This window comes from Anabrus simplex, chromosome 14, assembly GCF_040414725.1.
Source record: "Anabrus simplex isolate iqAnaSimp1 chromosome 14, ASM4041472v1, whole genome shotgun sequence".
In the NCBI taxonomy this organism is placed as follows: domain Eukaryota; kingdom Metazoa; phylum Arthropoda; class Insecta; order Orthoptera; family Tettigoniidae; genus Anabrus; species Anabrus simplex.
Genome location: NC_090278.1, coordinates 58,020,226 through 58,308,583, shown reverse-complemented (window position 1 = coordinate 58,308,583; position 288,358 = coordinate 58,020,226). Strand labels below are relative to the sequence as shown.

The following is a 288,358-nucleotide window of genomic DNA, read 5'->3' as shown; positions in this document are numbered from 1 at the left end:
TGCATCAGCTCAGCCTGCTGTCAGGCAACATAGGTCGTCATTCTATCAGCTATGCGTGATTTGCCCAGAGTCATCTGGAGTCCCCACTATTCTTCTGCCTGCAGGCTGCGGTAATCTGCGGATATGCTCGAATATCGCTCTGTACCTCAGCTGTGTTGGCTATCAATCAAGCAGTTCCTTTGAATCAAATGCTGGTCTTAACGGAACAGTGCACCTAAATCCTCCAACCCATTCCAAAAGTCTTTGGGACATTCAATGGCCAGTTGGTCTTGTGCTACTTAATTATGAAACTTTCATGAAGTCAGTGTTATTTCATTGTTAACATTGCATCATCTTTCTTCTGAACAGTCCCCGAGAATCGCATCATGTCAAAGAAACCGTCCCAACGTACGTGGACTTACTTTGTAACTCAGGAAGTAGCAAGGGCACTGATTTGGAATGCAGTATTTTGAAATAGGAAAATTGCTGTTTGGAATCTGTATTTTGAAATCCACTGGCAACTGTGTGATGAAATAGTTTCAGGTGGATACCATCATCACATGGTTACCTTAATTGTAGTTCAGATATGGCTAGACTATGACTTTGTCTAATGAATGTCCGTGTGGGTTTGATGCACTTGAGAAAACAGTATAGTCAAGTTTGCTACAGTTTTTCCGTGGTATAACAAATGAATCATAGTGCATAAATTATTGTGTAATTATCTGGAAAAATATGTTTATTTTCCTTTTAAGTTAAATCCAGTTTACACAAATGCTGCTGATTCAGATTCATTGTTCAGGGTTTCTTTCTCAATATTCAAAGACTACTAATAATATAGGCAGCTCCTGAAGAACTTTATAACCAAGAAAATGTATCTACTACTGTAGTGGTAGCAGTTATGCAAACACAAACCTATATACTACAGGCTCTTGTTCCTTTGGACACTACCTGACAAAAAAAAAAAAATTGGAGCACCCTGAAGGGGAGTTGGAAACGAAATGAAACTTAACGTGTTGAGATGGTATGTGATGTTATTTCAGTAGTTACTAAATCGAGTCATATTTACTAGGAACTTGGCAGTAAGACTCCACTTATCACTACGACGTTGCACTCCCTCGGGCCTGGATGCATGTACTGATTCAGTTTGGAAGGATGTTGTAAAGCCATTATATCCTCTCCTGAGGCAAGCTGACCCATGACTTTTGTAACCGGTCCTTGATTCTTGGATAGTGGCACTGGGAAGGAGTTGATGTCCGAACTGGACCCACACATTCTACCGGGGACAGATCTGGGGATCTTGCTGGACACGGGATTACCTCAACATCAGCAGACAGTTCATAAAGAGACAAGTGCCCTATGTAGACGAGCATCCCCTACTTGTCCTCCTCACGTTATGCCAGTACCCAACGCTCTGCCCACAGTTCCTTCTCCTTCCCCACCTACTCGCCCTCCACCACACCTGCCCCATACGTCTAACACGAGAAGTAAGAACACGATGATAAATAGTCTCAGTACCCAAAGAAGCACAGCTAGGCACTAAAGCATAAAAAAAGGGGGAAAAACAGTTACAAACCACCACACTCATAACATTCTTTTGTTACAGACATAGTCATCCATAACGTTGCAGTAAACAGCACACCAACAACTAAGTAACAAATGTTTATGTCCCTTTTAACCACACTTCAATAACAAACAGGCCAGTAAAAATTGGCCTACTCAAATCAGTTGGGGATTGGTGAATACTACAAGTATGATGCACATAACAGACTATAAACTTCCAATGGTCCATCTTTTAATAATGGTGTAATTCTCATCTAATGAGAAGTATAATCTTTATATGAACTTTTATACTTTGATAAATAACTTAACACTAGCAGTGTTAGAAAAAATACGGCTATTTTTAGCCTAATCTTACAATTTAATTGGCACATTACTAAGAGTCAGATATCAACTTCATGTCTATTATAAACCCATTTTAATTGTTATTTCTTCCTGTTTACTTTTTATATAGTAACGATATTTTATTGTATAATAACATTTTAATGAACAAATACTTAAAATAAGATTTATTATAATGACTCAACCTTGAGATAATTATAAAAAAATGGCTACAGATGCTCAATACGACGAGCGAAACATGTCCCATTTATGTCTGTATTGAAGTAAATGTCCTTTTAGAGACGGAAACATGTAAATGTCCTTTAAGAGACGAAAAACATTTTTATGTATTGAATAAGGTGGTTATGAAAACAAGAATTTGTAACTAAAACACATCTGTCAAAATATTTCTACAAATTGGACTCCCTCCAGAATTAAATCTATTTTTTCAGTTTGGCGCTAAGAATTTCGATCCTATGTGACATGTTGAAAATGCAAAGAGAATTGCACAAAATTAAGCATGATTTAGGTAATAGTTGTGATAAAACTATACACAGTCCCAAAATGTTGGTGTAATTTTTTAATTGTGAAAAGGCATATGAGTAAATTTATTATGAAGTGGAGTGGTAACGTGTCTTTTGACGCACTATGGCTATGAAGCAGAGTTCTACATTGGGCAGTTCCTATTCATATTCCACAGCTAATTCCTTCCATTTCCTTTTCCAATTTTCATTTGCCATCATTAATTTCATCTTCATTGACTCCTCAATTGAGGTTAGCGTCAGGAGGAGAATCCATCCATAAAAACTTGGCAAATAAATTTGTCTCACCTCATCCTCAACGAGATTAAGGGTTAGATATATATACATATGAATAAATTCATCTAAATAATATTTCTGTAAATTGTTTATATTCATATAATCTTGTTGCTTCTTTCAACCAAATAATTGTATAAACATATTATGATATTTGTCTTTGACTCATTGGCGGAATGGTCTGCGTACTGGCCTTTGGTTCAGAGAGTGCCGGATTTAATTCCAAGCCGGGTCGGGGATAAATTAATTTAAAGAAAGAATTACTATTCATCAAGGAAATAGCTAAATTCAATGGATTTAACACGAATATGATTGATAAAATCATCAATAAAACCAAACTGAAACTAGCTACCAATTTAACTCCATTAAAACCCGTCAAACCTAAATACGCTAAATTCACGTTCACTAACCATAGCATTTACCCGATAACCAATTCATTAATGAAGCACGAAATAAAAATAGCCTACACAACAAAAAACACTAATCGTAATTTATTCTTCAATCACAACTCTATCAACATCACAGACAATAGTTACTCTGGATCAGGAATATACAGATTGAAATGCTCTACATGTAATTTTTCTTATGTTGGCCAAACTGGCCGCAGCTTCTCTACCAGATACGCCGAGCATTACAATGCCCAAAGACACAACAAATTCTCCGCAATGGCCAACCATATGAGGGACACCGGGCATAAATTCACCACAATAGAACAAGACCTCCATATCCTAAAAAGAGTCGATAAAAGCAAACTCATGACAGAATATGAAAACTTATTTATTTTCCTCGACCAACATTTTAATAAAGATAAAAATCTAAATGACACTATTGATAAAAAAAGCCCCTTGTATGAACAGATTCTTATTTTATTACGAGAATCAACTTCCCTCACCAACAAATTCTTAAAAATCTTCAACCTCACATCAATTAGAGTTCCCACCTCCCCTACAGCTAATATACCCCCCTCCCTTCCCCCCGCCGCTAGTACCTCTAATTCAAATACAACCAATAAACCCATAGCCACACCCACCGGAACATCGCTCCCTCCAATAGCCTCACACCGTTACAACACGCGCAGTAATACACTCTCTTCCTTCCCTCCCACCAATAGCAGCCCCCCTCCAATAGTTACGTCAACGCAAACAGATCCCCCTCCAGCACAAAACTTCAGTTATAACACACGTAGCAAGAAGTCTACTGTTGCAAATACTTCTAACTCATAATATTACAAGCTATCTTTGTCACCGTCAAATGGTAAGTGCATACGATTCTACTTCAATATTTTTCAAATATCTTTTCACACAATTAACTCTACGTTTCTTGCTTCCATTTACAGATTCCACTTGTATATGCTTTTTCAACTAGAATATCTACAAACTCACAATTTACAACATTTGAACATCACTTCAAATTTTGAGATGGTCCATAGTGATCCTATTTGAAACTGTTCTTCAACTTCTATTCACCAACTTCATATCCTCAACGTGTTCTACAACTTCACCATATGCATCTGACTTTCGTCTTTTATCTTCAAGATCATGATGAACTTCTGATCTCACGACTAACTTTGACTTTTATTCTCTCCTCTTTACTTTGATTATATAAGATTTTTCGCCATCGTCTAATTATAACCGCCATGACTATCAACTTTACTTTTATGCAATCTTACTACTGGTTGTATAACAATCTGTTGTTTTATCCATTGTACTTATTTTAGCAGCCTTCTAATGTTAATTTTGCTAATACTTCCACTATTGTATCTCATCACTAGGGGCCGTATTTTTTGGTAATAGCGATAAGCACGAAATTTTTCATATCTTCTTTCTAGCCTTTCTATGACCTTGTAGATACCGTACCGTAACGTATTTTAGCGAAATGAACTCGCGAAATATCGCGAAATCTATTTATTACGCGAATCGCGCAAATAATCACGAAATATACCCCACTTGGTAAGAAAAATGCGAAATCGTATCGGAAAAGATCTCCAATAAACGTTTAAAAGCTCTTGAGAACTTGACTATAGTAGTTTCCTTCTCAGTTGATTGATAGCGCTGTACATTCTCTACACAAATGCACACAAAGCGATGGGCCCTGTGTATCGGAAGTATGTGTATTCAGTTCCGCGATCTCTAAGGCAATCATTAAAAATCGATATATGTTATCGATTACAGCAAATGGCGTTGTGGTCGTAGCAAGATCGGTTGTAGATACAGCAGTGCGCATTATACTCTTTCGCAGTGAAAGTTCGCCGCCACTTATGAACCTTTATCAGCAAATGTCCAGCATTTAAGTACAAAAATGCTGAAAACTAAAGTCACAACAGTTTTTCCGAGGGTCGAGGAATACAACAATGAGGCGTTCTATGTATTTGATGCTGCAAGAAAGATTCTAATGTGTAAGTACTGTAATGTTCGCATTACGTGAAAACGAAGAGATGCGTGCGATAAATACTGTAGAGAATCAAAAACACACAAAAAGAAGAAGAATGAAGCAAATGAACATAATTTTAAGCGGCAAATAACAATCGGCGGGCGATACTTTACACATAGCAAAGGAGTTGAAAAGTGATAGAGAGCAATTTGTAATTGACACAACAAAAGCATTCATGCAAGCCAGCATTCCCCCTATAGAAAAATTGGATAATCCTGGCATGAGGACATGGATGAATATAAATGGAAAGATAAATAATACCGACTTAATTATCAAATATGACGATATTAGCAGGCCTATTGTAAATAACTCGCACCGAGCTCGTTAGCTGCAGTCGCTTAAGTGGAGGCAGTATCCAGTAATCGGGAGATAGTGGGTTCGAGCCCCACTATCGGCAGCCCTGAAGATGGTTTTCCGTGGTTTCCCATTTTCACACCCAGCAAATGCCGGGGCTGTAACTTAATTAAGGCCACGGCCGCTTCCTTCCAATTCCTAGGCCTTTCCTCTCCCATCGTCGCCGTAATACCTATCTGTGTCGGTGCGACGTAAAGCAAAGAGCAAAAATAAATAAATAAATAAATAAATAAATAAATAAATAAATAAATAAATAAATCGCCTGGTTGAGTTGTAATAATGTTATTGTTTTTACGTCCCACTAACTACTTTTACGGTTTTCGGAGTTGCCGAGATGTTGGAATGTTGTCCCACAGGAGGTTTTTACGCGCCAATAAAACTAGTAACACGGGGATGACGTATTTAAGCACCGGACTGAGCCAGGATTGTACCTACCGACTTGGGCTCAGAAAGCCAACGCCTTAACCGTCTGAGTTACTCATCCCCGGCCGGGCAGCATCAGCATATCCATGAATATCTTCCAGGGATATATGGCTTTGCAAAATGCACTGACCGAGCTCGATAGCTGCAGTCGCTTAAGTCCGGCCAGTATCCAGTATTCGGGAGATAGTAGGTTCGAACCCCACTGTCGGCAGCCCTGAAAATGGTTTTCCGTGGTTTCCCATTTTCACACCAGGCAAATGCTGGGGCTGTACCTTAATTAAGGCCACGGCCGCTTCCTTCCAACCTTTTCCCGTCCCATCGTCGCCATAAGACCTATCTATGTCGGTGCGACGTAAAGCAAAAAGCACTGAAAGCACGTCTGATAGAAGAGAAGAAAGAAAACATTGTTAGTGACGTTTTAGGAGGATTTGCACCAAGTGTTCGCAAGTATTATGGTTTCCGACGTCTAATGTGGTCAGCGAAAGGGGCTGCTTTGTTTACAAAAATATACTTTCTGACTGTCCCACAACTCTGAATCCCAATAATGTTGAAACCATGCGTAGTTTTTTCTTTGGAGACAAGTCATTCAAAATGTTAAAACATGTAGAACCAAACCAAGTCCGCCTCTGTGGTGTAGTGGTTAGTGTGATTAGCTGCCACCCCCCGGAGGCCCGGGTTCGATTACCGGCTCTGAAACTTTACCCCTAGACCACGGGACCGGCAAAAACGTGCAGGCTACGTATAAATTCCTAACTTCCGCCTAACTTCATTTTGAGGTTTTAGTGATTTAAATAGGCCTACCGGTATTTATTTCTACAACATTTTGTACATTTGGTTGTTCTAAGGTTTAATAACAATTTAATACATGACATGTGTTAACTTTAAAACACCTAATCACAAAATTATTTAGATTTACCCCATACCATAAGGAATATTTCACAAGAAACATCGATCAGTATGAGAATTTATTTCACGAAATACCTACCGAAATAGTGTTAATTTTAACACCGAAATCAACAGTTTTATTTCACCAAAAAATAAGGCCCTTACTCATCACATTGTATTTTCAAACCATCATTGTTATTTTTAATGTTATTTTACTTCAAATCTCTTCAAGATTTTAATATTCATTTCATCACTACATGTTATTTAGACGCTTATTTTTAATTTAAGGTTAAGACTATGGCTGATGATGCCTTCAGGGAAGGCGAAACATGTCCCACCATTAGCTAACAAATTTATGTAAATCATCCAAGACGATTTTGTATTGATTAGGTGGTCTAATAAATAACTTAATGTTATTATTTCAAGTTGCTGAATGGTATGGATGAAGTCTTAGGTAAGGAGTACAAGATGAAAATAAATAAGTCCAAAACAAAAGTAATGGAGTGCAGTCGAACGAAGGCAGGTGATATAGGAAATATTAGATTAGGAAACGAAGTCTTAAAGGAAGTAGATGAATATTGTTACTTGGGTAGTAAAATAACCAACGATGGCAGAAGTAAGGAGGACGTAAAATGCAGACTAGCACAAGCAAGGAAGAGCTTTCTTAAGAAAAGAAATTTGCTCACTTCAAACATTGATATCGGAATTAGAAAGATGTTTTTGAAGACTTGTGTGTGGAGCGTGGCATTGTATGGAAGTGAAACATGGACGATAACTAGCTCAGAAAGAAAGAGAATAGAAGCTTTTGAAATGTGGTGTTATAGAAGAATGTTGAAGGTGAGATGGATAGATCGAATCACGAATGAAGAGATACTGAATCGAATTGGTGAGAGGAGATCGATTTGGCTAAATTTGACGAGAAGAAGAGATAGAATGATAGGACACATCTTAAGACACCCAGGACTTGTTCAGTTGGTTTTTGAAGGAAGTGTAGGTGGCAAGAACGGTAGGGGTAGACCAAGGTATGAATATGACAAACAGATTAGAGCAGATGTAGGATGCAATAGTTACGTAGAAATGAAAAGGTTAGCACAGGATAGGGTGGCATGGAGAGCTGCATCAAACCAGTCTATGGACTGATGACTCAAACAACAAGGTGTACAGTGATACACTGTGATACACCTACTGAAATTGTGGTTGCTAATTTTATTGTTGTGTCAAAATCTTTTCCCGAGATGATATACCACACTGTTTCATCGATTTGGAATAATCTTCCATTATAGTTGTGATTTCATCGATTTGGAATAATCTTCCATTATAGTTATGACCCTGTTCTGTTATAGTTTCTGTAAATTATAGTTCATTCTCACATTGACTTCCTCTGTTTTGGAATATTTGAAATTGTAAAGGTATCACACATTTTTAATAGAATATTTCCATTAGAGATAAATATTATAATAATAATAATAATAATAATAATAATAAAGATGACATAGTACTTAATGGAATACCGTATATTGTGGTGGTTCATTTATTGAAGTAGAACATATCGTAGAATTAAGACGCATAGAAAATATGATTGGGCACCCCTGAAATGGAAATATAAGAATATAGTGTTAAATGTCTCACTAAGTACAGCATTGACTGAAAAAGGAAGTGTTTGCTAAATAAAACAAAAGTTTGTTTTTTAAGTTAATCTTTATGCAGGTGAGAGATGAAACCTTTAAACACAAGCAGGAGAAAAATTTAGTTCAGGTGAGTGGCAAAAGACATTTCTAATCATTTAAGAAATAAATTTGTGTATTAAGAAATCAGGCATGTCAAGTTGACCATTGTATATATCTTTAAGAATACATAGGTTGGTTTTGGAATCTTCCTGAGAGTTAATCCTTGGGTCAAACTGCTTAAATTATGAAATTATTAGGTTTTTCACTCTGTTGGAGGGTATGCTGACATGCCTGGTAAGTTATTACAGAATGTTGCTTTTTATTTTTCTTCGTAGGAAAACTTATACCCTGTGACAGCCACTCTTGGAGGACCCTGGATTTAAAATTGGCATTGCTAAGCCATTATTTTGCTAAAGAATATATCAGGCAAATTTCCAGTAATTTTTTTGAGATTGAACTGAAATCTGTCAATTCCATGGTGAAATCTATAGTTGCAAACAAATCTATGAAAGTTTTATTCTAATTTGTTACGGTTGATCAGAGAAGTTCAAAATGGCAAAATTATTTTTCCAAATAGAAATGCAATTGTATAAAGGTTGATGGTATTGGAGAAAGCTGATGTTGAAGTACTTAAAAATTAATTTTTAGAGAAATAGGGTATGAATGTAATGCCACAACCAGAAGCGAGAAATTTACTGTTAGAAACAATAAAGCCCTGCCTTGGCCTAAGTGACATGTTTGTTACAATGGAGATAAGCCCTAAAACTAGAGTTTGCTGTCCATCCCAAATGGTGTTTCTTCCTAAGTAATTGCTTCTAACAAGAACTATAATGCTGCATAATTATTACTCTTTTTTTTTTATTTGGTGTATATTATGTTTTAGAACATATAAAAAAAATAAAAGCTACAGTTTCTGACATGCTTCCTAACCATAACATAGTGTTGCAGTTTTGGTGAAAAATTTGTGTGGTAGGTCAGGGATATAGTTACTTCCATTTTGTTGGTGTGGACTATATCAAAACCATGATGGCTTAACTGCTACATGTGTTGAGAATTGTTGTACCTGTCATTGGCTGAGCAGTGTAGTTCTGTTCCATATATTTGTTTGGTATCTGAACTGAACTGTTATAAAATGTGTGGTTATTTCTGCTGCAGCGTGCACACATTCAGAACAAATGATGAATCGTAGCTATTCCTTTAGAAAGGCATAGAGAAAACAATAGGCTGCTGCTGGCCTGAGTTCAGATTAGCAGATTCGACCCCCATTTCAGTCTGGTGGTATTTGAAAGTGCTCAGATATGTCACCGTATCCTGACAGATTTACTGAAAAGTAAAATCTCCTATGAGATGATATTCCAGCACCTGAGCATCTCTGAAAACCATAAGGGTAGTTAGAAGGACCTGAAAACCAATAACATAAAAATAGGTTGCTGGTGTCTGGTTTCACATCTGACATAGACCTAGCATTTGTTGCAGTGATGGTAAACTGAGGATGTTAGAAATAATATTGATTGGTGAATGATTATAATTTTAAGGGGAAGTGCAATTTGATGAGTATCTGCAAAGGAATGACCATTTTGAATTATGTGTTTTTTCTTAACGAGATAGTACCTTATTTTATGGTCTTTTCCTGATATTTTACTTGTTTATTTAATATTTAACTTTAATCTTTCCTGTTCAATCTCTTGTTCTCCGACCATGATAGTGCTAGGGTTACAAGATCTAGAGTTTCTATATTTTCACACCTTCCCTGCCGATTCATTCTTAGAACTGTTGCATCTTTTTTTGAGAGTTTTTAGGGGCTGGCTACACACTTGTACTTCCCCTTAAAACAGTCACTCCCACCAGTTCCTCCCCAAATCTTAACTCAAAGTAGAAATTGTATCCACTCTAGAATTGAGCATTATAATTCAGCATATGTGCATAATTAAATATATAGGAATGGTTACTGAATCATCCCTTGACTTCTAATAACAATTTTTAAAAAGATAACTACAGCTATAGGAATATTTACTTGGTATGAAGACCAGAGACAAGTTGTATGTTTATTTATTTTTAACTTATGGAGGTAATTGTATGAAACATGATTAAAATATATGATGTGATGCCATTTGGAGAGACAGGGTTTGAAAGCACAGCCTTAAAATTAAATTTGAGCCGAAGGATTAATACGTTATTAAGGCTAATGACATCTAAATTTCTTTTATTGTTCCTCCACAAATTCCCAGGGTAAGATGAGCTAGAAATACGTTCATCACCGTTAGGAGAAAAATGCATTTTTATTACTTTTTATCATCTGGAAAGCTGCTATAGAGAATTAATAATCAAATCCATCGGGGATTGATGAATAGTATTGGGGCATTTATTCTTTCTGATCTTTGGTTACATTATAGAGGAAGTAAGCAATCCTATTTCGTATGGAAAATCAACGCAGCACCTGCTAGGTTTCGGGATGTAACTGCTTTCAGTTGAGTCCTCTGGTGCTGTGTGTTATCCTGGGATGAATAAATAAACCCATACCAAAATGCTTGTGAAGATTTCCTGCAGCCAGTGCACTTAAGACACTATAAATTATATTCACACTTATTTGAAAGTCTTTTAATCACATTTGCCTTTGTACTGAATAGTTGAAAAATTCAGAAGTTGAAACTTGGAAGGTGAGCCAATGATGGGTATTGCATTGCTCAGCTGAAGTTGTGGAAGTAGTTCTCATATAATTGTATGTTCCAAATCTGCTTGCATATTAATTCCTGGTTCATAAATATCTGCAAACAGTATGAAGGTGTTCAGTCTTGATTCCTGATTACTGAAACTAACCTAAAATTACTTTAATAGTTTCATGATACTTCAAAGCAGCTGTGAGAAATAAGTGAACAAAGAATGCTGCCAAGATTGTGTTCTTGTGTAACCAAGATCTCCAGATGTGAATATTAACACATAAATTTATAAGAAAGGTAAATCTTTTTTGGGCCATACAACTGACTTGCTTGAGTTTGAGAAAGGAAAGCAGTTTAATTTAACTAAATTCTATTTTGTGCCCATTAGGGATGTGGGTTGTTCCCAGATTACTTTTTTTTATTTTTTTTATTTTTTTAATGTCCTGTGGAAACTGTTGCTTTATGTTAATTCTTATGTAGTTGAGTCCTATTTATTGCATGCAATATTTATAACATAAAGTTCTCTTTTTATGTGGTGACAGGATACTTCATGAAGTGTCGTGAAGGGACAGGAAGCCTGGGCCAGTGTTTATTCATTGCTGACATACCATTATTCTTCCTGTCCCTGCTGAGTTTGAGCAATGGTGAGAGTTGAAGTTGTGGGTTTTGACCACCGAAATTGCAAGAATTGTTTGGAGATTGTTGGGAGATGTTGGTTCAGTTTAGAACTGAGGATTTAAACATCAGATTTGAATATTATCATCAGCTAGCTTATCCCGGAACCCCAACCATGTTTGATGTCTTACTTTATATGATTTTTACACGGTTGGTAATATCTTACCCTTGATCACCCTCTGTCAAATCTCGTCTCTCCACTCAGACTTGACATTGGTTAGCGCGTTCAAGAATGCAGCCAGGAAACATAACTTGTACTTCTGACAAATTAGGCAGTGTATTTTCTTTTTAAGGGTCTTAGACATACATTTCCTTTGGATTGGTCCACATTATTGCAGCTTCTCTTCCACCTTGTACTTACAACTTCAAAAATTGTTAGACTAGCACCATTAAATGGATACTAATAACAATTATCACTCACAGCCATCCAGCTGTACTGCGCTTGACATGAGTCCTGGGCTTGAATGCTTGAAATGCTCCTTGTAACACCACAAAAGTACATTGTATACACATACATTTATAGAAAATTTAATTCCGAATTCTGTACATTTGTTTCGTTTCTTATAAGCAGTTTACTCTTTCTTTTGGTTTTTATCAGATAAAGCCTGCACCAAGACCTAGAAAGGCATTTTTAGTTTGAAAGAAAATTCATTGGAACTCTTTCAGGACTAATAGTTCAAGCAGGTTATTCCTTTTTAACAATATCATGCTAATGCTCAATGTTACACCAATAAAACTCTGATCGCAAGGATTAGCAATTGACCTGATGGCTTTAATATGTATTTTGCCATTTAAACCATACCAATTATGAATTCTTTTTTAAAATTCATGATGTTACTTTTTAAGTTAATGAACATGCATTTCATAAGGTGATGTGAATAAAAACATTTTGATTATCAAATATTGTTCTGGTATTATGTGCTGCTACCAGTATAGAGAATTACTTTTTACTAGCAACATGATATGCAGATGCTTTTTATGAACTAAAACTTCTGTGATATCCTAAAACTATATATGCTAATAATAGGAAGCAAAAATATAAAATAACTAATTTTGAAGTTCTCATCAGTTTCGTCTTGTCTCGCTGGCATCTGTAACCTCTTCCGGAGGAGTTATTTTTAAACCATACCTTCAGTTTCACTGGATGAACTTTTAAGTAAATTGCACCTAAATAAATGTCCGTGTTTACAAATTCTTCTTAACTTTTTCCTCAATCTGTCGGCCATTTATACATTTTTGAACCTGCGATGGAAATGGGCCTTTTTTTCCTTCTGGCATTATTTATTGACCGACCTACTGACCCAATACTTATAGTGGCTGTAAAATAACGTAACCAATATTTTCAACTGGTACGCACTGAAATGACAGCAGTTCAGCAATGTCTTTGTGAACTCGGCTAGAAAGGGTAGCATGCAGCCGTATTTGCTATGAGTAACCAACTCCAGTAACCCGTATGAAGAAGGCAAAGCAGAGTTCTCTGCGGTTACATTTTTTCTTAAAAGGTAGGGAGTTCACAAAATGCTGTTTCTGTGGGGAGGAATGTTCATACAAATAAGTTTAACATGTATTTTAATTCTTAGATTAAGTTAGGTTTTTTTGTTGCATTTCTCCCATCGTTTAAGCACTGTTACTTCTCCGTGTGTTTTGTATTCATTTACAGTATTCTCGTGTTATTTAGAGTTAGTATTTTATTTCTTTTAGAGTGGTTTTTACATAACCAGGAATTACACAGCTTAACTTTGACTAATGTCTACCTTGCACTCATTAGATACTAAATTTCCCTTGCACAATGAATGTTAGAGCTTGATTTTGTCAACCCACAGAATATTCTCCCAGCTACATGTAGTAATACAACCAGGGCTCCACACCACTGGCTGCGCAGAAGCGTGTGACTGGGGAAGATATGTCCATGCGCGTTCCGCCATGTTGTGGGCGCTCCTCAGCTTGACGAGATTGTAGTATAGAACTCATGCATTAACTTACATTTCGCACATGTGAAAACACGTGCCCTAGTAAATTAATGACAGCCTGCACTGACTACCGTGTACATGTGCAATAAATGTACATAATATCAAGACTGTGGTTGGGATAGCCCTTAGATGGTGCACAAAAAAAAAAAAAAAAAAAAAAAAAACTTTAGGAGACTACTACAAAAAATAAACATAAATAAACACATGTTTGAGCATCAGTCCCCAAAAAGGGTACCTCAAAAATGATCATCATGTCGCTCACTTTAATATAAGGGTCATGTTGTAACTGATTTGTTTGAACATTCCGAATAGGTACGTGTAATTGAAACCTAGGCAGTATACTTAGGCTTTATTGAAAATACGAAGACATGTCCAAATGACAGCAGTCTACATCGTAAGTATGATTACATACGGTGAAATAAAAATCGCCTGTCTCTAAGCAGACTGGAGAACACATGAGTTAAATATTTACAAACTCCTGTACCAATAGCAATAATATTCAATATCAACAAAAAGGAAACCTATGAAATAAAATTTTTCTATGAAAGGTACACAGATTATTATGCCTCTCTGATTAGTCATTACAGCAAATTTTACTCAATTCTCTAAGCAGATTGTTTAAAACGTACATGACTGCAGAAATCTTTCTAAAACAATCAGATACATTTTAAAAAATCATTTTCTGAATATGAAATGCCGGCTCGGCGGTGTAGGGGTAGCGGATGCCCCAGGTTCAATCGCCGGCCAGTCAGAGATTTTTACCTGGATCTGAGGGGTGGTTCGAGGTCAACTCACTCAGCCTACATGATTACAATTGCGGAGCTATCTCACGGTGAGAACAGCCGAGAGGATTCGTTGTGTTGACCACATGACACCTCGTAATCTTCGGGCTGAGCAGCAGTCGCTTGGTAGGCAGTTTTGGTTTGTTTTGGATATGAAATAATGTAATTGGATGAGTAGAAGTTAAATTATCATTTCTGTGTGATTTGGATTTAGGTAAATGCTGAACAACATTCATTACACTGATGCTAGTCTGCCTCTGTTGTGTATTTCTTAAAATGAAATGAATTTTTAGGGTTAGAGTTTTTCTGAGTAGTTTAGGCTTAAGTAAGAATAAAAGTGTAAGACCCACCTCATAATATTATCTTCTTAAATACCTGTATTACTGCTTTTACATACTCAATCTGAATTAACATTATCTGACTACAAATAAAAATTGAAAGTGTGTTCTAATTTTTCTCTAATATGACCACCATGATTTACACGAGAAAGGAAATAAATGAAGTTGAAAGTAAAGCACTTGCAAAAAGATCAATATCATAATTGAACAGTTATTTTGATTACTGCTTCCTAATGCAGACTAGGATTGACAAGATTGTAATGAGTTTTATTCAGACTTTACATTGTCAGATTTTTCTGGAATAGCATATTAGCAATTGTATTTTATTATAAAGCAAGTGTGTAGAATTGGAGAACTTAAGACGTACGATGCTAATAAATCATTTTTCGGGTAATTGATGATAACTTGAAGGAATACCGGTACACAGTCCGTATGGAAAAAGGCAAACAAGAAAAAGAAGAAAAATCCTAAACATTCTAAATTTAATGTCCATGCATTCTCTGAATCAACCACCCTACCTTCTTGGTTCTCGATCATGGTAATTGAAAGTTATTTCATAACAGTTCAATTCCTACTCACATGTGCAAAGAAATACCAGATCGCTTCTGATAGCAGTCTGTACAAAAGGCTGCACGCGAATTCACCTTCATGAATATCTTTCCATTCCACACATAAGGCATAACTTTGGGCCTAATATTGTCAATCAATTTAACTACCATAATGTCTCAGCTCCCATATTCCTTGAAAATATTTGACACTATCACTCTGTCACATATAATACTAAAACAGATCCACTAACAGGCATGGTTCAAATCGAAAACATGCAAGGGACTGTAAACATTACCACGTCCTAGCCATGCATTCAAAGCTGAAGCACCGACAACACAGTGATGTGCGGTGTTGAATATTCCACATAAAAACAGGGCGCTCGGTGAGTCTAGAATAGTAATGTTGAAGTCTTTGAATACAACAGTAGCTATAACGCAGCAATGAACTGTCACCGAAGCACTCATTTTTGTCAACCCTCAGAATATCAGTTATGGACAAATCGTCTATCTGTATTTAGGCCTGTCGCCCAGGTGGTGGATTTACTATCAACTGTTTACATAGAGTCTTCGTAAATGGTTTCAAAGAGTTTGACAATTTATAGAAATAGTACTGACATTAGTGCACTTCTTGGCGAGGTGAGTAAACGAGCCACATTTGGAACAACCCTAAGATGACCATGGTCCATTCTTTGCCTCACTCGATTTTATCAATGGGCATTTGTTGTGCAGATGTTCCGTTGAGCCACAAGCGTAAATTTGCGGATGGTGAAAGTTTGGCGAGGTGGAGGGTGAGAACTATTAGAAGACGGAGGGGGCTCCTTAGCGACTCGTAAGGTGTCGCCATACCTTACTCCTTCAGCTGATACAGCCATAGCCTCTAATTCTGCATAAGTTTGGGGACGAGACGCAAAACATAAGTATGACCTACAGGGCGGAGAGATGCCTTCGACAATAGTTTGCACTATTTGATCTTCAGAAAAATGAAGGGCAAACACCCTGGTGTAGAATGTAATGTCTTGGATAAAATCCGCAAGATTCTCATCCAAACGTTGTACCCTAAAATAAAACTTGTGTATCCAAGATGACATGGCTCTGGTCGGGATGAAATTTGCCAAGTGGTGGGCATGGAAGTCTCCTGTGGATGATCTGTCGACTATAGCTTTAACTATTTTGTCCGATAGGACACCTACATAATATGGGTACATGATTAACATTTCCCTTGATAATCCAGTCCTTAATTCGTCTTCCTATAAATTAATATTACACTATTACAACTTTATCTTTTCTTCTTTTGAAAGCTTGATAATCCAGTCCTTAATTCATCTTCCTATAAATTAATATTACAATATTACAACTTTATCTTTTCTTCTTTTAAAAGCTTCACTCAAGCTTATTTGTCTGCTAATGTAATTTAACCCCATCTCTTCACTGACAGCTTGGAGCTTACTGCTTAGTCAAGCAACTGGTTGCTTTACTGCCATGTCTTCCCAGCCCAAAATTTGCAACATTTTTTTGTAACTCTTAATCTTTTGTCAGAAGTCACCCAAAACAAATGCTGGATCTTTTCCAGTTCTTGTACAGAGTAATCCTGGTGTGGGTCCCATACACTGGAACCATTCTCTAACTGGGGTCTTACCAGGAATTTATACACCCTGTCTTTTACTTCCTTAATGAATGAATGAATGAATGAATGAAGAAATATCCTAAGCTTGTTTCCAGTCATTCGACCAGTTCAGGAATAGATTGAATGAAGCCCCATCTAGTGGCGAGGATAGGAATTCTGCCAGTGCTGAAGCCTGTCGCACTCCTCTGTGGCAATGATTAATCACTGACAGGTGAGATGAAATGATATCAGTGTGTGTTGCTAAAATGAAAGATGACAGGGAAAACCGGAGTACCCAGGGAAAAACCTGCCCTGCATCGGCTTTGTCTAGCACAAATCTCACGTGGAGTGATAGAAATTTGAACAGCGGAACCCAGCGGTGAGAGGCCAGCGCGCTGCCCGCCTGAGCCACAGAGGCTTTTACATCCTTAATACAACCCCTAACAAAACAGAGATCTGTAGCCTTCATTTACAGCCTCATTAATGTGATTACTCTAATGAAGATAACACCTAAGTGTATGTGAGGTATTCTCTCCCCATCAACCGAGAGGACTTTGCTTCTATACATAAGAAAACATAAACATCCAGTAATACTGTAGCAGGACCCTCCTCTGAGCCATAAATGCTTCATCTACACGTATCCTCAAGAGTTCTGTTTTCTAGAAATTTAGCCACCCATTCTACTGCTGTTCTGTCCAGTCCAATGACCTTCATTTTCATCAGCAATCTCCCATAATCTACCCTATCAAAAGCTGTGTATATGTCGATAGCGATGCAGTCCATTTGACCTCTTTAATCTAAATTATCTTCTAAATCTAGCTGGAATTCTACAAGTTGAGCCTCACTAGAATAATTTCTCCAAAACCCAAGCTTCCTTCTGTTGAACCAGTTAGTAATCTTACAAATGCATGTAGTAATTAAAATGAATGCATTCCCAGAGATAACATGCAGCTGGTCAAGCTGGCTGGCCTTTAATTATCTGCCTTTTAAAAAAAATCTGTATTTTGGTATTCGGTCTTAACGACCATTTAGCCAGCTACAGTGTTGTATGTTTCTGATTATTAATTGGATAGTGTTATGCATCAATTGACCAAGCGCCAAACTTGATGTTTTTTTAGATTATTGCACCATCTGGTAGCTAACATATGTTATTGTTCAGACTTTTATTCTCAATGTGATTTCGCGAGAAAATGAATTTTGCATCAAGTGACCAACCACCATTTCCGAGTCTGAATTACGCATCAAATGACCACTCGACAAGCGTGCAGTCGCTTGGTTGTGTGATGCTAAATGTCAATTTCCGCACCTGTTTTCTTCCCTGCAGCACGCCCAGAACCTAAAATCTTCCGATATGGAAAAATCGAAGTTGGATGAAAAACTGGAAATGTTTTGTTTTGACCTTGAAAAAATGCCATTGCCCCATGTTCCCACAGATGTGGTTTTTTACTAGCGCCAGTTATAAAAATAATAAGATAATGTAAAGATATTGTGGGAAAAATGATAAAGGCCATAGTTATGTCTGATTGGAAGGAGAAGCAGGACAAGGGGCTCAGGAGGTTGGATTCTGCTTGTACAAGCATCTCATGGAAAACGTGCACAAAGCAAAGAAGTCATATTGTGGTCAGATTCTTGCAAAAGCCAGAATCGTAATATAAAGATTGTTCTACTTCTGAAAACAGTTTTGGAACAACACCCTAACATTGAAAAGATTACGCAAATATTTCTATTTCCAGGTCATAGCTTCCTCCCTAATCTCCGACTTTGGAGATACAGAACGCGCTTTCAAATTTCAGCAGTGCCTCTATACCTCCGATAACTACATAAATGTAACTAAGATGTGCCGAAAGAAGACCCCACTTGTGCACAGAATGAACGGACCGGATTTTCATACTACAGTTCATCTGGTGAAGCACATTGTAAACAGGAAGATAGGCACAAACAGTGAGAAGGTAAACTGCCTGCGTGTGAGAGAAATAGAGTTGAAGGATAAACCTTGTAGCAATTTTTTCAAAATGCATTTTGATGCAGAACGCACTGTTGAAGTGAACATTAAGAAATCTACAGTTGGTCGCAGCTTCAGAATGAAACTGGATCAGCTCTACATGGTCTGCTCACTCTGTTATGGCCCAATGGAAAACCAGTTTCAGAAGCGAAACTGAATGACCTGCGTTCTCTCAGGAACTAATTCCCAATGATGCTAAGTCTTTCTATAAGGGCTTGTAGTGATCCTGGAATAGACGATGATATAGATGGGTTTGATTGTGGAAATATGGATTTTGAACTCGAAAATTCTTAAAATCCTGCATATTACACTTGGAGAAACTGTGTGTTTATGATGCCTTAATACTATGATCTACCAGTGTAATTTGTATATTCTAAAATTAGTGTTTTTTCTGTTATGTATAATTTAATCCTATACTTAAATAAGCAATAAAATTAGTTAACAAGTACCATATTTTACACTGCACTGAATTTTTAAAAGTCAAATCGATCACTAAATGACAATTTTATTTGTTGGTCGAGTGATGCATAAAAAAAAAAACTAAAGTAACCGCAATAAAGCATCAAGTGATCAAGCGTCATTATCTCAAATTATGATGATATACTTCAAATATCCCTAAATTGAATACATTAAGAAGAATATATATGTTTTTATCTTCATTTTGGTATATAACACCTCACATTTAACAGGAAATATGACTTATTACAAAGGATTTTGCGTTTATGTCAATATCTCAATCAACTTTTGGCACTTGGTAAAGTGATGCATAACACCATCCAATTATGAATTGACTTTGATGAATTGAATGTATACTTTTAGGACGAACACAAACATCCAGCCCCCGAGCCGGAGCAATTAACCAGACAAAGTTAAAAGACCCGACCCGGGCGGGAATCGAACTCGTGACCCATGGCCAGACCATCAGCCATGGAGCCAGACCTGCTTTATCACCCTTCACCCTTTCCTTTGTACACTGGGGCTATTATAGCAACATTCCATTCAATTGGTATAGCTACTTCATGCAAACTGTAATCAAATATAAATATTTCAGATATAGCACTATATCGCAACATATTGCCTTTTTTTTTTTTTTTTTTTTTTTTTTTTTTTTTTTTTTTTTTTTTTTTTTTTTTTTAAGTCTGCAGAAATCTTATCAATCTCAAAACTGAACAAGCAAGTGGCCACGCAGTTTGGGTCATGTAGCTATCAGCTTGCATTTGGGAGATAGTGGGTTCAAGCACTACTGTCTGTCTGTATTCAAAACCACTTTTAGGGATTCAGATTAATTAGCAGCTAACCGTGGAACCGTGGTGCTTCTTGGTTTTGACGTGTAGAACACAACTCTCTTCGTTGCTCATTCCATGTTCAATAAATCTTGATCGTAAATCTGAGAAATGTTATCCTGTTGCCACTTTTAGAGATTTTGGTATTTTGGACTGCAGAGTGATCGAGTTGAAGGTCTCATTCTCTGATGTAATGCCCTCTTTGTTTTCTGCAGGTACTTGATAGTTGCTGACTGTACTTGATACTGAATATGCTCTAAGCTGTTTTCGCTATTTCTTCAGCCCAGCTGTCTGCCTCATTTATGCACGTGTAAGTAATAGTGAATTTCATTGGTTTTTGATTTATTTTGCTCAGTGTAAAATTGTACTATAATTAAGAATGCATTGTGTATCAAGTTACTGTAGTTACATCATACTTCCATCGTCAACCATGGTCGATGACTTGAGCGGCCTAGTAAGTGTTCTTGAGAGTTGGATTACTAGTTGCTATTGAATTAGACTGAGTATCTCAAATGTAGTCTGAACAGTGGTCCTCCTTGTGCTCAGGTCGCTAGAAATATCCATTCCACCAGTGATCCTTAAACCATTAAGAGTGAAAATTCTGTGACTTAACATCAACTTAGGCTTATACACCACCTCACAGAAGTTTACTGAACAGATTTACCCAGATGTTTTCAGCAGGCCTGGGAACTATGGAATTTAATAGGACTTAGTAGGTATAACTACCTGATTCAGCAAAGAAACTTCATCTGGACACGTCAGAAGTTGATAATAAATATTGATGTAAGGGGAGATAACAGGGAAGAGACAGATTATGAGGCGTTCCTAACAGGTGTTGTAAGGGGTAGGGAAGAATGTGCGATGGGATTATTTATTTGGAAAATAATCGCAGACATCATCCTTTCTATCGGGCACATAAATTACTTTTAGATGATGGAGGAATTGGGAAGAGAATAGTTTAGGTGTATTTTACAGTATAAGGGAGGAGATAGGTGTGAAGTTAAGACAGTTTCCTTCAAATCGGTGAGCGATGTAGTGAAGGTCAACAGTGACGACGGGATAGTATTAATGAACAATTTCCGTGGGAGAATTGTGTATAGAACTGGTGGATATGAGGAGGTATGAGTAAATATGGTGAAGATACAAAAGCTACTGTGAACTATAACTATACGACAGGTGGATAAGGATAGAAAATTTCTACCACTAGAAAATTAGAGGGTCATGGATATGGTTTGTATAAAGGTCCAAAGAAGAGAGAGTCGGTCAGGATGTAGAAATAGAAAAGGTAGCACACGGGTGCTGTAATGGGAACATCAATGGGCAATACCTAGGAACAACTGTGTATAAAGGTGGGGAAAAGCGAACGTCTTGGTGGGGTGACGGTCAGACAGCTTGTAAACATAAAGCAAATGCGCATCTCAAAAGGCCTCAAACAAGAAATGGTATAGATAGGGAATTTTAGGTAGATGAGAGAAATAGAGCAGATCAAATAATTGTCAGTTCCAAGAACAAATCATGGAAAGATTTTGTAAATAACTGTGACAGGTTAGGTCATGTAGCAAGGAAACCTTTATAGATGAAAGAATCTTTGGAATTGAGGGAAATAGGAAATAATGTTTTGGGTTAATCAGGGGAACTCATTGTAGGTCATAGGATATCACGGGACAAGTGAATGAAATGTTTTGAAAATCTTCTCAGTGTAAAAGGAAATCTTTCAGCTGAAGTCCCAAACAGTCAAGTTCATGGTGAAGGAAGCTGATTGAGCTAGTGGCTGCGTGGTTTGGGTTGTTAAGATTTCAGCTTGCATTCAGGAGATAGTAAGTTCGAACCCCACTGTTGGCAGCTGTGAAGACTGTTTTCCATTTTTCACACCAAGCAAATTGCTAGAGCTGAACTTATGGCTACGGTCGCTTCCTTCCCGCTCCTAGCCCTTTCCTATCCCATTGTCGCCGTAACACCTGTGTCAGTGTGATGTAAAGCAAATTGGAAAAAAATAAAATAGTGGAAGCAGTGTAGCTTCATATGTATGTATGTTGAGTATTCAGCCCGAAGGCTGGTTTGATCCTCTGCAGCTTCGCCCACAGCTGTCATAAATGGCCTAGGCGTCACTGAAAAGGCATACTAGGGAGATGAGGAGTGAGGTAGTTTCCCGTTGCTTTCCTCACCGAGCCAGCCGTTGCTATTACATATCAGTCTGTCAAGCCCACTGAAATGCATGCACCAACCGACCCTATGAGCGATATTTTCACACCATTCATAACAGGGACTGGCTGCATAAGCAATAGTATTACTAGCATCACTCATACCTCAGTCACTTTCATATTGTCAAGGATGAGACTGAGACAGGTCAATGAAACTAACAAAATTTGATGTAGCCCATACCAGAAGAAATAGTGCGCTGTAAACATTACATTTCACCAGCAAAGGCATTAGCTTCATATAGTAATGGGATTAGCATGGGAAGAGAACATGTTAAATCATAGTATTGAATAAGCAATTAAAATGTATCAAACAGGAATATGAAAACACTTGATACCTTTTTTTTTTTTTTTCAACATGCATGCTTTTTATGTGGTGTATGTAACTGGTACAGTGAAAGCTGTATTGTTTCTGAAGATGGCAGGAGAGTATTGAAAGGTGTAAAAACACAAGAGGACAAATGAGGCGTCTAGTATCAAAACCGGCCAAGTCGCTCAAGGCACATTTTTCAATATGGATGAATAACCTGTAGAGACAAAGCAATATCAGAAAATATTTTTTTCACAGTTATATCCTTACCGGGGCTTGTCTGCAAGTCTAATCTGACCTTTCCCTTCTTTCTCCCCTCTAGTCATAACAAGAGTTTTACTCTTTTCTACACTTATTTTCAATCCACATTCTTCAATCTTCCCATTCACCACATTCAACTGTTCTTGAACCTTCCTGTCGTCTTCTCCCCAAATCACAATATCATCTGCAAATAACATCATGTTCATTTCTCTTCCTCCATATGCTGCTTTTGCTGTTCTCATGATGTCATCCATTACTTTTGTAAACAGGATTGGTGATAGAACACTTCCCTGTCTCAGCCCACTAGTTATTTTGAACCAACTTGTCCTGCCAACTTGTGTTTGCACGCAACTACAAACATTCCTTATACAATGCCATGATCATTTTCATTAATCCCTGTCCAATTCCTTTGTGCACCAGACTGTCCCAAACTTTCGTCCTAGGGACACTGTCATATGCCTTTTCAATATCAATGAATGTCATCACCATATCATTCCCGTACTCCCAATGCTTTTCCATTAGTTGTCTCATAATGAAAATGGGTTCTATTGTTGACCTTCCACTTCTGAAACCAAACTGATTTTCCTGTATCTGCTTCTCAGTCCTCAACCTTATTCTACTTTCCAGTATCCTTTACATTATCTTAGCAACATGGGATATTAGAGTAATTCCCCTGTAGTTCTTCAAAACTTTCTTATCACCTTTCTTGAAAATTGGGATGATTATTCCTTTTTGCCAATCCTCAGGGACCTCCTTATTCTCCCAGACATTCCTGAGAACCCGATATGTCCACTGCAGGCCTACAGCTCCAGCTGCCTTTATCATCTCCACTGAAATTTCATCTATTCCAACAGTTTTTCCATTCTTCATCTTTCTTACTGCCATTTCAATTTCATTCATTGTAATTTCTTTATCTATTTCTTCGTCAACTAATTGCCTTTCCTGGTCGTCCATTGAATGACTGTCATCCGATCTTATGTTCAGCAGCTTCTGAAAATACTCTCTCCATCTCTTTCTTATTTCTTCTGGCTTTGTTAAAATTATGCCACCTTCATCCTTCACAAATCTGGTGTTCACTTGATCTCTCTTTTTGTTTCTTAAGATACCATACAGTAATTTCTTGCTGCCCTGCGTATCATCTCTCAATGTCTGTGTGAATAAGGCCCAGCTTTTCCTCTTTTCTTCCTCCACTACTTTCTTGGCCAAATTCTTTGCCTCCACATATTTTCTTCTACTTTCTTGTCTTAGATGTTTTCCGTGCTTTCCATGCCATTTTCTTTTCCTTCACTTTAATCTTTACCCTATCATTCCACCAGTGTGTTTCTTTGTCTTTCACATTTCCTGATGTTCTACCACACACCTTTTCTGCACATCCAACCAGTGCTTCCTTAAATCTTTTCCATTCCTCTTCAACATTCCCCACCTCTGTCCTGGGTACCAAGGGTATTATTTCCCTTTGAAATTCTTCTTGTATGCTTTTCTCCTTCAACTTCCATACTTTAATTCTTTTCTCTCTTCTTAATTGGGGTTTTTCAATCTTTCCAACTTTCAATATTCCTATCACAACTCTATGATCTCCACCAAAGGCTTCTTCAGGCATGGCTGTTACATCTACAAGGTTCTTCCGGTGTTCTTTCTCTATGATTATATAATCAATCATGGTCTTTGTTCGTCTGTCTCCCCAACCATACCTTGTAATCTTCTGACTGTTCTTCTTCCTAAACCAGGTGTTTCCAACAATCATTTGATTCCTCATGCAAAAATCCACCAACAACTCGCCTTCTGGATTTACATTTCCATATCCAAAGGGCCCTACAACATCTTCCTTTCCTTGTCTTTCCATTCCAACTTGTGGATTTAGATCTCCCATCGATAGTACTTCCTTATCTTCTATCTGTCTCTCCACTTCCTCCAAGAAGTCCTCTAGATGTTCATCTATGCAACCAGTTTGTGGGGCATACAACTGAAATAGATCTTTCACGCCATTTTCAAACTGGAGTCTCATCATCAGCATCCTATCAGTGACGTACTTAGTATATTCCGGATATTCTTGGATTTCTCTTGTAAGTATGATGGCCACTCCATTTTTTGCTTCAGGTCCTCCGCTGTAATACAGCCTGTATCCTTCTCTCAGAGGGATCTCCCCTGTACCCCTCTTCTTGGTCTCGCACAGTCCAAATACGTTTAAATACCTGGGGAGTGAATTAATGGAGAATGCTCGACTGGATGCTGAGATTAGTAAAAGGATTCAAGCTGGAAGTTGTTTCTATCGTAGTGTAAGAAATATGTTATGGGACAAAGATGTGCCAATGGAAGCAAAGGATACTATGTACAAGATGTATTACGTACCCATAACAACTTACGGAGCAGAAACTTGGACAGTGACAAAGAAGGATGAGAGTCGAATACAGGCAGCCGAAATGAAATTCTTGAGGAGTATGATACAGAAGAGTAGAAGAGACAAAATAAGGAATGAGAAAATTCGGGAAGAAATTGGAGTGGAAAAAATGAATGATAGAATAGAGAAGAGCCGACTAAGATGGTTTGGGCACATAAAGCGAATGAGCGACGAAAGAATGCCAAAAAAGGTGATGGAAATGCAAATCCAAGGAAGGAGAGGCCGTGGACGACCACGATTGAGATGGAAGGATACCATCCAACGCAGCATTATAGAAAGAAACCTGGACTGGGACACATTGTTGGAGGAGGAGTGGTGGAAAGACCGAAGAAAGTGGAGAGGAACCATATTTGCCCTTACCCGGCTACAGCTGGATAAAGGGAAATGATGATGATGATGTCCTTACCGTCTTACTAATAAATGGTGTATAACTTTTATACAAGGTTTATACACCGTTTATGTGAAATTAACTACTAATAAACCGTGTATAAGCCTCCTGTGTATACATCTGTTATAGTAATTCATTGAATTGCTTATACAGACCAGGGCCCTTACATAAGCATTGCTTAGCAGCGAGTAGCGGAAAAAGAAATGAGTGTGCAGTTTATTTTCGTGGTATTTACTGTCTGCAGTAATATAATTGTGGTGAAACATTCGACTTATCCATTTAACATTGAACACACATTGAAAGAATGGACGATAACATTGATGATCTTCACGATATTTTAAACATAGAAGATGTACACTATTTAGAGGTTATAGAGGCTAGACATCTTCGTAAAGTAAAACACTTTAGAAAGACGGAATGACAATGAATAACTATAAAAGAAATTATGGTTGAGCGTATTTTTGTGTAATAATGTGTTACTGCTTAATAGACTTTTGAAATTGCAAGTTTATTATACATTATCTGCCTCTACAAAGATCTTTCTCAAATTTGAGCATAAAGTAATATGATTTCCATATTTTGTAGTTGAATACGCAGACGGTGAACGTGCAGAATACGTCAGTGAACTGCAGGAAGATATTCCTACGACTTGAAACGAGTGTATACGTGCTGTATAATAATACAATGCGTATACCACGTTTATTAGTAAGAAAAATATACAATGCTTATACTGAGCGTATTCACTGTATAACTAATCGAGTGTTAAACAAATGTATAAGGACTTTTAGTAAGACAGTTAATGGTTTAATATTTAAGTTCCACAGTTTTTAGAAATTAACTCATAATGAATCCATCTTTTTTGTTAGTATAAATTTTGACTTGGCCGTTTTTGTTGCAATTTTGTATAATTTTAGTCTTTTTTTGTAAAACTGTATTCTTTTTAAATTCCAAACTCTTGTAAAAAAAGGCAGTTAAATGAAAATAAATTGACATTGTAATTACTTTTCTTTATTGCGATTAAAAAGGAGCATTTCAGCATAAATGAGATTAATAATAAGTGAAGAAGAACGTCAGAAAGCAGAGGAGAATACAAAATAGGATTTCTCTCACTAAAAATGTTGTACTTTACTTAGATCTAGAACACAGTAAGAGAAAATGATCAGCAATAATAGTCACTTATGTTAATAAAATCGTTATTAAGATACATACTGTTCACACTTACTAAGTAATATTGTTGTTGAAAGTCTTCAATTTGCTCTCATTTATAATACATCAGGCATTTCTCGTGGACTATTGATGCAGACTTCAGAGACAGTGTTGGAACTCTCATGACCAGTGAATGCTGTTTCACTTGCTAATGTTACAGAGTTATGAAACTGCAGTGCTGGAAGATCTTGTCATGTTAGGCCAAAGTGGTTCTGCAGGAAATGTTTTATGTCTTTTGTTTTAGAGGCAGTAAGAGTAATTCCTTTGATCACTGTTTGAGGTGTCATTTGAGGCAGCAATTTTCCTCTTTTACACAGACTTTGGTACTTCCCAAGATCATTATTGTAAAATACCTCACTTTTTACACGAACAGAATTTTGTGCCGCCTCTGTTTTCATAATAATCCTTTTGGTTTTAGCTAATGGAAAATGCCATTGAGAAGGAGGCTTCAATACATCAGCAGCCTGAGATTTCCAGTCATTGAACTCACAGGTCCAGCTCCATGGCTAAATGGTTAGCGTGCTGGCCCTTGGCCACAGGGGTCCCTGGTTCGATTCCCGGCAGGGTCGGGAATTATAACCTTAATTGGTTAATTTAGCTGGCTCGGGGGCTGGGTGTATGTGTCGTCTTCATCATCATTTCATCCTCATCACGACGCACAGGTCGCCTACGGGAGTCACATCAAAAGACCTGCATATGGCGAGCCGAACTTGTCCTCGGACACTCCCGGCACTAAAAGCCATACACCATTTCATTTCATTGAACTCATAAGCCACACCCAGATGAAAAACAGTTCCATGATTAGATGATATCTTTTCATATTCATCAGGGTCTGTAAGGATGTCATGCCTCCTAACTTCTTTTTCAGTTCTCCCAAATGCACGGTCTGGAGGAAAAAATGAATGGCCTACAATTGGGAACCATATCAGTATTTCTGTGACCGAGTCAGGAGCATTAGTCAGAAACCAATTTGAGACCATTCCTACAACAGTGCTGTTCTTATTTTAACCAGCACATCCATCTGCTACCAGTCGAAGAGTGGTAATTCCATGGAAGTCGGTGTTGTTTAGACGATGATATAAAGCTGATGCAATGGCATTGGAATTCTTTGCAAACTCTGCTTCATTCCAGGAATAAATACATTGTCCTTAGTCAGTGCTGCTCTTGAATAGCCTTGAACTGTTGTGAAATTGTGCACTGACAATTGCCTGCTGTAATATACTCTTTGGTCTGGGATACGGGCAGAGAAAAATTCTTCTGGCAATCAAAACAAGAAATCAGTCAGCTTTATTCTCCCTCAGAAGGCTATAAAATGCTTTAGCCCTAGCACTGTGAATTTTTTTCTCTAAGATCAAGGTTTTTCTCTTTTCTGTGTCAGTCTCTGTCTTCAGTCCTTCTTCAAACTGCAAACATTTTGAGCATACATCGGTTCTGGGTGTTACAAATTCAATATTAAATCTGGTATTGAAAATGTTTCTGAAGAAACTTTCCTTCACTTTTAGCTCTGTAGCTGCTTGTACATTACACATTTGCCACATCTTCTTGACATTCTGGTCACTATGTACATAAACACGGACCGATGATTTAGACCTACAGTAGTGCGACTCAATACATTTATTGAAAGATATGAGCTTCATTGATGTTTCCATATTGAACTGAGATCACATGATGAGATATCTATTAGGTTCCACCTATTCAATACTAATTACGTGTTGATGTTACTAATAACTTTTATTCAACTTGAAACCGGTTTCGACACAAAATATCATCACCCATAAAATGAATCACAAATATATAAGCAAAGACATAATAATCAAAACTATTGTGGATACATCCCTGCAGACTTGAACTTTGTGGTTCGATTTTCCTACATAATATTTCAGAGATAATGACTTCAGTGTCCGATCTCCTTGTCTTGGACGATGTTTGGTGACTCGAGGAGTATCTAAATATTTCAAGATATTTCAATATGTATCCATGTTTGCATACATTATTATTATGGACTGTTATGCCTTTCAGCGTTCAGTCTTCAAGCCTCTGCGAATTTACTAAACGTCGCCACAATCCTCGATTTGCAACTAGTGTTGTGGCCTCATTTAGTTCTATACCTCTTATCTTTAAATCGCTAGAAACTGAGTCTAACCATCGTCGCCTCGGTCTACCTCTACTTCTCTTACCCCCCACAGCAGAGTCCATTATTCTCCTAGGCAACCTATCCTCCTCCATTCGCCTCACATGACCTCACCACCGAAGCCGGTTTATGCGTACAGCTTCATCCATAGAGTTCATTCCTATATTAGCCTTTATCTCTTCATTCCAAGTACTCCTGCCATTGTTCCCACGTGTTTGTACCAGCAATCATTCTTGCTTCTTTCATGTCTGTTACTTCCAACTTAAGAATAAGATATCCTGAGTCCACCCAGCTTTCGCTCACGTAAAGCAAAGTTGGTCTGAAAACGGACCGATTTAAAGATAGTTTCGTCTGGGAGCTGACTTCCTTCTTACAGAATACTGTTGATCGCAACTGCGAGCTCCCTGCATTAGCTTTACGACACCTTGATTCAATCTCACTTACTACATTACCATCCTGGGAGAACACACAACCTAAATACTTGAAATTATCGACCTGTTCTAGCTTTGTATCATCAATCTGACATTCAATTCTGTTGAATTTCTTACCTACTGACATCAGTTTAGTCTTCGAGAGGCTAATTTTCATATCATACTCATTGCACCTATTTTCAAGTTCCAAGATATTAAACTGCAGGCTTTCGGCACAATGTGCCATTAAGACCAAGTCTCCAGCATAGGCCAGGTTGCTTACTACATTTCCACCTAACTGAATCCCTTCCTGCCACCCAAAAGTTCCTTTAAATATTGTAGCTGATGTAATAACAATACCGTAGAGCAATACCAGCAAACACTACACTGCAACCACACAAGAGCGTAAACCACATAGAGGAGAACACTTGCATGGTACTCTCTGACCTCATCTTAAGAGAAGGTAGTGATATCAATTTCTGGTCTGTTCTGAGGATGGGGCGGTGTTGAAATGCTGTTTTAGGAACTCCCTTTATATTTAAGTTTTAAAAATGTACGCTCTTCGAAAGTAATGATAACTTTTAGTTCTTATTCATAGTAAAAGTTAATGATTTGTTGTTAAACTTGTAATGTTTCTTTTCTTTCAGATTTTGCTGGTTCTGTGTTCCCCTTGTGCACGTTACAAAGCATCATTGGTTAAGAGGGGAAAGAAAACTGAGTGAATCCTGCCAACGAGACACCTTGTGAAAAAGGATCCTTCCGTTTTGTCATGTATTTTGGAAGACACATTCTTCATTATGTTCATGTTTGTGGGTTATATACTTGCCTGAATTTCTTGTGCCTTACATCATAACACAAAAAAAATGAGTTCAACATTCCAATCTGGTGGGAATTTTTTTCCCTTCGTTTTCACACTTATCATACCATTAACAAAAGATAACAAATTTTGTAATTCAAGGAAGACTATATTTTTGCTTAAAGTCTTCCTTAAAATGTGCATTTTATCATCTCTTTTCCCTGAAATGACCTGTATTTGTATTTACTTCTTTGTATTGACAATTTATATACAAATACTAAATGGTTTGGTCACTGTATTTACTAGTTGATTTAGCATTTATCAGAAACAAACCATTTATTAGTTTAAAAGTTTGTGCACACATACAGAAAGTTCTGGGACTGATGTTGCTGTAGACATGATACCATTCTGTTACTCTTAGAACTACTGTAAATTTCATGACACAGGATTCATTTTGCAGTTATAAGTAACAATTTTAATTGTGAGCTTTTCCTTATTTTTTCCAATCTTATTTTAAATGTTGAAAAGACATGACAAAATGTTTCCAATGATGCATTTCATCTGTGGAAAGGAGTGTTCCAAGTTATACACACTTTTTAAAATTGGTCATGACTTGCTGTAAAATAGTTGCAAAGGAAGGGCACCGTTCTACTAAAGAAAACTTAAAAAATGAAAACATTTACATATCTACAGTAAACTGCTTTGTTCTAAAAAAAAAACCATGCATCACATTATCACAAGCATTGATATCTGTGTGGTTGATACAGTACTGCAGGAAGGTGTTTCTCTGATTTGAGCCTGGTTATGATCTGCTGTTAAAGCAAATATGAAGTTAGTAGCAGCAGCTGGACAGGTCATTGCCACAACCTTGAATGGCTAAAGGAGAAAGGTACATGGAGGGTAGTGTGCCAGTTGAGTGCAACGGCATGAGACCTGTCAATGGCATGTACTCAGTCCACATGATAAGAGACTTTGATATTAGAGGGTGGATGATCCGCTAGACAAGCCTTACGAAGAACATCCTGAGCAAAAAGAATCATTCAAGAAGTAAGAACTACGATGTAAATAGATATAAAATGTAAGTGTTAAGGTTAGGGGTAGTGTCCTAGGACAGGGGACATCAACACATAACACATTACTCAGGGAAATGGAATATATGAATGTTACCTTAATATGCTTGTGGAGGAAAAATGTGTTCATCGCCAATACTAGAATCCCATCGTTTTTCCCAAGAAGAAACTTACTTTTATAACTGAATACAGAGAAATCTTGCACCATTACCCACATACTTGGGCTCAATACTCGCTACCATCGGCTCACTAATGGGTACTGATGAAAGAGTTATAAACTGAAATGGGGACCAATAGCTGACACACAACAGAGTGCAAGAGGCTTCCTGCTAAGCACCTCTGTGCACAAGTCAATAAAGAAAGTTGTTAAACATCCGCACCTATGATAAACATACATTCGTAGCCTCCACAAAATGTTGGTAGCACGTAATGGCACACCTATCAGAACTCTTGTAAACCAACAACAGGGAAGTATCACCCTCCACCAAACCTCAATGTGTACACTGGCATTCCCCATTATGGTATTGTAATGGTCGAGCTTATCATGATCAGTATTATTCATTTATCTTAATGGTTCAGTGATTATTAGGCTGTCTGAGACCTAATCAAACTTCAGCATGAAGGAAATAAAAACTCCATTCAAATATGCAGACATCAGGAAGTATATACCATTAAATTGCAGTATAAACCATTCTCTGACTGGGTTGTGACTTAGAGATAAGGGTCACATGCCTTCTATCATCATGACCTAATCGACATGGGTCACAGAAATCCATAAGAAAATGATTGGTAAATAACTTAATGTAAACCGGATAAATACAGCCTTTATCAAAGAAATTTCTTAACCGTAATCAAAAATGGGATGGTCTAGGAAAGAGAATTTCTGATGCATCAGCAACAGAGTCACCATCAAAATCTTTACCATCATTGTCATTATCAGTATGTAAGATATTCATTACTTCATCGAGTTCCTCGGGCTTTTCAAGATTATATTTCCTTTTTGACATTTTTCTTGTGGAAGTAAAGGGTTACTATTGCTTCCTCAGGTGCTGTATTTTGCTTCTTACTCCAGTGCCAGACACAATTATGTTTTTGTTTGTTATGAGCATGAGTTGGTACCTCCAACATAACTTATGTTACTTGCCTTCTCTTCAGCACAGTGGTGCTGTAGAGAAACTTCCCTGGAACACACCATTCTTACACTATTGCGCATGATGGGGTTGGTGAGCAAAAAAAAAATGTGTGCCAACTTCCTTCCACACTCATCACTTGAGCAAGAGGAACAGATCGTGAATCATCTTTATCTTGGTGTTTTTGCCCCTGGCATAAGGTCCGCCTGCTGGATCTTGAATCACCACTCAGCAAGGCTTAAGGTGTGGACTGGTCTTCCACGGGTTGAGGTTTATGATGTCTTAACAACAATGTTTCGGTCAGCCCCTTCAATGCCCATCACCTTTTAGGTTGTGTGCAATACTGGTTATGGTAGGCCAGAACATTGAAGACATAATTCTCAAACTTTTTCTTGGATGGGTGCAACTCCCATCTACTCTCTGTAGTTGGGTTGCCATAATTCAAAAGTCCAGAACCAGAACATTGTCATAGGTTAAGAGTTAGAAACCAGGGCATATTTTACCTATTAGTACGGTCGATATACTGAAGCATGTTATGTGAGAAAATAACATAAGAATGGGAGTGTCAGTTTCATCTAATGACGAGAACATGTGTTGATCCAAAAATGTGTACTTATAATGATCTAAGCATTTGTATATCACTCATACTTCTCGGAACCAAGAACTGAAGAAAGGAACTTGGTCTGGTTTTGTACGTGCATATGAAACTCGCTACAACTTTACAGGAGTCATGTATTGTACTTGCAGCATTGCATTTAGACATTTTCATAGTAAACATAGAACAACTATAAACATGGGCTCATCTAGTAGCATGCTTCCCTGCTGAGCACTGTTGCCTCAGTGACAGACAGACTGGTGAAAGAGATATTTGACATTGTTCTACGCTTGCAATATATACAGACCTTCTCCTTAAATACTATGCACTTCGAATTGAAATGCATGTGTGTGATAGAAACCCTAATCCTACAATTATCCATGCTTACAGTTACGAATAGAAGCAGGTACAGAGCAATATTTCCTGTAAAATATCTTACAAAACTTATTCATAAACACAGTACTCAAGACATGCGAGCATGTGTTATTGTTTCATACAATGTAATCTATACCGCATGACATTCTGAGTAACATTCCAGTAGTGTCTATACAAGATAAAATATATACATTTATTACTTCACCGTTTCGCTTGTATTTGAGGCCGAGGTGTTTCAGTAGTGTGTATATGTATGACATTGAACCAAAAAAACCCATGGCACAACAGGCCCAAAGGGCCTTGGCCTACCAAGTGACTGCTGCAGATTACGAGGTCAGATATTGAACCCTTATAGTTAATTTTCTCCTTCATTAAGTACACCAGTTTCTACGCGATTGGAAATTCTCAATTATCATAAAAGTCTGATATTGTTCGGCGTAAAGCACGCTTTTGAAAGTCGTCCGAATTTGTTGCGCATTCTAAACTGTGCAATTTTTCCCCAGTGATCGAAATGCAGGCTTATTCTTTCTGCCCTCAGGGAGAATATTGGACATGGTATATACACCCTCGCTACAAGCTTTAGTCGTCAGCACCTGCCTTAAGAAACAGTAGCGTTTTCAGGCACTTCCGTATTGGAAAACTTCTTTAAAAAGCCATGCACTTATATATCTTGCTTGACTGTGTAAAACATTGAGTAATACCACTATCGAGCGTTCCACTGCTACTCGGCTTGCTAAGATACATTATTAATACAAAACTTCAGCTCGCAGCACATTGGAACTTCCACCAAACTAACCTGATACTACAAACTGTCGCCCTAGCTTATATTTCACCGAGAAAAATTCCCCAGCCAACCTAAATATTTTGGGACCTTCTTATCTTCCTCACTATGTTAGAAGCAGGTTTTGAAATTATATCTTTAGTTCAAGCTCGAGGGGCTCTTAACTTGGGAGCATGTGTTGGCAACCACAGGCCCCTTAGTCTCCACTTATTTGTGCCAGGCACCTCACTTTCATCTTTCCCCCCTGTTATTGTTGTCTCTCACGAGCATGTTGTTTCTTTCATATCCGACCTCCCTTGGTCAACTCTTGTTTTTTCCTGCCTCGGCTCTATTAGGTTTGTGAATCCTAGGAAGTCTTTCATTTTCATGGCCTTTGTCTTTCTTGGCCGAAACCTTCATTTTTTGGAAGTGTCGGATCCCTTCCATTTTTTCCCTCCAATTAGTGTTAATAGAGGACAGTTGCCCAGTTGTACTTCTTCTTAAAACAATAATTGCCACCAGCACCCTGCAGTTCAAGGGCAGATGGCGTATGAACGCCTGGTCGTAGAATTGCTGGGTTTGGGTGGACAGTTTCAGAAATCTTAGAGCTGCCACATAATCACCAAAACAATTTAATCTGCTATGATTTTCATCCACGGATAAAAATAAAGATATTGAACACAGTAAGGCAGGTAGCATGTTCATTTATTTAACTAGACAGCAGTACGCTATTCCATTGGATGGCATGGGCCAGAAAGCAAATCTGGCTCCTCTCTCATGTTTTAGTTTTTCTTTCTTTACTATAATGTTGAACTTGCAGGATTCAATTCAGAGTTATTAGTGTTAAGCCTGCTGCTTTGTTAGTTTATTGGCAGACATAAGTTTAAACACCCTCTGTACATTCGCATTATGCCCAGAAACACAATAGTGGAAAAATTCTCTCCATGAAGGTGCAGTTTAACAATATCCAGTTGATATTTTGTGGCAAATTTAAATTACCCAAAGCTGACATACAAAACTTTTGTATAGCTACAATAAAATGTTGCACACTTGGCGAGCACTTGGCTCCATACAGGGTGAATCAGCATTCAGTACATTATGAACTTCAGATGGACTGGGAGTTTCCTATCATAGAGCTCCCTAGTGCATGCCATCCAGTGTAAGCAGTCCGAATTTACTGTTGATCGCACTTCGCCATAGATATCTCCATCAGCTGGTAGACTGGACCCTCAATATCGAAACCTAGCAGTTTAACATACATTTATATGAAAATTGTGTTCTTAGTAGCAATTAGTCCTGGAACGTTTTGGAGTCTGTTGTGCATTTGAGATGTTTCAGAAGCACAAAATCTGAAAATCGTGTTTGTAGCAATTAGACCTGGAACTTTTTGGAATCTGTTGTGCGTTTGAGATGTTTCAGAAACACAAATGATTTATTCTGAAACGTATGTGCTGTTGGACAAAAGCATTGCTGTTTAGAGTTGCAGAATTTTACAGCCTTTATTTTTTAAATTACAAGGTCTGTTCAAACAATAACTGAACTTTGAAAATAACCTACCTCCCTAGTTAACTTTGTCTCCTAAGTATTCCCCTCCTCTGTGTTAAAGTGCTCCATATTTCTGCTTATGGAATTTGGGGGATTGCACTCATTTCCACATGCAATTTAAGTTTGATCTCTTCAGTGGCTGAAATTGTTATCTGCTGGGGCTAGGTCGGGTGAATAAGATGGATTGGTCCCATGGGGGTTTTCTTCACCTGTTCCCCTATTGGGCGCATGCAAGGTGGCTTATAGGGGGCTTGCCGGACTTGTCTGGAGGCTCAGAGGGAAATAAAATACCTCTCGCAGACCAAAAACAGGTAATCCAGAAAACATCTTGAGGCATTATGATTGTTACTAGCCCAAGCCAAGGCTTGGAAGTGAAAGCCTCGCCCACACATGCTAGAGAGGCATCCATGGTTCCTCCACATGGGTGATACGGTGGTTCAGGTGAAATGGTGCTGGTGATTGAGGTGAAGGCTTACTGCGGGATGCTGGAACCAACACATCACTTTGCACTACGTAGCCTGGACGAGCCGCGGGTTGGGAAAGGGGCGAACCCAACCTAGGGGGAAACTCATGGCTGTGAACTCAGTCATGGGAATGCCAAGTGGTAACCACGTGAGTAGGCCTACTGAAGGGGGAACAAACCTGGCTAGGTTCGGGCCAGGGGCGGACTGCTGGATGGACGACTGAGGGGCGTGGTTTCTGCTACGGAGAGCCTGAGTTGCGGGAGGACAATGTCTAGCTGTATGCCTCATCACGGATGGTGAGAACGACGCTCAGGACCCTAGAAGGGGCAAAAACCCTATGATGATTGAAAAATGGAAGCTCAAGAAGAACCATTTCCAAAAACTCCTACATCAAGGGAAGCCGTGGAAGCTCCAGTAGAGCAGATCCGGGAGCAAGCCCAAGATGAAGAAATGGAGGCAGAAGTCCCAGTCGGACAGGCTGTCACCAACACAAAACAAGAGATAGTAACAGAAGCTTTAGTAGAGCAGACTACTACCATAAGCAAATCAGGAACGTCCGTAGAGACAGAACTGAAGATTTCTGCATCAAAAATCAGCAGACCACCTCGCAACAGTGCATACTATAAGGAAAAGAAGAGAGCGAGGAAGTTAGCCAAAATAGCGGCTGGAACTTGGACGGTGGAGAAGCCAAAGAACAGGGATCGGCGAGCGGCTATCCCTCCAACACCAAAAAGGCTAATGTCGGAGGATAGTACGCCATCAAGTTCGGCTACAAAACCGCCTCCCAAGAAACAGAGAGAAGAAACGGTCATATCCTTTTCGGAAAGACTCACTTCAATCAAGGTAGCCATAATACCTAAAACCTTTCCAGATGGGAAACTGAAGGAGGAAGACGTGAAAGAACTCTCATCTGTTCTGATATCGCAGATGAAACCGCTGTCGGACGGGTGTCTTCCAGGCTTCCTCGAGTCTCCAAGGCTGGAAAGTGGAGCAATGGTACTGATCTGCGCAAATCCAGAAACTAAAAGTTGGCTGGAACAGACAGTAGCCAGTTGCAACCCTTGGAAAGGGGAGAATTTGGAGGTGGCAGAAGCCAAGAAGGTGCTGAACACTACAAAGGTCATCACCTTGTTTCCTCCTCCATTTGACAAGATGAAGGTTGATGATGTGCTTGTCAGGATACATCAGCATGACACCAAACTTCTGACGAAAGAGTGGAGAGTGCTGGATGCAACAACTACAGATGACACAGGAAGGACAATTGTTTTGGCCCTTTATGACAGAGAATTTGGAGAGCTCAAGAAGAGAGGCCTTACGGCCAAGCTTGGACTTGGGCAGATCAAATTTCAAGTCATTAAGTGAAAAATAAAACCTAGTGTTCGCAAGGATGATGCTGAAAGTTCTTCAGGCCAACCTTCAACATAAAAAGGCAGCTGTGGCCAATTTCGTCAGGAAGTTCAAGTCCGAGGCTATTGACATGGCTTTTATACAAGAGCCATGAGTAGTTAAGGGCAGAGTAGCAGGACTGGCAGAATCCGGAGGTAAGCTAATGTACGATATTACATCGGATATGCCCAGAACATGTTAACTTGCCGGCTTTAGATCCCATGTTGTCACGACTGCCCTCTTGCATGCATACAATAGGTTGTTAGCCTGCGTTATGTTTCTTTCTACGTGTGGATTCCAGGTTAACTTTTTGTCTAACATTACAACTAAGTGTAACACCTGTTCTTCCGTATAGATTTCTTGCCCAAAGAGCTTCAGTGTTCTCGCCCTCTCTAATTTCTTCCTTGTGAAAGGGACCAGTGTTACCTTGCTCAGGTTGTCTGTAAGTTGTTCATCCCGACACCAGTTCTCCACAAGGTTAAATGATCTTTGCATGAGGTCCTCATGATGCTCATCACTTTACCTCTTACCACAATAACTAGATCATTTGCATATCCTTGTGTATAAAATCCCTGCTCGTTGAGCATGGCTATGATTTTGTTCACCACAGGGTTCCACAGAAGAGGTGAAAGAACTCCTTCCTGTGCACAACCTTGAATGGCTCTAACCGTTAGCATCTCTTCAAACAGAGTTGCCTTTTATTTTTCTAACATGGATCTAATCCATTTTACAACAGTCTTGCTCACCCTACTCTCTTCAACAGCTTTAATCATTATGTCTTGAAATGCATCCAGAGCTTTTTTTTTTTTTTTTTGGTAATCTTAGGCTTTTCTCTAGTTTTGCAAACCAATTAATGGAGTGCTGTCTCAGTGGATCTGCCAGGTCTGTATGCAAACTGATTTTCATGTAAAGTTGAGTTCAGTTGCACAGTTTTCTGGATGTTATGTATCCAGTATTTTCTCCATTGCTTTTAGCATGAAGGAGTTTAACCCATTCACATACCATTTAATTGATCTTATTTATGCCTTTGTGTACCATTTATTTTCATTGGATGTTCCCCAACAACCTAATGAGGGGAAATATTTAAACTACTGTCAGATGTACTTTGTAAAGTCTTTATGCATTTTGTAGGTCATAAAACAGCCATCTACATGCAGCGCCACCTTCCACCGGTGGCATTCAAATGAAGATTCCTTCCTCAGATCCCGTGTCACACAGACTTTGCATCTCCATGATGGGGTAACGTTCTTTGTTGTTGGGGGTATTTTGGTTGGAAAGTGTCCCGAGTGCTTCCCCTGAAGTCTCAGTGATCGTGGGCATCGTCGTTTTGGATAGTCGGGCGATTTCACACTTGCCGACAGCTGTTCGGCCAAATTCATCTGGAAGCTTGTAAAGCCTACTCGCTTCTTGTCAGGGTTGAGGAGGCGATGAATGATGTTGGAATTCAGAAGTGTCATATCTAGGATGTAGAAGTATATATTTTTGTATCCTTTTACATACTTCCTCATCAAGGGGAATGATGCGAGTCTCTGGTCATGGAAATCGGCACCACCATTGCACAGTTGTAGTCAGCAACAAGATTGGGTCTGAACTTCTGCTTGCCATCATACTTTACCACTTCAAGGTAAACTGGCCTTCATTTCATCCACAGATACAGGAAGCCAGTATTCTTTTTCATATGCCATTACCCTATTTATATCTTTGGCAGCTGATACAAGACATTTACTTGCATAAGCATTTGTCTCTTTGGTTAGATGTTCCCAATAGTCTGCTGTTAGAAATTCGTTACAACTTGCAGTTCGTTCGAGCATTGTCCTAGGCGCCTTTGAACAACACTATTTCACCATTTGCTATCCATGAATGACACTCTGAAGTATTACTTACGTGCTCTCAGTTCCATTCCCTATTGTGTAAAATATGATTAGAAGCCGTTGGTATGGCATCAGATGTAGGCCTAAAATTCAGCGACACATTTGACGGCCAAACAGTACTTTGTTCATCCCTACCAGCGCTCACATCACTGTACCATGAATTACTTTCATTCCACCAAATTCTTCGTCACTTATTTCTACATCAAAGTAGCTTTCTTGTAAAAATTTCCTGATAATCGCTTCGTCACTCAACTTGGAGGCAGCCGTGATTTTGCTTACGATAAGGTTGCTAAGATACAGGTTATTCTTTCCATGGAATAACTGCACAGAAGTGTTTATCGAGTACATCAATGGAATAAAACAGTGCTTCCATATGTCAAGAGGTTATCTTACTAATATCAAATCCTTTCACAAAGGAAACTGGCTTGGAGCGGGTCCGGAAATAAACACTATGTGCGGACGGAGAAATCCGTCTTTGTACCGGAGTGCAGTCGAGAGCCAGGACGGAGAGATCCGTCAAAGTACGTCAAGTGGTTAAGTATAATGGTCTATAGGTTTTGGCTTGGGCAGTTCGCCCTTCCTGGTTTCGGTATAAATACCACTTCAGCTTTAGACCATGATTTCGGTATGTACCCCAGAGCTACGCTTGCTCTAAAAGTGTCTGTCAAGGCTTGATAATTATCTCCCGTCCTTCTTGCAGGAGAATACGGAGTATCTCATCTGTCCCCAGAGCCTTTATGAGCTGAAACATGTTGATTGCCCACCTCGCCTGGTTAGGCTTAATTAATCGGTTGGCACAGTTCAAATCCGCTCTTCATGATCTGGCCTCTGTTTCAACCATTTCTTCCCCTTCTGCTTCCTCAGCCTCAGGAAAATGACAAGCTAGCGACACCTCCAGCATCTCCTTTCCAGTCATAGTGTATGTCCCATCGGGTTTTTCCAGTGTACCCTCTTGATTTATATGTATTGTTTTAAGAACCTTCTGGAGCTAGCCTCTGTGCTTGATTCCACTTTTTCGCAGAACATTCTCCAAGAGTTCCTTTTTGCTCTCCATATCTCTAGGTTATACTCGTTGAGTTTCCTATGATATACTTTCCACATACCATTTCTTGATGATAATTTGTACAACGCTCTAACCTTTTTTTCTTTTTTTCATTTTGGCTAGATTGTTATTCCACTACCTAACTTTTTTTGCGGTTTTCTTTTCTCTAAGGGGACAGTTGTCATGGTATGTGGCTAAAATGGCCTCTTCTAATTGTTCCACTGCCTTATCCAATTCCCTCTGTCCCCTTACATTCGTTTGGATCTTTTTGTACAGTCTGCCCTAGAACTTCTCTGTATCCATCCCAGCTTGTTCATTTAGGATCTCTGTACATTTCAATACCACATTGTATCTCATCTGTTGCATATTGGATATGCTGGTGGTCTTCCAAAGATTGCTCCTCCAGCACCTTCCAATCCTTAATGAAGTTTGCAATATGTGTGGTGCTCGCTGTGATATCTATTATCTCTCTACGATTCTTATTTCATGGGTTTAATGTTATGAATTCTGTTCTAATAATAAACTCTAGTAACGACTCACCTCTTGCATTGCAGTTAATACTGCCCCATGCAGTGTGATGTGCATTTGCATCTGTTCCGAGTACAAGGTGTTCACCTTTCCTCTTTGCTTTGTAAATCAATTCTTCCACATCTTCTGATGGAGGCGGATCCATTGAGTCGTGTGGAAGGTACGCAGAGCCTAATGTTATTTCTTTGGGACCTTCCCAGGTTCCAAGTTTTATCTTGGCTGCCACTAGATTCCTTGAACAATGTTCCCATAATAGAGACCCCATGAATAAAGGAAAAAGACGGGTGGTGGAAGCTCAGTTTTCTTTATTTTCATTTTTTTTAATGTACTAATCGACGGCAGTGAGTGACCGCATTGTCATGGTGGAGAGTCGAGTCGTTTACACAAAAGTCTTCTTCCTTTATTCGTGGGGTCTCTTTAAAAGTTTGTTTTAGCATCGACCTCAAAGATCTTTTGCTACAATGTTTTTTCCTTCATCCCCACCTAGTTACACCTGCTCCCTTCAAAAAGTTGCAGGTCCTCCGTATTGGGTCTTGTCGGATGTTCCTTCTCTCTTCACCAGGTAATCCCAGTGTGGAGATTCTAATTCTTCCTAGTGCCTCCCATTCAAGGAGTATGTGTTCAGTTGAATCTGCCTCATCGTTGCATTTCCTGCATACATAGTCTCTTATTACTCCAATTCTATGTAGGTGCTTTTTTAAGATGGCAGAGTCCAGTCAGCAGTCCTACTTCCCATCTTATATTTTCGCTGCTGAGTTCCAGCAGATCCCTTAGTATGCTTCTTGTTTGGGCTCTTTATTCTTTAGCAAGCCTGCACTCTGGACCGTTTTTCCAGTTTTCCATTTGTTTCTTTTGTTCCCATTTACTTATGTAGAGGCGGGCTTTTCTATAAGAGATCCCACATACTGGTTCTGGGCCCACAAAAGGTGTTTCTGACCCTTTTCTTGCCAAGTTTATCTGCTTTTTCTCATTACCTTCTACGCCTGCATGCCCAGGTACCCATGTTATTTTAACAACATTGTACTCTGAGAGCTTCATGAGAAGTGTGTGACAATACCAAACCATTTTGGATGTAACCCGGACAGCTTCAAGTGCCTTAATGGCTGCTTGGCCATCTGTTAATATGAAAATGTCTCTGTAGTTCATTTTCAGCTTTTCCTCAAGGCATGTAATGGTGGCTATCACTTCAGCTTGGAAAACTGTAGTGTCTGCCTAGGCTTATTTGGATTGATCTCTCAGGCCTTTCCCCGTTGATCCCTCCTGTTCACTTCTCAGTCCTTGAGCCATCTGTCCACCACAAAATATTTTCCCTATCAGTTTTCCATCTGTTAATGTCCCAGTCTTCCTTTTTGTTGTCTGGGTCTCAAATGGTTTCTCATAGATATACTTTGGAATCTTATAATTAGCTGGCATGTGTAAAATTTTCCCTGTTATTACTCTGTTAATTTTACAGTGACCAAGGTTGGGCTTTAGAGCCTTCCAGAATCTATTTTTCTCCAATCAATGAGCTCATTCTAGCCTGTCCCTTTATAAACTTACTTAATGAAGGGAGATCTGGTAGTTTGTTCAAGTTTTCATTGCCCCAGGTACGGCTGTGCATGCCATTCTTTGAAGGCTATTTAGTTTGCTATCGACTTTTCCTCGACTTGCTTTCATCCACCAAATGATTGCTGCATAGTTCATGATGCCTAATGATCATTGTGTATATCCACATTTCGATTGCCGGCTTTAGACCCCATGTTGTCCCGACTGGCCTCTTGCATACATACAATAGGTTCTTTGCCCGGGTTATAACAAAAGTCTCATTTTTATTTTCCCCGTGTGTTTTCTTCCAGACATCATTTCAAGACTTCAAGATGAGACCAGCAGTTCACCGTTCAGCCCTTGGGTAGGAATCAGTGGTGCACTACACCGTAGATATAAGAAAGAAAAAGACTGTCAGCAGCACCTTCAGCCTAATTGCTGCGTTGGTCTCTACTTTTCCACTCCCCTGTGTGTCTTCTAAAAATGTTTCGCTAATTTGCAGCTTGTTTCAAAATATTCAGACATCTTGACAATCGTGATGTGTGTGTAACATGTAATAATCATCATGATGTTAACACATGCAAAGTAACAGCTCATGAGCAATAACCAATTGTTTCAGAAATGTGGCTTATTATGTACTATGGTTACTACTTTACAGCGCCACTTGCCATAAACCGCAAAGACTTATTTGTGTGGTATTTTTGAAGTTTAGTCATTTTTTAACAGGCCTTGTATGTTACCCCTTGCTACCTTGTAATGGAACAATGGTGTGGTGTTTTTTTTTTTTTTTTTTTTTTAAGCATTGTTTACGAACTGGAGTTGTTTTTAGTACTTCACAGAGTTTGACTTACGAAGTGGGATACAATTTTCTTGGAGGGCATCTCTACTGTAGCCTTGCCCCTTTCAAAATTCCACATTACAGTGAGAATTTAGCTTCTATAATTTGTATTGTCAAGCTTAAATTGCAGCTTATAAGCATACTTTAAATATTTTGAGGTAATATGTTTTATCCCGTCAGTATGTTACTTTAGTGGAAATTACCAATACCTTGATTAATGGAAGATTACTTTTCATATTTATATTGTCTTTGAAACTGGAAACATTTTTTAAAATAATGTTAAGTTATCCATCCATGTGAAGAAATTTCAGATCATTGTTAATGTATAATAATATATCAGACCAAGTAAATAATCCAATTTTGAGCAGAAGTTCATTTTCTTCAAACCATTGCCAAGATTTTTTGATATAGAATTACTGTTGTCTCAAAATGTGAAAGTTTAATAAATGATTATTTTAAAATATTCTTGTCTGTTATGTTTTTCTTCTTCTCCCAGCCATTTATGTTTACTGCTAGTTAGTGGAAAACTTAGAAGGAACAGAGATCAATTTTAGTCTACTTGAAAATTGTTTGAATTGTCACATTAGAACAGTATATATTATAAATGATGACTGGTCAGGGCATAAATTAAACAGTTTTTAGTTAACCTTCTCCTGTATGCGTTACAAGGCACCTAATCTCAAGGTTTTGCTCTGTTATTGATTAAAAATAAGAAACTGCTTCTGTATTACAAAAATTAAATTACCATGCATATTATTCAACAGAATCAAATCAAATGTTAAACAGAACAGGTGGCCATGGAGAATGTATTAGCCAAGGATATTGCATGTGGTCTTTATAGGATTATTATTTTAAGTGATGTATTCTTCAGCATAATAGGATTGTGATTGTGGTTGTTTATATTGATTTTTATACGATACTATGTTTTCGTTAGCATATTTTTTTATATAATCTTTTCAAGTTGAATGTGTATACATCTTCAGTCTGAGAAGCCATATTTGTTTATTTACTTACAGTGCTTAGTTACCATAGCACTTGAATGATCAGCTGGTGATCACGTAAGTAAGGTTAACCGAAGTTTATATACCTCTGCTGACACATCATGCATTGAGATGGATGATTGAAACGGAAATAATGTTTCGGCTAATGACAAAGGTAATTCCTCTCAGCCTGTGTGTAACCATTGCGGACAACTGTTTAAGTCCACTCGGGGGGTTAATATTCATATCTCAAAAGCACGTCCGAATGAGCACCGAACACGGCTAGTGAATAGACAGATAGCTGGGGAATCGAACCAAGTAAGTACTGAAATAAATTTAGGAACATCTGCAGAAAGAGGGCATGAATCTAGAAAAGAAATAAAACAACAAAAAAACACACAAATTGTACTACCAAGAGCAGATGGTGATATGGAGGGAAAAGCTACAAGGTGTCATCAATGATTCTGAATTTTTCTTATTTGAAGAAGACTTTCTAAAGTTTTTGTCCACTGCCATTGATTTTTTGCCTGGGCCTAAACACCCAGCAAGGAAATTTTACGAGGTGCGTAAAAAGAAATCATGTTAATACGAAAAAAGGATATAAACAAAATTCAAATCCGCAAAGGTCGGCTAATAGGGATAGAGAAAAAAGACGAAGTAAATATTTATATCAGTTAACTCAATTTCAGTTCCACAATCAACGTAGAAAAGCAGTTAGAACGGTCCTTCATGAAAACAATGAAAGATGTCTGATTAATTCTCAACATGTATATGGCTATTTCCATGAAATATTAGGACATGAAAATAATTAAGTGAGAGAAAATTATCCCCCAAAAGTGAGTGAAGCTTCACAAACGGTTCACAATGACACGTTTAATGATGTATCTAAAGATGAAATACAGCTTGCAACAGGTAGAATTGCAGTGGACACTTCACCTGGACCTGATTATGCCATCGTTAGAGCTATTAAAAGTGACATAGCTTCCGAGATAATTGCTACAATAGCCACTCGTATGCTCCAAACAGGACAGGTACCACCGTGTTTTAGAAAGGCAAGAACCGTTCTTACACACAAGGGAGGTGCCCCTGATGACATTGCAAACGGGAGACCAATCACAATATTTTCTGTTGTTAGGAGAGTAATTGAGGGAGCTCTTGATGAACATCTGAGAGAATACGTTGCTTTTAATCCACAACAACAGGGATTTATATCTCCAGCCGGTACACACATCAATACTTCTGCACTCGATTCGGTTTTAAATTACAGTAATGTATTGAATAGGTTGGAGTCCGATAAATTCTTTTATATTATTATTATTATTATTATTATTATTGAGATTCTTTCAATACGGAAAATAAAATGATTTTCATTACTTGCAATCGGTTTTAAATTCCGCGAAACTGATCTAGCGGTGATTTTTCTAGACGTCAGAAAGGCATCTGGCAACATTGGGCACCATCATTTACATGAGACCTTGAGGACATTAAGGAATACCTGAGAAATTAAAGGAACTAATAGTTAATCTCCAGACAGGAAACACTACAAAAAATAGAAACTGTAACTGGAAAGACAGCCACCTTAAGCCTAAAAAAGTTTGTTATGCAAGGCCCAACTCTTTCTCCCTGTCTCTACAATCTAGCGACAGATCTTATTTTAAACAAACTAATTGAAGACTCTCTCACAAGCCACTATGGATTTTCTTTAGTACCACATCTTCCACCTTTAACGATCATGGGTTTTGCTGATGACTTGGTTGTCATAGGAAATGGTCGAACAGCAGCACTTGAGCTCTCGAAAATAGTCTCAAGGAGATTTCATGAAATTGGGCTTTATATCAACCCAATGAAATCTACGGCAATCTGCATCAAACGCGGAAAGTTAATCGAAGACCCAGCTGAATTTAAGAGCTATGATATATAGAGTTTGCAACGTGGGGAAACAATTCGCTATCTGGGAGTTAACTTTTCGAATGAAATAATTTTTCAACCTATACAGGAGCTTAAAAAATTGTAGAAAAAATGGAGAAATTGGTTTCTTCTCCGCTATTACAGGCTGACCAGAAATTTAAAGTAATAAACACAGTTATATGCCCATCTCTCATATACCCATTCCAAACTATCAAGCCAGAGAAGATTCCGAAAAAGTTCCTTGCTGATACAGACATACTAATACGAAGTGCTCTTAAGGAAATTCTTCAGATACCTGCAGACATTCCTAATGGAATGGTCTACACTGAGAAAAAATATAAGGGGTTGGGACTCTTCTGCGCCACTTGGGAAGCTCATTTTCAGCACATTAACATCTGTAAGGTGCTATTAAGCTCAGGTGACGAATACATCCGTGCTACGAGAAATCTGAAAGAAGAAATAACTCTCTCACTACGATCCCTCAATGTCCCTCCATCTGACAATATGCTACATCCACGGCTAGAAATAACTGATGCCAGGAAAGTGAGAAGAGTACTGAAAGAAAGGGCATTCGGTGAGTGGTGTAACTTGCAGCAGAAAGGAAGGGGTGTATGTTTTTACAATGAATATACTCTTGCCAACTCCTGGATTTGAGACAATCAAGGCTTATCGTGTAGTGAATGGTGTGAAGCAATTAAGATGACGGCAAACATTTCAGCAGTTAGATCAGTACCAGGAAGATCTCGGAACGATTCCCTTTGTAGGCGCTGCCTCAAGGAGACAAACTCTAGCGCATGTTCTGGGATCTTATCCTCATGGTGAACATTTAAGGAATACGCGTCGTCATAACATCCACTCGTTAATTACGTCAACGCTGAAAAACCATGGTTTCCAGGTATTTGAAGAGGTTCCTGGCTTAGCAGACAACGGAAGCCACAGAAGGATCTACATCATTGCTTTCAAAAATAAGAAGAGAGGTTACATCATCAACCCCACAATTCGCTTTGAAAGCCATAAATCGCAGCCCTCAGATGTTAACCTCGAGAAGAGGAATATTTACTTGCCAACAATTCCTTACTATAGGGAAAAATACCAGATAGAGGAAATCGACATAGTAGGTCTCATGATTGGTGCAGGGGGAACGATTCCCATTTTTGCAGCTAATTTCTGGAAACAGATGTCGCTGCCATTTGCAACGTTACGGGAGATTGCTATCATAGCCTTAAGGGGCTCACTGATAATTCTAAGAAATCACTGTTGCAATTAGGTTACATTCAACATTTCTCAAGTACAGTATATCTATTTCTCTTCTAAAAATAAATGTAAAGTATACTTTGTCGCAAGGCAGCCTCTGCACGAGGAAGTATTTCATAAATAAATAAATAAATAAATAAACACATCTCAGCACTGATATTTGTTTCATAAACATCTTCATTCACTAAATCTTCATTTCCACCTCTACTTTAAGATGCCGTATCATTTCGTCATATATATTGAGCTTTCTTTCAATATCTGTTGGGCTTGAGGCATCCATGATTAAAATATAATCAGCTGATCGAAAACCACTTTTTTTTTTTTTTTTTTTTTTTTTTTTTTTTTTTCTTTCCCTCAGTCTTCCTGACTACAATATGCTACACAATTTGGAAAGTCCAGATCTTCAGGATATTGCTAGAAAGACTCTTGGGTGGCAGATAGTTATTGCAGTCGGGTGCTTTGCAGTAGAACAGAAACTGAGCAAACAGACACTACTGGGCACTAGAAGTAGGAATGGTTGCTTATTCTTGTTTAAAGAGGGCTAATTTCTAGGTCATCAGTCCAATCAGGAATGGATTAAATGCCTAGGTGAATAGTTGCTGGCCTCCTGAAGTACAAGGGCAGTTGGTTAGTGTTCAAGGTTATGCAGTTATTTTGAGGTTGCAACCTTGTATGCAGTGCTGATTCATGATGAATGTATAAGGAAACTCATGTCCACTGATTGAGCGAGTGTGTGGCTTGGGTTACATAGCAGTCAGGCTGCATTCGAGAGATAGTGGGTTCGAATCCTAGTGTCGGCAGCCCTGAAGATGGTTTTCCATTTTCACACCAGGCAAATGCTAGAGCTGTACCTTAATGTAGGCCATAGTTGCTTCCCTTCATTCCCATTCCATCATTGCCATAAGACCTATCTGTGTCTAACAAAAAATAGGAATGTAGTAAAATACTTGTGCCCTCATTCTGAGGTAGTGCAACTCTTTTTCAGGCACACCCCAAATGGAGGTGAGCTGCTTGTAGCAATTTAACCACCTACCTCCCCTCCTGCCATTCTTAAATCTCCGGCAGTACCAGGAATTGAACCCAGGTGTCAGAGGACAGAAGCTATAGTGCTAACCATTATGCTACAGAGGTGGACTGAAGCATGGTGTGCTATAAGGATATGCACAGGTTTCAATGATAAATTTTGTATACTCATCTTCTCCTGTGACTGCATAGAATATGCTCTTGCTTGACAATGATTGGTTCTGTTGATCAAATGAAACTTCAGTCACATTTATGTGACATTACCAGTGTCCTAAGCTCATCCAGTGACTTGAGTAGTATATGGAATAAAACTTCTTGTCGCAAGTCCTAGCTTCATGGTTGAATATACTAAAACATACTCTGCAAGGGAAATGAGAAGCCAAAGTTGAGACTATACTGTGGATGTGTTTCTTCTTCCCTTGCAGCTTCATACCTTGACTTGATTCATGCATTGTCAACTAGAGGTCAGCAATACGTTTTATTTTTTTACATGTTCCTTTAGGTCACCCCAACACAGATAGGTCTTGTGACAATGGCAAACCTGCCAACTTTCCCGATTTAGGCGGGAGATTCCCGATTTTCAACGGTTTTTCCTGCCTCATGATTAATTCAATGATTTCTCCTGATTTTAGCTTGCTTTTTGGTGAACTTCAAACATTTGTTTTCAAATCCCGCCATTTCAGTTTTTTTTAAAAAAAGCCAATGGCCGGAAGTCCTTCGCTCATTGGCCGCTTTCAAACGAAATATCGACGTTTATTGGTGCGTGAAATGTGCGCTAATGTTAAATGTTTATTGAAACCTGTATATCGCAACGCGAATATCAATTGTCAAGCTCTTGTTCTCGCGTGCTATGTTCGTGTTCGTTCACAGTTCACATCAGTCTAGTCTATTCTAGAGACTAGTCGCTAGACATGGAGACCTTTTTTAGTAATTTAGTGACATTTCAATGATAACGACTAGTAGCTTTTCTGGGGATTTTTAGGAGGCATTTGGAGACAATTCTGACTAATTTTAATTCATCTCAATATAAATAAAAGTTTTGTCTGTACATTGTTCAGAATTTAAAAAGAATGATATTTCTGTACCTGTCGTGACCACAGTAACAAGGGGAAATGAACGTTTTAATTTTCCAGAATATCTGTCTGTATGTATGTACGCTCATCACGAGAAAACGGCTGCAGAGAAATTAATGACAATCGGTATATGAAGTCGGGGAATAAGTCGCTACATCTAGGCCATAAATAATTTTATTGACGCTGAGTGAAATGGTAGTTTAGGGGAAGGCCTAAAATTTAATTCTCAAATATTTGTTATTATTGGCCCTATCGATAAGTCCGACTCGTTGGCTGAATGGTCATCGTACAGGCCTTCGGTTCAGAGGGTCCCGGGTTCAATTTCCGGCCTGGTCGGAGATTGTAATCGCTTCTGATTAATTCTTCTGGTTCGGGGACTGGGTGTATTTGTCCGTCCCAACACACTCCTCATCATACCACTACCCTCTGTGTAGGTTGGCATCAGGAAGAGCATCCGGCCGTAATACAGGTCCAAATCCACATGTGCGACACAGTTCGCACTCGCGACCCCACAGGTGTGGGGGGGAAAGGCGGTAGCAAAAGAAGAATTCTTATCATTTATGTCTTGTACATTTTTACCGTACCGTCTATGATAACAGACATATTCGTGAATTTGTATTTTTAACAGAGCTTGATAGCTGCAGTCGCTTAAGTGCGGCCAGTATCCAGTATTCGGGAGATAGTGTGTTCGAACCCCACTGTCGGCAGCCCTGAAGATGGTTTTCCGTGGTTTACCATTCTCATGCCAGGCAAATGCTGGGGCTGAACCTTAATTAAGGCCACGGCCGCCTTTTTCCCTCTCCTAGACTTTTCCTGTCCCATTGTCACCATAAAATCTATATGTGTCGGTGCAATGTAAAGCAACTTGTAAGGGAAAAAAAAAATTTGGATTTTTGTTGCCAAGTCCATATCACCACCGAGGTACGAGAAAATGGGTGAACAGAATTTAATGAAAATTGGTATGTAAAGTCGGGGATTGAGGAATTTTATTCACCCTGTTCGAAATGGTAGTTTCGAGGAAGGTGCCAAAAATTTAATTTTTTAATTACCTGTCTTATTGGTCATATCAAAAAGTACTACATGACAAAAGTTACCGATTATTTATATCTTATTCAGGTTTACTGCACCGACTATAATAATATTGGTGGTGATGGTGATTACATTGTGAAGAATGAGAAAAAAGTCCTGAAGGAACGATTGCTTGAATAATAATAAAAGAGAAAGTCATGAAAGAAAGGGCGACTCACTTTACATTAGATGCTCTAATATCACAAAGTCGGAAGAAAACTAAATGCGAAGGCTTGCAATATAGAAAGCTCATAAAATTGATCAACAATAACATTACATTGACCATTGTTTGTTGTGATGTGCTTTGTGTATTCTGCTGCCATTTATCTCCGATAGTTGGGATTACTGCTGCGTAAGTGCATATCAAGTATAACAGCCTGCCTGAATATTAGCGGGATGTAGCTGGGGAGTTAGAGATCTCTCTTCTTTAGCATTCCATTCCTCTGGTTCATGAATTCTCTGATACTACTTGTACGTAACACACTGGATCATCATAGTATTCCAGCTATTCGATCCCTACTCTGAGGCAGTGATTGGATTGAGTAGTGTGCACACTTAAATGGAATAATTACACAGGAGTGTTTGCGATTGTTTGTGGCCTGGTCATTCTAGCTCTGGAACTTTGAACTCTTAGATCGATTCCGTAGTACTTTTTGTTAAAAGTGAGAAAATTTGTTGTTTTTCATTTTATTGAATATTTCAAATGACAGCATTGCTTTAATCACGACATTCATACTGACGTCGTCGTAATGAGTAATGACCTATTCCAACTGTTGACTTCAATTGGGAAAACTATAAGGACAGTCTTTCTGAGAATTCCGTAGTGAAGCACGGCTACATCAGCTAGTTATTTGATACAAATAGCATTGCGCTTTGCATAATCGCACGGGCGCTTGATACAATATATTAATCTGTGTGTTTGCTAAGTAATGGAATGACTGATTCACACGTGTGTAGCATGAATTCTTACTATTTTCAGAAAGCTTATCAGAGACCGATCATCTCACTCACATACTTCCTGTGAGGGAATAGAGATGTGTAATTTTTAGCCTTGTAGCCTCGTGTAGCAACAGTCGGCCTTTGAGACAATAAGTGTATAAATATATCATAATACTGTATTGCGCAAGACATGTAGAGTAAGCAGTTTTCACAAATTGTATCTCCTGATTTTTCCTGATTTTCATATCAAAATCTCCTGATTTTTGGTTTTGTAAAGTTGGCGGGTATGCGAATGGGATAGGAAAGAACTAGGAGTGGGAAGGAAGTGTCCGTGACCTAAATTAAGGTACAGTCCATTTGCCTCATGTGAAAGTTAGAAACCACAGAAAGCCATCTTCAGGGCTGCTGATAGTGGGGTTCAAACGCACTATCTCCTGAATGCAGGCTCACAGCTGTGCACCCGTAACCGTATGGCCAACACACACTGTAACACAGGATTTTGGTATCGAAATACATTTGTTATGTAAATTGATGACTTTATCCTACCAATAAGAATGTGTACTTCAAAAATGGGTTTTACTACTAATTTTAGTTGAAATACTTAAATAGCTTCATTTTAAAATATATAAATAGCTTCATTTCAAAATATATTTTTCTTTGAACTTGCTTTTTTGAATCTTTAATAATGTAAAGTTACAACAGCAATTCTCAATACATTACTTATTTTATGGCCTACTGTACAAATGAGTTCATAATCTAGTTACTGTGAAATACTTTGAAAGTGGGGAGAAATGAAGGATATCATTGTTGGCATATTTTATATTAAAGGTTTTTTTCTGTGTAAGGGACTACTGTATCCTTGGCAAGATTGTGCTGTGCAAGACATGTGGTCAACATTATTGTGCTCTTGACCTTGTGTAGTCAATTTCTCTCTTTGTTGCACAGTTAGGTTGATACAAGGTATATTTTTGATGGATAGCTTTTTGTAATAGGGGTAAATAATCTTGCATTAGTTTCAACAGACTGAAAAACTTGAAAGATTATACAGATTTTTGCTGTGACGAAGTGTTATTGATTAAAAGTGTTCCACTATGTTCATGTTAATTTTTCAGTCTTCAAAAAAGACAGTGGCATAGTAACTGAAAGTAATACAACAAACATAGAATTTACTTAGTTTTGTAAACTGCAAATGAGTGTGTTTTTTATTTGCTATTTGATGTCCTGCTTTCTCATACAGCCCTGTAACCTTGCCATATTTTATAGCACTATTTTGTACTTGTATTCATTATAATATTCAAAACTGTTCATTTTCTCTTCCAGTTCCTGAGCTCTTCCTGTATTTGCCCATCCCACCACCTCCTGCACCTCCCCCTCTTGAACCTGAAGAAAGTGTCGTCTGTGAAGATTTTGCTGCAGTTGTAGGGAACTAGGAAAGTCAAACAGATATGAGAATAAGAATAGTTCCTTACGATGGATGAGCAATGTGAAACGGACTACTTGCTATCCTTGGTAAGGTTGTGATGCGCAAGACATGTAGTCAACCTTATTGTGCTATTGAACTCGTGTGATCATTTTCTCTCTTTGTTGCACAGTGAGGTTGATGCAAGGTATATTTTTGATGGATATTGTAAAAGAGATAAAAATCAAAGGTAAATACGGATGTTTTGAAAGATTGGAAATTTTTTATTGAATTATACACTATTGAGACATTAAATATATTTGCTTGCTTTAATTGTGTTGCTCATTTTACAGTTGACTTGCTGTCAGCATACAAATTATTTTCTTAAATTATCATAATTCAAATATTTGGATAGACTTTTAGATGTATTCTGAATTGTATGTCCAACACTTATCCCTTTCCTATACGGGGTCGGGTATAAAGTGAGATGAATCTTCGTAGCCAGTTTTTATGACAAGATGCCTTTCATGACGTCAACCTCATCAGAGGAGTTAATGAGATGAAAGGAATGATGTAATATATGATAGTAGGAAGGGAGAGGGTGAAACCCAGAGCCAGCACATACCCTACTCCTACGAAAAGCCACAAGGAGCCTGCTCAGGTTTTAATGTCACCATCCGACAGACGAATCACCATCAACAGTGTCAAAGCCCTCACTCCATATGAGCACTGCAGAGAGGTTCTAGTGATTAGAAATTGTATACCACCACCTTCCCTACCCTGCCAGCCAACATTCTGGTGGTGAAATTTTGCGACCAACAGGACTCGAACCAGCTACCATGGTGGTCGACCGTATAGTCTTAAACGCCTTAATGTTCATGGCTACCAGGTGGGCTAGATGTATTCTGAATTAATATGTTAAATTAAGAAATGGTGGTAGCTTACTTGAGAGAGCCAGTAGAGTGTGGGCTTATTGTGATTTTCCAAGTTTGATTCTGAAAAGAAGTTAATATTGACAAAACTGTGCTTGCTTAGTGTATCATTCTTCATTGAGATTGAACTGGCTAATCTCTCTTGTAAGGTTACTACAACCATTTAACAACAGGATGCAGATCCTTGGGTGAATTGTCACAATACTACCCTTTGGTACAGAGGACTGTGGGCTCGGTTACTGTTTGGACCAGGAATGTTAACTCCTGGGCACTAGATATTACTGTTCGTCTCAATTTACATCTCTTCATACATTGAACCTGCCAGAAACCACATCATCATTTCTTCGCTCCAGCAAGCCGGGTGCGGTTGTGTATGAGCCTCCTCCACTTTGTCCTATTCATCCACAGATGCTACTCATATATGCGACGCCAGTTAACATCTCTAATATCAAGGTCCTTCAATATCCGTTTTTCCCAAACATCACAAGGTCTTCCTCTTGGTCTCTTTCCAGGAACATTGTGGTCAAAGTATGTTCGAGGAGTCCTGTGACCATACCATTTCAATTTCTTCACTTCTAGAGTCTACAGCAAGCTTCATTCCAATCAAAGCTGTTGCTGGATATCCACATTCTTTATTTTATCCATTTTTGTTTTTTGTAGACAAGAACGGAGGAACTTCATTATGTTTCATGAAGACGACTTTGTTGGTCCAATAAGTGTTGCTACCGAGCTCGATAGCTGCAGTCGCTTAAGTCGCTTAAGTATCCAGTAATCGGGAGATAGTGAGTTCGAACCTCACTGTCGGCAGCCCTGAAGATGGTTTTCCGTGATTTCCCATTTTCATACCAGGCAAATACCTTAATTAAGGGCACGGCCGCTTCCTTCCCATTCCTAGGCCTTTCCTATCCCATCGTCACCATAAGACATATCTGTGTCGGTGCGACGTAAAGCAAATAGCAAAAAAAAAAAATTTTGCTGCTTCTAGGCCATACGTCAATATAGGTACTAGATACATTTTGTACTAGCTGATTTTGGAAACTAACGGAAATGTTCCATCCCAAAGTATTTGACGTACAGCGTGGTAGAATTTGGAAGCTTTTTGTATTCTGTTGCTAATCTCTTGATGTATGGTATTGTCTGATGACAGAACACTACCTAAATACTGGAAGTACCGGGCGAGTTGGCCGTGCGCGTAGAGGCATGCGGCTGTGAGCTCGCATCCAGGAGATAGTAGGTTCGAATCCCACTATCGGCAGCCCTGAAGATGGTTTTCCGTGGTTTCCCATTTTCACACCAGGCAAATGCTGGGGCTGTACTTTAATTAAGGCCACGGCCGCTTCCTTCCAACTCCTAGGCCTTTCCTATCCCATCGTCGCCATAAGACCTATCTGTGTTGGTGCGACGTAAAGCCCCTAGCAAAAAAAAACAAAAAAAACAAAAAAAAACTGGAAGTTATCTACAATATCCATGTCCTCATCTCCAATTCTTAGATGAACAGTTGGAGAGTTCCTACTCATCACCAAGCCAGCTGTCTTCGTTTTGCTGATTTTGAGACCCAAGGTTGTAAAAGCTTCATGCCAGAAATCTAGTCTAGTTTGTACTTCCGCTTCTGTCTCACCCTATACTATTACATCATCAGCAAAATCCAGGGCATTAGTTGTTGGATCCTTTCTTTTAACCGCTTTTAAAACTTCATTATGATGAAGAGAAGTGGTGAAAGACAACTTCCTTGCTGGACTCCACTCTTCGTTTTGAACCATCCTGACCTTCCATCCTGGACCTGGACCCAACACTTGGTTTCATCATATACAGTAACCGTCGTACTCGTGCTATCATCGTCATCGGGCACTTTCTTATGTCTCAAACATTCCCATATATGCCTGCATGGTACATGGTCATACGCTTTCTCGATGTCCAGAAAAACAGTTATAAGTGCTCTACCTTTCTCCCAATAGACCAGTCTAGTGGCAAAAATGAGGTCTATAGTTGATCTGTGGGGTCTAAATCCATGTTGTTCCTCCTTAAGTTTAAGTTCAACATATTTTCTAATCCTGCTCTCAAGGATGGATTCGTAGATTTTGAGGCCGTGTGACAGCAGAGTTATACCTCTGTAGTTGGTACATTTCTTTCTACCACCTTTTCTCAACAATGGGATGACGACTCCTTGCTTCCAGTCATTGGGTATTACATTCTCTTTCCAGATTCTCTTTAGTACCCTGTACATCCACTGTTGTCCAACCTCTCCTAGTGTTTTGATCATCTCAACACTTAATTCATCTGATCCAGTTGATGTGTTGTTTTTCAGCTTAGATATTGCTGTCTCTACTTCCAACCATGTCAGACAAGTGGTATTTGTGCTGCCAAAATCATAAGGTTCGTCGTCTAATGTAGTGACATTTTTATAACAGTTCAGCAAAGTTTCAAAGTGCCTTTGGAACTCCTGTAATATTTTGGTCTTATCCCTAGTCACCTCACGATTAGGAAGTTCTACAGATTGGATAGCTTCATTTTGAGTTCTTCTATTTTTAACAATACTGTATAACAGTTTTTTGTTTCCATCCTGCTTTATTTTGGTAGCCAGATCTTCCTTGCATTACTGCTTTTCAGCTACAACCAACTGTTTGACCTGTAATTTTATCTTTCTATAAAGTGACACCTTCTCCTCTATTTCATGTTGATCTCCCCATATTCTTGCTTGATATAAGGATCTTCTTGCACGGTTCTGTCATTGATAACCTTTTTAATATCATCATTCCACCAGGCAGTTTCTTTAGGTTTTCTTATTTGGCTCTGTCGTCCACATACTTTTTTTGCTGTACCAACCGCAACCTTCTTTAGAGTATCTCATTCCTCATCTACTAATTTCAGTTCTTCTCTCGGCAACACCCTGCGGACACCTTCCTTGAATTTCTTCCTTTATACTTGGCTCGGTTAGTCACCAAGTTTTTATTTTTGGGACTCTTTTGTTACAGACTTTAGGAGGTCTTTTTTCTGCAATAACTGCAACTAACAGTCTATGATCTTCACTTGAAATGACCTTGACATCATTGACATTTTTCTGTACATTCTTATCTATCAGAATATAGTGTAATCTATTACTGTACCTATTTTATCATCCCAATTATATCTTGTGATTTTATGGGAGTCCCTTTTCCTGAAGCAAGTGTTATCAGGTTGTTTCTCATGCATAGATCTAGCATATATTCTCTCTCTTCATTTCTGTTTCCCATTCCATGAGGGCCCAGTGTGGATTCATATCCTGTTCATTGTGAGTCAACTTGTGAATTAACATCAACCATTAGAGTTAGATTGTCATACTCAGTGTGTTCTACCAAGTTATTAAGGAAGTTGGTCTTTCCCTCGTTTGAGCATCCTACCTGTGGAGCATAGACTTGGATCACATTGTACTTTTTCCCTCCTAAGTTCACAGATAACTTAATTATCCTTTCACTAACAAACTCAACTTCACTACAAGCATCTATGTCTTTATGTATTAAAAATCCTACTCCATTCCTAGACTCTACTTCATTTCCAGACCAGTAAAAACCATAGTCCAGTCTGATATTCATTTTCCCAGTTTTCTTCCTCTTTGTTTCACTCAGGCCCATGATCAGAAGTTTCCTCCTTTCCATGAGGTCGACTAGCTCTTCAGTTTTGTTTGTCAATGTCAGGATATTTAATGTTCCCACTCTGATACTTTGTCTTCGTTTGGTTTGGGTAGCTGGTGTAACATCGGGCTGTAAACCATCATACGCACCAAACTGATGTCGTTGTTGTGAATTCCTACATCCGAGACTCGTATTATTCTTGAAAGCAACTTCAGAAATCCCTCTGTTGACCTGCTGAGCCTAACACAGACGGAGATTTTCTTTCAGGGTTTTTTCCCTTAGCCTTTGGTGTCCAGTCACCTCAACCTGCAAGACAGCAATTTGTACTCATATTAATCCCTGAATACAGGGCTGCCTCTTCCGCCATCCCCACCGTACCAAAGTCCACCTTCTCCGCTGTAGAAGTCGTTGAGGTCTTCACTCGTAGCCCTGAGTTGGGACCATTACCAGATGTTACACACCAGGTCAGTGTGCTCTGGGACTCACTTAGGCAGGGGTGCTGCTCCCTGGGTAGGACTGCCTCCGAAAGGGTCCACCACAGAAAAACACAATAGTGAATACAACCTTCTGATAAGAAGGGTATCTACCTATAAAAAAGGGTCTAATCCATTTTTAGTGCCGACCTCAAACTGGGGAAAAAGGCCAGAAAGAGTATCAGTTTTCTTCTTTATCTGTTTACCTTCCAGGGTTGGTTTTTCCCTCAGACTTAGCGAGGGATAGCACCTCAAGGGCAGTGTCCTGGAGCTTCAGACTCTGGGTGGGGGATACAACTGGGGAGGATGCCCAGTACCTCGTCCAGGCGGCCTCACAGGGACCTTGCAGTGGATGGGAAGATTGCAAGGGATAGATAAGGAAGCGGCCGTGGCCTTAAGTTAGGTACCATCCCGACATTTGCCTGGAGGAGAAATGGGAAACTCCTGAAAACCACTTCCAGGATGGCTGAGTTGGGAATCGAACCCACCTCTATTCAGTTGAGTGGACCCCGTTCCAGCCGTCAAACCACTTTTCAAATTTCGTGGCAGATCCGGGAATCGAACCCGGGCCTCCGGGGGTGGCAGCTAATCACACTAACCCAGGGATGGCGAACCATTTGCTACTAGTGTGCCATTTTAAGTCTGGTTTATTATTATCAACTGTCTACTGTGCCACTTGGCTACACCACCACCTCCCCACCCCACCTTGCATCCCAATTCCGAATTATGTTTCATAACATGTTATTACATATATTGTACCCTTTTGCTGCCCGCCTTATGGGTGCAATATATTGTAAAGTAATACATTTGATTCCATATTCCGTGGTTGCATTTTTCCAATACCGCAAAAATACATTTTTAAACAAGTATGTTCTAAGAACACCTAACATCATTTGTTAAACAATATAATAATCACCCATTGTAGCACACTTCGTAATAAAGTATTATTAAATATGGAAATCAAAAATACTGATATTGCTAAAGGACTTTAAGTAAAATCTCGTTCTCAAATTTATTGTGAAACTTGTTGCTGAATCTTAGTGGCCATGTCATTTATGTTAGGTTCATAACTTCTTGTCTTCAATAACACATAAGAGGCACTTAGGTTTGAACCAAGACAGTTTCCAACTGTTGACTTCACAACGTTCATTGTAGAAAATAGTTGCTCGCAGGCGTATGGATAAATAGCGCTGTAGCAAGTTTCTTCATGGTCCAAAACTTTTGTGGGAGGCTGTTCCACTGGTTAAGTACCTATTAAGTTCTCCGGCTTCTGGAGAGAGTATTCACCATAAACAGCACACTTGATTTAAAAAAAAATGCTTCACCAGGTTGTACGAATTTGTTCACCCATGTAGTGCTTTCTGAACTGTCAATATCCAACCACTAGAAAAAAGGACCGTAATATAATTCATTTTTGCAATATGAGGTTTTGAAATAAAGCGCGATAATTTCTCCATATTTCGAAATTGGGGTCTTAAAAATTTCAAAACTATAAACATTTACACAGTAAGAAAAGTTACGCGCTGCTGACAACTACACACAGCCAAACTTCACTAAATGATTGATGTGGGTGAGCGAATGGCTCGCCGGCCGCATCTCACATTTATCTCACTTGACTTTTAGGCCTATCAGTGTTGCAATGTTGCCTTAATGCACTTCCAAACAGAACTAGAACTTAGATTTTCGGTATTTATTTCTTAAACCTGAAACACTTTTACTATAGTTGCACGAGATATGTATAGTCAATAGCATAAAACGTATATAAACACGTTAATATGTGCATGTGGTGTGCCACCAAAATCATGATTGCGTGTCACCTAGTGACATGCGTGGCATAGGTTCGCCATCCCTGCATTAACCACTACACCACAGAGGCGGACGAAGATCAGCTTTAACACATTAAGTACAGTATTACCGGATTTTAAGTTTTCCCATCATTTACGACATTTTTTGTTGGTCCCTTCAGATTCCCTATGCTCACTATGTATTAAAATCCTCAAATAGGTATACGTTCGCGAGATTTTATGCTTACCGCCATTGACGCCACATTAGGCTGTTTGAGACTGAAAAAATCAATGAAAAATGTTGTCGCAACTAACTTAAAATGCTTCGAGTGACCACGGCATGATGACTAAACCCGACAGCACTCACTTTGACAACAAATGGGCAAAACTGGCCTCTTACAAATATCATGCAAAGCTATGCAAACCGCATGACAACTCTGACAGCGGGTTGCCTACTCAAAAAATTTACACAAAATGATGATTGCAGCGAAGTGATGCCTACCAGTGCAGAGGCAAGTGCAGCTGTGGATATTTTACGTAGATATCTGTCATCTGTAGAAGGTCCGGCTCCATGGCTAAATGGTTAGCTTGCTGGCCTTTGGTCCAGAGGGTCCCGGGTCCGAATCCTGGTCGGGTCAGGGATTTTAACCTTATTTGGTTAATTCCAATGGCTCGGGAGCTTGGTGTGTGTGGCGTATTTAGCATTAGATATCATCCTAGGCAGGGCTCTCATCTTCACAGACATTGAACTTGAAAAACAAATAGAGGACATTAGGAATAAGAAATGTAAACAGAGATTGATTCTAGGCTACTTTGGTAGGAAGCAGTGATTGTGTAAGTTTTCCCATGTTGTAAATAGGCACAATAATGGTCATTAAAATGTTCCATCCAGAGAAAGAAAATGTATTGTGTGTTAAATATTATGATAGCCATTCTAAGAAAGATAACAAGATTAAAGTAATATACTGTATTATGCAATATTTTAACTACCTACTGGTACCCTTCCCGTGGTCAGTAAATAAGGAGAATTACAAAGGCAGTCTAGTGTCAACAGTTCATTTACACTGGACCTTTATTTGAGCTAATTTCTGTAATAGGATTAAGGTTAAAATATTCTATAAATTAAAATATACATTTTTGTAATATTTACATCCTTTTCCAGAGCATTTTTACATAAATAAGTTGATTCCCACGATTTACACTTGCCCCCCATTTACACCAGTATTCCTTGGTCCCTTGAAAAGTATACAAGAGGGGTAATACTGTATTCCAGTCATATTTAATTGAAAACTTTGGATTGTCATAAAATTAGTAATGTTATTGGGAAGCTTGTTGTCATCCTGAAGCAAACAGACTGGTAATTACACAGTTGGCCATGGAGAGGAGCATGCTTGGAATCTCCTTTTAAGATAAAATGCTGAAGAAACAAATATGCAGAAAAACCCATGTGATTGACGTGGTCCAGCTCATAGCCACACTTGGGCAAAATTGGGCAGGGCATGTCATGAGACAGGATGGAAGCTGTTGGATCCAGAGTGTGTTGAACTCGCAACCCAGCACATAAGACCATAGCTGTGCTGGGCTGGTGATACTAGAAAGACTGGAGGGAAGAACTGGCTCCAGACTGCAACAGACCGAGCTACATGGCGGAAATTGGAACAGCTCTACATGCAGGAGTGGATGATATTAGGGGGAATAATAATAAAAAATACTTTTAAAAATGCTTCTTTCACACCAGAGCGACAAATACTGGTGAGCAATTTGCTGATTCCCAGTTTTACCACTGATCTCTGCTAACCTCTCCCGAGTGTCTACTTTACAGTGTAATGTATAATTTGGGGTCAGCAGCTTGTGAACCATTATTTTCACAAACTTGTAAACTTGTGCGCATCATTCAGAGGACGACTTCCTACTTTCCAGGTAGAAAGGTTCCTATACTGATGACAACCATGCAGAATATGTTCAGCTGTGATCACTTTGATACTACTGAATACTTTGTAGCTAAGAAACTAGACTTAGGTATTTATATTGAAATTTTGTGATAGTGCTGCAGTACAAAACAATAATTGTGATTTTTCTGCTCTGCATTCTCCTGTTACCGTTATAGAGAAGACTAACTAATGTCTGTGGTATTCTCCCTTAATCAGCTTGTGGTCCTTGGCTGTTACTGTCGGTATCCATTGTGTTCCATCATCATAACTGCCCTAAAAGTACTGAACGAGGATTGTTTTGCGGTACATATCAAGTAGCTCGAACCATCTATAGCAGAACGAGTTGCTGGTGCTGTGGACTACTGAAAGAGCAATCTTACTTCATGCATCCTATATAAAATATACATAGTTGCATTCATTCAAGAGCTGTAGTGCTCACAAACATTGAAGTTTGCAGGACAAAGAAGAGTGTCTTCATGGATCCTTGTGATACTGTAATGTCATACAATTTAATTTCACATAGATCACTGGTTTTCAGCAAAGCCTCTTGAATGTGTTGCTTCAACAAAACTGGAATAAAACCGTGGAAGTAATCAGTCAGAAAGTCTAGACTTCACCGTCGTTGACTAATAGTTGTCGTCTCTGCTCCTCTATTGGAGGATGAATGTTGTTGGAGTCTGCTTGATGCTTGAGAAGTCTTGGACCCATCAAAGTTATAAGTACTGCACCCAGAGGTGCTGTAGCCAGGATAGCCAGCACAGCAATAATGAGGATAACCATGGCATAAGGTTTATCCTCTGGTTGGTGTAGTGCAATGGCTTGGTCTAGAGCCACTGGACCTATGGCAGCCTGCAATAGAAGAAAGGCACTTGGTTACTTCATAACTATTGTTTTTCCTATTTAACGTAACACAAACACGTACAGGTTTTTAGCTGCCCTGGAATAGTACAGGGAAGGTAGTGGCAATGACTTTATGGAATGTTTTTACTTTGCTGGAAATAATATTGTTACTACAAAGACACACACATTAATAAACAACCATTTTGAACAAAATATTTCTACAAAGAAGACTGGAACATTAGCATGTCAAGCAACCACCAACACAACAAAATTACAACATGAGTTCACACACTTGGCTGACGACTCGTCTATAACTACCAAGACTGCCTCTTTATATACATTGCCTGGCCAGGCTTCTAGAAAAGTATGACACAACATGTTTTCTCGAGTCTCCAATAGCCTATGTACAATGAATGGAATGTGCTGTACAACTACAGATACATTGTTCTGGACTATTACCCTGTGTTGCACAACATTACATTGGATTTATACATCATATTTACAGGTAATAATAAATTAAATACTTTTAATTATGTGTTCTTCCATTAAACAAAGTCATATTAATATACATACAGCAGACATGTCATGACATAACCTCACATGTTTTGTTACACAAGACAGATCATACAACACACAAATAATAAATGATACGACCATGATTTATACCGAATAAAGTCCGTACATAACTACGTAAATAATAATACTAATAGACGTAAAAGAGAATTGTTTTCAAGTTATACTAGTCCATTTTAGCCGTGTTGAAACACCGGATCCCGTGAGATCTCCGAAGTTAAGCAACATTGGGCGTGGTCAGGAGTTGGATGGGTTGCCACGTGCTGTTGGTCGGGGGGTAAGGGAATGGAGGAGTGGAAAGGAACTGGCCACCCTACCGCACGTAAACTCCGGCTCAGGAACACCTCTGCGGAGGTTCGGACCTGCCTTCGGGCAGAATAACCCTTACCTACCTTACTAGTCCATTACACTTGCATCAATGAAAGTTACTTGGAGAAAATTTGCAAACCTGTCAATGACCTTAGTATTAGAACTGAATAGCACTTGGATGCCAGTAGCATACGTAGAGCAGGCATTCTCAACCTGGTGTTCTTTAACTCGGGAAGGATTTGCGGTACCTTACAGTACCACTGCGTACTACTAACAGTTTTATCCTACTTACTGAAAAGGGCACCATAATTATGGCAACATCGCAAATCGAATGAAAGACAGGCATATTAAGAATCTTTCAGTACAGTGTTGTGTGGCACATTTAATCAACAGTGCTCTGAATTAGCACGTTTATATGAAGCGACTATGGCTGCTTATCTGAGGTAAAGATTGCGCTAGAAAGTATACACAAACATTTCAACGCATTAAATGTGTCAGAACGTCAGAAATACCAATTAATACTACAATTTCCCATTGGCTTAATCTGGGAGCAGAAGACATATGCTGATATTGCATGTCTTTACAGTAGCAATATGATTAAGTCCTGTATAGATTTACATATTTCAAGGCTTAAGGCACAGTATGTTCAGAAATTGTAGCATAGTAACTTGGAAATTTGTTTCTCTTTCCGCTGGCCTCGTCTTACAGGAAGTATTACATGTACTGGAAGAGGGCGACAAAATTGTAAGAAATATGTACACTGAGCTACTGGATGCTGCAGTACATTCTGATAAGGACTCTGCTGGGGAGACTGAAGTGGCAGTTTCATGCACTAACCAAAGTAGTTTTCAGCCATGAACTTGAGAAACAGTGTGATGTTCCCTTTAAAGAGGATTTCCTGGCAAGTAAAAGGCCCAGGATGATCTTACCATTTCCAAAATTGGACTATTCCTCACCAATTAATATGGAATAAAGATATACCAATGAAGGCTAAAGAAATAACGTACAAGGAATATTCATCATCATCATCATCTGAGTATCCTTCCAGCGGGCCGGGTAGGACTTTTGTGGACAAGAGGTAAGATTTGAACATTATTTGTTTGGCTTTTATAGGAACTGCTTTATCCCACACTAGATTTCGTACCTGATAGAAGAACGAGGAACCTTTTGTCACTCCGTTCTGGATTTCGAATTTAGCATTCTTATGGTTCGAGACAATACTTCCAAGATAGCTGAAGCTCTCTACACATTCAATTCTATCTCCATGAAGTTTGAGGTCACATTCGCTGGGTGTTCTACTCAGTTTCATGCTACTGTTTTCTTCTTACTCACAGTTAACTTATATTCCTTAAATTTGTTGACTCAGCAATCTAATTTCCTTTGGACTTCTTGCTCTGTTTCTCCCCAAATGGCAACATCATCTGCAAACACTCATGCATTCAAATCCCCAGGTTCTGCAGTTTTAATTTCTTTAATGATTACATCCATGAGTGCAAGGAAAAGTAGTGGAGATAGTGCACTGCCTTGTTGTACATCTCTCTTTGTTTGGAACCATTCATATATACCATTCCCTATTTGTACACTACTTTCACAGTTTTCATATAGTAATTGTATCTTACGAATTAGAGAACTGGGAGCCCCTATTTTATGCAGACATTCCCATATTTTGCTCCTTGGAACACTATCATGGGCTTTTTCTATATCTAGGAACACTACTATCTGATCTTTCCCTCTTTTCCAGTACTTTTCCATTAGTTGTCTAACAGCAAAAATTAGGTCTATTATTCCTCTGTTGCCTCTGAAGCCATGTTGTTCTTCAAACTGATGTTCTATCCTTGTTCCTAATCTCTTTGCTATGATATTTTCTAATATCTTGAGGCAGTGTGGTAGCAGGGTAATTCCTCTGTAGTTTGTACAATTTCTTCTGCTTCCGTTCTTGAATACTGGTATGATCGATCCTTTTTTCCATTCAGCTTGTATCTTATTTTCTCTCCAGATTACTCCTAGTGTCCGATGTAGCCATTGTATACCTGCTGCTTTGATTACATCTGTAGATAAATTATCTACTCCTGGTGATTTTCCTCCTTTCATAAGCTTCAGGGCATTTTCTGTTTCTGATCTCATAATTGGTCTTTCTTCTTCTCCATGTTTGATAGGTTCATTGTTTTCATGCTTCTCTTCTTCATTGCCATTTAACAACTTGTTCAAATAGTTTCCCATTTCTTCTCTGATGTTTTCTATATTCCGGATTAGGATTCCATCCTCTGTTTCAATTGCTTTAATATCCTCTTTGTCTGATCTCCCACTCTTCAATATTTCATACAAAATCTTTTCATTCCCATTTGAGTCCTCCTCTAGTTTTTGTGTGAACATCTCCCAACTCTTATCCTTCTCTTCTTTCACTAATAATTTCTTATCTTCATATATATTTGTTTGAGGTCGGCTAATATATATTTTTTTTTTTTGGTAAGACACCTTGCATGTTTTTGCTTCTCAACATCTTTATGTCTCTTTGCCATATTTCGGTCTTTAATAGCTTCTCCTACTTTTTCACTCGACCAACTGGTCTCTTTCTTCTTTCTTCCTCCTCTTGTTTTGACACATACTTCTGTTGCACAAACAGGTTCCATTCCTCCTGTGCACTCTGTTTTATTCTTCGGTACCTTTTCCAAGGAATATTACTTACCTATAATGACATATTCTGCGGAAACCTAGACAAAGACTCGGAGCGATGAGAGTAGAGTACAGGCGACTGAAATAAAATTCCTGAGGAGTATAGTACAGAAGACAGGAGGGAAGACGTACAAAAAGAGCTAAATGTGCAAAAACTAAATGACAAACTGGAACAGAACAGACTGAAGTGTTTTAGATTTGTCTAGTGGATGAAAGAAGAAAGACAGAAAAGACAGATTACGAGGGAGACCAAGATTATGATGGATGGACCTTTGAAGAACAGCATAGGATAATGGAATCTGGACTGGAATACAGTGTTGGATGAAGAATGTTGGAGAACAGGACGAAGTGGAGAGGAACCATATTTGTCCCTACCTGGTGTCAGCTGGAAAAGGGGAATTGATGCTGAATCGCTCCATCAGCGAAAAATGGTGGGTGGGTCTCAGAGAAGGTAGTGCTTTTCGTACTTAAATGTGCTTGACATGTCCAATGGCCTGAGTTACATGATGCCATGCGCAGGCCGAACAATAGATTTTATTTTACAACTTGTAAATTTCATTTTCAGTTCGGTATTGACATTAACAATTTCACTGCACAATATAACGTACATGTAAATGCCAATATGTACAATAGATTTTCTGCAATGGGTGAGCATATGAGTCGAAATAATCATACATTATCCACACAGTCAACAAGGGAACGTTCCTAAATTTTCTCTAAAACTTACATATACAGTACATCTTGATCAAGTGAATAATACCAACTACAACCACAATGAAATAACAGAAAAATTTGTCAAAATAATAAACATAAATTCTCAACCACAAACAAACAGGCTTCCAATAACACGCATTAAGCAAGCTATTTCGTGCCCTTTCATTGCCTCCATTTCCTCTTCTGCCCTTCACTACCATTTCCCCTCAATAACTAGCCCAAGCCAAGCACTAGCAGTTCTCCACTACTCCAGCCTATGGATCAGCAAGTCATTTCAAACTTCAAGAAGCTATACACCAAAACACTATTTCAGCGATGCTTCGAAGTGACCAAAGGAACAAACCTTACCCTCCGAGAGTTTGGGAGAAGTCATTTCCCCATCGTGAACTCTCTGAAGATCATTGATAAAGACTGGGATGGAGTCACCAAGAGAACTCTAACATCCGTTTGGGGAAAGCTGTGGCATGACTGGTAATCAGTGAAAAGTCACCTGATAAAAGTTAGTAGTACATTTAATCCAAATGTTGGACATCTTCAGCTGCTATATATTATAAATAGGGCTTGGAAGTTCATGCATTTGCATGTTTTTTAGGGGTTAAAAATGTATGCTTATAAATTATGTGCACAAATTATGGAATTTTCAGTCATTTGATCATGCTTTTATGGTGCATATTACTGCATATTTTCGTGATTTTGATAAATGCATCACATTTTAATATTTTGCACCTATATGGCATATTTTTATCAGTTTGATAGTTTTTACAGTATTTTTAATCAGCTTTTTTCATCTGGTTGATGTTGGCAGTAATGTTGCGCATGATAACGCAACTTGTCATGTAGTGAGGAGTTATGATGTCACACTGTGAATCCCCTGTTTCATCATCTACCCTCACGTTTTTTGCTTAGCTGTCGACTGGCTGTCCATTGAGTCGTGTAATGGTGTTGTGAACTGGTTGTAGACCAAATTATGTTTCGTGTATAAAGTGTCCGTTAAAAAGTTCTTTAAATGCCGAAAATAAGAGCAACTTCGAGTTGTAGATTAATTAATTTACAGGAGGAGTTTTCAGGTGACTTAATATGTACAGATAATAGGGTAATGTTCTGTGGCGTGTGAGAAAACTATAGGAAGTGAGAAAATATTTCAAATAGTTCAACACATAAACACAGCAAAAACATAAGCAGAATTTAACTAGCAAACTTGCAAATAAAGAGCTTGTTCAAAAACAACTACCTATTAGAGAGTTTAGGAAGTAGGATTAGTAAATTTTCTTACAACTTGTGCCAAGCATTTTTAGCTGCTGATATTCTCTTGTATAAAATTAATAACATTAAAACATTTTCTTGCCAAATACACTCGGCAACATGTGCCTGAAGCAAGTACATTGCATAAGACTTACGTAGGACATTGTTACAATAACGTATTGTCAAATTCACAAATTGAATTAGCGGATCAATTTGTGTGGTTGTCTATTGATGAAACCACTGATTCTGAGGGCCAATTTATTGCTAATGTAATTGTGGGCATCTTAAATAAGGAACAAAAGATGATACCATATCCTCTTAATGTGTGTGAATTGCCGGCCACTAACAATGTAACTGTAACGCAGTGTGTGATGGACTCATTGAAATTATTATGGCCATCTGGAATCAAATAAGACCAGCTACTTTTATTTGCTACCGATGCAGGTACTTATATGGTAAAATCAGGACAAACACTGAAAGGCATTTTTCCCAACTTAATTCATATAACTTGTTTGGCACATGCTCTTAATCGCATTGCTGAGACAATATGCAATTCTTTCCCATTGGTAGATCGATTTGTGGCCTGTTCAAAGAAACTTTTTGTTAAATCTCCTTCAAGAGTCAAGTTGTTTAGATCAACAGCACCCAATATCCCACTTCCTCCTGCGCCAGTGTTAACATGATGGGGAACATGGCTGGATGCAGCTTTGTATTATGCTCAGCACATAGAAGTATTCAAAGAGGTTGTTAATTCATTGGACTCGAATGAAGCTGCATCAATACAAACAGTGCAAAATATTCTGTCAGGCATTGAGTTAGAAGAGAATCTTGTTTTTGCAAATGCCCATTTTTCTTTTTTGCCAACCACCATAACATCACTGGAAGCTGCAGGATCTCTCTTAAAGGAAATACTTACTGTTTTCGAAAAAACTATATCCAATCTAAATTCTGTTCCTGGTAGTATAGGACAAAGAGTGAAAGAAAAAATAAATTATGTAACTTCAAAAAATCCTGGTTTTAAACAGTTGTGTGATATTTGAGACATTCTCGAAGGAAAACTGTCTGTCACACCAAGAGACTTGCCTCTTTCTGTGGAGCAGTTATCATCATTTAAATATGCTCCATTAACATCTTATGATGTGGAAAGAAGTTTTTTACGTTACAAAAGTGTTTTGCGAGACAACAGATGATGTTTTTCAGTTGAAAATTTGTGCAAAGTGATGGTTGTGAACTGCAATTCATCACTCAGCATTGACAGTGGGACCATTTCTGCTTCAACCTCCAAGAAATAAATATAAATTTATTATTATCAATACTAACCTGACTTGTCCACTGCCATTTTTTCATTTTAATAGTGCATATTTATTGGCATATTTTCCAAGTTTTTAAGAGCATATTTGCATGCATATTTCTTAGTTTTTTAGGGCATGAACTTCTGAGTCTTAATTATAAAAGACTAAAATATTTCCAATTAAAACATTGCAGGGTTAAATAAGGGAAATCCTAACTTTCCTATGATTAGTGTTTAGAGAGAATGGTTGCCCAGTTATATTTCCTCTTAAAAGAGTAATCTTCACCACCACCACTCCCCTTAAAACAATGATAACCCCTAGCCGGTTTTGCAAATTTTAATTAATTACCTGTACGGTAGCCTTAGGGAACCAGGCTATAGCAATGAACAGGCGTTCCTTCCAGTTGAGGTCTGACCCAGCAGCTACCAGCACAGACACCAATAGTCGGATCTGCAAAGAAATGAGATGTAACAAGCATTGATTTAGTGCCATTAATTATATTAATATCGTATAGTGCTACAGCATTTTGTTGAAGGCTAATGTTAGATAAATAAAAGATTCATTTTACCTGGCAAATAATAAAAATACAGGAAGAAATGCAGAAGTTATAGGGTTATCACTCTACTTTCTCACTCACTTAAATTTCTGGAGAAGATAACTGAAAAAAAGAATTAGGAATATAGTAGAACAATTATTGGAGGAGGGGCAACACGGGTTCAGGAAGAACCGAAGCACTACAGACCTTATATTTGCCATCGGAATGCTAACAGAGAAGCACTGAGAATATGATAAGAACTTAGTAATGTTTTTTATGGACATCGTGAAGGCTTACAACATTGTGCCTAGAGAGATAATCTGGGAATGCCTAGAAGGTATAGGTGTGCCGAACTTACTGATTAATAAAGAAAAGATGCTCTATCAAAAGTGCTTAAGCTGTGTCCAATTAGGGGATGGAAGATCAGATTGGTTTGAAACCGTAAGAGTCCAGCAGGAAAGTGCCTTGTCACCACTCCTGTTCATCATTTTATCAATATTAATATTTACAGATGATGCTCTGTAAATGAAGCAGAAATACAGGAGAAACTGAATCTGGAATGGCAAGTTTAAAGAATATGGACTAAACATCAGTAAAATAAAAACAGTGGAAATGACTATCAACAGAAAAGGCACAGATTCAAACATTTTCCTGGAGGGAACTCTGTTACAGTCTGTTTCTAATGTCAAATACCTTGAAAGTATCATTTCAAAAGATAACACAGTAAACCAAGAAATATTTAATAGGACTAAGAAAGCTTCTCAATTTTATTTTCAAGTGAAAAATCTACTCTGCGATGATAAAATACCACAAAAAAAAAAATTGACCATGTTTCATACCTACTTCATTCCAATTGTCACATATGGAATTGAAACATGTACCTTGCATAACAAAGCAAATAGTAAAATGCAGTCAACAGAAATGAAATTCATTAGAACAACGAACGAAAAGACCAGGAAGGACAAGATTAGAAATGAAGCAAACAGGAAGGAGGCTGGTATCAAAATACCTGTTACCGAGCTTTTATGAAGACGCAGGCTACAATGGTCACGTTATGAGGATGGATAGAACGAGAACAGCGGGGAATTACTTTGACAGAGACAAAGAAGCGAAGAGGGGGAGGCCAAGGAATCGATGGATAGACACTGTGAAATCGGAGGTCAGCAAGAGGAATGTCAAGTGGGAGGACATAGAGGAACAGAAACTACTGTATACTTTGACAGAAAGAAGTGGCGAGCGCTTGTACACCACACCCGGAAACTGAAGCTGGAAAATGATGATCATGAATAATAACAATCTAGATAATTACTGTTCTCTATCATCTAATGCTATATAAGTATTTGAACTTGTCTCATTAGAGTGTGTCAGTACTCCACGTCCAAGAATCTTCTTCCTGGCCTTTTTCTCAGTTTCTTTTGGGGTAGGCAATTCTTGGGAATTTGGCTCAGTTTACTTCCTGATGCCCTTTCTGACGCTATCCTTATTTGGAGGGATGTATTCACTATTGCGTGTTTCTGTGGTGAAGAAATGTGTATTCAGACGAACACAAACACCCGGTCCTTGAGTTAGAGGAAATAACCTTACACAGTTGAAATTGAACCCAGAGCCCTCTGAATCAAAGGACACAATTTTGACCATCCAGCCAAGGAGCTGAAAAAATGTGGGCAAAAAATATTACTTGAATAAAACATGGAATAAGGATTATTTAATTGGAGAACCACAGCTGAGTCCCATTCTTCTTACTTGTAATAACAACAACCACAATGATAATTAATACATAGAAGAAGAATGTTGGAACTTACTGATGTATTACACAAAATGTTCACCTAACTTAGGGCCGGTATTATAATAAAGGTTTAAACTGAAGATTGAGTTAAACTATAGAATAGAATAGAATAATTTTATTGTCATTAGACAACTGGCAGTTGCAATGGACAGAGTTATAGGTGCATATTTACAAAATATTACAATTATCTCATTAAGCACACAAAATAAATACAACTATATACACAAGAGTTAAAATAAACATAACACTATTCATCCAAGAGAGTGATAAATAACTACTAATTTACCAACGTGTTAGGATGGCGTTGGCCTTTATTACCCACCTTGAAACAGTGTTATTTTTTCTTCAAATTCAGATTCTGAGTAGAAGCTATTGGATGTCAACCAATTTTTAAGGGTTCTTTTGAAGTTACATAGGGGCATATCCTTTAGTTGGGTAGGTAGTTTGTTGAATAATTTAATACCATTATACCTATAGTTTTCTTGTGTTTTCCTCAGCCTAACATGTGGTAAGTCTAAATCGTTCCTATATCTTGTGCCATATGAATGTACATTTCTGTGAGTTGTTAGGTCAATGAGATTTTCTTTAGTATTGAGTATACTATGATAAATGTATAATGAGGGAAGGGTCATAATTGCAAGTCTTTGAACATAGGCCTACATGACTCCCTTGTGGCCTTACCTTTAATACATCTTATTGCCTTCTTTTGCCACTTGAACACATCTTGAGCCCCTGTTGAGTTACCCCATAACATGGTACCATATGATAAGTGTGAGTGAAAGAAGGCATAATATGCACTCATCATCTGACTACTACTAACTGATCCTTTAAGTCTGTGAAGCAAAAATATCACTCTAGCTAGTTTTGTACATAACTTTTGAGTGTGTGTGTTCCAGGTTAATTTACAATCCAGATACAATCCCAATAATTTGACAGAATTTTGATCATTATTACCCAGACCTGAATTAATTAAATGGAAGTAGATCACTTCTGTCTTGTTATTATTTAGGATAAGTTTATTTGCCTGCAACCAAGAGGATGATTTGTGTAGCATTTCTATCCTTTCCTCCTCAACATATTTTAAGTCTTTGTTGCTTGTTATGATAGTAATATCATCTGCATAGAGCACTGATCTACAGGGTAAATTACTAACAATATCATTTATATACACAAGGAAGAGGAAAGTTCCTATAACTGAACCCTGAACCACCCCTGTTTTTACTTTGAGAGCCCCAGATCGTTGATTTTCTACCAGTACAATTTGATACCTGTTATTGAGGTAGGATGTAATTAATAATAACTCTAAATCTTTCACGCCATAGTAGCTAAGCTTACTTACTAGTATACTGTGTGGTACTGAATCAAAAGCTTTGCTGAGGTCTAACAGTGTAGCACTTGTAATGTGGTGAGACTCAAAGCCTTGAATTACTTCAGTCACAACAGCTTCTAAGGCTTTAATGGTTGATTTATTTGTTCTGAACCCAAACCCTGTGGCATTTAATAAAGTATACTTTTCAAAATATACAGATAGCTGTTCCTTTATACAATGTTCTGTTATCTTAGAAATGATTGGAACAATTGAAATGGGTCGATAACTGCCTGGATCCATAACATCTCCTTTCTTAAACATAGGAATTGTAACTGTAATTTTTAGACATTCTGGGAAAGTCCCCTCAGCCAGTATCCAGTTGATGAGCCGAGTTAAAGGGATTATTATTATGTCAATGTTTTAGAATAAAATTATTTATGCCATAGTAGTCTTCACAGTTTGAAGAATTTAGTTCTGAGACTATTTTGTAGACTTTCTTAGGGTTTACAACTTGCCATTTAAAGGGGGTCTATTATTTTCAGAAGTTACACTATTCTTTAGTAGATTGTTGAATGCAGTTTCATTGTCTCCAGAGATGTTACTGATATTCATATGTTTGGCACTGTTTATAAAGTATTCATTAAGTACATTCGGTTCTATTGGCACAGAATTCTCCCTCTTTGCCCTCCCAATTCCATCAGTTATAATGGACCAGGCTGCCTTACATTTATTTTTAGATTTATTAATAAAATAATCATTAGCTTGTTGTTTTGCCGGTTGAATTTCCTTGCGGTAGATTGTTTTTAATGAGGGTATAATCTTCTTTATCTGTTTGTTTTTCTTGCTTTGCTTTATTGTAATAGATCATCATTGAATTCCTGATAGTTGCGAGGCGAAGAGTGTACCAGTTCACTTTATGCTTCCCTTTGAGTTTACCTGATCCATTAATTATCTTTGTAGTTCTAGGACAGCACTCTTCCACATAATAACGTAGTAACTGTATAAAATTTTCAGTTGCTTCTGAGGCATTATTAGAGTTTAGTATAATGTTTTCAAAATTGATGTGAATTAATTCATTTTTTACCTTTAAAATGTTATTTTCTCCCAACCTCGTGAAATGTTTAAATTGCCTATTGTCATGTTGCTTTTCCAATTCAGTTTTTAATTTTAGCCAGAGACCACTGTGATCAGACAATATATGCTCTGTAACACCACATGTGAAGTCACTGTTTTAAACATTAGTGATTAAGTTGTCCAAACAAGAATTTTTCCTGGTGGGTTGATCATTGGCAAGATAGAAATCATGAGACCTGAGAATGTCACAAAATTGTTTTTAGATGGATGATTCAACCAAAATATTAATATCACGTATGCAATACGCCGAACAAAGAAGGAAATATAAATCATCAATCAAGAAAACAAGAACGGAGTACATTGAGGAAGACGCTAGGAGACGTGCTACAAACGCCCAAAATGACCCATTCCTAGTGCTTAGGAAACCAAAAACTTCAGTAACAAATAATATCTCAATGGAGTCATGGGAAAACCATTTCAAAAGCATTCCCAACCTCCATCACCGATCAACAGCTTTTGAATTAACTCCAGTAACAATGACGGGAAATCACATCCCCATAACGAGGCAGGAAATATATAATGCAATAACAGCAGCAAAAAATGGAAAGGCCCCCGGTCCAGACAGCATCTGCACAGAACACCTGAAAGAATTTCTACCTGTCATGCTAGACTACTGGGTAGAACTATTCAACATATGCATGCACATTGGGGAAATTCCAGAGCAATGGAGGTTGTCAACAATCAAAATGATGTTTAAGAAAGGAGAAACTGACAATCCTGATTCATATCGAGGTATAGCCCTCGAAAATACATCATTCAAAATCTTCATGAAAATCTTAACAATCAGGCTTGCAGAAGAAATAGACTCCCAGATACCAGAAGATCAATTCGGCTTCCGGAAGGGAAGAAGTACACTACATGCCGTAAAATATCTAATAGAACAAGTCCAGGATACTTGAGGCATCCAGGAAAGAAATATTTTGTAGTCTTCGTAGACTATTGTAAGGCTTTTGACCTTGTTGATAGAGCAACACTCGTCCGGAAACTCAATTACCTAATAGGGGTTACACATCCGATAGCGATCATAATCTTGAATATCCTCAAATATAACTATGTCCAAATATCAGACAACATAACCCTATCCAAAAATGTAACCCAAACAAACGGAGTCCTACAAGGTGACCCAATCAGCCCAATTTTATTCAACATCATGACAGCAGACATCACAGAAATAATCACAGATACCTCAGCATTGCTTATACTTTACGCAGATGATATGGCAATAGGCTCAGAAAACATAGAAGAGCTCCAAGAGGTCCTCAATAGGCTCACATCATGGGCAGAAAAGAACGGTTTGCAAATAAACCATAACAAAACTAAACAAATGACCTTTAGGAAAGGAGGAAAACATGCACCTAAAAATACAATAACCATGCACAACAAACCTCTAGACGTAGTGCCGAAATTCAAGTACCTTGGAGTCACCCTCCAAACTACTCTAACATCCTACAATATCCATGTCAAAGAAAGAGCCGCTGCAGCAATAAAAGCCATCTACAACATTCAACAACCTCAACAAATATCATTTTGCTATTTGTTTTACGTCGCACCGACACAGATAGGTCTTATGGCGACGATGGGACGGGAGAGGGCTGGAAGTGGGAAGGAAGCGGCCGTGGCCTTAATTAAGGTACAGCCCCAGCATTTGCCTGGTATGAAAATGGAAAACCACGGAAAACCATGTTCAGGGCTGCCGACAGTGGGATTCGAACTCTCTATCTACCGAATACTGGATACTGACCGCACTTAACAAATATCATTGCGTACAGCAATGCTACTGTTCAGGACAGCCATATCACCAATAGCAACCTATGGGATTAGCATCATCTGGGAAAAACTCACAATCAGCGACCTGATGACAATAGAAAAAGTCAAGGCCCGATATCTCAAGAGAATTCTAGGCATTGGGAAGTCAGCCCCTTCAAGGTTAACATATGTTCTAACCAAAGAGGACTACTTCATTGACGATATCAAAACACAGTTTTGTCTACCAAACACCAAGCCCTACGAGAATGCACGCCAAACTTTAAACGAGAAACGAAATGCTATTTGGTCTGACTTCTATTCCACGGACGCCATAATGACGGAAGAGTGGAAGCTAGCAAATTACGAGCTACGGCACGTAATTACACGTTACACCACTCATGGATTTCACCACAGATTCTGCCAAACAAAAAAACTTCCACCAGCCGAACGAAGACTGTATATGTAACCTGTGCAACGACCGTTGTGAAAGATACCATGCACAAAACTGCAAAATGAGGACAACCTCAATAATAAGAATGGCATTAGCATAGTTGACCATCTGTACAAAAACTGTTTTTGCACATTGTGCGCTTTTCATTTAATAATAATAATAATAATAATAATAATAATAATTAATAGATTTTGTAATTCCGATACCTCGCTAAGTACTCTGCAAAATTATCCCACACGTTCAGAAAGGCATGACTATCAGAATCTGGTGTTCGGTACAGGGAAATAATTATTAATTTAATATTTGTAAATATCACCCTGGCCACTTCAAATAACTTTTCTATACAGTACTCCTCTAAATCTAAAACAGTGTATTTCATATTAGAGTTTATTTTCCCATATATTGCAGCTCCCCCATTTAAAATCCTACTTTTACAAAAATATGTAACTATCCCACATCCTGCTGGGATATAAAAACCAACCTCATCCTTTACAAGCCAATGTTCATTAATACATAAAATATCAACTGGAAATGAATTCAAGAATATTTCAAGTTCACCTAGCTTATTTCTAATGGATTGAAGATTGATATGAAAAACAATAAGGTCTGAATTTACATAATGTTCTCTTGAAACTAACTAGAGTTAAAACCAGTTTTGAGTCTTACAGTGTCCTATCTGAGTTAACCTCTCAGCGTGGGACGACTTTCACTACCTGGCTACCCTGTGCTGCGGGAGGAGTATAGCACCAAGCAAGCTATGAGTGCAGGCTTTTAGTTAATTGGACGTAAATGACAAGCGCTTCAATGAATTTTACTAAAATGTTCTGTTTGTTATCAGTGCATAAACATACACAAACTATATAATTTATTGGAATTACTTAAGGTCAATGTAGTGGAGGTATCTTCTGCTTTCAAATCGAACAAAGATATGGCTGAACCAAATATACCGAGCTTGATAGCTTAAGTGCGGCCAGTATCCAGTAATCGGGAGATAGTGGGTTCGAGCCCCACTGTCGGCAGCCCTGAAGATGGTTTTCCGTGGTTTCCCATTTTCACACCAGGCAAATGCCAGGGCTGTACCTTAATTAAGGCCACGGCCGCTTCCTTCCAATTCCTAGGCCTTTCCTATCCCATCGTCAGCATAAGACATATCCATGTCGGTGCGACGTAAAGCAAATAGCAAAAAAAAAAAGAACCAAGTATAGGAGTAGCTAATACCCATTTTCATTTTATTTTTAAGAAATAGGATCTCAATACAGGTTTCTGTACTACATTCATTAATATACACAATGCAAAAACTACATACATTTCCTCCACAGTAACTGTTATACATTCATTTACCCTTGATCGGAACAGAAATGATATACCGTGTGAGCGCATGTGATATTGAGCATAAACATCTGTCTATTCTACTATCATCTTTACGAACTCGACAGTAGAAAACAACTGAAAATTTTTCACACAGGATATAAGCAGTCCTTTGCAGCATTCTGAGACCCATAATCTGCCGTAAATAGTTCCTTTTGCCCTCTATAATTACCGGTATTTATGTCTTCTCACACACCCATCAATAACATTATGGCCGATATTTTCCCGTGTATCAAAAGCAACATCAATGTCTTGATCACTGCTTTCCCTCTCAAATTCTATATCCTAGTCCTTGTTTAATGAAACAAAACTTTCCGTATCATCATTCGGTAAAACATCGTTAATTTTAGAATTCACGTTCACAAGAAAACGTTTAGCTGCCATTGATGTCAACAACAGAACTTGTTGGTTTTCAGATGCTATGTATCATAGGTAATCAATAAAAACTCGATAGATATATGCATCAGTGAAAGATCGATGCTTCGTCTATAGATATATCTGATTACATTTGTAATAGTTCAAGAACTATGCGCTAGATAGAAGCACAAAGCAGAAGCTGCTACGCGTGTGCAATGTATGTCACTCTGCAACAGAGAGTTTTGGGGAGTCTGCGTGCAGTGTACGGCACTCCACGTTGAGTGGTTAAAACCGAAGTGAAGAAGGAAAGATATGATCTTGGCCGCAGTAACTCCTGAGAAGAGATGGCTATCGATTATGTTTTGTTTACTTCTGATAGCAAAAATGGGGGATGAAAACAATAAACATCCTAATTTTATTTCCAAGGAAATATTGTGCAATTAGTACAGAAATATATTTTACCCTGTGATATTTCCATGCCAGTGTTCATGCTAATTTACAACAATATTTATAATGCAACAGTGGAATTATGTGTTATAGGAAACTACCAATTTGGAAATCTTGAAACCTGACATCAAAATTGTTATTTTGTAATAAGAAATTTTACTTTTGCTCACTGAAAAGTGTAGTTTAATAAAATGCAAGCCTTACAATAAATCTGAAAAGTAATCGTGAATGAGCATTTCCCTAACACATTCTCCAGTCTGTTTACTTCAGTCCCTAGCTTCCATTATACCTTCTAGTCTGTTTTCATCCACATCATCCAAGTCTGGCTCAGGTTCATTCATGTCTCAAACTGAACTCTGTAGTGCCATTATATGCTGACCCTACCCATCCTGCTGCAAAATTCTTGATTTTTAGTTTTACATCAGTCATAGCCTGCACGTTTAATGAAAGTAACTCCTTTCTATTTCTGTATTGCTCTGCAGAACCTCCTCCAGGAGACTGTATTCTGATGTGGGGTACAGTCATTGGCCCCAGTAATTGTGAGAAATTTGACAATTCTGTAAAACTGTTACTTACTAACATGTCATTTCTCTGTTGTTAATTTTATTTCCTGTGGAACAAGAGAAGCTACTACTTCTGTCACACGCAATATAGCCCATGAAACAGTGGCCATAAGAATCCATCCAAAATCTTCCATTGTAATAAGCATAATACTGGAGGCATAAAACCGCAATGTTATTAGTGGCTGATTGAGAGGTTGCACAGCATGATTTCTGAAATAGAGAGAAGTTACTTCGTTTTCTAAATTTTCCACTTTTTACATTAACAGTTCAAAAACATTATTTGTACATTCTTAACTTTTCATTGCATATTTTATTCTAACACTGATTTGCTGAAATATTGTTAATGGCAGTCTATTGTGTTAGCCTAAACCTGCTTAAAAACTCAGTTTCATTCCATGTATGAAAGCGGTGTGTTGCTCGAAAAACTCATAGTGCCCGTGGTCGTTCAATAAATTGAGCCACTTCTTCATCACCGCTAAGTATTACTTCAAACACCTCGAGAATATCCTCAAGATTGATTTGTTTAAACCAACAGTTTTAAGGCTCTATCAAACAGGAAATGGATGAAATGACCGCAGGCCATCGCGAACTGGGGTAGTCAAATAGAATGCGGACAAGTCAGGGCGAACGAGTGTGAAAGCAGTCGCAATCAAGTGCGTACTGACTCAGTTTTTTCTTACTTGAACTGCTGTTATCATTTTGTTGTTTTAATCAAATGGCCAGCACCCCCTGTGGATGGTATCCCTTGCCTGTCGTAAGAGGCGGCTTAAAGGGGTAGCCAAGGGATGATGACATTAGGACCATGAGACTACTTGTGATCTTTGTAATTGATGTGCCGAGTGTCATACAGGTGTTCATGACCATGCACTAGATCAATTAATTTCTCCGTATCTTCTGGGGACATTGTTCAGTGCTGGCTGTACAAACTCTGTGAAAATTTACAACTGTCCGCCAGTCCGCTGCGGTAGGCGGACTTCTGTTTGACTAGGATGATGTAATATCACAGTGTACAGAGTCTGCACGGATGAAAGCGGCCAGTCCACGTGCACAGTCCGCTTGCTGTTTGACAGAGCCTTAAATGGTAGAGGAGTGCCAGTAAAATTAATCTCTAGTTAAATTGAAGATTACGTTTTATAACATGCAACTGAGCAATAAAGCTAAGTTTAAACCTCTGTTATAATACCAGCCCTAAGCTCTTATCTTATGCTTACCTCCAGTCTACACCAGTGAAATTACGAGTTATAATGTTTAATTCCTAATTTTAAATTAATTTTCCGCACTTGTTACTGCTTTGGTGATAAGGTGGTAATTTTTCCATACAGATTCTTTGGAGATGTATATCACTATCATCTGGATGTATCTGACAGATGTTTGCGACGTTGTTATGGTACTGATAGCAAATACTGACCCGAGATGAATATTTTAGTTATATATCATTTATTGTGTCCTGATCGGCATAGTGATGTATAAATCACTGTATTTATGTCATAAGGGCCAAAAATGAGGTTTTACTTAGAGTTGCTTCAAAACGAATACATGAAATTTGTATAATGTACAATATTTTATTTTACACTATATTGAAATTTTATTTAAATATTAACCGTAGAAACAACACTTTCAGGGCACAAACCACCAAACTGACTTAACACTGGAAAGTATGGCTTCCTTCTTAACAAATTGTAAGTATGAAGGGCGCATGCAATTTCAAAACAGATGACCCACCTACAAATGAAAATGAAAATTCACAGCCTGTTTCAGTCCTTCGACCAGATCAGGAATGGAATGAATGAAGCCCCCATCTGGCGACGAGGATAGGAATTGTGCCGGCTGCCGAAGCCTGTCACACTCCTCCGGGACAATGATTAATGACTGACAGATGAAATGAAATGATATTGGAGAGTGTTGCTGGAATGAATGATGACAGGGAAAACCGGAGTACCTGGATTAAAACCTGCCCCACCTCAGCTTTGTCCAACACAAATCTCACATGGAGTGACCAAGAATTGAACCATGGAATCCAGTGATGAGAGACCGGTGTGATTCCACATGGGCCACGGAGGCTCTTCACCTACAAATAATTTTTCCAATTTACATGAGAACTTCATTATTTGTGTTTTTACAGCAACATTTATTCATCAGCATGTTCAATAAAATTCAGAAACATTATGGACAATGTGTGGCATGTGGCATGTGGCATGTACATATTTTAAATAACATTTGAGTATTGTCTGTTTTGCTACACATGGTACTACAGATGTACTGAACACAACTTGAAAAAGCTGGGAGTTTTGTTGAGAGAAATTATAGTAATGTTTACGTTTATAAGTGTATTACTTGCTTTGGCATGATAAACTCAACTTACAGTTATAGCAACAGCGAGCACACCCAGTCCGAGCTCTACAGTGTGCACTTGTAGCACGCTTAGGTCTACAGCTGTCCCTATCAACCCGAATAGGATAGGCTGGAACACGGTCCATAGGATTGCATAGTTAGCTGCCACTGGATTCTGTAAAATAAAAATAAAAACTTAATCCTCTGATAGCCAACATATTCTGGGTGGATGGGGTGAAGAATCTACTAGAAGACATAGGAATGGGGTACCACTGGGAAAGAAATTTATCAAGGGATGATATGGGATTGTGTAAGAAGGTGGTCCAAAGAGTGAAAGACATAGAAAGACAAATAATAACAAGAGAACACTAGCAGAATATTGTATAATAAGTAAAAATGTTGCAATAAGAACTGAAATGTTAACAAAAAGGGAAATGAGAGGGATAATTTAGTGGCTGATGGGGAAATATTATAAGAACAAAGCAGTAAGACAAAAGAAATCGGGAGAATCAAAGTATTTTATGCAATAAGAATATGGAAATGGGACATCTACTAAGAGACTGTAAAGAAACAAGGAAAATCAGAGAGAAATATATAAGATGGGAAGGAGGTAATAGATAAGATTGAAAATGAATCTGAATATTACATTTTTGTTAAGTTGTTAAACAGAGAATGGAAGACACCAGGGAGAACAGCAAAACTATGTAATATTACAAGTAGAATGTGGGAAATTAAATATACAAAAAGGTGAAAACAAAGTAGAGGCATATACCTAGTAGTAAGAATATGCATGTGGAGGTATCCTGGATGCTACAGGGCCTCTTTTATAAACCTAGACCGAGCGTGCGGTGTTTGTACTCTGTGCTACAGCAGTTGCGGCAGCCCAACTTATGTCACACATGGCTTGTAATGTGTATACAATCTTATATGAAATCTTACCTTATAAAAGATGCTGGAAGTGTCATCCTTCATAATGAGGGCCTTCGTAAACACCATTAGTATTTTCTGCACCCAATAGTGAGAGTTATGACTGTTCACTCGACCATTAAGAAGAAACCAGGCCTCATCCCAAAAGAACACAAGCTGTGGTTTGAATAAACGATCATTCAATGATGCAAGATACCACTCACAATATCTCACTCTTATGGCTGGATCAGCAGGTTTTACACAATGGGCCCATGTAAACCTGTACGGTTTGATGTGTGACAGCTTTGTAGCTCTGACAGAAGAAGAAACCGAAGCCTTTACTTGTTGTGCTAATTTTGTGAGTGATTAATTCGGTGACCATCCAAGATTCGCACCAATGTCATCTAGCTTTTCCTCTGTTAAAACTGTTCGTGTGCGCGCTTGTTTTTTATTGAGCGCTGAGCCAGTAGTTTCAAATTTATTTACAATTAAATTACGTGAATATATGCTCGTGAAAGTGGCACTTCACCAGGAAATTGCTGAACAAATGCATTGCGCACCTGTCAAGCCGAATCATACTAAAAGTAACTTTTACATACGAAAATATCAGTGGCGCGCAAAGAACCCCATCTATCCCAGCACTTCTGGGGTAAATAACTTTGTATTTACATTTTCTTATTATTCGTTAGAACGCTTTTTATAAAGTTAAAAAACTGCGAACATCTAAGCCAAGCCAAGTACAGCTCTCTCGACAATCCACTCTCACTACTGCAGTTCAACTTCTCCAGTGAGCTGGGTTTCCTTGCCGGCGCGAAAGAGTGAAATTTAAGTCGCTTGGCTGACGCATGCACTTGAAGCTTCCTTGTCCTGGAAGCGGGGCAGGGCTGTAGGCCTTCCCCTGACAGCAATTTACCATGACAGGCCAGCTAGCTTGGTTAAGGTATGTTAGTTTTAATACTTGACACTCAAAGTGTTCAGCGCCACACACTAGAGACTACAAGAAAAATATCAACATGTTAACAGTATAGCCACTTGCACATCGTCTTATTAATAAAAATAGAGCCAGTTTATGAAATCAATTGTAATATAGAAGAAAATATTTTATTTTTGGATTTCGGCATGTATAAAGCTTTTCGAGCAGTGCATTGATAGCACATGTAGAGTATGTGTTCTAATAGCCACAGAAAAATATTTAGGTTGCCCAGCGTGAACACAGAGCTAAGTGCAAACTAAAAGCTTGTTGCTTGTTGTTTTAAGGGGCCTAACATCGAAGGTCATCGGCCCGCAAACTAAAAGAATTTTATATTTGATTGTCAGTGATGGTGGTATATAGTAAATTTTTGTAGTGTTCCTCTTGGATTATAGGTGAAGGTTTTGTGAGTTCTGTGGCATTCTTCATGAATACAGAGATGCCAACTTTCAAGAGAGGTAATTCGTAATGCAGCCGTTAGGGCGGGGGGCGGTCGCAGATTTTTTTTTTCCCCCCGTAATCTTACTAACTTACATATCATTAAATTTAAAGCTTGTAGTTCCTGTTTGGTAAACGTACGCTGGCGACATGCTTTTTCTTTTCATATCATGTTCATCCTCTGCACTAACAGAGCACTTAACAGTTCGGAGTTCATATTAGCACGAAATTCAGTCTTGTTCTTCATCATGCGCATCCGAAACATCGCGGCTACACACACTACAAAACATGTATGAATGAGATTTTGAGGAATGCATTAAACAAGGCCATTCTTCCGAGTATACCTCCCTAAATTTTTCAACTATATTTATTACTAACGTCACTAATCACGGTAACGTAATCACACGTATTTTCCTGCACAAGAAATCGCTTCATTATTTCGCATTTCGTAACACACGATTAGCATATATCCTAGAAGAGCAATATATGTAAATTTGGCAACCAAAATCGCAATAAATACATCTTCAACAGTCACACAGCACACAGTATTCACAATTAAACGGAGTTTGTCACCATTTTACCGCCAAAACAAAGACAAAAGAACTCGCATACTTGCATGGAAGTCTGATTATGTGACGAACAAAGACAACAACTCCGCAAGATATACCACTTCACAGGTGCCTATATTTCCGGAACTGGAAGCACACACTGCGTTCGGCGCGTGAAAACTCGAAATATTCATAAACGAGGGACAGGAAAGGGGTATAAATTATTAATGAGAAATCCGAAAATAATATTCTGAGAATTCAAGCCACCTTGTGTATTCTTTTGAACACTTCATACACTTAGATTTAAAAATTAAAAAAAATCGTAATTTGTAGTGTGTGATTCGTAAAGGCGTAATTATGATGGGTAATTCGTAATTATTACGATTAAATCGTAATAGTTGGCATCTCTGTGAATATAATGTGTGTTATACATCATGACAAATATTTTCCCTCATTTGTCGTTGATGCACGTACACTCGGTAAGTAAGTGAAACTAAACTTCGGCAATGGTAAATTCCTTCTTTCTCTCTTAATCTGCTTACCATCCACGATTGGTTTTTCCTCGGACTCAGCGAGGGATCCCACCTCTACCGCCTCAAGGGCAGTGTCCTGGAGTGTGAGACATTGGGTCAGGGGATACAACTGCGGAGGATGAGCGGTACCTCGCCCAGGCACTTGCTATCCTGAACAGGGGCCTAGTAGGGGGATGGGAATATTGGAAGGGATAGACAAGGAAGAGGGAAAGAAGCAGCCGTGGCCTTAAGTTACGTACCATCCCGGCATTTGCCTGGAGGAGAAGTGGGAAACAACGGAAAACCACTTGGAGGATGGCTGAAGTCGGAATCGAACCCACCTCTACTCAATTGACCTCCCAAGGCTAAGTGGACCCCGGTCCAGCCCTCGTACCACTTTTCAAATTTCGTGGCAGAGTCGGGAATCGAACCCAGACCTCCAGGGGTGGCAGCTAACCACTACACCACAGAGGCGGATGACAGTAAATTACCAGTTAAATTTTGCTGATTCAGTTTAGGTTAGGCTTTATAAGTTAAAAACAAATAGCTAGTCCCAATGTATTTTTGTGAAAACCATGACTGTACTATCACGAAGCATCACAGGGTGAAACTGTAAGTACATTGTTTAAAATCTGCTGTAGATTAAGCTATGATGGTGTCGTCACTGCTGTAAATATCAATTTGGAAATATGTGCGAGTGTGTGATTGAAAATATTCTTGAAAGACCTTTCTCAGGTAGACCTTTCTATGAAAAATGCAGCCTTATAAAACGGTAATGTTGGATTTTAGAGAGTGTAGTGGGGCTACAATTGCTTATATTTAAAAAGCAATTTTGCAGCTGGGGTAACAAATGTGTCCACCGCACGCCACTGGAAAATATGGTATGGCAACGATAACTTGTCTCTGATATTCAGACTGACTATTGAGGCTAGTCGAATACGCTCCTTGCAAGGTCAAGAACTATGCGCGCACCTCCCATACAGCTGCCTAGATCACTGAGAGTAGAAACACTGCTGGATGGTCTGGGTTTATAAGGGAGACCCTGTATAACTTAATTTAAGTCTAGGAAGAAACTTAACGGCTAAATGTATCTAATCATTAATTAAAGATACGTCCGAGAAGTATTTACACAGTATATTAGTAAATTATACTTAAATAATTTTGTAACATTTTCTTTGTTGAATTATATTTTGTAGTGCATTAAAAACGAATCAACTGCATTGTTGTTATGATTACAATAAATGAATACTCTCCCCCCCCCCACCCACCAACGGCCGTAGCCATGTTGAAACACCGGATCTCGTGAGATCTCCGAAGTTAAGCAACATTGGGCGTGGTCAAGATTTGGATGGGTTGCCACGCGCTGTTGGTGGGGGGGTAAGGGAATGGAGGAGCGGACAGGAACTAGCCACCCTACCGTATGTAAACTCTGGCTCAGGCACACCTCTGCAGAGGTTCGGACCTGCCTTTGGGCAGAATACACCCTTAACTTATCTTACCTCCCCCGCCCCCCAGTTAGTGTCATTGTCTTGTTTCCATTGGTAAATGGTTAGCATATGGGCCTTTGGCACAAGGGGATTCGGGTTTGATTCCCGGCAGGGTCAGGGATTTTAAATGCCGTTGGTTTATTCCTCTGGCTCATGGGCTGGGTGTTTGTGCCATCTTCAACATTAGAATTCATCATTGGTAAGGCCCCATCGCAGTATCCCCCTGCCCATCGTAAGAGGCGATTAAAAGGGGTCCCAGGGGCTCTCAACTTGGGAGCGTGAGGCAATGACCATGGGGCCCTCATCTCAGTCCTGACATTGCTTCCACTAAGTTGTGTCAGTCTCCTAATTTTCATCTGTCCTATCCAACCTCACTTGGTCAATTCTTGTTCTTTTCTGACCCCGATGGTATTGAGTTTGTGAATCCTAGGGAGCCTTTCATTTTCATGCTGTTTGTGACCCTTTCTTCCTTTGACCGATACCTTTGTTTTTCCAAGTGTCGGACTAGTGTTAATAGACTATGATTGCCTAGTTGTACTTCCTCTTAAAACAATAATCACCACCACTACCATTCACAAAGTACAGGTCACCTGCTTCGTAAAACCCATTTGAATTCACTCGCGAAGCAATCTGATTGGCTAACTTCAGCAGTTGATAAAATGGTAATGGTGTGGGATATCAAATTACCATTTTCAAATTATTTATCAGCATGACCAACACTCTAACCCTTATATACCTGGTTCACAGTGTTTCCAACCACCCTATATAACCTTGTGCTCAACCCTCCTATCCCTAAACTCAAATTTTGAGTTTCAAGCAATTCTGCGCAGCGCTTTCTTGTGATACCATAACAAACAAACAGGCAAGTAAGTAAATAAATTAACAAACAGACAAGTAAACAAATGGGTTGCTCTCCAAGAAATCCAGTTTTTAGAGGATGGTTGCCTAGTTGTACTTCCTCTTAAAACAATAATCACCACCACCACCACCGAAATCCAGTTGCCAACGGTTTCCAAACTGAAGCACCTGAGATCATGCCTACAAAGAGACGGTGAGCTAGAGGATGAAATACAACACAGGATAAAATGCGGCTCATTCAACCGGTAAAAGATGAGCGGAGTACTGATCATGAATATGCCACTTGTAGCCACAGCATCTTTGCCAACCAAGAACTACGATACCAACTAATTTTTTTTTTATCAATTTGTTTTACGTCGCACCGACACACATAGGTCTTATGGTGACGATAGGCACTGACTAATGTGACGTCTCTTCCGTCACGCATTTTGTCACATTACGTTACATAAATTTTCGGATGTCCTGCAGCATGTGTTCCATGTCAAAATAAACAAGTGAAGAAATAAAACAAACAGAGAGACAAAATTAGAACTGAACCTATTTTCGACTTTTGTGCACATAATCTGAGGTAAGTAACAAAATATAAGACAAAAATTTGAAGTGTACAGTATATAAGATCAGGCATTGAGAGCCTCCATGGCTCAGGTGGTAGTGTGCCGGCCTCTCACCGCTGGGTTCTGTGGTTCAAATCCCGGTCACTCTCTTTGAGATATGTGCTGGACAAAGCAGAGGCAGGACAGGTTTAGCTCCGGGTACTGTGGTTTTCCCTGTCATATTTCATTCCAGCAACAATTTCCAATATAATTTCATTTGTCATTCATTAGTCACTGCCCCAGAGGAGTGCAGCAGGCTTCGGCAGCCAGCACAGTTCCTATCATTGCCGCTAGATGGGGTCTTCATTCATTCCATTCCTGACCGGATTGAATGACTGGAAACAGGCTGTGAATTTTCTTATAAGGTTAGGCATTATGAAGAAAACTTTTTTATGTATCATTTAAAATCTCCAGAATTTCCATCGGTTACATTCGGGAGATAATGGGTTCGAATCCCACAATCTGCAGCCCTGAAGATGTTTTCCTATTTTCACGTCAGGCAAATGACCTGCACCTTAATTAAGGCCACAGTCACTTCCTTCCCAGTCCTAGCGCTGTCCTATCTCATCGTCGCCATATGACCTGTCTGTATCAATGCAATGTAAAACAATAGCAAAGCAGTATTCTATTGGCTACGTTTACAAATTAATTTTGTTTATAAAATTAATAACATCAATATTTGCATACTGCTAGCAAACATGCTAAGTGTATGATCTGTTAATTTTTGTTTTGTTTTTGAAGCAGACATCAACTGCCTTGTCAATAACATGACCTAGTTTTTCTTTCTTTGCTAGTAACTAGTTTCTAACTTTGGAGCATGGGTTGGCGACCACGGGGCCATTAGCTGAGTCCTGGCATTTCTTCCACTTACATGTGCCAGGTTTCTCACTTTCATCTATCCTATCCGACCTCTCTTAGTTAACTCTTGTTCTTTTCCGACCCCGACGCTATTAGGTTTGCGAGGGCTAGGGAGTCTTTCATTTTCACGCCCTTTGTGGCCCTTGTCTTCCTTTGGCCGATATCTTCATTTTTTGAAGTGTCAAGTCCCTTTCGTTTTTTCCCTCTGATTAGTGTTATATAGAGGATGGTTGCCTGGTTGTACTTCCTCTTTAAACAATAATCACCACCACAATCTTCCATGACACTTGCAATTGGAAGTTTGTCATTGAAAATCATGTGTGGAAAGTTAATGTGAAGTTTTGAAAGCAACACCAGTAAATGTTGAAAACATAATTAAGCAACGCAGTAGGATGGAGTGAACTAGGACAATATTAAACCAAACTAGTTGGCCATGTGGTTAGGGTCGTGTAGCTGTGAACTTGCATTTACGAGATGATGGGTTCGAATCCCACTATCAGTAGTCCTGAATATGGTTTTCTGTCTTTTCCCATTTTTACACCAGGCAAATGCTGGGGCTGTACCTTAATTAACCTTTTGCACTCCTATGTCAAGCACGCTCGACATTAAAATAATAGACTTGCACTCCAACATCGAGTTCCACTCGACATGACAATATCTCGTACTTTCAGCACTCCTATGATGACTGTGCTGTGTTCCAGTATTGTAGAGCTGTATAGCTCTCTCCGAGAGAATACCTTTCCCTATTTGCTATAGTTTGCAGGATTGTAATGACTTCATAACTTCTGTTATTCTAGGACGTTTATGACAGTTTACTGATGGTAGAGAAGATGAAAAGGGGCACGAAAGGACACTGATTTGACAGCATTGAAGAGATCAAGAAAAAAACGAGGGAGGAGCTGTCAGCCGTTTCTAAAGATGACTACAAAAATGTTTCGAACAGTGGAAGCACCAGTGGGACAAATATATTAGTTGTAATGGGGAGTATTTTGAAGGGGATAAGGTTGTTTTGTAAAAAATTTGAAAATATATAGCTTTTAAAAAATAATTGTATTTTTAGGTACCCTCTCGTAACATGTAAGTTAACATAATTATATTTTGTACTAGATAGTTTAGCAGTATTCACTTCCTGCAGCTATTTATAGTGCAGACATTAATTCGGAGTGGAGCAGAAAGCATATGCTACCCAAGGGTAATGGAGTTCAAAAGGTTAAGGCCACAGCTGCTACCTTCGCAATCCTAGCCCTTTCCCATTCTGCTGTCGCCGAATACCTTCAGTGTGTTAGTGCATCGTTAAACTATTAACAAAAGAAATAACGACACTGTATAGGCTTTTGTGCTTATGCCGTGTCAAGAAAATAAGGTGAAATTCTTTACGTTTCGCAGAGAACTATGGTCTGCGTCGTCAAAAGAAATCTCGAATGTCCACGAGAAAGGCTTCTTAAACAATGACTCTTTGAATTCAGATGTTATAATAGAAGTGGAAATGGTATGTTCATTCGTCGCCAGATGGCTCCCAGGACTCGGCACAACACTAGCGTTCGAAGCGGAAGCTGACCGAACCATCAGGACCAGTCTAAGTGGTTTGCATAATGTGTGTATGTAACATATGACATTGACAGGTGTATGACATAGACACAAGCCTGGAATGAAACATCTGGCGACGAGGAACGTACGAATATGGAAAACACCAAGACGAAATAACAAGAGTGAAGGGACAGGGAAGGGAACTACCTACGTAAATTCTTAATGGCTGGCAACCAGATATTACTTGATAGCCGATGTCCCTGTTGAAATTGTTAGGATTTCTACGTATTTCCACAGCTTCCTGTATAATCCTGGACCTGTAGTGTCTAGTGTGGGTAAGAGCTCAAGCATCCTGGAACATTACATCATTACCCGATGATAGAGCGTGCTCAGCTATTGCCGATTTGTCTGGTTGGTTGAGACGAATATTACGTTCATGTTCTTTGATACAGGTACAAATCGACCAGCATGTTCGGCCGATGTATACCTTACCGCAAGTACAGGGAATTTCGTACACACCAGAATGTCCTTGGTTTTAGTCAGACTGTGAGCAATTTTATTGGTGGTGTCAAACACGGGCCGTGAAAGCATCAATGGCAACAAAAGAAATAATATTAACTTCAATCATAGATGTCGCAGGATGGAATCTTCAAGTATAACAAGAAACTTAATGCAGTATGTATGATTTTTTAAGTTCCAGTGCTTAAGAGAACTGTAACTATGAAAATTCTTTTGAGCCCAGCCTGCATAGTATATTAGTCTCTCTCTTTGTCATTAATTTCATTTGAGAGAGTGTTGCCCACACAATGGGTGGAGTAGAATCCCTAATTTTGCCAGACAGAGCATGTGAATGAATGTGGTGATCATCTCCATATACCTGTGGGCTCAGAACAATTTCTTCTTCGAGTCTGGTTGTCTCACCGTTTGGCCCCTTAAAAGTAAAACACATGCACACAATAATACTTACACTGTTTGGTGCACTTCCCTCTCTCCTCCAGCCTTGAACTGCCACGAACGCTGACACCACACAGCCGAGAGGCCCTGCCCCTTCGTAACCGATCTTGTTAGATCCGAACATGACGAACACACACCCGGCACCCAACAGCAGTGTTCGTAAAGTTGTCGCATATTTCTGAAACATTGAATCCCCAAACCAAGTTGATTATTCTGGTCAATCAAATATTAATTTGTTTACACATCAGGTCTTTTCCCTGGTGATAGATCACAACAAACACTAATTAATAACAGGCTAGGTATCAGCTCCTTTAGATTGGGTGGCTAGAATAGCCACAATCATACGTGCATTACTTTTACAGCATATTTTTGTTTGATAGCATGTCTGGTGCTTCCTATACAACAAGTATGTTAGGTCATCGCAGCTGGAAGTGAAAGAAAAATTGCCATATTGTTATGTTGTCATTCGACTGTCGTCCATTTGTTGCAGTGTTATGTTCCACTAGAATTCTAGTTAATATAGTTGATAATTATAATTTTCAGAAACACGTTGAAAACGCCATGTCAGTGATTTATTTCAGTGTAATAGAGAGTTTCCCCACTCTTTCCTCTGAAAAGGTGATACACGTGCACTATGATGTGGCACTCACAGCCATGATGACTTTATTTCACTCATTTTTCATAGGATTTACATGTGCAATATAACACAAAAATCATTATTAAGCTTTTAAGTGTGCTCCTTGTATTTTTTGTAATATTGAGTCTTGCATTAAGAAACTGAAGATGTCCCCATGATGGGATGAAAGATTTATTCCTATTGTAAAATAATGTAAAATTGAAAAGTATAATACAAATTGTGTTGTACTGGGCAGACCTACTCATTTGATAATTGGATATCATAGTCAACATGGATTTTTTAAACAGATTAAATTCATTAATTGTGAGTGTACTCGAAATAATCTTTCAACATATTAGATCGTATTCAGTACATATTGGAGAGATCCCACTGGTGTTCAGTTAGCCATCTTTGTTCTGAACTTAAAATATCTTTAATATGTACTGGTACCATATGTACTGAATTTGCCTTTGCTGGTGAGAGGTAGTGTTTACAGTACACTGTATCTTCTGGTATGGGCTAGAACAAATTTGTTACTTTCATCGACCTGTCTCAGTCTTATTCTTGGCTTTGACCATATGAAAGTGACCGAGGTATGAGCGATGCTAGTAATACAATTCCTCGTGCAGCTAGTCTCTATTATGAATGGTGTGGAAATATCACTTATAGGGTCGGTTGGAACATGCATTTCAGTGGGCTTGGCAGACTGATATGTAATAGCAACTTCTGGCTCGGTGAGGAAAGCAGCGGGAAACTACCTCACTCCTCATTTCCTTAGTATGCCTCTTCAGTGATGTCTAGGCTATCTATGACAGCTGTTGGTGGAGCTGTAGAGGATCAGACCAGCCTTCGGGCTGAATACCCTACATACAACATACATGCACTGAATATGATCTAATACGTTTATTTTGTGTTCAAAAGTTCATGAATCAACCAATAGTTACTATTTTAGACATATAGACACCATACTTACATCATTGCTGGATGGCATATATTTGAGCAGAAATCCCCAGGCAACGCCAAAGCACAGTCCATAGATTATGCTCAATGGTCCTTCTAATATCTTGTTGGTTAGATTGTCTGAAACAGGGGATTTACATAAGGACATAAGTAAATCTATATTGTAATTTGATAAAGTTTTCTTCCCGGTAATGGAACTGGCGTAGTTCCAAGGCCCTCTGCTTTGTACCATATGGTAGCTGGCATCATCGTTTCTAGCACTTCAGTGGCGATAAACTAGTTTAAAGCAGTAGCATGGTAGTGTATTGTTAAGACGGTCTCATGCTGTTAGTAGGAGCTGAGGTTTGAAGCCTTGTTATAAACTCAACAGAGCTACCTTCATTACATAATGTTTAATATACAAATTAATATATCTTCATGTGGTAGAGATATAGAGTCCGCCCCGCAAGGATTATAACCTATGTATGAGTTTCACTGCTGCTATTCTTACCTAGGAATGATTCTGGAGGAGAGATGTGTAAATTATGGCTGCCAGGGACCAACCCACCCACCCCTAGACTTATATTTACTTTTATAACCTAAAGTAATGGTCCAGGCGCCATTATTCATTGCTTCTGCCAAAGATCGTGGTTGGCTGAGATATGGTATTTTTGCACATCCAGAGAACAGTGGCCCCAATGGGGCCATACTACTTTCAAGAGGCTTTATCTATAGCCGCTGTGCATACTGTTCACACGGCAAGAAAAAGAATACACAATTAAAAATAGGAAAGGATTTCCACCAATCAATACTTGTTTATTGCATATATTAAGCTACTGGACCGGTTTTGACCTCATATACAAGGTCATCTTCAGCTGAACCATACATACATATTTATATAATGAAGCTTTGATTAAGATTGTATTGTCAAAGGAATGCTATATGATGATGATGTACATTTAGTCACATACAAATGGGGTATGTCTTAGCGTGAACTGGCGTATATGTCATTATGTACAATATTGCAACTGTATGTCTAAAATATTATGTTGAAGGTCTTAAAATTAGTGTATAAAACATATCTTTACTTAAACTAACTTATATATATATATATATATATATATATGTGTACAAGATAAATACAATATATAAAAGCACTTCATGCATATGAACATTCGTTCTTGCTACACTAATGAAGATTATAGACTACGAAAAAGAATACAGCCATATCTCACCAACAACCAACAGTTGGCAGCAGTTCTATTCTACTTACCTCAGCGCTACTAGCGGAAACCTAAGTATTAAACAAAGCAGAGTCACTTCACGGGCACCACACAGTGGCGCCTCATGTTACTAACATTTCAGGGTGACTCTATCGTTATGCCCGTCATGACTGCTAGGGGACAGTCCCTCAGATGTAGCAATTCCTACAGAGACTCGTCTGAGAGAAGAAGTCAGAGACTTTCATCGGCAACAAGGAAACTGACTGCAGTTTAACTCAGACAGTTTGGAACTATTATGTGTATTTCTTCAGCATTTGTGGCAACAAGCCACTAGTTATATGTTAATGATCTCTTGTAACATTTTGTTTATAGGTGTATAAGTTATGGCAACTATTTCTTTCCCTCACATTTTCATAGTCATTCAGTCCCATGCAAATTAATCGGAACAATGGAATTTTTTTCAATATTTTCTCAATGGTTAATGACAGTGTGCTACACATGACTTAGTTCCTGCCCTCTCTGCATGTTATTTGTGCTGTTATTCACTGATGTTTAATTTGTATGGCGATTGTTGTGGATAAAAGTGGTACTTATTTCAAAGTGAGTCACTTTGGAGGGTTTTCGAGGTGGTTGTATTACCTATTTCTTCAATGGATACGACTCCCAGGAAGCGTAGTGCGATTATAGCATTATCTCAAAATACTTCTATGACACAAAGAGAGTTAGGTACTAAATCTGGTGTCGGTGTAGGTACTATAAATAGAATTATTCAGCGATACAAACAAACTGGATCAATTTCAGCAAAGAAAATGGCAAACTGTGGAAGGAAAAAGAAAATAACGCCAACTGATGACCATTTTCTCCTCAGGAGAAGTAAATTAAACCTTACACTAACTGCTGTGGACTTGGCTTGTGAACTGGGGGAAAAGGGAGTTAATCTGCACATTTGTAATGCTCACCGTAGACTTCTGTCAGCTGGAAGGAAAGTCTGCAAACCTGTAAAGAAACACCTTCTAAGAAGGTCTTCAAAGAAACGTCTTTTGTGGGCGTGTAGTTATTATGACTGGACAGTGGAACACCAGATGAGAGTTATTATCAAGTGTAGGGGCAGAGGGTTCAATATGTGCGCCGAGCAAATAATGAGGCAATAATTTGCAACAGACAGTAAAACACCCCGTGCGGAAGACTAGAGATAGGAAGTTCATATTCGCAGGATATGTTCATTAGTATGTTCTGCAGAAACGATTAGCATTTCAGTCACCTAGGTTCAGCTTGTGTCCTGTTGCCTAGTAGGCACTGGGTCCTCCATGGGCACTGATAACTTGTTCCATGCGTGACGGCATTGACGCGTATAAGGCGCGAATGGTGTCCTGAGGTATAGCCATCCATGTTGCATTCACCTGGTTCCACAGTTTACCTTTGATGGTTGGCACTGGCTCACAGCGCTGTACCCGTCGTTTCACCATATCCCATACATTATCGATTGGCGACAAGTCCAGTGATCAGGTGAGCCAGGGCAACAGTCTGACATCCTGTGGCAGCAAGAAGGCACGTGTTTGTGCAGCAACATGTGGTCACGGATTGTCCTGCTGAAATATGGCATTTGGGGTGTTGTGCATAAAGGGTACGGTTACTGGTCGCAGGATGTCATTCACATAGGTCAAACTGGTCACAGTGCCCTGGACATGCACCAACTGTGATTTGTGGTTGTACCCAATAGCACCCCACACCATAAGGCTTTGAGTTGGCGCTGTATGTCTTGTGTGAATGTAGTCAATGTGATGCCTCTCCCCTTGTCTGCGGCAAACCAAAATGCAGCCATCATTTTCAAACAAACAGAAACCAGATTCATCCAAAAACACTATCTGCTGCCATTCCTGTCCCCAGTGATGTTGTTCCATACACTATTGCAGTCTAGCATGTTTATGCACATTAGTCCAAAGAGAAGTGGACGGTGCGCCGGTAAACCGGAATATAATAAACGGCAACGGACTGTCACTGTTGATAGTGTATGATGTGTTACACTGTTCCACTGTTGTGCCAGAGCTGAGGAGGACGCAGATCTGTCCTGCAATGCCCTTCAGATGAGGTGTCAATCTTCTTGGCAGGGAGGGTCTGTGTGGTCCCACCAGACCTATCTCGTCGTGTTCTACGGTTTTCTGTGAACCATTCTGCACAAACCTGTTGCACTGCCGACCCACTTCGTCCCACACAAGCAGAAATTTCCTGAATGGATGCATCACGTTCTCTCATGCCAATAATGCGCCCTCTTTCAAACTCGCTCATTCGATGATACAGTTCTCGCATACATCTGCGAGGCATCCCGCATGTCTGCTCAAGGCATGCTGATCCATTACCTTCCGTTTATAAGGACAACGGAGCCGCAGGGACATTTTACCAGTCGGTGGTGATGCATCGAGATATCAATGTGGCCCTTGAACCTGAGAGCCAACATGGTTCAAATGCTAATCATTTCTTCAGAACATACTAATGCACATGTCCTGTGGTTATGAATTTCCTATCTCTAGTCTTTCAAGGAGTTCTGTTTTTTATGAACATGAGAGTAATAATTAGTAACACATCCCAGAGATTTATGAAGCAGTGTAGGTAAAAATACAGTTAGCAGTACTGATTAGATGAAGAAGGGCCTTGGAATCAATTAATTCATTTATTTATTTATTTGTCTTTTTGAAAGTACACAGGCAGTAAGCCCAATGCGGGAGGTTTAAAACATTAACATATAAAATGAAGACACTTCAGACAAGTAAAAGGGAAATGGGTTTCAGACTGCGTTTCCCCTTTCCAGATAGGTTTCAGACTCCATTCCAGTGCGTTCCGGCACCATTGCCTCCCTACTTTCTACATGGCCAAACTACTTCAGTCTTCCCTTCTGGATCTTCGAAAGTAATGTCCTGTTTCCACCTCCTGGCAGAGTTTTTTGTTCCTGATCTTGTCCTTCCTGGCCACCAGGATCATGGTGCAGAAACTACATCCTCTCACCATAATTTTCGTTAATATTAATTTTAAAAGATCACCATATCGAGAAGAAAATTTATGTGATCGTGGTCCCTGCTTGGAGTCTACTCGGGCAGTTGTATCGTGGCTTCATTACAGTTTGAACGCAGTAAGGACAAGCGCATATGAGACAGAGAATACCGTTCCGAGAGTGCATGCAAATAGCAGGAAGCATGGTTGTTGTTCTGCTAGCCTTACCAACATCTAGATTTGATTTTCAAGTTTTACATTAAAGATTACAGAATATAGTAGAATAGTATTGCTTTAAGGAGCCTTTCTTCTTTTCTATTTTCGCCTACTTGAGATGGGAAATCAGAATACAAGGGGGATACTGGAGAGAATGTTGCTTTTATTGTGACATTTCAAATAGTTTATAACTGAAAAATAGTGATGAAAATGTTATAGGATGGGAGATTTGGTTTGAATGTTACTGATCATAATAAGAGGCTCACCTGAAGAGAAGATGATGCTGAGGATGATGTGGAAGGTGGAAATGCCAATGATGTCATCCAAGCTGGCAGCAGCTACAATGAGAGTTGGGATCCCTCGACCAACTCCATACCCCCTCTCTTGTAGTGAGAACAGACAGGGGATGACCACTGCAGGAGACACGGCAGCCAGTACAGACCTAACACACACACATATACACACCTCTCACTTAAAGATGCCTACACTCAGAGACCCTGGAATGAATCAGTGGGGTTGATAATGATTTTGGTTTGTCCCTTAACAAGCAGATAGATCATCAGTCGCTGAACGCTCGCTGCTAGTAGGTCATGACATACAGTACAACAACACCAAGCCCCGAAAACACTGACATGATTCATTTATTCATTTTTTGTACTCTAATATTATAAAAAAAGAGAACGTTTTTGAGTTTGTACTGTGAAACCTATAACACAATCTCATGGTGCTACGTTTCTTTTTCACTGAGCACAGGTTTTCATTGAGACAGGTAAACGTGATGTAAGGTACATTGCACTCATGTATTGTGTACTGGGGTTCTGCACAGTAGTCTGAGATGTTTTGTAGTCAGTTTATCACATTGTGGACCTCTGTGCACTTTACTGATCGTTACACAATAGGGACACTACAATAAATATCCTTTTCACTACTTTTCATAAACTCTTTCTTTCTTTCTTTCTTTCTTAATCTATTTACATTCCAAGGTTGGTTTTCCCTTCAGGCTCAGCGAGGGATCCCACATCTACCGCCTCAAGGGCAGTGTCCTGGAGCGTGAGATTTTGGGTCGGGGAGATACAGCTGGGGAGAAGGACCAGTACCTCGCCCAGGTGGCCTCACCTGCTATCCTGAACAGGGGCCTTGTAAGGGATGGGAAGATTGGAAGGAATAGACAAGGATGCAGGAAGGAAGCAGCTGTGGCAGCAGTTAGGTACCATCCCGGCATTTTCTTGGAAGAGAAGTGGGGAAACCATGGAAAACCACTTAAAGGATGGCTGAGGTGGGAATCAAACCCCACTGTACTCAGTTGACCTCCTGAGGCTTAGTGGACCTCGTTCCAGCCCTCATACCACTTTTCAAATTTCGTGGCAGAGCAAGAATTGAACCCTCCAAGGGTGGCAGCTAGTCACACTAACCACTACAGCACAGAGGCAGCCTTTCATAAACTCAAGGGAGTTAAATTTCTTGTAACAATTACAATTTGTTAATTGTACAAGAATTGATTTCTGGACATAACTTGCAGGATTATGAACATTATTTCTTTTCTTATAGATTCAAAGAAAATAAAAAATGAAGAGCCAGACTGAGTAGCTCAGACAGTAGATCTCTGGCCTTCTGACTCCAACTTGGCAGGTTCGATCCAGGTTCAGTCCAGTGGCATTTGAAAGTGCTCAAATACTCCAGCTGCATTTCGGTAGATTTACCGGCATGAACAAGAACTCTAGCAGGACAGCATTCTGGCACCTCAATGTGTCCGAAAATTGTAACAATACATGGTTAGTGGGACATATAACCAATAATATTGTTATAAATTCAAAAACTTGTAAACACTTCAGCTACATAGATAAAATTGTATACAAAGACTCAGACCGTCTAGCCCTAAGCAGCTGTATGGGAGGCGCACGCATAGGAGCATGTGCGTGTTCAACCTAGCTTCAATAGCCTGTCTGAATCTCAGTTGTTAACATGGTGAGACAATGTATTTTCCTATGTAAAAGTTATTTAAGTTCTAGTTGGCTCAATGGGAACACAATGCATTTGTTCAGTAATTTCCTGGTGAAGTGCCACCTTCATGAGCACAGATACATGTATTGTAAATAAATTCAAAACTACCGGCTCAGTCCTCAGTTAAAAAGATGCTCGCACACAAACTTTTTTTAACAGAGAAAAAGGTAGATGACATTGGTGCGAATCTCGAATGGTTACCGAATAAATCACTCGCAAAATTAGCACAACAAGTAGAGGTTTCGGTTTCTTCTACACACAGAGCTACAAAGCTGTTACACATCAAACCATACAGGTTTCCACAGGCTCATTGTTTAAAACCTGTTGATCCAGCCACAAGAGTGAGATACTGTGAGTGGTATCTTGCATCATTGAATGATCATTTATTCGACCCACAGCTTGTGTTCTTTTGGGATGAGGCCTCATTTCATCTTAATGGTCGTGTGGACAGTCATAACTCTCCTAATGGTATTAAGTCCCTCATTATGAAGGATGACACTTCCAGCATCTTTTATGCTTAAAGCAGGGTGGCCGCGCGTGACATAAGTTGGGCTGAGGCAGCTGCTGTAGCGCAGAATACAAACACCACGCGCTCGGTCTGGGTTTATAAGAGAAACCCTGCATTTTCCGCTGTATACTGAGAAACAGTTTCTGTTTCTGCATTGGGCTGGTTGCGGTAAGTAAAGGTACTTTTGTACATATTTTAGTTTTTATCTCATGGGGCCATGGAATATTTCTCTTAATACCAGGTTTCCACTATGTACAGGTTCTGTTGCAAGCAGGTTTCACTGTATGTATGGAGGGTAATCTCAGGAACAACTCAACAAATTTCAGTTGTTCCTTCATCATTAGAAAACAGCAGCGAGGGAATTTTCTGGGCATTGCCACTTGGAAACTGATAAGGTCAAGGAGAGGATGAGGTTCTTTCTAGCCTTATACTAACTTTTTATGGGGATAAAATATTTTTCCAAGTACAATATCCAATATATAGAATTATAAGAACAGTAATAATAAATGAGGAAAAAATGACTTGAAAGTACTGAATTTCAAGACTCCCAAAGACAATGGGTTGGGATATAGTACCATGTCTGAAGTACTTATTTGATTATTATTTGCATGAAGGAGCTATACCAAATGAATGGAGAGTTACTATGTTGCTATAATAGCCCCTATATATAAAGGAAAGGGTGAAAAACATAAAGCTGAAAATTACAGGCCAGCCAGTTTGACATGCGTTGCACGTAAGCGTTGGGAAGGCATTCGTTCTGATTATATTAGACATGTTTGCGAAATTAATAACTGGTTCGATAGAAGGCAGGTCGGGTTTAGGAAAGGTTATTCCACTGAAGCTCAACTTATAGGATTCCAGCAATATGTAACAGATATCTTGGATTCAGGAGGTCAATTGGACTGTACTGCAATTGACATATCTAAGGCATTTGATAGGGCGGGTCATGGGAGACTACTGGCAAAAATGAGTGCAGTTGGACTAGACAAAAGAGTAACTGAATGGGTTGCTATCTTTCTAGAAAATAGAACTCAGAGAATTAGAGTAGACGAAGCTTTATCTGACCCTGTAATAATTAAGAGGGGAACCTTTATGCCTCCTTATATATATATACTAGCTGATGTACCCGTGCTTTGCTACGGGATTCTCAGAAAGACTGACTTTGTGGTTTTCCTAACTGAAGTCAACATAGGTCATTACAAGAATGTCAGTAGGAATGTAGCGATTAAAAGCAATGTTATCATATAAAATAATCGATCAAATGAAAAATTGCACATTTTGTTACTTTTAATGAACAATACTATGGTGCCAATCTAACAGTCCCAAATTCCAGAGCTGGAATGATCCAGCCGCAGACAGCCGTGAACACTTCTCTGCCATTATTCCATTATGTATGCACACTTCTCATTCCAATCAGTGCCTCAGAGTAGGGATTGAATAGCTCGAATGCTATGATGAACCAGTGTGTTACATACCAGTAGTGTTGGAAAATTTATGAAACAGAGGAATGGCATGCTAAAGAAGAAAGTTACCTAACTCCCCAGCTACTCCCCCCCAATATTCAGGCAAACTGTTACACTCGTACAACTGGGCGAGTTGGCCATGTGATTAGTGGTGCACAGCTGTGAGCATGCATCCGGGAGATAGTGGATTCGAACCCCAATGTCGGCAGCCTTGAAGATTTTATTCCATAGATTCTCATTTTCACACCAGGCAAATGCTGCAAGGCCGCTTCCTTCACACTCGTAGCCCTTTCCTATCCCATCATCGCCATAAGACCTGTGTCGGTGCGATGTACGGCAAATTAAAAAAAAAATGGCCAGTATGCAGCAGTAATCCTATCCATCAGAGATGAGTGGCAACAGAAGACAAAGCACATCACAACAAACAATGGTCAATGTAATGTTATTGTTGAGAAATTTTATGTGCTTTCTATATTGTGGGCCTTCACATTTAGTTTTCTTTCGACTCTGTGATCTTAGGGCATCTTATAAAATTATTTATAGCATAGACTGTAGTTCCTTATTCTCTGACTTTACATACCAATTTCATTAAATCCTGTCTACCCACTTTCTCATGACTTGGTGCTGATAAGGACTTAGTAACAAAAATCCAAATTCATGAATATCTCTGGTCATAGCCAGTATAGTAACAATGTATAAGACATAAATAATCGGAAATATAATACTGTATGACTAGTTATGTAGTATTTATCGATACGACCACTAATAACATAATTATTTGGGAATTAATTTTAGGCCTACCCCTAAACTACCATTTCATTCAGCGTGAATAAAATTATTTATGGCCTAGATTATAGCAACTTTGCATACTGATTTTCATTAAGATAGGACCACTAATAACATAAATACTTAGGAATTCCATTGTAGGCCTTCCCCTAAACTACCATTTTTCTCAGCTTGAATACAATTATTCATGGCCTAGATTGTAGCAACTTATTTCTCAACTTCCCCTACCCATTTTCATTAAGATACGCCCATTAATAACAAATATTCGAGAATTAAATTTTAGGTTTTCCCCCAAACTACCATTTCACTCAGCGTGAGTAAAATTATTTATTTCCTAGATTATAGCGACTTAATCACCGACTTTGTATACTGATTTTCATTAAGATATGACCACTAATAACATAAATATTTGAGAATTAAATCTTAGGCCTTCCCCTAAACTACCATTTTACTCTGCGGGAGTAAAATTATTTATATGCCTAGATTATAGCAACTTATATATATAAAACTTATATAGCAACTTTGTATACCAATTTTCATTAAGATATGACCACTAATAACATAAATATTTGAGAATTAAATTTTAGGCCTTTCCCTGAACTACCATTTCAATCAGCGTGAATAAAATTATTTATAGCCTAGATTGTAGTGACTTTTTACCCGACTTGGCATACCGATTTTCATTAAATTCTCTTCAGCCGCTGTCTCGTGATGCGTGTACATACATACATACATACATACATACATACATACAGACAGACAGACAGACAGAAATTTCGAAAAAGTAAAAAGTGCATTTCCTTGTTACTGTGGGCACGACTGATACAGAAATATCGTCCTTTTTAAATTCTGAGCAATGTACAGACAAAACTCTTATTTTATGTATATAGATGATATGAGTAAAAAAATTAGAATCAGAGATGAGGCTTTTTGCAGATGATGTTAATCTGTACAGAGTAATAAATAAGTTACAGGATTGTGAGCAACTGCGAAATGACCTTGATAATGTTGTGAGATGGACAGCAGGCAATGGTATGATGATAAACGGGGTTAAAAGTCAGGTTGTGAGTTTCATAAAGAGGAAAAGTCCTCTCAGTTTTAATTACTGCATTGATGGGGCAAAAGTTCCTTTCGGGGATCACTGTAAGTACCTAGGTGTTAATATAAGGAAAGATCTTCATTGGGGTAATCACATAAATATGATTGTAAATAAAGGGTATAGATCTCTGCACATGGTTATGAGGGTATTTAGGGGTTGTAGTAAGGATGTAAAGGAGAGGGTATATAAGTCTCTGGTAAGACTCCAACTAGAGTATGGTTTCAGTGTATGGGACTCTCACCAGGATTACTTGATTCAAGAACTGGAAAAAATCCAAAGAAAAGCAGCTTGATTTGTTGTGGGTGATTTCCGACAAAATAGCGTTACAAAAATGTTCCGAAGTTTGGAAGACTTGGGAGAAAGGAGACGAGCTGCTCGAGTTAGTGGTATGTTACAAGTTATTATCCTCATGATTTTTCTGTATTGAAAGTTATTATACAAGAAAATAACAAAGGTATTTTATTGGTCTACCTATTCAAAACTATCCACTTTTATGTGGTTACATTTATATACAGCAGTAGAGTTTTACGGTACATGTTTCACCCTTTCTAGAGGGCATCTTCAGCCTTTAGTCAATCTTAAAATGTTGAACTTAAACATTCAATAAAATGTGAAACAAGAAGCTGGATAATTAACATTGTAAAGCTAAAATTAGTATACAAAGTCATTTAAAATATGGACAACACTATATTAAAACTGTGATAACATAATAGATTAAATCAATCAATCAATCAATCAATCAATCAATCAATCAATCAATCAATCAATCAATCAATCAATCAATCAATCAATCAATTCTGATCTGCATTTAGGGCAGTCGCCCAGGTGGCAGATTCCCTATCTGTCGTGTTCCTAGCCTTTTCTTAAATGATCGCAAAGAAATTGGAAAATTATTGAACATTTCCCTTGGTAAATTATTCCAATTCCTAAGTCCTTTTCCTATAAACGATTTTTTTTTTTTTTTACAATGTGAAAAAACCCAACATTGTTATTTTGAATGTTAATTTTAGTTTAAGTCTCTTCAAATCAATTTCATCTTATTATATGTTATTTCAAGTGTTTATTTTTATTCCGAGGTTAAGACTATGGCTGTTGATGCCTTCATACTAGGTGAAACATGTACCATTTTTAGTTAATAGATCAATGTAAATCATCCAAGACAATGACTTATTGTATTGATTAGGTGGTCAATTTAATAAATATGTAACTTACTGTTATTATTCTAATCAAATATCATCAATACAGATCAAAATGATATTTATTACATGTAATACATACCACTTAATCGAGCAGCTCGTCTCCTTTCTCTCAAGTCTTCCCAGCCCAAACTTTGCAGTATTTTTGTAATGCTACTCTTTTTTCGGAAATCACCCAGAACAAATCGAGCCACTTTTCTTTGGATTTTTTCCAGTTCTTGAATCAAGTAATCCTGGTGAGGGTCCCATACACTGGAACCATACTCTAGTTGGGGTCTTACCAAAGACTTATATGCCCTCTCCTTTACATCCTTACTACAACCCCTAAATACCCTCATAACCATGTGCAGAGATCTGTACCCTTTATTAACAATCATATTTATGTGATTACCCCAATGAAAATCTTTCCTTATATTAACACCTAGGTACTTACAGTGATCCCTGAAAGGAACTTTTGCCCCATCAATGCAGTAATTAAAACTGAGAGGACTTATCCTATTTGTGGAACTCACAACCTGACTTTTAACCCCGTTTATCATCATACCATTGCCTGCTGTCCATCTCACAACATTATCTAGGTCACCCTGCAGCCGCTCACAATATTGTAACTTATTTATTACTCTCAATGTCAGTTTAAAACCATGCACCTGAAACTAAAACTAGTTCTTCATCTTTCTCGAACGTGTGGAACTTGTATATTCTCGAATATGTAATTCCAAGAAAGTCACAAAAGATCTTGCCTAAAGTTAAAGTTTGTGTATTTAAACTGAATAAAGATGATTACATTTGTACAAGAATATAAATTTTTGAATGTGTTGTGAAAGACATACCGTAGTTGGTGCTAACGTAAATAATATAACGGGTGAGTATGCAAAGTTTGTCAATAGAGCCAGTTATAAAATAAGGCATTAGCTGGAATCGCTGCTAAGAATATCATAATGGTGAACTGATTTTTTTTTTTTTTTTTTTGCAATCTGCTTTATGTCTCACCGACACAGATAGGTTTTATGGTGACAATGGGACAGGAAAGGACTAGGAGTGGGAAGGAAGCATCTGTGGCCTTAATTAAGGTACAGCCCCAGCATTTGCCTGGTGTGAAAATGGAAAACCACGGAAAACCATCTTCAGGGCTGCCGACAGTGGGGTTCGAACCCACTATCTCACACTTAAGCGAATGCAGATATCGAGCTCGGTAAGGTGAACTGAAGATAACCGTGTAGTCACATTGGGTGTAAGGCCCTTTGTAGAGAGTACTATATAGTTGACTGGACCATCATTTCTCTGGAATGAAAAAAAGGAAAAAGTTTTTTTTTAATCCTTGGAAAGCTAAAGGATCCACTATTTAGCTGGACTAGGACTTGTACTTAACATGTAAATATAGATGTTATATACGTCCTCCTGTTATAGCAGTGTTAGCCTGTCTGTTGGTTCTACTCAAAGAGAATTGGTCCTACTCCTAGTGTTATATCTATGTGGCAGAGGCGGTGGGAAACATGAAGTGGGAGGGGTTAAGGAAGGTGGAGGGGAAGAGGGGGTAGGTGGAGCTTTATGCGTCACAGCTGTTAAAGGAGGGGAGCTTCTATGATTGAGAGGAGCGGGTCTGATATTTGGAGAGCTGGAGGAAGTCTTTGAACTTATAGAATTGAATATACGAGGGGACTTCTTGATCTAAACATATTCAATTACTCGGGTGTCTACTCGTGTAATGAGCTTTTGACGTCCATGACATCATTAAGATTCTTATGCTTGTTATAAGCTTGATCCAAAAAAATATATAAACTTTCTAGCTCATTTAGTAGTTTACCTTTTCCCTTATTCCTAATTATTGTCAAGTCCTTCTCTATTGAAGTGAACTGGTACCCTGTCTCCCTCATATGTGTGATCATTGCTGAGTATTTATTATGCTTCTCCATGTTGAAATGTGCCATATATTTTGTAAAAGAAAGCTCCTTCCAGTCTGTCCAACATATGAACACCTGCATTGTGTGCATGTTAATCTGTACACTCCAGATCCCGTATATTGGTTATTGTCATAATAATCCTTATTATGATTTAAAAATATGGTCTAGTTTGTATTAGTTGTTCGGAAAGCTAAATTGGCATTATGTTTTTTGAATATATTTGTGATCTGATGGACAGCTGGATTATTATAAGTGAAAGTGGCATAATTAGTTTTTTAATTTTTCTGGCACTAGATTTGTGGACATCTTGTTCTTAATTTTATTAATTGGTTGATTGACCATTTCAACTTTAAATCCATTAAGTATTGGAAGATTTCTTATATAGCTCAATTCAATTTTTAAACTTTTAGGGGGACAGAGGAATTTTCAGAGCTCGATAGACTAAACTATGGAAGGATGCTTATTTATGAGAACCAGGGTGTAATGAAGAACTATTTATGGTTACTAAGTATTGTGTACACTTGTCATTACTTGTTTTATACTCGTCCTATTATAAACCTATACTGACCTATGCTTCAGCAACCTGGACGTTAACTAAGCGGAACCAAAGTAAGATACAAGCAGCTGAAATGAGGTTCTTGAGGCGCATGCAGGGAAAGACAAGGTGAGATAGAATACGAAATGAAGAAATAAGGAGAAGCGTGGGAGTGTGTAAACTTCAAGCAAAGCTGAAATGGTTTGGACACATGATGAGAATACTAGGAGAGAAGAGTGACATTGATCCCTCATACAGCTAAGGGTGAAAGAATCTTGGATAGACAAATAAGAGACAGAGTAGGGGGAAAATTGGCACAACACCAGTGTGGATTCAGAAAAGGCAGGTCCACATTTGACCGAATATTTACATTGCGTCAAATGACGGAAAGGTATTGGGAAAATGGAAAGGACATGGTAGTAACATTTCTAGATTTTTTTTTTTGCTAGGGGCTTTATGTCCCACTGACACAGATAGCCTAGGTCTTATGGCGACGATGGGATAGGAAAGGCCTAGGAGTTGGAAGGAAGTGGCCGTGGCCTTAATTAAGGTGTGCCTGGAGTGAAAATGGGAAACGATGGAAAACCATCTTCAGGGCTGCCGATAGTGGGATTCAAACCTACTATCTCCCGGATGCAAGCTCACAGCTGCGCGCCTCTACGCGCATGGCCAACTTGCCCGGTAACATTTCTAGATATTGAAAAGACAAATGACAGTGTCCCAAGGAATTTGGTATGTTGCCATTGATGCTATGACATGGAAAACAGTGACTGGAAAGAGGCCTAGAATGAGATGGAGGAGCTCTGTTGTGGACTGTATTGCAAATAGAGGAGTCAATAGCAATGAAGTACTAGAACAGGAATGGTGGAAAGATCGAGTAGGTGGAGGGCTTTGGTATACTACCCTACCCAGAGAGAATCTGGAAAAAGGAATGGATGAAGAATAATAATGAGAAGAAGAATCATTGTTTAGGTTTTCTATAGATTAGGAATGAAACAATGCAGATGGTAATAGCATTGTATCAAAATTGTAAAAGCTGTGTTAGAACCAAAGTGGGTCAAACTGAATGGTTCAGAGTTGAGTCAGTTTTAAGACAGGGAAGCGTATTGTCTCCCTTACTCTTCATTATCACCATGGTTAGAATTCTACATAATATCAAGGAGAAGATGATGGGCGAGCAAGTAAAGTCTATGCTCTTTGCTCATGACATTGTAGTTTGAGGTTTTTGAAGAGCATACAGGGAAAGACAAGATAAGATAGAATACAAAATGAGGAAATAAGGAGAAGCGTGGGAGTGTGTAAACTTCAAGAAAAGATTGATATAGAAAAGCTAAAATGGTTTGGACACATGAAGAGAATGCCAGGAGAGAGGATACCAAAGAGAACATTCATGGATACAGTGACTGGAAAGAGGCCTAGAATGAGATGGAGGAGCTCTGTTGTGGACTGTATTGCAAATAGAGGAGTCGATAGCAATAAAGTACTAGAACAGGAATGGTGGAAAGATCGAGTAGGTGGAGGGCTTTGGTATACTACCCTACCCAGAGAGAATCTGGAAAAAGGAATGGATGAAGAATAATAATGAGAAGAAGAATCATTGTTTAGGTTTTCTATAGATTTGGAATTCGAAGGTATTATTTATACGTGTAACTGTTATATCCAAAAAGTTTAGTGAACAATTAGTCTCGTCTTCCTTAGTGAATTTTAAGTTGGGGTCAATTTTATTTAAATCTCCAATATTTCATTACTGTTGGTGACATCTTTATCTATAATTACAAACGTGTCATCCACATATCTTAACCATAAACTTATACCTTTAATATTTGCCTTTATTTTCGTGTGCTCGATTGTATCCATGAAAACAAAGATATCAGCAAAAGGAAGCAAGGCCTCGCAAGGAAGTGGAGGAAATACCAGACTCAGCTAGGGGAACTGTGGTCACCAACCCAGCCCATGGTCCCCCTTTTAGTCACCTTTTATGACAGGCAGGGTGTACCGTGGATGTACTTTACTACTTCTGCCCACAGTGGGACTCAAAGTTTAAGTTCGCAGGTTCGATCTTGGTTTTTGAAGATGTTCAAATCCGTCGGCCTAGAGTCGGTAGATTTACTAGCATGTATAAGAACTCTTTCAGGAGAAAATATCAGCACCTCAGTGACTAAACATTGTAGAAGTAGTTAGTAGGACGTAAAACCAATAACATTAAGTATTTCAAAGTCTTTTCTTCTACCAGCCTATTGACTGGCCAGGATTCACATGCTTAACCTACATTGCTACGGGAATTACAACTGCACGGTAAGCCTTTGACTTGACTTTAACTGGAATTCTGTTATCACAGAGAACTCCATTTGCAGCAAGCTACTTGCTCTCTGCCTCTTTGGTTTTCATTTAGGCCTCCCTCCATTTTTCTGAATCAGTCTTCTTCTTCTACTGCTTTTCTATCCGGCACCACGGTTAAATGGTTAGAATGCTGGCCTTTGGTTCAAGGGTTGAATTCCCGGACAGATCGGAGATTTTAACTTTCATTAGTTAATTCCTATGACGTCTTCAGCATTGGATTTCATCCTAGGTAGGGCCCTATCCTCACAGACGCGCAGGTCGCCTATATGACTTGAAGGACCTGCCTCTCCGGAGGCCGTATGCCATTATTATTATTATTATTATTATTATTATTATTATTATTATTATTATTATTATTATTATTATCATCATCATTTATACTGCAAAGGGAGGTTTAAAGATAAAAAATTCATTGTTCCGTATTGAAATTATTGATGTTAAAAATTAAATAACTGGAAAGGAGGTTCAACCTATTCAATACTCAAAAGAAAGAAACGTAGCAATCACATTTCTATTTAAATGGGACCGGTTTCGACCTTAGTCTAGGTCATCATCAGCCATAAAAAACATGTAAAATGTTTATGAATGTTGGAGGTCAGTTTCACATTCTGTTAGGCACAAAGACACGACACCACATTCTGTCTTGCACAAAGTCACAACACTACCAATCAACATGCGAAGATCAAAAAGGCTTGAATTCGCAGACGAACAGATCTGTAGTAGAAAGCCGCCAGCTCCCGGTGACCAGCGCGGCACACTCAAGGTCACGCGCTGCGGCCAAACACCAAAGTAGAGTGGAGAACGTTTCGAAGGTCCAGAACCTGTCACGGCTGCGGGAAGCCAAGTACGTATATAAAAATATACGACGCCAATTAGTACAACCGAATGAGCACCCGTACTCCAGTTAAGTTCTTGGTAAACAGTTGACTTGAAAAAACAATTGTAGAGAGAAGAAAAAAATGTAGTAAAAAGCGCAATATCGGAAAACAAATGAAAACTTATATGCACAGTGCGCTATTTTTAAAAAGAAAAATTTTTTAGGTTATGATTGAAGTAGTCGAAGTTGGCGCAAGACAAGAATTTTTGAAAGAGGAGAATAAATTAAACGAGGAAGAGTGATAGTGAAATAAGAGAAAGAATAAAAGAAATTGAAGTTAGATGGTAATGAGGAAAGATAAGATAGGGAAATGAAGGAGGGGTAGTTTAAGGTGGGTTAGGAGGGTGGGTTATTGGAGGTAGAAAATGTGGGTGGGAACTATGTAAGACATGGAAAATAGAATTGGGGTTTTGGAATTTGGAATTTTTGAGAAGAAGAATTAGGAAGTCAAAAAGGATATTGGGTTTTTCAGAAATGTCGTTTAAATTGAAATTAGGGTTGAAGTACTGGTCAAGGTGGATAAAGCAATTTTCAGTAATGTTTAAGAGGGGGCCTTTGTTAATGATTTTAAGTATGTTTATGTCATTGTCAATACTGGTGAAACTATGTTTGGAGTCTTGTATGTGCTGTCCTATGGCAGAGAATCTGTTGTATTTAATGGCGTTGACATGTTCAGAGTACCTGATATTGAAGTTGCGGCCAGTTTGTCCGACGTAGGAGGAACTGCAGTTGTTGCATTTAAATCTGTATACACCAGATTTAGAAAAAGCATTAGACTTATTTAGAGATTTAGAGTTGTGTAAGATATCAAGACTTCATAAACGTGCTACTTATAACAGCTTAATTTTTCGTGCCTTCAACACCCCTATGTCCAAAAAAGATTTAAATAATGAATTAAACACCATCCGCAACATTGCTAAATTTAATGGCTTTAACAACTCCTTCATTAACCGCATCATCAACAAATTCAAACACCGTCCAAAAACCACTTTATCTAAAGACACAATAAAACCAACTGCTTTTTCCACCTTCACTTTTACTCAGGATGCTTATAAAATAACTAATATCTTTAAAAAACATAATATGAACATTTCTTTTAGAACTAACAATAGAAGTCTTGATATCTTACACAACTCTAAATCTCTAAATAAGTCTAATGCTTTTTCTAAATCTGGTGTATACAGATTTAAATGCAACAACTGCAGTTCCTCCTACGTCGGACAAACTGGCCGCAACTTCAATATCAGGTACTCTGAACATGTCAACGCCATTAAATACAACAGATTCTCTGCCATAGGACAGCACATACAAGACTCCAAACATAGTTTCACCAGTATTGACAATGACATAAACATACTTAAAATCATTAACAAAGGCCCCCTCTTAAACATTACTGAAAATTGCTTTATCCACCTTGACCAGTACTTCAACCCTAATTTCAATTTAAACGACATTTCTGAAAAACCCAATATCCTTTTTGACTTCCTAATTCTTCTTCTCAAAAATTCCAAATTCCAAAACCCCAATTCTATTTTCCATGTCTTACATAGTTCCCACCCACATTTTCTACCTCCAATAACCCATCCTCCTAACCCACCTTAAACTACCCCTCCTTCATTTCCCTATCTTATCTTTCCTCATTACCATCTAACTTCAATTTCTTTTATTCTTTCTCTTATTTCACTATCACTCTTCCTCGTTTAATTTATTCTCCTCTTTCAAAAATTTTTGTCTTGCGCCAACTTCGACTACTTCAATCATAACCTAAAAATTTTTTCTTTTTAAAAATAGCGCACTGTGCATATAAGTTTTCATTTGTTTTCCAATATTGCGCTTTTTACTACATTTTTTTCTTCTCTCTACAATTGTTTTTTCAAGTCAACTGTTTACCAAGAACTTAACTGGAGTACGGGTGCTCATTCGGTTGTACTAATTGGCGTCGTATATTTTTATATACGTACTTGGCTTCCCGCAGCCGTGACAGGTTCTGGACCTTCGAAACATTCTCCACTCTACTTCGGTGTTTGGCCGCAGCGCGTGACCTTGAGTGTGCCGCGCTGGTCACCGGGAGCTGGCGGCTTTCTACTACAGATCTGTTCGTCTGCGAATTCAAGCCTTTTTGATCTTCGCATGTTGATTGGTAGTGTTGTGACTTTGTGCAGGACAGAATGTGGTGTCGTGTCTTTGTGCCTAACAGAATGTGAAACTGACCTCCAACATTCATAAACATTTTACATGTTTTTTATGGCTGATGATGACCTAGACTAAGGTCGAAACCGGTCCCATTTAAATAGAAATGTGATTGCTACGTTTCTTTCTTTTGAGTATTGAATAGGTTGAACCTCCTTTCCAGTTATTTAATTTTTAACTGCAAAGGGAGGTAACAGCCTTTCGGAAGTTGCAAAGGCGGCAGTCTAGATGAGTGACTGATATGGCCTTGTAATAATACTCAACATGGCTTAGCTGTGTTGATACTGCTATATGGCTGAAAGCAACGGGAAACTACAGCCATAACTAACTCCCGAGGACATGCAGCTCTCTCTGTATGAATGATGTACTGATGATGGCTTCCTCCCGGGTAAAATATTCCGGAGGTATACTAGGCCCCCATTCGGATCTCCGGGTGGGGACTACACGAGAGGAGGCGATCATGAGGAAGATGGATACTGACATTCTGCGAGTTGGAGCGTGGAATGTTAAAAGTTTGAATCGTTGTGGTAGATTAGAGAATCTGATAAGGGAGATGGATAGACTAAAGTTAGATGTAGTTGGTATAAGTGAAGTACGTTGGCAGGAAGAACAGGATTTATGGTCAGACGACTACCGAATTATCAACACAAAATCAAACAGGGGAAATGCAGGAGTTGGTTTAATAATGAATAAGAAAATAGGGCAGTGGGTAAGCTACTACGACCAGCATAGTGAAATAATTATTGTTGTCAAGATAGACACCAAACCAATGCCCACCACAATTGTGCAGGTCTATATGCCTACTAGCTCAGCGGATGATGAGGAATTCGAAAGAATATATGAAGAGATAGAAGATTTAATATAATATGTAAAAGGTGATGAGAATCTAATTGTGATGGGAGACTGGAATGCAGTGGTAGGCCAAGGAAGAGAAGGTAATACAGTAGGAGAATTCGGATTGGGACAAAGGAACGAAAGAGGTAGTCGGCTGGTTGAATTCTGCACGGATCATAATTTAGTCCTTGCCGATACTTGGTTCAAACACCACAAACGACGGCTGTATATGTGGACGAGGCCTGGAGACACTGGAAGGTATCAAATAGACTTCATTATGATATTGCAGAGATTCAGAAACCAAGTGTTGGACTGCAAAACTTTCCCAGGAGCAGACGTGGACTCTGACCACAACTTGTTGGTCATGAAATGCCATCTGAAGCTGAAGAAATTGAAGAAAGGAAAGAATGCAAAAAGATGGGATCTAGACAAGTTGAAAGAAAAGAGTGTGAGGGATTGTTTCAAGCAACATGTTGCACAAGGATTAAATGAAAAGGCTGAAGGAAACACAATAGAGGAAGAGTGGATAGTCATGAAAAATGAAGTCAGTAGGGCTGCTGAAGAAGTGTTAGGAAGGAGGAAAAGATCAACTCAGAATCAGTGGATAACTCAGGAGATACTTGACCTGATTGATGAACGACGAAAATACAAGAATGCTAGAAATGAAGTGGGCAGAAAAGAATACAGGCGATTAAAGAATCAAGTGGATAGAAAGTGCAAGGTAGCTAAGGAAGAATGGCTGAAGGAAAAGTGCAAGGATGTCGAAGGTTGTATGGTTTTAGGAAAGGTAGATGCTGCATACAGAAAAATCAAGGAAACCTTTGGAGAAAGGAAATCTAGGTGTATGAATATTAAGAGCTCAGATGGAAAGCCACTTCTTGGGAAAGGAGACAAAGCAGAAAGATGGCAGGAACATATCCAACAGTTGTATCAAGGTAAAGATGTAGATGATTTGGTTCTGGAAAAAGAAGAGGCTGTTGATGCTGATGAAATGGGAGACCCAATTTTGAGGTCAGAGTTTGACAGAGCAGTGAGTGACCTAAATAGGAACAAGGCACCTGGAATTGATGACATTCCCTCTGAATTACTGACTGCCTTAGGAGAAACCAGCATGGCAAGGTTATTCCATTTAGTATGTAAGATGTATGAGACAGGAGAAGTTCCATCCGATTTTCGCCAGAATGTTGTTATACCTATTCCCAAGAAAGCCGGTGCTAACAGGTGTGAAAACTACCGCACCATTAGTTTAGTATCTCATGCCTGCAAAATTTTAACACGTAGTATTTACAGAAGAATGGAAAAACAAGTTGAAGCTGAGTTTGGAGAAGATGAATTTGGCTTCAGAAGAAATGTAGGAACACGTGAAGCAATCCTGACTTTACGTCTGATCTTAGAGGATCGAATCAAGAAGGACAAGCCCTCATACATGGCATTCGTAGATCTAGAAAAGGCATTCGATAATGTTGATTGGACCAAGCTATTTGCAATTCTGAAGGTGATTGGGATCAGATACCGAGAACGAAGAATTATCTACAGTCTGTATAAAAATCAGTCTGCAGTAATAAGAATCGAGGGGTTTGGAAAAGAAGCAGCAATCCAGAAAGGAGTGAGGCAAGGCTGCAGTTTGTCCCCCCTCCTTTTCAATGTTTACATAGAACAGGCAGTAAAGGAAATCAAAGAGGGATTTGGAAAAGGAATCACAATCCAAGGAGAGGAAATCAAAACCTTGAGATTTGTCAATGATATTGTCTTAAAGGAAGTAGATGAATATTGTTACTTGGGTAGTAAAATAACTAACGATGGCAGAAGTAAGGGGGATATAAAATGCAGTTTAGCACAAGCAAGGAAGAGCTTTCTTAAGAAAATAAATTTGCTCAATTCAAACATTGATATAGGAATTAGAAAGATGTTTTTGAAGACTTTCGTGTGGAGCGTGGCATTGTATGGAAGTGAAACATGGACGATAACTAACTCAGAAAGAAAGAAAGTAGAAGCTTTTGAAATGTGGTGTTACAGAAGAATGCTGAAAGTGAGATGGATATTTCGGATCACGAATGACGAGATACTGAATCGAATTGGTGAGAGGAGATCAATTTGGGTAAATTTGACAAGAAGAAGAGATAGAATGATAGGACATATCTTAAGACACCCAGGACTTGTTCAGTTGGTTTTTGAAGGAAGTGTAGGTGGTAAGAACGGTAGGGGTAGACCAAGGTATGAATATGACAGGCAGATTAGAGCAGATGTAGGATGCAATAGTTACATAGAAATGAAAAGGTTAGCACAGGATAGGGTGGCATGGAGGGCTGCATCAAACCAGTCTATGGACTGATGACTCAAACAACAACACTGCTTTTCTTACACCTGTGGTTTCCAGGTGCGAAATGTTTTGCACATGTGGATTTGGCCCTGTTTTACGGCCAGATGCCCTTCCTGACGCCAATCCTATGTGGAGGGTGTAATCACTGCTGCGTGTTTCTCTGCTTGTTGGTAGTGTGGTGTGGGGTGTTGTCTGAATATGCAGAGGAGAGTGTTGGGACAAACATAAACATCCATTCACCGAGCCAAAAGAATTAATCAGACGAGATTAAATTCCCTGAACTGGGACCTCTTCACCTAAGATCTTAACGCTGACAATTCAGCCAAGGAGTCGGACATCTTTTTGAATTCATGTTCCAAGTTATTCTAAAAAATGAACCGCATAAATGCATGCGCCTTCAATCGGAATAGTTTTCACTTTTGGTGCAAGATCCCCTTGATGTTTAAACCATAACATACGCCAAGTTCCAGCAGACTAGTCGTTGAATGTCAGTGCCGACTACTACTACTAAACGTTTTCATTCCTCCCCTGAAGGTGGAGCCCTCCTAGACGGTGACGCCCTGTCTCAGGCCGGGAGATTTGTTACGGTGAAGGAGATGTGCGGAGAAAGTGAGGGGGTGGGCGGCCTTGGCCTATTCTACGAATTGTCCTGGCATTCGCCCTAGTGCAGGAGAATGGAAAACCACGGAAAACCATTCTCAGGACAGCCGATGGGTGGGGCTAGGCGTGTAGTCCGGCTCAGTCCCGATTGCATTCGTCACTTATATTTCTTAAGGAATTCTGTTTTTATTCCGTAGATTAGCGATTCTTGTATTATAGCACTGGTAGGTGACGATTGAAAAGAGTGCGGCGTGTTATAGCAATCCACGTGACGATGCCTAAAATATTAATTTTAAAATAATTCATTGAATCTAAAGAACACTGCATATTAAAATACTGATACCTACAAAAAATAATCATGCTTTGTAGTTTTCCGGTCCCATCCTCTGTTGACTTCTCTGCCACCAGGAAGCGCTTCGTTCCAGACACTTCAGTCGTGATCACATATTTTATTAGGCAACAGAAATTTAGTACAGAGAGCGTTTCTGCATATACCTTTAAATCTGTTATTGATAAACACACAAGTATGTAAGAAACCGATTCCATTAAGTGAATGGGATATTTATTTTCGCTCCGGTAAGCATTGATAAGCATGTTGGCAGTACTGCTATTGAATGAGTTGTTCTAGAAAAACAAATGCTTGTGTCATAAGTTTTCAACTTGAAATTTGCCGGAAAGTAATCGGTGTGATTTTGATTTGTCTGGCAGAATCGTGAAAGCCATTAACATTTACTAATCTCTTGTGGATTATATGGCAACTGTGAGTACAAGTCGTTGCGGTGACATTTTATTTCTTATAGTATTCTGCTAACCTGGTATCTTAATCACCTTATACGGCTCGTAGCACAATTAGTCAAATATTATTTTTAGAATATATTTTTAAATGAAAAGACTATTTTCTTTGAAGTAACTGTACAATGGGAAAGCGTGTTGAAATGTCTGCATCAGTAATACGTTTGTAACTTAATTGAAGAACATTTGACATTTTCGCGACTTACACATTTTTGACAGTCAAATTGGGACAATTCTCGTATATCCCACGTGTAATTGCCGGGTTTCCACATATTTTACTGGTGTTAGCTAATCAATATGACGGATTATTGCTCAAAACTAAATTATTTCCTGTGTTCTAATAATTGTACAAATATTTCTAGTTAGAATTTTAATAAATGTAAGAAATATAGGTTTCTTTTCAGGGTGAGTTAGCTTGAAGTTATTGAAGGATCTCATTTGAATATAACTTGGAGCAATTAATTCATAACTAGACAGTCTTTGATTTGGCCTCTAAAATGCGGGTGGAGAAGGTCCACCAATTACAGGCCTTGCAACTAAATTATTTCATACTGTAGTGTTAGATTTTCACTTCACCTGTACCTTTCATGTCTGTATATATCAGCTGGGTTACCCGTTTTTCCTGTTGGCCGTGTTTGCGACAGGCTTCTGTAAGTTTATGGCTATCAAATCTCAAATTTTGGGATTTGAAACCTCTTAAATTTTCTACAATTTAAAGTTTTCTTAGCCTTATTGTTCATTTCATTCTTAGCCAAATTGTTCATTTTTTTCATTTTGTTGTATCATATTTAACTTTGTAAGTTTACTATACTTTGTACCTACTGTACATCCAACTTTAGCTTTGTTTAACTAAGGTTGAAGCATTTCCTAGATGTTCAGTCTTTCCAAGCTTTTGTCTTGATATTGCAAATTGTTTAACATGGTATAGTTCAGGGATGGCTAACCTTTTCTAACTAGTGTGCCATTTTAGGTCTGAATTATTATTCTCAACTTTCTACTGTGCCACTTGTTATTTTCGTTTGTAATAGATACAACCCCCGCCCCCACTCACCACCGCCATCCCTAATTCCAAATTATTTTTCATAATATGTTATTACATATATATAGTCCGACTCCATGGCTGTGTGGTTAGGGTGCTTGCCTTTGGTCACAGGGATCACAGGTTCGATTACCGGCAGGGTCTGGAATTGTAACCATCATTGGTTAATTTCCGTGGCACGAGGGCTGGGTGTATCTGTTGTCTTCATTATTTCATCCTCATCACGACGCGCAGGTCGCCTACGGGTGTCAAATCAAAAGACTTGCACCTGGTGAGCCGAACCCGTCCTGGGATCTCCCAGCACTGCAAGCCATTTCATTTTTGCATATGTATATATATTGTAAATTACCAAGTACATGTGATTGCATGCTTCATGGTCGTATTTTGCGAATACCGCAAAAATACTTAGTAGCTTTGTAATTTATGTTAGGTTCATAACTTGTCTTCACAACGTTCATTGTAGAAAATAGCTGCTTGCAGACGTATGGTGACCCAAACAAAGTAAATAGCGCTGTAGCAAGTTTCTTCATGACCGAAAACTTTTGTGGGAGGCTGTTCCACTGTTCATGTATTAAGTTCTCTGGCTTCTGGAGAGAGTATTCTCCATCAAGAGCACACTCTATTTTCACATGCTTCATCAAGTTGTACGAAATTTTTCACCCATATGCTTGCTTAAAATTCAGTCGACTCCATTTCTAAACTGTCAATATCTAACCACTGAAAAGAAGAAAAAAACCTCATTTGTGCAATATGAGGTTTTGAAATAAAGTACGATAATTTCTCCAAATTTCGAAATTGAGATAATTTATTGGCAATTATTTGTCTTACAAAATTCACAACAATAAAAAGTTACTCACTAAGAATAATTATGCGATGCTGGCATTCACACACAAGCCAAACCTCACTAATTCACTGATATGGGTGAGCGAATGGCTCGTCGGCCGCATCTGGCATTTATTTCACTTGACTTCCGGACATATCAGTGTTGTAGTGTTGCCGTAATGCACGTTCGAATGGAACAGAATTTAGATTTTCAGTATTTATTTCTTAAACCTGAAACACTATGACTGTACGATGCACGAGATATGTATAGTCTATAGTACAAAAGGTACATAAAAATTTTAATATGTGCGTGTGGTGTGCCACCGAAATCATGTTCGCGTGTCACCTAATGACACGCGTGGCATAGGTTCGCCATCCCTGGTATCCTCTCTTCTATTATCTTCATTCAAGAACATTTCAGAATATTTCTGCCATCTTTTTAAAATTATAATTCAACAATCTGCATACAATTACTTGATTTAGGGTCAACTGGGAAAAATAATTGAGCATTGCAGAAATTCAATATTAAGCAAGAAATTCTTTTTATATTTGGGGCAATTGTGGGAAATGCTTGGGGGCAATTTGGGAATATTCATAGGGTAAAGTTCAGACAATTGTTGAACCTGCTTTGAGGTTACTTTATATAGTTTTAAAACTGTTGCTCAACCTGCTGGGTATTGACATTGACTTTCTACTATATATTGTATGTTTGAGGTTGTATAGCTTGCCACATGGAATGTGTAAGTTAGTGTATGAAGAACGTTAAGTTATTAAATTGATAAAATGGTTCATACTTGCAAGAAAAAAAGTGAACTCTAAACTGCGGAGACATTATCAAAGCAATTAGTGAAGTTATAAATGAAAATAAACCAATAAGAGCTATGGCAGAAAAGTACAATATATCAAAATCAGTGTTGGGTAGGAAGATACTGGATCCCATTACCAAAAACAGAGATAGGAAAATAGCACACTCACTTGAAGATGAGTGGAAGCTGGCTAGTCATCTAAATATTTGAGGAAAATGGGGGTTTGCATTCACAAAAGAGGATGTGAAAAATACGGTGCAAGATTTTATTGAACAGCAGGAATTGCATATAATCATCAATGTCCCACTTTAGTCATCTGGGTGTGATTAACAAGCCTCCTCCACTCCTTTCTGTCCTTCCACTTTTCCTGCTCCATTACTTCTGCCACATCCAATTCAGCTTCTTTAATGTCCTTCCATATCTGATCCATCCACTTTCTTCTCGGTCTTCCAACTGATCTTTCTCAACTTCTGAATTTCAAATTCCCTTCTTGCTACCCGTTCCTTTACCATTCTTTTTACATGTTTGAACCATCTGTCTTGCTTTCTGTATTTTCTGTACTTCCAGTTCTATATTTAGCTCTTCTCTGATTTAAATATTTTGAATTCTCTCTTGTCTTTTTAACCGATGTTCTTAAAAATTTCAATTCTATTGCTTGGATCTTACGATCTTGTCTTTTATTAGTTACCAGTGTTTCTAGTCCATATGTTACAATTGGTATGAAATACTATTTATATAATATTAATTTCGTTCTCTTGGGTACTTTGTCATCCCATAGAAGCTCTGACTTGATAAAATGTATCTTTACTTAGCCTGTTATTAATTTCAGGGTTGATTTCATTACTTCCATTAATAATGCTACCCAGATATATAAACTGTTCTACATTCTCTAACCATTCTCAGTCTATGTTCACTTGGCTTCTCTTTTCCACATGACTACAGTTTTCTTTTTACTAATTACCATTCCAAACTCCTTCAGATTTTCATTCCAAATGTCCAGTCTCCTTTGTACATCCTTTTCTCCTGTTTCCCAAATCACTACATCTGCAAATACCCAAGCATTCACTTCATCACTACTGATACTCTTATTTTACACATTTTATGATTTCATCCATCAATATAATAAACAATAATGGCGACAGTGCACTTCCTTGCTTGAGACTTTTTTTTTTTTATAAAATGTTTGTCAACACTGCTTTTAGTCTCATGATACAACATTTTTATCTTGTTAATTAATGATTTTGGTACATTCCTTTTCTTAGGCATTCCCATACATGTTTTCTCTTAACTGTATCATAATCTTTTTCCATTATCGTTTGCACTGTAAATATAACTTCTATTGTTGATCTATTTGGTCTAAAGACATATTGTTCTTCCTCTGTGTTTCTATTATCTCCCTCAGTCTTTTGTCTGACTTTCTCTGAGGCTTGTATTATACTTGAAAACAAGTACAAATTTACTCATTTGCTGACCTGCTAAGCCTAATGCATCTGAGGATTTTCTTTTGGGGTTTACTCCTGTAACCTTTGAAGATCCCTCTTCACCACAAGGCAGTGGTTTCCTCTTCTAATTTTCCCCAGAGGGGATGGGTTGCCTCATCCACCATCTTTGCCATTCCGAAGGTCTCCTTCTCTCCTTTAAAAATAAGACCTGGAGATGGTTTCAGAATTTTTGTAGAAATAATGCCTCATGTTTAAAAAGACTAGAAGAAAAATCATGAAGACACTTATCTTCTTTTGGTTTATGGATTCTATGATGTACTGGAGCAAAAAAATTAAAGAAATGAACTTTCATAAGCCAGAACATATCTGGGGGTACGATGCACATTGGTATCACCCAAATATCACTATAAAATTTGTCACAAATGGAACATAATTGCTTTTACACATATCAAGTGAGAAATATGAAAACATAAGGCTTGTAGACTGGACTGGTTTATATCGTACTCCGCTGCTGGTGTAGTCTTTTGTTACTTTCTTCAGGTCCAGGGCTAGCACCGTGGAATGGGAGTGCTATGTCTGTAGATTCTCATTATCTTTGTCCATATGACTAAGAGCGGCCAGTTCAAACAGCAAAGTGGAGGTCAACAGAAAAATAGCATGATCCCTGGACCAATAAATATTATTTCTGTTCGAACGAAAGTAGCTCAATCCCTGGACCAATAAATCACTAGTCCACTGAATTTTTCTTATGTATATTGTCCATACCATTTTGTCGCCTATTAAATATTGCATATTGCGATACAATTCATGAAATGTCATTGACAAGTGAAGTAATGAAACGAAAGCAAAGAATTTCAGTGAACACAGATATCACACAAAATTGTTGAAAGTGTAAGACAAAAGACATACGTGTGTCACTGTGAGCGCAACACCAAATGTACTTGTAAAGTGATAAAGTACGTATACATAATATTCTTCAAAAATCAAATATTTCTTAATTTGCTGCAGATTTTTCACTTGATATGTGTAAAAGCAATTATGTTCCATTTGTGACAAATTTTATAGTGATATTTGGGTGATACCAATGCACACTATACCCTGCTCATAGAGCTATTATGGGATGTGGAAAGGAAAACATTGACATGCTATTCAGCTGCTGGGGACCTTCTATCATTTGTTATATAATTATAAGGCTGAGAAAATGTGGTCAGCCTGGAGAGGTGAGAAAGATATCCCTGGAACTAGGCTATGTATTGATGGGGCTTATTCTTCTGTCTGGCTGTTGGGAAAATATTTTTGTCTTTGATCATACGCTGATGGTATTGGGACAGCCAACTGAGTCGGGTGTAGTCTCTGTGTAGTTGATTAGAACTTCCTTCAAATCCAGTTTCTTTGCTTCTCTCTTTTTGTGTATGCATTTCTGGACCAATTATTGCCACAGTGTTTCCTTGTCTCCCATCCCTTTTGCTGTTGTTTCCCCGAGAACATTATTTTCTAGTCTCTCGTAGTCTCTGCCATTTCCTCCGATCTATTTCTGGCAGTTGCCTTAATAGTTAATAATTTTCCTCTAATGGTCTCCACAGAAGTTTGGTTTAGATCATCTTAGTTTCCACCATCTAGTTTATATAATGCTATTTATCGAGCAAGTGACCACACGGTTTGGGTCTCTATCAGCTTGCATTTGGGAGACAGTGGGTTCGAACCCCACTGTTTGCGGCTGTGAAGTTGGTTTTCCATGGTTTCATATTTTTTACACCAGATAAATGCTGGAGCTTGCATCTTACACGACCACTTCCTTTCCGTTCCTAACCCTTTCCTATCCCATAATCTCCATCAGACCTGTCTGCCGGCGCGTCGTAAGGCAAATGGTAAATAATTTAATTAAAAACGCCATTTCTTAGCTTCGGATCAATTTTTCAGACTATCTGTGCCACAGTAGAGAAACTTAAGGTCTAGTCGACAAACGTAAATTTGGACAAAGGAAATATTACACAGGGCATTTTGTAGAAGGCCAGTGGGTTTTTGGAGGAGTCTAGAGGGGAACAGGGAAATGCTTTTTCAAGACCGTAGAGGATAGGACGGCACAATCCCTGATAAGTGCAATACAGCAGTGGATCAAACCCGTGCAACTGTCATAAGACTGCTAGAAATCGTACTGCATATTTAAGAAACACTGCTGAGGCCATTTGACAGTAAACCACTCTATTGAATTTGTAGACAATACCATTGAGTCCACCTGGACACATCAAGGCATCCATCCCAGAATACAATAGGAGGAAATGGCTGTACACCGACAACCTCGCCATGTTCAATAAAAACTGCAAAATTGCTAGAGAACACTAATTGAATACATTTTTGGAAATAGTCTGCAGTATCTACTGGTAAGATTGGACATTCTGCCTGTCATCGTTCATCACTCTGTTTAATATATCTTCCGTGATCCTGATCTGTCTTTGTATGTTTGTGCAGTGCTAAGAACAGTACTTGCTTCATGTCTGATGTGATAGTCATTGTAGAAGTAAAACTAAGCAAAAAAAAAAAAAAAAACCCAATTCAGTCTTCTGTTCAGTTCTGTCTCAGCAGATCCTAGACCGGTGAGTACCATAAATTCATATTGTCTTGCTGATTGCTGTATACTACGTATATATAGTGCAGTGTTCTCCCCATAAATTTTTGTCAGCCGGGTGGTAGGAATGGGTAGCTGGACAGAGAAAATAAAATCTCAATTTATTCCCCTCTTGGCATTAACAATAACAGGCAGTAAACATTAACTGTATAATTAAACTATTTTAGTTTTATTACAAACAAAACATAAGAGTATTCCAATATAATAAATTAATGTAGTAATGGTCCACCTTTCACTACTATAATATGCAATAGTCTAAATTACATTATTTAGGGACTAGTTTCAGCCGGGGCTGGCTATCTTCAGCCTTAATGTAAAGTCTAATAACTAAACAAATGTATATGCACAAAATTGACATGAAACAAATATATATAAATTGACATTAAGAACTGGAATGAAATTATGAGTAAATTTGAAAATAACTAGGTTCTAACATTTTGAGCATGCTCATCATCAAGACTCTTTCAAGTATTAATTTATATACACAGAACTGTTAGTTCCAATACTGTTAATAATGAATAATTCAATAATAAACAGGAAGTGGTAAATGTTGATCCCATAGTTCTTCACCAAATTTATTTGAGTGGTGTTAGCCATATGAAAGTCATTGGAGACCGCTGTAAATAACCACTAGCTGACGGAGAACTGTTAGATGTTATTTCATCATCAATCAAAGTAATAAAATGAATGGTGCTTGTTAAATCATGCTGGAATGTTGTTGGGCATTGTCAGGACGGTACATGAAGATGTGGTTAAAACAGATACATTGTCTGGTGTAAAATTTGCAATTCATTGCGGTGCCCATGAAGTTAACCTCTCAATACAGAATGTGCTGTGTGGCTTATTGTTGTGTTTGCTTCAGACTAACTGTTTATAACCTATGATAAGAGTATTCTGAACTTCCCAAGTTCTGCAGATCATTCATAATCATAACACCGGGGCTAACCACACGGTTGCTATGGAGTGCCATACGGGTTTGAAACATCATGCGGAATAGTGCTGGCATGAGATTCCTCGCTACTGCAGACACCGCTCCCACACGACATTACGTGATGGTAAAGCTAAACACTTAAACTCTATCTAATTGTTGCAATTATGCTGACAGTAATGAAGATTCATTATTTAAATAAACTGTGTTACAGTTTTTACATTTTGATTTGAGACACCCAATGACTCAAATATGCATTATGTAACTAGCCCATATCTAGGTCGTGTTAGCCGGGCGGTGCGCCCTTTAAAAAGGTCCTAGGGAGAACACTGTAGTGTTGTTTCCCCATTCCCGATGTTCACCCCTGATGTATCTACTGGATGGAATGAAACTTTAATAGACCAATAATTTATTCAGTTTTAATGTTTATTGCATTCAAATTGTCCCCAAAAGTGAGCTTCCAACAACAGCTGCTCAGTTAGGAATGCTGTCGCAGCTGACCAGACTAGCCAATACTGTGCGAAGCGATGCTAGAGCCTGCTGGCTGTTTCGCGGCCCTGACCTGGGGGCTTATGCCTCAGACCCCCTTTACTTGATCACAGGCCAATGGTTTTGTCACTATCCGGATCTAACAAATCCAGAACAATGGTTTTGTCACTAGCCCGAATGATAAGTTTGCATGGCAAGAAATAAAATTGTAATTAACTTTTTCTTAGTGCTTATCTTAGTTCCTAACCAGGCAGGTTGGCAACCTTGTTGACCGCCCCACCACGTCCTCTAGAAAGTTGCGAGAAATAAACAAACGTTGGTCATTCCTGGCCTAGATGTTCGTGATAAAGTTGGAGTACACGTGATATAGATTGATCAGTGCTCTCCCTAGAAATTTTCATCAGCTGGATGGCAGGAATGAGTGGGTGGTTGGGGAATACTACATAAAAAATGATAAAATTTCAATTTATACCAGTCTGGGCATCAACAATAATCAGACAGGAAAACATTAACTGCAAAATTGAACTGTATTGAATTGAAGTGTATTCATGTTATGAACAAGACAAGAGTATTTTGAACTTCCACTGTTCTACTGCTTGTTAATAACCATTGAACACTGGGGCTTACCCCTCGGTTGTTATATCGTTGGTGACTTCATGTGGAATAGTGCTTTCATGAGATTCTGTACTAATCCAGACACTGCTCGCACATGACACTACGTTATAGTCGAACTAAACATTTAAATTCTGATGTAATCGATGCAGTTATGCTGACAATGATTCGCATTTAATTTGTTAGGCAGTCTAAAAACGGCAGGACGGTGTGCCCATTAAAATGGTCCTAAGGAGAACGCTGATGTGTTATCAAGGGTGACCCTGAAAAAAGAAATGAAGTGTAGTGGGTACCTTGTTCCCATTTGTGCTGACAGTGAAGTGGTATCATCTACATTCTGCACATTGCCACCCTGTTTTAGATGGCGAAGTTGGGGCCATCGTTTGCTGACAAGATAGTTGCGGACTTGGTGTGTCCTGGTTGCCAGGGGTTCCTGCTGCCACCCATCCTGCAATGTGTTAATGGTCACTGTGTCTGCACACCGTGCCGCGAGAAGATGTTTCGCTGCGCTGTCTGCCAGGAAGGATTCACCAATGTTCGCTGTCTCCCTCTGGAAACGCTTGCAGAACACTACCACTTGCCCTGTATCTACAACTGTGGACAGAAGTATGTATGCCCAGAGTATGGTAGGATAATCTGTCTTGTATTTTCCTCTTGTGCCTCTACTATTATCTGCTTACTGTTGAGGCAGGCAGTTCTGTCGGTACTGACTTATAAATGACGTCAATTTTTAATGTTTGGACGACAGTTATGTAAATTTTATTTTTTAGGAATTTTTAATGTATCCATTGAGGATGGAACAGATTTCCAAGCCAGTTATAGTTCATTGTATAAAATGCACTGATGTGGTCTGTATTGACAGTTTCTTTTTCTTTTTGATTTTTACTAGTGTAACATCTCTCCCTCCCTCTGCTCTGATGTGCACATGTGGTAATATCTCGGCAAGAGAGTAGCCTATATATTTCATACCTGCCAAGTATTCCGGTTTTTCAGTAAAATGTACGAATTTTGAGTGTTTTACGGTTGTACGGATGAACGTTATTGTATGGATTTTGAATATCCACGCTTGGTTTTGCTTTCTGCGGTCAAATCTGATTTGACTTTTGATAGTAGCTGGTAATAAGAGATGCAGTGTTTGAAATTTGACCGGTAAATGTATCAATAATGACATTATCACCGTGCTTTTGTCACCTGTTCAACCTCAACTGGTACTTCATTCACTGAGATGTTGCCAAACAAACTTGCCTGAGGTTGAATGGAATGGAGCTGCAAGTGAAGCCCATGAACAGAAACTGGCAAACAAGTTAATTTGGGAGGGAGGATTTACACAAGTAGTACAAGAACAGACTCGTCTCAATAATTTACTAGATGTATTCTTGGTTAAACCATGGGAAATTGTTGATAAAACTGAGGTAATTGAAGGAATAGGTGACCATAAGGCTGTAATAATGGATGTAGGACTGGTACCAAAAAGGCTTAATAAGAGGGTCACACAAGGCAAGAAATTGTTCAGAAAAACTAAAGTTGATGAATTTGGGACTTACCTTAAATCACAATTCAGTTGTTGGATAAGTGAAGGGAGTAATGTGGATACACTTTGTTCTAAATTCAAAGGAATCGTTTGGGAAGGAGAGAAGAGATTTGTACCTGTTAAGAAGGGTAAAATGACCTCAAACCCTGTTTATTATACAAGGGAAATAAGAAAATTAAAAAGAAAATGTAGAATAGTAAACAGGAAAATCAAAGAAGGTAGGGAGAGTAGAGAAAGTAGAAAACAGCTAATGAGGGAACTGAATAGAGTGAAAAAGGAAGCAAAAGAGAAATATATGAACGGCATTCTTCAAGAGCGTAATGACCACAAAGGGAAATGGAAAAAGCTGTATTCATATATCAGGAATCAAAAAGGAAAAGGAATCCAAATTCCTACAATGGTGGGAGAAGGGGGTGAACACTATTTAACAGATACTGAGAAAGCAAACCTCTTTAGTAGGGAATTTAGAGATTCAGTAGATGATTATCAGGAGTTGGAAACCGAAACAGAAGTTACAGAGGGACAGACACAGAGGGAAACAAGAAGCTTCTCGTTCACAAATGAAGATATTTTCAGAGAAATCCAACTGCTTCAGCAAGGAAAAGCAGCAGGAAGTGATCAAATTACTGGGGAGGTGATAAAGACAATGGGGTGGTACAGAGTGCCTTATTCAAGATTTCTCTTTGACTGTCATAAATAATAGTGTAATACCAAAGGAATGGAAGGAATCTATAATAATACCAATTTATAAAGGAAAGGGTGATAAAAGGAAACCAGAGAACTACAGACCAATCAGCCTGATCAGTATAGTTTGTAAAATACTGGAAAGTTTAATATCAAAGTACATCAGAGGGATATGTGATGATAAAAATTGGTTCATGAGGAGCCAGTATGGATTTAGAAAGAAATTTTCTTGTGAGGCACAACTGGTGGGATTTCAGCAGGACATCAGATCAGTTAGATTCAGGAGGCCAGTTAGATTGCATAGCCATAGATCTTTCCAAAGCCTTTGATAGAGTGGAACATGGAATATTATTAAAGAAATTGGAGGGAATAGGATTGGACGTAAGGGTTACACGTTGGGTAAAAACATTTCTAAATTCAAGGGTTCAGAAAGTCAAAGTAGGAATTAACGTATCGCAGGAAGAGAAAGTTTGGAAGGGAATTGCACAGGGTAGTATAATCGGTCCGTTACTTTTCTTAATATACGTAAATGATTTAGGGAACAATATATCATCAAAAATAAGATTGTATGCAGATGACATAATTGTTTATAGGGAAATAAACAACATTGAGGATTGTTCAGAATTACAAAGGGACCTTGAGAGTATCCAACAATGGGTTGAAGAGAATATTATGAAGGTTAATGGAGGCAAATCAACTGTTACAACATTTACAAACAGGAGTTTTAAAACTGAATTTGAATATACTTTGGATGGGGTAGTTATCCCAAAAGATGGCAAGTGCAAATACTTAGGTGTAAGATTTGAAAGTAATTTGCACTGGAAGGGTCATGTGGATGACATTGTTGGGAAAGCATACAGATCGTTACATGTCATAATGAGGCTACTTAAAGGATGCAACAAAGAATTAAAAGAGAAAAGTTACTTAAGTATGGTTCGTCCATTATTGGAATATGCAAACAGTGTTTGGGATCCTCACCAAGAATACCTAATAAAAGAAATAGTGTGCAGAGGAAAGCAGCAATATTTGTAACAGGGGATTTCAGGAGAAAGAGTAGTGTGTCAGAAATGTTAAAGAAACTAGGGTGGGAAACTTTAAGTAAGAGAAGGGAGAAAACTAGACTTATAGGTTTATATAGAGCCTATACAGGAGAAGCAGCATGGGGAGATATTCGTGAGAGGCTTCAGTTGGAAAATAATTATATCGGCAGGACTGACCACAAATATAAAATTAGAAGGAATTTTAGCAGAAGCGATTGGGGTAAATTTTCATTCATTGGGAAGGGTGTGAAGGAGTGGAACAGTTTACCAGGGGTAGTGTTTGATCCTTTTCCAAAATCTGTACAGATATTCAAGAAGAGAATAAACAGCAACAGAGAAAATAAATGAAATGTTAGAGGGCATTCGACCAGTGCAGGTTAATGTAAATAAAAAATGTGTGTGAATAAATTAATTCCATCCCCTGGTCTAAGGAGTTTGGACAGCCAAAGTAGGGGACTGCCTGTAGGGGTGAAGTACAGTGGGGACTTCGAGGGCCCTGGGACCGCTACGGTAGCTGTGAAGGCCCTTCAGGAACTCTGAAAAGTGGTGGTAAAAGGGGCTCTGGTTAAGACGCAGCGGGTCATTATGCTACTTAGGTTCCAGAATGGGTAAAGAAAAGAAAAAGTAAATAAATGCAATGTAAATATTTTAATCTTATACCAGTTGTACAGTATCATTTGAAGTAATTCCACGTACTGTATATCAGATGACTGTATTTGTAAGTAGTACAGGAGATATAAGTAGAATTTTGTAAACAAGGTAAATTTATTAAGGATGAGCTGTGTGTTTAATAGAAAAAATTGTTAGCGTAAATTATATAATATTGTATTATAGGAAAATTTTATTCTCTTGTTAATTTAATACTTAGTGCTTGACAATAATGTATTTTAGTGTACCATTTGCCACCGAGGTAAACCACCTCATTTGCAAATAAAGAGATTTTGATTTGATTTGAAGTATAAGGCTGTGATTTTGAAGAAAAGAAATCCGTGAAAAGTAGCAGGCTGTGAATTTATATATAACAACTTTAGTAACTGCGTCGTACTTCGTAGAAGCTGTGAAAGGCTTTGTGTGTGGGTGTGAGTAATACTGGTGGTAGTTCTGAAACTCGTGGAATTGTGTGATGAGTTAGAAACTGATTTAGTATTTTTGGTGGTGGTCTGAGTTAGGCCTACACTTAAAAAAAAAAAAACAAAAAAAAACGGTATCACTCTTTTAGGGAGGCATATTCTGCTTAATTTCCTTGTTTTATACAATCACGGAAAGTGTTCCCAGTGTTAAGTAGAAACAGATGAGCACTCAAGCTATGTAATTTTGTGTATTTAATTTAAGGGGTGATCATAAAATATATTTGACTTGTCTTGGTATTGTTTATAATCTCCCGCCCCATGTCGTCCTTTTTTATTATGTCTCAAGACTTCGTTGTTAAAAATTTTCTGCTTTAGGATCTTCCAGATTTCTCTTTTTGAAAGTTGGCAGGTGTGATTTTTCTTGTGGCTATTTTTATTCATGCTTAGGGGATGCTGAATTCAACCTTGGTTATATTAATAAAATAAGACCTTCAGCATGAATGTATCTCAGTTCTAAAGCAGAACTATTATAGAACTTAATTTCTGAGAATATCAGAAGACTAACATCAGCACCACTTACAAAAAGTTACCTGTGTAATTATCTTTTTGAATTAGTGCTGCGCTAATTACCAGATATTATTTCTATTGGAAACAGTTAACAGAATTTTAAAAAAATATATTTTCTGAACATTTTTCCGATTGCATTTGTTGCAGTTATATAGAAATTGTGATAAGCAGTCTGGCTTATGCTGATGACTTGGTCTTAAAGGCAGATTGTGCTGAAAGCCTGCAGTCTAATATCTTGGAACTAGAAAATAGGTGCTATGAGTATGGTATGAAAATTATCCTTTCCAAGACTAAATTGATGTCGATAGGTAAGAAATCAAAGAGAATTGAATGTAAGATTGGTGATATAAAGCTGGAACAGTTAGATCATTTCAAGTATTTAGGATGTATGTTCTTCCAGGATGGTAAATAGTGAGATTGAATGGAGGTGCAGTGAGCTCGCAGTTGCAGTCAACAGTATTCTGTAAGAAGGAAGTCAGCTCCCGGATGAAACTATCTTTACATCAGTCTGTTTACAGACCAACTTTGCTTTACGGGAGCGAAAGCTGGGTGGACTCAGGATATCTTATTCATAAGTTAGAAGTAAGACATGAAAGTAGCGCGAGTGCTCACTGGTACAAACAGGTGGGAACAATGGCAGGAGGGTACTCGGATTGAAGAGATAAAGGCTAAGTTAGGAATGAACTCGATGGATGAAGGTGTATGCATAAACCGGCTTCGGTGGTGGGGTCATGTGAGGCGAATGTAGGAGGATAGGTTACTTAGGAGAATAATGGACTGTTATGGAGGGTAAAAGAAGTACAGGGAGACAAAGATGATGGTTACTCAGTTTCTAATGATTTAAAGATAAAGGGTTTAGAACTGAATGATGCCACAGCACTAGTTGCAAATAGAAGATTGTGGTGACGTTTAGTAAATTCAGAGGCTTGCGGACTAAACGTTGAAAGGCATAACTGTCTATAATGAATAATGTAGCCTATGTATGTATGTATGATGTGATAATTCAGTCTGTCAACTGAACACCTATTTCCACTTGTGGAACAGTATCTTGCTAAGCTGTGTGCAGGACTAGTACGCTCTACAGGAGAACTACTCATTAGACTCCTGACCAGAGCCACGCACAGTCTTTTGTTGACAACTATTAGAGAGGGAAGCTTTGCTCACTGCTTATTTTGTTAAGAGGACAGTATAGTGTTCAGTAAATTGTACTAAGCTATCATTGCTGAAAAACTGCTTTTTTTATTCACAACGGTTTTAAGACATCTTAACGTAGAAATTAATGAGCTTAGACTAAGGAAAATAAGAAACTTTGCGATCAGTAATATAAAAAGTGGAAAAGTTTACCCCATAGTTGCAGAGGTGTATCACTTTTCTTGTAGTAGAAGAAAGGTAATTGTTGGATATCGATGAAGACTGGCCAGTCTTCTTCTCAATAGCCTGACACCATAATAATGACCTGCAATGTTTGTTGTAGTTCGTAGTGTTCCTGGCAGAAGCCTAGATGCCTGTTGCTGTGAGGCAGTGAGATTGAAACCCTGCCTCGTGTTCTTGGTTTCTGCCGCAAATGAAATGAAAAGAAATGGTGAATGGATTTTAGTGCTGGGAGGACATCTTCGGCTCCCCAGGTACAGGTCTTTTGATTTCACGCCCGTAGGCAACCTGCGGACGAAATGAAGACGACTCGTACACCCAGCCCTCATGCCAGCGAAATTAACCGATGATGGTTAAAATTCCCTACCCAGCCGGGAATCGAACCCGGGACCCCTGTGACCAAAGGCCAGCACGCTAACCATTTAGCCATGGAGTCTGCTGCAAAGGGAAGCTCTTAAGAAACAGCAAGCGTCATAGACTAAGTTGGATAGTTGACTGCTTCTGAAATACAAACCAGTTCAAAGTTTGTGAAGAAGTAATCCGCACGTCAACTGAAGGTTCCATTAAATGAGCGGACAGTGTAGTCAGTGATAGGAAACCTAACAAAGGTATCATTATCGATCCAAGTCAATTTGAGTGAGATGAAAAGCAGTCCAAAGAAGTTGATACAAAAAGAACAGGCACTTTGAGCCTTGCTTTTTTGACTTGGGACATAATTAGTATTAAGTTAATAACTAAGACGTTACTGGTGTGTTTGGTGTGTGCGGAACAATCTCAAATTTCTGTGAATATTTTCAAAGTGTTTAAACTCCCTACTAATGTTCTACAAGAAATGTCAGCTGCGATTCTGAGAGATTCAGTCCATATAGTACAAAATCATTGTGTAACTCAAATCATTTGAATGAATAGAATTCATGGGGGCGGGGGTTGCTGTCCAGAAATTAATAAATATTGCAATATTTAAAAAACTTCTTTTGTACATTTAGTTGTACACTGATAGCTGACAGTGCTTCTGTCGTGATAAATGGCAAAGCAGAACATTGTATATGTTTAGTAGTGTCAAAATAAATATTAAATTTCTTCTAGGACTTGATAATGAAGTTCTCCCTTTCTGGCCTCGTCAAGTGACCGCATTGACATTAGACATTGTAGAACCATAATGACAGATTGCAGTTCTTCCAGTCCAATTTAATCTGTACTGCTCAAAATGTGTGTTTCCTCATCTTCCGTTCCAGGGTACGTCTGGTGAACATGCAGGACCACGAGGCGAGTTGTCCGCAGCGCAAGTTCTCGTGCAAGATTGGAAAATGTTCCTGGGAGGGCGCCCTCTCGGAGCTGCCCAGTCATGTTTCAAGAAAGCACCCGGTGGATGTCATTACAATGGGGAAGGCTGGCAGCTTCAGCAGGAAGTGGAACGGTCACTATGTGAAGCTGGCCATCCACGAGAATAAGAACCTTTTCTGGTACCACCTAATACAGGACAACACAAAGCCCAAATACTTCAGAGCCTTCCAATACATTGGACCTGCCTCTAATGCCCAGAACTTCGAGTATTCCTTCCGGTTCACCTTTCCGGACAACCCCATCTCCATAACCTTCCAGCGGCCCACTTATTCCATCCGGGATGATATGATAACAAAGTATGATAGTGACATAGATTTTCAGAACACTGTTGCCTACATAATGAAGCGGTACAAGAACGAAGAAAAGATCCCTTGCATAACAACTATCTCGCGTGTTAAACTTCCCTGAAAGGTCTTCTTTTGTACAAAACTATTTATACATAGCTCTGTAATTATTCCTTGTTAAGGTGCTTGTAAAAAGAATGATTGTTATAATTGCATGTACATTTTAAGAGTTTTAATATTTTTATGTAATAAATGAGGTTCGATTTTATGTTTATAGCAATTAAGTTTCAACACGTCCATAATAGAAAAATAAACATCTACATTCCGACATGGTCTTTGCCTGTAAGTAAATTCACATTTAATGTATCTGCTGCCTTGTATAGTTATAAGACGCTGGCCCATTAAGGACACTGGATATTAGGGCCACCTTGAGGGTGGCAAGTTGGACGGTTGCCCCAGGTCCCGTTCTCAAAGGGCGCTGTGCCATACAAGGGAAGAGTTACTTCCTTCATGAAAAACAAGTTCACCATTTCTAATTCATTCTTGGGATTTAGAATATTTAGAGATGAACTATCATTTTCTAAGAGAAACAATGTAAGATGATGGTAATGGTCATGTTTTAATAAATTTCTTAGAAATCCTTTACCGAATAAAATGTTTTTCTTGGTTTACTCTCAGCGATCTAGTAAGCCGCCTGTAACATTGCAGTTCATTCAGTCTTCTGGACCGTGACAAAAATATTTTTAATTTGTGAACTTTGGTTTATACTTTGTTTGCATGGAATGAGAAGTCCCAGTTGAATTCAATCTTATATAAGCCTAAAAGCAAACGAGAAGTAATTGATCTTTCTTGGCAATTGGATAAGGTACCGACGCAGATTTTCTTCAAGCAGAAGCAGCTTATCCTTGAAACCTGGTGGAACAAAAGCTGTTCGGGACAGTAAGTTAACCTTGCTAGAGATGAAAATTATTGTAAATAGAAAGTAAGAAAACAGAGAGGCTGTTGGATATAAAACTCGCTAAATCCAACATTAACAAAAAATTAGTACTTCCTGCTAACATTCTTGGTTTGTGCAAAACTGTCAACTTGAATTATTCATTTCAACAGTGTCTTGCTACTATACAGTTTGGATTTTGTTCCAATTAGAACGGATTAGATGCAATATAAAATGTTGTAAATGGTGTTTTAACACATACCAAGTATTGTACTATACAGTCTGCATATTATAATAGTAGATTGTAGAGCATCTTGATTCGGACAGCTATGGACCACATCTTTTCAACCATTTTCTTCCATAGTTCCAGTGCAATTTTTTTTGGTTGAGATTCTTTTCTCTTCAGTCCTCTTCTTGCCAGTTTTCACTTTGGGCTTTTTTTTTTTTTTTTTTTGGAAACCATGTTATCCTCAGTTTCTTTTTGAAGAGGATTACATTTGTGGATGCTTTGTAGATGTAGGTCTTGCAAGTCCTTTTCTACCTCCGTGAACCAGGCTCCTTTGGTCTTGTCTAGAATGTAGGCAAAGACCCGATTTGAACAGTTTGTCTAAACTCAATCTTGTCAGGTGACCATAGAAAGCGATCCTCCTTTTCTGAGTGGCATGCGTTATCTTTAGTGATGGGCAGTATGAGACGAGGTCTTGAGATTTCTTGAGATTAGCGCAGGCACTATTTCTCGTGAGAAATTTGAGATCTTGAGAGTTGTCCCAACATTGTGTGTCGAGCAGCTTGTCGTAGGCCTAAAGGTAGACGGAGCTGAATGTACAATGAAGTCAAATAAACATTAAAGTTTATTTATTCCACCTGTTCAATACATAAAAAAGATAATGAATTAAATAAAATTATAGGGACATGTTTCGCCCTTTAATAACAGGCATCTTCAGCCTTAATCTCAAACTGAAAGTTGATTAATCAGGTACCTGATTGTAATTAACTTACATATGAATGTGAAGGAAATGTTGGAAATGTGCAAAATGGTTGATAATAGTTATGAAATTCTTAATATCAGGCCTTAATAAAGTCTAAAATACAAATATTCGTGAAATTATACACTTTCTTGAATGTGGTTAAGAAATTCTTGAAATGAGGCCTGCATGAAGTTTAAAATACAAGTACTCGTGAGTTTATACACTAGAGGAAACTTTTAGATCTTAAACAGATTGAATGTCACTATAATAATCACATCAAGTAGGGTTTATAATAAATGTGAAGTGATAAAACTCTAGTTTTCTAGAAGCATGAGAGGAGAGTGCTTGAAGGTAAGTTGCTGTGTTAAATGTTAGCAGGAAGGAACGGCTGTAGTCTCTTGTGTAGAGTCGTAAGGGGAGTTTTGATTGAAGTCTCTTTATTAACGTTAAACGTTTAACTAATTTCATAACTATAGTCAACCATTTCGCACATTTCCAACATTTCTTTCACATTCATATGTACGTTAATTACAATCAGGTACCTGATTAATCAACTTTCAGTTTGAGATTAAGGCTGAAGATGCCTGTTATTAAAGGGCGAAACATGTCCCTATAATTTTATTTAATTCATTATCTTTTTTATGTATTGAACAGGTGGAATAAATAAACTTTAATATTTGACTTCAAAAGGCAGATTTCAAAAATTGATTGTATGGGCCAGGTTCAGAAACGGATGGGAACATGCCTTCAAAAACTTAAGCGGACAGGCGGAAAAGAGAAGTTGTAGATGGAAAGACTCTAAATGGTAAAGGAAGACTTACAGATAAAAACATCGATGAATTCCGGGATTATTATGGAATGGCAATAAGAAACAATACATTTGAAAATAGGAGTGTTTTATTAAACTAATGATTCTGCTGATCAACATTTTACTGCAAAACGCCGTGTTACAGCTGTTTTCGCTGTATGCCTTAACCTATGGACTATCGGACTTCTACTGTAGTAAAATATTTTGGCAGAAATACTTCTGGGATGATCCAGCACTTAAAAATGCATATCAATGAAGGGAATCATCACAGAACACCTCCAGCCTGATCTGCGCCACAAGAAGCTACCGTGTCGACAACAGTCGCAAGGTATCCAGGTAAGTGTACATCCTATCTACAGTTAATCACAAATTATACAGGTTATTCAGCTGAGATTTCCACCTGAAATAACTTGTAACCTGTTTAAGATCCTGACATTCTGTTTACACTTTCATTAATGGTATTAAGGGGCTCATAGTTCAACATGCAGTAGTTTCCTAGGCTTTTGACAAAATTTATCACCACACAAGTTTCCATTTGTGGTGATATACTGTCAAGCTTACGTTTGTAGTTACTGGGATGTCGCACAACTCGCAGCACAGGAAAATCTGTCTCGAGAGCATTGCCAATCACTCCGTCGAAAGAACAGGAGCAAACTCAGGCATTTTAGATTACACGTTTCACTCATGTGTGATGGTGGTTGCATATGCAGCAAAGCAAACCTCAAATAAGTCTTGGACAGTTTAAGATACTGACATTCTGTCTTCACTTTCGTTAATGGTATTAAAGGGTTCATAGTTGAACGTGCAGTACATTTCCAGGCTTTTGACGACGTTATTTCCCGCAATAACTGCTTAGGGTGTACTATAAAGTTTACACTTGCAGTTACTGGACGTCGCACAGATCGCAGTGCAGGAGAATCGGTCTCGAGATTCTAGCAAGAATCTCTAGATCTGTGACGTCAGTCTCGAGTGAGAGCGTTGCCCGTCACTAGTTATCTTTTCTAGATGTGAATATAGATCATGGTTGTGCCTTTTTTCTATCTTCTTTCAAAAGGCTAAGCCTTGTCTTTGCAGCCATAGCTTTCTTTCTTTCCTTGGCAGTCCTTTCCATCTCCAAGTAGGAAGAACACCCCATTTCACTGACCTTGTATTTCAAAGTTCTTGGTACTCTTTTTTTTTTTTTCCCCCACTAATATCTCGCCTAAGAAAATGTATTGGAAAAGTGTTTGACCGGGCCCAAGACTTTCCTCAGGATCCTCTTCTCCGTGCCTTCTAGTCTTTTTACCAAGCCTTTGATATTATCGGGAGACATTCTGCTATGTACAGGGCCTCTGGTCGAATGACTGTATTATACTGCTAGTTTCTGAGCATGGCATTGAGGACACTGATCATTTATTGTAGATGTCTTTGGTTAGTTGGTATACCATTTCCATCTCGTGGATCCTGGATATGAATGCTTCTTTTTTAGATAATATAATACTTTCTCTTGTTTTTTTTAGTAGGATATCACTATAATTGATATATAAAAAGTCAAAATTGTTGCAAAATAATTACCGACATCATTGGCCCCATAATTTACTTTTGCCCCATGCCTGCAAATTTATGGGCAATTCTTTCTCCGACCTTGGCCGGCTGTAGACCACATGGAGTAACAAAGATTTTCTTGCTCTCCTTATCTTCCTGTCTTTCCAGCATGTCTTCGTCCTTTCACTATGTTCCTTCTTTCCTCCATCCAGATATTTACAGTTTATTGGGGTTTTGATGCATGGAAGTGCCTTTTAAAATGACAACTGACTGATACCCTCATGTTGTCCAGAACAAGCTTAGAATCATTTCTTGCCACTGTATGTTTGCTTCTACGGCTGTCATTACGTGTCTGCCGCACAGTAGTGATGGGAAATGCTAACTCCCAAGACTGACATCGCAGATCTGACTCTCGCAAAAATCTAGACTGATTCTCCTGTGCTGTGATCTGTGCAACATCCCAGTAACTAAGACCGTAAGCTTGGTAGTATATCAGCAGCAGTTATTGCAAGAAATAACTTTCTCGTATGGAAACGTGCGTGCCGATAAATTTTGTTGAAAGCCTGGAGAAGTATTGCATGTTCAACTGTGAGCCTCTTAATACCATTAACGAAAGTGAAACAGAATGTCGGTATCTTAAACGCTTCGAGTTATTTGAGGTAGGCAATCTTAGCTGAATAACCCTGTAAAATGTGTTAATAACTGTAGATAAAGATGTACACCTGACCCTTGCAATTGTTGTCGACAGGGTAATTTCTTATGATGCTGACTAGGATGGAGGTGTTCTCTGTGACGAATCATCTGCAGTGATGTGTGTTTAAGTGCCGGATCATCCCAGAAGTATACAATCTGCTGATATATTTTACTTCTTTTGACAAACACAGACTGCGCTATGAAGCATCTCTTCAAACACAAACTATGTTGCGTTTTGCACATTGTTTTAAAGTTATCGCATACTGTTAGCCACAATTGCTCGTTGCACCATCATATACCGAAGTACCTAATTTACATTAGAAGAGGACGTTTTGTTAGGAATCCACCTAATCATTGCTATATAACACTGTACACAAAATGTTATCCTATCTCAGAAATAGTACCAGATTCGGTCACTGTGTGAACATCTTCAGTTACATATATAAAGAGTAACTTAAAAACTAAACAATAAACACACATAAACAATAATGATATTTGTAGACTACGCACAGGGCACCGGTTAGGACATCACAGGCTAGAGCGGTTTCTTTTTCTGTCTATATTGCTGAAACTTTCGGATCACACGCCGTATTTTAATGGGTTTCTATCATGCTGGTCCATGAATAATGGTGTAATCCCTCTCATAAGGCCCCACTGGCTTTTTTCTTCAGTATAACAACCAAGTGTCATTGGGGTCAACAATAGATTTTTCAACTTAAATTTGACTGACCTAGTGTAATACACCATTTGGTAATTCACTGACATAATTATAAACAAGTTTGTTTGATTTTTAAGTCATGAATGTGACCCTTTTTTGACTGTCATGCTGGTCCATGAATAATGATGTATTCGCCTGTCTGTTGAATGCAGGCAAGCAAACATGCGTGCATTGTGTCGTAAAGCTGCCAGATGTCAGCTTGTGGGATGGAGTTCCATGCCTGTTGCACTTGGTCGGTCAATACAGGGATGGTTAATGACGATTGTGGATGACGCTGGAGTTGTCATCCAATGATGTCCCATACGTGCTTGATTGGGGACAACGGGGGATTGAGCAGGCCAAGGCAACGTGTCGACACTCTGTAGAGCTCATTTTGTTTCAACAGCGGCATGGGGGCGTGCATTATCCTGTTGGAAAACACCCCCGGGAATGCTGTTCATGAATGGCAGCACAACAGGTCAAATCACCAGACGGACATACACATCTGCAGTTAGGGTGCGTGGGATAACCACGAGAGTCTTCCTGCTGTCATAGGAAATTGTTCCCCAGACCAGAACTCCCGGTGTAAGTCCAGTGTGTCGATGCCGTAGACAGGTAGAATGAAAGCGCTCACCTGGCCTCCTAACCAACACAGCCATTACTGGCACCAAGGCAGAACCGGCTTTCATCAGAAAACACAACAGACCTCCACTCCATCCTCCAGTAAGCTCTCACTTGACAGCACTGAAGTCACAGACAGCAGTGGTTTGGGGTAAGTGGACTGCATGCCGCACTGTGTCTGGCTCAGAACTGTCCTTCAAGTAACCGATTTCAAACAGTTCATTGCGTCACTGTGGTTCCAACTGTCACTCGAAATATTGCAGATGCAGTCCGCTGTGCCACAGCCATGCGCTGAATACGGTGGTCCTCCCTCTCAGTGCCACAGGGACGTCCTGAGCCCGGTCTTCTTGTGACCGTACCTTCTCATGACCACTACTGCTAGCATGCGTGCACAGTGGAGGCATTCCTGCCAAGTCATTCTGCAATAACATGGAAAGAAGATCCACCTTCTCATAGCCCTATTATACGGCCTCATCCAACCTCAGTGAGCTGTTCATACTGGCCTCTTCATCTGTCGTAAAGGCATTCTTGACCCACTCAGTCACTCCGCCTCTCGCACAGTACAGCCCTTATTTAAAGCAAGCCTGATGTGCAACATCATGGGGCCGCTACTAGTGCCACGTTAATGCGATTTGTGAGAAATTTGAATCAGCGTCATCTTTCATATGTATAAACATGCCTACCAAATTTTGTTAATCTAGCACAGCCCCTTCTTGGTGTTTGGATATTTTCTTCCGCCAGTGTATGTAGCTGAAGATGATCACACTGACCGAAGCTTGTACTGCTTCTTATGAGATAGGATAAGATTTCGTGCACAGTGTTATATAGTGTTGATTAGGTGGATTCCTAATAAAAAATCCTTTTCTACTGAAATTGGGAAATCAACACACACCATGAAAATTATAAACTGTTGCACCTAATTTTGGTGCGAATACTCTATAACAGGGATGGCAAACGTTTACCGGCTAGCTTGTCGGTTAAGGTCTTGTTTATTACTTTTTACTGCCCAGTGTACCAGCCATTATTTTCCTTTAAAATCATCATGAAATCGCCCATTTGACTTCATTTAGGTATTTTATTGCATTACGTATACATCCATTCAGGTGAATGTTTCATGATTTTATTTTGCAAACATCACTGAAAATAACATCTTTAAAAGCAGGTACATTTTAAAAATAATGTATATTTTTGCTATAACCTAATAAAATTTGCAAAAAACATGGCCATAGAATTATTAAAGCGTAATGTTAAAATACGCTATGTTGCTAGATTTTCAACCTATTTATTACATGTGAAAGCATTAAAATATGTTAGTATGTTGTCTGATGTGCCACAAAAGTTGTGTTTGCATGTCATAGGTTTGCCATCCCTGCTGTATAACATTGTAAGGAATTATTTCCTTTGTCACCTTAATGTTGGTAAACACAAGCACTAATCGTATGGATACTGATCAATTATGGGTGATAACGATGTTGCATGGTATTTTTTCCACATTGAGACCATTCCTAGAGTATCTGAAAGATGTGTGCACACAGTGCAGCGCCTGGTGGGCAAGAAGCTACCTTTCCGTACACTAGGATGTGAACATACAGCTCAGGTTAACAAGTGAAAATAGCTTACCCTAGCAGGAAGCACCAAACCCAGGGCATCCCGAAGAGCAGGCGACTCATGAGTGCCGAGCTGATGATCTCGACTAGAGAGGGTACCACCGCTAGGCGTAGGATGGTGAGACACATCTTCTTGAGAGCTTCTGGATCTAGGCCTAGCCCAGCACGTAATAGGATGATCACCAGCGCCAAGTTCCTGTCACGTTACAACAAAAAATTACTATATCTCTAATGTTGCCGTATGCAGCACTCCTTTTTGGCAGAACGTACCGGAACTGCGTTCTGGAACCTCTATGATGAAACATAGTGAACAAATTATATGCCCATGAAACAACTTTTCTGGTTAATGAAGTGCCTGTTCTCAAACACGTGGGAAGTAATTGTGGAGGGGGTGTATAGTACGCCCTAAAACAACACAAGATGTCCCTATAATCATGTCCTAAGATTGATTGTTTGCAAGTTAACTTTCCAACTTTGGTGAGGAGGTATTGGTAATAGCCTTAACTGTCAGTTAATTCCTGGAAGAAAGCTTAAACCACACTCTGTTTCACATTTGAAGTTGCTGTGTGCTAAAGGTAAGGATTATTATAACAGTGCAAGAAGTAGAGTTTAATAAAGAGAGTTACAAAGAATGAAGTAGACAGTCTCTTGTATGTTTGATGATTCTGAAAAATAAGAAATTATACATTGCAATGCAGATTTGACATTTCACAACCCAGTACTTCAACCTCGGAACAGACTTTAAACGAAGAACCCCTTTCCAAAAATATTTTTAACAGCTTGAACAACAGAATAATGCACTGGCAGAGAAATATAAGAATCTCCTCCTCAAATTATGAGCAGCAAATCTTTGAGTCTGTAATAATTAGAACCCCTTGTTATTGTTGTCATGCGTAGGTGTTAGAAACATGAACATAATATGGAATAGTCATTCCACTGTGACTGCAGTCTTAGCATTGTTACAACCTTTTATACAGACTTGATAAATATCTCAGAAACGCTACCTATGCTATCTGATCTATTATTGGGTTAAAATATGAATGAAGTCCTCTTATCTCTGACTTGTAGAAACAGATTCGCTCACAGCTGTGTATTACCTCATACAGAGGACAAGACACCGAGTTGTCTGGGTTCCGATGACGTTACAGTCGACCAAGCGTTGTGGGGAGACCTGCGCGATACCTACCTTCTACTCTTAAGGGCTGCTTCACACTAGGCGACCGAAATCAGCTACCAGCCGCCCGTACTTGTGAAACATTGTTTTAAATGGAGCCCTTCACACTGGGGTACTCAGTAGGCGAGCTACAGAGAAAAGCCCGGTGACCGACCTTGCAGCAGCTCACTCCGGCCAACGGTCATCGAGGCAGATTCAGCAACCCCGGCTGGCAACAGGTGGTGAACAATTGTTTTGTATTGGAGTCTTCATACTAGGCAACTGTGTAGCCCAGCTACTCTTAGAGGATGGTTGCCTAGTTGTACTTCCTCTTAAAATAATAATCAGCACCACCACACCAGCTACTCTTATTCAGTTATGTTCCATTCAGAACGCCCTTCAGCATCATTCTGCATTTCTCATTACGTATTCCGTTTTAGAATACTATATTATTATTATCTGACTGTTTTTCCCACACCTGTGGGGTCGCGGGTGCGAACTGCGACGTATATATGGATTTGGCCCTGCTTTACGGCTGGATGCCCTTCCTGACGCCAACCCTAAATGGAGGGATGTTATCACTATTGCATGTTTCTGTGGTGGTTGGTAGTGTTATGTGAATGTGAAGAGGAGAGTGTTGGGACGGACACAAACACCTAGCCCCGAGCCAGAAGAATTAATCAGAAGCGATTAAAATCCCTGAGCCGGCCGGGAATCGAACCCGGGACCCTTTGAACTGAAGGCCAGTACGCTGACCATTCAGCCAACGAGTCGGACCGTTTCAGGATACCATAAACTGTACTAAATAAATTATGTTCAGCATGAATGTTCCAGCCCGCCTCTAGTGTACTGGTTAGTGTGAATCGCTGGTCACCTCCGGAGGCTCGGGTTCGATTCCCGGCTTTGCCACGAAATTTGAAAAATGGTACGAGGACTGCAACGGGGTCCACTCAGCCTCGGGAGCTCAAATGAGTAGAGGTGGTTCGATTCCCACCTCAGCCAGCCTCGAACTGGTTTCCCACTTCTCCTCCAAGCAAATGCCGAGATAGTACCCAACTTGAGGTCACTGCCGCTTCCTTATCTTTTCCAGACCTCTGGAACTTAAACTGATGGCGATGATGGGATGACAAAGGGCCAAGAGTGTGAAGGAAGCGACCATAATCTTAATTAAAGTACAGCTGCAGCATTTGCCTGATGTGAAAATGAGAAACCACGGAAAAACCATCTTCAGGGCTGCCGACAGTGGGGTTCGAACCCACTATTTGCTCGGACATATTTTAATCACGTATGATTAATGCCACTGCCTTGGGGACCGGGTACTTACGTCTTTACAAACACAAAACACCACACTACCAGCCATGACAGGTACGCACAATAGTGAATACATCGCCCCGTAAAATTAGGTCAGATCCACGTAAGGAACCGAAGGCCAGGCAGAATAAGAAGAGGATAATGGATATTTTGCTAATACAAGAGCAGGTGGCAGTTTTTTTAATTATTTATTAAGTTGTGGAGAACGATATTTAAGGCAAGTGTTCTAGATTTTTCTTTTAAAATGAGGCTTGAAGGGAAAAGGAAACTTACAACCTGTTTTCCAGTCAGTGACCGCGTCAGGGATGGAATGAATGAAGCCCCCATCTTGCGGCGAGGATAGGAATTGTACCGGCTGCCGAGGCCGGTCACACTGCTCTGGGGACATGATTAATGACTGACAAATGAAATGAAACAGGAGAGTGTTGCTGGAATGGAAGATGACAGGGAAAACCGGAGTACTCGGAGAAAAACCTGTCCCACCTCCGCTTTGTCCAGCACAAACTCACATGGAGTGGCCGGGATTTGAACCACGGAACGCAGCGGTGACAGGCCGAAACGCTGCCGTCTGAATCACAGAGGCTACAGATAATTCGAGTTATTTTCTTTAATATTCTGAATATTGTTCATAAAAGTGGCTGCAACCTGATAAGTCAGTTTCCCTTGTGTATTTGTTGTTGTCATTGTGGACGGCGAATTTATTCTTTTAAATGAATTATTGGTAGTTAATATACACAGCTGCCTTTTAAAGAGAGCTGTTAAAATCTTACTAGCTAACAATACACAAACGTGACTTACACCACTTTGGTTGACCGCGCAGATAATAAATTAATGCCTGGTCGTTATAGGACAAGTCACGTTCATTCAAAATCTGAAGCAGTTACATCATTAATATTTTGAATGAAACAGAATCAAACCGTCCGCCTCTGTGGTAGTGGTTAGTGTGATTAGCTGCCACCCCCGAAGGCCCGAGTTCGATTCCCGGCTGGAACGGGGTCCACTCAGCCTCGGGAGGTCAACTGAGTAGAGGTGGGTTCGATTCCTACCTCAGCCATCCTGGAAGTGGTTTTCCGTTGTTTCCCACTTCTCCTCCATGCAAATGCCGGGATGGTACCTAACTTAAGGCCACGGCCGCTTCCTTCCCTTTTCCTTGTCTATCCCTTCCAATCTTCCCACCCCCCACCAAGGCCCCTATTCAGCATAGCACGTGAGGCCGCCCGGTCATCCTCCCCAGTTGTATCACCCTGACGCTCCAGGAAACTGGTAATTAGTTCAAAGTGAACTTCCCTAACAACAGCATATGTAAAGATTGCTATCCATGATTTTATATTACCTGTTAGGTGCAATGGACCCGCTAGATCAATTCCTACCACTTCAAATATGGACGTTTCTCTTACTCGAGCTTCCGGAAGTTCCACAGGTTCTGTTTCAGCATTCTTTGATTCAAACCTTTTACACCTGAGACACTTGGCCAGAATGCAACGAATTGTCTTCCTTTCCTTTATGATCGAAAACCGTTCTCTAAGTATAGATAACAACATCTCTACTCCTGCGTGAGAAGCTTTCAAGTGCTCTTCCATTACAAGTAAGGCTGTTACCTTATGTTCAGGTGGCAACAGTATGGGAAATCTAAAGTCTTCTTCGTCGTTACTTCTCACTATCTTGGTGCGAATTCTCAGTAGCCCCTCTCTAGCATGGAATGAATATAATTTAAAGTCTGATTTTTCTCGCTTTTGAAAAGCATCGCTCTACACAATTCTCAGGAGTTTTATTTCTGCATTTTGTATTTCTGTTACTGATAACTTTGTCGACAGAAGCCTGTCTTCTGTCCGATTGGCGTTGTTAAGGAACCGAAGTACACAAGCCATCATGCGTACAATTCTTGAATACCTCGAGAAATATTTAAGGTACCAATCTTCTTCAGGCGAGGGCGATGCAAACGTCAACATGCTAACAGTTCCCCCTTTTTTCTTGGTTTATTCCATCTTCATTCGGCTGATAGCGAGTTGTGGGCGACTCGTTCTCATCATATCTTAATTACTCTGGTCCCTCCCACCATCCGGATTCAATTAATCTTTTCACACCACAGCCTCTTGAAGGCAGATCAGCTGGGTTATCTTGACCTGGGATATGTCTCCAATCTGCACTGTCCGAGTAAGCACGTATTTCTTTAACTCTGTTCTTGACAAAGGTCCCCCACTGTTCATTATTCTTGATCCAGTACAGAACAGAAGTGGAATCCGTCCAATAGTACTCCTTCAGGTGTAACGATTCGAGACTCTCCTTGACCTGTAAGGCCAGTCGTACTCCAATGGAACATGCCATTAATTCTAGTCTTGGTACTGTTGTATTCTTCAGAGGGACAACTCTTGATTTACACTGTAGCAGTTGAACCATTACATTGGCACATTAGCATAAGAAAAATTTGAAGCATCGCAGAACATGTGTAACGAGCATGAATATCGTTCTTCAAAGGAGATCCATCTGGCACTCTTAACTTTGTTAGGTCTGGCAGCTCTTCAACCCACTTGATGAATTTCCTGTGCAACTCCACCGCAATCTCATTGTCCCATCCCAACTTGGTTTTCAACTTTCCTGTAAGAGCAGCTTCGGACAAAGGGTAACTGGCGAGCTAAAACCTATGGGGTCAAACACTCGTTGTCCAGTAGACAACAAAATTCTTCGTGTAATTACACCCTGAGGCTTGCTAATTCCAATTACGTCACAAAACAGTGAGTCTTGAGTGAGACTTTATCCCATAAGAGTCCGAGCACAGACGATGGCCTTATACATTCTTCCAGATGTTTGAAACAAGTATGCTCCCACCCTCTTAATTCAAATTTTCCATCAGCCATTATCTGCGTAGCCTTATCAATAAACTCTTGTAGCTCTTCTTCTGAATTAACAGATGTGACACAGTTGTTTACATAAAATGATCGTCTCAATTTTTCAGCAATGTCTTTCAGCGGTGGATTGTATTGATGCAAATGATGTTGTATGACAGCCCCTTCTCCGGCATCTTCTTCGCCCCTTTCTTCAGAAATGCCTATTGAAGAAGGCAATGGTACCAGGTCTCTAGTCGAAACAGTAGTTTCCCTTCCATCTTGGTGTTGTATATGAGCATACTAGGGATGAGTGGTCCGTACTTAGATTGCCTGACATGCTTCCTTAGGAGTATTGAACCTGGAGTCAGAAGCCACGAGGGGATTGAGTGTCCATAACTGGATTTTCTCTGGTGTTTAAACATCCGCTCGTGGGGAGTTTCATTGGTAGTAGTACACAGCAGTGATCTGACGGTATGGAGGGCATCATGTACAACTTCTTCCCACTGTTGAATATGCATTCCCCTTGATTTCAAAGCTGGTTCTATAGTTTTCCACACATCTAATATGAGGAGATAACGGTTTCTAGATTTGGATGGTAAAGGTCCCTTAAAGCCCATGTTGATGCGCTCAAAGGGACGGGTAGCTTTGACGAGATTACCTTCTCCTTATACTACTTATATTTGGATGAACGATGTTAAATAACTACTTTAATATATGATTGTAATATGGTTAATGTTTAATTCTTCAAGATATAAGTTCCATGAATAGTGTCATTAAAAAGGAATCCGTATAACTTCTTTAGAATATGGAGTTAGGTAGTCATTGACATCTCAAATCTATACTCAATGAGTAGGAATGCTTGTTTATTTTATGTGAAGCTTTGAAAATCGACGTTATCAATGTGATTCTGAAGATTTGTACCCTTCATTGTGTAATTCAACTCCAGTGCAATGCAGAACGGTATAAGACCGTCTTCTAGATTAATAGAACTCAATTTAACGATAACTTGACACCAATAGTACTGGTAAGTAAGTAGAACCTGAAATATTAACACATGCGTTCTTTTGCTGGGGATATGTGATTGCTTGTGTTACGGAATACTGTAAACCCTTGATGTGTGATGAGATTATGTGAATGTAATATACGTATACTGCGCCATATGAAAAGCAACGAATGATTTTGTTATATGGAATCGTTGTTATGATCGATGATTTTAAGAGATTATAGGCTAAAATAATGGATATACGGAAGTGTATAAGAAATGAGGAATTGTTATAGATAGAATGCGTATTTGGTGAAATACGACTATATTTGAGCAGTTGGTAATATTTAAGCAACATAACGCTAATATTAGGTTATAGTTGATGTTTTCGTCATGTGAATTAAGTAGCGGTATACGAGGTCGGGTTATATGGCACATGCATACGATTGTAAGAGGTTAATGAACTTACAGGCTACTTGTGGTGTACGGTCATCGAAAATTATATCCTAAAACAAGGCATTTACGATTGTAAATTAACATTTTTTTTTTGAAGAATCTCACATAATAAGCTATGCCCAAGTTGATTTCCTGTCAAGCGCATGTTTGGAGGGAGGAAACGTCTTCATGACTTAAATGACTACTGCCCGTAAACAGATAAATTTCCGATACCATTTTCCGTCTTAATTTCGCGGAAAGATGATTGTTTATGAAGGGAAGTATGGCATTCCTTAGATGTTTGACTAGCTTGTTTGCACATGTGTGTTATGGTAGGCTATTCCTACTTATTTTCAGGAGGTTATATGACTAAATTAGTTTACCTAGTATAAATAATATTTTATGTTCGGTTTTATTTGAGTCGGTATATAGCTGAATGGTAATTTTTGAACCATATTTATGGAACTTACTTATATTGTTGTCGTTATTACACGATGAAGACTTGAGAAAACAAACGAACAAAGATAATACATATGAATTTCGTAATATTCAATGAAATCCAGATGATATTTTAATAATGTTTAATTGATATTTGAGTGATCCTTAAATAATGTTCTTGATATTTCAACATTATTTCAATGATATTCCAACGTATTTTAGTCATGAAGTCGTTGTTCAGATCGGTTTAGTGTGCGAGATAAGAACGCAATGGGGCGTCCATTTTGTGTTAGTGTTGCTCCAATGGTGTGTTCTGAAGCATCAGTCTCTACAGTGAACATAGCTTTATCATCTATAGCTGATACTAGTGCATTTTTCACATCATCTTTCAGCTTTTTTAATTGCTTCAATAGCTTTGTCATTTAATGTAAAACTACCACTTGAAAGGTTATGTATTTTCTGGGAGAATCTTGGGATGAAGTTGGCAAAATGAGCGAACATGCCCATCGCTCTTCGACGAGAAGCAGTGTCAGTTGGTAATGGGAGCTCTTGTAAAGGTGTCATAAGGTCGGGATATGGGCGAATTTCATGATTGGAGATTGTACCGGGCGGTACACCTCCACGACGCAAGTTCAAATCTTGCGCCAATTGAAACTTCTCTACTGGAGAAACTTGGAACTTTAACTACTGCACTAATTCCACGGTTATTCAGAAGACGTCACTGAGTGTTTTTGATTTGCCTTTGTTTTTCAACGATTAAGGAGTGTGGACAATCTCTAACAGATGTCTCTACCAAAAACTACGATAACGCACTCTGGTGTAAAGGAATGTACTCTCCTGAAGAAATATTGTATTCCTAAGTTTTGTTTTTACTAAATTTTGTTCTGTGATTTGTGGGTTGGCTTCAGTTATCCTTTCTTTCAGCCTGTTTTGAATTTAACCAATCACTAATTTTTGTAATTAATTTCTGACCAATAGTGTCTTTCTTTTTCGATGTTGATGTGTAACTTTTAGCTATCCAATAAAATTGAGGGAGGTGTCTACTCATTCCTGAAAGGTCTCGAACTTTCCACGAGGGTATAAAAACTGCTGATTTTCTTGTCTCCGTGCCACTAGTATAACATCTAACTCAGTGTGTGAATATGTAGCAGGGGGCGGGAAGCGCCTCTTTCTTCAAGCAGCAGTTCTTCAACAAGGTAATGGCCTATTAACATCTTTATTTCTTGCTAGCTCAGCAGTTTAACTCTCGGAGAAGGTTCGAATCCTTTAATATGTAACCCATCTTTTAAAAATGTAAATTCCTTTTCTATCTATGTAAAATCTACAAATATCTTTTACTGTAAAGCGGGGATAGAGAGTGCTTCACCCTCTCGAACTCCCCTTCATTTTGAAATGGAGGTGACTATGTTTTCATAACCGTTCTTCTCTTCTTTAATGTAGTAAAGTTTTCTCATACGGATCACCTCTCTAACTTGGGATTAGCCCCTGTATTATCGGCCTAGCGCCACATAGGTTTTAAGACAAAAACTTATGTAGGAGTGCAAGTTATCGCCTCCATTCAATTTTGTATTTTGGGCCATTTACTTAATCCGTTTTGTTTTCCTTCCTGCGAAGGCCCAGTAGATTGGGTACGAGGTACCCCTGTACCATTATATGTGTGCCTTGAGGGCAATTAGAAGTGAAATTCGTCGTGGCCTTTGATAGGCTTGAATTTTTGAGAGCGGGTCTGCTCTTTCCTAAATTTGATTTCTGTGTGCCTCTAGGAGGCTTAACATGGTAATTGGAAGCAAGTGCTCCTTGGCATGATTGGGGTTTTCTGCCCCTTTGTTTGAACTTGGTACCTTGGTAAAGTTGGGCTCATAGCTCAAGGATTGTGAGTGTGGGGCTCGAAGCCCAAATCTTGTAACGATCTGTAATTGTAATTTCTTAATTTGTTGATCTGCTACTTGGTACCTGTTATACTTTGTTATTGATTGATTTTGAAAAGGAAATATAACCTTTGTTAAAGTTTTAAATTAACTTTAATTTTGTAGTTGAGACCTATTCCAGCCCGCACCTTCTTTCACCTCTAACTACCACGGATATCTCCGTAACAAGTGGTAGCAGAGCGTGGTTGAATGGGTCTCAATTTAGCCCCTTTTGACGGCTAAACATTGCTTTGCTTTTGAACTCTAACCATTTTTTCAGTCGCTGGAATTTTTCAATTTTTCTACATTTGTAATATCTTTTCTATCATGTCCGGCCCTCGTGATGTCCTCCACCCCGGCTATTTGCGCAAGGAGGAATTGATTTATGAATTAACAATTAGAAATGTGCACTCTGGAGGCACGGTTGCAGTAGATACCAACAAGCTTAAAGAGTCCCTTGATTTGCCTATTTCCATCCCCACTTTGGGAGAGAAAGAGATTGACGACGCTCTCTCCACGATCACTGACAATACTACTGAGCTAGCATCTGTAGTTAGTTTTTTTTAAGAAAATGATCCTTCTCCAAATCAACTTAAACGTGTGCAAGCTAGATTGTTTCATTGTTACAATAGGGTCACCGATCTATTGTCGCTAAAGTCGAATGACATTCAAAGGAAGGAAGCTAGTGTCGTTCTCGAAAATCTTTCTGATTTGTCCAGTAAGGTTAGCCTTTTGTTAACTGGGGCAGTCCCCCCCAAAACCGACAATCCCACTCCGGTAAACGTTGTCAGCGAGGAGCATTATCCCACGGGGGAAGAAAGTACAAAATCTGTAGAAGCCCAACAAACTTCTGTTCCATTAGGAACTGAGTCCGTTCGTCGCACATCCATTCCACCCTTTGTGTTGAATAATGCACCTTCTGAATCTGCTTCTCCGCCACTTAGGCCCCTTCCTACTACGTCACCTGTTTTCAGCAGTTTGCCCCATCCTTTATCTATGTTGCTCAGAGGGATTTCTAAGTTTTCTGTTAACTCTACCAGTGACGTTATTTCATTTCTAAGATTTTTCGTTGAGTTTCAGGATCATGCTCTTGTTTTTTCTCTTTCTCCGTGTCAAATTTTGCAGATCATTTATCCCTATTCAATTGGTATTCTATCTGACAAAATAGTAAGAGCCATTGCTGACCAATCATCTATAGAAGACTTCCACGCCCATTTATTAGCAAACTTCATTCCGGCTAGGGCAAGGTCATCTCTAATACAGAAGTACTATTACCGCGTACAGCGTCTGGATGAAAATCTTGCCGACTTCATCCAAGATATTAAATTCTATACCAGAGTATTTGCCTTCTATTTTCCTGAAGATCAGATTGCACAGGCCATTGTGGAAGGAATTTCGCCATCATACAGGTCATACTTGTGCTTTGCGTCGCGTCCGCAAACTTTCGCCGAGTTAGAGGCTATGGCTGTCTCAGCGGAAGGAGTTTGATACGCCGATACCTTGCGTGTCGCGAAAGAACCCCCTCCATCCTCTAGTAATTTTCGGCCTCCACCGCGCCGAACCTTCATTGCCCGTAAATGTTATGCTTGTGGGTCTCCTGACCATCTTCGGAACCAGTGTCCATTAATTAAATCTAGTGGCACAAGGAATGGAGCAGGGTCATCCCAAGGCTGTTTTAAATGCGGCGCTTTTTCCCATATTGCCAAGAACCGCCCTAATGCTAACAGCACCCTCTCCTGCTCAACTTCGGGTGCAACTTCCACCAACAAGCATAAGTGACTAGTGGCTCCGGCTGAGTCGACAGATTCATCTTTCCAAGGCTCAGCCCTAATTAAATCCGACGAAAATGCAGGGAAAATCAGAACTGTTCTACATTCCCATTTGAAGGTCCCAGAGAATGTCTTAGGATTGCGGCGGATTCACCCGCACCTGTTCCCTTTCTCAAAATTGAATTAAATAATGAACCTGTAACTGCTCTATTAGATTCTGGCAGTGTTTGTTCTATTATTTCGGCTGAATGGTACTCCAAATTGAAAACTGTTTGTAAACTTCCTGATTTTTGTTCTTATTCGGTTCAATATGTTTCGGCTAATTCATCTCCATTAGAAATTTTAGGTTCTCTATATGCTAAAATACGCATTTTGAAATTCACTTGGAAAGTAAAACTGCTCGTGGCGAAGCACTTGTCTTGCCCCATTCTTTTGGGAGCGGACTTCATGTCTCACACGGGCCTAGTGCTCAACCTTCAGAGTAAGTCGTGCACTTTCAAATTTGCTAGTAAATTCCATATCCCTTTATTAAAATGTAGTTCTGTATAATGTTCATCTGTTTCGCCTACCCAGGATGAGATGTTGTTAGACCTTAGACATCTACCTGAGGAGCAGGCTGATAGTATTCGTAAGTTGTGCCAGTCGTTTCCAGATGTTTTCTCTGATACTCTTGGTGTTACTGACCTTATCGAATACAAGATTGAGGCGACGGATTCGATTCCTGTCCGTTTTCCACCTTGTTATCTCCACCTAAAATGAAGGCATTGAAAGAAATCATAGATCAGATGCTAAAAGATGGTATTATTCGCCCCTCTAAGTCGGCATACTCTTCGCCTATTTTTCTAGTCCCGAAAAACCAAGGTGGTTTCAGGCCTGTGATTGATTACAGGGCTCTCAATCGGAAGGTGGTGTTACAGTCTGTGCCCCTTCCAGACCTTCATTCTTGTTTTTCTTGGTTTCGTAAAGCTAAGTTCTTCACCATCTTAAACCTCAATCAGGCTTATAATCAGATACCACTAGCAGAGGAATCTAAACACCTGACAGCGTTTGCCACGGATTGGAACTTGTATGAGTACAACCGCGTGCGTTTCGGGCTCCCCACGGGGGCAGCCGTGCTTACGAGACTGCTAGACAGGGTCTTCTCCGACATCAAATTTGAGTACTTGTATCATTATCTGGATGATGTCGTCGTATTTTCTGAGACTTTTGAAGAACTCCTTGATCATCTGAAAGAGGTCCTTAATCGTCTTCGTAAGGTAGGGTTAACAGTTAAGGTGTCCAAAGTCGCGTTTGCTAAGCCTTCCATGTCATTTCTAGGGTATATTGTGTCGCCCGATGGTGTCGCTGTAGATCATTCTAGAACACAGGCCATCCGTGATTTCAAACCTCCCAAGGACATCAAAGGTATCTCTAGGTTCATTGGTATGGTGAACTTCTTCAGGAAATTTATTCCCAACTTTGCTAATAGAGCGGCGCCCTTGAATCTTCTTCGTAGGAAAGGCGTCAAATTTGAGTGGGGACCTTCTCAACAAGCCGCTTTTGAAGACCTGAAATTAGCTCTTTGTAATGCCCCTGTTCTGGCTATGCCGGATTTCTCGAAGAAATTCATCGTCCAAACCGACGCGTCGTCGTCGACAGTGGCTGCGGTCCTTCTTCAAGAGACTGAACTAGGGAGGCAACCCATCGCCTATGCATCTAGGACTCTTTCGGCTCAAGAAGCCAAGTATTCCGTTTATGAACTTGAGGGTTTGGCTGTCCTGTTTGCTTTAGAAAAGTTCCGCCTCTATCTGGAACATGTCAAGTTCGACTTGGAGACTGATAACCAAACCTTAAGTTGGGTCTTAGCTAGGCCGCGTCGTACTGGTCGTATAGCCCGGTGGGCCACCAGAATTTCTGTCTTCCAATTTGATGTTAGGCATATAAGGGGAACTGAAAATGTTGTGGCTGATGGACTAAGCCGTATGTTTTCTAATAATGTAGAGCCCCTTGAACAGGAAGACTGTTCTTCACTTCCCGAGTCCATATCTGCTGGTGTAAATGCCACACTAACGGATGCTCCCATGTTGTTCAGTGATCTTGAGAAATATCAACGTGAAGATCCGACGCTGGCCCCTACCATGTTCTGGGGAACATGTCGTCCCTTATGTATTGAGGAATGGTGTTTTATGTTGCCCGTCGAGGCATGATCAAAAGATGAAAGTTGTAGTTCCAGCTGTTCTTGTACCAATGATCTTCAAGTACTATCATGAGACCCCATTAGGGGGGCATTTAGGTATCTTCAAAACTCGAGAAAAGATCCGAGAAATGTTCATCTGGAAAGGCATGGACGGTGAAACTCGTGAATTGGTAAAATCTTGTAAATCTTGTTGGCTTAGTAAACCCTCCATGCCCACTAAACAAGGGCTCTTGTCTTCTCATCAAGCGTCGCGCCCCATGGAGCGTCTTTATATCGACTACGTAGGCCCCTTCCCCCAGTCAAAGGGGAACGCTAACAAATTCATTTTGGTGTGTGTAGATGGTTTCACAAGATTTTCATGGTTATTTCCGACTAGGCTGGCTACCGCTCAGTCCACCATTTGTTGTTTAAATTCTATTTTTGCTTCTTTTGGTCCGTGTCAATATATTGTGTCGGATAATGCTAAAGCCTTCACCTCTAATCTCTTTCGTAAATTCTGTTTTGAACTATCTATCTCACATGTAACAACGTCTGCATACTATCCTCAACCATCTCTAGCTGAACGGGTCAATCGTAATCTGAGGTCGGCTCTTATTGCCTATCATCACGACGATCATTCTAGGTGGGACACGTCCCTGCATTGGTTAGCTTTTGCTTTGAATTCGGCGGTTCATGAATCCCATAAATTTACTCCAGCTTCTTTGATGTTCAAGTTTGTTCCCAACACGCCGCTCTCTAACCTTTGGTCTCTTAATGATATTCTACCTGAGACAATAGATCCAGATAATATTAGAGATCTTTGGAAGAAGGCCAAGGCCAATCTTAAAATTTTTCATGAAAAGGTTAGGGAAAGATATGATTGTGGACGGAGGCCCACCAACTTAAATGTAGGAGACCAAGTTATGGTCAAGAATTTTGCCCCCACGGGCAAGCTTGCCCCCAGATTTCACGGGCCGTGCACCGTCTTGGATTTTTTTAACGCCGGTGACATTGTTAGTGAGCAATCCAGCCACTGAGAGAATCTTTAGGGTTCACCTTTCCCAGGTGAAACCTGTGTAAATTACTTGCTCATTGGATCTTTAACATCTTGTAAGAACCCCAAAAAGGTTATATTTTTCTCTAAATCCTAGGCCTTCTGCCCCTTATAGTTTTACATTTCGGTTTTTTAATCAGCTCTGTATAAATTTTGTGAAACCTTCCCTGAGGTTACTCTGCTGTCCTCTCCGTAAGGCCATTACCAAGCTCCCGTCTCCTGCTAAACCACACCAGTGGCATTAAAATAAAAGTAATTAAATAAAAGTTTCCACGCCGCTGGCCCCTCTGCCGCAACTCCAAGACAGTACCCTAAAACCATTATGGTCCAACACAAATTCTGCCGCCGAGATCTTAATGTTTCAGTGCTCCCGCAACCGTGCGGCGCCGTACCGCCACTGAGGTGGGGTACGGGCCCACTCCACTCCAGTGAGGTCAACCAGTGTACGGCGAGCCTGGGTCCTCCTTCCGGCCAAGCCTGATGTGCGGCGCAGCACCTGCAATTGCTCGAGGACTGTAAACAATCGTCGCGTCTGCGGCGTGCTTCACCACGACTACCCCTCTCATAGTAGCGGGAGAGGTGTATCTCAGGGTACTTGAGGGGTCCGAGCGGCCTCCTGAATACAAGCAGCGGCGACAGTTCTCACAGTCAACATTAATCGACAGCTTATGTACTACTTAAGCTACATGGACATTCCATATCCGCAATTACTACATTTTTGCTCCAATTAACATTTGGTGGACTCAAAAAAATTTCCTTTCAAGAATTAAAGTTTTTTTTATGAATATAACTACTACACACATAGAAACCTTTCATCAAAATCTACTACAAAAAGGTTTAAAACTGGACTTAATCTAGTCGCACCCACCTATATCAAACAACTTCTGAGACCTCCGACTACTGAAAAGTTATATTTTCTCTTCTAATTATCAGCAAAAAAACTGGACTTCGTTTTAAAACAAAAATTTGTGTTTTCTTCTGTGTCACCCCTTGGAAAGACTTTTGTGGGGGGAGGGGGAAGGTCTGTACCGGGCGGTACACCTCCACAACGCAAGTTCAAATCTTGCGCCAATTGAAACTTCTCTACTGGAGAAACTTGGAACTTTAACTACTGCACTAATTCCACAGTTATTCAGAAGACGTCACTGAGTGTTTTTGATTTGCCTTTGTTTTTCAACGATTAAGGAGTGTGGACAATCTCTAACAGATGTCTCTACCAAAAACTATGATAACACACTATGGTGTAAAGGAATGTACTCTCCTGAAGAAATATTGTATTCCTAAGTTTTGTTTTTACTAAATTCTGTTCTGTGGTTTGTGGGTTGGCTACAGTTATCCTTTCTTTCCGCCTGTTTTGAATTTAACCAATCACTAATTTTTGTAATTAATTTCTGACCAATAGTGTCTTTCTTTTTCGATGTTGATGTGTAACTTTTAGCTATCCAATAAAATTGAGGGGGGGTGTCTACTCATTCCTGAAAGGTCTCGAACTTTCCACGAGGGTATAAAAACTGCTGATTTTCTTGTCTCCGTGCCACTAGTATAACATCTAACTCAGTGTGTCAATATGTAGCAGGGGGCGGGAAGCACCTCTTTCTTCAAGCAGCAGTTCTTCAACAAGGTAATGGCCTATTAACATCTTTATTTCTTGCTAGCTCAGCAGTTTAACTCTCGGAGAAGGTTCGAATCCTTTAATATGTAACCCATCGTTTAAAAATGTAAATTCCTTTTCTATTTATGTAAAATCTACAAATATCTTTTACTGTAAAGCGGGGATAGAGAGTGCTTCACCCTCTCGAACTCCCCTTCATTTTGAAATGGAGGTGACTACGTTTCCATAACTGTTCTTCTCTTCTTTAATGTAGTAACGTTTTCTCATACGGGTCACCTCCCTAGCTTGGGATTAGCCCCTGTATTATCGGCCTAGCGCCACATAGGTTTTAAGACAAAAACTTATGTAGGAGTGCAAGTTATCGCCTCCATTCAGTTTTGTATTTGGGGCCATTTACTTAACCCGTTTTGTTTTCCTTCCTGCGAAGGCCCAGTAGATTGGGTACGAGGTACCCCTGTACCATTATATGTGTGCCTTGAGGGCAATTAGAAGTGAAATTCGTTGTGGCCTTTGATAGGCTTGAATTTTTGAGAGCGGGTCTGCTCTTTCCTAAATTTGATTTCTGTGTGCCTCTAGGAGGCTTAACATGGTAATTGGGAGCAAGTGCTCCTTGGCATGATTGGGGTTTTCTGCCCCTTTGTTTGAACTTGGTACCTTGGTAAAGTTGGGCTCATAGCTCAAGGATTGTGAGTGTGGGGCTCGAAGCCCAAATCTTGTAACGATCTGTAATTGTAATTTCTTAATTTGTTGATCTGCTACTTGGTACCTGTTATACTTTGTTATTGATTGATTTTGAAAAGAAAATATACCCTTTGTTAAAGTTTTAAATTAACTTTAATTTTGTAGTTGAGACCTATTCCAGCCCGCACCTTCTTTCACCTCTAACTACCACGGATATCTTCGTAACCTAGTAGCTTTATTGTTTTGACCGAATAAACACTCTTCTCGTTGATCGTGAATTCTTACTTTTCCACGGCTTTCAGGAACTTCTTCAAATTGAAGTCGTGTTCTTCCTTGGTCTTGCCACCCACAATGATATCGTCTAGGTAAGCAGTAACCCCATTAAGTCTTTCATTTTTGATGATCGTATCTATTGTTCTTTGGAAACAAGATACTCCATTTGTGGGGCCAAATGGAATCCGTTTGTACTTCCAAAGTTTATCACATGCCTCGAATGCTGTGTAAGGGCGATCCTCCTCACAGATGGGGATCTGGTGATAGGCGTTTTTGAAGTCAACTGAACTGAACACTTCATAATTTGCTACTTTGTTAACTATATCCTCGATACGTGGGAGTGGGTAAGCATCTAGCTCGGTATACTGATTTATTGTTCGCGAATAGTCAATTACCATACGGCGCTTGTGGTTTTCTGATTGGGTAACAAGAACCTGAGCACGCCATGGCGAAAAGCTTTCTTCTATAACATCCTCATTCAAAAGTCGTTGAACTTCTTGTTCAATGAATTTGGTATCAGTTGCTGTGTGGCGTCTAGACTTTATGGCGATTGGCTTGCAATCTGGAGGTATATTTCGGAAAAGTCGAACAGGTTCGACCTTCGCTACTGTTAATCCGCAGATACTTAGAGGTTCTCTGTGACCCCCAAACTTAATCTCTACAGATGAATGACGGCCAAGTATATCATGTCCTAAAATGACGTCAGAGCAAAGGTCTGTCAAAATGTTAAGTTCAACATCTTTGTAAACGCAGTCTTCAATTTTTATAGAACAGGCTCCTTTCACTAAAGAGCTAAGCGATGTTGAAGCCATAGTAACAGTAAGGCTACTAGCAGAAATAGGTACTTTGAGCTTATGGACCAGCTTCTCGGAAATAAAACTTGTTGAACTGCCCGTATCAACTAGAGCGTTGGTCTTCATTCCATTCAAACGGATGGGTATTATAGCTTTAGATAAACAACCCATTGGAGAAATAGAAGCTAAAAGTATGGTATGACAATGGCAAGATTTGTTGGAGTTTGAAGATTTTGAGCTCTTACACACCTTTGCGTAGTGGCCGATTTTTGAGCAGGCACGTCAAATGGCCTCCCTTGCTGGACAATAGTTTCTGTTGTGATAATTAAGTCCACAGAAGTAGCATTTCTTCGTTGTTGCAGCGACAACCTCACCTGATATTTCACTACCCGCCGAGCTACATTGACGCCTTTTGCCGATTGAATGAGATGAACTAGAGAAACGATGCTCCTGGACAGTATTGACTAGAGGCGGAAAACTATCGATAGTGCTATCGGTAGTTATCGATAGCGACCACTATCGTTTGGCATCGATAGTCAGTTGCTTACTATCGATAGTTTTTTTTTTCGTTATTGGCTTATTTTTCGCACTAACAGAAATTGTACAGATGTTTCACTGTTTGGTAGTAACTTTAATATACCGGTTTAAAATTGTGAACTTCATATATAGATACCCAAAGGGAAGATACCTGATGTTTGGAAGTGGTTTAGGCGTAGTGAGGATGAAAAGTTAGCTGAGTGCAATGAGCGTGGAATACTGTAATAGAACCCCTACACCAGAATACCCGCAAATGGAATTATATTAGATCGTTCAGTATTTACAGGATTACATTTTTTCCACACGAATGTATGTGCTACATCTACCATCACCATTGTTTCCGACAAAAATATCTTCCTCACATTCATTAGAAATACCAGGTCATCATGCGAAAAATCATTATTACTACTATCAGAATTACCAGTATCATTTAGAGATTCATCTTTGATGTAGGCGAGTCCCTTATTTTGTCATCAGACAAACATTTCTTCCTTTTCGCGCTCGCCATTTCTGTTTACCTTGTCAGGTGGTGAGTCAGAGATTGTATAACTTATAGGCGAGATAAGATAAGGCAAATTTTAGGCCAAAGATTTCACGAAAGCAACTGAAAACTCTCCTGCCATCCGTTCAGAAGGCTGTAAAACATATTTCCAAAGATATTACTATACCCGAGAAAATGTCGGGCGATCGCAAATGAACACTGCAGCTGAACGAACGTTTCTCGGGCGGTCAAGTTATGGGCAAGCGCGTGCAGCTCGAGAATGTCTCGGACGTGCCACTAAATATATTTATGAGTGATTCCGATTTGAATTTCAGAAATTACATAGCATGAAATAGTTGTCATTTCTACTGAATTTTTGTGTGGATTGTGTTCAGTGAAGGTCCTATTTTCATGCATAATGATATGATTCGTTCCACTTTTTGAAAACTGTCGATTACTATCGATAGTAGAGCTCATAATATCGGAAAATATCGATGGCGATTACTATCGATAGTTTGCCGCCTCTAGTATTGACTAAAGCAGGTCCTTGGTACTGAATAGATTGTTCCAGTGCCGACTCTAAAGCCTTTGCTTTCATCGAAGCCTCCTCGAGAGTAAGATTAGGATTCTCCAATAACCTCTGACGAATGCTTGAGTGGAGAAGGCCGGCAATAAAAGCATCGCGTATACAATCGTCTCTGTTCACTTCTGCCGTCACAGCTTTAAAATTACAATCCTTGATCAGAAGCTTTAAAGATTGTATATATGTATATATCTATCGATATATCGATACAGTTTCGCCAGATAGCTGCTTCCTAGTTGCCAATTTGTGTCGGGCAAATATCTCGTTCACGGGCTTGGAAAAAATACTAACCAAGATACTAATGGCGTCATTATAAGTTTTGGCTTCATTGATATATTCGTAAACGGTAGGTGAAACATGGTTGATCAATATGCGTAATTTGTCAGTGTCACTTACTTGATACGCCAAAATGAAGTTCTTGAACGTGCTGTACCAATGTTTCCATTCTTGTTGAGCGTTACTGGATTCTGGGCCAATGCTTAAACGTTCCGGACGAAGTAATTTTTCTATTATCTTGCTTTCTTCTTAAGTTTAATAAATTGAAGTAAAGGAACATGTAATCTCCTTTTATAAGGTTTTATTGAACTTAAGACGACCAACTGGTGCATAAATAAATTCGGTTGCAACAGTAACATCTGACTAGAAAGTGTCAGAGAAAATGTACAAATAAGACAACTTTAAAACTAGATTAAGACATGTCAAAGAGATCACACAAATAAATTATATCAGTGTATTTAGAGATTCAGCCAATTTCACAGCAATCACATAGCACAACAAAAGGATCATTCTTCTTCGTTTTTAAAACTTAACTTGCAAGTTCACCGCCTTCTTGATTCACAATAACATTGCTTGTCCAGACGCAACAGAAGTAATGGCGTAGTAGATGATGGACAGTTAGTTAGAAAAAGGGAGGACAAGAGGTAGACTCAGACTAAGGTGGTTGAAAATGATCAAGAATAGTATAATTAGAGAGAAACCTGGACTGGAGCACAGTTAAGGAGGTACAATGTTGGTTGGATAGAAGAAGATGCCATACTCATAAACATCCTAACTCGGCGGGACCTTGATGATGATGAAGAATTAGAAGAAAAAGGTGGTGCTTCTGTGCACGTACCTGAGTGTCCCCTCCAGTAACAAGTAGCTACCGGTGAATTGAACGACCTTGATGTTCCGCAGTAGGACTCCGGTGAGCAACATACCAAGGAGGGGTGGCAGATGGACGAAGCTCACGATCCAGCCTGCCACATACGCCAGCACGCTTAGTAAGGCCAGCTGGAACAGTTGACCGTGCGGGGGGAAGGCGTCCTCACCGCCGAGAGCGCAAGCCACACCCCATATAGCAGCCCCCAAGACGAGCAGGGCTGCCACCCGCCGCCAAGTGTCCCTCACCCATGTCAGTACTCGCTGTGTCAGAGTGGGCGCTGAGGCTGAGGCGAACAGAAGGGGCGTGGCTTCGTTGACAGACATCCTGAAAAAATAACAGCACCCCTTAAATGCACGACTTTTTTATTTTGACATTAAAAATATGTTTGTATTCCCTGGAAGGTCTATATAGTCCTCGGCATGTAAGCAAATACACTAAAAAGCAAATAACGCTGCCCTATTATCTTCCTTTTTAATGGCTCATCACTGCTGCCAACTTGACTAGTTACATATTAAAACCACGTGACATAACCATAACAAACGAAACTCACTGTAGGCATCATTAATGGGGGGTTCCCTTACCCAAGTAGATTATAAAAGTAAAGCTGAAATAAATCAAGATATTCGTAATCAAGTCGGATTCCAATGAGGAATTAAGCAAAGAAGCACACACTTTTTTTTTTCAATTTGCTTTACATCGCACCGACACAGATAGGTCTTGCGGCAACGATAGGAGGGGAAAGGGCTATATATCTTTTCACGAGAGTTTAATCTTGATGTAAACATGGTATGTCCACGCCTCCGCCAAAGAAAGAGTTGTGATTCGCTGAGAGTGTAGTACCGACTTCCACCCCGTGAACGTCTCGTGTTCGGACGTACAGGGCTGTGCATCACATACGACAGCAGTGCGAAGATCTGAACTTCTGAATAAGTGACTTAAACCTGGATTCTGTTCACTTAGTTTATTGAACACATTGTCCGACTCGTTGGCTGAACGGTCAGAGTACTGGCCTTCGGTCTGAGGGTCCCGGGGATTTTAACCTTAATTGGTTAATTCCAATGATACGGGGGCAGGGTGTATGTGTTGTCTTCATCATCATTTCATCCTCATCACGACGCGCAGGTCGCCTACGGGAGTCAAATAGAAAGACCTGCACCTGGCGAGCCGAACCCGTTCTGGGATATCCCGGCACTAAAAGCCATACGACATTTCATTGAACACATTCACGATGGTCACTTCTGAGTGGTTTTGTGCTTCACTACACGCGATGGTCCTACCTCTTGCTCCATTTCTCTCACTGTGAATACTGACATCAATTGCTGCTGCAAGATGCAACACCTTATCTCCACGTTGTAAGCTTGGAACTTTCCCTCACTACGAGAAGACTTCCTGTATTACACCACGCCTTGTGCCTTCATTTCTCGTTATTTAATCACTGTTTTATTAAAACAAAATCATATATATACCGGTATAGGCTATATGACAACTACATTTTAATTTGATTACGTACTCTTCCAAACTCTCTAAATGTAATACATTGAAAAATAAAATAAAATTCTTGCGACGTACTAATTTTCTTCGAGCTTACATACAGTCGAGTGAGTGCGACGGTTGCTTCTCCAATCAACTACGTCCATGTCCACGTGCATAGGAAAGGTGTTCCGCTTATTTGTTTACATCAGGATTAAACTCTCGTGAAAAGCGGTATAGGAGTGGGAAGGAAGCGGCCGTGACCTTAATAAAGGTATAGCCTTTTTGGAAAAGAGAATGTCGCTAACCTCACTGCTGCCAACTTGACAGACCCTACCTCACTGCTGCCATCTTAACGACGTAGAGGGCACGGAATTTAAAATCCACGTGCTTTTGACAGCTGCCATCTTGACAGGTCCTAACCACGCGGGCGCGTATTTTGAACATGTGAACGTCGCTGTCCTGACTGCTACCACCTTGACAGGGTCTAACCTCACTGCTGCCATCTTAACGACGCAGAGGGCGCCGAATTTAAAATCTACGTGGCTTTCTTTACGAACAATAGCACGTGGCCGGTCACGTGGTCATGGGGTCGATAACCTCGGGTACTGACTCAGCAGAAAGAATGCTCACACCAGTGATTTAGAATCCCTCTTGCTCTTCTACTCAAAGTCGAGACAAGACAAGCTTTAGGTTAGGTTGATAACGAAATTTCCTTCCATTTTGTTGTAACCAAGGTTGAGATTTACAAAACACAACTTTATTATTCGCTTCAAATGCAAAATACACTATTTACACAAATAAAAATGAAATTTAACTTGAAGCAAATGAATTAGGAATCTTGAGAAAGAGTCTATCTTTTGTACACTATATACAAGTTTGCAGTATTTACATCCACTTCTATCTCGAAAAGATAGTCCTTGTGATATGAAAAGTTGATAGTCGAAAACTATCAGAAGTACTGACATAAATGTTTTGGAAAGTCCTTCCTTGCTGAGTTCATAAAAGCAAGTTCAATGTAGGAAGAATTCTTACTTGGCGAAACCAAGGGAGCTTGCATTAATTAGGGAAATATTGCGGTATGTAATAGTATGACTGGATATGGGCAGCGGAATAGGCCAGAGGAGCGGTGACCAGAGGTGAGACCTCGTACTGCCAGAAATTCAGTCCACCTGGTCGAAGCACATTTTCAAGAGGAGTAGCCTCCGTGCTCGACGTAGGGTGTATTCTGGAGCTGGACACCGGGGCAAGTGGGCATCTGGACAGCTGCTGCTGCTGCAGAGCTTTCATTCCCCGCCCGAAGGACGGGGGGGGGGGCCCTAGATCGTGTCGCGATCTCTCGGGCCGGGAGATGTGGAGAGAACAGTGGGATGTTTGAAATGAAGAAGAGGGAAAAACGGTGTGAAAATTTGGATGACTGGCTATACGGATTGAGATTTATACAGGAGTGTCGAGAAGGAAGTTTCGTGGAAGTGTAAGGTGGTAAAGTGTTGAAGCGATGTGATAGAGGACAGTTGTGAGGTGTCGGAGATGTTCAAGGGTGGGTGGTGGTGGGAGGGAGATATTAGCAGAAGAAGGAGTTGGACGGACATAGATAGAGCGTTGGAAGGGAGGATGATCAGGCCGGGTATGGCGACGAGAGGTGGAGTGGTGATATCTAGGGCGGGGAGGTGAACGAGAGGGTTCGACGGGATGACGACGGCCGTAGAGAAGTGCTCCGCTGGAGATCAGGTGGGCGACGGCTGCTGCACTGGAAAGCTGAAGTCTGATTAAATACGTCGGACCGGTGGAGTTGTAGATACGGAATGCCCTCTTGACGGGTATGGCTTGAAGGCGAAGTTGTTCTTGAATGTCAGTTGCCGGGATGAGTGGGCTTACGCCGCGGACGACGCAACTGAAGACTTCGTTTGTGGCTGATGTGTCTGACGGTGTTGGAGGTTGATGAGCGGCTGCTGCTGTTACGACGGACAGTGGTGGTGGTGATGTCGTGGTCGGCAAGGCAGATGTAGACAGCGTAGAAGGGCGGGTGAAGTAGCGGGGAGGAATACGTAATAGTCGAGGTGGATCAACAGGAGGTAGCGCGGGGAGAGAGGTGGATAGAAGCGGCGATGAATGGGACGACGTAACAGTTGTGATGGAAAGCGAGGAAAAGGTGTGAGCAGCGGTCGCAAAGGTAGTGGTGATGGTCGTGGTGGTGGTCGTCATGGTGGTTGGTGGTAGGGAGGCTGACATCCAACGAGGAGTCGGCCTATATATGCTTTGTTGGCTCGGCGCGAGTGGAAAGTAAAGATGTGTAGCCACCCGGCCGATCAAAAATAACAGGAGTGTCTTCTGCGACGAGTTGTGGAGTTCACTTGAGGTTTACCCAGATTTGAGATCCTGGAGAGAAGATCTCTGGACAGGCTGGGAGTTCCTCTTTATAGTACACACACGACAGTTCAGGCACGCGCACTGAGAGCTGCGCGTCGAGGCTAGAGGAATGACACACTGGCGCGCGTGTAGCTGGCTGGCGGAGCGAGAAGGGAGCGCCGGACATACAACACATTTCAACTGATTCTCATTATGTTAGAAACTTATCACAGAGACAGGATTAAAAGAAATTCTTACCCGGATAATGTTGTAACTCATATTATCATTGCCGTATCAATGCGGTATATAGATACCGTCTGCTATGTCTTCCTATTCCAATGCCTCGTAAATACTTATGAGTTATGGTAGCTTTTTGAAGAGAGGTTTGTAGAAGACATGACGCTGCTTCCATTTTGGGAGGAGTTCTTGCAAATTTTCCTTGCTTCTTAGACAGTGTAATTAAATTCTACATAGGAACTGGATGAAATGAGGCCGTATTCATAATTTTACAACCCTACAGAAAATGATAATATGCTTTACTTATACTCGCAAATGTAACACTAGTTTTTTTTCACTTCCGTGGTTTCCCATTTTCACACCAGGCAAATGCTGGGGCTGTACCTTAATTAAGGCCACGGCCGCTTCCTTCCAACTCCTAGGCCTTTCCTATCCCATCGTCGCCATAAGACCTATCTGTGTCGGTGCGACGTAAAGCCCCTAGCAAAAAAAAAGTTTTTTTTTCACAACACGGTGGTGTCAGTATCTCCCAAATCACGAAAAAAATATGACTAAGTGCCAACATGCGAGATGAATAGTAACTGTAAGACGTCGTATCGGCAAGTAGGATCCCGTAACTGCGACACTGAATCGAACCCAGTAGTTAGAAAATAACTATAAAACACTACCTTCAGTGTTAATAGGAGAGACATAGTAAGGTTATTCCCTTAGCGTATTCCAGGGTCTCTCAGGATGCATGCACCGGTGCGTTGCGCGGCGCAAGCTGTAAAAGACGACTTAGCTATGGTCGTTATAATGAAAGATGCCTTCTGAAAGTTCTTAGAGGGAGTTCCATTTACTGCCTGCCTGGCTGGGAAGTAGGGAGTATGGTTGCCATGGAAACGTGGGTTGCCACGGAGATAAGCCTGCTGGGCGGCTCGTGTTGCTTGGAGTGGCCAAACCTCTCACTTCTGAGCGGTGTGAACGAATGAACAATAGAGTCATAAGCGACGGGAAGGAGAAAGGAATGTGGCAACACCATGAAATGACACGTGTAATGCTCCTCCCTCCAGCATTATCTGTCAGAATGCTTCTTTCAATATTACGGGTATAGGTTGACCAGAGTGTAGACACCCACTCCTAGATTTTAAGCAGTAGTGCTCTCTCTCACTCTCTCCCTACGCCTGTCTCGCTCGCTCCGCCTTTCTCTCCCTTCCTCACTTGCTCTGCAGCGCTTCGCCATCCGACCGAGTTGAGCCGAGCCTAGCCGAGTCACCCCGAGACAAAACGCTGGTTGGAACCGAGCCGAGTGACGAGAAGAAGAGACAGAATGATAGGACACGTCTTAAGACACCCAGGACCGGGCGAGTTGGCCGTGCGCGTAGAGGCGCGCGGCTGTGAGCTTGCATCCGGGAGATAGTAGGTTCGAATCCCATTATCGGCAGCCCTGAAAATGGTTTTCCGTGGTTTCCCATTTTCACACCAGGCAAATGCTGGGGCTGTACCTTAATTAAGGCCACAGCCGCTTCCTTACAACTCCTAGGCCTTTCCTATCCCATCGTCGCCATAAGACCTATCTGTGTCGGCGCGTCGTAAAGCCCCTAGCAAAAAAAAAAAGACACCCAGGACTTGTGCAGTTGGTTTTTGAAGGAACTGTAGGCGGTAAGAACGGTAGGGTTGGACCAAAGTATGAATATGACAAGCAGGTTAGAGCAGATGTAGGATGCAGCAGTTACGTGGAAATGAAAAGGTTAGCACAGGATAGGGTGGCATGTTTGGCTGCATCAAACCAGTCTATGGACTGATGACTCAAACAACAACAACAACAACAATAAAGGAAAGACTGCAAGCAGAAGTCACTAATTTGAATGATCTGAAGAAAGTTTGCTCTCTTATTTGCGACGAAATGCCAGTTGAAAAGTGGCTGCTCTATAATAAAGAAGAGGACAGACTCTCTATGGACTTGTCAAAGCAGAGGGAGTCTATAAAGAAGAAATTGGAATAAACCCTCAACTCACCAACAAATTGCTGTGCTTGGTAATTCATGGAGTGAAGAAGAAATTTGCGATTTCGCCTGCCTATTTCATGGTGAAGGCATTACAAGGAAATGAACTTTCTTCCTGGTTCAGCAGATTTTGCTATTTGTTTTACGTCGCACCGATACAGATAGGTCATATGGCGACGAAGGGATGGGAAAGACCTAGGAGTGGGAAGAAGGCGGCCGTGGCCTTAATTAAGGCCTGGTGTGAAAATGGGAAACAGCGGAAAACCACTTGCAGAGCTGCCAACAGTGGGGTTCGAACCCACTATCTCCCGGATGCAAGCTCACAGTCGCGCGCCCCTAACCGCACGGACAACTCGCCCGGTCAGCACGTTTTCAAGGCTGGATTCTATGTTATTCGTCTTGTGCCCTACAAGCATAGAACAAATACTCCCATGTTCAAAAAATTGTGTGACGGAGCTATTATTATTATTATTATTATTATTATTATTATTATTATTATTATTATTATTATTATTACCCATTATTATTATTATTATTATTATTATTATTATTATTATTATTATTATTATTATTATTATTATTATTATTATTATTATTATTGTCCGACTCCTTGGCTGAATGGTCAGCGTTAAGTTGTTTGGTTCAGAGGGTCCCGGGTTCGATTCCCGGCCGGATGGGGAAGTGTAATCGCGTCTGATTAATTCGTCTGGCACGGGGACTGGGTATTTGTGTTTGTCCCAACACTCCGTTTTCAAATACAGACAAAACACCACACTACCAACCACCACAGAAACACGCAATAGTAATTGCAGCCCTCCACATAGCGTTGGCGTCAGGAAGGGCATCCGGCCGTAAAACATGAATTTGTTGAGGTTGCTCTACCATACTGCAAGAACTCTTCGAGTCATTTAAAGTGTGTTATTAACAATAATCACCAGGAACTTGCGTCACAAACTATGAAACCTTCCCTTAATAACGTAGGGAAATATAATACAGACGAAGTTTCCAGATTTTCTTGTCCGTCCAAGCCTCCTTTTCAAGAAGTCCTGAATATATAAAACTCTAGAGCTCTACTTTTTATGTAAAACTCTTTACCCTTTCTACTTTATTTTCGGAGTTTCAACTTCGCTTCTGTTCTTATCTACCTGTATTCCCACAATAACTAGGGCCATTTGGTGCTGCCCTCTACCGGCAGATTCTTCTTAAGTCGTGTTACACGTTTGAGCATGGAATGAGCAGGCAGTATCAGCAGCCATTGGATGCAGATGTTTTTCCCTAAGCTTTCATTCCCCTCCCTGAAAGCTATGCCACGAAATTTGAAAAGTGGTACGAGGGCTGTAACGGGGTCCACTCAGCTTCGGGAGGTCAACTGAGTAGAGGTGGGTTCGATTCCCACCGCAGCCATCCTCGAAGTGGTTTACCGTGGTTTCCCACGTCTCCTCCAGGCAAATGCCGAGATGGTACCTCTCTTAAGGCCACGGCCGCTTCCTTCCCTCTTCCTTGTCTATTCCTTCCAATCTTCCCATTCCCCCACAAGGCCCCTGTTCAGCATAGCAGGTGAGGCCGCCTGGGCGAGGTACTGGTCCTCCTCCTTCCAGTTTTATCTCCCAACCCGATGTCTGACGCTCCAGGACATTGCCCTTGAGGCGGTAGAGGTGGGATCCCTCGCTGAGTCCGAGGGAAAAAACATTGATTGATAAATATTGATTGATTGATTGATTGATTGATTGATTGATTGATTGATTGATTGATTGATTGATTGATTGATTGATTGATTGATTGATTGATTGATTGATTGATTGATTGATTGAGGTTTTGAACCCTGGAGGGTAAACAGAGTAAGAAAGAGGTAATTACCGAGCTCGATAGCTGCAGTCGCTTCATTGCGGCCAGTATCCAGTATTCGGGAGATAGTAGGTTCGAACCCCACTATCGGCAGCCCTGAATATGGTTTTCCGTGGTTTCCCATTTTCACACCAGGCAAATGCTGGGGCTGTACCTTAATTAAGGCCACGGACGATTCCTTCCCACTCCTAGCCCTATCCTGTCCTATCGTCGCCATAAAACCTATCTGAGTCGGTGCGACGTAAAGCAACTAGCAAAAAAGAAGTAATTTACCCCCTTCCCCAGAAAAATTAAAATTATTGTTTTGGATTTTGTTGTTATAACAAGAATGATAAACATTAGAAAGTTTTTCCGATCAGCTGAAAAATTTATGAGATACTGTTCCTTTCTTACGAAGGGGCGGACGAGGCGCGATTTGTTCTAATTCATTGCTTTATTAGTGGAACCTTCCTCTATCAGTGCTATGTGCTGACTGAACAAATTTGTCGGTTTGCACACACCTTAAGTGAATATTGTCCTATTGATTCCTATCGGAAACACACCCTCTCCAAGAAGTACAGGAGTAGTGCACGCTCGAGCAATGACAAGGGAGGATGACTTTTACACTTTTGCCCGGGTTTCAGATGGACTTGCCAGAGTGAAACATAACAATTGGCTCCAGGTGCGGAGTTGTACAGTAAAATCAATAATTTCAGTACCTAATAAATTATATGTGTTCTACATTTTCCTCATTATTTTATCATCATCATCATAATCTGTTTACCCTCCAGGTTCGGTTTTTCCGTCGGACTTAGCGAGGGATCCCACCTCTACCGCCTCAAGGGCAGTGTCCTGGAGCTTCAGACTCTTGGTCGGGGGATACAACTGGGGAGTATGACCAGTACCTCGCCCAGGCGGCCTCACCTGCTATGCTGAACAGGGGCCTTGTGGAGGGATGGGAAGATTGGATGGGATAGACAAGGAAGAGGGAAGGAAGCGGCCGTGGCCTTAAGTTAGGTACCATCCCGGCATTCGCCTGGAGGAGAAGTGGGAAACCATGGAAAACCACTTCCAGGATGGCTGAGGTGGGAATCGAACCCACCTCTACTCAGTTGACCTCCCGAGGCTGAGTGGACCCCGTTCCAGCCCTCATACCACTTTTCAAATTTCGTGGTAGAGCCGGGAATCGAACCCGGGCCTCCGGGGGTGGCAGCTAATCACGCTAACCACTACACCACAGAGGCGGACCTCATTATTTTATAATGAAAGAATCTCCTCCGCGCAATTTTAGTGGGGGGGGGGGGCTTTGAGATACAAATCGTCGGTGTGGGGGAAATATCTCCCTTTCCCCCACGATTTAGAGTCCGACTCGTTGGCTGAACGGTCAGCGTACTGGCCTTCGGTTCAGAGGTTACCGGGTTCGATTCCCGGCCGGGTCGGGGATTTTAACCTTAATTGGTTAATTCCAGTGGCACGAGGGCTGGGTGTCTGGGTGTACGTGTTGTCTTCATCATCATTTCATCCTCATCACGACGCGCAGGTCGCCTACGGCCGTCAATATAGAAAGACCTGCATCTGGCGAGCCGAACCCGTCCTGGGATATCCCGGCATTAAAAGCCGTACGACATTTCAGTTGTCTTAGAACGCGTGTTGGATACAAAAATATCCGGCGAAAGTCTCTTCTTGTTACCGCAGATCTACCGATTAAATCTGCACAGTTGGCAACACTGAACTGTACATACATTGAGTGAGACAGTACTTCCTTCCTCGTTATTGTAAGTGTCCGTGGCCCGTGCTACAGCTGGCGGAAGACACAGCTCCGAGTCACGTGACGGAAAAAAGTAACGTGACTTTCAAGGTTAAGGTCTTCGAGGAAGTCCCGGCGCGACAGGAAGAGAACAAGCAATGCTGGCCATTCATCACATCCTACGTCCGACTCGTCAGCGTACTGGCCTTTGGTTCAGAGGATCCCGGGTTCGATTCCCGGTCGAGTCGGGAATTTTAACCTTAATTGGTCAATTCCTACGGCACGGGGGCTGGGTGTATGTGTTGTCTTCATCATCATTTCATCCTCATCACGACGCGCAGGTCGCCTACGTCCTGGGATATCCCGGCACTAAAAGCCATACGACATTTCATTTCATACCACATCCTATAGTAGTCTATGTCCGTAGCGTAACGGGTAGTGTTATTACTAGGGCCCGGATGTTTATGACCTAAAAAATATCGAAATAAGACAATAAATATGACTAAAAATCTTTTATCACATTTTCGAAATTGTCAACTTCTTGCCACTGTTCAAATTAATGTACTTTTAAAATCTATCACATTCAATAATAATAATAATAATAATAATAATAATAATAATAATAATAATAATAATAATAATAATAATAATAATAATAATAATAATAATAATAATAATTTTTATTAATATTCGGTATTTCGAATTTAGTCCGCCTCTGTGGTGTAGTGGTTAGCGTGATTAGCTGCCACCCCCGGAGGCCCGGGTTCGATTCCCGGCTCTGCCACGAAATTTGAAAAGTGGTACGAGGGCTGGAACGGGGTCCACTCAGCCTCGGGAAGTCAACTGAGTAGAGGTGGGTTCGATTCCCACCTCAGCCATCCTGGAAGTGGTTTTCCGTGGTTTCCCACTTCTCCTCCAGGCGAATGCCGGGATGGTACCTAACTTAAGGCCACGGCCGCTTCCTTTCCTCTTCCTTGCCTATCCCATCCAATCTTCCCATCACTCCACAAGGCCCCTGTTCAGCATAGCAGGTGAGGCCGCCTGGGCGAGGTACTGGTCATACTCCCCAGTTGTATCCCCCGACCAAGAGTCTGAAGCTCCAGGACACTGCCCATGAGGCGGTAGAGGTGGGATCCCTCGCTAAGTCCGAGGGAAAAACCGAACCTGGAGGGTAAACAGATGATGATGATGATGATTTTGAATTTATTTGATTACTCAGTACAGGAGGTAACTCTCGACTCTGCCCAGAATGAAATAAATGTCATATTTTGATGGGCGATCAGAAGGAATTACAAGAGCAAATTACATACACTTTATAAAGTTTTCAAATAGGAACAATCTTCTATTTTTACCCAATACTGAGTTGTAAGGGGAAAAAGATCACTCAAGATCGCAGGATGTTACTGGGCTATATCTGAAATAGTCAAATCATTAGAGTTCAACTGAGGCTCACTATTCTGTCACTTTATACGCATCGTGTCTTTTTGTACAGCTTACCCCCCCTCCCCCGCCCTAAATTCACATAAATATATAGGCCTATTTCTAAAAGAAATTAGGAGATGTGAAAAATCCGTCTTCGAGACGACTGAAAGCAGATATGTGAAAATGGAATAAAATGATAAAATATGACAATACGAAAATTCACGGGGAAATAGTACATACTATGAAAAATTACCGAAAAATGACAAACTTTAAAAGAGCCAAAATATTACTGCAAAATTGCAAAATTTTAGTCACCGTAGATAAAATCATGCTAACTTGTATTTTCCATGCAAATCTTTTTCTTCTTTTCCTATCACTTTTACCCACACCTGTGGAGTCGCGGGCGACGATGGGATAGGAAAGGCCTAGGGGTTGGAAGGAAGCGGCCGTGGCCTTAATTGCGGTACGGCCTCTGCGTTTGCCTGGTGTGAAAATGGGAAACCACCGAAAACCATCTTCAGGGCTGCCGACAGTGGGATACGAACCCACTATTTCCCGGATGTAAGCTCACGGCCAACTCGCCCGGTTGGAATGGAGCGGCGAGGATAGGAAATGTGCCGGTTGCCGAAGCCTGTCGCACTCGTCTGAAGCAATGATTAATGAAATTAAATGGTATTGGAGAGTGTTGCTGGAATGAAAGATGACAGGGCGCAGTGCACTTCTGGATTTAGCCTTGTTTGACGGCCGGATGCCCTTCCTGACGTCAACCCTATATGGAGGGATGTAATCACTATTGCGTGTTTCTGTGGTGGTTGTCTGTATATGATGAAGAGATTGCAGTGGCGGCTCGTGAACAAATTTTCAGGGGGTTCACAACTAAATTTGTGTTCAAGTCTCAAATATACCAAAGTAGAATGCAAATAAGTACACAATCACTTACTAAAATAATTTCACTAACAGTTTCTTGTGCGGTTGCTTCTCTACTCATAATGTGGTAGAACACTTATAACCGAGGATGCATATTTCCGAGACCAATCTGTGAGTGTACAAGAAAACTCAAATTACGACTGCCGGGCTGAGTCGCTCAGGCTTTGGCTGGGCTGAGGCTCTGGCTTTCTGATCCCGCAATTACGAACACCTGTTCACAATTAGCTACTAGCGCAATCTTCCGGCGATATAATGCAATAATTACTTTGGGAGCTTTGGCCAACAGTAACAGGGGAGGTGGCGGACTCCTGTGGTCAGCAGTAATACTACCTTTGGTTTGAGGTTGGTTGTAGACGGAAAGGCACGTTCCTTACCGTGCTCCTCGCTTTTGGATATATCTGTGCATAAACCATGACGTCTTCTCCATGCGCATGCGTATAGTCTTAAGGCTCGTAGCAAAATCTCCAGTGTGCTCCCTGGCATTGTAATTCGAAACGAACAAATGTCAGTGTAAAGAAGCTTCGATATAAGTCGAATGCTTTCGATCGATTGACGAAATCAGGTCGAAAAAAGGAAACGACTTTGAATGACCGGTATCCATGAATGCGTGAATATGCGTTAGAACTGGGTGGTCACGTGCCCATGTGCTTCTGAGAGCCCCCGCCACTGAGAGATTGTTGGGACGGACACAAACACCCAGTCCCCGAGCCAGAAGGATTAATCAGAAGCGATTAAGATCCCCGACCCGGCCGAAAACCGAACCCGGGACCCACTGAACCGAAGGCCAATACGCTGACCATTCGGCCAACGAGTCGGACTTGTATTTTCCATGCAAATTGTACCGGGCGGTACACCTCCACGCCGCTAATTCAAATATTGCGCCAATTGAAACTTCTCTACTGGAGAAACTTGGAACTTTAACTACTGAACTAATTCCACGGTTATTCAGAAGATGTCACTGAGTGTTTTTTATTTGCCTTTTGTTTTTCAACGATTAAGAGATGTGGACAATCTCTAACAGATGTCTCTACCCAAAACTATGGTAAGACACTCTGGTGCAATGGAATGAACTTTCTTGAAGAAATATTGTATTCCTAAGTTTTATTTTTACTAAATTTTGTTCTGTGGTTTGTGGGTTGGCAATATAAATCCTTTGTTTCCGCCCGTTTTGAATGTAACCAATCAGGAATTTATGCAATTAATTTTCCACCAATAAGGTGTTTCTTCCTCGTCTTGGGTATTAGTTTTTGCTGTTATCCAATAAAAACGAAAGGGTGTGTCTACTCATTCCTGAAAGGTCTCGAATGTTCCACGAGGGTATATAAATTGCCGATTTTCTTGTCTCGGTGCCACTTCAGTAACATCTAACTTAGTGTGTGTGGAAATGTAGCAGGGGGCGGGAAGCGCCTCTTTCTTCAAGCAGCAGTTCTTCTACAAGGTAATGGCCTGTTAACATTTTCATTTCTTGCTAGCTCAGCAGTTTAACTCTCGGGGAGGGTTCGAAACCGTTAGTATGTAACCTACCTTTTTAAAATGTAAATTCTTTTCTGTCTATGTAAAATCTATAAATTACTGTAAAGCGGGGATAGAGAGTGCTTTACCCTCTCGAAATCCCCTTCATTTGGAAATTGAGGTGACTACGTTTTCATAACCGTTTCTTCTCTTCCCTAAAATATTAAAGTTTCTCATACGGGTCACCTCCTTAGCTTGGGATAAGCCCCTGTGTTTCGGCCTAGAGCCACTTAGGTTTTAAAAGTGTATTTAGGAGTGCAAGTTCACGCCTCCAATCTCTTCTGTACTTTGGGCCAGTAACTTAACCTGATGTTTTGTTTTCTTCATGCGAAGGCCCCGTAGGTTGGGTATTAATTACCCCTGTTTCCTTGTGTGCCTTAAGGGCAGATAGAAATGAAATTTGTTGTAGCCTTTGATAGGCTTGTAAAATTGAGAGCGGGTCTGCTCTTTTTCTTAACATTGTAATTAGGAGCAACTGCTCCTCGTACTTAGGGGTTTTCTGCCCTTTAGCAATTGTGGTTGTGAGCTAAGAGCTCAGGAATTAAACTTGGGGCTCGAAGCCCAAATCTTGTAACGAACTGTAATTTGTTCATTTGTTGATCTGGGACTTGGTACCTGTTATACTCTGTTAATTGTTGATTTTGAAAAGAAAATATAACCTTTGTTAAAGTTTTAAATTAACTTTAATTTTGTAGTTGAGACCTATTCCAGCCCGCACCTTCTTTCACCTGTAACTACCACGGATATCTCCGTAAGACAAATAATATAAATAAATAAAATATGACACGTCATAAACACGCGGGCCCTAGTTATTACGCAGCTTACCTTCACTGGGGATGTGCCTGAAAAGAGCTGCACCACGCCAGGAAGAGGACACGAGTTTTATTATTTTACCACATCCTATGTTATGTTATGTAGGTCCTAGCACAGATCCTTGTGGGACACCTGTTTGCTTCGTCTTCCAGTCCGTGGTCATACCGTTTACGTTGTCCTGACATATGCACCGTCACTTCGTTCGCCAGGTACTCGAGATGAAGCACACGAAGCTGCTTTCCCTGGCTTCTCACTAAAGCAGCTTCGGTTCGAACCTCGGCCAATGAATGCCAGATTTTTGAAGCGAAACGCTATCACATCACTGTGGTCTGGATTCCACGTACGAGCTGGATGTCCTCTGGCTAAGATCACGATATATGTGTACATACATTCACCTTCATTATAGCCTGTTACGTCTTTCGGCGTTCAGTCTGCAAGCATCTGTGAATGTACTAAACGCACCCACAATCCTCTATTTGTAAAATGTAACAGAATACTCCCATCCCCTAATTCCGGTTCGCCTAAAACTGGAGAGAGAGTATTCGTATATTGCAATTCATTTATTCGATAGATGCATTAAGTTATTGGAATATTAACAAAGTCACCTCCGTACAGACCATGAAGGCCATTGGAGGAGTGGAAGGTAAAGGCTTCCACCATTGTTAACCTCGGCACGTGATGGGGTAGAGTGGTTAGCTCTACGCCCGCCGCCTTTGCCCCCAGGAATTAACCTGGTACTCATTTTTGGTGTAGGCTGAGTGAACCTCAGGGCCATATGTACCTCCCGGAAGTGGAAATCTCGTTTCTTGAATTTTACGATTTCCTGGCGGGGATTCGAACCCACGTCCTTCCGGGCCAACCGAGCACGCCTTTACCGCCTCGGCCAGGCAGCCCCTTATTGGAATATTACAACATTAAATATTGTACTTAAAGCCATTGAAACTTACATTCATTACACAAATTATTATCCCTTTTCTCTTTTCTTTTGGCTTTCTTTTTATACTACATGTAGTACAATACTACATTATTCTAGGACAAACATGTATCCTACCCAGTGGCCTATACTGACGGCTACCAAGGCTATCGGTGAAGCCCAAACCTCAAATGAGAACCATGAAAATCTAAAGCACATTATAGTGTAAGCATCTGGCACATTGTTCCATTTATAAAACTGGAAAGCAATGAGAAAAATGTCACACGTATTTCTGAGAACAACCCAAGCACTGCGTCTCTCTGCCCTCGCCGCACCTAGCGCGTCTTGTTACTACGTCCGATATGTGGAAGGGATAAGGCGTGCTAGGCTTCGGTCAGTCAGATCGCCACTGCTATCAACCATGCGCTCCTCATCGTATATACTTCCTCACCTCATATTCACAGATAACAGAGTGCTGGTATTTCACTCCCGTTTACCTATACATCCTGCTGTTATAGGAGTAATATAGTTTTTTTTTTAATAGGTAGATCAACTAAAATAAAATGCTATCTTTCAGGTTTAGTGTTCTCTTTTGTTGGCTGGAATCGAACCCGTAATCATGGGTCGCACCCCACCATTGATCTCCCGAGGAAACTAATAAACCAGAGAACGATGGGTACAACCACTGGTAATGCTGTAAAATTGAAAATACACTGACTGACAGAGCAAATGCAACACCAAGAAGGAGTGGTTCGAAAGGGATGAAAGTTGGGGGAAAAACAGAGACGGCACGGACGAATAATTGATGTTTATTTCAAACCGATATGCAGGTTACACAATGCGCACGGCATCGACTCAGTAGGATGTAGGATCACCGCGAGCGGCGATGCACGCAGAAACACGTCGAGGTACAGAGTCAATAAGAGTGCGGATGGTGTCCTGAGGGATGGTTCTCCATTCTCTGTCAACCATTTGCCACAGTTGGTCGTCCGTACGAGGCTGGGGCAGAGTTTGCAAATGGCGTCCAATGAGATCCCACACGTGTTCGATTGGTGAGAGATCCGGAGAGTACGCTGGCCACGGAAGCATCTGTACACCTCGTAGAGCCTGTTGGGAGATGCGAGCAGTGTGTGGGCGGGCATTATCCTGCTGAAACAGAGCATTGGGCAGCCCCTGAAGGTACGGGAGTGCCACCGGCCGCAGCACATGCTTCACGTAGCGGTGGGCATTTAACGTGCCTTGAATACGCACTAAAGGTGACGTGGAATCATACGCAATAGCGCCCCAAACCATGATGCCGCGTTGTCTAGCGGTAGGGCGCTCCACAGTTACTGCCGGATTTGACCTTTCTCCACGCCGACGCCACACTCGTCTGCGGTGACTATCACTGACAGAACAGAAGCGTGACTCATCGGAGAACACGACGTTCCGCCATTCCCTCATCCAAGTCGCTCTAGCCCGGCACCATGCCAGGCGTGCACGTCTATGCTGTGGAGTCAATGGTAGTCTTCTCAGCGGACGCCGGGAGTGCAGGCCTCCTTCAACCAATCGACGGGAAATTGTTCTGGTCGATATTGGAACAGCCAGGGTGTCTTGCACATGCTGAAGAATGGCGGTTGACGTGGCGTGCGGGGCTGCCACCGCTTGGCGGCGGATGCGCCGATCCTCGCGTGCTGACGTCACTCGGGCTGTGCCTGGACCCCTCGCACGTGCCACATGTCCCTGCGCCAACCATCTTCGCCACAGGCGCTGCACCGTGGACACATCCCTATGAGTATCGGCTGGGATTTGACGAAGCGACCAACCTGCCCTTCTCAGCCCGATCACCATACCCCTCGTAAAGTCGTCTGTCTGCTGGAAATGCCTCCGTTGACGGCGGCCTGGCATTCTTAGCTATACACGTGTCCTGTGGCACACGACAACACGTTCTACAATGACTGTCGGCTGAGAAATCACGGTACGAAGTGGGCCATTCGACAACGCCGTGTCCCATTTATCGTTCGCTACGTGCGCAGCACAGCGGCGCATTTCACATCATGAGCATACCTCAGTGACGTCAGTCTACCCTGCAATTGGCATAAAGTTCTGACCACTCCTTCTTGGTGTTGCATTTGCTCTGTCAGTCAGTGTATGTTTGCAATAATAATAATAATAATAATAATAATAATAATAATAATAATTGTAGTGACCTAATAAGGATGAAATCAGTGGCGAAGACGTCATAAAGACCCAGTCCCCAAACCAGGGGAATTGAGAGTACGAGGTGGTTGATTCTCAGAATTGGACCAGGGCTATCGGACGAAAGGCAAGCCACAAAGCCGGACTTCAACTTGCTAAACCTCAGGCTAGGTAGCCCACGTCTTGATCCCAGCATATACGCTATTTCTCGCTGAATTCTTTCCTGCGCTTCTCTGACCAATTCCCAGCTCCTGTGTGGCTAGCTGATGTAAGGGATGTTAGGAAAGGTTTCGTTTTTGACCATTGAACGGTATGCATTCCTGTCAGTTATGGTGGCTTGATTAATATTAAGCTCTGCAAGAGCCAATGCCAAAAAAATAAAAGCTATTCTTCCCGGTGTAAACCATTCTTTGTTTAATAATTTAAGAATGATACCGTATCGAATTCTTTCCCCCTGTCTATTTTTTTATTTATATTCACCACCCAATTATTTAGTTTTAAGTGTGTCAGTTCCCCTATATACAGAGTCTGCAATGCAGATGGGCCATGGGGCCCCGCAGGCGCCTCACAAAACAAAAACAAAAACAATAATATATATATAGCCTAAATTCACTTTGCACGGAAATGATCAGGGCGGTTTTGTACAATCATTCGAAAGTTCATTTTTTGAAATTGTTCACATTGCCTCTTGGTTGCGTCTAGCAGCAGTTTGTGTCGAGTATAACACAGAACAGCCATCCCTCGCAACACTGCTACACACTCTTCACGAAAGACCTGCACGAAATTGAAAATCCAGTCATTCGACCGGGTCAGGAATGGAATGAATGAAGCACCCATCTACCGGCGAGAATAGGAACTGTGCCGGCTATCAGAAGCCTGTCGCACTCCTCTGGGGCACTGACTAATGAATGACAGCACAGATGAAATGATATTGGAGAGTGTTGCTGGAATGAAATATGACAGGGAAAACCGGAATATCCGGAGAAAAACCTGTCCCGCCTCCGCTCTGTTCAGCACAAATCTCACATGGAGTGACCGGGATTTGAACTGCGAAACCCAGCGGTCAGAGGACGGCAAAATATCGTATTTTAGTTAGAAAATGAACTTTGTTGATGCGTAGTGCAACTGAGATCGTATTATGCACACATTTTGTTGAATATTCAACTTTTGTCACACATTTATTTGATAATAATGTAAATGCCAATTAGAAGTTGGTGCAGTAAAAATCAGTGAACTCAGTTTCGAACGAGTTGTCTGCCCGAAGCAAATATCATAGTTGTGCGGTTTGATATTTTCCGAAATTTATTTCAACAGTTTTTGATATAATATTGTTCGTGTATTTTTTGGTCTTTTAATCGAATACATTATTATAACAGAGACTTCGGTATCGGTTCAATCAATCAGTCGCTACTGATCTGCATTTAGGGCAGTCAACCAGGTGGCGGATTCCCTATCCGTTGGGTTCGTAGCCATTTCTTAAATGATTGCAAAGAAATTGGAAATTTATTTTAAACATCTCCCTTGGTAAGTTATTCCAATCTCTAACTCCCCTTCCTATAAACGAATATTTGCTCCAATTTGTCTCTTGAATTCCAGCTTTATCTTCATATTGTGATTTTTCCTACTTATAAAGACACCTCTCAAACTTATTCGTCTACTGATGTCATTCCACGCCATTTCTCCACTGGCAGCTTGGAACATACCACTTAGTTGAGCAGCTCTTCTCCTTTCTCCCAAGTCTTCCCAGCCCAAACTTAGCAACATTTTTGTAATGCTACTCTTTTGTCGGAAATCACCCAGAACAAATCGAGCTGCTTTTCTTTGGATTGTTTCCAGTTCTTGAATCAAATAATGCTGGCGAGGGTTCCATACAGTGGGACCATACTCTAGTTGGGGTCTTACCAGAAACTTATATGCCCTCTCCTTTACATCCTTACTACAAGCCCTAAATACCCTCATAACCATGTGCAGAGATCTGTACCCTTTCTTTACATTTCCATTTATGTACTTACCCCATTGAAGATCTTTCCTACACCTAGGTTCTTACAATAATCCCCAAAAGGAACTTTCACCCCATCAACGCAGTAATTAAAACTGAGAGGACTTTTCCTATTTGTGAAAGTCACAATCTGACTTTTAACCCCGTTTATCATCATACAATTACCTACTGTCCATCTCAAAACATTATCGAGGTCATTTTGCTGTTGTTCACAATCTTGTAACTGTATACAAAATAACATCATCCAGAAAAGCTTATCTCTGATTCCACTTCTTTATAATTTATATACGGTATATAAGAAAACAATAGTTCTGTAGTTACTGAAAAATGAAACTAATTATTTAAGGGTCTCTTTTGGACCCTTATTTTTAAACATCGCAATTAACCACCACACCGCACCTCTTAGTTCTCTGTTCAAAGGATTTTCTTTCCTTATTGACATTTTTTGGGTATAATTTCATAGAATTTCGATACTGTTCTTTTAATCTCACATTCTGCCATAATGATCTGCTTCTCAGTATCATTCACTCTAATCGTTACTTTCTTGCACAATCTTCCTTCTGAATCTCTTTACCCCAGTATTCCCCCTTTCTTATTCTGTCGAGTATCCTTTCCACTTTTGTTAGGCAATAATGCTCATTTAATTTTTTTTTTCATCTGGTGTTGGTATGCTAAATTTAATATTTCCCTCCCATCTCCCCTTCTTAATCTTAACCAGTATTTTACTATCTTCCTAGATTTATTCGCTTGAATAATGATATCTTCTCATATAGTCTTATAAGTCCGCTATGTGTTGCACATTCTGGAAGACCCATTATTATTATTGTACAGAATGTATTACTTATTACATCGCTCTGTTTGTAACCAGCTCTGTGATCTCGTTAAGTTCTATACCCCTTATCTTTAAATCATCATAAACTGAGTGTAACCATCTTCGTTTTAGTCTCCCTCTACTTCTCTTGCTCTCTATGGTCAAGTCCATTATTTTCCTGGGCAACCTATCCTCCTCCGTTCACTTCACTTCACATTACCCCAACACCAAAGCCGGTTAATATGTACAGCTTCATCAATCGAGTTCATTTCCAACTTAGTCCTTATCTCCTCAACCCGAGTACCCTCCTGCCATTGTTTCCATCTATTTGTACTCGGTACATTTTTTCACAAAAGTTGCTTTACATCAAACCGACACCGACATGCGTTTGTTTCCCCATTTTCACACCAGGAAAATGCTGGGCCTGTACCTTAATGAAGGCCACGGCCGGAACCTTCCTAATCCTCCGTCACCGAAAATCTTTGATGTGTTACGGCGAATTTAAACGGGTAGTGGGGCGTGGGGGAGGAGTTTCTTCTGGGTACTGACTTCTTCCTTACGGAATACTGTTGATCGTAACTGTGAGCACACTGCAGTAGCTTTGCTGTACCTTGATTAAATCTCGCTTATTATACTACCATCAGAAGCGTAGCGTGATTTTCTACTTAGAGGAAGCTGTCAACTAAAACATGTTATACCGAGCTCGATGGCTGCAGTCGCTTAAGAAGTGCGGCCAGTATCCAGTATTCGGGAGATAGTGGGTTCGAACCCCACTGTCGGCAGCCCTGAAGATAGTTTTCCGTGCTTTCCCATTTTCACACAAGGCAAATGCTGGGGCTGTACCTTAATTAAGGCCACAGCCGCTTCCTTCCCACCGAGCTCGATAGCTGCAGTCGCTTAAGTGCGGCCAGTGTCCAGTATTCGGGAGATAGTACGTTCGAACCCCACTGCCGGCAGCTCTGAGTATGGTTTTCCGTTGTTTCCCATTTTTCACACAAGGCAAATGCTGGGGCTGTACCTTAATTAAGGTCACGGCCACTTCCTTCCCACTCCTAGCCCTTCCCTGTCGCATCGTCGCCATAAGACCTATCTGGTTGATGCGACGAAAAAAACTTGTTAAAAAACATGTTACAATTCATTTGCGATTATCGTTAGAACTAACACAATAGGTTGTTAGCTTTTTAGCAGTTACTGAATTGTTATGAAGGCACTTAAGTCAAATATTCCTTACTTTAGCTCTTGTAAACTAGATCAACTCTCCGGTTTTCAAGGATAAGTAAGGTAAGAATTAAGGAAACAAAACGCGTCTGTTAGTCAACACCTCAGAGAGAGAGAGAGAGAGAGAGAGAGAGAGAGAGAAGATATATGTCCGATAGTGCTATCGATAGTACTGAATTGCTATGAAGGCACTTAAGTCAAATATTCCTTACTTTAGTTCTTGTAAACTAGATAGTTCCCCCCCCCCCCCTCCCTCATTGGCTTATTTTATACCCTAACAAAAATTGTACCGCTGTTTGCAGTTAACTGGTGAGGAGTTTGTTCCAATTCGTAGGTGTGCATTTAAGTATCTCTGTGTACCTACAACTTCAGTGCCGGTAGAAAGAGTATTTAGCATTTTGGAAGGTGGGATTCTCCATTCAACCTAACCTTAGTTGAGTTGGTGTCAATACGGGGCAAAAAATGAAATTTATAAGTTGTCAGAGATTGTATGTTGACGAGAAAAGATAAGGCACATTTTAGGTCAAAGACTTAATGAAAACAACTGAAAACTCTCCTGCCATCTGTTGAGATTGCTGTAAAACATTTTTCCAAATATATTACAATACCCAAGAAAATGTCGGGTGATCGCAAAATGAACACTGCAGCTGAACAAGAATTTCTCGGCCGGTCACGTTATGGGCAAGCGCGTGCAGACCGAGAATGTCTCGGACGGTCACGTTATGGGCAAGCGCGTGCAGACCGAGAATGTCTCGGACGGTCACGTTATGGGCAAGCGCGTGCAGACCGAGAATGTCTCGGACGGTCACGTTATGGGCAAGCGCGTGCAGCCCGAGAATGTCTCGGACGGTCACGTTATGGGCAAGCGCGTGCAGCCCGAGAATGTCTCGGACGGTCACGTTATGGGCAAGCGCGTGCAGCCCGAGAATGTCTCGGACGGTCACGTTATGGGCAAGCGCGTGCAGCCCGAGAATGTCTCGGACGGTCACGTTATAGGCAAGCGTGTGCAGCCCGAGAATGTCTCGGACGGTCACGTTATGGGCAAGCGCGTGCAGCCCGAGAATGTCTCGGACGGTCACGTTATGGGCAAGCGCGTGCAGCCCGAGAATGTCTCGGACGGTCACGTTATGGGCAAGCGCGTGCAGCCCGAGAATGTCTCGGACGGTCACGTTATGGGCAAGCGCGTGCAGCCCGAGAATGTCTCGGACGGTCACGTTATGGGCAAGCGCGTGCAGCCCGAGAATGTCTCGGACGGTCACGTTATGGGCAAACGTGTGCAGCCCGAGAATGTCTCGGACGTGACACTGAAGAGATTTATGAGTGATTCCGAGTTGAATTTCAGAAATTACATAGCATGAAATTGTTGTGCTTTGTAATGATTTTTTGTAGACTGTGTTCAATAAATGTTCTATTTTCAGGCATAATGGTATGATTCGTTCCACTTTTTGAAAACTACCGATATCGATTTTTTTTTTTTAAAATGCTGTTTGTTCGGGGCGTTGACCTATAGAGATCTTTTGCCCCTACTTGCACCATGTAATATGAACCTGCGTGTAATTGGAATGGAGGAAGTGTAAAGTGTTGAATGTGAGGAAAGGAACGTTAAGGACGACACAAACACCCAGTCCCCAGGCCAGGGATATTAATCATTTACAATTAAACACCCCTGACCCAGCCGGGAATCGAACCCGGGCCACCGGGTGACAGGCGGACGCGTTGTCCCCTACTCCGCGGGGCCGGACAAACTATCTGTAAGATCTATCTGTATCGGTGCGACGTAGAGCAAATTAAAAAAAAAACTGTTATACAGCAGTAATTCCATCTGTCAGAGATGAGTGGCAACAAAAGACACAAAGCACATCACAACAAACAATGGTCAGTGTAATGTTATTGTTGATCAATGTTAAGAGCTTTCTGTATTGTAGGCCTTCACATTTAGTTTTCTTTCGCCTCTGTGATATTAGACAGTCTTACAAAATTATTTAAAGCGTAGACTGTAGTTCCTTATTCCTTTACATAACGATTTTCAATAAATTATGTTTACCCATTTTCTCGTGACTCGGCGCTGATATGGACTTAGCAACAAAAATCCAAATTCATTAATATCTCTGTTATAGCCGGTACGGTAAAAATGTATAAGACATAAATAAATGAAAGTTTAATACTCTGTAGCTTTAGTTATGTAGTCTTTGTCGATAGGACCACTAATAACAAATATTTGAGAATTAAATTTTAGGCCATCCCCTAAACTACCATTTCACTCCGCGTGAATACATTTATTTATAGCCTAGATTATGGCGACCTACTCTTCAACTTTGCATACCGATTTTCATTAAGATAGGACTACTAATATAATGATTTGAGAACAAAATTTTAGACCTTCCCCTTGACTACCATTTCTCTCAGCGAGAATTGAATTATTTGTGACCTAAATTATAGCGACTTATTCTCCGACTTTGCATACCGATTTTCATTAAGACAGGACCATGAATAACATAAATATTTGAGACATTTTAGGCCTTCCCCTAAACTACCATTCCTCTCAGCGTGAATAAGATTATTTATAGCCTAGATTATAGCGACTCATTCCCGTACTTTACATTTCGATTTTCATTAATAACATAAATATTCGAGTATTACATTTTAGGCATTCCCCTAAACTACCGTTTCTCTCAGCGCGAATAAGATTAATTATGGCCTAGATTGTAGCGACTCATTACCGGACTTTAAATACCGATCTTCATTAAATTCTCTTCAGCCGTTTTCTCGTGATGCGTATACATACATACATACATACATACAGATAGACAGACAGAAATTACGGAAAATTAAAACGTTTATTTCCTTGTTACTATGGACACGATCGATACAGAAATACCATTCTTTTAAAATTCTGAGAAATGTACAGACAAAACTCTTATTTTATATATATAGATACATAATTTTACTGTACTGTTTAATAGTTTTATTGCGCTTTTCCATAGCTCCTTTATGCTGCTCTCAAAACTCAATTCGCGTGTTTTTTAGATAGACCCTAACTGAAGCGTTTCCTTAAACTTGTGTCTTTTATCTGCTTTAAAAATGTTATTCAAATCGTCGTACACATGCGTATTCCATACTTTCTTTCGAAAAATAAAAGGCAGGGCCAACAATAGATTCTATTTAATTCTTTACAGCCACAATATAGGCCTAGTCATAAATGAGCTCGCTGAAATGCTGATGTAATGTAATATGTAATTTCTCATGAAATGGTAACAAAAGGAAAGGCGTCTTAAGTAGTATTCAAGTCCGGCTTTTTGGTGTAGTGGTTAGTGTGATTAGCTGCCACCCCCGGAGGCCCGGGTTCGATTCCTGGCTCTGCCACGAAATTTGATAAGTGGTACGAGGGCTGGAACGGGCTCCACTCAGCCTCGGGAGGTCAACTAAGTAGAGGTGGGTTCGATTCCCACCTCAGCCATCCTGGAAGGGGTTTTCCGTGGTTTCCCACTTCTCCTCCAGGTAAATGCCGGGATGGTACCAAACTTAAGGCCACAGCCGCTTCCTTCCCTCTTCCTTAAATATCCCTTCCAATCTTCCTTAAATATCCCTTCCAATCTTTCCATCACCTCACAAGGCCCCTGTTAAGCATAGCAGGTGAGGCCGCCTGGGCGAAGTACTGGTCATCCTACCCAGTTGTATCCACGACCAAATGTCTCTCCAGGACACTGCCCTTGCATCAGAGGCGGGATTCCTCGCTGAGTCCGGGGAAAGAACCAACTTTCTTTAAAATTAAAATCCACAGCCTGTTTCCAGTCATTTGACCGGGTCAGGATTGGAATGAATGAAGCCGCCACCTACCGGCAAGTATAGGAATTGTGCCGGCTGCCGAAGCCTGTTGCACTCCTCTGGGGCAATGACTAATGACTGGCAGACTGGAGAGTGTTGCTGGAATGAAATATGGCAGGGAAAACTGGCGTACCCGAAAAAAACCCTGTCCCGCCTCCGCTTTGTCGAGCTCAAATCTCACATGAAGCGACCGGCATTTGAACCACGGAACCCAGTGGTGAGTGGCCCGTGCTCTGCCGCCTGAGCCATGGAGGCCGGTTTATTATTATTATTATTATTATTATTATTATTATTATTATTATTATTATTATTATTATTATTATTATTAAATATCGCTCGCAACCCTCATACTTGCTTCCTTGCACCGGTAACAGAATACGATCTGAAGAGATGTTTGAGTGAAGTACATGAAAACAAAGCTGTAGGAATAGACAATATTTCGGCTCGAATTATTAAAGAAAATATAGAGTCATTAAAGGAACCGTTGCTGAATATTATCAATGATTCCTTCACCTTAGGTTACTTTCCAAAACAGCTTAAAACAACAATAGTAAAACCTCTTCACAAGTCTGGAAATATTAGTGACATTAGAAATTACAGACCCATTTCGATAACTACAACAATATCAAAAATATTCGAGAAATGCTTAAAGAACAATATTTACCAATTTTTAGAAAAACACCAAATACTTTCGCCCAGACAGTTTGGATTCATTAAAAATCTCGGAACGACTGATGCTATATCCGCCTTAACAAATAGAATATACGAAAATCTCAATTCTCTGCTCTCCACAGGGATATTTCTCGACCTTGAAAAGGCATTCGATAGTGTGTCACACCGCTTGCTCCTCCAGAAATTGGAAAAATACGGCTGTAGGGGTAATGTGCTGGATTTGCTTGAGAGTTACTTGACAGATAGAGTACAGTATTGAACCCTTGAACTTACCATTCCATCGTTGGTCGGCCACGGCTGCTACAGTAGAACAATTTAGAACTCTTAAATCTTGGGTCGTTGCGGGAATAAATTCGGTCACGATCTTAACCAAACGATGGGGTTCAGAAGAGAGCCTAACTACTTGAAATGAGGAGCAAAAATGTGCTTACTAACTTTTATTAAACTGAAAGAGCACGATAACATCGTTAATTTAATATGCATTCTTGCCACAAAATATAAAAAAATTTAATTATTGATTTTTGAAAAGTTCCAAACACAGTCACATTACATAACGTCACTTCGTTTCTTCCAATGTCGAAGAGTTGCTTCGGAGAAGCTAATATGTTAGTGGACAGCGAAACTGAAAAACTGAAAAAGGGAAGACCTGAAAACCGGGCACCTATTATTCCAAACAAGAACTGAGAGTTAATCCACACGATCCGTGGAAAATCTGACTTTCAACAATTAGAACGCCTGATTTTCTCTTAATTAAGGTTATCCACCAGTCAAATACCCTTCACGGATACGGAACATCCGCCGAATGGACCCTTAATCGAACCAAACTGACTATCAGTTGCTTTGGATAGGTTGCAAAATATTATGGGAAAGCATGGTGTTCACTACAAGTTAACAGCATCATTCACAATTGAAATAAAATTCCACCATGTAATTGTCATTCATGACACCCTTAAATGATACGGTAATCCCGATGCTAAACGTGCATCACCCCAAACAGCTGTTCGGAAGGAACCAACAACAACATGATCCGGGAGGATTTTACGTTAGATCGTTCTAAAGGAACAAAACTGCGAAATGCAGGAGACAATTACTAATCATGCATTTAGAGGAAATGCCAAACACTGAAGTTAATCAAAAAGTGAAAAGTCACTTGAAAATATTATTATTGAACCGATTTTCAGGTTAGAAATGGGTTTATTATGCTTAATAAATTTACCAGTCCACGCTAAAATTTACTACAATTTTAAGGAATTCTTTCCCTTGACAACAATGCTACCAGTACAGATCTCTCTATTTACTGTCTGTCCCAACACACTACCTGTAAAGTGATTACTTACTTACTCTAACCATGAATAAGAATGAAAATACGACAAGATGAAAATAATATAAATTACTGGCTGACGAATCGAAACCGCATTCGCAACTCAAGTCTCATTCTAAAACACTGAGTGTCAATATGCACACTATCAACGAAAACGGACGTCAAGACGAGGAAACAATAAAGTCCGTAAAATAAATTAACATCTCGAAGTCATACAGCTTAACACGCACGAAGAAACACAGTAAAAATATTTAATCTAGATCGGGTCGATGTCCCACACTTGGACAGCCCTCAACTCGTCTGATAGCAGTCCCGTTATCTCAATGGAGAGCTTCGCATAGACCCTCTACAATAAATCATATCGTACTGTAACTGCTACCTTCCTCCAGGCCATTTCACAAAAGAAACAAAAGGAAAACATCTAAACCGAGACTTGAGTGTGTACAGCTACCATCCCAGACCTATCGTCGGGCTCACTTGAAATCTGTACACCCTAAACCTAATCATTATGTACATGATGCCTTCCAAATTCTATCGTCGGGCGTGACCTAGGACGTCTCATCATCAGTGACTCCAAGAATAACATCTGACGTCCTAATCCTATCGTCGGGCGTCAAAGTGGGTCGTAATACGCCTCCCTTAACATATCAGGCGAACAGCAATTTCAAACAAACTCTGATATTAACACAAAATCTGGTCAGACAAAATACGCACGACGGAACTACGTCTCTTACAATCAAATGAATGCAAGTCGAAAAACACAGTAAGTGCCTACTTCTCGAAAATACAGTAAGTGTCTACCTCATTATAATATGTGAACTCAAAAATAAATAGACGTGACGAACGGTTCTCCACCTTGAACACAATCTCAGCCTGTGCACTGACGTGTTAGGGAAGCAAATGAAAAATTCCCAACACACGTGTACCCTTTTAGTGGATGCCTTCAAAATAATAATCATCACCATCGCATTCGAAATTCTCAGATCGCCTATCATCAATTCCAACCATCTTATCCATGACCTCTCCAGTGAACAAATTAAATATAACCCAACCGTGTGTCAAAAGTGCTCTTTGATCCTGGGGATCGTTCATTCTCTTATCATCCATGCGGGCTTTACGCAACATAGATCACTGGATGTGTGCTACCCAGACTGTAACATTTTACAAGGGTCGTTTTCACTTGGAATCTTTCTCTAAATTTCACAATGCTTCACATCATAGTCATCTCAAATTCGGATTGATTGCGGAAAACAATACAGCCTGCCTCACACAGCCTGTTCTTAAATACTTCCTCTACAAAAATACAGCTTGTCTCAACACTCTTTCTCCTCGCTTTCCAGCGGTATTACTTCCATCTATCTCGTCTCCACATACATATCAATTCATCGCTCTCAATTCCTTTTCCTTCAAGATCCTTTTTCATACATCGATCCCCTGGTGAAAACGACAACCATTATTAAACACATCTCTTACTTTACTATTATTACGACTTTCGAACCTCAAAAATCCAAGAGCACACATCGACCTTTCGCAACACTGGTATACACGATGTCTCAAAAATTTCCTTCCCATTAATGACTGTGACTCTAACAAATTTTATTGACATTATCTAAATATGCCTACGATCCTTGTAAAAATAACTGGTTGACTGCACTCTAACATAGAAAAATTTCCTTATCCCGCGGTAGACATTATTATTATTATTATTATTATTATTATTATTATTATTATTATTATTATTATTATTATTATTATTATTATTATCGACCAGCATTTCTGAATGCAACTGACACCTGAAATTACAATATTCGCCACGACAAATTTACACTTATAACGTTCACAAATCCGCACTTTGAATGATATCTCATCTCAACACAAAATTTTAAGCGTCGCATTTTACCGTTCTTGACATGAAATTTACACACTGAAATTTTCACACGCTGACCAAGATTTGCAACGCCTTTCGCCTGATAATTACGAATATCACCCGACAATCATCTGGAAATTTTGTTTAGGACAGACAGTAACTAACTAACTAACTACAACATAATATAAAATAGACAGACCTGCACATTGGTGACATTCTCAGCATTCTGATTACATCATCACCAGCAACCTCGTACTTAGCCACTCATTTTCACAGATAACATTTTCATTTTCAAAAACTCACTCATCCAAACACTACCCTTCACACACACGAGATTAAAATTACCATATAAATAATGCACTTTCTCTGTAACTTGCACCACGAACTTCCCTCATTCTGCAGTCGACTACAACTGTCTGATGCGTTTCCCAGAGTGGTTTCTCTCCCCGTTGTTTCAATAAGAACAGGTGTTCGGCCGATAAGGGGGTAGAACTATTTTGAATCGCTTCCCCCAGACCCTCTTCACTTACAAGAGTACAGGAAATGATAAAAATAAAATCTGCTGTGTATTTTTCGACCAGCCTACACCTTCCCAGTTCGTCTGCAAACGTTCAGAACTTCTCCAATCACTTTTCTTCTTAACTAAGTATATGGACCTTAGCCACGAACATGTATTGAATTATTGTCGGTCAATCTGGCGCGAATTTCTAATGACGACGGGCACAAGCTCCCGCGGCTTCAAGTTCCAGATCGACACTGAAAAATCTACGGTGGGGTGTTTCTTTTATAATTTCCGGAAGGACGCTATCCCCTCTATGAGGATTGGTTGTGAAATCTGCCAAATTTGCTTCTAATAGACCAATTTTGATAAGACTTGTCCCAGAACTCCGGACAGACTTGCCCTTATGTTCGATGTTAATTTTATAATTTTTCTACACTCACAACAGGAGAAATAAATTGTTTCTGCCCGTGCGTTTCGCGCGTTTTCTTCTGCCCATGACCTTGGCACGTGTAACTAGCTCGCTGATCTCACGCCAACATGTACTTGGGCTTAACTGCATTTAAAGTTTTCCCTGGTGTCTCTACCTTCACAGAGGGTGTATGAATAATTTTGCTTATTTATTTCATTATTTACTATTTTATCAAAATCCCTCATTCTGCAGAATTCCATGGATTAAAAGAATTGTCGGGCACTCGAGCCCCGCCGAGGTGTCCCGGCAATTCACGAGCTCGCCGGGAAGGAAGAACCTCCCCACGCAACATCGGGCTCTTGGGAGCGCAAAATGGCTGCCCTCAAACATACAGTAGTTTCTGAATACCAAATAAATATTTGAGAAAAATAAAAAAATTTTCCTCACCGTAGAATTATGGGTTCATAATCCACCTACAACGACGAAATGTTTACCCAAAAAGGGGAAATATTTGAACAGACATATTCCTTCAAAATTCTAAAGTGTACATGGGAATTTTGATACAAATGAACCATGATTCTACGTAAAATTTCCCAGCCGATCTCACTCTTGACGTAGGGCTCTATTACTTTCACGTATTTCCCTGTTTTCTTCTTCCAACAATAGGATTGCGTTACAGATGTCATCAACAAAGTCTTCTCTTAAGAATGAACATTGTAAACATTCAGCGTCTTCCTCTTCTTTACTCCCACTGCTTGCCTGTCCTTGGAGTGGTGCCTCGACCTGTCTTCCTCTCGACGTGACGATCATATTTACGGGTTGTACTTCTTCTTCTTCTTCTTCGGTGACCATTTCCCCAGCTGGTAAGGCTGCGTCATCCTGTAATGGGATTCTTTCTTCGGCTCTATGATAAACCTTTAAGTTGGCTGCATTGAATATAGCTTCGCTGCTGCCATCTAGACTCTGAATTCTGTAGGAATTATTCCTGAAACTTTTGACCACCTTGAAAGGCCCAACATATAAGGGAGCAAATTTAGCATAGATGTTTTCCTGCGGTTTTGACATCATGGGTCTTCTAACAAGCACCAATTCGCCTTCCTCTAAGGGACGGTGGAATCTCCGGTTCCTCACCCTGCGCAACCGGCGGTCTGCCTGCCGACGTAGATGTTCTGCCGTACTTTGAATGCATAATTCCTGTGACGGGCGGGGATCGATGGGACACTGGATGACACTATGCCAGGATCTCACAGGATACCTATTGAAGTGCACGATAGATGGAATCCTCCCAATAGATTCGTGTATGGTGTTATTTACACAAGTTACTATCAGGGGTAGCACATCAACCCACTTGAAATGCTCTTGGGCGCAATAAATTCTACAGAATTTTGCAATTACTTGCATTACCCTTTCGCTAGGATTTCCCTCAGGATGTCTCACGCTGCTCAGGATGTGGTGAATTTCCATATTCTGAAGGGCAGTTAACCGTTGGCCACGTTGGGCGCCACTTCTACTGAACCCTTGAACTTACCATTCCATCGTTGGTCGGCCACGGCTGCTACAGTAGAACAATTTAGAACTCTTAAATCTTGGGTCGTTGCGGGAATAAATTCGGTCACGATCTTAACCAAACGATGGGGTTCAGAAGAGAGCCTAACTACTTGAAATGAGGAGCAAAAATGTGCTTACTAACTTTTATTAAACTGAAAGAGCACGATAACATCGTTAATTTAATATGCATTCTTGCCACAAAAATATAAAAAAATTTAATTATTGATTTTTGAAAAGTTCCAAACACAGTCACATTACATAACGTCACTTCGTTTCTTCCAATGTCGAAGAGTTGCTTCGGAGAAGCTAATATGTTAGTGGACAGCGAAACTGAAAAACTGAAAAAAGGAAGACCTGAAAACCGGGCACCTATTATTCCAAACGAGAACTGAGAGTTAATCCACACGATCCGTGGAAAATCTGACTTTCAACAAGTAGAACGCCTGATTTTCTCTTAATTAAGGTTATCCACCAGTCAAATACCCTTCACGGATACGGAACATCCGCCGAATGGACCCTTAATCGAACCAAACTGACTATCAGTTGCTTTGGATAGGTTGCGAAATATTATGGGAAAGCATGGTGTTCACTACAAGTTAATGGCATCATTCACAATTGAAATAAAATTCCACCATGTATTTGTCATTCATGACACCCTTAAGTGATAAGGTAATCCCGATGCTAGACGTGCATCACCCCAAACAGCTGTTCGGAAGGAACCAACAACAACATGATCCGGGAGGATCTTACGTTAGATCGTTCTAAAGGAACAAAACTGCGAAATGCAGGAAACACTTAATAATCATGCATTTAGAAGAAATGCCAAACACTGAAGTTAATCAAAAAGTGAAAAGTCACTTGAAAATATTATTATCGAACCGATTTTCAGGTTAGAAATGGGTTTGTTATGCTTAATAAAATTACCAGTCCACGCTAAAATTTACTACAATTTTAAGGAATTCTTTCCCTTGAAAAACAATGCTACCAGTACAGATCTCTCTATTTACTGTCTGTCCCAACACACTACTGGTAAAGTGATTACTTACTTACTCTAACCATGAATAAGAATGAAAATACGACAAGATGAAAATAATATAAATTACTGGCTGACGAATCGAAACCGCATTCGCAACTCAAGTCTCATTCTAAAATACTGAGTGTCAATATGCACACCATCAACGAAAACGGACGTCACGACGAAGAAACAATAAAGTCCGTAAAAATAAGTTAACATCTCGAAGTCATACAGCTTAACACGCACGAAGAAACACAGTAAAAATATTTAATCTAGATCGGGTCGATGTCCCACACTTGGACAGCCCTCAACTCGTCTGATAGCAGTCCCGTTATCTCAATGAGAGCTTCGCATAGACCCTCTACAATAAATCATATCGTACTGTAACCGCTACCTTCCTCCAGGCCACTTCACAAAAGAAACAAAAGAAAAACATCTGAACTGAGACTTGAGTGTGTACAGCTACCATCCCAGACCTATCGTCGGGCTCACTTGAAATCTGTACACCCTAAACCTAATCATTATGTACATGATTCCTTCCAAATTCTATCGTCGGGCGTGACCTAGGACGTCTCATCATCAATGACTCCAAGAATGAACACGTGACGTCCTAAATCTATCGTCGGGCGTCAAAGTGGGTCGTACTACGTCTCCCTTAACATATCAGGCGAAATGCAATTCTCAAACAACTCTGATATTTAACACTAGATTTCGTCAAACAAATACGCACGACGGAACCCACGTCTCTATTATCAAATGAATGCAAGTCGAAATACCGCAAGTGTCTACCTCTCGAAAAATACAGTAAGTGTCTACCTCATTATAATATGTGAACTCAAAAATAAATAGACGTGACGAACGGTTCTCCACCTCGAACACAATCTCAGCCTGTGCACTGAAGTATTAGGGAAGCAAATGAAAATTCCCAACACACGTGTACCCTTTTAGTGGACGCCTTCAAAATAATAATCATCACCATCGCATTCGAAATTCTCAGATCGCCTATCATCAATTCCAAGCATCTTATCCATGACCTCTCCAATGAACAAATTAAATATAACCCAACCGTGTGTCCAAAGTACTCTTTGATCCTGGAGATCGTTCATTCTCTTATCATCCATGCGGGCTTTACGTAACATAGATCACTGGATGTGTACTACCCAGCCTTTAAAATTTTACAAGAGTCGTTTTCACTTGGAATCTTTCTATAAATTTCACAATGCTTCACATCATAGTCATCTCAAATTCGGATTGATTGCGGAAAACAATACAGCCTGCCTCACACAGCCTGTTCCTAAATACTTCCTCTACAAAAATACAGCTTGTCTCAACACTCTTTCTCCTCGCTTTCCAGCGGTATTACTTCCATCTATCTCGTCTCCACATACATATCAATTCATCGCTCTCAATTCCTTTTCCTTCAAGATCCTTTTTCATACATCGATCCCCTGGTGAAAACGACAACCATTATTAAACACATCTCTTACCTTACTATTATTAAGACTTTCGGACCTCAAGAATCCAAGAGCACACATCGACCTTTCGCAATTCAAGTATACACGATGTCTCAAAATTTCCTTCCCATTAATGACTGTGACTCTAACAAATTTTATTGACATTATCTAAATATGCTTACGATCCTTGTAAAAATAACTGGTTAAATGTAATTTAACAGAGAGGAATTTCCTTATCCCGCGGTAAACATTATTATTATTATTATTATTATTATTATTATTATTATTATTATTATTATTATTATTATTATTATTATTATTATTATTATTATTATTATCGACCAGCATTTCTGAATGCAACTGACACCTGAAATTACGATATTCGCCACGACAAATTTACACTTATAACGTTCACAAATCCGCACTTTGAATGATATCTCATCTCAACACAAAATTTTAAGCGTCGCATTTTACCGTTCTTGACATGAACTTTACACACTGAAATTTTCACACGCTGACCAAAATTTACAACGCCTTTCGCCTGATAATTACGAATATCACCCGACAATCATCTGGAAATTTTGTTTAGGACAGACAGTAACTAACTAACTAACTACAACATAATATAAAATAGACAGACCTGCACATTGGTGACATTCTCAGCATTCTGATTACATCATCACCAGCAACCTCGTACTTAGCCACTCATTTTCACAGATAACATTTTCATTTTCAAAAACTCACTCATCCAAACACTACCCTTCACACACACGAGATTAAAATTACCATATAAATAATGCACTTTCTCCGTAACTTGCACCACGAACTTCCCTCGTTCTGCAGTCGAGTATAACTGTCTGATGCGTTTCCCAGAGAGGTTTCTCTCCCCGTTGTTTCAATAAGAACAGGTGTTCGGCCGATAAGGGAGTAGAGCTATTTTGAATCGCTTCCCCCAGACCCTCTTCACTTACAAGAGTACACGAAATGATAAAAATAAAATCTGCTGTGTATTTTTCAACCAGCCTACACCTTCCCAGTTCGTCTGCAAACGTTCACAGCTTCTCCAATCACTTTTCTTCTTAACTAAATATATGGACCTTAGCCACGAACATGTATTGAATTATTGTCGGTCAATCTGGCGCGAATTTCTAATGACGACGGGCACAAGCTCCCGCGGCCTCAAGTTCCAGATCGACACTGCAAAATCTACGGTGGGGGGTTTCTTTTATAATTTCCGGAAGGACGCTATCCCCTCTATGAGGCTTGGTTGTGAAATCTGCCAAATTTGCTTCTAATAGACCAATTTTGATAAGACTTGTCCCAGAACTCCGGACAGACTTGCACTTATGTTCGATGTTAATTTTATAATTTTTCTACACTCACAACAGGAGAAATAAATTGTTTCTGCCCGTGCGTTTCGCGCGTTTTCTTCCTTCCATGACCTTGGCACGTGTAACTAGCTCGCTGATCTCACGCTAACATGTACTTGGGCTTAACTGCATTTAACGTTTTCCCTGGTGTCTCTACCTTCACAGAGGGTGTATGAATAATTTTGCTTATTTATTTCTTCATTTACTATATTATCAAAATCCCTCATTCTGCAGAATTCCATGGATTAAAAGAATTGTCGGGCACTCGAGCCCCGCCGAGGTGTCCCGGCAATCCACGAGCTCGCCTTGGGGGAACCTTCCCACGTGACATCGGGCTCTTGGGAGCGCAAAATGGCTGCCCTCAAACATACAGTAGTTTCTGAATACCAAATAAATATTTGAGAAAAATAAAAAAATTTTTCTCACCGTAGAATTATGGGTTCATAATCCACCTACAACGACGAAATGTTTACCCGGAAAGGGGAAATATTTAAACAGATATATTCCTTCAAAATTCTAAATTGTACATGGGAATTTTGATACAAATGAACCATGATTCTACGTAAAATTTCCCAGCCGATCTCACTCTTGACGTAGGGCTCTATTACTTTCACGTATTTCCCTGTTTTCTTCTTCCAACAATAGAATTGCGTTACAGATATCATCAACAAAGTCTTCTCTTAAGAATGAACATTGTAAACATTCAGCGTCTTCCTCTTCTTTACTCCCACTGCTTGCCTGTCCTTGGAGTGGTGCCTCGACCTGTCTTCCTCTCGACGTGACGATCATATTTACGGGTTGTACTTCTTCTTCTTCTCCTTCGGTGACCATTTCCCCAGCTGGTAAGGCTGCGTCATCCTGTAGTGGAATTCTTTCTTCGGCTCTATGATAAACCTTTAAGTTGGCGGCATTGAATATAGCTTCGCTGCTGCCATCCAGACTCTGAATTCTGTAGGAATTATTCCTGAAACTTTTGACCACCTTGAAAGGCCCAACATATAAGGGAGCAAATTTAGCATAGATGTTTTCCTGCGGTTTTGACATCATGGGTCTCCTAACAAGCACCAATTCGCCTTCCTCTAAGGGACGGTGGAATCTCCGGTTCCTCACCCTGCGCAACCGGCGGTCTGCCTGCCGACGTAGATGTTCTGCCGTACTTTGAATGCATAATTCCTGTGACGGGCGGGGATCGATGGGACACTGGATGACACCATGCCAGGATCTCACAGGATACCTATTGAAGTGCACGATAGAGGGAATCCTCCCAATAGATTCGTGTATGGTGTTGTTTACACAAGTTACTATCAGGGGTAGCACATCAACCCACTTGAAATGTTCTTGGGCGCAATAAATTCTACAGAATTTTGCAATTACTTGCATTACCCTTTCGCTAGGATTTCCCTCAGGATGTCTCACGCTGCTCAGGATGTGGTGAATTTCCATATTCTGAAGGGCAGTTTTGAACTGTGCAGAGGTGAACTGGGGACCATGATCTGTCAGGAGGAATTTCGGTGTGCCCATTTCCGGAATGATATTTCGGGAAATACACCTCAGGACTAGCTTGGTGTTAGCTTTTTGCATGGCTGTTAACCGAAAGGTTGGTGGTTCGAGCCCCACGTTGGGCGCCACTTCTACTGAACCCTTGAACTTACCATTCCATCGTTGGTCGGCCACGGCTGCTACAGTAGAACAATTTAGAACTCTTAAATCTTGGGTCGTTGCGGGAATAAATTCGGTCACGATCTTAACCAAACGATGGGGTTCAGAAGAGAGCCTAACTACTTGAAATGAGGAGCAAAAATGTGCTTACTAACTTTTATTAAACTGAAAGAGCACGATAACATCGTTAATTTAATATGCATTCTTGCCACAAAATATAAAAAAATTTAATTATTGATTTTTGAAAAGTTCCAAACACAGTCACATTACATAACGTCACTTCGTTTCTTCCAATGTCGAAGAGTTGCTTCGGAGAAGCTAATATGTTAGTGGACAGCGAAACTGAAAAACTGAAAAAGGGAAGACCTGAAAACCGGGCACCTATTATTCCAAACAAGAACTGAGAGTTAATCCACACGATCCGTGGAAAATCTGACTTTCAACAATTAGAACGCCTGATTTTCTCTTAATTAAGGTTATCCACCAGTCAAATACCCTTCACGGATACGGAACATCCGCCGAATGGACCCTTAATCGAACCAAACTGACTATCAGTTGATTTGGATAGGTTGCGAAATATTATGGGAAAGCATGGTGTTCACTACAAGTTAACAGCATCATTCACAATTGAAATAAAATTCCACCATGTAATTGTCATTCATGACACCCTTAAATGATACGGTAATCCCGATGCTAAACGTGCATCACCCCAAACAGCTGTTCGGAAGGAACCAACAACAACATGATCCGGGAGGATCTTACGTTAGATCGTTCTAAAGGAACAAAACTGCGAAATGCAGGAGACAATTACTAATCATGCATTTAGAGGAAATGCCAAACACTGAAGTTAATCAAAAAGTGAAAAGTCACTTGAAAATATTATTATTGAACCGATTTTCAGGTTAGAAATGGGTTTATTATGCTTAATAAATTTACCAGTCCACGCTAAAATTTACTACAATTTTAAGGAATTCTTTCCCTTGACAACAATGCTACCAGTACAGATCTCTCTATTTACTGTCTGTCCCAACACACTACCTGTAAAGTGATTACTTACTTACTCTAACCATGAATAAGAATGAAAATACGACAAGATGAAAATAATATAAATTACTGGCTGACGAATCGAAACCGCATTCGCAACTCAAGTCTCATTCTAAAACACTGAGTGTCAATATGCACACTATCAACGAAAACGGACGTCAAGACGAGGAAACAATAAAGTCCGTAAAATAAATTAACATCTCGAAGTCATACAGCTTAACACGCACGAAGAAACACAGTAAAAATATTTAATCTAGATCGGGTCGATGTCCCACACTTGGACAGCCCTCAACTCGTCTGATAGCAGTCCCGTTATCTCAATGGAGAGCTTCGCATAGACCCTCTACAATAAATCATATCGTACTGTAACTGCTACCTTCCTCCAGGCCATTTCACAAAAGAAACAAAAGGAAAACATCTAAACCGAGACTTGAGTGTGTACAGCTACCATCCCAGACCTATCGTCGGGCTCACTTGAAATCTGTACACCCTAAACCTAATCATTATGTACATGATGCCTTCCAAATTCTATCGTCGGGCGTGACCTAGGACGTCTCATCATCAGTGACTCCAAGAATAACATCTGACGTCCTAATCCTATCGTCGGGCGTCAAAGTGGGTCGTAATACGCCTCCCTTAACATATCAGGCGAACAGCAATTTCAAACAAACTCTGATATTAACACAAAATCTGGTCAGACAAAATACGCACGACGGAACTACGTCTCTTACAATCAAATGAATGCAAGTCGAAAAACACAGTAAGTGCCTACTTCTCGAAAATACAGTAAGTGTCTACCTCATTATAATATGTGAACTCAAAAATAAATAGACGTGACGAACGGTTCTCCACCTTGAACACAATCTCAGCCTGTGCACTGACGTGTTAGGGAAGCAAATGAAAAATTCCCAACACACGTGTACCCTTTTAGTGGATGCCTTCAAAATAATAATCATCACCATCGCATTCGAAATTCTCAGATCGCCTATCATCAATTCCAACCATCTTATCCATGACCTCTCCAGTGAACAAATTAAATATAACCCAACCGTGTGTCAAAAGTGCTCTTTGATCCTGGGGATCGTTCATTCTCTTATCATCCATGCGGGCTTTACGCAACATAGATCACTGGATGTGTGCTACCCAGACTGTAACATTTTACAAGGGTCGTTTTCACTTGGAATCTTTCTCTAAATTTCACAATGCTTCACATCATAGTCATCTCAAATTCGGATTGATTGCGGAAAACAATACAGCCTGCCTCACACAGCCTGTTCCTAAATACTTCCTCTACAAAAATACAGCTTGTCTCAACACTCTTTCTCCTCGCTTTCCAGCGGTATTACTTCCATCTATCTCGTCTCCACATACATATCAATTCATCGCTCTCAATTCCTTTTCCTTCAAGATCCTTTTTCATACATCGATCCCCTGGTGAAAACGACAACCATTATTAAACACATCTCTTACTTTACTATTATTACGACTTTCGAACCTCAAAAATCCAAGAGCACACATCGACCTTTCGCAACACTGGTATACACGATGTCTCAAAAATTTCCTTCCCATTAATGACTGTGACTCTAACAAATTTTATTGACATTATCTAAATATGCCTACGATCCTTGTAAAAATAACTGGTTGACTGCACTCTAACATAGAAAAATTTCCTTATCCCGCGGTAGACATTATTATTATTATTATTATTATTATTATTATTATTATTATTATTATTATTATTATTATTATTATTATTATCGACCAGCATTTCTGAATGCAACTGACACCTGAAATTACAATATTCGCCACGACAAATTTACACTTATAACGTTCACAAATCCGCACTTTGAATGATATCTCATCTCAACACAAAATTTTAAGCGTCGCATTTTACCGTTCTTGACATGAAATTTACACACTGAAATTTTCACACGCTGACCAAGATTTGCAACGCCTTTCGCCTGATAATTACGAATATCACCCGACAATCATCTGGAAATTTTGTTTAGGACAGACAGTAACTAACTAACTAACTAACTACAACATAATATAAAATAGACAGACCTGCACATTGGTGACATTCTCAGCATTCTGATTACATCATCACCAGCAACCTCGTACTTAGCCACTCATTTTCACAGATAACATTTTCATTTTCAAAAACTCACTCATCCAAACACTACCCTTCACACACACGAGATTAAAATTACCATATAAATAATGCACTTTCTCTGTAACTTGCACCACGAACTTCCCTCATTCTGCAGTCGACTACAACTGTCTGATGCGTTTCCCAGAGTGGTTTCTCTCCCCGTTGTTTCAATAAGAACAGGTGTTCGGCCGATAAGGGAGTAGAACTATTTTGAATCGCTTCCCCCAGACCCTCTTCACTTACAAGAGTACAGGAAATGATAAAAATAAAATCTGCTGTGTATTTTTCGACCAGCCTACACCTTCCCAGTTCGTCTGCAAACGTTCAGAACTTCTCCAATCACTTTTCTTCTTAACTAAGTATATGGACCTTAGCCACGAACATGTATTGAATTATTGTCGGTCAATCTGGCGCGAATTTCTAATGACGACGGGCACAAGCTCCCGCGGCTTCAAGTTCCAGATCGACACTGAAAAATCTACGGTGGGGTGTTTCTTTTATAATTTCCGGAAGGACGCTATCCCCTCTATGAGGCTTGGTTGTGAAATCTGCCAAATTTGCTTCTAATAGACCAATTTTGATAAGACTTGTCCCAGAACTCCGGACAGACTTGCCCTTATGTTCGATGTTAATTTTATAATTTTTCTACACTCACAACAGGAGAAATAAATTGTTTCTGCCCGTGCGTTTCGCGCGTTTTCTTCTGCCCATGACCTTGGCACGTGTAACTAGCTCGCTGATCTCACGCCAACATGTACTTGGGCTTAACTGCATTTAAAGTTTTCCCTGGTGTCTCTACCTTCACAGAGGGTGTATGAATAATTTTGCTTATTTATTTCATTATTTACTATTTTATCAAAATCCCTCATTCTGCAGAATTCCATGGATTAAAAGAATTGTCGGGCACTCGAGCCCCGCCGAGGTGTCCCGGCAATTCACGAGCTCGCCGGGAAGGAAGAACCTCCCCACGCAACATCGGGCTCTTGGGAGCGCAAAATGGCTGCCCTCAAACATACAGTAGTTTCTGAATACCAAATAAATATTTGAGAAAAATAAAAAAATTTTCCTCACCGTAGAATTATGGGTTCATAATCCACCTACAACGACGAAATGTTTACCCAAAAAGGGGAAATATTTGAACAGACATATTACTTCAAAATTCTAAAGTGTACATGGGAATTTTGATACAAATGAACCATGATTCTACGTAAAATTTCCCAGCCGATCTCACTCTTGACGTAGGGCTCTGTTACTTTCACGTATTTCCCTGTTTTCTTCTTCCAACAATAGGATTGCGTTACAGATGTCATCAACAAAGTCTTCTCTTAAGAATGAACATTGTAAACATTCAGCGTCTTCCTCTTCTTTACTCCCACTGCTTGCCTGTCCTTGGAGTGGTGCCTCGACCTGTCTTCCTCTCGACGTGACGATCATATTTACGGGTTGTACTTCTTCTTCTTCTTCTTCTTCGGTGACCATTTCCCCAGCTGGTAAGGCTGCGTCATCCTGTAATGGGATTCTTTCTTCGGCTCTATGATAAACCTTTAAGTTGGCTGCATTGAATATAGCTTCGCTGCTGCCATCTAGACTCTGAATTCTGTAGGAATTATTCCTGAAACTTTTGACCACCTTGAAAGGCCCAACATATAAGGGAGCAAATTTAGCATAGATGTTTTCCTGCGGTTTTGACATCATGGGTCTTCTAACAAGCACCAATTCGCCTTCCTCTAAGGGACGGTGGAATCTCCGGTTCCTCACCCTGCGCAACCGGCGGTCTGCCTGCCGACGTAGATGTTCTGCCGTACTTTGAATGCATAATTCCTGTGACGGGCGGGGATCGATGGGACACTGGATGACACTATGCCAGGATCTCACAGGATACCTATTGAAGTGCACGATAGATGGAATCCTCCCAATAGATTCGTGTATGGTGTTATTTACACAAGTTACTATCAGGGGTAGCACATCAACCCACTTGAAATGCTCTTGGGCGCAATAAATTCTACAGAATTTTGCAATTACTTGCAGTACCCTTTCGCTAGGATTTCCCTCAGGATGTCTCACGCTGCTCAGGATGTGGTGAATTTCCATATTCTGAAGGGCAGTTAACCGTTGGCCACGTTGGGCGCCACTTCTACTGAACCCTTGAACTTACCATTCCATCGTTGGTCGGCCACGGCTGCTACAGTAGAACAATTTAGAACTCTTAAATCTTGGGTCGTTGCGGGAATAAATTCGGTCACGATCTTAACCAAACGATGGGGTTCAGAAGAGAGCCTAACTACTTGAAATGAGGAGCAAAAATGTGCTTACTAACTTTTATTAAACTGAAAGAGCACGATAACATCGTTAATTTAATATGCATTCTTGCCACAAAAATATAAAAAAATTTAATTATTGATTTTTGAAAAGTTCCAAACACAGTCACATTACATAACGTCACTTCGTTTCTTCCAATGTCGAAGAGTTGCTTCGGAGAAGCTAATATGTTAGTGGACAGCGAAACTGAAAAACTGAAAAAAGGAAGACCTGAAAACCGGGCACCTATTATTCCAAACGAGAACCGAGAGTTAATCCACACGATCCGTGGAAAATCTGACTTTCAACAAGTAGAACGCCTGATTTTCTCTTAATTAAGGTTATCCACCAGTCAAATACCCTTCACGGATACGGAACATCCGCCGAATGGACCCTTAATCGAACCAAACTGACTATCAGTTGCTTTGGATAGGTTGCGAAATATTATGGGAAAGCATGGTGTTCACTACAAGTTAATGGCATCATTCACAATTGAAATAAAATTCCACCATGTATTTGTCATTCATGACACCCTTAAGTGATAAGGTAATCCCGATGCTAGACGTGCATCACCCCAAACAGCTGTTCGGAAGGAACCAACAACAACATGATCCGGGAGGATCTTACGTTAGATCGTTCTAAAGGAACAAAACTGCGAAATGCAGGAAACACTTAATAATCATGCATTTAGAAGAAATGCCAAACACTGAAGTTAATCAAAAAGTGAAAAGTCACTTGAAAATATTATTATCGAACCGATTTTCAGGTTAGAAATGGGTTTGTTATGCTTAATAAAATTACCAGTCCACGCTAAAATTTACTACAATTTTAAGGAATTCTTTCCCTTGAAAAACAATGCTACCAGTACAGATCTCTCTATTTACTGTCTGTCCCAACACACTACTGGTAAAGTGATTACTTACTTACTCTAACCATAAATAAGAATGAAAATACGACAAGATGAAAATAATATAAATTACTGGCTGACGAATCGAAACCGCATTCGCAACTCAAGTCTCATTCTAAAATACTGAGTGTCAATATGCACACCATCAACGAAAACGGACGTCACGACGAGGAAACAATAAAGTCCGTAAAAATAAGTTAACATCTCGAAGTCATACAGCTTAACACGCACGAAGAAACACAGTAAAAATATTTAATCTAGATCGGGTCGATGTCCCACACTTGGACAGCCCTCAACTCGTCTGATAGCAGTCCCGTTATCTCAATGAGAGCTTCGCATAGACCCTCTACAATAAATCATATCGTACTGTAACCGCTACCTTCCTCCAGGCCACTTCACAAAAGAAACAAAAGAAAAACATCTGAACTGAGACTTGAGTGTGTACAGCTACCATCCCAGACCTATCGTCGGGCTCACTTGAAATCTGTACACCCTAAACCTAATCATTATGTACATGATTCCTTCCAAATTCTATCGTCGGGCGTGACCTAGGACGTCTCATCATCAATGACTCCAAGAATGAACACGTGACGTCCTAAATCTATCGTCGGGCGTCAAAGTGGGTCGTACTACGTCTCCCTTAACATATCAGGCGAAATGCAATTCTCAAACAACTCTGATATTTAACACTAGATTTCGTCAAACAAATACGCACGACGGAACCCACGTCTCTATTATCAAATGAATGCAAGTCGAAATACCGCAAGTGTCTACCTCTCGAAAAATACAGTAAGTGTCTACCTCATTATAATATGTGAACTCAAAAATAAATAGACGTGACGAACGGTTCTCCACCTCGAACACAATCTCAGCCTGTGCACTGAAGTATTAGGGAAGCAAATGAAAATTCCCAACACACGTGTACCCTTTTAGTGGACGCCTTCAAAATAATAATCATCACCATCGCATTCGAAATTCTCAGATCGCCTATCATCAATTCCAAGCATCTTATCCATGACCTCTCCAATGAACAAATTAAATATAACCCAACCGTGTGTCCAAAGTACTCTTTGATCCTGGAGATCGTTCATTCTCTTATCATCCATGCGGGCTTTACGTAACATAGATCACTGGATGTGTACTACCCAGCCTTTAACATTTTACAAGAGTCGTTTTCACTTGGAATCTTTCTATAAATTTCACAATGCTTCACATCATAGTCATCTCAAATTCGGATTGATTGCGGAAAACAATACAGCCTGCCTCACACAGCCTGTTCCTAAATACTTCCTCTACAAAAATACAGCTTGTCTCAACACTCTTTCTCCTCGCTTTCCAGCGGTATTACTTCCATCTATCTCGTCTCCACATACATATCAATTCATCGCTCTCAATTCCTTTTCCTTCAAGATCCTTTTTCATACATCGATCCCCTGGTGAAAACGACAACCATTATTAAACACATCTCTTACCTTACTATTATTAAGACTTTCGGACCTCAAGAATCCAAGAGTACACATCGACCTTTCGCAATTCAAGTATACACGATGTCTCAAAATTTCCTTCCCATTAATGACTGTGACTCTAACAAATTTTATTGACATTATCTAAATATGCTTACGATCCTTGTAAAAATAACTGGTTAAATGTAATTTAACAGAGAGGAATTTCCTTATCCCGCGGTAAACATTATTATTATTATTATTATTATTATTATTATTATTATTATTATTATTATTATTATTATTATTATTATCGACCAGCATTTCTGAATGCAACTGACACCTGAAATTACGATATTCGCCACGACAAATTTACACTTATAACGTTCACAAATCCGCACTTTGAATGATATCTCATCTCAACACAAAATTTTAAGCGTCGCATTTTACCGTTCTTGACATGAACTTTACACACTGAAATTTTCACACGCTGACCAAAATTTACAACGCCTTTCGCCTGATAATTACGAATATCACCCGACAATCATCTGGAAATTTTGTTTAGGACAGACAGTAACTAACTAACTAACTACAACATAATATAAAATAGACAGACCTGCACATTGGTGACATTCTCAGCATTCTGATTACATCATCACCAGCAACCTCGTACTTAGCCACTCATTTTCACAGATAACATTTTCATTTTCAAAAACTCACTCATCCAAACACTACCCTTCACACACACGAGATTAAAATTACCATATAAATAATGCACTTTCTCCGTAACTTGCACCACGAACTTCCCTCGTTCTGCAGTCGAGTATAACTGTCTGATGCGTTTCCCAGAGTGGTTTCTCTCCCCGTTGTTTCAATAAGAACAGGTGTTCGGCCGATAAGGGAGTAGAGCTATTTTGAATCGCTTCCCCCAGACCCTCTTCACTTACAAGAGTACACGAAATGATAAAAATAAAATCTGCTGTGTATTTTTCAACCAGCCTACACCTTCCCAGTTCGTCTGCAAACGTTCACAGCTTCTCCAATCACTTTTCTTCTTAACTAAATATATGGACCTTAGCCACGAACATGTATTGAATTATTGTCGGTCAATCTGGCGCGAATTTCTAATGACGACGGGCACAAGCTCCCGCGGCCTCAAGTTCCAGATCGACACTGCAAAATCTACGGTGGGGGGTTTCTTTTATAATTTCCGGAAGGACGCTATCCCCTCTATGAGGCTTGGTTGTGAAATCTGCCAAATTTGCTTCTAATAGACCAATTTTGATAAGACTTGTCCCAGAACTCCGGACAGACTTGCCCTTATGTTCGATGTTAATTTTATAATTTTTCTACACTCACAACAGGAGAAATAAATTGTTTCTGCCCGTGCGTTTCGCGCGTTTTCTTCTGCCCATGACCTTGGCACGTGTAACTAGCTCGCTGATCTCACGCCAACATGTACTTGGGCTTAACTGCATTTAAAGTTTTCCCTGGTGTCTCTACCTTCACAGAGGGTGTATGAATAATTTTGCTTATTTATTTCATTATTTACTATTTTATCAAAATCCCTCATTCTGCAGAATTCCATGGATTAAAAGAATTGTCGGGCACTCGAGCCCCGCCGAGGTGTCCCGGCAATTCACGAGCTCGCCGGGAAGGAAGAACCTCCCCACGCAACATCGGGCTCTTGGGAGCGCAAAATGGCTGCCCTCAAACATACAGTAGTTTCTGAATACCAAATAAATATTTGAGAAAAATAAAAAAAATTTCCTCACCGTAGAATTATGGGTTCATAATCCACCTACAACGACGAAATGTTTACCCAAAAAGGGGAAATATTTGAACAGACATATTACTTCAAAATTCTAAAGTGTACATGGGAATTTTGATACAAATGAACCATGATTCTACGTAAAATTTCCCAGCCGATCTCACTCTTGACGTAGGGCTCTGTTACTTTCACGTATTTCCCTGTTTTCTTCTTCCAACAATAGGATTGCGTTACAGATGTCATCAACAAAGTCTTCTCTTAAGAATGAACATTGTAAACATTCAGCGTCTTCCTCTTCTTTACTCCCACTGCTTGCCTGTCCTTGGAGTGGTGCCTCGACCTGTCTTCCTCTCGACGTGACGATCATATTTACGGGTTGTACTTCTTCTTCTTCTTCTTCGGTGACCATTTCCCCAGCTGGTAAGGCTGCGTCATCCTGTAATGGGATTCTTTCTTCGGCTCTATGATAAACCTTTAAGTTGGCTGCATTGAATATAGCTTCGCTGCTGCCATCTAGACTCTGAATTCTGTAGGAATTATTCCTGAAACTTTTGACCACCTTGAAAGGCCCAACATATAAGGGAGCAAATTTAGCATAGATGTTTTCCTGCGGTTTTGACATCATGGGTCTTCTAACAAGCACCAATTCGCCTTCCTCTAAGGGACGGTGGAATCTCCGGTTCCTCACCCTGCGCAACCGGCGGTCTGCCTGCCGACGTAGATGTTCTGCCGTACTTTGAATGCATAATTCCTGTGACGGGCGGGGATCGATGGGACACTGGATGACACTATGCCAGGATCTCACAGGATACCTATTGAAGTGCACGATAGATGGAATCCTCCCAATAGATTCGTGTATGGTGTTATTTACACAAGTTACTATCAGGGGTAGCACATCAACCCACTTGAAATGCTCTTGGGCGCAATAAATTCTACAGAATTTTGCAATTACTTGCATTACCCTTTCGCTAGGATTTCCCTCAGGATGTCTCACGCTGCTCAGGATGTGGTGAATTTCCATATTCTGAAGGGCAGTTAACCGTTGGCCACGTTGGGCGCCACTTCTACTGAACCCTTGAACTTACCATTCCATCGTTGGTCGGCCACGGCTGCTACAGTAGAACAATTTAGAACTCTTAAATCTTGGGTCGTTGCGGGAATAAATTCGGTCACGATCTTAACCAAACGATGGGGTTCAGAAGAGAGCCTAACTACTTGAAATGAGGAGCAAAAATGTGCTTACTAACTTTTATTAAACTGAAAGAGCACGATAACATCGTTAATTTAATATGCATTCTTGCCACAAAAATATAAAAAAATTTAATTATTGATTTTTGAAAAGTTCCAAACACAGTCACATTACATAACGTCACTTCGTTTCTTCCAATGTCGAAGAGTTGCTTCGGAGAAGCTAATATGTTAGTGGACAGCGAAACTGAAAAACTGAAAAAAGGAAGACCTGAAAACCGGGCACCTATTATTCCAAACGAGAACTGAGAGTTAATCCACACGATCCGTGGAAAATCTGACTTTCAACAAGTAGAACGCCTGATTTTCTCTTAATTAAGGTTATCCACCAGTCAAATACCCTTCACGGATACGGAACATCCGCCGAATGGACCCTTAATCGAACCAAACTGACTATCAGTTGCTTTGGATAGGTTGCGAAATATTATGGGAAAGCATGGTGTTCACTACAAGTTAATGGCATCATTCACAATTGAAATAAAATTCCACCATGTATTTGTCATTCATGACACCCTTAAGTGATAAGGTAATCCCGATGCTAGACGTGCATCACCCCAAACAGCTGTTCGGAAGGAACCAACAACAACATGATCCGGGAGGATCTTACGTTAGATCGTTCTAAAGGAACAAAACTGCGAAATGCAGGAAACACTTAATAATCATGCATTTAGAAGAAATGCCAAACACTGAAGTTAATCAAAAAGTGAAAAGTCACTTGAAAATATTATTATCGAACCGATTTTCAGGTTAGAAATGGGTTTGTTATGCTTAATAAAATTACCAGTCCACGCTAAAATTTACTACAATTTTAAGGAATTCTTTCCCTTGAAAAACAATGCTACCAGTACAGATCTCTCTATTTACTGTCTGTCCCAACACACTACTGGTAAAGTGATTACTTACTTACTCTAACCATAAATAAGAATGAAAATACGACAAGATGAAAATAATATAAATTACTGGCTGACGAATCGAAACCGCATTCGCAACTCAAGTCTCATTCTAAAATACTGAGTGTCAATATGCACACCATCAACGAAAACGGACGTCACGACGAGGAAACAATAAAGTCCGTAAAAATAAGTTAACATCTCGAAGTCATACAGCTTAACACGCACGAAGAAACACAGTAAAAATATTTAATCTAGATCGGGTCGATGTCCCACACTTGGACAGCCCTCAACTCGTCTGATAGCAGTCCCGTTATCTCAATGAGAGCTTCGCATAGACCCTCTACAATAAATCATATCGTACTGTAACCGCTACCTTCCTCCAGGCCACTTCACAAAAGAAACAAAAGAAAAACATCTGAACTGAGACTTGAGTGTGTACAGCTACCATCCCAGACCTATCGTCGGGCTCACTTGAAATCTGTACACCCTAAACCTAATCATTATGTACATGATTCCTTCCAAATTCTATCGTCGGGCGTGACCTAGGACGTCTCATCATCAATGACTCCAAGAATGAACACGTGACGTCCTAAATCTATCGTCGGGCGTCAAAGTGGGTCGTACTACGTCTCCCTTAACATATCAGGCGAAATGCAATTCTCAAACAACTCTGATATTTAACACTAGATTTCGTCAAACAAATACGCACGACGGAACCCACGTCTCTATTATCAAATGAATGCAAGTCGAAATACCGCAAGTGTCTACCTCTCGAAAAATACAGTAAGTGTCTACCTCATTATAATATGTGAACTCAAAAATAAATAGACGTGACGAACGGTTCTCCACCTCGAACACAATCTCAGCCTGTGCACTGAAGTATTAGGGAAGCAAATGAAAATTCCCAACACACGTGTACCCTTTTAGTGGACGCCTTCAAAATAATAATCATCACCATCGCATTCGAAATTCTCAGATCGCCTATCATCAATTCCAAGCATCTTATCCATGACCTCTCCAATGAACAAATTAAATATAACCCAACCGTGTGTCCAAAGTACTCTTTGATCCTGGAGATCGTTCATTCTCTTATCATCCATGCGGGCTTTACGTAACATAGATCACTGGATGTGTACTACCCAGCCTTTAACATTTTACAAGAGTCGTTTTCACTTGGAATCTTTCTATAAATTTCACAATGCTTCACATCATAGTCATCTCAAATTCGGATTGATTGCGGAAAACAATACAGCCTGCCTCACACAGCCTGTTCCTAAATACTTCCTCTACAAAAATACAGCTTGTCTCAACACTCTTTCTCCTCGCTTTCCAGCGGTATTACTTCCATCTATCTCGTCTCCACATACATATCAATTCATCGCTCTCAATTCCTTTTCCTTCAAGATCCTTTTTCATACATCGATCCCCTGGTGAAAACGACAACCATTATTAAACACATCTCTTACCTTACTATTATTAAGACTTTCGGACCTCAAGAATCCAAGAGTACACATCGACCTTTCGCAATTCAAGTATACACGATGTCTCAAAATTTCCTTCCCATTAATGACTGTGACTCTAACAAATTTTATTGACATTATCTAAATATGCTTACGATCCTTGTAAAAATAACTGGTTAAATGTAATTTAACAGAGAGGAATTTCCTTATCCCGCGGTAAACATTATTATTATTATTATTATTATTATTATTATTATTATTATTATTATTATTATTATTATTATTATTATTATCGACCAGCATTTCTGAATGCAACTGACACCTGAAATTACGATATTCGCCACGACAAATTTACACTTATAACGTTCACAAATCCGCACTTTGAATGATATCTCATCTCAACACAAAATTTTAAGCGTCGCATTTTACCGTTCTTGACATGAACTTTACACACTGAAATTTTCACACGCTGACCAAAATTTACAACGCCTTTCGCCTGATAATTACGAATATCACCCGACAATCATCTGGAAATTTTGTTTAGGACAGACAGTAACTAACTAACTAACTACAACATAATATAAAATAGACAGACCTGCACATTGGTGACATTCTCAGCATTCTGATTACATCATCACCAGCAACCTCGTACTTAGCCACTCATTTTCACAGATAACATTTTCATTTTCAAAAACTCACTCATCCAAACACTACCCTTCACACACACGAGATTAAAATTACCATATAAATAATGCACTTTCTCCGTAACTTGCACCACGAACTTCCCTCGTTCTGCAGTCGAGTATAACTGTCTGATGCGTTTCCCAGAGTGGTTTCTCTCCCCGTTGTTTCAATAAGAACAGGTGTTCGGCCGATAAGGGAGTAGAGCTATTTTGAATCGCTTCCCCCAGACCCTCTTCACTTACAAGAGTACACGAAATGATAAAAATAAAATCTGCTGTGTATTTTTCAACCAGCCTACACCTTCCCAGTTCGTCTGCAAACGTTCACAGCTTCTCCAATCACTTTTCTTCTTAACTAAATATATGGACCTTAGCCACGAACATGTATTGAATTATTGTCGGTCAATCTGGCGCGAATTTCTAATGACGACGGGCACAAGCTCCCGCGGCCTCAAGTTCCAGATCGACACTGCAAAATCTACGGTGGGGGGTTTCTTTTATAATTTCCGGAAGGACGCTATCCCCTCTATGAGGCTTGGTTGTGAAATCTGCCAAATTTGCTTCTAATAGACCAATTTTGATAAGACTTGTCCCAGAACTCCGGACAGACTTGCACTTATGTTCGATGTTAATTTTATAATTTTTCTACACTCACAACAGGAGAAATAAATTGTTTCTGCCCGTGCGTTTCGCGCGTTTTCTTCCTTCCATGACCTTGGCACGTGTAACTAGCTCGCTGATCTCACGCTAACATGTACTTGGGCTTAACTGCATTTAACGTTTTCCCTGGTGTCTCTACCTTCACAGAGGGTGTATGAATAATTTTGCTTATTTATTTCTTCATTTACTATATTATCAAAATCCCTCATTCTGCAGAATTCCATGGATTAAAAGAATTGTCGGGCACTCGAGCCCCGCCGAGGTGTCCCGGCAATCCACGAGCTCGCCTTGGGGGAACCTTCCCACGTGACATCGGGCTCTTGGGAGCGCAAAATGGCTGCCCTCAAACATACAGTAGTTTCTGAATACCAAATAAATATTTGAGAAAAATAAAAAAAATTTCCTCACCGTAGAATTATGGGTTCATAATCCACCTACAACGACGAAATGTTTACCCGGAAAGGGGAAATATTTAAACAGATATATTCCTTCAAAATTCTAAATTGTACATGGGAATTTTGATACAAATGAACCATGATTCTACGTAAAATTTCCCAGCCGATCTCACTCTTGACGTAGGGCTCTATTACTTTCACGTATTTCCCTGTTTTCTTCTTCCAACAATAGAATTGCGTTACAGATATCATCAACAAAGTCTTCTCTTAAGAATGAACATTGTAAACATTCAGCGTCTTCCTCTTCTTTACTCCCACTGCTTGCCTGTCCTTGGAGTGGTGCCTCGACCTGTCTTCCTCTCGACGTGACGATCATATTTACGGGTTGTACTTCTTCTTCTTCTCCTTCGGTGACCATTTCCCCAGCTGGTAAGGCTGCGTCATCCTGTAGTGGAATTCTTTCTTCGGCTCTATGATAAACCTTTAAGTTGGCGGCATTGAATATAGCTTCGCTGCTGCCATCCAGACTCTGAATTCTGTAGGAATTATTCCTGAAACTTTTGACCACCTTGAAAGGCCCAACATATAAGGGAGCAAATTTAGCATAGATGTTTTCCTGCGGTTTTGACATCATGGGTCTCCTAACAAGCACCAATTCGCCTTCCTCTAAGGGACGGTGGAATCTCCGGTTCCTCACCCTGCGCAACCGGCGGTCTGCCTGCCGACGTAGATGTTCTGCCGTACTTTGAATGCATAATTCCTGTGACGGGCGGGGATCGATGGGACACTGGATGACACCATGCCAGGATCTCACAGGATACCTATTGAAGTGCACGATAGAGGGAATCCTCCCAATAGATTCGTGTATGGTGTTGTTTACACAAGTTACTATCAGGGGTAGCACATCAACCCACTTGAAATGTTCTTGGGCGCAATAAATTCTACAGAATTTTGCAATTACTTGCATTACCCTTTCGCTAGGATTTCCCTCAGGATGTCTCACGCTGCTCAGGATGTGGTGAATTTCCATATTCTGAAGGGCAGTTTTGAACTGTGCAGAGGTGAACTGGGGACCATGATCTGTCAGGAGGAATTTCGGTGTGCCCATTTCCGGAATGATATTTCGGGAAATACACCTCAGGACTAGCTTGGTGTTAGCTTTTTGCATGGCTGTTAACCGAAAGGTTGGTGGTTCGAGCCCCACGTTGGGCGCCACTTCTACTGAACCCTTGAACTTACCATTCCATCGTTGGTCGGCCACGGCTGCTACAGTAGAACAATTTAGAACTCTTAAATCTTGGGTCGTTGCGGGAATAAATTCGGTCACGATCTTAACCAAACGATGGGGTTCAGAAGAGAGCCTAACTACTTGAAATGAGGAGCAAAAATGTGCTTACTAACTTTTATTAAACTGAAAGAGCACGATAACATCGTTAATTTAATATGCATTCTTGCCACAAAATATAAAAAAATTTAATTATTGATTTTTGAAAAGTTCCAAACACAGTCACATTACATAACGTCACTTCGTTTCTTCCAATGTCGAAGAGTTGCTTCGGAGAAGCTAATATGTTAGTGGACAGCGAAACTGAAAAACTGAAAAAGGGAAGACCTGAAAACCGGGCACCTATTATTCCAAACAAGAACTGAGAGTTAATCCACACGATCCGTGGAAAATCTGACTTTCAACAATTAGAACGCCTGATTTTCTCTTAATTAAGGTTATCCACCAGTCAAATACCCTTCACGGATACGGAACATCCGCCGAATGGACCCTTAATCGAACCAAACTGACTATCAGTTGATTTGGATAGGTTGCGAAATATTATGGGAAAGCATGGTGTTCACTACAAGTTAACAGCATCATTCACAATTGAAATAAAATTCCACCATGTAATTGTCATTCATGACACCCTTAAATGATACGGTAATCCCGATGCTAAACGTGCATCACCCCAAACAGCTGTTCGGAAGGAACCAACAACAACATGATCCGGGAGGATCTTACGTTAGATCGTTCTAAAGGAACAAAACTGCGAAATGCAGGAGACAATTACTAATCATGCATTTAGAGGAAATGCCAAACACTGAAGTTAATCAAAAAGTGAAAAGTCACTTGAAAATATTATTATTGAACCGATTTTCAGGTTAGAAATGGGTTTATTATGCTTAATAAATTTACCAGTCCACGCTAAAATTTACTACAATTTTAAGGAATTCTTTCCCTTGACAACAATGCTACCAGTACAGATCTCTCTATTTACTGTCTGTCCCAACACACTACCTGTAAAGTGATTACTTACTTACTCTAACCATGAATAAGAATGAAAATACGACAAGATGAAAATAATATAAATTACTGGCTGACGAATCGAAACCGCATTCGCAACTCAAGTCTCATTCTAAAACACTGAGTGTCAATATGCACACTATCAACGAAAACGGACGTCAAGACGAGGAAACAATAAAGTCCGTAAAATAAATTAACATCTCGAAGTCATACAGCTTAACACGCACGAAGAAACACAGTAAAAATATTTAATCTAGATCGGGTCGATGTCCCACACTTGGACAGCCCTCAACTCGTCTGATAGCAGTCCCGTTATCTCAATGGAGAGCTTCGCATAGACCCTCTACAATAAATCATATCGTACTGTAACTGCTACCTTCCTCCAGGCCATTTCACAAAAGAAACAAAAGGAAAACATCTAAACCGAGACTTGAGTGTGTACAGCTACCATCCCAGACCTATCGTCGGGCTCACTTGAAATCTGTACACCCTAAACCTAATCATTATGTACATGATGCCTTCCAAATTCTATCGTCGGGCGTGACCTAGGACGTCTCATCATCAGTGACTCCAAGAATAACATCTGACGTCCTAATCCTATCGTCGGGCGTCAAAGTGGGTCGTAATACGCCTCCCTTAACATATCAGGCGAACAGCAATTTCAAACAAACTCTGATATTAACACAAAATCTGGTCAGACAAAATACGCACGACGGAACTACGTCTCTTACAATCAAATGAATGCAAGTCGAAAAACACAGTAAGTGCCTACTTCTCGAAAATACAGTAAGTGTCTACCTCATTATAATATGTGAACTCAAAAATAAATAGACGTGACGAACGGTTCTCCACCTTGAACACAATCTCAGCCTGTGCACTGACGTGTTAGGGAAGCAAATGAAAAATTCCCAACACACGTGTACCCTTTTAGTGGATGCCTTCAAAATAATAATCATCACCATCGCATTCGAAATTCTCAGATCGCCTATCATCAATTCCAACCATCTTATCCATGACCTCTCCAGTGAACAAATTAAATATAACCCAACCGTGTGTCAAAAGTGCTCTTTGATCCTGGGGATCGTTCATTCTCTTATCATCCATGCGGGCTTTACGCAACATAGATCACTGGATGTGTGCTACCCAGACTGTAACATTTTACAAGGGTCGTTTTCACTTGGAATCTTTCTCTAAATTTCACAATGCTTCACATCATAGTCATCTCAAATTCGGATTGATTGCGGAAAACAATACAGCCTGCCTCACACAGCCTGTTCTTAAATACTTCCTCTACAAAAATACAGCTTGTCTCAACACTCTTTCTCCTCGCTTTCCAGCGGTATTACTTCCATCTATCTCGTCTCCACATACATATCAATTCATCGCTCTCAATTCCTTTTCCTTCAAGATCCTTTTTCATACATCGATCCCCTGGTGAAAACGACAACCATTATTAAACACATCTCTTACTTTACTATTATTACGACTTTCGAACCTCAAAAATCCAAGAGCACACATCGACCTTTCGCAACACTGGTATACACGATGTCTCAAAAATTTCCTTCCCATTAATGACTGTGACTCTAACAAATTTTATTGACATTATCTAAATATGCCTACGATCCTTGTAAAAATAACTGGTTGACTGCACTCTAACATAGAAAAATTTCCTTATCCCGCGGTAGACATTATTATTATTATTATTATTATTATTATTATTATTATTATTATTATTATTATTATTATTATTATTATTATTATCGACCAGCATTTCTGAATGCAACTGACACCTGAAATTACAATATTCGCCACGACAAATTTACACTTATAACGTTCACAAATCCGCACTTTGAATGATATCTCATCTCAACACAAAATTTTAAGCGTCGCATTTTACCGTTCTTGACATGAAATTTACACACTGAAATTTTCACACGCTGACCAAGATTTGCAACGCCTTTCGCCTGATAATTACGAATATCACCCGACAATCATCTGGAAATTTTGTTTAGGACAGACAGTAACTAACTAACTAACTACAACATAATATAAAATAGACAGACCTGCACATTGGTGACATTCTCAGCATTCTGATTACATCATCACCAGCAACCTCGTACTTAGCCACTCATTTTCACAGATAACATTTTCATTTTCAAAAACTCACTCATCCAAACACTACCCTTCACACACACGAGATTAAAATTACCATATAAATAATGCACTTTCTCTGTAACTTGCACCACGAACTTCCCTCATTCTGCAGTCGACTACAACTGTCTGATGCGTTTCCCAGAGTGGTTTCTCTCCCCGTTGTTTCAATAAGAACAGGTGTTCGGCCGATAAGGGAGTAGAACTATTTTGAATCGCTTCCCCCAGACCCTCTTCACTTACAAGAGTACAGGAAATGATAAAAATAAAATCTGCTGTGTATTTTTCGACCAGCCTACACCTTCCCAGTTCGTCTGCAAACGTTCAGAACTTCTCCAATCACTTTTCTTCTTAACTAAGTATATGGACCTTAGCCACGAACATGTATTGAATTATTGTCGGTCAATCTGGCGCGAATTTCTAATGACGACGGGCACAAGCTCCCGCGGCTTCAAGTTCCAGATCGACACTGAAAAATCTACGGTGGGGTGTTTCTTTTATAATTTCCGGAAGGACGCTATCCCCTCTATGAGGCTTGGTTGTGAAATCTGCCAAATTTGCTTCTAATAGACCAATTTTGATAAGACTTGTCCCAGAACTCCGGACAGACTTGCCCTTATGTTCGATGTTAATTTTATAATTTTTCTACACTCACAACAGGAGAAATAAATTGTTTCTGCCCGTGCGTTTCGCGCGTTTTCTTCTGCCCATGACCTTGGCACGTGTAACTAGCTCGCTGATCTCACGCCAACATGTACTTGGGCTTAACTGCATTTAAAGTTTTCCCTGGTGTCTCTACCTTCACAGAGGGTGTATGAATAATTTTGCTTATTTATTTCATTATTTACTATTTTATCAAAATCCCTCATTCTGCAGAATTCCATGGATTAAAAAAATTGTCGGGCACTCGAGCCCCGCCGAGGTGTCCCGGCAATTCACGAGCTCGCCGGGAAGGAAGAACCTCCCCACGCAACATCGGGCTCTTGGGAGCGCAAAATGGCTGCCCTCAAACATACAGTAGTTTCTGAATACCAAATAAATATTTGAGAAAAAAAAAAAAATTCCTCACTGTAGAATTATGGGTTCAGTATGTCAAAATTAATCAACATCTAAGCACACCAATGAGGATAATAAAGGGTGTCCCACAAGGCACAGTATTAGGTCCTTTATTGTTTATTCTATTTATTAATGATCTAGAGAAAACAATAGCAAATGCCGAACATACGCACTTCGTAACATATGCAGATGATACAGTCATTTATGTTGAGGGTGATAGCTGGAATCTCGTCAGACAGAGAGCAACTCGAGCACTGCTTAAAGTTAAAGCATGGTTAGATAATAATGAATTATTTCTAAACATTAAAAAGACAAAATTTATGATTTTTTCTGTAACAGATACACGAAACGATTTTAATGAATTAATTGTACACAACATCAACTGTAAATTTAATTGTAACTGCTACAAAATTTATGAAGTAAATAATGTTAAGTTATTAATTGATTCGAACATGAAATGGAAAAGTTACATTACCGATTTAAGAAAGAAAATCAGAAGAACTGTTTATATATTTCATATTTTAAAATACATATCCAGTATAAAATTGTTAAGAGAGGTTTATTACGCTTTAGTTCAGTCTATTCTTAGCTACGGAATTTTGGCATGGGGAGGAGCCTACAAAAATGTAATCAATAAAGTACAGGTTGTTCAAAACCTTATATTACGAATAATGTACCAGAAAGGAAGATTATACCCAAGTAGTCAATTATATGCTGAAGCAAATATATTTAATGTAAAAGAGCTCTATGCCCTTGAAATATACAAATATATTAACAAAAACAAAAATATAATTGAGAACATTAAACATGAATATTCAACACGCAGTAAGATGAACCACCGTTGTATGTTATACAAACCCAAACTTAGCATAACAAAGCGCAATTTCTTGTACTTCATTCCAAAATTCTTTAATGTCCTTCCCGGTTCTTTACAAACTACTTTATTAGGTCAGAAAATGAGTCTGAAGTGTCTTAAATCCTTTGTCAGGGATAATAAAACTGTTATGGAAGAAATAACTAAATGAGAATATCACGTCACCATATCCAATTTCTATTCAATGCTCCACCATGTGCTGTTGATCATATCCGTCATTCACTCATACCCATACTCGTATTTCAGGCATCATTTAAAATATATTTCTCACTATGTAATTAATATTCTAAATTACCACACACAAGGTTTCACCTTACGTGGTATTTTACTGATATCTACTCGACTCTGTTGAGGTTGGTGTGATTTTGTATAATAATAATAATAATAATAATAATAATAATAATAATAATAATAATAATAATAATAATAATAATAATAATAATAATAATAATAATAATAATAATAATAATAATGTATTTAATGTGTGCAAGAGATAGTTAGAAATTCAATTTATTTTAAGTATTAATATGTTGATAATAATACTACTACTTCTGTAATATATGTGGTTTGGTTATAAGATTAATATTTCTCAAGTAATAATGTTATTAGAAGAGTTATGTATATATAAAACAGAGTCCTGTAAATATGTAAACGACATGATGAATGAATAAATACTACTACTACTACTACTACTACTACTACTACTACTACTACTATTATTATTATTATTATTATTATTATTATTATTATTATTATTATTATTATTATTAATACAACTTCCCTCACGAAGAGGCTGCCCACCAGGACAAAGTATATCGACTACAAAATATTATGTCTTCCAAATCATTGCTGAATTTGCTAAAATGTGCCAGATAGAAAATATAGCAACGAACACAATGTTCATAAATAAATTAGGAAATATAGCGATATCGTGAAGTCGTGTCCGGTAGAGATCAAGAGAATCCCTCAACTGTACAAGAAATTTTGAGATTGTGTCTTGAGCGCAATAATAATAATAATAATAATAATAATAATAATAATAATAATAATAATAATAATAATAATAATAATAATAATAATAATAATAATAATAATAATAATAATAATAATAATAGAGATCCAACAAGGAAGTCTACAGCAAAATAGAGAAAATTACCGACACAATCAGAGAAAGACGGGCGCGATTTTACGATCATCTGAAAAGAATGGACGGAAGAAAGTTAACTAAAGAAATCGTTCACTTTTTTGATTCAAACTCCAAAACCACAATTCCCTGGTTTAGAAATACCAAAGAAGACCTGCAAATGCTACATATCTCAGCTGAAGACGCCCTTAACAGAGATCTCTTCCGCAAGAAAATATTGACGAACGGGCTAAACCGAGACGAGCAACCGAAGAGAAGACACGGTGCCCCTTGGACAGAGGAGCGTAAACAGGCCCACTCACAAAGAATGAGGGAAATTTGGGCTCTAAAGAAGGCTAAGTTCAGTGTCAAATGCAACAAGACTTAACGTGGTCCTTGATGGCCCCAGCGAATTATATATGTATAATAATAATAATACCAAGCGAGTTGGCCATGCGGTTAGGGGCGCGCAACTGGAAGTTGCATCCGAGAGATAGCGGGTTCGAACCCCACTGTCGGCAGCCCTGAATATGGTTTTCCGTGGTTTCCCATTTTCAGACCAGGCGAATGCTGGGGCCGTGCCTTAAGTAAGGCCACGGCCGCTTCCTCCCCACTCATAGCTCTTTCATATCCCATCTGTGTCGATGCGGCGTAAAGCAAATCGATATAATAATAATAGCATCAAGCTGAGTACCTCAAAAAGTGGAGCATGGCCTTCTGAGCTCAAGTTGGCAGGTTGGAACCCGGCTCAGTTCGGTAATATTTGAAGGTGCTCAAACACGTCAGGATCGTGTCCGTAAATTAATTGGCGCAAAAATAACACCTGCAGAGTAAAAATACCGGCACTTTGACGTCTTCGAAAAGCATAATTGTCAGTGGCGCCTCGAGAGGTACGAAGGTATTTATTTTAGTTTAGTTCTGTGTGATCCCCTCAATTCATACCTGAGGAGTCGCCACTGTATGTTAACCAAGCAGATACAATATTTAGATATGATGATCAGACACTTACCGGTACCGAGTGCGGAGCGAGATCGTAACTTGTCTTCCCCAGCCGGCTTCTGCTAGCACTGTACCTAACAACTGCTGCCCGCAGAGAACGAGGAAAACTGTCTGCAGTCTGTTCTCTCCCACTGCTCAGTCATTGATAACGGAAGAGTTACTCATAGGTCAGGATGCTTTTTTACTCCGGAATTTACGTCGGTCCGGCTTACACCGGAAACTGATGAGATGACGGAAACTGAGTTAAGTGTTCGATCGTAGTCAAGTACTTCGAATCTAGCCTCTAATCAGGATTAGTCTAAAAAAATATCTTGGACAATTCGACTATCATTCGATCAGTGCCAGAGCGTGCGAATTTTCTTCAGGTAAGTTGTCATCATCATCATCATCATCTGTTTACCCTCCAGGTTCGGTTTTTCCCTCGGACTTTGCGAGGGACCCCACCTCTACCGCCTCAAGGGCAGTGTCCTGGAGCTTCAGACTCTTGGTCGGGGGATACAACTGGGGAGTATGACCAGTACCTCGCCCAGGCGGCCTCACCTGCTATGCTGAACAGGGGCCTTGTGGAGGGATGGGAAGATTGGAAGGGATAGACAAGGAAGAGGGAAGGAAGCGGCCGTGGCCTTAAGTTAGGTACCATCCCGGCATTCGCCTGGAGGAGATGTGGGAAACCACGGAAAACCACTTCCAGTATGGCTGAGGTGGCAATCGAACCCACCTCTACTCAGTTGACCTCCCGAGGCTGAGTGGACCCCGTTCCAGCCCTCGTACCACTTTTCAAATTTCGTGGCAGAGCCGGGAATCGAATCCGGGCCTCCGGGGGTGGCAGCTAATCACGCTGACCACTACACCACAGAGGCGGCAGGTAAGTTGTATGGAACATAACCTTTCATGAAATAAATAATATTTTTTAAAGTTTGTTTGAGTCATCTATGGACAGGGTTGTCAGATACCTGAAATCAAAATACGGGGCAGATGTGTGACCAAGGAAATCAACGGGCTCGTATTCTACAAGTTATAAAATTCGTTTCAAAATGATTCGCTTATTATGTTGACATCATAAGTGCATTACTGCATGCCTTAACATTTATAATGAAAATCCAGTCATACGACCGGGTCAGGAAATGTAATGAATGAAGCCCCCATCTAGCGGCGAGGATAGGAATTGTGCCGGCTGCCATGATTAATGACTGACGGATGAAATGAAATGATATTGGAGAATGTTGCTGGAATGAACGATGGCAGGGAAAACCGAAGTACCCGGAGAAAAACCCGTCCCGCCTCGGTTTTGTCCAGGACAATTCTCACATAGAGTGACGAGGATTTGAACCACGGAACTCAGCGGTGAGAGCCCGGCGTCCTGCCGCCTGAGCCACCGAGGCATCCCCTTAACATTTATACACCGACTGAAACTTACAGTACTGAGCAAGTTGGCCGCGCGTTTTGGGTCATGTAGCTTTGAGCTTGTATCCGCGAGACGATGAGTTCGAACCCCACTGTCGGCAGCCCTAAAGATGGTTTTCCGTGATTTCCCATTTTACACCATGCAAACTGTCTTAAGGCCACAGTCGATTCCAGTCCTAGCCCTTTTCTATCCCATCGTCACCGTAAGACCTGCACGGCTCCATGGCTAAATGGTTAGCGTGCTGGCCCATGGTCACAGGCGTCCCGGGTTCGATTCCCGGAAGGGTCGGGAATTTTAACCATCATTTGTTAATTTCGCTGGCAGGAGGGCTGGGTGTATCTGTCGTCTTTATCATAATTTCATCCTCATAATGATATGCAGGTCGCCTACTGGCGTCAAATCAAAAGACCTGCTCCTGGCGAGCCGAACATGTCCTCGGACACTCCCGGCACTAAAAGCCATACGCCATTTCATTTTCACACCGTAAGATGTATGCGACGTAAAACAAATAGGAAAATACTTAGTTTATTTAATTATTCATACCAGATCTTTCAATTTCAATATATTTTTGATTTCTCTGAAGAGCTTTGAACAGTTTTCTTGTTATTCTTAGTGATTTCATAAAAATCTTTGCATGACATTCAAGAAAAAAAATACAGAAATGAACAGTTCAGTGCTAATCAAGTCAACAGAACATAATATTTCTCACAACTGACAATTTCACATGAACATGCGGTGGACTCGGACTACCTCAGGTAGCTGTCCGCTATTACGCGTCTTATTCGCCAGGATGAATAACCCGAGAATTGTAAAAGAATAAAATAAAAACAATTTTATAAATCTACGAACTCTCGCCAGATAAAGAACCCAAGGGATGAAGAAATTTATTCTCTTTGAAAGAGAAAGAAAAGCTTTTGGTACTTATCAGAGCTGGAAACACTGACGTATTTATCTCGAGGTTCAAAATACGGGACAATTGCCGTTCCGGATTGGAACTGTCCGGGACAGAGATACATTTAGCTCATTCAAGACCAACTACAATTACATCAGACCGTAATCCAGAATAAACATGGCGGACATCGGTGTGCGATATGAGAGGTTCAGGGAAAGGTTATGCATGTTTATTTCGAGTCACCTAAAGAAAATATCATAAGTCGAACGTCATGAAATGAAACTCACTAACTCAAAATATGAGTAATTAAAGACCAAAAGTAGCGTTATAGCGTATTGTAGGTCTAAATGAAATTTTAGAGGGGAAAATAACGAAGGGAGAATTATTGTATTAACGTCAGGTTGAAACAGACACAGAGTATAAAATAATTTCACATATGAATCTCCGGTCAGCAAATACGATATATAGATGTCAACAAAGAACTTTATAAACCTTACATGAAATACTATGAAACACCACCATTAACCACAGCCCATTATGTAAAACACGCAAACAAATTTCTCCAACAAAATTTCAACCCTCCAAAATCCACCTGTATTGTTGAGTAGGTACAAGCGATATTTATATGATACACATGACCATCTAAAGCCCTCGTCAGCTTAAAACTCACCAGAATTGATGGTATAATTGTATTTTATACATTAAAAAAAACATAATCCTCATGTTAACTCCACGGGAAATGGGGTTAGGTGTAGTTTTCGCATGTTCATTGTAAAACGTTGAAAATTAATTACATCATTCTTGCACCACGGTTTAAGAATAATTTAGTCTCTAAATCATAAATTTTAGTCATGATTTCTGGGACTGATTTAATGTTCTTTGTAGTAAGGTACGTTGGCTGATAAGGCAAATGCTAGGATAGGCATCATAAGTTTAAACTTCGGAAGTTTGCGCGGCACTCGAATTAGATCACCACCTTCTATGGGTATATAATGTCTTCCCTGACAATACATTTGATTTCAAAAATGATTAATCCACACAACATTATTAGTCCTATGATTCGGTTCGAAGTTTTCCTTACGAATGCTCTTATCGCAATTTTGTCTTCATACTAGGTCTTTTGGAAATGGGAACACTGAAGCTCTTACTCATCCAGGCACACAGCACATTAAACTATAAATATATTGCATAGGTAACTAAAAATGAAGAAAAAACTTTCAGCGAAGAACACGAGAATCAACATTAATCTTATCACCACCGATATTGTTGGAATAAATAAGCTCTTTGAGAACAAACAGCTTCTTACGGCACTGAAAGATGATCTGTAACCTTCTTAAGACTATAAATAAATATAATGTACGATTAAATATTTTCAAATTTCCGTAAATATTTGGTAACAACACGGCTTACACAAATCAAAACAAACGCATGCTAGCACTCCAGCTGCCGCCATTATGAACAGTTTCGATAGGTCGGTTAGTTGGTTTTGGCTCATTGGCTAGTCCACGCCAAAGTTAACAAACAATGTTAACAAAACAAAGTTAATAAAGAACGTTAATGAAAACATTTCTCAACATAGTTAATAAACTTTTGTTAACGAACTTCTTTTATCATAATGTCCACACCAGAAAAGCTGTTTGTGAAGTTGCGATGCATAGGGCCAGGAAGAAGAAAATAAACGAAAGTGTGGCGACGAAAATATTGGAAAGACATTTAGAATTAAGTTTGGACATAATTCTTATGTCAGAATTTGTAATTCAAGATGCAGGAGGCTTTCAAAATGTTCTTGAGAATGCCGCCTACTTGAATTTTGTTCTTGTTGACGGTAAATGGGCCTGCAATGGCAAGAAATGATACAGATTATCGGAAATCCGGCTCTACTAATGATAGGCTTTTTTTTTATATAGTAAGATTCCTAGCAACTGGTGACTTGGGATATTTCACTTACATATCGATGCACAAACATTGTATGTCCATTTATGGCCAGTTTGGAGTTAATACCATATTTTGGATGTGTTTCAAATATATATAGCTAATTCACAATTACAGTATATCCAAATAATAGGGAACATGCTGATTTTCAAGGTGCAAATATTGCACGTCCTAGTTAAATCAACAACTCTACTTCACGAATGTTGTATGTCTCGTATAATAACTTTAGCCTAGGGATGTCCATTTGGTTTTTCATTTCACCTGAAGGCGCAGATATTGTATGTCCGGACATACTATCTTGCTGTTGAAAATTTCAAGTTCTTACTGCCTTGATGGAGCACGAACATTGTATGTCGTGGACACTGTTTTGAAAGATTTATAACTGAACAGTGATTATTCAACGTTATTAAATTACTTATTATTCATACATTGTGATTTTATTAAGAAAATAAAATAATAAATGACGAAAAAAAAATGTTGAAATCAATTCCTTTGAGAAATACAACGTTTGTGCTTTGAAGATCTCTTTTACATTGTTAGTGCCAAATGTTATATGTCCCAACTTTCCATTAAAATATAGTAAATAATTCCTTTACTGATGCACAAAAATGTGGTCCAGTTATTGAAATACAATTACAAAGAAATAATCTACAGATCAGTAACACTGGCTGCAGCTATATCATTTGTCGTAAGTAATTGCAACTTCATAAACTTTCAATTTTCGTTTTCTCAGAATCATGATTTTTGGACATACAATAAGCCATCGATATTTGTCTAGAGTATCAAAACAAGAAATTTCAGTTATTGTGTTTTATACAACAATCTCAAGGAATTGGTAGATACGAAGTATAGAAAATCTTTATTTAACCTACTTAGTTAGGATAGTATTATTTCCATGATATAGAAGTGATTATGGAACGTTAGGTTATTCAGCGAGGAGCGAAGCTGGAGAAGAAACTACATTAGAACACAGCTAAAAGAATATCATACAGAATTAAAAATACTGTATATTAAAACTTGTGCTTGCGATCTGATAGTCAATTTTTAGAAGAAATAAGAAAGCATCGGTCCACCTCTGTGGTGTAGTGGTTAGTGTGATTAGCTGCCACCCCCGGAGGCCCGGGTTCGATTCCCGGCTCTGCCACGAAATTTGAAAAGTGGTGCGACGGATGGAACGGGGTCCACTCAGCCTCGGAAGGTCAACTGAGTAGAGGTGGGTTCGATTCCCACCTCAGCCATCCTGGAAGGGGTTTCCCGTGGTTTCCCACTTCTCCTCCAGGTAAATGCCGGGATGGTACCTAACTTAAGGCCACGACCGCTTCCTTCCCTCTTCCTTATCTACCCCTTCCAGTCTTCCCATCCCCCACGCAAGGCCCCCGTTCAACATAACAGGTGAGGTCGCCTGGGCGAAGTACTGGTCATCCTACCCAGTTGTATCCACGACCAAATGTCTCTCCAGGACACTGCCCTTGAGGCATCAGAGGCGGGATTCCTCGCTGAGTCCGGGGAAAGAACCAACTTTCTTTAAAATTAAAATCCACAGCCTGTTTCCAGTCATTTGACCGGTCAGGATTGGAATGAATGAAGCCGCCACCTACCGGCAAGTATAGGAATTGTGCCGGCTGCCGAAGCCTGTTGCACTTCCCTGGGGCAATGACTAATGATTGACAGACTGGAGAGTGTTGCTGGAATGAAATATGGCAGGGAAAACTGGCGTACCCGAATAAAACCCTGTCCCGCCTCCGCTTTGTCGAGCTCAAATCTCACATGAAGCGACCGGCATTTGAACCACGGAACCCAGTGGTGAGTGGCCCGTGCTCTGCCGCCTGAGCCATGGAGGCAAAGTATATCGACTACAAAATATTATGTCTTCCAAATCATTGCTGAATTTGCTAGAATGTGTCAGATAGAAAATATAGCAATGAACACAAGGTTCATAAATAAATGAGGAAATATAGCGATATCGTGAAGTCGTGTCCGGTAGAGATCAAGAGAATCCCACAGCTGTATAAGGAATTTTGAGATTGTGCCTTGAGCGCAGTAATAATAATAATAATAATAATAATAATAATAATAATAATAATAATAATAATAATAATAATAATAATAATAATAATAATAATAATAATAATACCAAGCGAGCTGGCCATGCGGTTAGGGGCGCGCAGCTGCGTGCTTGCATTCGGGAAACAGTGGTTTCGAACTCCTCTGTCGGCAGCCCTGAAGATGGTTTTCCGGCACTGGTCATCCTCCCCAGCTGTATCCCCCGACCCAGAGTCTGAAGCTCCAGGACACTGCCCTTAAGGCGGTAGAGGTGGGATCCCTCGCTGAGTCCGAGGGAAAAGCCAACCCTGGAGGGTAAACAGATTAAGAAAGAAAGAAAGAAAGAAAGAAAGCATCGTATTCCGCGCTACGAATTTGCGTGCTCTAATTGCGTCCTTGCGCATATGCAAACCGAAATGTCAACGAAAACACGAAAAATAAATGAAAGGTTTCATTCACAAAAGTTGCAGATATTTTGTTCATCAATATGCTCGAAAAGTTAACGAGCACGCTATTTTGTTTGTTCCTTCTTTCTTTTTTAAACTGTTTACCATCCAGGGTTGGTTTTTCTCCCGGACTTAGGGATCCCTCCTCTACCACCTCAAGGGCAATGTTCTCGAGCGTGGGACTTTGGGTTGCGGGGATACAACTGGAGAGTAGGACCAGTAACTCGACCAGGCGGCCTCACCTGCTATGCTGAACAGGAGCCTTGTGAGGTGATGGAAAGATTGGAAGGGATATTTAAGGAAGAGGGAAGGAAGCGGAAGTTTGGTGCCATCCTGGCATTTTCCCTGGAGAAGAAGTGGGAAACCACGGAAAACCACTTTGAGGATGGCTGAGGTGGGAATCGAACCTCTCTCTACTCAGTTGACCTCCCGAGGCTGAGTGGAATCCGTACCAGTCCTCGTACCACTTTTCAAATTTCCGTGGCCGAGCCGAGAATCGAACCCGGCCCTCCGGGGCTGGCAGACGTGGCAGCTAATAACACTAATCACTACACCACAGAGGCGGACTATTTTAATTAATTAAAACGCAAAATAGGTTTTTTTAATAATCCAACAATAATAGTTTTTACTTTCTGGCGTACTACGTGTCACCGAAAATTTGGCGCCCTGTGCTAATTGATAAAACGTAGCCAGTGAACTGGAAGAAAATTCGCCGCGCAAAGCTCGGGAAATCTGAGGTAGAAAACAGCGGCTTCGCTCTTTGATATACAAAGTCCTGTTCTGTCGAGGACAAACTTCGTCTGGTCCAACCTTTCCTCTTCCTGTGGTTTTTTTTTTTGTAAACTGAACTTACTGATTGTGAGTCACAGTGGAACAAAGAACAAGGAAAATCAGCATGGTCGTAGCTTGACCGCCCCACCAGACTCACACAAGTGAATGAGACGGCCTCAAGGACTAAACAGTTAACTGTGGTATGCCCACACTTCTGCCAACTCTGGCTAATCTAACATTTTTCAACGGCGAGGTTCGAACCCACTCATGATTTCACGAATACGGTACCATCTCCATCTCGATCTCCATTATCCTACCTGTACCGTATTGCCATCTCGCACATTATTATTATTATTATTATTATTATTATTATTATTATTATTATTATTATTATTATTATTATCATTATTATTATTATTATTATTATTATTATGCTCGAATGGGTCACTTAGGACCACGCGGAAGGAATCAACATTTGTTGAGCTTTCCACCTTGGCCAATAGTTCTTCATTTTCATCGATTGTTGTAGTTTCTGTTCCTCCGACCAAGTACGTCGTGTTGGCAGTGTTGCCAACTTATATTTTCAAGATCCGCTAAATACTACTAAAATCCACTAAAATTCCGCCAAGAAATCCGATCTCAAAATAATGGTAATGGGAAATAATAATAATAATAATAATAACATATGATTCCATAGATCGTGGAGTGCTCATGAACGTTCTGCAGGAGTTTGGAGTGGATGAGAAATCTCTGGCCATAATTCGGCAATCTCTTACAAACACTTTTTCTCAAGTCAAATTTATGGGCGAACTCTCAAATCCATTTGAGATAAAAACGGGTTTGAGGCAAGGAGACAGCCTTTCTCCACTACTCTTTAATTGCATTTTAGAAAAAGTTATTAGGGAATGGAGGCTGAGAATGACTGAAAATGGAATGAAGAATGGGGTAAAGATAGGTTGTGGAAAAAATGCGATGATGTTGGATTGCCTTGCCTTCGCAGACGATGTCGTTCTTATTACAGACAACCGTCAAACAGCCAAGAAACAAGTCGAAGAACTACAAAATGTTGCAGTCAAAACAGGGTTAAGAATCTCTTTCGAGAAAACAGCATTCATGGATTCTATAAAAAAAGGCGACACGGACAGACTTGTTACATTGTATGGGGATATCCAGCGTGTGCAAAAATTTAAATACCTGGGAGAAATACTCACCCCCAATGGAGATGAAAAGGAGGGATTAAAGGAGAGGGTGAGAAGGTTAGAACAGAGTGCCTTTATGGAGCAGAAACCTTGACGAGGATGGCTGACCCAGTCCTTGAAAAAAGAGAAAGAAGATTCTTGCGAAAAATCTTAGGCCCTAGAAAGTCGACGAGTGACCCAAACACATTCCGGTTAAGATCGAATTTGGAGCTCTACAAGACAGTAGAAAGAATCACGACTGTGATGAGAAAAAGGAGACTGACGTTTTATGGACATATCAAAAGAATGAACCCTGAGAGATTGACCAACGGGATACTTCTTCTGCAGGAAAGGTGGAAAAAACAACCGGGATGGCTTACACACGTGCACAATGACTTGGCAGAAATAGGTATCAAGGAGGAGGATATAAAAGAAAGGACATCATTTAGGAAGAAGGTTGCGGGATTGAGGGATGCGTCTGAAGAGCAACATGCGAAGCCACGGAACATCTCGGTGGAAGAACGAGCAAGAAGAAGTCAAAGACTCAAGAATCTTTGGCGAGAGTGTAAAGATAAGGGTATCAGTCTGCGTGACAGAAGGAAGATTGTGTAAACGTGGCCCACAGGTGGTCGTATCGATTAATAATAATAATAATAATAATAATAATAATAATAATAATAATAATAATAATAATAATAATAATAATAATAATAATCTGAGGAAAATTCCAGGCCCCCGAAAAACAGAATATGGATATAGGCTGAGGACACGCAAAGTGACAGAAGAGCTTTCCAACATTGCAGCAGACATCCGCAAAAGACGTCTGAAATGTTATGGGCACGTCCGCAGACTGAGACAGACATACAAGATTCTCACCTACATAGAACATCTAACAAATATTCCATGGGTACTGGAAGTGAAGAAGGATCTGGAAAAAGCCCAGATGAACTCAAATGACACAGCGGACAGAAACCTCTATAGGAAAAAAAATTAATGGATGGAAAGTGCAACTAGAGAACGAAGTGAAAAGGAAGACTGGAACAAAGTGGACAGAAGAACGAAAAAGGATCCACGGAGAAAGGAAGAGAACTGTTCGGCAACTCAGAAAACAGAATCGTTGGAGCTTTGCGTGATCCACTGGGTTCATACGCACATAATAATAATAATAATAATAATAATAATAATAATAATAATAATAATAATAATAATAATAATAATAATAAATGTCTGTACTCACCTGAACTGTGAGTTCCACTGGGATTAACCGCCTGCCTGCGAGCCGGCGAGCTAAAACTTTTAGGCGTTTTACTTCCGGGTGCAAACTATAGGTGAATCCCCTACCTCAAGAGGAGCTCTGGTTAGGGGCAACTCTCTCCTCTGATTTGGATTGCACCGAACTCCGTCGCACCTTCCAATCATTTTTGCTCGGCCGGGTGGCTCACCATCTATAACTTAGCTTCCCGCCGATTCAGTCAGCATATTGGGCCGACACCTAGTTGGTAGTCAGCCTCCCCAGCACCATGTCCAGCTGCGTGCTCCATGACATCGATCCCGCTCTCTCTGACCAGGACTTACTTGCCAAACTCCAAATGGCACACGTCCCAGCCCGAAGCGTCTCAAGGATACTGCAAGACTTCGTCCCTACACGTCGGGTCCTGCTACATCTCCACTCAGCTGACGCCGTTTCACATTTTCTCGCCAGCGGAATCTACTTGGACAGCCAGATCCACCGAGTGACATCTTGTCCTTCGTACTTTGCCAACGAAACACCACCACAGTGGACTCCGTCCCAACCATCTTCCTCTCATTTCTACACAACTCCCATCGCCACCACCACCAGCACCACCATCACCACTACCATCGCAACGACCAGCACGCCCTCCATCCCTCTCTATCCTTCTGTCCCGGTCACAACTGTTATAACATGCCATCCTTCTCCTCTCATGACTTCTTTCCTCCCTGTCTGCCCTAGCCCTGAAGGACCTCAACACCTGAACCAACCCACTGAGACATCTCCGTCTACAGCTGCAGCACTGCCTTCGTCACCACCATCTACGCACGCCGCCGACGCAGCAGCCTCCGCCGCACCACCATCCACGCAGTCCTCATCGACCTGTCACACCATGTACAGCTGTGTGATACGCGGAGTGGATCCTGCTCTCTCAGCTCGAACGATTCTCCAGGAACTTCAAGCCGAAGGCGTCCCAGTTCGTCGCGTCTTTCGGATCAAGAACTCCTCCGGCCCGACGTATATGGTCCGCATACACCTTCCAACTGCCGAAGATGTCCAACGACTTATTGCCAATGGAGCTTACATCTATCGCCATCGTCATAAAGTTGAGCCCTCTCTCTCCCCACCTCAACCTATTCGCCAACGTTTCAACCCACCATATTGCCGCCCCCGGCCAATTCCTCCTTTCCAACCTAGTACACCCGTTTGCCCACGCCTTTCCCCACCTAATTTCTTCCCTCCACCACCTCCAACGCTAGATATCATCCGACTCCTCATCACTTCCCTTAACAATATCACAACAATTCTGCAACTCCTCACATTCCATTTCCACCCTGCTACATTCATTTAAACTTCACTCCTCGAGCACAATTCCTATCGTTCCCATCTCCCCAGCTAAGAAGACCCACCGTTACTTCCTCATGAATATTTACATCGCTATCCCCATCTTCCTCTTCTATCACACCTTCTACTTCTTTTCCCTTCTCCCGGCCCGAGAGATCGCGACACGATCTAGGGGGCCCGCCCCGTCCTTCGGGCGGGGAATGAAAGCATTTAAGCAGCAGCAGCAGCCTCAAGAGCCACACACAGAACAGGCCAGTTCATTAAACGGTCCTCCTTCATAGCATGAATATAAATGCTACTCTTTCACAGTTTCATTACCTGTCATCATTCGTCATCGAAGAGAAAAGAACCCATTCCCCACTCATTACAAATTTATGATACCATGATCTCATAACATGAAATCCAAATAACATGTTTTCCTCGTGTGACTGCTAGCTCCTGACAAGAAATATCAATCAATCAATCAATCAATCAATCAATCAATCAATCAATCAATCAATCAATCAATCAATCAATCAAGATCTGCATTTAGGGCAGTCGCCCAGGTGGCAGATTCCCTGTATGTTGTTTTCCTAGCCTTTTCTTAAATGATTTCAATGGCATTGGAAATTTATTGAACATCTCCCTTGGTAAGTTATTCCAGTCCCTAACTCCCCTTCCTATAAATGAATATTTGCCCCCAATTCGTCCTCTTGAATTCCAACTTTATCTTCATACTGTGATCATTCCTACTTTTAAAGACACCACTCAAACTTATTCGTCTACTAATGTCATTCCACGCCATCTCTCCGCTGACAGCTCGGAACATACCACTCAGTCGAGCAGCTCGTCTCCAAACTCCCAATTCTTCCCAGCCCAAACTTTGCAACATTTTTGTAACGCTACTCTTTTGTCGGAAATCACCCAGAACAAATCGAGCGGAATAGCTCAGAGACAGACTGGGGTACAATTTTTCTTTAAAAAAGTAAAATGGATAAAACGCTAAATTCCGCTATAATAAATCTAGAATTCCGCCAAAAAATCCGTTGTCGGCTAAATGGTATATTTCTCCACCGACCGTCTTCTAATTCCGCCAAATTTAGCGGAAAATCCTCTAAGTTGGTTTCTTCTCGTCTTCCTCAAATCCCCTTGTGTGAACAATTTTCCTGATTACATTCGAAATGTGAAATTTAACGATATCTTACTTAATAATAACAAAAGTATAGCTGATGGCTTTGCAACCTTTTTTGGATCGGTATATTCGAAACCTCCACCAACCTATGATATTCCTGTTTCTTCTGATGTATATATTAATTATCCGTTATCTTTAGAATTCGTGGATGAAAAGGAATATGTGTTAGCTATTAAAAAATTAAAACCTAAAAGGTCACGTGGTGTTGATGGAATACCGCCGTACGTACTGAAAGCATGTTCGAATGTGCTGGATTTCCCCTTACGAGCCTTATATAACATTGTGGTAAAAACGCAAACCTTTCCAAAAGTATGGAAGATAGCGAAGTTGTGTCCAATTTTTAAATGTGGGGATAGTAAAAATCTTGAAAACTATCCCCCTGTTTGTATTTTATGTGTACCGGCTAAAGTAATTCATCAAATAATGTACACGTGTATATTTAATCATGTGAGGGTCGGTATACATATTAATCAGCACGGTTTTATGCCTGGTAGATCAACTACGACTAATCTATTAAAATTTATACAATATATGTATGCCGTTTTGAATAATCAAGGACAGGTCGGCGTAATATACACAGATTTTTCCAAAGCCTTCGACAAATTAGATCATGGCATTTTAATGAGAAAATTGTCATGCTATTTTTCTGACCCCTCCTTGGTTAAAACTGCTTGCATCTTATCTTAGTGCACGAAAACAATATGTTTGCTATCATCGACATGAGACATGAGTCTTACGCATACAATGTTACATTTGGTGTACCACAAGGGTCTAACCTTGGTCCTTTATTCTTCATTTTATATATTAATGATTTGCCCGCTAGAATTGGGTTTTCTCAGTGTTTATTATATGCTGATGATGTCGAACTTTATAAAGAGGTAAAAATGTTGATGATATGTTGAAATCACAATATTATTTGGATTACTTATACACATGGAGTATTGAAAAACAGTTTGCAACTTAATATAAATAAATGCTGTTTCCTTCAGATTTCGAATAAGAGAAATACATTGAATTATAAATATAAAATTAATAATGAAGTACTCAAAGTTGTTCACTCTATTAATGACTTAGGGGTAATTGTTACAAGAATTTTTTTTTGCTAGGGGCTTTACGTCGCACTGACACAGATAGGTCTTATGGCGACGATGGGATAGGAAAGGCCTAGGAGTTGGAAGGAAGCGGCCGTGGCCGTAATTAAGGTACAGCCTCAGCATTTGCCTGGTATGAAAATGGGAAACCACGGAAAACCATTTTCAGGGCTGCCGATAGTGGGATTCGAACCTACTATCTCCCGGATGCAAGCTCACAGCCGCGCGCCTCTACGCGCACGGCCAACTCGCCCGGTACAAGAAATTTATCTTTCAAGGATCATATTAATACAACGGTTAATGATTCCTATAAGAAATTGGGTTTTAGAAATTCAAGAGATTTCACTAACACGTATGCACTCACCTTATTGTTCAACAGTATTGTCTGATCAAAACTTGAGTATTCATGTATAATTTGGTCTCCATGTTATAAATCTTATCGAAATCAAGTTGAAAGAGTGCGGAAACGCTTTTTAAGATATATTTATTATTAAAAAAATATAAGATATTCTCTTTCAGAAATTATGTTTCATATGGATTTTTGTTGAATGAATTTAAATATGTATCGCTAGCCAGGAGGCGTGTAATAACTCAACCAATTTATCTCTGTAAGATTGTTAATGCATTAATTGACGATAATAGTTTGCTTCAAGAGTTATGCTGTAATGTTAGAAATAGAAATTTAAGATTTCGGCAATTGTTTATAACTCCAGTCTCCAAAGCTGTATTTTTAAGAACTCTCCGTTTATCAATATGTGTGAAACATACTATAACTTAATTAATAAGTATCATATAGATCTTGACTTTGCTTATGAATATGACACATACGTAAATATATTTAAAGAACTTTACTTGTCGAAGTGATTTGTTTATATGTATAATATTTAGGCCTACATGATTTGGTTACCAATTTTTTGTTTGATGTATTAACAGGCTTCATCCATTTCATAGAGAGCATTATCATCTCATTTACATAGCACTTCCATATTTTCTTCTTTTTGGTATTTCTGTGTTATTTGTATCAAATTTGTAAAAGCCACATATAATTGGAGTGTGTCTCTGTTGGTGGCACATTTATTAAGTAAATAAATAAATAAATAAATAAATTTGTATCCTGCAGATTTGGTGTTCCTAATTCCTAATGCCATTTTGATTTTGTATGCTTGATTTGCAGAAAAGTGTGTATTCGATAAGTAAGTCTGTCTATTGTTATTCATTCTTTCCAAATGGCGTAAACATTGAATTCGTTGCAGTCTTATATTGTATCAGTAAGTTTAGACATTTTAAAATATATTTTCGAATTGGGTTTGGAAATTCTTTAAGTTCTTATGATGTAAATTCAGGGGTAATGTATTCCATTTTTGATTCTGGGCCCTAAGATTTTCTCATGATTTTCCTTCCTTTAAATTCTTATGATGTAAATTCAGGGGTAATGCATTCCACTTTTTATTCTGGGCCTTAAGAATTTTCTCATGATTTTCCTTCCTTTAAATTCTTATGATGTAAATTCAGGGGTAATGCATTCCATTTTTGATTCTGGGCCCTAAGATTTTTCTCATGATTTTCCTTCCTTTTAAATTCTTATGATGTAAATTGAGCGTTTCTGAAGCGTAAGGAGCTTCAAGTTTAATCGCCGTAAAGTAATGACGAGTTTTACTGCTGCAGGACAAGTATTATTATTATTATTATTATTATTATTATTATTATTATTATTATTATCATTATTATTATTATTATTATTATTATTATTATTATTATTATTATTATTATTATTATTATTTCTACGTTACTTCACAGGTGTGAAACCTGGACCCTATATCGCCGGGACATGAGGAAACTGGAACGCTTTCATCAACAAAAACTTAGATCCATCATGAACATCGAATGGGATTACTATGTAACTAATACAGCAGTTCTCGAGAAAGCAAAGCTAAACAGTATCTAAGCCGCCATCGTTGGTCATCGGCTTAGATGGGCAGGCCATATCCATCGTACGAGTGACAGCAGACTCCCTCGGGCAAATTCTGTATGATGAACTCAGACCTGACGAGAGGACTCGCGGTGCTCCTTGGCATATGGGCTAGAATAAATTTGTTACTTTCATAGATCTGTCTCAGTCTCATCCTTGGCTTTGACAATATGAAAGTGACCGAGGTATGAGCGATGCTAGTAATACCATTTCTTGTGCAGCCAGTCCCTGTTATGAATGGTGTGAAAATATCGCTCATAGAGTCGGTTGGTGTATGCATTTCAGTGGGCTTGGCAGACTGATATGTAATAGCAATGGCTGGCTCGGTGAGGAAAGCAACGGGAAACTACCTCACTCCTCATTTCCCTAGTACGCCTCTTCAGTGATGCCTAGGCCATCTATGACAACTGATGGCGGAGCTGTTGAGGTTCCAACCAGCCTTAGGGCTGACGACTGAACAAACAACACTGTCGCATTGGATCGCCCTCGCTGGCGTGCTACCATCTCAGCTGCAGTTGCGCAGTTTGAGCAGAAACGTCGAAGACAGGAAGAGGAAACTCGGCAGAGAAAGAAGCTACGTCAAACACTACCACGTTCCCCACCTTCCATCGGATGCAACATGCGTGGCCGAATGTTTTACGCAGGAATTGGGCCTGATAAGCCGTCAGCGCCACCTTCATCGTATGGACTGAAGATTACGGAACTGCAGGCGAGAAACGAAAACTCGGATACGTGCATCGGCCGACGACGACGATTATTATTATTATTATGTTGATTCGTTATGCCCAAGTAATAAGAGCGTTTGAACTTATAAGCACTTTTTTGTATTTTCTTCTTCTCTTCCCAATATCTCTTGACCTCTCGCTGTGTTCCTTTTTACGCTGTTCAGTCCATTCTGTATTTAGACGGGTGGGCTTTACAGAAAATTAGTGTTTGTGATTTAACGTTCTAGATTTTATTCTATCTTGAATGCTTTCTTCATTAATGCCAATTTCATTTAGGTTTTCACTGGTTTCTTTTAGCCAATTATTGTGATTTTTTATTGAAAAGACTAAGTTTAAAATTTTATTTCTGAACCTGTTATTATACATTCTATACAAGTGACTATAAAATTGTAATCGCAGCTTCCTGATGGTATTTGATTTTTTTCTGCAACTTGATAGATTTCATGTGATTTCGTTTTCATCCAAATTCCATTTTCGCATTTTGGTTGGAAGATTTTTCTGAGTATCTTCCTTTCTAGTTTTGTTATCATCTTTATTAGAGGTTTGCCACCAATTATAATAGTTTCAGATGCATAAAGTTCTTCTGTTTGCACTGCTGTGTTATAATGTCGTAATTTTGCCTTTTTAACATTGAAATGAAATGAAATGGCGAATGGCTTTTTTAGTTCCGGGAGTGTCCGAGGACAAGATGCAGGTCTTTCGATTTGACTCCCGTAGGCGACCTGCGCGTCGTGATGAGGATGAAATAATGATGAAGACACATGCACCCAGCCCCCTTGCCAGCGAAATTAACCAATTATGGTTAAAATTCCCGACCCTGCCGCGAATCGAACCCGGGACCCCTGTGACCAAAGGCCAGCACGCTAACCGGTCACATGAAAAATATTTCTTAGATCACACGGTGCATGACCCCACTTTAGCAAAAACGTAGTTAATTTATTTCACTTAATTGTGACTAAAATATTGAAGGTAGAGAAATAGTGACGGTGTCAAAACGCGTGTTTTGGAGAGCTCTATCAAATGGGGACAGAAAATTTTGGAAATATTATCCGATTCAAATGTTATTCACGAAAACCCGTAAAAGAGGACAATTTTAAAATGAACATGTTCCACATTTATTATCCCATGTTCATTTTAAATATTTCAATATTGATCCTTTGTTAAAACTTTTGTGTCTCAGATTTTTGAATTTCGCAAAACTAAGGTCTCCAGTTCGAATTGAATGGGGTCATATATGATGTGACAATAGCGTTACTAGTGTAGAGTTAGTCAACCAGTGAGTTTCCGGTTTGAGGTTATGTTATCTAACAATAAATCACCCCGGTTAATACGGTTGAAGAATTGAAGCAGAGACTTGACAAGAATTTCAAAATGATTCAGGCGTGTTAGAACGAAGGTAAACCCAATCCGGTGACGAGTACAGGCCTGCATCTCGTTACAAGATGGACACTTTGAACACTTACTTTAACTAAGCGTAAGATGTACATTCATTGTAACTGTAACATACTAAGTAAGACGGTTTTCTTGTTCATTAAAAACAACTGCACTTCCACCAAAGTACGAGGGCATAGTCACCCTGATTTTCAATGCACATAGTCCAACATTTCACAAGCTTTCTGATATCCTCTGCTAAAAAAGGTTTGCACGTATGCACCGCTTCCTTCACTTGTTCGTCGGAGCTGATGCGACGGCCTCTTAGAGCATTTTGAAATGAACCATACAGATGGTAATCCGACGGGGCGAGATCGGGACTGTACGCAGGTTGCTCCAACACCTGGAAACGCAGCATATGAAGAGTTTGAGCGGTGTGAGCGGTGGTATGTGGACGCGCATTGTCATGCAACAAAAGAACTCCTTCCGATAATCGACCTCTGCATTTGTTGCGAATTGCAGGTTTCAGCTTGTTTACCAGCATATCACTGTAACGATCACTGTTTACTGTTTCCCTCTTTGTTCCACGATTGGCTCTTGAGAGTCCCAAAACACTATGAGCATCACTTTTCCTGCAGAAGGTTGACTCTTGAATTTCTTTCTGACTGGGGATCCTAGATGCTTCCATTCCATGCTGTGGCGTTTGCTCTCTGGTTCGAAGTGGTGAACCCATGTTTCATCTCCAGTGACGATCCGTTTCAGAGACGTTTCATCCTCGTTAGCATGACGGTCCAGTAGGTGCTGACAGATTCTCACACGATTGCGCTTCTGCTCTTCATTGAGTTGTTAAACCTGTTAACGTTGTTCTTTCTTGTGGCTAGTGGCGCGGCCATCTTTACGTCGCAACGGCGAAAACTGTACTGATCTGATAACGCTGAAGGGTACCACAGACGTAGACAACGGTGCCATCTAGCGGCTGGTGGGCACACAAGGCCATAGAGCCAACTTAAAGACAATTAGAGCAAAATTTCAGATACTTATTGATTTGCCTACGGATCTAATTACTTTTCTTAATATAGTATTGGTACCTCAAACATGCCAACTCCTCCGATTTAAGCGGGAGACTCCCTATATTTTTGGTCCTTCCTCCCTGATCACAGAGACTTATCTCCCGTTTTTGAGAGCAGATCTAGTATTCCTGTATTTTTTTCAAAATCCAAGGTTTTTATTGTTCTTTAAGTAACTGGAGAGAACTGATGTTCAGTATGCACCTACAAGACAGATGCAATCAGATGGTGCTGTTCTTAAAATATGATAGCATCTCAAAAGAATGTTTTTTATTTTATCATTTCCACGTAACAATGCTCACTGTGAGGCTATTTTTTTAAGCATATTTACAAGGACAAAAACTGAGATCAAAGCTTTCAGAAAATGAATTCTGGAAACAAAGAAGAAAAAAACTTAAAACCTGTTCAACAAGGCCAATGCTTTGAGCATAAATTGAGTTCAGAAATTTATGAAGAGGCCAAAGGCAGTTACAATGAAAAGTCATGTGTTTTAAAGCTCGGATACATGCAGTATTTCAATATTTATTAATAAATAAATAAATAAATAAATAAATAAATAAATAAATAAATAAATAAATAAATAAATAAATAAATAAATAAATAAATAAATAAGAGAAATTACGTAATGTATTAAATATTCTTCAAAGTTACGTCATCAGTGGTGTCGTAACATGTCGGGATGTGCCGCAAAAAATGTCCTGGTTATTGACTTTTGAAAGTTGGCACGTCTGGCACCTTTTCGTAACTAGGAGGACCTTTACACACAGTCAAGTCACTGGGTGGTTGGTAACCACAAATTCTAAATTATCTCGCAAATGGCTCGTTTGTTGACCCATTTTTTCTGACTTTTTTGCTTCTAGTATCGTGTACTTACAGCTGTTTCAATTCGCACTAGTAATTATGATACACGGTGATCGGGATCACATACCGAGAAGGAAGAATTACCTATAATCTGTACAAAAATCATTCTGTAGTGATAAGAATCGAAGGCTACGGAAAAGCAGCGGCAATAATCCAGAAAGGAATGAGGCAAGGCTGTAGTTTGCCCCTTTCCGTGTCAATGAATATGTAGAACAAGCGGTAAAAAAAAAAAAAATTAAAAAAATAATCAAAGAGTAATTTGGAAATCAAAACCCTATGGTTTGCCGATGATATTGTTATTTTATCTGAATATGCAGCAGATCTGTATAAATTGCTGAATGGTATGGAGAGTCTTGGGGGAAGGAATACAAGATGATAATAAATAAGTCCAAAACAAATGTAATGGAGTGCAGTCGAACGAAGTCAGGTGATGTAGGAAATATTTGATTAGGAAATGAAGTCTTAAATGAAGTAGAAGTAAGGAGGACATAAAATGCAGACTAGCACAAGCACGGAAGGCCTTTCTTAAGAAAATACATTTGCTCACTTCGTGTTTTGATATAGGAGACAGAAATACGTTTTTGAAGACTTTCATCTGGAGCGTGGCTTGTATGGAAGTGAAACAAAACGATAACTAGCTCAGAAAGAAAGAGAGTACAAGATTTTGAAATGTGGTGTTACAGAAAAATGCTGAAGGTGAGATGAGTAGATCGAATCACAAATGAAGAGATACTGAATCGAATTGGCGAGAGCAGATCGATTTGGTTAAATTTGACGAGAAGAAGAGAATGAATGATAGGAGACATCTTAAGACACCCAGGACTTGTTCAGTTGGTTTTTGAAGGAAGTGTAGGCGGTAAGAACGGTAGGGGTAGACCAAGGTACGAATATGACAAGCAGAGTAGAGCAGATGTAGGATGCAGTAGATACGTAGAAATGAAAAAAGTTAGCAGATGATAGGGTGACATGGACGGCTGCAGCAAACCAGTCTATGAACTGATGACTCAAACAACAACATATACAGTAGATACGCGAATATTCCGCGCATATTGTTTTGGAATTCAGCGAAGAAAATATGATACGTGCATTATTATTATTATTATTATTATTATTATTATTATTATTATTATTATTACCGGGCGAGTTGGCCGTGCGTGTAGAGGCGCGCGGCTGTGAGCTTGCATCCGGGAGATAGTAGGTTCGAATCCCCCTATCGGCAGCCCTGAAAATGGTTTTCCGTGGTTTCCCATTTTCACACCAGGCAAATGCTGGGGCTGTACCTTAATTAAGGCCATGGCCGCTTCCTTCCAACTCCTAGGCCTTTCCTATCCCATCGTCGCCATAAGACCTATCTGAGTCGGCGCGACGTAAAGCCCCTAGCAAAAAATATTATTATTATTATTATTCTGGTGGATTAACGTCGCACCAACACATTATATGTTTTATGCGGTGCAAGAATGGAAAAGAGCTAGGAGTGGGAAGGAAGCGTCCGTGGTCTTAATTAAGGTACAGTCCCAACATTTGCCTGGTGTGAAAATGGGAAACCGTGAAAAACTATTTTCAGTGCTGCCAATGGTGGGATTCGAACCTACCATCTCCTGAATACAAGCTAACAACTTCGCGATCGTAACCGCAGGCCCAACTTGCTTGGTGCGCAGATTATTTGAATTAAGGTTGGTACCTCTTCGCCTCGAACAATGGATCCTGTTATACTATAGCGTTGTTCGGCCTTGATCTGTGTGGCGTTAATAGCGCATTACAAGTGCATTGTGAACCAAGCATTTGTTACGGCTCGTTCACGGCTGAAGATAAGCCGAGGGTTATTTAAGATGCAGATAGCATTGGAAACCGCGCAGCAGGAAGAAAGTACGGTGCCAGAGAAAGTTGTACTCGCGACTGGCAAGAAAACTATACAAGACTTCAAAAACAAATGGTAATTTTAATTTAATTTCGTGCGGCTATTTCTAGCCGGGTGCAGCCCTTTTAAGGCAGACCCTCCGGTGAGGGTGGGCGGCATCTGCCATGTGTAGCTAACTGCGTGTTATTGTGGTGTAGGATAGTGTTATGTGTGAGTTGTAGGAATGTTGGGGACAGCACAAACACCCCGCTCCCGAGCCATTGGAATTAACCAATTAAGGTTAAAATCCCCGACCCGACCGGGAATCGAACCGAAGTCCAGTACGCTGACCATTTAGCCAACGAGTCGGGCAAAACAAATGGTAGGTAATCACCGGGCATTTCGTGCTAACACGTTCCTGAAGTATCAGGGGTAGGTAAGCAAAGCGCATAACAATTCCATACCTGCCAACTTTACAAAAACAAAAATCAGGAGATTTAGATATGAAAATCAGGAAAAATCGGGAGGATATATATGGTATATTATATCACTTATTGTCTCAAAACCCAACTGTTGCTATACGAGGCTACAAGGTTAAAAATTACACATTTCTATTCCCTCACAGGAAGTATGTGAGAGATATGACCGGTCTCTGATAAACCTTCCGAAAATAATATGAGCTCCTGCACCACACGTGTGAATAAGTCATGCACAAGATGTCATTACTTAGCAAATTCATAGAATATATTGCATCACGCTCTCACGCGCGTATTCTCCCCGAAGGCAGGTCCGAACCTCCGCAGAGATGTGCCTGAGCCGGAGTTTACGTATGGTAGGGTGGCCAGTTCCTTTCCGCTCCTCCATTCCCTTAACCCCCCACCAACAGCGCGTGGCAACCCATCCAAATCTTGACCACGCCCAATGTTGCCAAATCTTGATCACGCCCAATGTTGCTTAACTTCGGAGATCTCACGAGATCTGGTGTTTCAACTCGGCTACGACCATTGGCTATGTTATTTTTATCAAGTAATAAATTAAAATTCGTCAGAATTGTCTCCGAATGGCTCCTAAAATCTCCAGAAAAGTCACTAGTCGCTATCCTTGAAATTCTGTCACTAAATTATTAAAAAAGACTCCAAACGTAGCGACTAGTCTCTAGAATCGACTAGACTGATGTGAACGAACACGAACATGGTACGCGAGAACGAGAGATTGACAATCCAATCGATATACGCGTCGCGATATACAGGTTTCAATAAACATCGCACATTCGCGCGCATTTCTCGTATTAATAAACGTCTATATTTAATTTGAAAGCGGCAGTGAACGAAGGACTTCCGGCCACTTGCGTACAAAGCTGAAATAGCGGGATTTGAAAACAAATTTTTCAAGTTCACCAAAAAATAAGCTAAAATCGGGAGAAATAATAGAGTAATCGGGAGGCGGGAAAAACTGTCTGAAATCGGGAGTCTACCGCCTAAATCGGGAAAGTTGGCAGGTATGCAATTCTGACAGGCGGGTTGCCTACCAAACAGTATGTGTATTCTGTTTTGGATTACAGCATATTACGAGGGGTGATCAAATATAAACGGGATTTTTTTTATTTAAATTCATTTATTGAAAAACATAAGGCAATTACGAACTATTTTTCCACATAGTTTGCTGCTTTGGAAATACATTTGTCCCAGCGTATGAGCAGCTTTGTGACTTTGTGATGCCCTCACCATAAAAAGTAGTGTCGTGTCACCTGCCAGTTGCGCACGAAGTTTTCCACACTATCGTCATCTTTAAATCGTTGCCCTCCTAGAGCTTCTTTAAGCGGTCCGAATAAATGGAAATCGTAGGGCGATACGTGCGGCTCTAAGGAGGATAATAAAGTGTAGTCTAGTGCATTTCCTGTAGCTTGGAGACAGTTAGAGCTGCAGTATGGGGCCATGCATTGTCGTAGAGGAGGATGACCTATCGAATCGATTGGTCTCGTCTTTTGCAGCGATATCCAACCCTTGCCTTGTTCAACAGCTCGCATTAGTAAACAACATTGATTGTGCGTCGCTTATGCAAAAAATAATCTGTAAAATTCCTCGCCGATCGAAAAATGTTTTCGTCTGTAATGCTCGTCCTAGGACGGCGATCGTGTTGCTGATCTTCCACACGTTCTCGTCCTTCCTTGAACTTTTTATGCCAGGCAAACACACGCATCCTTGACAATGTTTGATCACCGAACTGTGCAGCCAATCTCTGGCAAATTTCCGCCGCTGTAACTCCTTCACGAGCAAGATATGTTATAATTAAGCGTTGCGCAGTGGAGGGGTGCACCTGTTGCTCCGACATCGTGAGCGTTACTGATGAAACTGCAGGAAATACCTAACAGCACCCTCTCCCCACTCCTAACGGTCCCTCCTAAGCATAGCAGAAGCGCAAGGCCAGTCCTACCTACTTTTGATTTTCAGGAATTAAAATCCCATTTATATTTGATCGAACTTCGTATGCCATTTTTCTACAACCTGCTTTACCTCGCACTGACACAGATAGGTCTTACGGCTACGATGGGGTAGGAAAGGGAAGGAAGCAAGAGTGGCATTAATTAAGGTACAGTCCCAGTTTTTGCATGGTCTGATAATGGGAAACCACGGCAACCATCTTGAGGGTTGCCGACAATGGGGTTCGAATCCACTATATCTCGGATGCAGGCTGATAGCTACGTGATCTAAGCCTCGTAGCCACTTGCTCGTTAAGAATATATCGTTATGTAGGATTCATTTCTTGTAAATAAAACACAAATTAAAGTCTTTTCTTTAAGAATTATTTCCTAAAATTCGGGTGCGCGGATTATTCGTATATACGGTATATGCATGTTGTAATGTAAACTGAAGTGATCAATAAATAGGGATAGCGAGGGTGGACTATGGCAGGAGCGGTGCGGGTCTCTTCTTGGGGTCCTCTTACCGTTCCGGTTGTCTCTTTGCCACAAACTCTCTGATTCTCTCTCCAAAAGTGTGTACGAAACATACAGCCAAAACAAAGTATTAATGAATGAATATATTTAAATTCAAGTGACGGTTTGCCTTCCGCAAAGGAATAGGAATTAAAATAAATTATTTGATTGATTAGAGCCTCCGTGGCTCAGGCGGCAGCGCGCCGGCCTCTCACCGCTGGGTTCCCTGGTTCACAATGTCGAGACCTCTAGCGGACGTTCATAAAACTACTTGCGACCCGCATTTCTATCGGTCCACTTCCCGGCCTTGTATATCTCGTAGGCAACCGAGCAAGAGGTGTTTGTACTCTGGGCTACAACAGCTGAAGTATGGGAGGTGCGCGCATAGTTCTTGATCTTGCAAGCAGCCTGCACGTGTTCGCCCTGGCAAGCATCAGTCGCCAGTCTGAATCTCAACTCTTAACTGGTGAGATAGTTATCATTTCAACACCGTATTTCTGTATGTAAAAGTTCTGGTTTCATCTTAATGGTTCTGTGAACAGGCTTAACTCTCGCTGCTGGGGTGCAGAACATCTTAATTGTGTTTATGAAATCCGTCATTATAATGGGAAAAAGCAACACGCCTCGACATTTTTTCGGCTGGGTGGCCCTCACCTGTATTCGCGACTCAGTCGGCCCAATAAACAATAAATAGGCAGACGCCTCCCCTACAACATGTTCTCATGCATTATCTCAGGCGTGGACACCGCTCTTACTGTAAAGGACATTCTCAACGACCTTCGCATCACCGGCGCCCCGGTCCACGATGTCATCAGGTTCCTAGAACATTCCACCTACTCATCATCCACATACGTCCTGGCATTTGTACACAGCCAAGAAGACGAGGTCAACATCGTAAACAACGGCGTGACCATCCAGAACAGACGCCACAAACTGGAGCCCACTCCGGAGTACATAGCGCAGCAGCTCTTCGATGACCCTAGCACCGCTCCCTATGTCAATGAACACCAGCCCCCACCACCTCCCAAATCCATCCTACCCACAACCACCACTACTACCACTACCACCACCATCACCACTTCGGCCTTTACTCCTCCTTATACGACCACCATTAGTGCCACGTCCAGCCACCCTTCTCCTCTAATGTCATCCTACATCACTTTCCTCAGTTCCACACCACCCAGTCCCCAGCAACCCCCTACCAACCTTAGAGATGCAACCAACGCAACACAACCAGCCACACAAGGAAACGCAGCCACCACCGCAACTCCGACACCTCAGCAGCTACCACCACCGAGCTGTGTTCTTCGAGGCGTAGATCCAGCCATCACGGACTCAGAAATACTCCGAGAACTTCAAACAGCAGGAATACCAGCCCGCCGCGCATATCGCATCCACAACGTCAAAGGACCAACATTCATGGTGCGGCTACAACTCCCCTCAGAAGAAGTAGTATGTCAGCTGATATCCACCGGCGTCCGAATTCGCAACCAGCACCATCGAGTGGAACACTCTCGCTCCCCACCCCATTCCATGCGCCCCCCTCCTACTAACTCGCAACGCCGCCCCCGGCCACCCACCCCACCCCCGCAAACCGTCTACCTACCTGCTCCCCAAACACCCCTCTTCCCACCTCATCACCCGATACTAGACCTATTCCGTCTTCTAGCAACCTCCATCGCTCACATCACAACTTCCCCCCATTTCATCTTATCCCAACCCTACATTAGCAGTCCCTAGTACACCTTCCCACCGAACCTGTAAATTGTAACAGCCATAGATTTTTGTTGTATTATATCTCTGCTCAATAAAGACTCATCTCTTTTGTACTTAAAAAAAAAAAAAAAAAACAAAACAACACTTAACCAAGAGGCCCCTATTTGCCCCACTCCTTCATTACACATCTCCTTTCCCCTCTCCTTCGTCTATCAAATCTCCTCAACCCCGCCCAAGCTCACGGCCAGAGGGAGGGCGTAACCCTTCATGTGGCCCACCCCACCCCTTCAGGGTGGGGAGTGAAAACGTTCTCGCACGCACGCACATTATAATAGGAGGATTAGTGTTTGGTGTGGTGTTAGTGCAAGATGAATGATTGGGCCTATTTTTTTAGAGACGACAGTATATGCAGAAAGGTATCAAGATGACATTTTGACGCCGTTAATGGAAGAAGAAAAATTGCATCGGTGGTTTCAACAAGAATCAGCCCCTGCTTATACAGCAAAAGATTCACTTCTTACAATCTTGGAAGTGTTCGCAGACAAGAGCGATCAGTACTGGTCTATTTCCCCCTCGTTCTCCAGTTTCAAGTGTTTGATTTTTACTTGTGGGGTAAACTGAGAGGAAAAGTGTATCGAACAAATCCTCACACATTGGAGGAAACTGAAAGAAAACATCACGAATGAAATCAGAAACATTACAGTGGCAGAACTCAATCACGTCAGCCAGAATGTGGTTAACAGATACAATGTCTGTATAACCCAGGAAGGACGTAGTGCAGAGTACAAACAGCGTGCGTTCGATCTGAGTTTATAATAGAGACCCTGTATTTCTACGAGGTTCACTCAACCACTGAACGTATAGAACGCACCGTGTTTGATTTATGATGATGTTATCGCCTGTTGAAATCTTCCGCAGACACATCATTGCTACCTTTGCCATTTCAATCTTTTGTTTTATTCCTTCTGTGGAACCACCTGGCCAAGGGGTGGATAATTATTTCCAAACAGACTTATATAAATATCAGTGGTGGCTGGAACTGGGTGTTGCACCATTTTCAATGTTGCATTTTTATATGAGAAGCTTACAGAAATGACAAGAATCTCTATTATTATTAATTAATGAACTGCATTCATATTAAATTGAAATATATCCAGCATTTCAAACACAGGAAATAAAATGCAAATTATACAGTACAAGTACAGTTTTTCTTACCTCCCTTGAATTGAAAATTTGCCCTCCTGTTTTTCATTCATGCAAACTTGTCACTCACCCGTTGATTGAAGTCTGAAATCTCCTTCACCAAATCTTTTTCAATAAAAAGTATTGTCAAGGCTGACAAACTTTCCTGGGTCATAGAGCACATCAAGAATATTTTTATTCTTTTCAAAGAATGGTTATGATTATGTTGGTAATACTGTGGGTGGTGCGGTACGGTGTACTCTAGTGGCGTGGAAAAGGAGAGGAGGGAACGCAGGAATTAAGTCATATCCATAGTGGTGTAATCTAACAGGGACATCAGAATTGTTTCTCGGTAGGGGGCTTGCCAGTCTCGCGCAACACCCAAAGACGATACTGGTGAGCGTGCTACCTGACACTACGTACAGGCTTAGGCTCGTCCCTGCTGAAACTCCATTGCTCCGTGCTGTCCGCTTGGGAGTTGCCCTTAGGAAAGCAAACCCCCTGAGTCTTGACTCGAAGCTGGCAGCATTTACTAGCCCAATATGAAGCATTAATACATCGAATGACCAAAGATGGTTGATTTTGACATATTTTAGAGTATATGTTAGGTTTGTTAAACTAAAAAATTAGAAGGAAAGACGACAAATGAAGTGTAAAATTATTGGGAGTTGTGCAACAATACCATGCACCATCCTTGATAAATATAATGCCTCTTCTTGCGTGATTTTCAATGGAGACTTCTTTGGGTTTTTCGAAAAGTTTATGGATCAAAAGTACAAAAGTATAATGTTGGTCTGGTTACTTGCAACAGGGGTTTCACACTGGACAAAGAGCTTGGATATGAGTGCCAACTGCTTTTCATCTCTATGGTAAGGATACTATCATTTGAAGAGGGGACTTGAATGGTTGAGAAAAAACGTAAAACAAAATGCAATTTTTACAACCAATTTTATTTCAATAATTTTCTACAAAATTTAGCAAAATTACTTACTTTTGTACTCATATAACAGGTATAAAAGCGTAAGTCTTTTTTATTTAGCCTGCAGAAACACTTATCAAAAGACAAAAAATAATTAAAAATCAAATACACTGAACAGTTAAAACATTGTTATTTCTCCACACTAGACTCCATCGAATGTTGAACGTTCGCAAGTCAAGTGTATACTGATGATGGAACGGGTTTTACTTTCCAGATGGTGTACCTGCTCTACGTTGATTATAATGGAAGTTTTTTTTGGAAAGCATGAATGATATATATAATATGTGACCCATTGCACGAAAAGCGCCTTTAAATTCTTTTTTGTAGTTCTAAAATTGCCTTATGTGCTTCTTTGTGCAATATTTTAGAAGATATTAATTATTGACTGTTGCTATTAAGAAAATGTACTTTGAGAAAAACACAATTATAGCTTTCACTAATTTTCTTACCAATGTACAAAGTAGTAAATATGTTGGAACATCTTCCAACATATTTACTGTTACTAAGTCAATACGGATCCAATCCCGACCATCATGGTCAAGATTATTAATAATGTACAAAGTATTCATGACAATGAGTGGCAAAGACTTAGTAACTTAGTTTGTTAAGATAACTCACAGGTAGCACAAAAAAATCATAACACAGAAATTCAATTTTTACATCCCAGACAGCTTTGTACATTTCTGCTGTAAAATTTCCATTGCCGACTTTGGCTCCCTTTCGCCGGAACGGGTCACAAATTATGAACAAAGTTTGTGCATTTTTACAGAACAATAACTGAACAAAAGCAGGAAGGTTTCTTAGTAGAGTTTAAACTAGGGACTCCAGACGTCCTATTTTAGCCAAGACTTTTTTTTTTTTAAGACTCTTGGACCAGTGTCCTAACAAAGTCTGATGTCTGATCGAGGTGCAAAATGTCCCATTTTTCTTTTATCACTAATGGGGCTGAAATATTCTACTGAAAGATTTTTCTCATAGATGAAGTGTTAGTAGACCAGAGAAAAACTGACTTCAAGTAAAAACTATTTTGTTATTGAGAAAATCCTTCATCTTGCCTAAAGTTCTCTGAAATTATGTCTTCTTATATGAAACTTTTGAAAGCTGTTCACTTACAAAAAAAAAAAAAAAAAAAAAAAAAAAAAAAAAAAAAAAAAAAAAAAAAAAAAAAAAAAAGGCTACCCTCCAAATCAACAAATTCACCTGTGAAGCACAGGACTGTGACTGGCCCAAGGATAGTTAATGTTGAGAACAATAACAACACAATGATACAATATTACAATGGTACAATAATAACATTTTGAAAATTTTATTCTAAGTAGTTTTCAAATCAAGCTAAAGTTGAAAAGAAATACTGTAGTGAAGTCACTTTTGGAATTACAATAAATTCAGTGTTCATTAATGTAGATACAAGGTTAATAATTTAATGTAAATTAATAAAGACTATGAAACGCAGAAAATTAAAGTAACCAGGTCCAGGAAAGAAAGAAAGAAAGAAAAAAAGAAAGAAAGAAAGGAAGCAAGTCTAGTGTCCCCTGCACGCCCACAAATATTCAAAATTGCCTGGAGCAATGAGGCTACCTTTAAGTTAAATGGTTCCATTAACTGACACATTTGCACCTAATGGGTGACTGAAAATCCAAATGTGACTGTTGAACACTATGTGAACCTACCAGGCATTAGTGGTGGTGGTGATTACTGTTTTAAGAGGAAGTACAACTAGCCAACCATCCTCTGTATAACACTAATCATGAGAAAAATGGAAGGGATCAGACACTTTGAAAAATGAAGGTATCGGCCAAAGAAAGACAAGTTCCACAGAGGGCATGAAAATGAAAGACTCCCTAGCCCTCGGAAACGTAATAGTGTCAGGATCGGAAAAGAACAAGAGTTGACCAAGGCAGGTCGGATAGGATAGATGAAAGTGAGGAGCCTGGCACAAGTAGGTGGAAGCAAAGTCATAACTCAGCTAAGGGCCCCGTGGTCGCCAGCCCATGCTTCCGAGTTGTGAGCCCCTGGGGCACCTTTTAGTCATCTCTTACGACAGCCAGGGGATACTGTGATACTGTGGGTGTTATTCTACCGCCCGCACCCACAGGGGTATACCAGGCGTTACTGTGTGTGATGCGATATCTGCACTGGGCATCCTAGGACCATTCTTTTTTCCCACCAAAATGCCACGGGGATGTTTATCTAAACCTGCTGCAGGAATCTGTCGGTTCATGCATTGCAGAAATATTTGTTACTTCTAGCAAGATGGAGTCCCACCCCACTACCGTCGTGATGTCAGGTCCTATTTTGATGCCAAGTTTCCAAACAGATGGATTGAGTGAAGAGGTAGTGTTGAGTTCCTTTGTATTCCCCCAACGTCAGGCCAATGAACTTTTTCTTAAGATGAGGTTCACTGTGAAAAACCCACGACCAGTCAATGCGTTGAAAGAGGAAATTGCAAGACAATATCTTGCAGTTCCAAATCCATGGCTCGTAATGTTATTGACTCCACTGGTCCACGTTACCAGCTGTGTCATCAGTTTGAACATTTGCAAACCTGCAGCGGGCACTAGACCCGTTTTCTTTCTTTTCTGTAGCTGGTTACTTTAATTTCCTACATTTAACAGTCTTTAATGTAAATGAAACTATTAACCTTTAACTATTTTATATTAATGAAATGAAATTGCGTATGGCTTTTTAGTGTCGGGAGTGCCCGAGGACAAGTTTGGCTCACCAGATGCAGGTTTTTTTTTTTTGATTTGATTCCCATAGGTGACCTGTGCGTCGTGATGAGGATGAAATGATGATGAAGACAACACACACACCCAGCCCCTGTCCCAGCAAAGTTAACCAATTAAAGTTAAAATTCCCGACCCTGCCGGGAATCGAACCCGGGGCCCCTCTGACCAAAGGCCAGCACACTAACCATTTAGCTATGGAGCCGGACTATTTTATATTAATATTAACAAACACTGAATTTATCGTCATTCCAGGAGGGAGTACAAGTTTTTGGGACACCCTGTATGTACGTCTTAAATCATTCCAAGGATGATAATGTTAAGTCTAGCCAATACAACATACTTTTACACCTCAAGCCCACCTTATACAGTCCTCCTATAGTAGTAAAACCTTTGCATACATGCAACAAAGTATCTCATGTTAAAAATCTGAGATCCTTATTTAAACTGTGATCTCATACACAGATACAGAGAGAAAGAAAATAGAAAAATAGAAATAAAAGAGACCACTGGAGATTAGCTTTATTCACAAATTCATTGCATGGAAATTCTAAAATAAAATAATCATCAAAAGTTTATTTCCACTATCTCGATATAATTTTAACCCTTCCTTGATCACATTATCAGTTCCAATTTAGGACAATTTGGTTTTTAGGAAGGCTACAGTTTAACATCAGAACATCTGTTGAAAAAGTTACTACTGATTCGAAAAGCTATTAAAAAATGTCTTTTAGCTCAGTGAAATGAAACTGGTGCAGTTCCAAACTGGGATAAGGAAGAAGGATAAATTTTCAATTGCTTTTGGTTTAAGGAATGCTCTGAAGCCAAGAAAATGTAGGAGAGCTGTAATGAATGGTAAAATAGTTCACATTAATTAAATTATTTGCCCTTGTAGAGCAGCCTAGATTTCCTCTCTGTTCATCAGAAAACTCACTCACTTTATGTAAGTTTAGCCACTACACCTCCTCTAGGGAAACACAACTGGCATTGGTATTGATACACATCATCTGTTTATTGACTTCCGTCTGGTATATGGTAATGCAGGAGTTTCACATTCCTCAAAAACAGATTTCATTAACGATGGGGAAAGAAAGTAGGCTGATCCCATACCTCACTCAGGCATATCGTAAGTGCTCAGAGAGAATGAAAGGGACCTCATTGTCAGGGATCAATGGTTCGGTCATTAAATCCACTGTCAAATTTTAGTTGCCACAATCAACAATGAGCAATGTAGTAGTGAAATGGAAATGCCAGGGAAGCCAAGACAATTAACAGATGGGAACTGTCGCTGCCTTCGACATGCGCTGAAGTCAAACCAGCAAGCTTTGTTAGAAACCGTGGCCACAGAGTTTTGATTAGCAACTTTTCGGGAAGTGTTTTTGCTTAGATTCCACGGATGATTTGTGGCACATAAACAAAGGATCACTAAACTGAATGCTCTCCACTGGTTACAGTGGTGAAAACACACCATCAATGGACTCTAGAATAATGGAAGAGTATTGCGTGGAGTGATGAGGCATGCTACATGTTGCGAGAGTCTGATCGGTGTGAATGCGAGGGGAGTGTTACTTATCACGGTGCATTGTTCTCACTGTGAAATTGTCCGACTTGTTGGCTGAATGGTCAGCGTACTGGTCTTCGGTTTAGAGGGTCCCGGGTTCGATTCCCGGCCGGGTCAGGGATTTTAACCTTCATTGGTTAATTCCAGTGGCCCGGGGGCTGGGAGTTTGTGCTATCTCCAACATCCCTGCAACTCACACACAACATTATCCTCCACCACAATAACACGCAGTTACCTGCACATGGCAGATGCTGCCCACCCTTATCCGAGGGTCTGCCTTGCAAGGGCTGCACTCGGCTAGAAATAGCCACATGAAATTAAAAAAAACTGTGAAATTTGGTACAGGGGGCATCATGGTGTGAGCTTGCTTTTCTTGCTTTGGTATTGGTTCACTGGTTATCATTAAAATCACATATGCATATACCATCAGCCTAGACAATATTTAAAATTATATGTTTAATGTTTATTACCACATGAAATGAAAAATGAAATGGCGTATGGCTTTTAGTGCCGGGAGTGTCCGAGGACATGTTCAGCTTGCTAGGTGCAGGTCTTTTGATTTGACGCTCGTAAGCGACTTGTGCATCATGATGAGGATGAAATGATGATGAAGACGACACATATACTCAGCTCCCATGCCAGCGAAATTAACCAATGATGGTTAAAATTCCTGACCTTGCCGGGAATCGAACCCAGGACTTCTGTGACCAAAGGCCAGCATGCTAACCATTTAGCTATGGAGCCGGAAATTACCACATTACATCACATGAGTATGAGTTACTGATTTAGGAATCTTCCTTTCATAATACCATATCAGGTAATGAAGAGGATATTATTCCTTTTTGGGGTTTCATGAATAGAAGATGAATACACATAGAACAAAATTTGTCGTTGGAGGAATGAGATAAGGGTAATGACCTGGTCTGGAGGTTGTTCAACTGGCTTGCATGTTACCCTACGACAATAACAGAAAGCAAAGTCGATTGTGTTTACATGTGTACAGCTGACTGACATGTAAGTCATTTATATATATATACTTGAAGTTCAGAATATCAATGATGAGATTTAAGAGACTTTTTATTTCATTACAGTTTAATGGTGAGAGGATAGACACATATCTAGTTGGTGTTGGCTCAAGCACAGTTGATAGCAGAAGAGGAAGTCACATTTGGTATATGACACAAACTCTGAGTGGAAGGTTTTAATAAGTTTGGGTGAAATGGACACTTATTTGAGCACAATGAGTAGAAGTTTTTATTTTGAAAAGGTTGGATTGTAAGTAGAAGAAAGTGTATTGTCTGATTATTAGCACAGATTGTAGTTTAATTAGGAGATGTTAGAATGAGTTGCTTTACAGGTTATAAGTAGATTTGTAACCATATGGTGATGTACAGTATATTACAATGTTATAGATAATAGGTCTAAGATTTTTGGACAATTTGTATAACTGCTGAAAAAACCAAAACCAAACCCCGTGGCACTACAGCCCTTGAAGGGCCTTGGCCTTTCAAGTGAACCCTGCTCAGCCCGAAGGCCTGCAGATTGTGAGGTGTGGTGTTGTCAGCACGACAAATCCTCTCAGCAGTTATTCGGGGCCGCTGTCTCACCATCACATAGCTCCTCAATTGTAATCACGTAGGCTGAGTGGTCCTTGAACCAGCCCTCAGGTCCAGGTAAAAATCCCTGATCTCGCCAGGAATCAACCCGGGGCCTCTGGATAAGAGGCAGGCACGCTACCCCTACACCACGGGGCTGGCGTATAACTGCTGAAGAAGAGAGAATTGATGCTCTGGAAAAATGTATGGGATGTAATGTGGTAATACACATTTAACTTATAATTTTAAGTATTGACTAGGCTGATGATATACAAGTATGTGTGATTTTAATAAGATTGTAGTCAATACGCACCAATTATAAATATTTCACTGATTTTGAACCATGAATACTGAAACTCATCAGGTAATAATGGACAATTCTATGCAATCCAGATGAAGGAACAATTTGAAAATGGCCGTTTTCATTTTCAGCGTGACCATGCACCCGTCCATAACCTATAAGTTTATCAAAATAGGACTGCATGAAACCAAATGACCGGCCTGAAGACCAGATCTAAATCAAATTGAGCATTTCTGGGATGATTTACAGGAGCTGTTGAGAGCCAGACCAGTCTGCCCTGAAATGGCCACAGAACTGTTCACTACGTTGCCAGAGGAATGGAAGAAAATATCTAACCAACATTTTCTCAAGACTTACCACAAGGAAAGTCTTCCAAGAAGGATAGAGGCTGTGATTGCATTGAATGGTAGACTAACATCATACTGACAACATAGCAACTCCTGTTAAGCTGGCACCTACAGGTGTCTGGTGATTAATGGCAATGTAATGTTACATTGTCAAGTACCATCATTTACTTGGGATCAGAAGTAAGTTGTACAAATAGCATATAAATTTAACATAAAAAAAAAAAGAAGGATATACAGTAGAACCTCGATAATTCAAAAATTCACTTGTTCCCGGAAACATGAGGTTCGGTTTTGCGCATTATTTAAATTGTTTAATTCAAAATATGGATAATTCATAATTCGAAGTCTGTCCCATTACCAAAATTCAGACTTTAAATTCAAAACTGCCTTTAAGTTTTTTAAATAAAAGTAGTATTTTACAGAGTAATTTAAATTCAAAATTACCCAGCTCGATAGCTGCAGTCGCTTAAGTGCGGCCAGTATCCAGTAATCGGGAGATAGTGGGTTCAAACCCCAATGTCGGCAGCCCTGAAGATGGTTTTCCGTGGTTTCCCATTTTCACACCAGGCTGTACCTTAATTAAGACCACGGCTGCTTCGTTCCCATTCCTAGGCCTTTCCCATCCCATCGTCGCCATAAGACATTTCTGTGTCGGTGCGAAAAATAAAAAAATTTATCTGCGTCATGATAGAACGCGTCTTCCGAAACGTACAGGGGTAGCTAACCGCACTTTCACTCACTTCGGTGTGTGTACAGTGTGCTTCATATTTGCTAAGTTCAAGTGAATCGTCGTAAGTCTTTTGTATTCAGCGTTTTAAGGAACGCCATATCACGTAGCAGACAGTGTGCAGAGAAGCAGAATCCGTGAACACTGGTGATGCGGACAATTAGCGAAAAAGAGTGGCTCATATAATCAATTCGTACGCACCAAACAATATTGTCATAGTCGATGAAACTGCATCTTTTTTTTTTTTTTTAATGCCGAGCCCGAACGGACTTAAGGTTTTAAATGAGAGAAGCACCGGTAGGGAAATCGTACAAGGGTGGGGGTCACTGTACTGTGTTGAAACTTGTAATGCACACAGAAATGAAGAGACTTCCTCCTCTTGTCGTAGGAAAGTTCGATAGGCCACGATGTTTTAAGGGCGTCGGGCACTTGGGAGATAGTGGGTTCGAACCCCACTGTCAGCAGGCCTGAAGATGGTTTTCCATGATTTCCATTTTCACACCAGGCAAATGTATCTTAATTACGGCCATGGCCACTTCCTTCCCACTCCTAGCAGTTTCCTGTCCCATCGTTGCCATAAGACCTACTGTGTTGGTGAGACGTAAAGCCAATAGCAAAAAAAACTTTTCTGTGCAAGTACAAGGCATCTAAAAAATGCAAACAGTAAAGTAATACAAGAGGCATTTGCACAGGAGAGCCAGCAATATTTGTCTTCATCTTTGAATCGTATGGATTTATTTTTCGTGGTTATGCTTGCCAGTGATTTATCCAAGTGCATTATTTTGAATAGGACTAATAATCTCAATGCACTTTGTTGGATACATTTCGGAAATAGTTTTCTCCACGACACCTGAAAGGTTTAAACTGTGAATCAAAGTGACTGCAGGCATTAATGGGTCTTACAATACTTAGTGATGTGGCAAATTTCGAGAGAGGTGCCACGGCGGGAATTCGAAGAATGTTTTAGTGCATACGGAAGTGAGAGACTTTCTCCCCTCATCACAGGAAAGTTTGGTAAGCCATGATGTTCTAAGGATATTGGGTACTTTCCGTGCAAGTACAGGGCATCTAAAATGCATACACTACAGTAGTCCAATGAATACAGCACGTGTCCAGGGGAGCCAGCATAGATTTATCTTCATGTTTGAATCATGCTTTTTTTATCTCTTTCGTCGCGTGAGGTTATCAGTAAGTTATCCAAGTGCATTATTTGAATACTGTAAATGCATCTTGTTGGATACATTTTGGAAATAGATTATTGCCATTGCATTTGAAAGGCTTAAGCCCTCTTCCCCTCCTAAACCACTTCTACTCTTCCTAAGCCATATATAATTTTATACGTGTCATTTCACATTGCATTCTTCTTCTTCTTCTTTTATGACCACATAGGATCACTTTAGTCAGACCGTCGTTCAGGTCTCTTTGAAGGGATTGTTCGGGCTTTGCGGTCCTCCCAGTACTTCTTCAGACGCTCCGATCTTCGTGCCCTTTCCTCAGTTGAAAATGTGTGTGTTGTTGGTTTGTTTTGTGTAAGGGTAAAGCGGAGGTTTGTATTCTTGAGTTTTGTATTCAATTTTATCTTATTTTTGGTGTCTTCTGTTGTAAGGCCTATTTCCTTCAGATCCTCTCTTACTTCTCTGATCCATTTACATCCTGTTGTGGTATTTTTTGAGACGAGATTGTGTTGTACTAGTTGTTTCAGAAGTCTCGAGTCCTGCATCCTCATGATATGTCCAAAGAATCCCAGTCTCCTCTTACGCATAGTATCTGTAATGGGTTCTAGCTCTTTGTACACGACTTTGTTAGGTATTAACCGCCACTGTCCATCTTTCTGATATTTTTTGTTGATACAGGTTCTTCCAATCCTCCTTTCAATTTTCTGAAGTCTGTCAGTCTTTGATTGTTTATTCAGGTAAAAGAGTGTTTCTGCTGCATATGTAGCTTCCGGTTTTATAACTGTGTTGTAGTGTTTTATTTTTGTATTTATTGATAGACATTTCTTTTTGTAGATATCCCATGTTAATTTTTGTGCTTTAGCTAATCTATTTGTTCTTACTTGGATTGAGATTTTTTCATTTAAGTTATGTGTTATTACTTCTCCAAGATATTTAAACTGAGTTACTATTTTGATTTTATTACCATTTATGGTGACTTCTTTTAGCTGTGTTGGTTTTTGGGGCATAATTTCTGTTTTTTCAAATGATATTTTGAGGCCAATTTTATTTGCAATGTTTTGAAGTTCTGATATCTGGGTTTTTGCTTCTTTTATGTCCACTGCTAGTAATGCTAAATCGTCAGCAAAACCCAGGCAATTTGTTTTGATTTTTCGGCCAATCTTTATTTTGGGGGGACATTTTCTAAACCATTCCCTCATTACCATTTCTAGAGCACAGTTAAATAATAGTGGTGAGAGCCCATCTCCCTGCCGTAGTCCAGTTTTAATTTCAAATGTCTCTGATGTTTCACCCCTAAACTTCACTTTTGACTTGGTATTGGTGAGAGTCAATTTTATCATGTTTATTAATTTGGGGTGTAGTCCAAGGTGTCTTAAAATTTTAAACAGAGATTCTCTATGGATGCAATCATAAGCTTTCTTGAAATCTACAAATGTTATCACCATATCTCTGTTTCTTCTCCTGTTATAGTCCATTATCAACTTAAGACTCATGATCTGATCAGGACAGCTCCTCCAGGGTCTGAAACCTCCTTGATATTCTCCTAGTTCTTTCTCAAGTTGTAAACTTATCCTATTAAGGATGATTATTGAAAATATTTTGTATGTTATGTCTAGGAGAGAGATTCCCCTGTAGTTATTAGGGTCGGTTTTGTCCCCTTTTTTGTGCAGAGGATGAATGAGGGCTGTTGTCCAGTGTTCTGGTAGTTCTTCTTTAATCCAGATAGAGACAAATTGTTGATGGAGGGCAACTTTTGCTGAGGTTCCTGCATATTTCCAGATTTCCGCAAAGGTCTGATCTTCTCCTGGCGCTTTGTAGTTTTTTAATTTATTCAGAGCTTGGTAGACTTCCTTTATTGTGGGGGGATTGATGTTTTCTGGTGATGTTTTTATCGGGGTGTTGGTGTCCAAATGAAGGAGTTCTGTAGGTTCCTCACAATTTAAAAGCTTGTTGAAATGTTTAGCCAGAATTTCTGCATTGTCTTTATTGTTATGGGCCAGCTTACCATCTTCATCCTTCATCAGTAGGGTCGGGGGTTCATATTTTTGGAGCTGCTTTCTGAAGGTTTTGTAGTAGTCCCTTGATTTAGTTTTACTGAACTGTTCTTCAATTAACTGCAGGGTGTCCTTATGATGTTGTCTTTTTATTTTTCTTAAGACTTGGGTAGTTTCTTTTCTCTGTTTTACTAGCTTTTGATAGGATATTTCTGTCTTTTGGGACTGATGTAATAGCCATGCCTGATGTCTTTTCTCCACTGTTTCATCACATTCACTGTTCCATCATTGGTGTTTTTTACGTGGTTTAATTGGAGCTAGGTCTTCTGCAATTTGTTTAAGGTTGTGTACTAAGTCTTCAAGTTTGTCTGTGATTTTTATTTTTTCAGTTGCTTTCTGGTAATTTTTGTTGTTGATTAGCTGGGTAGGATCTATTTTTCTTTTAGTTTTAAGGGCTTGCTTTTGTTGTCTCCTCTGGGGAGTGAGTTTAATTTTAATTTTAACTACGTAGTGATCTGAACCTGTGTCTATTCCTCGGAGGACTTTGACGTTATAGATCTCATTGCATTCTTCATTATAAGGACTTACTGTTTTCCATGATTATATAATTTTTACAACACTAAGCCCCCTTTCATACTTTGTTCCAAACCTCTTATGTATATTCCTTGTATATTTATTAGCTATTACTCACCTGTCCCATACTAACATCTCTTTTCATTTACCACATTCACTTGTTATTCCATAATAATCTTACTGATAAAATTAACATGTTCTTAGGATTTTGTCAAAAGTGATTTTTGCTTTGATGACCCCTAGATGGCTAGAAACTAGTACCATGTAATTTTAAAATATTGTGAATATATTTTGTATTGGATAGGTGGAAACCTTTACTGTGTTGTTACTCATAGGTTAATTCAAAGTCTGACTTTTGTGTCCCAGCGACTTTGAATTAACGAGATTTTACTGTACCATTACAAGAAAGGAAAAACAACCATATTGATAAGATTCATATTATGCTGTAACTATGAACTTGGAAAGAACAGAATATTTCTGGATTTCTTTTCTATTCCGATATGTCTGCTAGCACTGTAACGCTGGCCTAAGAAACCAAACAGAGGTGGAAGTAGGGTGAGAGAGTGGAAAGGGGGCGTGGCTTGCAGAGATATGCGTAATGTCTGTTGCACTTCGAAAGGCAAACATTCGCCATGCCAGATATCATTGACAGCATAGTGATTTCTGTAAATAGGAACTGTATAATTTTATAAGTGAAAGTTAGAAAGCTTCCATGATATGTTAACTGATATCACACAAAGATAAAAACCCCAAAATACGGGTTAGAACATTATAAGAAAACACAAAAACAACCACATTAATGAGAAATGCATATTCTGGATAACATCCATCACTTGGATTGTTACCTAGGAAGGACAAAATATCTCTGGAATTTTTATTGATGTATTTGTGACCATTGTAATTTACCAATATGTTGAACTCCCAAAACCTCAAAACAGGTGGAAGAGGGAGGCTTAGCATGCATGGCTTGTTTCTGTAAGAGTTAATCAATCCTACACTCTTGTAAATAGAATTTTAACAATATTAACTTAACAAACAAAATTAAAGGTAATTAAAAACACTTAATGATTAACATCTTATGTCATAAACCACTCGAAAGAAAATTACTGATGAACTGGTTTAACTAATATAGATTTAAAATTGTATCTTAAATAACAAACTGTTCTAAACAATATACACAATTAGGCTTATCACAGCAGTAAAAAATTACTATATTATACTACTACTCCAGAACTGATTAACATATTATGCTAAAGATAGAAAGTCAATTTCTATTTCAACATGAAATTGTACGTTTAACACAATCAAGATAACTTAAAAACTAAACTAATTAAAATTAAACAAATCCTACATTGTTCTGGTAACTTACAAGCTAAACTGGTAGTAAATAACAAAAACAGTGAAACATTAAAAATTAATAAAGAACACACTTAAGTTTTATGAAAGTTGGAAAAAAAAAAAAAAAAAAAAAAAAAAAAATCTAGTACAGGGCCTCTCAAATGCCCAAAATCTCATGCATGCAAATTGAAGTGAGGCTCCGTGCACTGTGCATCGGTCCAACTCGGTTCAACTTGGATGGTGTAGCGTGCTGAGAGCAACGAAGCGTTCGCTGATAGACGGCTTGTTTATCAGTAAAATAGATAAGCGCAAGACAAGAACATAATAATCGAGCAACCTGTTTCGAAGAAAGCAAAGTCCATTTCAACTGAACTGGGAACTTTCGTATTTTTTTGTCAGTCATGACGATAAAGCCAAATGCTTAATCCGTGAGACAATAATTATGTGATAAGTTAATCAAAAAGATCTATTTTTCCAATACAAAGGCTTTGCTCAAATTCTACGAGAATTTGTCGAAGGAAGATTTTCCTAAGCTGCTTCAAGAAGCAGCTAAGATTACTTCTATGTTTGATTCCACATGCATATGTGAAAGGTATTTTTTCCTGATTTGACTTGTACGAAAACTAGATTGCGTGCAAGTAGGCCTATTTCTGATTGTAATTTAAAGAAGGCTCTCAGAATTGCTGTCAGCCGGTCCCTTGTTCCAGGCATAACTGGTATCATTGCAAAGATAAAAGAAAAGAAGAGCTAGAGAAGATAAATTGTCTGCTCAAACCAAACTGATGTTTAACACCGGTAACATTGTCCCACACAACAGTGTCACTGCTCACCGCACATAAACATTTCACAGTGAGGGGAGAATCAGCGGGGAAGGTGGAGAAGGCGAAGACAGGCTGAACGGGTGAGACAGGTGTAGGGAAAGTGGAGTGGGGGTTTGCACACTGGTCAACTTAGTGAAGTCGTCTCCTGCACCTTGCGCCGTGCAGTGCACGGGTGCATGCACCTTGAGAGGCCCTGATCTAGAAGCTAATCATATTAAAACAATTCAAATCAATTTTTTTTAGAGTTAATGCCAATCGTACACACTTGTAAATATGGATTTAACAATATCAATGCTTAAAAAACAAAATTAAAGATAATTCAAAATATGTAACAATTAACATCTTGTGTCAAATACCAATTGGAAACAAAATATTGACAAATTGGTATAAACAGTGTAGATGAAAAATTATATATTAAATAACAAAATACTCTAAAACAATAAAAAACAATTGGGCTTATCACAGCAGTAAAAAATTACCATATTATTCTACAAATCTAGAACTAAATAATATAAACTCTAGAAAGTTATTAGCAAAACAAAACAGAAAGTCAAAAAGCTTTTTTTCCTAAGCGTTCTTCCCATGAAGTGGGATCTGTTGTTCCATGATATGTAACTGATATCACAAAAAAAAATATACAAATTCAACATAAAGATAAAAAATATTGATTCAAACAACAAATAACTAGCATAGTAATAAGGAATGTATACAATGGATAACATCCTGCAGTTGGATTGTTACCTAGGAACTATAAACATGGAGGGAACAGAATATCTTTGGCAATTTTTTCCCATGTATTTGTGAGCATTATAATATAGTTATCACCTAAGAAACTTGATGGGTGAGTCAGAGGAAAGAGGGCATGGCTTGCAGCTGTGTACTGTGCTTTGAAAGGCGAACATTGACCATGACAGTTGTCATTCTTGACACTCTGATTTGTATAATTAATACAAAAGGATGTTAAGACTGATACTCTCATGGCCTGTTCTTGTAGACATGATATGGGCTTATGCCATGTGAAGAAAACAAGGCAAAACTTTTGATGTTTCGCAGAGAACTTTGCTCCGCGTGTTCAGAAGAAAATCTCGACTGTTCCCGAGGAAGTCTTCTACAATAATGAGGGTTTGAATTTAAGAATGCTTTACTGTTGGAACTGTAATGGTACGCTCGTTCGACACCAGGTGGCTCGCCGTATGCTGGCACAGTGCTTCAAGCGGGAGCTGACGACAACATTAAGCTCCAATTATGATGTTCATCACACCGTGTGTGCATGAGGATTAACAGAGAGAACATCAGACAGCGAGCTACCTGGTAACAAATGAGCATACCATTACAGCTACAATGGTAAAACAATCTTAAATTCAAACCCTCATTACTGTAGAAGACTTCCTCAGGAACAGTCAAGATTTTCTTCTGAAAACGCAGATCAAAGTTCTCTGCGAAACGTAAAGAGTTTCACCTTGTTTTCATGACACGGCATAAGCCCAAATATGCACGTCATGTCTAATACAAAAGGATCTTCCTCTGAGACAGAATCAACAAGATCTTCACCCCCTGAGTCAGCAAATTCTAAACTGTGATGGCAGACTCTGAATCTCGATCTATGTCAGATAACTATGTTTTCTACAAGAATACCAGCTCTCTGTTGGTCTTGCCTCCTCCTCCCTGACGTCCTCTTCACTCAGAGTTTCTGAGGCCAATGCATGACAGATGTTGTTCCAAGGCTGTTGTATAAACAAATATAGTTCATCTTAGACTGAGAATACTGTTCAGAAATTAAACACCATGACTTAAGATCTTCTAACACACCTGAAAAACTAGTCTATGGAAATTAAAGTATATCCAAAACCTGAAGTAGAAAATTAACAGGATCCTGCACACTTCTTTCCTCGATGATGGGAAGTCCACAGGCATTTTAAGATGAAACAGAACTATATCATTCAAATAATTGATCAGTTTTCACTAACTTTGTCTTCATCATGTACGCTTCTTTACTTTGAAGATAGAATCTTGAGGGTGTTTCATAGATTACAGTACACAGTGAAACAAACTTTTGATATCACATTACAGATATCAGAGTTTCAGATGATGATAAATTAAGACACCATCATCACTTAAGACGTTGTAATACATACTAGCATTACATTTCTCCGAAATTAGCTTACAGTCTTGGTAGCATCGTTCTTTGAAAATATGAAGCTGACATAATGTGTGTTACATTTGGCTTTCAGGGAAGTCCAGTCATTTTAACACATTGTAGACTGATGTTTATGTTTTTAAGTGCTACCACCCATAAGCATGACTTAGACATTTTAAAACACTGGTTTAAACAGTTTGTTATATTTCCCATTGATGGAATCCAAATGCAGCAAAATTTGCCATAACAATCAATGAAACTTAAATTTATCAATTTCTATGCGTAGTTTTGATAGTTTGGAATAATTATATGGCTTTGGATATGTTCCAAAATTGAACTAGTTGAACTTGTAGAACCTGTTTACAAGCTGTCAACATGGCTGCATATTATTGATGGAATGAAAGGCTTAATAATTCTGTGAGAATTCTTTGGATGAAATATTTGTAAGTGACATTTTATATAATGAAAATATGATACTGATCGATACAGAGTTCAGGAAATTTTTTAGATGTAGGATTGTCTACTTTAGAAATGTATTGGTTGACCTCACATCTGCCTTCAATAAAACTGTGTCCAGAAACAGATTTAACCTAAAATTCCTGAACATTTTACTTGATTCTAGGATGTGAAGTTCCTTCGGGATAACCACTAGTGGTTAGAAACTGGGGGAGAGAGAATGCCTTTGATATGATCACGTAAAGTGATGTGATGAAGATCATCTTAGACAAAAGGCTCTCACCATTGTTGAACAGACGAGAGGCCAAAAATGCCCATGAGCAACATGGCGGTGAACAGCTGAAATCACTTTGAAGAGGAAGAATGTCCCTGTTGCCCAGATACAGAAGTAGCGGTAAGAGGGTCAGAATAGACAACAGAGTGATATTCAGGAATGCCCAAATTGCAAGTCCATACATTCAATTCTATACACTAGTTTTTTTCCTTTTTTCTATTTTTCCCTTACAGAAATTAAAGTTCAAATGTAACCCAATAAAACAATGTTATGAATGTGATAGAAATGGCTGTTTCAGGGAGATATGAAATCTCCACTCAACATGGCAGTGAATGTTTTAAGAATAATAATAACTATACGCATAACACAGTCACACAAAATATTGTGAAGAAGGTTTGTCTTCATTCTTCTCTTCTTCCAAGTAAAGAAATCTGAGGAGCAGATCGCTGACATCACCTCACAGTGGATCAGGTGCCCTTTATGTTCCTCTAAGAGTTTCAAATGATAAAACTCCAGAGCAATATCATTTAAGGTCTTGTAATACACCTTGAAACACAGTCCACTGGTCTGTAGAATAAAATATTCTAACAGTGTTAGCATACCGTATGGATAGTGATGTTTACCCAAATCTGAAGTGAGCATCGTATGTGGGAACATCGTGAAATCGAACAAGCATTAATCAATGTTCTGCGATCACTTCACGTTTCACATGAGATCACAACTCTTGCAGTAAACCAGTAAATAGTAAACACAATTGTAACAACTCACAAGGCTACAAGGAAGTAACTTTTTGTCAGAATGATCATACTCACTTATCTGCTATCAGATGCAGTATATTGGGACTTTAATAAACTTGAGAATGAATAATATGAAGACAGTCTGCAGAAGGTGGTTCTTCCTGTTGATGAATGGCTGCTCAAGTTAAACCAACCTGTAAAAAGTACAACATTCAGGTAAGATATAACAATATTTGTAATCAATAACAGTGGCATTCAAAGCGTGGTACACATACCATGAGGGCTACGCAGATTCATCGTACCTTCTCACTATTTTCAATGAGCAGTTCAGGAAGAGCTGAGCCAGCTCATTTTCAATAAAATCTTCTTTTGATTTAGTGTTTTTGTCTACCACTTCATAAAGCCCCGTTTCCGAACTATTCATTCTAAAATACGTGCCAGTTTGTAACACCCACTGAAAGTATGTAAAAATGTTTAATTATGCTACATTGCTCTTTTTTAAAATTTTTGTTTCAAAATCCATTCATTTACTTCAATTTTTTTAGTAGCAGTATATATATAATTCAACAGAAATGGTTGCATCGTTGCGAGGCAGTGAAGACCTCGTAATTACACTCAGGAGAAAACCACGTTTCTCCCTCACAAAGACGCACACAAAGTGCTGTCAGGTGTGTACACTGTTTATTTACAAATTGTATTTACATCTCCTACATGCACGCACCAATGAACTGCCATCTTGATAAACAAACACTACTACGAAGAATAAGGAGAGATTGCAACAGTTGCATGTCAACTACCAACCCAACAAAACCAATTCACTTACTTGACTTCAAACACTTGGCTAACACGACTTCCACACAAGTCTCAGTAGAAACAACTTCACTCTACCATCGAGAATGCCTCTTTATATACGATGCCTGGGCAGGTTTCTAGAAGAATATGACAACATATTTTCTCGTAAATTTGAGAGTTTCCAATAGCCTAGTTACAATGTAAGGAACTTTCTACATTTTTCTGGTTGCACATATCATTGTTCCGGACTTATTACAGTGTGTTGCACAATGCTATATTGGATTATACATCGTATATACAGGTAATAATAATTTATATACTATTAATTATGTGTTCTTACATTAAATAATCTCATATTAATATGCATACAGCAGAAGTTCCATGACATAACCTCACAAATAATACAACTGTGATTTATGCCAATAAAGTCCGACATAACTACATAATTAATAATAATAATAATGCTAATACACGTGAACAACTTCATAGCCACACCTCACAATAGTAATAATAATAATCATCGATATTTGCATTATTTACCCATGGGTTAGCGAATATTGTTTCAAAGTTATATTAGTCTATTACACTTGTGTCATGTCTTGTAAAAGCTTGCCGCATTGCCTGAGAAGGGAACAGAAGACTCTAATGGTCGAATACTTGGGCTATCGTTAAGCAATGAAAATGCCAGGAACAGTTCTCCTTTGTCCAGCGACGACTATGTATACAATACATTATGGTTAGTATTGGGGAACAGGGTGACGGAGTGGCTTAGCTGCTTGTCTGCATGTAGGGGCCCTGAGCATGCGGGGTAAGCTACGCAAGACGATGAAGATGATAGGTAAAATTATTTGGCATCTCTCTCTCTCTTAGTCCAACCCTTCGTAAGGGTGTAGTGGCATCACGCGACAATCCTTTTGGTGATCTTCCTCCAGGAGTCTCTGCTTTGGGCATGGTGACTTGCTTGCTGTAAGCTCATCCTGGTTAAGTTCTTGATCTGGTCCATCCATCGTAACGGCGCACGTCCTCTAGGTCTTTGGCCTTCGACTTTTCCCTCTATGATAAGTATTTCCATTGCCTCCTGCCTTCTTATATCTGGTATAATCACAATATGCTCGTACTTCAGGCATACGGTGGTATGATTTTGGGGGTATGCCAACCAAAAAGTTTGAATACCACTGCTCTAGAGAAAATGAAAATTTCAACACCATAAAGGGGTGTGTCTACAGTGCCCCAAGTGTCCAAGGTAGATGGGTGTGATGGTGCGACAGAGGTACCAACTCTATGGGACAAAGATCCATTCACCCTCCCAAAACTTGGCAAATAAGTAAATGAAGACCATGCTTCAAGAGATGTTGAAGTTTGTTCAACTGCATCAAATGATTCCTATAGAAACTGCTACAACAGAAAGGTCATTTACGAGCTTGAGAAGACTTGCAAACTATATGAGGTCTACAATGATTTCTTGCAGTCCTGAATGTTTATCATGAGGAGGTCCACCTTCATTCCACCTGTGGGTGGGGGCGGTACAATAATATCCACAGTATCCCCTGTCTGTCGTAAGAGGCGACTAAAGGGGAGACTAGAGGCTCTCAACTTGGGAGCATGGGTTGGCGACCATGGTTCCCTTAACTGAGTCCTGACATTGCTTCCGCTTACTTGTGCCAGGCTCCTCTTTTCATCTATGCTAACTGACCTCCCTTGGTAAACTCATGTTCTGTTTCAACACCGACGGAATGAGGTTTATGACGCCTAGAGAATCTTTCATTTTCCCGCCCTTCAGGGTCCTTGTCTTATTTCTAGCAAATAGATTTCAGAGAAACACAGTAGGCGAAGCTTTATCTGACCCTGTAATAATTAAGAGGGGAATTCCTCAAGGCATTATTATTGGACCTTTATGTTTTCTTATATACATATATGAATGATATGAGTAAAGAAGTGGACTCAAAGATAAGGCCTTTTGCAGATGATGTTTTTCTGTATAGAGTAATAAATAATTTACAAGATTGTGAGCAAATGCAAAACGACCTCGGATAATGCTATGAGGTGGACAGCAGGCAATGGTATGATGATAAACGGGGTTAAAAGTCAGACTGTGAGTTTCACAAATAGGAAAAGTCCTCTCAGTTTTAATTACTGCATTGATGGGGTGAAAGTTCCTTATGGGGATCATTGTAAGTACCTAGATGTTAATGTAAGTAAAGGTCTTAATTGGGTTAATCACATAAACGGGATTGTAAAGGGTACAGATCTCTGCACATGGTTATGAGGGTACTTAGGAGTTATAGTGAGGATGTAAAGGAGAGGGCATATAAGTCTCTGGTAAGACCCCCAACTAAAGTATGGTTCCAGTGTATGGGACCCTCACCAGGATTACTTGATTAAAAAACTGGAAAAGATCGAAAGAAAATCAGCTCGATATGTTCTGAGTGATTTCCGACAAAAGAGTAGCGTTAGGTATAGAATCTCAAGGATAATTTAATCAAAACCACCTATTCAATACTTTCCACGTTTAATGTGGTTTGAATCTACATGAATTTATGTAGACTCATCAGGTCAGGTACATGTTTCACCCGTTATTTTGGGCATCTTCAGCCTGCAGACAACCTTTAGGTCAAGGTTTGGGACCTTTTTAACCAATATATAGTATAATATACAAACATTAATAATCTCTTAAGACTAACATGCCAGGATAATAATTTAAAAAATGTGAACTGAACATAACTGTGGGTAACATAGGTTAATGGTGTTTTAACCACATAAAACTTGTCGGTCCTATTCTATTTAACTTGAAATATGTCCAAAACTAAAATGGATCTTCTTCCTCTATCATAAGTCTTGGGTAAAGAGGATATTACATACCGGGGTTCATTTGACCCCTATATCATGTTCTTGACGTGCCGTAACTAATGTCAGAATGTGTTGTCAACAACAACCAGAGATTTTGATCTGATTGTTAATTGTAGGCTGGTCAAGATTGAAAATGTAAATTTAAATTAACGGTGTTTTTACACAGTTTAAACTTGGCAGTTCTATTCTATTTTACTTAAAAATATGTTCAAAACTAAAATGGATCTTCTTCTCTATCATAAGTCTTGAGAAAGGAGGATATAGATACTGGGGCTTATTTAACCCACATATTTCATATTCCTGTCTTGATGTAACTAATATAGAAATGTGTTGTCAAACACTAATGGAGATTTAAAACCGATTGTTATAAATAGACTAGTCAAGAACGTTGTTGTGAATGAAACTGTAAGCGTCTTGACTTTGGGTCTCATGTAACATCAAGGAATTGTAAAGAGTACAATATTAAGCTGTTTCTTAGTTTTGAGAAGGAACATCCTAGACACTTGATACAGTCTTGTATGAATATCATTCCCGTTGATGTGTTGCTTGGTCTTTGGGAGGGATCTTAAGATGATTTATTTAATTCATACTAGATGGACCTGTCTGTTCCGGCAGCACCTGTCTTATTAACATTTCTACTCTGGTGTTGTATTGGTGTGGTAATGGAGGGGCAGGGCATGGAGGAAGAGTGGGGGTAGGCTGGTCTATGGGCGTATGTGCTATTGCTGGAGGGGAGTTTCTAGAAGCGATATGGGCGGGATTAACATCTGGCATGGTGGATGAAGCATTTGAGTGTGGAGATTTAAATAATTGAGGGATTTTGTTTTGATTTAAATTCACAATATAAATTAATCTAGGTGTTAATTCGTACAAAGGATTTTTAATTTTGTTGACATCGTTCCAAAAATGTTGCAAAGTTTGGGCTGGGAAGACCTGGGAGAATGGAGACGAGCGACTAAGAGGTATGTAACTTAAAATCCAATAAAGGTATTTTATTAGTCCACCTATTCAATACTGTCAGCTTATAAGTGGTTACAAATACATAGAATTACATACACCTTCGGAACATGTTTTGCCCTTTCTATAGGGTACAGGAAACAACATAGATACCACATGAGGAACAGAGCTCACAGACAAGTGAATACTGCTGTAGCAGATTGTCGTGTGTAACATTTCACGGCGGACACGTAAGTACTCGCTCTAATTCAGTCTAACAGAAAACCCCTCTCTGTTTGATTTCTGCTTTTATGATTTTCTTTTTCTCCTTACAGAGAACGAATGGCCCAGTAGGCTGTCAAATGTTCTCTACAAGGAGCCCTACATACGATGTGACTACACCGTATCCTTTAGCTTCACGATCTTGTACAACGGTTCCAGTTCGCATCTCATTTTACAACTACGCTAGGTGGGTTTAAATTGCTTTCACATCTAATGACAACAGTAGCTGCATGATCACTTTTCCTTTGTTAGAACATATATTATTACCATTGCATTTGGAAAAATATGACACAATTCAATGAGACATTCCATAAGGACTTCATAACTTCGGATAAGATGAAGATCTAGTTTTAGTCTCAGAACACATGGTTTTAGAATGACTAAGTGATAGTTTTTCAGTGACGTTTTATCACATTCTGACACACCAGTGGCACGGAAAAGAAAGAGGTTGAGGACGGCACTGGATCCCAGACGAATTGCTCACGATTTGAAACAAAGTGATGACAGTGGATTTCTCTCCAGTATCTGATGATGACCCTAAGAACAGCCTCGTCTTTTGTGATATTATTTTGTTACTAAGCATAATATGAATATAATTAACATATGCCTACTTATCATATTCCCATAAAAACAGATCAATGAACAAGAAACTAACGTTTACTTCCGGTGTGATTTCTGGGTCATGCACTTCTAGAATATGAAAACTGTCACAGAGGTAAATACATCGGAATGGCTCCTCAACAATAACATATACAACAAGTGCTCCGGCATTGTTTTTGATTTCATAGCAGCGACTAACCTAAGTCAAATTTGTCAGGTCACCGGTGACCTGAACCAATAATAACTAAAGGCAGCGTTAGGTCACCCGTGGGCCGATACAATGTAAAATTAAGTAATTAAAATTCACTGCCATAGGGAATGTGTTAGGGAACCTCAAATGAGAGGTTGCTTTGTATGTGGACACCTAATTTTTTTAGTGTTCCATACAAAAGAGGACTTCTCCAAATCATAAATGTAAAGTGGAATGCTAAAAATGTTGTTTATATGTGTGTAACATTCATGTATATATTGTCAGCATTTCCATAAAAAAATTAAAAAATAAATAGTATGTTAGGGCACAATTTTTTCCAAAAAATGGTCGATCAAAGGGTTATATTACTTAAAAACACAATCACAAAATATACAAATCTTCCTATTAATAGTAATGCAAATTTCTACTAACCTTGTGGGTGAGTATGTTTTTCTAATCAGTATTATTAGATCTAAACCATTCTCCACATAGCATCAAGATGAGCAAAGCAGTGAAAGATACAGTCAGCAAAGAACTGTCATCAATGCAGAAAAGAAATCCTGTCATGATCGAGGCCAAAATGATGGCACATTCGACACAAATCCTTTTACCCTCCTCCATTTTAACAGATGAAGTTAGGAACAACCACACCAGGAGAAATGTTTCCTGGAAGAGAAAAAGGAAAGATATCATTATATATCAGAAGTTTAGTTCTACAAGGACGGCACATGAAGATATGTTTAAATAGCTTGTACATTCTTAGATTATAGCTGGTAGAGATTCGCAATTCAATGCGGTGTCCACGTTGCAGCACGTGGTGCATGGCCTGCTGTTGTGTGCCTCATACTAACGGGGAGGAGTTGAGACAACATATCTTCATGTGCTGTCGTTGACTCAATCATCTGACAACTTCCAATAGAGGATTCAGCATTTTCAAGATACTTTAACAGGAAGCACTAATGAAATGTTTTGACATGATACAATGCATCCAAGGATTTTAGATTTCACTAAGAGCCTTATTTTAATTTCACCTCATAATTTACATGTTGTACACATAGGTCAGATAAAATTCTAAAAGAATTTAATTGTAAAAAGTCCTCCTGTTCAATACATATTTGCCATTTGATAAATGGTCTGTTTAAAAAGCTACAGGGCACGTTTCGACCTAGCCTAGCGGTCATCATCAGGTAAAAATAACATAAAGAAGAAAGATATACAAAAAACAGTGTTACATAGAAAGGCTGAGATAAAATGCAATGGAAATCTGTTTAAAATGTACATTGTTTGAAACTTGGACGAATTTAGTCGTAAGTGTGGGACTAGGCATAGATATCAAGGATAATTAAGGATAATTTACTTGTAGTGTGGGACTAACCGTATTTAATACAACTATTGGTTGGCTGGTTGGTGACCACGAACCCAACCTGATCTATACAAGCATAAGGCTGGAGGAAAGAGGAAATCTTGGCTATACTTGTATTCTCCATGAAGAAATACTATGGATTTTTCAAAAAATCACTCCATTTCCTGAAGCATGATAAACAGAACAGCATTTGACAGGCTTCACAATTTTTAAGTATTTCCTCCAGCCAACGAATAGTATTAAATACGGCTGGACCCACACTGACAATTCGTCCAAGTTTGAAGCAATGTACATTTTAAACATAGATTTCCATTGCATTTAATGAAATGAAATGTCGTATGGCTTTTAGTGCGGGGATATCCCAGGACGGGTTCGGCTCGCCAGGTGCAGGTCTTTCTATTTGACGCCCGTAGGCGACCTGTGCGTCATGATGAGGATGAAATGATGATGGAAACAACACATACACCCAGCCCCCGTGCCGTAGGAATCAACCAATTAAGGTTAAAATCCACGACCCGGCCGGGAATCGAACCCTCTGAACCAAAGGCCAGTACGCTGACTGTTCAGCCAACGAGTCGGACATTGCATTTAATGATTGTATTTTATCTCAATTTTTTTATGTATCACTGTTTTCTGTATATGTCTTTCTTCTTTATGTTATTTTAGCTGTTGATGACCTCCAGGCTAGGTTGAAACATGTCCTATGTAGCCTTTTAGACAGACCATTTATCACATGGCAAATGTGTATTGAACAGGTGGACTTTATACAATTAAATTCTTTCAGAATTTTATCTTAGATATTTAACCCTCTTAGTGCCAGGCCCGGGTGCTCACAGTATTACAAGAGTGCCGGTTCTCACTCTCTGGGCTATATAGTTCACAAATATTATCACTACAACTTTAAATTTTTAAAAAATGTTAACAAGAAGACACTATTACGGCTGAACTAAATTGCAACACAAAAATGCTCTTGGGTATTTTGAAACAAAATATTTTCCAAACAATTTTAAAGCACCAAATATAAAAATCAGAAACAAAACAGAAAAAAATCAGAAAATGTAGCTCAACGATAAATATTGATGACTTCTTTGAAATGTCCTATTTCAGATGAATAAACAGGTAAAGTTTCATATTTTTATCTTGAGTAGTTTAAGAGTTATTTACAATGGTATCATATTATACAATTGGCATGTTCAACAATGGGATCGAACCTGGTACATGGGTTGTAGTCAGGGTGACCAGATGGTGATAGATTATAATTGTTCACAAGATGAAAGTTTTTTCTTTTTGCTAGTTGCTTTACGTTGCACCGACACAGATAGGTCTTATGGCGACGATGGGACAGGGAAGGGCTAGGAATGGGAAGGAAGCGGCCGTGGCCTTAATTAAGGTACAGCCCCAGCATTTGCCTGGTGTGAAAATGGGAAACCACGGAAAACCATTTTCAGGGCTGCCGACAGTGGGGTTCGAACCTATCTCCCGAATACTGGATACTGGCCGCACAAGATGAAAGAATCTCAAGATCAACTGAAATCTGTTTTTTGAGAAGATATTTTCAAACCATGGAATATAACAGGAGTTTCTGACGCAATAAGAAAATATGCTTGGCCTTCTAGTTATACCCATTTCCTGCAAAACAGCAATGAAAGCCTTCATTTCAGTCCCGGGCGCCACTGCTGTGCTCTGACATGTGGTGGCAAGACATGACTTGTGTCTGTAGTTATGGGGTTGCATAATTGAGCCGTGAAAATAAAATAAAAATACGCTATAGCTTTAGTGTCTGACGAAGGGGCGTGTCTCGGGCCAGGAGTATCATAATAATCAGGTGAGGGTTGGGGTTTTGCATCTTGACCTAACTGAATTTCACGGAAAACAGACAATTGTTGCTGTTGGATATTGTTACAGTCGTCGTCATCGGTACTGTCACTCAGACAGTCATTACCACTTTCACTGTTTACACTCGGACAATGAGAACGTAGTCGGGTGTTTACATAAAAATCACCATTATCACTCCCAATAACATTTTCTCCTTTCTTACTTGTTGGAGGAATGAATTGCTCATCCAAGTCTTCATCATACTCTTTTTCACTTAAATTATTAAGATATACAGCCATTTCATCATCATTAACAAAATAACTTCTCCCACTAGTCGCCATTTTACTCACGTGGCATGGAGATCATACGTTGTAGATGAACACGGATTTTAGAAATTCAACGCATGATAACGAACTAATTTACGCACTATCTAGCGGCGTAGTTAAAGTCTAATGACAATTCCGTATGGACTCGACACATAAGATGTTGCCATCTGACGGTCCAAGTTGTACTAATTCGTATAGAATTTCATGCTATCCAAACGATATATCGTGGTTGGCACTTTACGCGTTGTCTGGCTCTCTACGGGTTAAAGTCAATACATAACTAGAATGAAGTTCATTACTTGTACATATAGTTCATTTGAGGATCTCCAGATGCTTTTTATACCTTTTAACATCATTTGTGTATGTTTGTACATTTGTTCTAGTTATTAGATGTGTTTTGTACAGTTTTATATAAATTAAGGCTGATGATGTCCAGCCAAGGCCGAAACTAGTTCCTCGATTAAAAATGTAATGTAAACATTACTAATATAGTATTGAAAATGTGGACCATTATGACATAAGTTTGTATCCTAAGGCAGAGGTAATGCGCGACAAACCGCACATCCTGAACAGAGTCCAAAGGTCACTACTACAATGATTAAACTTTTAAAGGTACACCTATTCAATACAGTAATAATGTTGTCTGGATGTAATTACATATTTCTAAATTTATTCAGGACTGGTTTCAACACATTTTTGCGTCATCCTCAACTGTACACAGAAATCTGAAAATAGGCAAATTATATGAAGCTCATGATAAATATTAAATTTTACATAATATAAAAACCCTATGATGTCTACATTAAAACAACAACACATAATGAAACCTTAAATTACACTGGTTATTTATGTTAACTGTCACTACTACATCGTTATGAACTGTGCGTTGAAGTAGGAAGCAGGCATACCGAACTACTGAGCTTACTGTTTCCTTCATTAAGTATTTAATTCCATTTACAATGTATGAGTGAAGGAATACACAATTGTGGGGTGGCTGCATTGCATCTTCGAGCATGTTAAATAATAGTGTTACTGCAATCAACAGATGATAGGAGAAACGATCTGTTGCATTCATTGATGGACAACTATGTCTTAATTACAGTGTGTTCTTGTATTGCATGTGCAGTTACAGCTGTTTAACAAACGAACTGTGGATATTGCCTGTAAGAGGCTAAAACAATTCTGTGTGAGTCGAACCAGGAAACTTGTGCATAAGCGCGGAGCATTATCTTTGTCTCCAGCATACAACCCACTTCCCCTCCCTGCCCTTCTCTTCCCTGAACTCTGTTAATCCGAATGCACCACTGTTCTTAATATAACAAGAAGAGCATCCCTGATAATTTTTACAGCGTAGTTCTGATACACACTGTATATTTTTATTGTCCTCTAATTTATGAAGCACCGAGCTTGATAGCTGCCAGTATTCAGTATTTGGGAGATAGTGGGTTCGAACCCCACTGTCGGCAGTCTTGAAGATGGTTTTCCGTCGTTTTCCATTTTCACAACCGGCAAATGCTGGGACTGTACCTCCATTAACGCCATGGCTGCTTCCTTCCCACTCCTAGCCCTTTTCTACCCCACTATTGCCATAAGACCTACAAAGGGAACTAGGGAAGTTTTGCAATACGCAAAAGTGGTTGGCTGGACCCCCCTATTATGGTGAGGGATGAAAAGAGGGGTGAAAACCGGTGTAGAAGACAGCAAGGCGCACCTTCACTCCAGTTGTTACCAAGCAGTGGGATTGAAAGCAAGTTAAGATGTCAGTGTGGTCTAAAGGTGAATATCGTGCAAATATCCGCTACAATTTTGCTCGTGGATTAACTGTTGACCAGTGCCTGGAAGAAATGACTCCAGTGCTGGGTAAAGACTGTCCACATCGGACAACAATTTTCCACTGGTACAAAGAGTACCAGAGGGGAAATTTTGAGGCTGAAGACGATCCTCGTTCTGGGCGACCGTCTGAATCAGTGACTGAGGAAAACGGTGAAGCTGAGAGGAAAATGTTGCAGCAAGAGAGGTGGTTGACATATCGGCAGGTAGAAGAGACCCTCCACATCCCTGAACCAGCTATTAATTCAATTCTACACGACCATCTCCATGTTAGAAAGGTTTGTTCCCTTTGGGTACCCCATTCACTTTCAGAGGAACAAAGGGCACATCGAGTGAAACGGTGCCGAAAAATGCTAAAACAGTTTGAAAATGGGACTTTGCGTTACGTCAATAGCATTGTTACAGGTGACGACACTTGGCTTTATTATTACGATGTCCCAACAAAATCCCAGAACGAGGTGTGGCTGTTTGAAGATGAGGGTACTACTGTGACTGTGCGAAAGTCAAGGTCAGTGAAGAAAAGGATAATTGGAGTATTCTTCATTAAACGGGGTATCCTAAGTCTGGTTGTGCTAGAAACACAAAGGACAGTTACTGCCAAGTGGTACAGTGAGACTTGTCTGCCTCAGGTCATCCAGGTTCTCAAGCAGCTCTGTCCAAGATCACGGCTCAACACTCGGCTCTTGCATCAAGACAATGCTCCAGCACATCGTGCTAATGTAACAATGGATTTTCTTGCTAGATCAGGGTTGACTGTGCTTGATCACCCTCCATACAGTCCTGATCTTGCCCCACGTGACTTCACACCCTTTCCAGAAGTGAAGAAGAAGCTGAAAGGGCGGCGTTTTTCATCCGACGAGGAGCTTCTGACAGCATGGGATCAAGAGTGTGAAAATGTAACCGAAGAAAAGTGGCAGAGTTGGTTCAGTGACTGGTTTCGAGGTATGGAGAAGTGTATTGAGTGTGGTGGAAATTATTTTGAAAAAGTCTAAAGCGTTCACTCACATTGCAAAACTTTTCTAGTGTCCTTTGTATCTGTGACGGTCCGGCGTAAAGCCAAGTGTAATTTATGAAGTATAAGAGTCAATACTTAACCACAGATGAATAAATAAATGAATGAATAAATGTAAGCCTTGAATTTACCTAATTATTTTCACCTCTAATACGTTTCCAACATCGTTCACACAGCGCCAAGAATGTTGCAAGGAATAAAATTACCAGTGGCGTAGAAATATTGCTACAGACAGAACACTCTACCAAGAAAATGACCACAATGAGGGCCATCTTAAGAAAAATCGATGATCTGATAGCCATTGTGGGAACTTCAACACCAGAGGAGATGATTACTGGAACAGAAAGAGAGAAAATATTCTTCAGATGTGGAGAGTTAAGATTGGCAAAAACATAATATATATATATAAAAGAGTTTTGTCTGTACATTGCTCAGAATGAAAAAAGGATTGTATTTCTGTTTCGACCATATTCCCACTAAGTAGGAAATGCAATTATTAATTTTCCGTCATCTCCATCTATATGTATGTTCGCACGTCACGGGAAAATGGCCGAACACAATGTCATGAAAATTGGTATATAAAGTTGGGGAATAAGTCACTACAATCTAGGCTAAACATAATTTTATTCATGCTGGATGCAGTGGTAGTTTAGGGGAAGGTCTAAATTTAATTTTCAAATATGTATGTTACTGGCTACATTACCCGGCGTTGCCCGGGCTCTTTATTGATTGTTTAATTCTAGGTACTTTATTTCCTGTTAATTATGCGTGAAGCAAATTTTGTAGATTTTAGTTATTGTGATGTTGACTGATACTTCACCCCCTTTCCAACCCCCCCCCCCCCCCCAGAGGGGTGCACACACATAAATCTATAATCTGGGCCATCTTGGACTATTTCACCCCTTGTCACCCCCAATGCGGGCTGAACTTGGACTTAAATGACATGCAGAGTGTCACTGTTCATCTCAGCAACCCCGAAACCTATGGATTCGACAATATTTTTGATTATTTTTATATGCCACCCCATCCCCATCTCCACCCCAGGGGTGGCTTACGCCCACACAGCGATATTTGTAGTAGAATCACTCCTTGGTCTAGCCTACATTTACGCACATGCCTACTTCAAACTGCAGGCCTGTATTCAACTATAAGATCTTTGAGCTGACGTTGCCATGGTTACAGCTGGTCATTTCTTCACCTGATTCCTAGAGCACCGAGCTCGATAGCTGCAGTTGCTTAAGTGCGGCTAGTATCCAGTATTTGGGAGATAGTAGGTTCGAACCCCACTGTCGGCAGCCCTGAAAATGGTTTTCCGTGGTTTCTCATTTTCACACCAGGCAAATGCTGGGGCTGTACCTTAATTAAGGCCACGGCCGCTTCCTTCCAACTCCTAGCCCTTTCCTGTCCCATCATCGCCGTAAGACCTATCTGTCAGTGCGACGTAAAGCAAAAAAAAAAAAAAAAAAAAAAAAAAAAAAAAAAAAAAAAAAAAAAAAAAAGAGATTCCTAGAGCGGGGTAAAGTGATAGCAATATCTCCATAACGGTTGGTTTGATGCCCTTAAAACATGATTTTCAGGGCCTACAGGGCCGTAGCGAGTTTTGTTCTTAGCATCGTGGGGCTTAAGATGAGCTTTGTCTCATCCTTGTGCGACAAATTTGATATTTCGCCTAAATTATCCTATAATGACTTCAGACAAATTTTTGATACCTTGGGTTACATTATTTCAATTTTTGTAGGTATCTGTAATGGTAATGTAGCTTTCTATAAGTAAAAGAATTCTTAAAATCGGTTCATTAGTTTTTGAGTTTATCTATTACAAACAAATATACAACTCTTTTTTTCCTTTATAATATTAGTATAGATTAATGGTTCTTATCACTATCAACATATGTTAATGTTTATATACTCACATACAGACCATCTTTTCAACTCCAACAATAATGCAAGATAAAAGCTACACCAAAAGAGCATCATAATAATGTACTGTTTTACACCTATGATTATCTTAAAAGAAAAACTGACACAAAGTGTTGGACATATGTGCAAGAGACATCAATTTTAATGTACTTACGTGTAACCACAACATATTTCATCAGTGTTTCAATACATGTCAACAGTGTTACGAGGGTAATCCCAAAAATAAGGTCTCCTATTTTTTTATAAATATAGAACTCTGTTCATGTGACTGTTGGTCACAATATTGTGAAGAGTGTCTCTTGCGCTTGCATTTAAACACGCGCATGCCACGCTGAAGCACTCAGTCTTGGCTTGGCAGCCGTTGAGAATGGAGCTCCCGTTGGATGTTACCGCTAAGTGCAAAGTGTGCACAGTTATTCAGTTTTTGAACGCAAAAGGTACTCAACTGATTGAAATCCACCACCCATTGATGAGTCGTAAGTGGTGTAGAGCTTGCAGCCGGTCGGACTGAAATTCATGACGAACGAACAAAGGAGCGGGAGACCGTCAATTTCTGTCGAAACAGTCGTGAAGGTTGAGCAAATCATATGTGAAGATTGGCGGATCACCCTGTATGATCTCTGCACTTTAGCTCTTGAGGTTTCCCGAAGGGCCAGTCACAACTTCCTGAACAGCATGACGGTGAGCTGGTATGATATGGGCATACAAAGACTCACAGCGTCTACAAAAATGCATCAGCTGAAATGGTGATTATGTAGAAAAATAGCTAAATGTTCAATCTGTAAAATGATGTAAACCATTGAAAAAATAAACAGGTCTATCTATTTATAAAAAATATAGGAGACATTATTTTTGGGATTACCTTCGTATATTAGGTGTTGGTATCTTCAAGATACATTTAATGTTCTTTTCCATTTATAATTTAAGGCTAAGATGACTGAATAAGGGAGTCCATAGTCCTGATGTAATAAATAATATTAACATATTATATGCTAGCATGTGCCCATGGCTTCGTCTGCATTTATTAATTTAACTGCGTTAGATGCTATTAAAGCATAACAGTTGCTTTCCGATGACTCTGACAGCTTCATTCCTTGAAGCAAAAATCGCTCTTTGACACAACCATGAGTCATCGATGAAATGCTTTGCCCACATATGTTAAAAATTTCAGATCTCTATGTCTTGTAGATCTGGCTGATCATTGCACTCATACAGATAAACAATTCCAGATATCATGGACAGAACAAAAATAGCTTCCTATGTCATGGACTTAAAATGGCATCTTGACCGGTATATGTACACAAGAACCTCGTTTATCCAGATTAAGTGGGACCAGAACTGATGCGGATTATCGAAAATCCGGATAATCCAGAGAAACTAAATAAACAAATACAGTACATGTTATATATATATATATATTTTTGCTAGGGGCTTTACGTCGCACCGACACAGATAGGTCTTATGGCGACGATGGGATGGGAAAGGCCTAGGAGTTGGAAGGAAGCGGCCGTGGCCTTAATTAAGGTACAACCCCAGCATTTGCCTGGTGTGAAAATGGGAAACCACGGAAAACCATCTTCGGGGCTGCCGATAGTGGGATTTGAACCTACTATCTCCCGGATGCAAGCTCACAGCCGCGCGCCTCTAAGCGCACGGCCAACTCGCCCGGTATGTTATATATTATATTAACATAAGTTGTACAGTAATACCTTTCTTAAACTGTACAAAAAATATAAGAACACTTTTCCAACATTTACAACTCTGTTTTATGCACTAAAGCTTTTTCAGTTTAACATTTGTATAGCGTTTGCGTGCAGCACGATCACGTTTTACTAACATCAGTTCTGCCGGTGTGGTTTCAGTCTGGGATTCTAAATAGGCTATTGGTTTGTCCAGCTGCATCGCTGCATCTCCACGAGTTATTGTTTCTTCTGATAGAGCGCTGGTTTCATCTTCCAGTTCACCATCACTCTTGTCATTACCTGCCAAGGAACAAGAATGAGGCAATAATTTATTAATCTGTCATTATGCCGTAGCCTGAATTAGAGTATTTTTCAACCAGTCATTTACGTCGTTCACATCTACGTCCGAGCATCTGGGAATGTGTGCAAATGTGTCAAGGAACTCAGAAGGGTCCACAGTTTCCCATTCTCAATTCCAGGCGAATGCTGGGACGGTACCTTTGATAGACCGGGGCCGCCTTACTTCCAATTCCTGTTCTTAACCCTTAATCGGGCGCGTAGTGGTCTAAACGACCGACCTCTAAAAGTTTTCATCAGGGAATCCGTCTGAAGGTCAGCTATGCCCCCCCTTCTCCAGACTATCTCCCCCAAGGGATCATCTAGCCACCTGATAGGGTGGCCCCTCGTCAGACACCCTGTAGACAGAAAGGTAGATGTTTGAGTCAGTCTGTGGTCTTTTACACCGATGCGCCCGTTAGTGTAACTTGTGTCTCGGTCATTGTGACCAGTGCGCGCCCGGCTGTGTTTTACTAGATTCGTTTAGTTTCGTGTCCATATACATCTCAATATGGATCCTGTTGAAGAGGAAAGGATCCGATTATTGATAGAGAGTGTTGAAAAGGAAGAAAGTGAAAGAATAACTGCATTTGTGAAAGACAGAGACAAAGCAGTAGGATGCCTATTGGAAGAAGTTGATGAGGCAGCAGAAGATACTTCCAGACAGCAGCCACAAAGTGATGATGAAGGTGAAACTGACAATCTTCAGGTTACTGACCATGATACAAATAGTGAGCTATCTGGTGATAACGGATGCGGTGCTGGTGTTTCTGAAGTGAATTTGACAGGCAAGGACGGTAAGACATAACGGCATGCGCACCCAACATTCGCAAGGACTGGTCGTGGACCAGGTCATAATATTGTAACATGTCTTATAGGGCCTAAAGGTTTAGCCAGGAATGTTAAAACTCCAATTGGAAACTGGGAGCTATTTTTTCCAGACGATATTGTACAAAAGATTGTCGACTACACCAATATTTGGTTAAAACAATGACAATAATTCTTCAGTGTGTTCATATAAAGAAAATAGTGCAAAATTGAACTTGAATATGAACTCAAATATACATAAAATATTGTATGGTTATCTCCAACATAATTAAAAAGTATTTACTCTCATAACATCATTTGCAGAGGATATGTTGTATTGCATTTACTCAAATTAATTCAATAAAATAGTAGCAATACCACAGAAATTCACATCTTATTATATGCAAACATATTAGGAATTCCATAAGAATAGAAATAATAAAAAGTCCAAGGTTAAATTCATGGGGGAAATAAGAGATCCCTTTGAATTCAAAATGGCAGTAAGACAAAGACATGGACTCTCTCCTTTACTCTTCAAATGCGTCCTTGAAAATGTGATATAAGAATGGTGCACACAGCACTAGTCCACAAAATTCACCAATCACCTCAGGCAGAGGAAAAGTAGCAATAGATTGCTTAGCATTTGCAGATGATTTAGCAATCTTAACCCAAGTCATTTCAACAGCCCAAACTCAGATTGAACCCCTGAAAGCAACTGGCCTCCAGATATCTTTTGAAAAGAAAAAAAAAACATGACCTACAACAAACATACACCAAAATTCATGGGGACAAAATATGGCAAAATTAAACGAGTATCACAAATGAAGTATCTTGGGGAAACAATTCAGGAAAATGGACTCGAAACAAAAAAAAAAAAAAACAATGAAATTAGATCCCAAAAGATGGAACTGCACATCGACTAACCCAAAATATCTACAACAAAAAATGTATCTCCAAGCACACAAAACTAAGACATTACAATACAGTCATTAAAGCACAATGTCCTTAAGGATCAGAAACATTAATTTTGAATAGGAAAGCAGATGTTGAAAACACTGAGAAAAAGGAATGCAAAATCATAAGAAAAATTCTAGACCCAAAACGCGACAACGGACAATACCGATTAAGAGGCAGACAGAAAATCAAACAATACACAAATATTCACAGTGACATTAGAAAATGCCGGCTAAGATTTTATGGACAGGTTAAAAGAATGCATCCAGAGAGACTTACAAAACAAATAGTCGAATTCTATCAAAACAGCAGTATAGTGAAAACAGAGACCATGAAATGGATTGGTGAAAAAAGAACTGATCTGAAACAGGTAGGAGTAACACCAGTAGGTGTCCAGAACCGGGTAATCTTCAGATCCAAAATTCACAAATGGGAAGTTGACCAAGAGGAAAGACCAAAGAAGACCGCGTCAGAATATCACTACTGTGGTGTGGGGCGAGATCCACCTAATCAATACAAATTTGTTTACTAAATCACTGTATTATTAACATACATATGATGGGCGAACAAGTAAAGTCTATGCTCTGTTGTGAAGAAAGAAAGAAAGAAAGAAAGAAAGAAAGAAAGAAAGAAAGAAAGAAAGAAAGAAAGAAAGAAAGAAAGCCCACAGTAAAAGAATGAAAGAAATATGGGCACAAAGGAAAGCAAATGTACACCCCTAAGTACTTTGCACAGTCCTAATGGACTTATTTGCAAATATTATGATAATATTACGTGAAGATCATCATAAATCAAACACTGTTGATAGTGTTTACTTATAGGTTGGGTTAAAGTTAGCCTGCAGTAATAAACATACAAGCTGTCCACTGTCCATATTTCTCTTGCATTTTCCTCGTATGCTGCCTGTGGAGAACTTACGTTTATTCTTTACTTTACTTTTTTTCCCTTTCATATTTGCTCTCAGAAAGAAGAGAGAAAGAGATTCATATTCATCATAACAGAATATCACTACTGTGGTGTGGGGTGAGATTCACCTAATCAATACAAATTTGTGTACTAAATCACTGTATTATTAACACATATATGATGGGCAAACAAGTATAGTCTATGCTCTTTGCTGATGACATTGTAGTTTGGGGAGATAATGAAGAGGAAGTACAGGCACAAGTTGATTCATGGAATGAGGAGTTAAGAAATTTTGGAATGAAGATTAGTACCGCAAAAAGCAAAACTTTGATCATGACGAGAGGTAACAGAAAATCCAGGGGAGTGATAAAAATAGGAAATGAACCTCTTGAAGTAGTAAAAATTTTTAAAAAAAATTGAAATGGCGTATGGCTTTTAGTGCCGGGATGTGTCTGAGGACTTCAGCTCGCCAGGTGCAGGTCTTTTGATTTGACCTGTGCGTTGTGAGGAGGATGAAATGATGAAGACAACGCAGACACCCAGTCCCCGTGCCAGGGGAATTAACCAATTATGATTAAAATTCCCGAACCTGCTGGGAATTGAACCCAGGAACCCTGTGGCCAAAGGCCAGCACGCTAACCATTTAGCCATGGAGCCGGACTCTTGAAGTAGTTGAAAATTTTAAATATAATAAATCTTTATTGCAACCAATGGTCAAATAAAAGAATAGAATACATAGCACTATTCACTACAGAGACTTTTCAGAGAGTAGGCTCTCTTTGGGCACTCCAAAGCGTGGTAATGGCACCATCGACATACACAGTCACTATTCGGATCGTGAAAGCGGAGAGTAGCACAAGCCTTGTGGTGAAATCCGTGGACCGCTGCACGAGTCACCGCGTGTCTCAGTTCAAAACAACTTTGTTGCCAGTCAGTTGTAGTCATTGCGTCGGTTGTGTAGAAGTCACTCCATATTTCGGTCTTTTTAAATTTCAAATTACGCAGGAAGTCTTGGTATTCTGTCGTCGATTGCAGGGTCATAGAAAACCGTAGGTTTTCGATGAAAAACAGTTCTCTTGTCAGTTCGTAAACAAGTCTCGAAGGCATGTATTTGGACACACAAAGGATTCGTTTAAGGAAGGTAGCTTTAACCCTTTCTAATTCCTTTAGGTCTTTTTTTTTCAAGAAGGTCCATATTAGTTCTAAACCGTAAGTTGCAATTGGAGTAATCTTTAGATGAAACAGCTGTCTCAATTGATAATTGATCGATGTGCTCTATATCATTTATTGCTATTATTGCTGCAAGAGATCTTTCTTTCACGTGAGCTGAGAATGTTTTGCCGTTCATTTGGAGAGTTATTCCAAAGTATTTGAATGAGTTCACAGAATTTAGAAGAGAATCTTCAAAATAGAAAGTATCTGCAGCCGCTCGTTTTCCTCCTCTTCTAAAAACCATCACTACTGTTTTCTCTTTGTTAACTTCCAAACCGGCCTCTTCACACCATTTTGACAGTCTATCAAGTGCTGTTTGTAGTTCTTCTCTACAAGACGCGACAATAACCATGTCGTCTGCGTATAGATAGATACTTGTCTGCTCTGTGACGATGGCTTTCGTTATGTCATATGTTGTGACATTAAAGAGTAGTGGACTCAAAGGATCTCCTTGAAGAACTCCTATAGTCTGTAGGATTGGCTTAGACTTTGTTAAGTCATCATCAATTCTTACATAATTTTCCGATAATATAGTTTTTATCAATTTTATGTAACAGTTTTCACCGCAAATCTCTCTTAATTTCTGGAGGATCAATTTCCTACTTGTAGAATCGAATGCTTTGCAAAAGTCAACAAACACCGCATACAATTTTCCTTTCTGTACTTTAAGTGCCTCTTGAATGTCTTCCATCAAACAATGTACTGCCTGCAACGTTGAACGACCTCTTCTGAACCTGAATTGTTCTTCCAGTAATTTGTCATCTAGTAGATCATTCAGATGGTTTGCTAGAGCGTTCGTTAATATCTTCAAAAGTGTACACTCTAAAGCAATTCCTCGGTATGCATCTGGGTTGTTCACATCTCCTTTGCCTTTATACATCACCTTTATAGTTGATTCTCTCCACTTATCTGGAATTTTCCCTTGTCTGAGACATTGATTCAAGAGTTCTGTAATTGAGTCCTTTAGTATAGCCCAGCTGTCTTTAATATGTTCGTAAAATATATTATCAAGTCCCCCTGCTTTACCGTTTTTACTGTTCTGGACGATGTCTTCTAATTCATCTGTCGTAAAAAGTTTGATTGGAGCTCTGTCATTGCCGTCTTCGTCGATCAAGTCTCGCGTCTCTTTTGCTTGGAGTAGTGAGGTGAAGTGATCTTCCCAGACTTCCAATGGGATCTGTCTTGTGAATTTCGGCTGCCTCTGCTTCAGAATTGAAAAAGGCTCTTCTTCGGCTTTCTTTAGTAGATTATCCTCAGATATTTTCTGGAACTGTTTCTTTGCTTCTTTAACTACCCTTTTGTATTCTTTTCTTCTTACTGCATATTCTATGAGTCTTTCCTGAGTTTGGCTTTCCATTACTTGATGAAGGGCCCGTAACGTTTCTTTCCTTTTAATGTAGCAAGTTCGGTTAAACCAGAGCTTAGCTTTCCTTTCCTGCAAACTTCTTGGTATAACAGAATCCTTGATGATATCTTCTATAGCTCGAAGGGATCCATTCAGGTCGCCGAGATGTATTATTTCCATAATCGCTTTCACCGAATCAGAGTAAGCCTCCAGTTTGAACAAATCCAGTTTCCGCACCCGTGGTTTCAGGGGGGCGATGATGATAGGTGGGTCGATGAAGCCTGAGAGAGTAATTTCTACAGGCAGGTGTTTCCTAATTGCCACATCTCTTAATACTGAGGGTCTTATTATTCTTGGTCCAATCCTGTTACTGAAAATCAGGTCAATCGTGCTACTTCCACTGGGGCAAAAGTATGTTTTCTCGGTCCGTTCATTGAGTAGTGAGAAACCTTCTGACTCCAAATAGGATATTACAGCATCTGCTTTTTTATTTGAGATATCAATCCAACAGTTAAGATCGCCAGCAAGAATAAG

General features: G+C 39.7%; 2 protein-coding genes across 4 annotated transcripts; one reads left to right on the top strand and one right to left on the bottom strand.

Annotated features, from left to right (window-relative positions):
* Positions 1-59,789: 59,789 nt before the first annotated feature.
* LOC136885338 (sodium/hydrogen exchanger 9B2) lies at positions 59,790-221,886 on the bottom strand. Its single transcript, XM_067157851.2, has 9 exons — positions 221,773-221,886; positions 161,241-161,594; positions 141,150-141,332; positions 97,454-97,629; positions 92,798-92,904; positions 91,222-91,386; positions 81,589-81,732; positions 69,879-69,980; positions 59,790-62,736 (listed from the first exon to the last, which is right to left on the bottom strand). Exons 2-9 carry the CDS (start codon positions 161,591-161,593, stop codon positions 62,494-62,496), a joined length of 1,473 nt encoding a protein of 490 aa, XP_067013952.1. The 5' UTR covers position 161,594; positions 221,773-221,886; the 3' UTR covers positions 59,790-62,493.
* LOC136885233 (uncharacterized) lies at positions 116,462-133,552 on the top strand. Of its 3 annotated transcripts, none has more exons than XM_067157701.2 (3): positions 116,462-116,597; positions 125,755-125,999; positions 132,892-133,552. In XM_067157701.2, the coding sequence occupies exons 1-3, from the start codon at positions 116,589-116,591 to the stop codon at positions 133,406-133,408; spliced, it is 771 nt and encodes a 256-aa protein (XP_067013802.1). In that variant the 5' UTR covers positions 116,462-116,588; the 3' UTR covers positions 133,409-133,552. The 3 variants fall into 3 exon arrangements, with proteins under 3 accessions (XP_067013802.1, XP_067013801.1, XP_068086336.1); XM_067157700.2 differs by lacking the exon at positions 116,462-116,597 and adding an exon at positions 117,134-117,279; XM_068230235.1 differs by lacking the exon at positions 116,462-116,597 and adding an exon at positions 123,232-123,332.
* Positions 221,887-288,358: the final 66,472 nt, after the last annotated feature.

Excerpts from the sequence above, each read along its gene's own strand:
- LOC136885233 (XM_067157700.2), top strand. The coding sequence starts at position 117,217 with ATGTCTGTATATATCAGCTGGGTTACCCGTTTTTCCTGTTGGCCGTGT. Across the intron at positions 117,280-125,754 it reads CGTGTTTGCGACAGGCTTCT|ATGGCGAAGTTGGGGCCATC; the intron begins GTAAGTTTATGG and ends ACCCTGTTTTAG. Across the intron at positions 126,000-132,891 it reads ATCTACAACTGTGGACAGAA|GGTACGTCTGGTGAACATGC; the intron begins GTATGTATGCCC and ends CTTCCGTTCCAG.
- LOC136885338 (XM_067157851.2), bottom strand. The coding sequence starts at position 161,593 with ATGTCTGTCAACGAAGCCACGCCCCTTCTGTTCGCCTCAGCCTCAGCG. Across the intron at positions 69,981-81,588 it reads TGCTCGCTGTTGCTATAACT|ATCCGACTATTGGTGTCTGT; the intron begins GTAAGTTGAGTT and ends ATTTCTTTGCAG. Across the intron at positions 62,737-69,878 it reads TCCCTAAGGCTACCGTACAG|GCTGCCATAGGTCCAGTGGC; the intron begins GTAATTAATTAA and ends CTTCTATTGCAG.